Here is a 265,234-nt window from a genome sequence, read left to right on the forward strand (position 1 = left end):
AAAGCCTGAATTGTCCAAATTCAGGTTCAAATGCTAATTCAAACTCAGGTTTAAACTCAGGTCCGCAAAAAAAGCAAAGCAAAAAAAGGTCCACTTTCAGGTCTAAATTTGGATTCGAATTCAGGACTAAATTTGGATCCAAATTCGAATCCAAATGCAGATCCAAAATGAGATCAAAATTCAAGTCTAAATGCTGGTCCAAACTTAGGGTTAAATTCGAGTATAAACTCAGATCCAAGTTCTAGTCAAAATTCAGATCTATTTAGGTTAGGAATTTAGGTAAAAATTCATGTCCAAATTTAGGTCCCAATCGTCCAAATTCAAATCATAATTCGAGTCTCAACTCAGTACCAAGTTCCGGTTTACATATCAGGTTTTGAAATTGCAACAACTTGGGTTTTATTACATTCTTATGATAGCTTTTATTACCGAAATTGGCCATGAAAACCGCAATAAAGCTCACATTGTTACTCAAGCGTAATTGTCCTGTACTCTAGTAACCGGCTGCAAAGTTAGTCGATAAAGACGTCTATAACCCAAAACTTTTTTTTTTGTATGTATGGGAGTAGCCACCATCTGCTCAAGGGTTTCCCATTGTATGCAAGTAGAATTACTGCAGAATCGAATTTATCTACCCAGCAACTTTCATGTCAATGCTGTTCGTAAAGAACCAAAAGGGGTTGGGTAGATCTACAAGCGATGTCGCTTATATGATTCCACGGTAATATAAGACAGTCCTTCCAGCATAAACCTCCGGTTTCTAGGCACATAACTTCGCCGCGCAAACTTATCTTGCGTGATGATTTGTGTGCTAGAAGGGCGCATCAAAATCCTCTCCGACTTTATATGACTTGGGCTGGTTACCATATCCCTCATCCAGTCTTCGATTCATTCGATGCCTTGATGCTCCCTCCCCTTTACTTAAATGATGGTATATGGCAATGTAATAAAATATGTGTTATATGAATATGCAATATATGAAGATGTATGAGCAAAAATAGAACAACCTCACCAGCAGTCCTTCGAATGGAATAGAGTTGCATCATCTGAGTTTCCATAAGTGCTTCCATTATTAATTTAATTTTTTCTTCTAGTATCCATGAGCATTATTTAATCTTTTTTAGGTCAGAGTTTTCACTGTACATTAGGAGGTGCTTCATGAGCTAAAACGAAACAAATAATTGAAATAACTTATATTCACCTTACCTCCTAACAGGGTCGTGTGGCTTAGAACCACCCGAGCCGAGAACCACTCAGCATCGTACCTTCTAGCTTAGCTACTCAATAGAGTATTACCGGGTACGGTCGCGTGGAGGCGCTAGGGAGGAACTTGGGATGGCTGGAGCTATGTTGGATGCTACTTGCTTATTTGCCTTCCCCATTTCATACCCGTCTATAACCCAAAGCTTTTTTGGGTCGAAATTCAGGTCCAAATTTCAGGCCTGAATTCGGGTTCATATGCAGTTGCGGTTCAAACACAGATCTGAATTCTGTTTCAAATTAAGTTTTTAACTGAGGTCCAAATTCAGCACCAAATTTAGATTAGAAATCTGTTAATGATTCAGGTCTGATTGCAGATTGCAGGTTCAAATTCAGGTCCAAGTTCAAGTGCGATTCTGGCAAAAATTGAGCTCAAAATTCAGATTCAAATTTAGGCCTGCATTCGTGTTCAAATTCATGTCCAAATGCAGGTTTGAACTTAGGTAGGTCAAATTCAGGTCCAGATTCATGTTCAAATTCAAGTCTACTCCCGAATCCAAGACTGAGCTCAATTCAAATCCAAATCCAGTAGAAAATCCAAGTTCAAGTTAAAATCAAAATCTTGGCATAAATATAATTTTAAGTCAAAGTCGAAACTCAAGTGTAAACCAACGACCAAATCAAGTCCGGTGCCTAAGTTCAAACCAAGTAGCAAGTCAAGGTCCAAGTTCAAGTTTAAATCTATGTATCAGCCCAAATGTACATTCAAGTGCAAACCTTAAAACAAATCCACATTAGGTGCAAATTCGAGTCCAAGTGCAAGTCCAATTTCTCTAATCTGACTCCAGGTTCAAGTTCACATCCAAGTCCAAGTTTCTGCTCAAATAAAAGTTGCTAGAAAACCTATTACAGGTTCAAATTTAAGCTCAAGCTCGGGTCAAAATTTTGCTCCAAACTTATGCCCCAATTTGAGTTTAATTTCAGATCCAAATTCAAGTTCAAATTGAAGGTAAAATGCAGGTGTTAGTTTGCGTCCTAATTCAAGTTAAAATGCCAGTTCAAATTCAGGTCTAAGCTCAGCTCCAAATTGAGGCATAAATTCAGGTCCAAAATGTGGTAAAATTGTAGTCCACATTTATGCACTGATTCGGATCCAAATTCAAGTTTAAGACTAGGTGCTACATTCAGTTTTTGAAACCTCACCTTCTGTTATCATTCGATAGACTTCACAACCAGCTCTTATGAGTACAGGACAATTGCGGTGCTAATGCTACGATCCTATTAACTCTAACAGCCATTTCCAGCAGAGATTCGAACATTTGAGATTCGACTGGCTTGTTAGGTCAGCATCGTATCTCGAGGTCAACTAGGAGGTGTCCAAATGCGGGCTCAAATCCAAATTTTAATTGAAATCAAATTCTGTTTCAAATTCAGTTTCGGGTGAATCGAACAGATTCAGGTCCTAGTGGAAATTCAAATTATTAATTCTGAGCCAAATTCAGGTCCGAGTGCTGACACAAATGCGGATACAAATGTAAGCCTGAATTGTCCAAATTTAGGTTCAAATACTAATTCAAATTCAGGTTCAAACTCAGGGTCGACTTCAGGTCCACATTCAGGCACAAATTTAGGTCTAAATTTAGATTCTAATTCAGGACCAAATTCAAATCCCAATGCAATGCATCCCATCAAAATTTAAGTCTAAATGTCAATTTCAGGTTAAAATTCAGGCTCAAATTCAGGTCCAATTTATGGTCGGAATCCAGGTCCAAATTTATGCCCGAATGCGGGTGCAATTTGTGGTCCAAATGAAGGCTCAAATTCAAATCTAAATCTAGTCCGCATTGTCCAAATTCTGGCCCAAACGTAGGTCAAGTTTTTGTTTCAAATTCAGATCCAAATTCAGGCTAAAATTCGGGACCAAATTCAAGCCAAATTGGGGTAAAATTACAAATCAAAACTCAAGTCTAAGTCCAGGTGCGGGTCCAAATTGAGGTAAAAATTCAGGTTCAAATGCTGGCCAGAATTCTAGTCCACACTCATGTCCAAATGTAGGTTTTAATTCAGGTTTAAACTCAGATCCGAATTCTGTTTAAAATGCAGATCTAAATTTAGGCTAAAATTCAGGTCCAATTTAGGACCAAAATTCAAGTCCAAATTTAGGCTCCAATTGTCCAAATTCAAATTCAAATTCTGGTCCTAACTCAGTACAAAATTCAGGTCCAAATCCTAAAAGTCAAGCCCAATTTGTCTTGAAAATGCAAGTTCAAGTCAGGTCCGAATTTAGGTCCAAATTCAGGCTAAAATTCACACCCCCTTATAATCTAAACTGAGGCAGTGCAGCTAGAATTAGTAGATTGTTGCACTAGCTCTCCCCCCAGTAACATTTTATAAATCTGTTCAAAATTCAGGTTCAAGCTCAAGTACGAATTCTGGTCCAGGTTGAGGTCACATTATACCAGAATTCGGACCCAAATCAAGTCCAAATAAAGGTTGGTAGGTTTAAATTCTAGCCCAAACTTAGGTCCAAATTCAGGTCGAGATTTAAGCTAAAGTTCTGGCTCAATTTGTGGTCAAAATTCAGGTTCTAATTTAGACCCGAATTCGGATACAAATTCAAGGCCAAACATAGGATTAAATTCAGATTCAAAAGCAGATTCGAATTCAGATCCCAATTCAGTCTAAAATTCAGGTTCAAACTTAGGCCCGATTTGTCTAAAATCGGATCCTAATTAAAATGTATGTTCAGATCCAATCTAGGCCCGAATTGCCCAAATTCAGATACAAATTCAGGTACAAATACAAATTCAGATCAAATTGAGCTCAAAATTCAAGACCAAATATGGTTTTAAATTCCGGTTCAAAATCACGTATAAATTCAGATCCAAAACTCAGGCTAAAATTCAGGTCCATTTACAGAATCAGAGAGAATATCAGATTGAGGTCAACATTCAGGTACAAATTTAGGCCAGAATTCTGATCCAAACTCCGGTTTAAAATCGGGTATACACTCAGATTCGAATCATGATCCAATTGAGGGTTATAATGCAAGTCCAAATTTAGGCCAGAATTAGGGTTCAATTTCCCGTTCAAGCTAAGATCCGATTTCTGTTTCAAATTGAGTTCCAAATTTAGACCAGAAATCAATTCCAAATTTGGGTCCAAGCTCAGTGTTGAATTCTGGACAAAATTTAGGTCCGAGTTCTGGTTCAAATTCAGGTACAATTTAAGATTTTTTTTGCTGTATGGACTCATCACTGCGACCAGTATCGTTGATCTATTGCGATATCGCCCGGGTGTCTGCTGTATAACATGCACTGCATTTTTCTGCTATAATCGCTATTGAATGAGCGATATGCTTACTAAATTTTATGCGTGCTTGCGTGTAGTGGGGTTTACCCTTCCTTCAATGCTTCAATGCTATAGATCTACTTTACCCACCTTGCTCCTCAATGTCAGTACAGTCTCCAATTACAGCAATCCCTGGCGAGGCTTGTCCAGTACAGAGTGACTTGTTGCACTGTCAAGAGTGCTTTTATGGGGGTCATATAGAAATCAGCATGAAGGAAGGGTAATAAGGGGCCTGAGAATAAACCTATGCTAAAGTCAGTTGACATCGAATAGCCTGATCCTACTAAGATTCGAACCCATGACTACTCGCTTGTCAAAGCAGACTCGGTAACCTTGCGGCTACGGAGCCCTCTCCAATTTAAGGTTAAAATTCAAGTTAAAATTTAGGCCCTCTTGAACGTCTTTTGGAAAGACTACTGTTATACAAAAAATCAGAGGGGTTGTGCACAAGACACGACCGCATAGGTGACGTAGGACCACGTAAGCCTCTTTGTAGCGACAATAGGATGTATCCATGTATATAATACGATTCTTCATGTATACAAGCTACATCCGTAACGGTCATCAAAGTAGAAACATTGTGTACATTCAATCCTCAACCGATTTTGGAGTTATATCCATGAACTGATTGAATCTATTTTATTAAAACGAAACCAAGTTAGTAACTAAACCAAACAGTAAATAAATTTGTATGATATGTTTCTACGTTGAATAGTGCTTTTCCTCTGGTAATCGGTAGACGGTATGCGCGAGTTTTCAAAAAGTTGAAAATTTTGCGCAACTTTTCTGCGGCTTACAAAAGGACACGGATAAAGCATTTACAACCTGCAGACGTATTGGAAGTCGCAGAAAATGACGCCTGTGACCAGCAAACTTATTAACGTCATTGGTTGGTCGTCCGTAATGGCGAAAAATTCAACTTTTCCCTCGTTGACTGTGTTAATTATGGTATTAACTGGGCAAGAAAATATAATAAACTCGTTGTGTGGCCCTTAAAAGAACCGATTGTTTGATTATCATAATTCCTGCTTGCAATAAACTTGCACTAACGCATTTAACGTAATTCTCTGTTCGGTAAATTGGAGTACCGATAACCGCTAACCAGGCACGGCTTGTTGCAACGGACCAACCGGAAAGCCTCAGCAGCTATGCGATCAACGAAACCGTTCGTGTGGTCCTGAATCACGATGAAATACCAATCCAAGTGGCCAGCTGCAAGTGACGTGGGATGCTTCATGCTTCTGGTCGTTTTGTTGTCGCGAGCAGCATATGTCCTCCCAATTCCAGAACTCCTGTCGCCAGATATTCCATCACGGCAGCGAAATAAGTGCTTCAGCTCCAACACACGGTCACACGGTCAGCCGCCGATGAACACGTGCACGAGTCGAACGTGACTCCCGTTTGTTCTGGCAAACGATGTTGGCACTAGCTCAGCTAGCGTTTGAATAATGCTGTTCACCGGCTTACCACGTGTTATGTACCAGAGCAAGCGACAAGAAACGACCACACCCATTTTTCATGGTCCTTCATTCTATCATCTACGTGAAATCAAAAATTGAGTATTTCAATTTCAGTCTGAACAAAAGAGCAAAGTTGCCAAAGAAAAATTACGCTACGTATATTACTGTAGCATTAGTGATGGATAAATTTGTGCTGCTAAGATGCAAAAGATGTTACTAAAACTCTTTCATTTGATTAAATCCAATTTCATTTATTTTGACGCTTGGCCGAACACATTTACTTGGAGCTAGTATATTTGTTGGCTGCAACCAGCGTCCAGCAGCAACAAGCGAACAGAAGCGCGAGAGGTGATCGGTTAAAATTATTTGATAAGAAGCAAACAATCAGATCAATCTAAGTTAAATAGAATTAAAACCAGTGAGTGAAAATTCCTCAAATCTTCATGAACATATGTTACGTTCTTAAAAGAACGGTTTTTCGACGTGATATGCTGGAAATTTAAGCCTTCTTTTCCGTCTTCTTGGGCAGCAACAAAACAGTTTGGATGTTCGGAAAGACACTTCTCATAGCAGAGGTGACACGGGACAGCAATTTGTTCAACTCTTCGTCGTTGCGGATGGCCAGCTGCAAGTGACGATAATTCTGATCGTTTCGTTGTCGCGAGCAGCATATGTCCTCCCAATTCCAGAACTTCAGCAGCCAGATATTCCTTCACGGTAGCGAAAAGAGTGCTCCAGCTCCAACACCTCGCTTGGTGAATTTGCATGTCTTCGTTGCCTTATCCGTGGGAAGCAGCAACAGCTGAAGCTCAACAATTTTCGATCGGATTCTATAGGGCGTAAATTAAATACAATCATAAGGAAGCTTAACCCATAGCTTATATCGTATATATTTCTGTCATCCGTGCTAGGGAAGCACTGACGAGGAGTGACGAGAGGAGTCAAAAATATAAAAATAATTCAAATTTTTAAAATCAATTCTAAAACAAAAATTTTTCAAATTCAATTTCAAAAACAAAATCAATAGTTTTCTATATTTTCAGTCGATTTCCCGATCAATTGGTGTAAATATCTTGGAAATCTATTGAAAATTGACTGAATTATAAGCCGAAGCGTGGAAACGCGTTTCTACTTTGATGACGTCATTTCCAACAACAATCACGAAGCAAGAATTCTGGTAAAACATAGGTTCATTATTTTCAATTTTTCAATAGTTCAACATCAAGATTCCACACTTTTCTTTATTTGGTTCAATTCTTAGAAGATTTTCCAATCGATTGGTGTAAGAATATTGAAAATCGATCGGAAAACCGCTGAGCTATTAGCTCTCAAAACCTTTCATTTTTCGTGACGCTCGCCTTTTTCGATTTTTTGGAATGACACCCTATCTCAAAACTTACCGTAAGACGTAGTCCTACGTCAAAAAGCATTTGTTGTCAGGAAAAGTTCATTTGTTTACATTATGATGTCGCCGGAAAAATCGCAATCGTCAATCGTTACTGCATATTAGCGAATGAAAATCTTGGTTCAGTCGCTCATGAACGTCTTCCGTGGTTGTCGTTGAAAGTCGTGGTTGAACTGTTGAAATATCTTCCATTCCAGGGTGTGTGATGTTACCTGACACGATTAAGCGATCGTCAGGAAACCTGGAGGTGGTAGAGAACTAGTACGATAACTGTGATTAAAACTGGTGACTGCGGCTGTTGCTTCATAAAATACGTCTTTTGTAAAAAAATTTACCATACAAATTGTATCTTGAATGTATTGCTCTAAATTCTAAATATTGCCATGTTTATCTTTCTTTTTTTAGAGTGGTTTTAACCCAAATGGTCATTCACCACGTATGTTTATCTTTTATTTATTCTTTACAAAGAGAATTTTTGCACAACGTTCACAGTCTAGCTGGCCAATCGAATTAGATTCAACTTCGAAGAAGAAACATTTTGCAACCGACCTGTGTCAATGGTATTAAGAACTAGTTTAAGTGATTATTTAGAATGCCACCTGTGCCGATTGCATTCATCAGTTACCACAGGCTGCTAGTGACTGCTCATCGGTTGGTGATCTTTCCATTCAGTAACAGCAGCACTGAAACCAATGTACCGATGCGATGCGATGTACCAACACCAGTACCATCATCCGTACACAGTGACCCGGTCTCGATCGAGGCGATCGTGACTCACAGAGATGAATCAATTCCTCTGCTGCTGGCTGGCTGTACCGGTTAATAATCGGGCGCACACGAGGGGTGGCATTAACTAACCTTCGTCTGTACCGTTTTGTTGGTTTAGCGCTTAATGCATATTTCAACAGACTGAATTACCGCAAGCTTGATGGGTTCGGCCAGGTGTAGTAATAGAGAAGAAGCTCGTGGAAGGTTCAACTACGACGACGACGACGACGACGACTGTTATAAAGGTATATGAATAAATAAGAATGAAACAAAAAACGAGCAGTAGAGTAAGAAAACAGAAAAACAGCTCGCAACAAGTGTCTATACGGTTGGGTGACTTGCCTCGGCTTCATGTGTGCCTGGTAGTTTTAAGCTTCTATTAATGCTTTCGAGGTGTCGATGAGGACGCGATCGGTCGTGTGGTGCTCTGGCACATGGTCAGCAATGTGATCGAAGAAACAGGCTGAGATGAAACAATTTGAAAGGGAAAGTAGCGATCGTAGTCGTCTCACACCACCGCACAGGGTTCGTCACTTCTGTCGCTGGCGCTGCATTCTCCGAACGTAGAGAGGAATTTATAGGTTGTAAAGCATAATGCTGAAGGTTAAAACACTGCCAAAGGTAGTCTGTTTTGGTAGCAAAGCAGAAACTTTCTGCTGTTTTGAATGAATCACTTCGATCGGTTAGTAGCAATTGAAGGCATCATCACAAACATCAGAAATACTTTCCTTTATATAACATCAAACGATCAAACGGAGTCGAAATACCAGCAGCTTGATTAGCTCAATCGCAGCAAATTGATAATTATGATTACAATAATTGGATTACACGCCTTCATTTCGATTTCGTTTGGAACTCGGCTTTGTTGATCCGTAGATTGGCGAAACCGATCGGCGAACGGGGCAAAACAATTTCGAAATTGAGGGAGCAGCAGCCAGCCGGTGAGCGGCGCCGTGAAAATGCTTTTTGTACCACATTATCGATCGCTGGTTGGAATTGGAGCATATCTTAAGCGGTCATTACGTAATAATTTGTTTGCTGTTCAACAAAGGGATCTATCTATACACATTAAAAATAATCTGTGCTAACCGACGAAACCGTGCTCCGAGTTAGGGGCAATTTTAAGAACTCTGTTATTGTAAGGGACCTTCGCGGGAAAATACAGCTCAATTTGAACGACGCAAAGCGCGATTCATTCGGCAACGCCCATTAGCAAACTTACTGAAAGCATTAGGTGTTGCAATCTAGGGTTTGATGTACCGCAAAAACGGTAGGACTTGTGCGAAACCACTTGCTCGCTGCTGGGTGTAACAATGGCTCTTAAAGCTGAACAAGAAGAGCACTCTTTGTGCGTCTTCAAACAAACCACCGATCTTGATTTGCCTCGAGAAGTACTACAAAGATCTTGGAAACGGATTCGCCGTTTTGTGTGCTATTCATTATTGGACGAGAGTGCATGAATACTGTAGAGTAGAATGATATTTATTTTATGTTTTGCTTTAAACGAGATGACGCAGCCGCGCTTGACTGTATAATAGAGGCTTAGATGCTCGCAATTATCGCATATCGTGTTGTTTTCCGCGCTCTACAGCAGCAGATTCACCGATAGGAAAAACAGTGCCAATGCTGGTGTGGTGTGGGCTTGGGAAATAATTAAACCAAATAGGTAACTGCACCGTTCGTTGTTGTTGTTGTTGTTGTTGAAGAAAAACTGAAAAACGATCCGAAGAAAAACCGAAAACAACAAAACAAGGAGTACAGACAGACAGACAGTGTGTGTGTGTTGTGGGAATTCGTGTGGCATTGGGTGGCAGTGTGCAGTGTATTTATTACAAAATCAGTGCCTTTGGAAAATAGGCCCTCGCCATGGGAACGAAGATAGAGTACGTCGACTCGAGCCACATGTACGCGACCAACTACATCAGGAACTCGAAGGCGATCGCGGTGCTCTGGGCGATCTTCAGCATTTGCTATGCGATCATCAGTGTTGTCGCCTTCGTCACGCCAGGTGAGTAGATGTTGTTCTAAAAATGTTTTATGTATTTGTTTACCTGCCAAGCCGTGCCGAGTTTGAATGGTTTGGGGAGCGTTTTTGCAGCTTGTTGCTCAATTTAGTGAGGCAAATGTTGCCTGTTTTGCGCAACATTTTTGCGGACAGCTCGTTCTGATTGCTAGCTGTGATGGCACGTTTCTGTGAGAACATGAGCTTTGGTGATCCATCATTTCATCACAATTAAACTAAAAAAGTATTCGTTTGTTAAATCATCACACAGGATAGCTTATCACGTATTGTATACGAAAGTGTTTATACATTGCTGAGTGAGTGTTGATCAGGATGTTTTATGATTCAACGTTTACACGTTCGATGGGCACGTAAAGCTGCTATAACATTCAGTATAGTCGAAATAATTATTTAGAAAGTTTTGAATTCTTTTTAACAACTAACCCATATGACGTAATCTTTATATTTGTCTTGATACTGTAACTTAAGAGGGTTTCAAGTAAATTCACCGTTCGATACAAATCGAGTTTGTATAAATCGGCTATAAATTATAGATATCTATAGGGATAAAATCAGTCTTTTTCCACCATAAGAAGATATTTTCATATGGATGCCAGGAATCTACGACAGCATGGTGTTTGATTGTGGCAATAGTGGGATTTTTTCCCTCATTTTCATGCGCAGACATAAACAGAAAATGGGACACCGATTCTTCGAAAGCATGTTTCGGCCTTCAAGTAGTCGCTAGATCAAGGGCGCTGTATCTACTTTTACGAAATTAACTCCGGACTACGCCATTGAACATAAAATTGAACTTATATGCAGGGCCCGGCATCGTCGAAACAAATAAATGAAGCTGACTTTCTCTTGCCTTCGCTTCATCATGAAGCGACTTGCTACATTTGTTGAACAGAACGTTTCAAGCAAGCTTCAATTGAAGTTGGTGACTGTTTCAATGGACGATGACTGAAAGTCAGGCACGATTTGTCGATATTGAACGGGTTAATTATAATATGCGTTGCGTTATAAGAAATGTTACTCAAATTCAATTCATTTGCATTCAAAATTGTTGGCCTGCTTCTGAATATTTGATAGAAAAGTACAAATGAAAAGTTAAAACCGATAGTGATGATGAAGTGAAACCCGTTTCACTGGCTTCACTGCTTCATTGTTGTGTGAAGCTATGCAATTGAAGGTGACGTTGTCGGGCCCTGCTTATATGTAAATAAATTTAGACTGGATAAAGCTTTACATAAATTTAAACTAGAAATATGTCTTAAAACTGAACATGATAACAAACAAAAAAGAAATTGGGCTAGAATTTTGATAATTTGGAGTTGAAATTTTATTTCGAATTGGACTTGAAATTGGATTTCAATTTGTACTTAAATTTATAATTAAATAATTGAGTGACGGATCGGCTATATCCGGCGGAGACGAAGTGCTTCACGATGTCCAACTTCTTCATTCCGGGGTGGAGCTGGCTGGCAGTACGAACAAAGCATCAAGCCCGTTGGCTGCGATCTTATCTGGTCGGTAAAACACGTTGTGTACGATTGGATTCATACACACATTGGAACAATTCGTTAATGCATCCGGTGTATCCCAGGGTAGTAACATGGGCCCGTTACTATTTATTCTCTATGTCAACGACATTATGTTTGACTCAGATCACAAGTTACCATATGCGGATGATTTGAACATGTTTTATAAAGTTCGTTCACCTGATAGATAATTTCGTTTACTGGTGCAGACGAAATCGACTTACGATTAGCATTTCAAAATGTGTCATGATGACGTGCAACCGCAATCCCGCAATCATTTCCCTAATATATTCTACTATAAAATCGATGGTGTTGTACTACAAAGGGTAGATTAAATGAGCGATCTCGGCGTGGTTTAGGATCAATAATTGTCATTCGATCTGCATTGATCTGCAATTTTTTTTCCATGTGTGGACTCATCACTGCGGCCAGTATAGTTGATCTATTGTGATATCGTCTGGGTGTTTGCTGTATGACCTGCACTGCATTACTTTTTGCTTTCGCTGTTGAATGAGCGATATGCTTATTAAATTTTACGCGTGCTTGTGTGTATTGGGGTTTACCCTTCCTTCAAAGCTTGATCTAACTTTACCCACTTATTCCTCGCTGCCAGCACTATGCCATATTATAGCCGTCCCTGGCGAGGGCTCATTCGTACCTCTGACCAGTACACTTAACTATAAGAGGGACATATGCACTGTCAAGAGGCTTCAGGGGGTAAATATAGAATTCAGCATGAAGGAAGGGTACATGAGGGGCCGGAGAATGTACCTATGCTAAAGTCACTTGACAAGGAATGACTTGATTCTACTACGATTCGAACCCACGACCACTCGCTTGTCAATGCAGAATCGATTTATCTGCAGTAGTTGCGAGAGCTAATCGGCAACTATGATTTATTTCTAAGCTCTCTACAGACTTTACTAAAATGCGTCATTGGTGTGGTATCCTTATCATCTATCCAGAACTCTTCGCCTAGAACGTGTTTGCCGAAACTAGAATTTACTCGGGCATCGTTTGATTGGACATGAAAGTTTACAGTTTGCTTGTGATTCTTTCCCAACAACCTCCATGATGGGGAGAATCTGGTGTATTGAAGTATAATTTAATCCCTTCAGATTTAGGCCAAATGACCGTTAAGTGGTCTCTTTAGATAAAAATCTCTTTAGATAAAGTTTTATCAGCTCATTATATGTTTCGCCAAGGCTTTCCAGCTGGTTAAGAAGTATGACACTGGTCTTGTCTAATAAGCCAATCGTCGTGTGTTCGAATTTCAAAAAGACTGTTCGGAATAGACTGTTAAAGTGAATAAGATCGTAGTACGTGCCCTGCAATTGTTCTGTACACTAACATTTGAATGCGAAGTTGGTCGAACAAAAAAACAGAAGGACGAATTCCATCGAACTGTGGTTCCGGTACTTTGCTTGATGTGCTCCCACAAAATAGTTCCATAATCGCACAAAGGTACTTAGTTTTAGTTCTACATAGCTTGAGCGGTTCTAAGTCATACGCTAATTTTGAGTCAACAGCTTCAGTTGTCGTTTCTCTAGGAGGACTGATGGTAAAATGTCCAGTCGGGACCAAACGCGCCACCATCATATTTCAGGAAAGACTCATTTTCAAGCCTAATGTATAGGTCATAGAAACTTTCTATATTACACGAATCCTACGAAAAATGAAATTGATACGGTCAGGTTATTTATTACAATTACCCAGAAAAACCTTTTCGCGATATCTTAGAATCAATTGGTCTGGATCAAATCGCAAAATTAAAAAAAAAGTTAATGACAGCAACCGCTCAAGGATTTCTTAAGCTGCATTTTACTCTAATCAGATTTTTTAGATGTTGCAAACAGCCAGATTGATTTTGAACAATTGATAGTTGAGTAATTCTCGTTGAAACGGGGCCACTACTGACACGAGGTCTTCAAATATTGGAACTTTTACATTTAATTGGTTGGTTGAATGGTTAAAAACTAAGAATTACACTTTTAATACCTCGAAATAGTGGACCCCTCGTTCGCCAAGGGGCCTTACAGTTTCATAAAAAGTTGAATTTTGAGCAAACCTTCATATCTATATTATGTGATATTTCACAAATTTGCCATGAAACAACTAACAAACGACCCAGTTCCGTAAAGAAGATTAAAAGTGTAATTCTTATTTTTAACCATTTTCAACCAATTAAATGCAAAAGTTCCAATATTTGAAGACCTCGTGTCAGTAGTGGCCCCGTTTCAGCGAGAATTACTCAGTTACAAACATCACAGAGCACCAAATTTTGATTTCGTTTTTCTCGAAATCAAAATTTTGTCACTTTACGGGGTCTGACTTAACACCGACTAATTGCTCCAGCGAAAATGGACCTGCCGATCATCGGGACGGGACCGGGATCTGGAATAATCGATTTAAGGCGTAGGTAGACACAGGAGTAGAAGCAGGCACAACGCTCCTTAATAATGAGGAGTACGAGCTGTTCAAACCACAAGTAGGGTGATTTATGTATTTTGGACAGGCGTTCGCGTTTTCTATTTTGGACTTTTCCATTTGAGTTTGTCATAAATGTCCAAAATAGAATATGCGTTACGCCCGTCCAAAATAGATAAATCACTTCTTCTACTTCTAAAAGGATAATTAGATGCCTATACTGTTCTAAGGGGCCATCCAGATACAACGTGGACAGAAAAATACCAATTTTTAACCTCCCTGTCCCCCACCGTGGACAAGCGTGGACATTGACACAACCCCTACGCCTACGCCCCTGTTTGTCCGCGTGGACATTTTTTTCTTATGTGTAATTTAACAAAACAGAAATGCATGGTGCTAAATTTTGTTTTCAACTTGATTTATGCAGTATTTATAAAAAAAACATACACTCCAGTCTAAAGGCGGACACAATGTCTACGGATTTTGAGTCGCTGCGGAAATTTGGGTTTTTCCGTGCATTTTCTGTCAAATTCCCGCAGCGTTAAAATCCGTGTGCAAGGTGTTAGGACCTGAATTCTTCTGTTCATAGTAATCTTGTCTACAGCGAACTATTATCGACTGTAAGAAAGTCAGTTTCAGTTTGACTTTTGCTTTTGATTCTTCTCCGTCAATATCCCTGTCTAACTAGAGCACCTCAGCTTTTCCGTCTACTTCAACACAACACAGGACCTTTTCGATGCGACGCGGTTCATAAAATCCTCTGAAGACGAATCCTTCGGTAATGCTCGGTTCATGTGTTTACGTCAACATATGCCTCATCAGAAGATAAAACTTTATATGAGTCTAAAAACAATCACTGATTAATGGTTATGTATAATTAATTCAATATTTCTGTTTCTAATTTCTGTTTTTGGTATGAAAAAAAAAAAAACTTGTCCACGTGGACATTTATGATACCCTCTCCCCCCCTTCCGTGGACAAGCGTGGACATTTCCATACCCCCCACCCCCCCTCTAAACTGTCCACGTGATATATGTATGGCCTCTAAGTCGTGCCGATTTTGCATTGAAATCAAACAGTCAGCGCGGCGTCTTTACTTAGTAAAGTTTATCAGGTACAATGCGCTAATAAGACCAGGACTACTGGTCTTATTAGCTACAGGAATGAGATGCGGACAATGCTTTGCGGGGATTTTCAAGCACTGGTCGTGTGCTCAGTATCCACAAAGTCGCTAATGCTTGTAAGGATACAAAGTGCGGTATATTCTGTGAGAACTCCTCGTAATAACTCCGCAAAAAGCTGAAATCACATTGACCGTCAGCATACATCAACGGCAACGTAACGGAACGGAGCGTCAGTGACGGTCGCATGCGTTTTCAATGTGCACATTCACATGCGTCCGGAACATCATATCACGGAACGCCAAGGTACGCTTTCGACGGTAGGTTGCCAACGGCACTCGCGGCCTGCGGTCTGAATCATGTATCAAGTGTCAAACAATGATTTTGTAAGGAATTCTGCCAAATGATCATTTATAATTTTGTTATTTTATGCCAAGCCGCGTTATGCCAAACAACATTATGCCAAATGAGGTAAAGCTTAGGATTGGGCCAAATTCCCGAAAGTATCGATAATTGAATATCAATATCAAATCCCCTGCTTTATCGATAATGTCGATATATCGTTCGTGAAGCATCTATATTAGATTTATCGACACTATTTAAGGCGGCATTCCCCAATCCCAGGAAATGCTACGCACAAAAAGGGATTCATAATAATTAATCAATAAAAACATGTTGAGCAAAGAGAGTGCCTCCAGAACACGCACGCAACACGTCACTCGCTCCAGGGCAGCTCTATTTCGGACACGTCGCTTTGTACAGAAAACCGCACTCGTGCACCACCTGCCAAAGCTGTTCGCGCCCAACTAAATCGTATGTTGCCCAGGAATCCACAAAAATCCCGATACATCTGGATGACCTGCCGAAGAGTAAAAAATTGATCCCCAGTAGCACGGGCCTCCATAAAGCCCACCTGGTACTACCCTACGAACTCTTTTGCCACCGGAGCACTATGGGCCAGAAATCCGAATTTCGGGACAAAAATACTTACGGTTTAACGGCATGTCTCAGCTCAATGTGGTCTTCGGCAACTTTTTGAATGAAAATGTGATGCATCTTTTGAAGGAGTCGGCCAATATTAACAACAATTTAAGTAATAACTTTTTGAGTAATTTTTTTCTTCTTTTTGGTTTCAAAATATTAAAGATAAACCAATTTCAAGTATTTTTTCTGATTTTATCAAACTTCTACCTTTTACCCATTTTCAGCAATAGACCTTTGTCAATAAACGACCCCTCAAATCACATTTCTAATTTTAACATGTTTATTTCAGAGTGTTGAAAAATTCATTGCAGTAAACAACTCAATGAGATTTCAAGCACCATGAAATTTCAACCTTGATCAGAAGCGCCGAACTCACATATGAATTTCTCTCGCTATTATATGCGATGTCTCTGTTGCTATGCGATGTGAACCAAATTCAGATGTCAGCATTTTGCTTACTTCTTCCATAGCTGACATTTCATACAACGAACCAGAGAGCGAAAGAGAATTAACCGCCGGGGGTACCCCCCCCCCTTCCTTTTCCGCTCTTCCCCCTCCTTCACCAAAAAATTTTCATTTCTTTCCCCTACCGTCCCTTCATCAATTGTAGAACCATCGTTTCAAAAAAAAAAAAAAAAAAAAAAAATATTAAAAAATATATGTATGACCTCATTCCAAGGTCAAGACTAAAATCTTGAGATTAGTCTATCTGCAATTAGTTTGTATATCAATTTGTAGGGCATTGTTGAAGCTATCTGCCCAAATGTTCATTTAGAGAATACCTGGAAAATATCCTGGAAAACGATTACTTCAATCAATCATTTTTCTTGTCAACGGCCAAGGCCAACTGCGCAGCATGTACCGCAGAGAGAATTCCAAGGAATCAAGTGGAACCATAAATAATACCTAATTCCATTAAAATCCTTGAAATCAAGGGGAAGGAAGAAAGCGTGAACCTCCGTACCAAACGCTTCCCTTATAGACACAGACGTTGGGAGTATCTTTGCCAATAAAGGATACGTGATACTCCGAACCCTCGAGGATGAACTAATGGAATTTAGACCAGAAGCCAGGCTGCAATTGGCTTGGCCAAGGATATAGCGCCTTATTTTAGTCTACCAAAAATATTAGTTTAAATGATATAACGCTTGAAAATAAAGTCATGTGGTTTATTGGTTGTCTAAAACTACAGTTGTAAGGTTAGGAACTAAAAACCACACAACACAAATACAAATTGAAGTATTTTCAGGTATGGCCACGCGGAGGTACTAGGTAGGGGATAGATGGCTAAAGCTATGTTGGGCGCTTTTTCCTAGTTACCATTTCCATTTCATAACCGGAGTGGATCCTCTCTCATGAACAAAAAAAAAAATAGATTGATACATTTCAAGACTTACTGATTAAATTTGTTACTTACTGATCCACTGATTCCAGTTCGTTTGGTTCAAAAGAGGAAAAATGCAACTAATGTACGCGTCTTCTTGGATCTGAATTTCCATTACTGACCGCTAGGCTAGATACTAGACTGCTAATGTTGTGATGCGTGAGAAAAAATTCAATGGAAATACCTAGTTTTGATTTTGTCATCGCTCCATGCGCTGCTGTCAGTTGTAAGGGAACTGACGTTGAGTGATTTGCTTGTGCACCTTTTGAGACGTGAAGCCATTATTGTTCCGACCGACTTTTCTACGATATTTTATTGCATATGTCAAAGAGATTGTAGAAAAGTGCAGATCGTTGCGCATGTAGGGTACGGGTGGGTATTTTCAGCATGTTTCTAAATTCAACCTATTTGCCTTTTCTTTCGCCAATAAAAATACTTTGTCGACATACAATTTTAATATGTTTTAACTGTTTTCTCAAGCCTCTAAGTAATCTAATATATTATTTATTCAAAGAACGTCAAAGCCACCTGTTTTTCCACTAGAGCTAGGCCATGGGCTGAAAAAATAGATGCTATCGCTTAATGGGCCTAAATACCCTCCCGTGCCCTATTTTTTGTGGCTAAGATGAACTGGAAACTAAAATAAACAATTAACGGAATGATCTTTTGTATCAATTGTTGCGGATTGCTATAAAAGCCAGATGCCTTTTTTTTATTTTATTTTTTTTATTAGGAATCCGGACATATGGGTCTTGCGCTTTATACACATGATATTAAAAAAATCACAAACATGAAAAACGTAGGTAACATAAGTTATATAAAAAACTTATTTTTAATTGATTCGATAAATCGATATTACGTTCTGTACGTCGTTTGCCATGGACATCATGGCCTTTCATTTCTATTATTTACGACAACCAATTTTATTTTATTTTTGTGTAAGTATATATATGATTTGCTAAACTTGCTTTAAGTTTCGAATTCGTATTACTAAATTAAAAGATTATAATAGTTATTTATTTGATTCGCATTGCAAAAAAAACACTTTTGAATGTCAAGCAATTTCCCAAGCTGTTTGATTGGATTGGCTTGACTGGTTGGAGTTGTGTGAGAGACTGAGTTGACTAAATTTCGCGAAAAATCTGTCCAATTTTAATTGACGTATAATTATACGATTAATTCAATTTGTGGACGGGAATGGCTCTGTCAACGTCGAGTGATATAATGTGCGAATAAATGACCGCAGCTCAGCAATTCGATGGATGTCATCTCAGCGATTATTTTTGTTATGTTAGAGTTTCACAACCACTTTGGGTCATAATCGCCGGAACGAAGCTACTGGTTGTTCTTCATTTCTATCGTGTAACCGCGTCTGAAAGCAAAATGCTATCCTACTCGGGTTTTATTTACAAAAAATGAGTGAAACAATCTTTATTGAATCGCCAGTTACATCCTTTGTCTTCTCAAAGTAAGTAGTATTGGCTTTTTATGAGCTTTGAAAGTAAACACTATTTGTGGTCTAATTTGCAACTGTTGTTTTGAGGCTCGACGTAAGGATTTGTTTTCATTTCCTTGCAATCATAACCGCAGACGTCGGTAGCCGGCTTTTTATTGAACGGAAAACATGTTATATGTATGGAATGCCAATCATTTGCGGATCGTTTTGCCGCATGACTGCTCGAATGCATCAGTGGGAGGAAACATGAGCTATTTGAGGGTGTTAACATCGCCACCGCCGCCACTTTGGAGTCAATGTATCGGCTGAACTTGAGCTCGGTGAACCGAGAAATCTGCTTAAATCGGCTATGTTTTAGGAAAAAACTGCATTAGCTAATATCTTTGATTTACTGTTACTTTCGTTTTCCGTAAACATATTTTTAATATTCATTCATTAATTTATTAGGCACATAAACGACGAATTAATTGCAAACATTATCAATTTATTACTATTAAACAACGGATCAAATCAATTATATCTTCCCCCACGATTATGACGCGAAATTATGATCAATTTTTCCTGTTCTTCTTTCTTTCTGCACGCTACTCTTCAGAATGGGTCGGCGATTCGGACTCGGATGCCGGCGGACGGCTTGGCCTGTGGCAAATCTGCCAGAAAGATGACCTGAAAGACAGCTGCAGCGGTAAACTGGAGAACTTGCTCGCGATGCAGTCAATCGCCTTCCAGGTTAGTTCGTTGGTTAAGTTAGTTAGTTAGTGCTTGTTGAGGAGAAGATTGGAATCGCGTGTCGGTCGAAAGATTTGGCTTTCCTGCTTCCCATTATTTGCTTTCGCCCGTGCGATTTCGAAAATGGGTTAAACCTCCGTATGCCAGCATAGTTTTCCCTGCCGCGATGCTGGTTGGATAACCCGGGGCGCACCGTTAGTATGTTAGTTAGTAAAGTGGCTTGGTTTGATACATAAGTACCACCAACTAGGTGTGAATTTTCCTTCCCTCCTACTCAATTATACTTATTACCATTATTAATACCAGCGGAGGCAAAACTATGCCGCCGCCGCCCCGTGGCCGAATTACACACTTACAGATCGTTCGGCTTGTTTCTATTTGGTTTTCTTCCCTTTCCAGGTGGCTACGGTGTTCTGCGGTTTGGCTGTTGCCACATCGGTGCTGGCAATCTGCTGTCTTCTGCTGATGGTGTTTATGAAATCAACCACCGTCTTCCACATCTGCGGTTGGATGCAAATGCTTTCCGGTAAGTTTTTCTATCCACCTATCCACCAGTTCGCCAGTTTCTGCCGAATGCAAGTACCGTACAAGGTAGCGATCGTTATGAAATGAAAAGAAAAGAAAGTTTCTTTTTCGCTTGACATTTGTTTTGATTTAACATCAGTTGAATGTGAGGTGAGGCAACATCGTTCGATTCGTACATTGTTGATTGGTTCGCTATTGTTCCTATTGATGGTAATTGAGAGTGGCGGTCGATTCAATTGAATCGATCGAAGTAGCAACCGGCACCGGTACCGGTACAATGCACAACTGCACAATGCGCAACGTCAATTTGCTGCAGTTTTACTGCGCTTGTGCGCACGAGTTACGAGTTACGACAATCCGACGCCGACGCCGCTGCCACCGCGGCGGAGTCGAAAAGTTTGCGGTTTTCCATTTCCTTGGCACTCACTGCACTGTGGTGTGGTATAATGCTTAGAGTAGTAGGCGGCTTTTGATTTTTTTTCCGCATTCAAAGGACCATTTGCCGGGGAATGTAACAATAGGCGGAGAAATGTCGGAGTCGGCGAATTCTTGACCGGCGATTATATGAAAGGTTTTGCAATTATTTTTACATTCCTGCGGTATAAAGTTAGACGGTCTGTTGGTCGAATTTTATGGGCGGTTGCTTCACGGACAAAAATTAATCTAATAGATTTGCATCTAATGACAACCGTATTGCTTAGGTATCTTGCTTTCAGTATTTCATTGTGACACGGCCATGGTTTTCTGCTAAAATGAACTTTAGAATTAATGGAATACATTTCTGTTATAAATAACAACAGTAGGGGAAGGGCGGTAAAGACGGACACCTTAAGGTAAAGACTCAATATCTACTCAAATATAACTGTATTGATCCCAATTTTCGTATAAACTGAACCTTTAAGTCTCTGTCTAATAAAGTTACAACGTGTGCTGGAAAATTTCTTCCAAAATTTATGCATTTTTTAATATTATAAACATCATGTATAAATCAGAGTTTCTGCGCATGGGCGGGAAAGACGGACACTTGATATGGGAAAGACGGACACTCGCAAAAAGGTGTCACGCGTCGTTGAATTATCAGTATTAAGAAAAATTAACATATTTCATAATGTATTTAGGAAAGAATTGGTTTGGGAAAACCCCCTTCCCGATCCCCCCTTTGAGCGAGAAAATAAAATGGTTCCCTTCAATATTTTAATTGGTGACGAATTAATCGTTTCTAAAAGTTGACTCATTGCAACTGCTATATGACTTCTGGTTACTTTTACATATATAATATGTAAGTATTTGCAATGTTAAATCGTTGTTGGGCAAAATGGGTTCAAAATCTGTGTGTCCGTCTTACCCTACCGTTGGGTGTCCGTGTTTCCCGACTTGGATACCATTTTTTCAAACTTCAATAACTTTTTACTGAATATTCAAAAATTCACTAGGTTTCCAATGGATATTCAGTGAAAGATCAAACTAACGCAATGTCGTCGGTTTAGCATGAATATGTTGTTTTTTAACGATTTACCAGCTATTTTCTTCACGCACAAAATTACATCGGTTAACGTATATACGCATTTTTTCTTTGTTTTGCTTATAAATTTGTCAACTACGCTGCTAAAAATCGGCAGTTTATTTCAAAAGTGTTAATTCAATCTATAGAAACATTTCCCATCATTGATTTGCTTCAAAAAATTATTGTTTATGAAATATGACAAGTGTCCGTCTTTCCCGCAGTGTCCGTCTTTACCGACCTTCCCCTATTAATTACTATTGTGTAAGTATATCCAAATCTTTAACGGCAGCCCTTAAAATAATCTTTGGGGTGTTCGACGAAAAAAATCTCTAATGCACTTCAATGGAGTAGGGGAACTGGAGGTACGATACTCACGTTAAGAAGAATCTGGAATGCATATCAAGAAACTAGACAATGGGTCCACAATTTTACAAAACGAATCACAATAAAGAGTCAAAATGCGCCGCAAGAAACGGGCGCCAACTATTTTATTTCAATGCAAAAGCGGACCGATTCAGAACAGCGTGCGTACATACCTACTCCTTAAACCTGTTACTCCGGATTCGGGTCCCGTCGATCGCTGGAGCGGTCGATGCTAAGGAAATGTTATTCTTGGTATCTCGTAAGTACGTGCAGCTTACCTATTCGATATTCACATCCGGGTCACTTTTACTGCTGTCACGAGTCCAGTATCTGTCCAGGACCGACGGTCGATCAGTGATGCCAGGCTTTGCCGAAGAAAAGTCCGTAGTTTTACCATTTGTGTTTTAATCACAGAAGAAAGGGTTATAAATTATAAAACTAAATCAAATTTTAAATCAAACTTTTAATTTAAATGGAAGTTTGACCGACATTTGTTCTTCATATAAAGTGTTTCTCAGTTTTTTTAAAAAGATACATTTGACAAGTGACAACAAATTAATACTTTTTTGATTCGAATCATTTTATGATACATTTTAAATTTCCTCTATATTATTCAAGAACGCATAATCTTGACTTTCGTCATTCGCCTTTAGCCTTTATTTTTCCGAATTCTTTTATTTTTCGTCGTTTGGTTATTTTGTAGGGTAAAGAACCGGTTTTGAGCAGCCTTAGCGGGTCACTGATTGTTTTACCTTATTACAAGCGATGGGTTGACTAAGTGGGGGATATCAGCATACCAATCTTCTTGCTATCTTTAGTTCTTCAAGCTGTTACCATTGGAAGACACTATTGTTGTGCTAAACTTTTGATTTTCCGCTTTAAAAGTTGGAGCGGTGGAACTAATTTTGATCAGACCGAACATATTTTCACCCTCAAGGTGCTTTTTTAAGCAATCCTGAAATCTGATTTTTTTTACGTCCCCGTAAAAAGTCCCTCGAACTTTTCCCCCTATTCAGTAAGTTCGCGTTCCTATCCGCGACCTACTAATCGGCATCTGATGCGTAATCGGCATAGATGCGTGAAATGCCATCTGTCTAAATTGTTTATCGGGGCATACACTCACCGCACCGTTCGGCAAGCGGTATTCGTCGTCTCTTGTATTCTCTGATGTTCTTATGGGAAACTGTGAGTTTGACGTCTCACTCGCTGTTCATAAGGATGGTGTGAGAACAAAAGAGGTAAACAGCAGTACGCACGATTCGACTCAGAACAGTGTTGTCAAAGCAAATAACATTGAAACACATCGTTGCTTCATTAAATCACTGAGAAAATCTTCGAAAATTATTGAAAAAGCTGTCTTTTCTGTGTTTTTAATAAAGAAAAATTAATTATGAACATACATTTCTCTTGAAAGTATTGAACCACGTTTTCACCATTAGAGGTTTCAGTTAATTTCAAACCTATAATTCTTATTTCCAGAACCGAAACAGTGTCTTGGCAACACGATAGTTTATCAGTTTTGCTGCAGCTGCTGCTACTGGTAAACAGGTTCCGTCAATTCAGAATTTGTTTTCAGTTTTGTTATAAAATGATAAAACTTTCGGCTAGTGACAAAGCCTTGGATAATAGAAAAAAAGATAGTGAATAATATGGTATGTGACAATCGAGTGCTTGACTTTTAGAGTGGTTGTAATCAGTGCTGAAAAATGTGATGGATTGGTTAGTAACGAGGTGGTGATTGCCTTCAGCAGCTGAAAAATGTACGTTTTTGGACAACAATTTTTAATTCATCATATTTCTTGTCGGAAACCCAGTAAATTGTGTTTGTGCGAATTAAATGTATGGTTAAGTGATTTGTGAAGATGATCCTATCAAAAGATTTTGAAAATATGAATAAAAAAGTGCATTTTCGGCTCATTTATTTTCAACTGATTAAAATAGGTGACACTGCTTAACTCGTTCCTTACCCTATTTTGTCTTTGATTTTTCGTTTTTCTGTTTTGCTAAGTGTACTCCGTCAACTTTTCCGACGTTATTGACATCTTCTTGTAATTTTTTGTTTATTTTAATGTAATTATAGTCACTTTAACAGCTTAACAGGTTATTCGTGGTTTCTGTGGGACTATAATTTGAACCCGAATCTTCGACGTGAGAGATGTGAATGCTAACTACTACACCGTGTTGACCTCTCGTTTTTTGTTGTCTTTTAACGTTTATTGGTCGTTTTTCGTTATTTTTAACATCTGGTATTCTATCATCGTCTTTTTGTCTCTTTTCAGTGATTTGTCAGTGATTTGTCATTTTTTATTGCTTTTTGTGGCGTTTTTGGTTTGATGGCATCATCATTAGTGACTTTTTGGCATAGCCTGCCACTGTTTTGCTGACCTTTAATTGTTTCTCTAATACCTTCAACCAAAGGCTACATCTATTTACAATCTTTTCGTCGTTTTGTATGGTTTTTTTTCTTTTCGCTATCTTGCATTGTCTGTTCGTCATATTATCGTTGTTTATTCGGAATCATTTATCCGTCTTTTTGTAATCTCCTTATTGCCTTTTCTCCATTTTCGTCATCTCATTGTCATTTCTCTGTTATATTTTTATCGTCTTTCCATGGTTTTTTTTGCCATCGTATTTTCGTTTAATGACCTTTTGCCGCCTTTTCTTCGTTTTCATTGTCATCTTTTTATCATATCTCGTCCTCTTTGTTGCCAAGATAACAAAATTGTTGTATTTTTCTTGTCTTTCCGTTGTTCTTTCGGCGCCTTTTTGATGACGTATATTCGCTATCTTTTTGTAGTCTTTTTAGTAGGTTTTATTTATTTATTTATTTATTTATTGACGTTCGTTTATCGACTGTTGAATGTCTCTTTCCCATTTTTTGTCGTGTTTTTTGTTGCAGTTTTTTATCGTCTTTTTATCGCATTTTTGCCATCTTTTCATCACAGTTCCATTGACTTCTATTCACATTTTCGTCAACATCCGCTGTCTGTTGTCGGCTCTTCGTTATCTTTTCTATTTATTTTAATCATCTTTTCAGCGCTTTCTGAAGGCCCAAGAGTTTTTATTTGTTAAAAAGAGCATATTGAACATTAATGCACAGACTAACAGACGTAACACTTCGAACAAATTTTCTAACAAAACATCGTTTCAAAGACATCCCCAAAACTTTGGTAAAAACACCAGCGTCACCTGCTGTAGTGTTCGCGCTACGCAGAGCAGCTCGCTATAAATTTAGCAATGCTATAAATTTACTTGTATATTCTCTGGCAACAGCGCCAGTGAAAACGAGCGGCGTTCTCGCGTAGCGACGTGTTTGAGTCTTGGCTTAAGTGAACATTTGAAATGATCGTTTTTATTGGCGATTAAATGAGGCTTCATTGTTACGTCTGTTAGTCTGTGCTTAATGCATATTGAACAAGGATTCCATCTACTTGATTAAAAAGAACAACCTTATTCGCTTGATTTTGAAGTTCCATCGCACTACAGAAATCAAATTACGGTGCTGCCAAATTGTGGGAAAAAATAAAAATAAAAATATTTAGCCATTTTGCCGCACTTCAACCAGGAAAATATCAGTATTAATATAAATATCTATAAATATAACTATAAATTCGCTGTCAAAGCGAAAAATGTTAATTTTTATTAACAGCAATAAAGCTTTTTTCTCTCAAAAAGAATAAAGTTATGCTTTTTGGGATAATATTCATTGCATGTAGCATTCACGTACTTTTTGTCACTAAATGAAACTTTCAATCTTCTCCGCAAAGTTTATGAAAATCCGTAGATTTGAGCACTTGATTCGTAGGTCCGTAGAAAATTCCAAAATCCGTAGAACTACGGATAAATCCGTACATCTGGCATCACTGCGGTCGATACGTAGTTGCATGGCATTTTGACCGGTTCTTTCGGAACGTATCAGAATTAAAACAACACTGTGTTCTTTTACCAAAGTTTTGACGTTTGTCTGCACGTACATGGACTACTAGATAGAAAAAAGTTCGAAAAAAAAAGAAAAGAGAAAAAAGGTTAGAGTAAGGAGGGGTAAAAGTGCGATGCGGGTAAAAGTGCGATTCAATGATTTATCGGTGCAGATTCCGATTAAATTTTCTACATTGGCATGGATGGGTGACTACTTTGACAGCTTGAATCTAACGTAAACGTTGGTTGCTTACGAAGCATAGTTGCTGAGTTATGTGCAAATGTTATTTTAGGGCGGTTTTGATGTAATTTTTCGTTATACGGCAAATACGATATCAACAGGAGGATATTACTTGTTGAAAATTTCTAGCAGCGTTTTACATCACTCACATATCTGTTTTGAAAATACGGGGAAAATAATTTACAAAATATATTTCGCTTTTCCGTAATTTAATCTAAGCCCGTCAAGCGCCAAGTGGGGTAAAAGTTCGATTCACGGACGGGGCAAAAGTGCGATTCATGAACGAGGCAAAAATGTATAGCTAATTATATACAGCTTTAGGCACTATATTACAGATAGTAGAAATGAAAGATCTGCAGAAAACTGTGTGCTCTACAAATGTTGGCCGAAGAAAAACAATGTGTTTCCGCTGATGAAACAAAAAACAAACGTTTGGAAAAGTTTCGATCTAACGGAGGCTGCAATACACCAGCGCATAATAGAAAATAATAGAACATAACGCAGATTGAAGATAATATGGTTTTGTTGTTGTACCAGTTTATAGGTACGTTATTGTCTATTGGTAATTGACGTAATGTCGTGCGAAAAGAGTTGCGCAAATTGAAAGAAATAGGTCTGAAACTATCATGTACAAAACGCAAATCATACCGGTAGTTCTCTACAGACTTGAGACAGTAATTTTGCTTAGGGAAGACCAACCCCCGGGCATCTACCATGTTCCCTGAAACCGCTACATTTTGAGGTGGCGCTACATACGTTTTGCTTTTAATAAGCAGCATTCACACAACAGTGGAAGTGACGCAACTGAAGTGACCAAGCCATCAAAACTTAACCACGTATATACCGATTATGTGATATGGAATTGAGGATTTTTGTAAGAGACTAAATAACAGTTCATTGATAATTATAATTTACATTCTACTAAGAGAAAATGTCACTGATTCAGATGATAACCTTGCGAAGATTAGTGCTGGTGCTGCAGAAATACCGTGTGATTCGTTGTTTTGCATTCATACTTGTATACAAGTGGTTGGTTTCACTTATTTTGCTCGCAAACGTCATAGTTGCCACCGGGGTGGGGAAGACATACATACACTAGCCGTATTTGAACGAAAGGAGTTGCAGACTATTTTTGGCGGAGTACAAACGGAAAGCGGAGAGTAGCGTAGGTGTATGAATCACGAGCTACAGGCATTACTTGGAGAGATTCCCATCGTATACCTGGCGAAAGTTGGGAGATTACGGTGGGTCAGCCACGTCGCAAGGATTCCGAACGACTGTGCAGTGAAATCCGTTCTTTTCAAGAACCCCAACGGCACCAAGAATAGATGGAGGAAGGAAGGAAGAGAGGAATTCTTCATACGGCAAGAGCCACCTCGGCTCTCGGCTGCCAAAGTAAGTAAGGTCTGAAACTATATTTTACATTTTCCGTAGGACTCTGCCATATTGTTCTACCTTCACTGTATCAGCATATTTGTATACTTGGTCCAGCTCGTGATTCATGCATCTGCGCCGCACTTCCTTTATCATTTGGTCACCATTTAGATAGATCGTAGAATTTTGCGCTCAAAAACCCTAAGCACTAGTTTGTAGTAACTAGTTTCGTCGTATTTTCATTAGCGTCGTCTAGCATTAGCTGTCACAGCTCATTTCGTTTGACTCAATTATACGCTGCCTCAAAGTCTACAAACATATGATGAGTCTATAAGTTGTACTCCCGGATATTGTCTAGTAACTGACGAAGGGATCCGCTGACGGTCTCAGTCTACGGCACTTAAGACTTAACAGTCTTTAGTGTTGGCACCAGGGATGAGAAATCAGTGATTTTGTATTGTATTGTATATTGGTCGATTCATCTGACAATTGACATTATCTACATGAACATTAAACCTAAAATCAAGTCTATTGCAGCATCCTGGACCTTGTTACTCTTCTACTGAAAGCGCGTAAAGTAACATTTCCGAAGTCAAATAAGTCTTCGATCAGCGTGAAGGAGCGAGTGAGCATGACGGCAGTGCTACATAAAATCTGTACATGGTCCGATGGAATCTAGTTGTCAGATAGACTCGATGAACGAAGCTGTCTACGTGAAGCTCGAAAATCAATTCGAAACAGTAAAACCGGGGCATCAAGTTCATCATTGAGAAGCTTGGTTACAAAAGTCGCTTGTTGATTCTTTCGACGACACTCTAGTGTTTCCAAATCTAAAAGGTGGCATCGGTCTTCGCACAAGTATGGGGATTCCAGATGATATAGGCGTTTTCAAGTATTGGTCGTACTAATGCGCAGCACAATGCTTTCAAGCAATACGGATCTTTAAAGTCACGAGCGATTTTTGTGATGAATCCCAATTGCTGCGAAGCTCTTGAAATGACACCAGTAGACTGTTGGTTTTCTTCCCGTGTTGGGGACTTACCACCGCGACCATTATTTTGTTCTATTGTGGTGTGTCCTCTTTTAATTTATGCCATGTTGTATCAGTGAGCTACCAAAGTTTGATGAGCCACCTCAACTACTGTCGGCATTTATCTCAATCAGGTAATGCATTTCGTATGAACTTTATCACCTGATTAGGAGCAGCATTCCAAATATCGCCGGGCTGAGTCAGCCCCTTATCAGATATCTACGTCGTTTATGATATAGTGCAACATAGTCGCACAACAAATGGTCGGAACTTTCAATCTCATGATTACAAAGGCGACAGTTAGCTTCATTATGTTTACTGATGAGTTTCAGGTGGTACTTACAAGGACAATGTCTTGTTATCAAACCAGTGTATGTGCTCAAGTCGGATTTTGAAAGGTTTAACAGTTTTTGTGATTGAAGAGCATTTGGCTCTATAAAACGTTTTGATTGCCGGGCATTCGAGGTAATATTCCAGTTGACTGTACCTTTAGATTTTCCCAATTCCGAAGTTCCATTTTAAGGGCACATGAAGATAGTCCAAAAAAGGGTTCGGGTCATATGAACTGCATGGATGATCCCTTCTTTGCTGATCAGCAGTTTCGTTCCCTTTGATTCCGCAGTGACCAGGAACCCAATAAAGGTTGACCATATCGCGGCAGGAAAGTTTTTCCAAGACTGTTGGTTGAACGTGAGCTTTTTATCTGACAGAACTCCAAGATTATTAATATGATTGACGTGTTCGAGAACAGCTCCGTTTATTTAGCGATGCTTTTAGCTTGTTTCTGTTACAATAATCAGCGTCCAGCTGTATTTACAATCGGCGGCTTAGATTTTACAACTAGATAGATCTTTAAATCTTCGGCATATACCAGTACGCAACCGGAACCCAGCAGAATAGCAATATCGTTAAAGTACAAGGCGAAAAGCAAAGGCCCCAAGTTACTAGCTTGTGGGACACCAAAAGTATTACTAAATGCACGTGAAACTCTGGAATCCAGCTTGACACGTAAAGTACGGTCTGTGTGATATGAGCTCAACCATGAGTTCATGAAGTCAGTCCATCAGATACACCCAGTTTAGAGAGTTTGTGCAAGAGTAATTGATGATCTACTGTATAGAACGCGGCCTTAATATCAGTGTAAACAGCATCGATTTGCGTTCCGGCTTTCAGTTGTGAGATGCAGGTACTGGTGAATTCGATCAAGTAAGTCTCTGTGTCGACTAAATCAGCATAAATCCATGCTGGTCTGCTGAAATATAGTTTTTGTTGCTGTTTAGGATTACACTACTGACGATGATTTGATCCAGCAGAAAGAATTGTAATGCCTCTGTAGTTCTTTATGTCTCGCTTTCTTCCCTTCTTAGATACGGGAAACATATAGGACTATATCCACAGCATGGGATACTTCCGCTGCTCAACGGATTTGTTTAACATCCGACTGACGGACAGGGCAAGAGCAGTAGCGCAGCAACAGAAAATAATAGCTGGAATACCATCGGGATCAGATGAATAGGAGCTCTTCAATTTCTTGGCACCAGCAATAACCATATCTGGAGTGATACCAAAAACATCCAGATCAACAGCACCATCCGGAACATCCGACGCAGCTATTTCAGCATCAGATTGTGTATTACAGCCACTCGTGAACACAATTCACGCAAGATTCGGTAATTGTCGAGGATTCCGTTCCGCCCCAGGATCACAATTAGAAGCAATGGAAGAGCTTTTCCTCTTGGAGTTTACAAATGTCCAAAAAGTTTTAGGATCATTTCGCAAACCAAACTGCACCCGCAGTACATAGGATTTGTAGAGAGAACTATTTAGCCTAAGGTAAGCGTCGCTGGCATCTTTGAAAGCGCGTTTATTTAGCGGTGTCCGTTGCCTACGAACTAGTCTCTGTTTTGCGTTCCGATGTCGTTTCAATCTGCGCAGCTAACTGTTATTCAGGCAGGGCTTAAAGGAGGTTTAACTCTAGGTAGACTTCCGTTCAGCCAAGTGGTGCAGACTGCATCGCAAAAATGCAATGAAATATTATCCACGTCCATTTCGTTCAACAATGCAGCCCAGTCCTGGGAAGATGATATTTATCAAGCGCCTCATAGTTTATAAGACAATAATTTAGAGGTGCCATTCCGACATTGCTAGCAGAAGCATCAACGGGATGCACCACTATAGGCAAAAATTAATCCAGTGGAGATTGGTGAGGATCGACGGGAAGCAGTGGAGATATTGCGCAAACCACAGAGATCTCTTGATCAGGAAGGCAGTAAACGAGGTCGAGTGTTCGTCCAAGGTAATCACTCAGTGGATTTACTTGTTTTAAGTTTAGGAATTCGAATCCATCAACTACAACAGCACTAGGAGCAGGAAGCAGGAAGCAGGAGGAAATTTTCGTATTGTATTGCATCCTTACCATTAAATCAGGAAATTTGCGGTTGGTTGTAATTACCGCAAATCAGAATTCTGTGGTAAGAAGCCTCTTTCTCACGTAAAGTAACTCATAGAGATCGAGAGGATATGGTCGTCTATTAACCTGACTACCTTGCTTCTATCGGGAGGGATGTAAGCTGCTAAAGGCAAAAACTTCTCTGATAACAGCAGAAACGCAAACTTGTTCGAGACAACTTCCATGGTTTAGATCGATCAACTAGGAAACTGTTGCCAATGCCAATCAATACGCCATCAAAAGAGCTTTTCTAACTCTTCTTCAAGCTACGATCGCATCGATAAACGTTGAAGGCGGTCTAATCCGGTTTCAGTTAACATGATTAGATCATAGCTGCAGTCGTTAGATGCAGGAACAGGTAGTCCTTAGACCTCGCACGTTCTGGTAGTACGCTCTTATGCCATCCGTGTCATTGCTGTGTGTTGAAAGTTCTAAAATAGTATTCCTTTCACGTGGAGATCCCAAGCTGCAAGCAGGAAAAACAACACGACTACTAGACGTGGGCCGGAATTCGAGGGCTTCTATAATGTTAGCTTCAATGTGCCCCGTATGACCTTGCCCGCCCAGTTAGCTTCAGGGTTGTCCTTACAAGCCAGTCGTCGTATGTTCGAATCTCTACTGAGCGGTGCCGCTACGGAGTTAATAGGATCTTTGCACTAGCCCCGTAATTTTCATGTACTTTAATAATCGGCTGCGAACAGACCGATAAAGAAGGGTCAAGTTCTGAAGGACATTTGTACCCATGGCTTTGCTTTGCTTCATGACCTTCAGGGCGATCCTCCAGGAGATAGTTGAGACGAGCTGGAAGCATTCGAAAGATCAGGAGGAGTCACGTATTTTGATCAAATCTGTGAGTTATCGGCACACGCATAGATCATGATCTGTACAGTTCATAACAAACAGTGAATCCTTTGCCTTAATTACAAAATTTTGTTTTCATTCTCGTTCTCCAGTCTGGAACTGGGACTGGGCCTGGGAATGGAACTTAAATTTGAATTTAAAGCATTAAGTTTTGAGTGAAGCTAGTCATTCCCATCCTACAAAAATGTGTGAAAATGACAAATCCGAATGCATCTATTCGCAACTTTTTCGTACGTGCGAAGTATTCGTTAAGCCGAACAATTTCTTTCCATGCAATGTAAGTCTGTGCAAAATGTTCCTTTGAGACAAAGAATAAATAGACTATTTTCAAAAGGTAAGTAGCTCTACTTTGATTACCTTTACCAATCGTGTGAAAGTACTACCGAATGTAATCAGTTCCAACGATTGTAATTAATTTATTCAACAATTTGCAAAAGCTGCAATCAATATCAGTAGGTTTGCGACACACTGGATCTATCTATTCAGCCGTGGACGTACCTTCAACATATCTGACAACACATCTATAGACATGGTACAGAAAGATAGTAAAAGTAAGCTGAACATACTCGATCATGCGCGGAAGCATCACCGCCACCGGCGCCATTCCCCGAACCGTCACGGAGTCGACCCATCAGAACCGGTTTTTTCCCGTGAAACCCATGAGAAACATATGTTGACAGACACCGACCGACCGACCGAATCGGTTGGCCACTGCACTGATGGAGAAAATGAAAGAAAGTTACTCGGCAGCTCGGGATCACACGTCCAACGGTGACCAGCTGTTTTGCTTGTTTTCTGAGCCAAGATATGCTAACCAAAAAAAAAAAAAAAGAAAAGAAAATCATAACAGAAACGTAAAACATTCGAATCGAAGCGAATAAGCACACACCGGATACTTAACTATCAGGTTTAACTTTTATAGAAAAAAACAACCGAATAACTTTTAGGAATACACTACCGGATGAAGTGGGTCAGTGTCACCTTAACGATATAAAGGTTGTTCATCGTTTGCCAATAATGATGAGAGGTTTGAGTGTTTCACTAGCATTTATTACTCACCTACGATCAAATGTTCAATAAAAACATCACATTTTTCACAACGAATTATCCCGCTGCAGCATCGTACCTTTCCATTTAGATCCCTATCGTAGAATGAGTTATGGATTGTTACTTGCGGCTTCAAACCTTCACCTATTGGACTGATTGCAGCAATATTTTACCGATCGAGTCCATGCAGTACCTCGGCAGTAACGTACCTCGACTCGACTGTGAAAGGAAATCTCAACATTTCATGATACAGAGATTAGTGTTTAACTGAAAGTAAATCTAATAGCAGCATGTAGCTTGAAATGCGAACATTGTAGGGCCTCCATCTACGGCGGCTGTGAGTCATACACTACCGGCGCAAGTGACAATCCATGTGCATAACTGTGGTCAGCACAGCATGGATTCGATTTTTTTTCAGTATTTGATCCATTTATTCAGCTTTCCTGCTGATTGCTAGGTACTCAGGCGAATGACCTTTAATCCGCTTGTGCGAGCTCAAAACCAGTTTTCCCATTAGCCGTTCGGGGGTTGTTCGGGAAAAAGGAGTTTTCACCTAGATTCGATGCACGACGAGGCACCAGAGATACAGATCACGATCTTGTACTGCTGCAACCAAACTGGTTGAAAATGTAGGGAATAGATCTACTGCTAGTGAAGTGAGTGAAAGTGAGCGGCATCTGGTTATGGAAAGTGAAAACACACATTTTTCACCGTACGGTTTTGTACTAACGATTATTGCGATTAAGCTTTTTTATTGCGGGTACATTACCCGCAGATATTTACTTTGCTTTACTGGTTGATGTCTTCCTTCATCAGATTTATGGTGATCGTGCAATTATACTATGTCGGTGACTACACAAGCGAGACAGTTTTGCGCCTCTCTAATGACTGTGGAGGTTTTTCGAAATTATCGTACAGATTTGGGTCGAATGAATGGTCTCAGAATTTCATGAAATTTCGTACGCGGCAACAAAATAATAGTCAAAAAAAAAATGCCAATTTCCCAGAAAATTTCAATGGATGCTTCCCGACTTTCTCGGACATTGCTCATTTAAAAAAAGTCATAACTCTTGAATCAAGCATCGGAGAACAAATCTTTTTGTATCAAAATGAAAGCAAAATTTATCAACAATTGAGGAAAAATATCTTTAAACAAATTTCCAAAGTAAAATCGGAAAAACTACTTTATATGCACTTCATAATGATATTTTAAAATTTTTCTAGTGGCACAAATTTCACGATTGTATTTTTTTTCGTTCCTGAGTTACAGCGAAAAATGTATTTGAAAGGTGTTAAGCTAAGTTTAGATCCACTATTACTGGTACCGTTGTCACATGTCACTAACGTACAAGGTAAACAAATTTGTCGACCACTTCAAAAGTATCTCCATCTATCCACGGCACCACGGCATTTCCAACACCTGAAGGGCTACCACGTTCTCTACCAGCCACCATATACTTTGTTTTAGTAGAATTTATGATAAGCCCTATCCTCGCAGCTTCCTCCTAAAGATACGTGTACGCTTCCTCCACAGCTCTACGGTTAACAGCGATAATATCGATGTCGTCCGCGAACCCTAGGAGCATCTGAGATTTCGTGATGACGGTACCGCTTCTCTGCACGTCTGCCCTTCGAATAGCACCTTCCAATGCAATGTTGAACAGCAAATTCGATAGTCCGTCATCTTGATTCAAACCATCAAACGTCACAAACGAGTCCGATGTGTCATCCGCTATCCTGACGCTTGATTTTGAACCATCAAGGGTACCATGTATCAGCCTAATCAGTTTTGTTGGAAAACCATGTTCAAGCATAATCTGCCACAGCTCGTTTCGTTTAACTGAATCGTACGCCGTCTTTAAGTCTATAAACAAAGTCTATAATCCTGTTATGTATAGACAAAAATTTTACAGCGTAGCCAGTTGATTTTCAGCAGCCATAGTGAAAACTGTCAAGCAACTGCGCTCGATGCTGCATTAATTCGGCTTCTGCAAAGTCGAGAGCGTCGAACGGAAGTCAGGTTTACCCGATCAGGAGCGTAAGTGAACCAAGTTCAAACCGATTCCCATCGCTTACGTTCGTCTTGCTATTGTGTCGGATCTGATCCAATCAAAATTTTTTCATACGCCTTTTGAATCATTTCTCTTTCGAGACTGGTTCGTGCACATCTAACAGCGAAAGCGAATCAGTATAGTTCTGGATCACTGCTGAGCGTTAGCGATAGTAATCTCTTTACCTTCGACAACTTATGATCGTAAATCAGCGATGCTCACTTGAGTGAATGACTTTTTCATCCTTGTCTGCCATAGCTGTTTGCACTCGACTGAGTCGTATGCTGCACTGGAATCCACAAAAGTGTATCTGATGGGTGGCATGTTGTACTGCCGAGATTTCTAGAGGATTTGTTAGAGAGTGAAAATTTGAGAATTTGAGTAGCACGGGCCTCCCTAAAGCCCACTTGGTACTACCCTACAAATTCTCTTGCTATGCTATGCTTGCTTGCTAACAAAATCTGTGAGAGCACCTTGTTGGTGGCTTTGACCAACATGATGCCGCGGTAATTACAACAATCTAGCCGGTTACCCTTTTTGTAGATGGGACAGACTACACCTTCCATGCACTCCTCCGGTAGTTTCTCCTTCTCCCAAATCATCAAAATTATCCAATGAAGTGTCGTTGTTAGCAGTTCTTGGCCATTTTTCTAGAGTTCTCTTCATGATATTTGTACTCCTTCTGCCACTTTTTCCTCTTCAGGGTCGTGGTCAACTCATTCCACGCTCGTCGAAACATGACCAAATTCTTCTTCGTGGCAATAGATTGACGTAAACAGAGATGTCAAAATAATGTTCAAGTTTTATAAGCAGATATTATGTCGCGAGAAGATATCCCTAAAAATTGCTTTCTTGAACATTTCTTGGCCTATTCTCAAACCCATGTTCTTTCAGCTGCATATCCCGCTTTATCAAAACAGTATCGGGATGAATGTATCGATTTAGCATAATATCGGCGTCGTAAGTATCAATGAAATATGTCGAAATATCGGCCCTTGAGTATCGATATCGCGGATATCGATACGGTATCGCCCAATCCTAGTTCGCGTGGGTTGCCCGTTAATCCACATTCGTTGCAGTTACACCATGATATGTGCTAAAACACTGCTGATGGCATTTAAGGTAAAGGTCGTCAGAGTCCAGTTACTTTTTTACTGGTTTCAGTACTTGTTATCACTATCTTTTTGTTGGGAATAGAGTTGCCAGTCGTGGGTAATAATCTACTATGAACAATTATGAAACGTAGAAACGCGTATCTGTTTTTTGCTGTTGAACCAGATCCGACAGTAATGCTATCACATAAAATGTTGTTTACGGTGAATTTTATTTTCAGTGAATTTATTACACGGAGCGAAAAAGCTCCAGTTTGTTTCAAACAAAATGATTGTTGCTTTAAGCCTCAATAAAATATTTTTATAACAACCTGAAAATATTGTTGTTTCAAAACGAGAAAATTCAAATTCAAGAAAATAACAGTTTTGAATTAAAAGTAAAGTATTTTCAAATTTGAAGTTAAGATTGATTTAACAATAAATATTTTCATTTCAATCATATATTTCAGTTTGAAACAAAACGAAATTTTTGTTTGTGCGTAAAACAACCATAAATATAGTTGAAACTATATTTTTATTCTCCGTGTAAGTATATTATCGACACTCTACGACCTTTAATTTAATAGCGAAAATAATTGGTCAATTTCATGCTCAAATGTTTACGTTGGCATCACTACATATAAATGTCCGTTCCCTTGGTAACGTATAACAACGACGGACGCGGATTCGGAATTGCAATTGAAACGAAGTGAAGTTTTTCCTATCAATTCAAGTGAACAATTTGAGCAAAATGATTATAATATCTCTCTAAGTAACTGTTCGGGTGGTAAATTAAAGTTTGTTGTGCCTCAAGTTAAGTTTCACGAGCGATTTGACGACTGAAACGGCTGAAAAAAATTAATGAAAAACCGACGGCGAAAAAGTGAAAATATAGTGATAAATATTAATTGGTCACTAATCTCTGTAAATTAGTGTAATTAATGACCGAAAAAGTAATAGAACTTATGGAATGCAATGTTTATTGCTGCGAGATGCAAGATCTTATTACGGGTAGCAGGTTAGTTGAACTAATTTTATATTTTTGTGATGGTTTCCCGGGTCTACGAGAGCATGTTGGTACACTGAAGAAGGGAAGGGATGGGTGATATCCGGTGCCATGCTGACTGCCATAAATGGACTCTGACGACCTTGTCGTTAAAATGCTCTCCTATCAACACATTTCGCCTACTGTGTTCCACAGTTACGGCTGGCATCTTGCTTCGCACCGCGGCAAATCTTGGAATCTTCCGCCGTGATCTCCATCGATCTGTGCACTCTGACAGCCTCGTAGACCTAGACCTCTTTTCTGGAAGAAACTCTTCAGGATCCTGCACAGGTAGTCAGGGACCTTTAGTCTGTGCAGTGATGCTGAGATGGCCTTCCAGCTGGTGCTATTGAAGCCATTTTTGACGTCTATCGTTATCACGGCGCAGTAGCGATTACCCCTTCGCTTCTGCTTGGCAAACTTTTCAGTCTTCTCGATTACCGTTCGGGTTGCATCAACCCTACACTCACTTTTCCGGAGTTCATATTGCATTGCAATTGATCCGTGGATTTCTTCAGTCTTTTGAGGATAATTCTTTCCAGCAGTTGCCTGAATGTATTCAGCATATAAATTGGTCTGTATGATGCTGAGTCCTCGGGTGGTTTTCCTGGATTCACTAGTAATACTAGCCTCTGCATCTTCCACATGTCCGGAGAGAGGCGTTCTTCCAGACAGATCTATTGTACCGTCCCAAATATGTCCGAAAATTCTTGGATTGCCGCTTATGGGGCTACATTAGGAATCCTATCGGGGCCGGGCATCTTCCTTAGGTTTAGATTTTTGGCCATCGCTGCAAGCATCTCGTTGGAGACCTGTACATTCTCAGCGTCTTCGTCTGTGACGGTTTAGGTCGTACCTCGGGAAAAGGCTCTCTACGATGGCTTTCATCTCTTTTGGGTATATGTCAATTGCTATAGCTGATCCTTTCACCTTCGCCATTACGATATGGCACGCTCTGCCCCATGGGGCTGTCGGCAGAGTCTCGGCACATTTGGCATCTTTGTAGTACCTCGTTTTGCTCACTTTCATCGCCCTTTTTGAGTGCGGTTCTTGCTGTATGGAACACCACCCTACACTCTTCTCGTATTGCCGTAGTTCTCGCTCTCTGAACTCGTCTTCTGGCTCTGAGACAACTACTGCGGAAAAGTTAAATACTGAAAGTCAGAGTCAAATTGAAATTCTAAAATTAAAAATGGAAAACAAAGAGTCAATAGCGAAGGCAAAATTTTAATCAAAAGTCAAAAATCCACAGGCGAAAGTTCAAAGATTAAAAATCAAAGGACAATTTCAAAAATCGTAAGTCAAAAGTCTATAGTTAAAAGGCAAACATCAATATTTGAGTCGAAATTTAAAACTGAAATTAAAAATTCCGAACGCAAAGGTTAACAGCCGCATCTGAAAAGTTAAAGGTATGAAATCAAAAGTCAAAAAAGTATAATGGTCTGTGTTTAAGGGCACGAACGCTGGGTTTACGCGTAGAACTACACTGAGAAAACTTTTCGTATAGTTTCTATGTGTCCCACACATAGATTTTTGCAATGTGCCCAGTCAATGAACTTTATATGCCAAACAGTTATAATTTATGGGTACGCGAAACTTTTGCACATACTATTCATATACGTATATTTTTTATGTGTATAATTGCACATACTTTTTATATCCGTATAATTCTTATGTGTATTTCTAGGCGAATTGTGCTTATATGCGGCACATGATAATCATCTGGGATTTCATATGGAAATTTACCATTAGTTATGTGCAGAATATTTTGAGTGTAGTAATGTAGGTACAATGCGATGCAATGCTGGACATTTTTAAATTTTCAAAAGTTTGTTACGCAAATTTATAATGTTTGTCAGATAAGGTGAAACTTTGCTTCTACCGCTAAATCTGCCGCTTTATCGATACCCTCGATTATCGCGCGTGAAGTATCGATAATAGCTTTATCGATGCTATTCTGGCGGTATTCTGAGAATTGAAAATGCCAACAAATACCGAAGCTGAATTAAAATGCTACTAATTTGGTTACAGCTGATTTAACTCTGAATACAGGTGGTAGACGCTGAATAAATTTAAGCAAAGGCCTCTGCATTCGATAAGTGTGCGAGCAGCCAACGAATGCGCTGTAAATCAGCTGCTTCACATAATAGTGTCACAAGCAGATTAGGCGCATCTTCAACTTCTCCACAACCCGTTAATATTCTCAATAATTGTACTATACTAGCTGTATAAACGATTGGTCATCCTAATAAACAACCCTTGGCGGTAGTGGCGGTTCAATTCCCGAAAGATGACGACATGCATTTTTAATTAGCTTGCATATAAGCATGCATATTCAAATTATTCGAAATTAAAAATATATCTTATGACGCAAAAGCGAAATAAATATGACACGTTACATTTTTTTAAATTTAGAAATAGATTATTTTTTGGTTGCATAAAGATTAATGAGACGTTGGTTAAGCGACTGAAAAAGCATTGCAAAACTATTTCTCGTTCTAAAAATAGAATTGACAGCATTGCGCAAATTGGTTATTTAAAACACGCAAAAGCCTCTATTAAGCTCCTTTGCAACATTGAAAGCAGCTACCCAAGTGACAATTTCATGCTGATCAAACGTTTTTTAGCTGAATTTATTCAACCTGTGGCTGAACTATGGTTGAGTTTTAGAAATAAAAACCTTTTTTCAGCTCTTAAACATCTAAGTTAAGCTTTGGGCTTGATAATAGCTGCTTTGAAGCTGTAATGTAGCTTAATAGAAACAACTGAAAACTGAAAACAAGGCGCACAAAGGTTATATAATGGGCGATATCAAGTGTTTTTTCTGCCTCAAATGAAATAGGTTGCATAAGTTCTCCAATTTCGGCTGAATAAGTATAGTAGAATTATTTACATATATTTTATTCGATGCATATTCAGCAATGGCTGAATAATAATGGCTGCTAAAATGTTTAATCATCGCATAAATGTTTCTTGGGAAGGGATTTATAAAAATTAATCAATAAAAAACACGTTGAGGCTCACTAAAACAAAGCAAGAAGTGAAATGCAAAGAAAGAAAGAAATCTGAAAGAAGGTCGAAACAAGCACACAGTTTGTCAAATGTCATAAAAAGCTATCTATATATATAAAAGTGAGCGTGAGTATGTTTGTATGTATGTTCCACCAACTCCAGAACGCCTTAATCGATCTCTACCAAACATGGCACACATATTCCTTGATATAAGGGAATCAGCACTGAGGTGTTGACAAGAGGGGGGAAGCCATAACTCCGAAATGCCTGGATGGTTCCTCACCAAACTTGGCATACATGTTCCTTGACGTAAGGGAATCAGTATTGAAGGGTTGACAAGAAGGAGGGGGTTTCATAACATTAGGGAATCAGCAATGGGAAGTTGACAAAGGGGGGCGGGGGATCCCTAATAAGGGGGGAAGAGATCTAAATAAGTAAAAGGGGTTGCGTTTTTCTTGCATTTGAACCGATTGCAGTTGTGCAACTGACTTTGAGAAAAGCGGGGGGTTCCACCGAGGAGTAATGTATGGTAAATAAACCTTCGTTTCGTTTCCATTGTAGTGATTTTCAGCGAGCAAACCGATGCATAATTAGCTACATGACAGAAGGGGAAACTGTTTCGCCATAGCTCCGGAACTTCTGGACTGTTCTTCACCAAACGTCGTTTGTCAAAGACATGTTTTTTGGCATAAAACAATCAGCACCGGGGGGTTGACAAAAGAGGAAGACGGTCTCTTACAATGGGAAAGAAAAGTTCAAATGTATAAAGGGGGAATAGGGTGGCCATTAAAAAGGGGGAGGCTCAAAAACGTAAAAAAGGCTTTGTGTCAATTTATAGGGATTATCGAGAAGAAGACAGATTTACAAGTGGTTGGGGGACAACGTGAAAGTAACTGACAAAAAGAGTAGACATATCCAAATGAAAAAAAAGGGTTTTGTTTCTTGCATTATGAGAGTTTTCGTTACAAAAACAGATGTACAAGTGACGGAGTGACAAAGGGGCCGCGAGTGAGATCGGGCTAGTTTCAGCTAGTTTAATATGTTTGTGAAGGTAAATGCGATAGTTTTTCTCATGCAACGTGAGTAATAGTAACGTGCGAAGTTGTGTTATCTTTGTTTACGAGAAATGCAATTTTAAATAGTTTGTTGCATGATTTCGTAAAACTATGAACTGTACTCGGTCCTGGGGGTACTCGTCGCCAATTCGTTGAGCGTATCGACACACTCAGGTTGGCTTCAACCTGGTCGAGCCATCTACCACGTTCAGCTCCTCTATTCCTGGTGCCGGTGGAGTTCTTGAAGAGAACGCATTTCACTCACAGTCGTCCGGCATCCTAGCGACGTGGCTGGCCCACTGCACTGCTGCGGGTGTTTGTTCCTTTCTTCAGCATTTCTCGGCCTATTTTTAACCCATATCTTTTTAGTTGCGTTTCCCGCTTTATCAAAACAATATCGGGATGCAAGTATCTATTTAGAGTAATATCAGCGTCATTACTATCGATAAAATATATCGAAATATCGCAGGTATAAAAACGGTATCGCCAAATACTAGACTCCAATGTACAGGAATCCCCCGAATAAGGCGATGGGTGGTGCTGTACGTCCACCGCGATATCCCAGCTATTCATTAACCAATAAAGTTGATTATTGGTAGTTGACTAGGTTATACAAGGTACTATCACTGTACCAAAAGTCAACCGTATTGATTATGGCACAACAAAGCGATTGCCGTGGGCGTCCAGCACCACTCACCGCCTTATTCGGGGGACTGCTGTAACGATCTTATACATGATAATGCCACCAATCGGTGACAGCGTATTAAATCTCATACGAAACATTTGTCTTTATTTAATAAAATCAATTCTTTTGAATATTATTTTCTTTATAGAAATTAAAATTCCAAAGTTGCGATGACTTTCCAGATAATTTTTCTCACCTATAAAATTCTTCGGTCACGTTTATGTACGTCTGCAGCTCATCACCAACTTACACAATAATAACAATAATTTCGTTCATTTCCGTTGTTGATTACGTACCTAATCACAATTTATCGCATCTCACTGACATTTTAATCTTGACAAAACGCAATGGAATAGGATACTAAACATCCATTATAGCTTTAGAAGTCCGCGATTAATCGCGTAATGAGACGACCACTTCAATCTCGGGAGTCGCACGATTACGGAGCTACTGCGGGGCCACGATTACGACGATTGCCGCAGCTGTGCTGGCTTGGTTAGCAATAAAACAAAAACCCGAACGGCATTCCAACGATGATTCCATTTTCTGCGCACAATTAAACGCTAATCAAGCCGGCTAGCTGGCTAATTGAATCGGATAGCTTAGGCAAAGCAGACCAACTGCACCAACCCGCGCAAACCCAATATGTTTATCTAACATTTCCTCGGGTTGGGTGTGATGAAATTTCAAATTAGATTGGATTGAAGTCATTTCGTTTTCTCAGCATTCGCTCAGCACTTGGATGCAATGACTGAAGGTGACATTAAATGGAGGTCGTAATTTGAAGTGCCGTGGCTAACGTTCAACGCTAGCATGCATTGGCCAATGTTAAAGCTCGCTCTCACTACCGGTGCGATGCAGTGCCACCGGTGATGACCAACGGCTCATTTCCTTTTCACCGCGCACCGCACCGTGATATTTGAAAATTGACATTCATGCAAAGCACATCTCGTTTCGCGCTTGGATTAGCGCCTTTTGAAGCGCCGGATCTAGACAAAAAAATGCAAACAAAAGCTGCAAGCAGGTCGAGCATTTCCCACCACTTCCATGTTGGACGGATTTATGCTGGCCGCGACAGGTAGGCAGTGTTTATGCTAATCCGCTTGTGCTACTGGATCGTTTATTATGTTAATTTGGTTGAAAATGCACGTGGTCGTTGTGCCGTGAGGCCATTCACTTGAATCGAGTGCGACGGTAATATATACCTACTCTAGTCCGCGGAGTTACATTCTTGAATCGACACATAGAAGGTGTCTCCGATTAAGATCTATACCAGACGGACACTCTTTCGAAGCTATTGTTCGACCGTTTCTCAGCCTTGCAGAGCAGTGCTCATTATATTTATCTCCGGTTGCAAAAATTTCTTAATAAATGAAAATTATTTGCATGTACTGTGTTCTAATTAATGTTTCTACTTCTTTCAACAGCTCTCTGCATGGTGATCGCCTGCGTGTCGTTTCCCTTCGGGTGGAACTCGGATGAGTTCAGGAAGATCTGCGGTCCGGAATCGAACCGCTTCGAAGCCGGTCTGTGTGGCCTGAGATGGGCCTATCCGCTGGCAATTATCGGTAATGCAAAATCCAGTAAACTTTCCTTCACTTGTAGCTAACTAATGCAATGTTATATTGCACTTTCCCATAATTTCTCTTCCAACGCACTATGCGTGTGTGCAGCTTGCATCGATGGATTTATCTTAGCAACGTTGTCGTTTATCCTAGCCACACGCCACGTTCGGTTACAACCGGAGCCGCAGTATCAGAGCAGCATGTACAAGGGTAAGCGGTTCAACTGTGCCATTCTGATAGAAATCCCATTGCGCTATACAATGCAATCTCGTTTCGTTTCAGGTGAAATTAACAACGCCTACGTCACGGATGCCGTCAGCATCGCCGGTTCGCGCAAGTCGTTGAACCTGCAGCCGGTTCTGCTGGTAGCGCCACCCCATCACCACATGATGACCGGCAACGACACCCTGTCCAGCCGGGCAGCCAGCCGATACGGAGCTCCACGGCCGGACTACCACAGCTCGCTGCATCAGTTCCAGCTGTAAAGGCCAACGGACGATGGACTTTTATTCCTGAATTGAACTAAAGCCGGATTGCAGTTGTTGAAGCCCGGCGAACGCGCTGTATAGAAGATAGACTGTTTGTGTGGAAAGTATGTCTTATCTTAGCCCAGATAATTCTTGGAGTGCAATAAGATAAAACGTTATTTTCCTAACATAATAGAACGAAGCAATGAACAAAGATATTGTAATTAGCAACGCTACTGGTTGGTTTAGATTTAGATTGCCGTATTTAAAGCAGCATTTTAATCGTCCCCTGATTCCTGCGTGATCAGAATGAGCTTCAGTGCGTTCAATCCGGATGCGAAAAGTGCACGTTTTCGCATCTAAAAGTTCGAACGATTCCTACATCAAAGACGTGAACCAAGTTGTTTGCAAGTGACGGTTCGCCTTGCTTGCAAGCAGTGTTGGATATTATTAGCAACAAATTATTGCATTTTAATTTATTTTCTTCGCCTTGAAAATAAAATTTTACATTTTATTGTAAGTAGGTTAGATTAACAGCCGGCACGAATATCTGTTTGCACGGTGCTATTGCAGATCGAATAGGGCTGCAAAGTACTAGTACCCTTCTATTGCGTAACTTGTTATTTACAGTTTTACAGTACCTTAGGCGTTATAGTGAAAAATATACGAAATTTTAGCTTAGGCCATGTAGAAACTATGATGATGTGATGACCACCACCGTTTGATTGCGGGTAGTTGTATTTTTAACCGTTATGTGTGCAACAGGGTACCCGGGTACCTTTTCAGTTTTAAAATTGTTATAACTCATTCAATTTAAAACATACGTAATTGAAATTTTGCGACATCGTAGAACTCGTTGATCTTAAGTAATTGAAGTTTTTTTGGTGCATATCCATGCATTGGGATTACCAATGAGAGGCACTTGAATTTTTTTATTACGTAGGAGGGCGACAAGGGTACCCGGGTACCCATGATTTGCTATGTTCATAACTTTGGCTAATTTGAACCGATTTGGATGAAACCAGTGGCATTTGATTCGTACATTTATCTTGTTTTGATTAGATAAAGCATTTGGCCATAAAATGACATGTAGGTCCCGGGAATCGGTAATTCCGGAGCAATGTCCGGTACAACGTGGGAAGCCACTTGTTTTGAAAGAATATCAGCTTTCAGCAAAGCTATTAGCTTTGAACTTGACATTGTGAACCCTGTTTTCATCTTATTATATAAATTGGTGGCTTTAAATCGCATTGGCCATTCCAGAATTGGGTTCCTGTAGGGTTACAGATGGCCAGTTGGGTGCCTAATCCGATATTAGGATTGGTTTAGCGGATCTCTTAGATGTTTTGAACTGATATGGCCAGTTTAGTACTGATTAATAATTTTAGAACTGGTTCCAAATGTATAACGGATGGTTCTACGTTTTGAACTGTTCTGAAAATGCTAAGCATTATCTTGAATCCTGCGGTATCATCTGGGATCCCGTAGAAACCATTTTCGAAATAACCAATCAAAATAAATCGAAATGTAAAAAATATCACCTACCGAACTAATTCCAAGAACTTTGATACCCATATTGCTAGGTTTTACCTCCAATCCTAAACTGGCCACCCATGACCCCACAGGAACCTACTCCGGAATGGCCAACCTGATTCATCTCGTTAAATGAAATAATTCATTGTATGAATTTTTAGAATTTTTATATCCGCATGACTGATTTTCCTGCAATACAATCAATTCTCTACCTCACAGCGGACACTCTGTCGGAATTCCGGAATTTTGAGCCCCGTATGTCTTTTAATGGCCAAATGGCCAAATAATTCAAAACTAGATAAATTAACGAATCAAATGACACTTATTTCATCAAATTCGGTTTAAAATTGTTGATGTTATAACAATATCAATTTTGGGTACCCGGGTACCCTTGTCGCCCTCCTAAAGGTGTTTTTTTGTCGCACACATAACGGTTAACGGATAAAGTCAATAAGTTAGTTGAGCTCTACATATTTAGCTATTACCGAATGCGGAATTTCGTGATCAGAAAATGGTATTAAGATAGTTTTGAAGAAAATAAACTTGAAGTTGCTGGGAGGACCTTTCATCAAACATGAAATAACGTCGACGAAGTCGCCAGCGGGACACTCCAGCTGGTAGCCATATTTAAAAGCCCGTATAGCACGTTTGTGGTATGCCAGGCCATTCGAGAACGACACCGACAAGCTGGATTACCCTAAGAAGGTGTAACTTGGTAGGTGGTTGTAGACATGCCAAAAATCATTCGACCGTTTTCGGGAACTTCTTCAGTTTTGGCTGACGCACCACAATCCAGGTATGGACATCGTAACATAAACGGTCGAGGTGGAAGCCCACATCGCCCCCAAAGTCCTCGATGGGACCGTCAAGGTCATCTACCACGTATTCCATAACCTGACTCCAGCCAAAAGCAACTACGGTCATGTCAAAAAGGAGTGGGCAGGCTTGTGGCGTTCGGAGTGACGCGGTTTCGCAGAATGCTATTTGGTTGACGACTTGGTCGACGACGAACTCTGGTTCCGCCAATGTTTTCCGCTCTCGTTCAAAACCATCCAGAGCAATACCAAGGACGACACATATCTGAAGCATTCGCTTCGTCAACAAAAGCTAGCCATCGAAGAAGCCAGCGTCGTAGCTGGATGCCATTTGGAGGCAACTCAGAGTTGAGAAAAGCGTTCCATTCCAAACATGGATGGGTGTGTTAAGACAGACCGGAAAATCACTATGGAAGCCTGGGCCACACCGGAGAAACCATGGCAGCGCCTACATCTGGTCTATCTCATACCGTTGTACTACTTCCTCATCATGGTGCATTGAGACATAAAATGTTCTGAAGTAGATCAGTGCCGCGGAACCTAACTACCGCACGTTTTTTGGCCACTAGATCTTATTACGGTGTGCTGTTTGGTTGTTTACTAGCTTGTAAACATTCAAATTCTTCTCGCAGACGAATTCTTTTGATGGTGGAAGATAAAAGTAGGGTGATATCTGATAAGAGGGGAGGTCTAAATCTTCTAAATATATAAAAGTAAATGTGTGTTTGTATGTACTGCCATAACTTCGATTTGTTATATATTACACAATCAATCAATTCACACCGCTTGAATTAGTATTTTCTATCAAAACACCAGAGGTCTTCGCACTAGAATCGATGACCTTTATGTTTCGGTTTGTGACACTGAATTTGACATTATTATCCTTACCGAAACTTGGTTGAACGACCAGATTTGCTCATCGCAGCTGTTTGGAACCAACTACAACGTCTATCGCAACGATCGTGATCCGGAAAGCACTGGAAAAAAGAGAGGTGGTGGTGTACTGATTGCCGTCTCTAACCGTCTAAGCTCTTCAAGAACATCTGTCGAAGTGGAGTGTGAGGTAGAACGATTGTGCGTTAATATTGATGGAGGCTGTCGAACCATTTGCCTTGGCGCTGTATATCTTCCTCCTGATGTGTCAAGCTCCATTAGTGCGATCGAAAAGCATATCGATTGGGCATTAGCTGTGTCTAAAAACGTACAACCTCCCGATTTTCACCTCATTGTTGGCGACTTCAATCAACCGGGCCTTTCGTGGAAATGTTCTCCCAGTGGAAAATTGTATGTCGATTCTGTATACTCAACGCACACTACAGCCGGTTCAGCACTGGTGGATGGAATGACGGTCTTGAATATCGAACAAATAAACCCCGTCTACAAAGTCTACGGTCGAACACTGGATCTCGTTCTTGCTAACGGCAACGCAATCGGGTACTGCGCTATAACTGAAGCAGCTGAACCGCTAACAAATGCCGACGAACATCATCTTCCGTTAATTGCTAATTTGCGGTGTCCTTCGCTTGTCAAATTCAACGATCTGGCAGATGGAAGAGACTTCGATTTTTATCGTGCTGATTTTCCTGGGCTGAATCTGGCTCTGCAAAGAATTGATTGGTCAATCCTGGATGTGGATGACGTAGATGAAGCAGAGCTTTTGTTCAATCAAACTTTTACCTCGCTGTTTTGTACATATGTTTCCAAACCTAAAGTGAAACATAAACCACCGTGGTCTGCGTGCACCTCAAGCGCAAAAGAGATGGTGCATTAAAAAGGTACTCTCGGTCTCGCAATGTAAGCACTAAACTAGATTTTACTAGTGCAAGTTCGCGGGACAGAAACTATAACCGCCAATTGTATTCAATTTACGTTAATCGGAAGCAACACGACTTGAGACGAAACCCCAAAAAGGTCTGGTCATTTGTAAACGAAAAACGCAAGGAGAGCGGTCTTCTTGCTAAAATGTTTCTTGGTGAGCAATCATCTACTAGGCTCGAAGACCTGCTTCCGGGTTATTTTCTCCACAAGTTTCGAGTGTTTTCGGCGATTGTTATGTAGGGTCTTTTTCTAATTCCCGTCGTAATAAGTAAAGCCATTCTAATTTCCATCATTTGCTGGATGGATTTAGTGAATACTCCAAAAGTTCTTGTGCTGATTTGACTAAAACACACTTACCTTCCGGTCCGTAAACTTTGAAATCACTGAAAAGCGACTATTAAAGCATATTATTGAAATTACGCGACTGACTTTATTTCTAAAATTCGTCGTACCGTTTTAAAATCCGTCCATCAAAATTTTTCATCGTCCGAACTAAAAATCACAACAATATTTACGAAGCTAACGCGCATTTATTTGTGTAGGACGGCATGACAAATGTTCATCTGCAAAATTTCTGTAGGTCAGGCAAGTTTTTCTGGCTGTAGAATAACGACAATGGTTTGCGTGAGTTATTTTCATTTATGAATGACGGAAATTAAAACGATTAGTCGACATTCACCCTTATTCTGCGAGGCGAGTGACGTGACTATTGTCTATTGTGACAATTGTCACCTAGATGACTCGCTTTGTCACTTAGGTGACAGGGGTTTGTTACCTAGGTGACTCGGTTGTCACCTAGGTGACTCGACTCCCCGTGGCGAGTCACGGCGAGTGACAATTGTCGTATAGAGTCACGTGACTCGCAGAATAAGAGTGATTGTCTACTTCGTCGCACGAAAAGACGTAGGAAATTTGGCTGGTAGGACTTCTTTAATGATAAAAAGCATTTAAATATATCTCAGCTCACTTTGATTGATCGCGTATGATAGACAACTAACTAAAATATTCGGGAATAACTAGTTTTGCATTGTGTGTCATAAAAATGCTGATATTTTTTAATAATTTGTGTTGGATAGGACGGAAATAGGCAATTACGACGATGTAGCAACATACCCTATCTACTGAAGAGATCGAGAATGTTATTAAGCTCGTTCCAGTGAACCTCTGCCATATCAGGATTGTTAGTTTCTCCGAGAATGAAGTTATGAATGCTTTTAATAAGTTGAAATCGTCTGCCAATCCTGGGCCGGATGGTAGGGTAATTTATCCTATAGTGGATCCTTTACCTATAATAGACCTCGGGTACAGTTTCGGCGTTTATTAGCTTGTGCTTCTACCACACATTCCAGTTTATAAAGATTTAGCTACATTCAATTATTAATGCCTTAAAAACGACATTTTCAACAAGTTAGGGTCCATTATAGGTTAACAACGCAAAAGATTTCGCCATTAGTGGATCCTCTCCATGCAAAATATACTAGAATTCCTATAATGGACCCGGTCGCTATCCTATTGTAAACCACAAGGTCCATTAAAGGAAAACGGACATTCCAGTCTGTTTTAAAAAATGCGCAAAATATAGAGATTTTCAACATAAATTGATATTTTTTAGGCTTAATCGAAAGCTACTCGTATTGTAAGTGTCGTAGGTTGCGCGTTTAGCGTTACCAGTTTAAAATAATTCGTGGAAGAAAACTACTCAAGTACTAACTGGTCTACTAATGGTTAATTTACCCTATTCCTGCTCTCATACTGAAAAAATGCGCATTCCCACTCGTACATCCATTGTGCAAGATAATCAACCGATCTCTTCGCGAGGAAAAGTTTCCATCAATTTGGAAGACGTCCTTTGTTTTCCCCGTATTTAAAAAAGGAAATAAAAGCGATGTTTCAAACTACCGAGGTATCACTTCACTTTGTGCGGGATCTAAAGTATTTGAAATACTCATAAGCGATGCAGTACAGCGCAATGTCACTTGTTACAGCTCAGCTGATCAGCACGGGTTCCACCCTGGTCGTTCAATTAACACAAACCTGGTTGAATTTATTTCATTTTGTATCCAGCAAATCGAGAATGGAGCCCAGGTGGACACAGTGTACACCGATATTAAAGCTGCGTTCGATCGTGTCAACCATCGTCTGCTTTTAGCGAAATTGTAGCGCCTAGGAGCTTCTGATTCATTCGTGCGTTGGCTAACATCATTTCTATCCAACCGCTTCCTATTAGTAAAACTAGTAGACTACAAGTCTCAAGAGTTCCGGATTAAGTCAGGCGTGCCACAGGGCAGTAATTTGGGACCGCTGTTATTTTCGCTTTCCTTCAATGACGTATGCTTAGCACTGCCACCTGGTTGTCGGATAATGTATGCTGACGAAATAAAAATCTTTCGCGTCGTACGGTCGAAGGAGGACTGCTGGCGGCTTCAACAGTTAGCAGATTTGTTTTTTAAATGGTGCTCGTGTAACCGACTTACTATCAGTATAGCAAAGTGCTTGGTAATTTCGTTTAGCAGAAAAAAATCGCCTCTAGACTACTGCTACACCATTAATTGCCAGCCTATTCAACGTGAAACAGTAGTGAAGGATCTCGGAGCTCTGTTGGACACCGAATTGACCTTCCAATGCTACTATGTAGCAATCAGGTTGATTATATTGGCCCTTTGCTGTATCTTCGTTAAGTTAGCAAATAAAGCATGGTATACTAGAAATTATGGTTAGTTGGTTATGCGTATGTATTGGTTCCTTGTATACAAGTTAGCCGAGTTTCCAATTTTACTCTTTCTTAGAGCCTCTCATTCGCGATTCGCTAGATGGAATCTCTAAGCACGAAGCTTGCCGGTAGATTCTTCTTATAGAAGAGTTCAATAAACTCTAGGGATGAAATGATTAGATGCATGCAACTAAAGATAAAAAGAGATGTTTGATCGGATTTGTATGATCGCAGAAATTCGCTATAGAATATTCGTTTTCCAACCAAATCTCGTTTGTTCTGAGGAATTTCCCCCAATTTCGCTTCGATCATTTTAAACTGATCAGTTAACGAAATCGGGAAACTCCTCAAAAGGGAGTAACAGGGAGTGGACCCTAACTTACTTACTTACTTACTTAATTGGCCTAACGTCTTACGACAAGGCGTGCGCAGTATAATTTCTACATCTGTTTCGGTCCATGGCAACTGATCTCCAGTTCCGCGGGCATCCAGTGCTCGCCAGATCTCACTCCACCTGGTCTTGCCACATCGCTCGCTGTGCCCCTCTTCGTGTTGTTCCTACCGGATTCGATGCGAAAACCATTTTTGCAGGATAGTTGTCCGGCATTCTAGTAGCATGTCCTACCCAACGTATCCGTTCAGCTTTAACCACTTTCTGAATACTTGGTGCGCCGTAGAGACGCGCGAGCTCGTGGTTCATTCTTCGCCTCCATACACCGTTCTCTTGCACTCCGCCAAAGGTGGTTCTTAGCACCCGCCGTTCAAAAACTCCGAGTGCGCGTAGGTCCTCTTCTAGCAGTGTCCACGTTTCATGCCCGTAGAGGACAACCGGTCTAATTAGCGTTTTGTACAGTGTGCACTTTGTACGGGGGCTCAGATTGTTCGACCGCAAGTGTTTGTGGAGTCCGTAGTAGGCCCGACTTCCGCTGATAATACGCCTTTTAATCTCACGACTAGTATTGTTGTCCTCTGTTGCCAGCGAGCCAAGGTATACGAACTCGTCGACTACCTCGAACTCATCCCCGTCGATTACCACGGTGCTGCCCAAGCGGGCCCTGTCGCGCTCGGTCCCGCCCGCCGGCATATACTTCGTCTTAGACGTAAGTACTTATCTTCAATCCAATCTTCTCTGCTTCGCGTTGTAGTCTGGTGTACTGAACTTCCACCGCCTCAAATGTTCTGCCGACAGCATCCACGTCGTCAGCAAAGCAGATAAATTGAAAATGGTGCCCCGCATTTCGATCGCCGCTCGTCTTATAACACCTTCAAGCGCAATGTTAAATAGCAGGCAGGAAAGACCATCTCCTTGTCGAAGTCCCATGCGAGATTCGAATGGGTCCGACAATCCACCCGAGATTCTCACACAGCACTGGATAAGTGCTCAGCCATGATAAGTCCAGTAAGCTTACTCGAAAGGCCGTTTTCGTCCAAAATTTTCCATAGCTCTTGTCGGTTTACGCTATCATATGCGGCTTTGAAATCGATGAACAAGTGGGGACGTGGGGACTCGGAATTCACGACACTTCTGGAGGATCTGCCGCAGGGTGAAGATTTGGTCCGTTGTAGACCGACCCTCCATGAAGCCGGCCTGGTAACTTCCCACAAATCTATTGGCTATTGACGATAGTCGATGAAAGATGACTTGGGACAGCACTTTATAGGCGGCAGTGATAGTGATTGCTCGGTAGTTCTCACAATCCAGTTTATCACCTCTTTTGTATATAGGGTAGATAACCCCGTCTTTCCACTCCTCCGGTAGTAGTTCCGTATCCCAAATCTTGACAATCAGTCGATGCAGACAGCCGGTTAACTTGTCCAGGCCCATTTTAATAAGTTCCGCTCCAATGCCATCCTTTCCCGCTGCTTTGTTTTCTTCAGCCGCTGGATGGCTTCTTTAACTTCCCTTATCGATGGGGGTGGCACATCTTCGTCGCTTGCTGCACCAACGTGGTCACTTCCTCCGCTATCATGGTCTTCCGCCTGCACGCCATTCAGGTGTTCATCGTAGTGCTGCTTCCACCTTTCGATCACCGCACGGTCGTCAGTTAAGATACCTCCATCTTTATCTCTGCACTTTTCGGCCCGCGGCACGAAGCCTTTGCGAGATCCATTGAGTCTCTTATAGAACTTCCGTGTGTCGTGAAGCGGTACAGCTGTTCGAGTTCTTCGCACTCCTGCTCCTCTTGGTGGCGCAACGCAGCATTTGTACCCGCACTGCGTTCTTCTCAGCCAATATCTGCTGGCATTTCTCGTCAAACCGTTTGTTACGTCAATTCGGTGGCACACGGCCTAGGACGTTGTCCGCTACGCTGTTAATGGCTGTTTTCACGGCATTCCAACAGTCTTCAAGAGGTCACCCAGCTTCATCCAGCTCACCCTCTTCCGGCAGCACGGTTTCGGCGGGCGCCGGTATCGTTTGTTGTTTACAACAGATAGTTTTTGACGTATCCTTACCATCACTAGGTAGTGATCCGAATCAATGGTCCCTAACATGAGTCCCTAACATGTCCCTAGCATGTCCCTAACATGAGGGCGGAATATCAAAATGAAAAAGAGCCCAAACTTCTCAAAAAGATTCCCTATTTGGAAAGCAATTCGCAAGCTACACATCGCTTTCGTAATAGCTGGAACTCACTGCTTCTAAAGAGATTTTCTGAAGCACAGTAAGGTTGACTGCCTCTTCTGGCGCGACCTGTCATGCTGGTAAGTTAGTGGAGTCTGAATGTGAATTGATAAAGTGGTTAGTTGTGAAGGGAAAACTGAAGTAGAGCGTGTTGCTGTTTCTGACGAAGAAAACTTTATTCGGAAATGGAATTTGTGAAATTTTCAACTTGCGAAACAGTTGGTACAAAAGATCATGGGTCGTGGGAAAAGTTCACGCAATGGCTTATGGTTAAAAATCAGGTTGAAACCATAGTTTCAATAAAAAAATATTTCGCAAATTTTTCAGCTTATCAGCTTGTCAAGTTTTCGAAAAGTAGATAAGCAGAAACATATCTGTTAAGTCTTATTCCTTGTTGCTCTCAGCCATTTTTTTTGCTAAATAACGCACCCACCCTTAATTGTGTTCATGATATATGAACAGCCTATAGCCAGAGTTTAAGTGGAAACAATGTAGTACGAGAAAGAGCACTGCTTTATTTTAATTCACCTGATATACGGACATATTCGTAAGTGGTGGTCCCACAGCGCCTATTTATCACTTGCGTGAAAGTTCATTCCACATAAGTTACAAGCATGCAATGGTGAACAAGTGGATTCACCATCGATCGCATACAAGTTTGACAAGCAATGTATTGCAAGTAACTTGTTACAGTACAAGCGCGATTTTGTTATAAAACAAAATCGAACACGTAGTGTAAAGCAATTTGTTTTCGTAACAGCATTAGATTTGGCCTAATTTATTAGGATCTAACTATTTTAGGATATTTACGTTTATGCTTGGATTGGAAAGTGGAAAGGAACTTGAGTCGGGGAAATAATTTTAATACCCTACCTACTGGTATCAAAAGGCCGTACTGCAATTTGTTTGTTGTTATATTCTTAACTTAGTATTATGAAAATGCGGTTCTATCATCTTTTCTACAATCGTTCTTGAGGCAATCAACTAAGACTGGAAAAGTTCCAGGAAATCACAAACTAATTAATGTTCAAACTCTGGTGTGTCACGATTAATACAATCCCGTTTGATTTGAGAGTTTGTTCAACTTATCTTTGAGAAGTTGTGTCTGTATAGTAAAGCTAGCAAAGCTTACTATTGGCTTTGAAGTTAGCAAAAAACTCAATTTCCTGAACATCAGCTTTCTTCAGCTGGTGTGTCTATGTACGAGCTTACCTATAATTACAATTTGAAAGGTGTTTCATTAATTAAACTTAACTTCTCGACACTGTTCTACCCCTGTGTGTGTGCAAACACAATTAACTAATTATAATTCTCACCGGAGGGCAACTTTTCGAAACACAAAGACTTTGTTGCATAAATTTCACCGCTCGTCGTTACTGCTGATGGCAAAGTTTTCCCCCCGGCGACTGTTTGCAAGAAAATTTGCTTAAAGCTTTTCACCTTATTCCTTCCAGTCTGCGCCATCATGATGCGGAGGAAACATCAAAAGATCGCACGCTTTGAACAGTCCCGTTCTGCTATTTATTCCTTTAGCCGAAAGGAACGTACGCCTGTTAGGTAGCTGTGAATGTCTTTTCGCGCAAACCCAAACGGCCCGACAGCCAGCGCAGCGCCACGATGTCTAACGGCGAAATTGGTGGGCGGCAATTACGACGGAGAGCCTTTTCCTGCCTAGCAGTCACCCACCAACCCACTCAGCGGCGGGCAGGGAGGCACGTTGGATGGCACGCGTGCTCTTTAAATAACTTATCGTGAACTGAATACACATTCAATCGTTTATTCAGCGTGTATTTCCGCTCGGATTCTACGCAAAGGTGTCTAGTTAAGCCGTTGTTCGTCGGACTGAATGACTCGACAGGATCGACGTTACGTGTGACACGGTAGACAACAGTTGTTTTTTGCTCCGTGCTTGGAATTGTTTATTATGTAAATCAGTTGATTACCGCTTGTAAAATGCCTAGACGACTTGGCTATTATTAGACGAATAAAGCTGTCGTCCAGTCATCAATTGAGTAAGTATATTGCGAACTGATCTCATTAGAATCGGTTTACATAATTCCGAAGTAAATCAAGGTTGTTCAGGGAAAATGATTGGATTAGTATGACCGTGAGGTCAATTAGCTGTTTTGTAATATCCTCCTTTGGAACAAAAACTAGCTCAATTTGGTGAACAATATTTACAATCTTTATTTATGTACAGGTAAAACCGACAAATATATATATATTTTTTAAAAAATCTTTACATTCTACATTAACCTACGGTTGAAGACCAAATTCGGACATATGTACAGTTGATTTGCAAGTGTGGTTGACTTTCGGCTTAAACTTGTTACTTGACTAAATTAGAACCTATCAGTTATTATCGATAACTTGAGCAATCATCATTTGGATTGAGCATCTGGGACGGAATGGAGGTTAACTATACTAGCTCGCGCTTGGTGGAATATCAATGCAATATGAACTAATTCTTACACGTGTACAGAAACTGAGAATTGAAACAGACAAAACTTCTATAAAGGATTGTAACTTTTTTTTTTTGTTCAAACAGGCACACTAGAAAAACACAGTTTCTATCACCGCATTAAATGTCTAACTGGGCGAAAAAAATTCGCTGAATATGAATAGCCCCTAATGCTAGAGAATAAAAGTCCATGTTCACCGCGTGCGTGGTGACGGCACGATCTAGGCAGGCGATGGGTTTTCCTCGTTCAGCAGACGTGTTTGGTCCTTCTGATGATGGCCGTGAAGTAGATTGTTGTTGTGGTGACTATTGACGTTGTTGTTGTTGTTATGACTACTACTGGTGCTGTTGCTGTTGGTGTGATGGTACAGGTTCGGGTCGGCACTGGCCGTCAGCAGGATGTAGCTATCCCGCTGCATCAGTATCCGGTGCTGGCCGTTGATGATCATGTTGCTGCCGCGACGCAGCGATCGGCGTCCCATTTCCAGAAATTCCGTCGTCGGATCCGAGGTGAACACAAAGTTTTTGTACGCCCGAACGAACACGTAGATCAGCGCGAACGTACCGGTGAGGATCATGCCGTAGGTTAGGATTGGCAGGGCAGTCGGGGCGAATACCGTTGCCAGGTAGATCCACCGCCGGATCGGTGGCGTGAGGTCACTGACGCCCTGCGGAAAATAAGCACTGTTAGAACACTTCTCGAAAAGTGAAGGATTGACGATTGATGGACTTACCTCTTCGAGCCACATGATCGGGAAAACGAAGTCTCTGAAGTTTTTGGTCGCCATCACATTTGGTGCTTCTTCGACTAGTAGGTTAAGCTGGACTCTTACTTGCCCTTCCAACGGTACTCCTAGTTTCTGTAAAATTAAATAGTTTTTATTAATTCTTGCGCCTCAATGCTAAGAAAATAAAAATAAAAGAAGGTTCTAATTGCTTTCGACGTAACGATGTGCTACTTAGTGATCAAAACTGGATCTGGAAATTCTGGTTAATACGGAATTAATAAATAGTTTGATTCTAACAGACGACCAGCGATCAGTTTCGCATAGCTTTCAAGAAATCGGTGATGATGATGCTAGACGTAAAGGTACGATCTGCAGAATAGATTAGTATGATCGGAAATGTGACGAAGCGGTGGAATTAAACGTATGTACCTGATCGTTAGGAGACTAAGAAAAAATTGTACGCGGATCACAGAGAGGCAAACAAAATAAGCATCATACTGACACGTTAGATATGCCAGGAAGAGGGTCATGATCATAAGGAGCTTGAGCTGAAAATAGAACTGACCTTAGTTAGGCAGTAGCAGATCATCGGGTTCATACCAATTTTAGTCTCCCGGGATTGGTGGATTGAATAACTATGTCGGCGATAAGGACGGATAACCGAGTTCTAACAAGGATGTGAGAGAAACAGCTGTCGGGTTATTTCCAAAATTTATGGAAAGGTACGATGGATGATGCATACTGAACGGCATCAACTATTGTGCCAGGCATTACATTAATCTACGCCATCTATAAAATACTTTCCAAGTCTTATTCCAAGGTCTATTACAGTTAAGTGGATGGTTCATACTAAAACCTCCGTTAGCCAGGTGTACCGGGTGTATTCCGCAAAAATGTCGTGAGTATAATAATTCGACACATCACATTTTCTTCAATTTCAAAGCAGCGTGTCCTATAGTCCGTCGAGAACGAGGATATCCACGAGGAGGATAACTAGATCTGAGACTAATTAATACATGGGTGTGGTATAGTTTAAATGCGTAAAGCACTCGAGTACTAATCGAGAAATTGTGGGTTGGAGTCCCACTGCCACAAACTAACCCAATATTTTTAGCCGCAGGTCGAAACTTTCCTAATATTCAGTCTAACATTTTTCGCACCAAACGCTCCTCTGCTTTAACCAAAATATTGAAAGGTGACCAACGAAAGGATATGTCAATGGAGGATTTAGGGCGTTTCTTCAATCACAGCATTATCAACGCATCCTGCTCGCACAATACTCGATGATGAGAAGATTTCTACGCGTAGCTGGAGACAACGTATGACCACTGTTCGCCTGACCAACGTACAATGAACCAGATTGACCTTGTTCTTATAGATAGCCGGTGCTTCTTTAACACCTCCAACATACATTCCCTATGGAGTTCGGACATTGACGCTGACCATCACCTAGTAGTAGTATATGTGCACTCAAAACTGTCAACCGTAAACCAGACAAAGCCGTCCTCCTTGGCTGAACATGAGGTAGCTAGGTAACTGGCAATCCGTCACGAACTACGCGCGTATATTGGATGAGGCGCTGCCTTCTTCCGAGAAGTTAGATGCTTCAAATCTCGAAGATGCTTGGGGCAGCATAAACTCTGCCATCAGAGAGGTCAGAGTCAGAGAGAGTCGATCGAGACCAGCTATGGCAGATAATACACGAACACGGTATCCCGGATAAACTGACGCGACTTGAGGGTGTGATCCGACAAGCGGGCATCGAAACGAGACACTCGATTTTCAGCAGGGGTAGCCAACTCCTAAGCTTTGCAGGTGGCTTGTATATCATAGCCAGGAACTTTGTCGAAGACCAAATACATAAAAGGAAGAGGTACAAAGGAAACAAAGACGCGCCTCCCACAGACGGTAACCGTTGATGGCGATGAACTAAAAATGATAGATAAATTCGTATACTAGGGATCGCTTGTGCTCGCGGACAATAACACTAGTAGGGAGATCCAGTGGGGCATTCAAGCAGGAAATCGGGCCTACTTTGCCCCTCGCAAAACGCTACGATTAAGAAGTTAAGAAGAAGAAGAAGAAGAAGAAGAAGAAGAAGAAGTCAGACCAGTTGCCGTGTTCGAGTGGAAGGTGCTGCGGACGATATTTGGCGGAGTATAAAGTCAGACGTATGAATCACGAACTACAGGTCCATCGTGAATTTGGCAAAAGTCTGGAGGCTATCGGAATGGGCCCAATGGTACTTGCTTGAGGCGCCAATGGAGCCTCTTGTCAAAGGACAAATTATAACTAGCTTCCGCACTTCCTGGCTCTGGAGAGCGAGATTAGTTGAAAAGTAGTAAAAAACATAGAAGAAAAAAGGGTGAAAACATTGACATTCAGGCATGGATAATAAACAGCAGTTCGCTGACTCTGTAGTGTTACTGCAAAATATACTGGTCACAGTGGTAATGTCCATACATAAAAAGTATTAGAAACAGATGCATGCGAAATCCTCATAAAAATATCTTTCTTTTTACAGGAGAAGTTTAACTGTTGCCCAGCGATATTTGGAGGTATTGAGACAAATAGTCTTATTAAGAAATAGAAAACCTTATTGTGCTCTAGTTGGGTGTGGCGACCACTATTGGGAATTTAAACCAAATTAAACCAGTATTGGGAATTGAAATTCCTTTGCAATTCGTGGCCCTGGGACATAATGAAAATGCGCTAGGCAGACGATGAAAATAGCAACGATCCAAAATTACAGCCTTGCGGTACATCCGACTTATGCTGGCACTGCACTGCTGAGACTTGAGGTTTCCTAGTTCTGCTGACAGAAAGCGGAGTTTCTTGTGTAGACTCATCGCTACGACTAGTACAGTTGATTATTGTGTAATCGCCAGGGTTTTTGCTATAACCTGGCTATAATCGCTATTGAGCTTGTGGCCAGGTTACAGTAAACACCCTGGCGATTACATATTAGTATATTGAGCGATATGCTTATTATTAATTTTTTACGTGGGATTTGCCCCTTTTTTCAAGGCTTACTCTACTTTTACCCACTTGGTTTTTTTGTACGCTTATACGTTGGTGGTTCATCGGGATAATATAGAATTCAACACGAAACAAGGGCCTGAGAGTAAATCCATGCAGCTAAAAGTCATCTTACAGGCATCAAATGACTTGATTTTACTGAAATTCGATCACAACGGGCACTCGCTTGAAGCAAACTCGGTAACCATAACACGGTCTACCCAAGTAACAATTCCAAATTTTATAACGTTCGTATAGTGGTTTTCATGACCAATTTCATAAAACCGCTAATAAAACTATGAGCTCCAACCGGAACTTTCTGATGAACGCTATAAAACTGCTTTCTGACCAAGTGACCCACTCCTCAGAATGTTTTCATAACTAAGAATCAGGTTATAAGCTCAAGTAGTTGTATTATGCTCTGCTGACAGCAGCAATAAAACCGGCTAAGCTTTCGCTGCTTGACAGCCATCGCCATATTTTAAAAAAGCTTTTCACTTTTCTGGCAAAAGCTAAATAAGTTCGCTAGGTTTGTCAACTTGAAAATATATCCGTGAGCAGAAAAGTTTAAATTTTACTGACAGATCGTTATGAACGATTTAGTTTATAGTATTAAATTTTAAGCAATTTCGTTGGGGTATGAAATGGGGAAGGCAAACGAGGAGCGTCCAATGTAGCTCTAGCCATCCCAAGCCCCTACCTAGCGCCTCCACGTGGCCATACCTGGTAATGCTCTATTGAGTAACCAAGCTAGGAGGTGCGATGCTGGGTGCTTCCCGGCTGCCTGGTCTCAAAACCGCGGTTTTGGGCAGACGATGGAGCCACACGGCCTAGCTAATAGGTAAGCCTAATAAGTTATTTTAATTATTTTTTTCGTTTTAGCTTATGAAGCATCTCCTGCTATATAGTAAAAACTTTGGCCAAAACGGTCTTAATACTGCACACGGATACCAGAATGAAAAAACTAAATTAACTATTAGAAGCACTTATGGAACCTTAAAGGACGCTACTCTATTCCATACGAAGGACTGCTGGTGAGATTGTTCTATTTTTACCATATATACCACATTTATCTTAATATCATATTATTAACAGTATTATTATTTATATCATAAATGTGGAAGGCTGGATGATGGAGTGGATTGCCAACCTGAATCCTTAAGGTCTGAAGCAAATATGGCACTTCTCAATTCAAAACAAACAAATCATCACGTGGGTTAAAGTTGGTACAGCAAAATTGATTATTACATGGAAGGATCCTGATGCTGGAAGTCGACTCTTATAACCCCGGAATGCGCACAAGTGCTTCTGCTTGTGGGTCCGCCCAATCCCTTTTGGCCCTTCTGTAACAGCATTAGTGTGAAATTCATTTGATAATCAAATTTGGATCTACTGTAATTCTACCCACATACATTGGCAAGTCCTTGAACTGATGGTGGCTTTCCCCTACTACTACTACTACTACTACTACTACTACTACTACTACTACTACTACTACTACTACTACTACTACTACTACTACTACTACTACTACTACTACTACTACTACTACTACTACTACTACTACTACTACTACTACTACTACTACTACTACTACTACTACTACTACTACTACTACTACTACTACTACTACTACTACTACTACTACTACTACTACTACTACTACTACTACTACTACTACTACTACTACTACTACTACTACTACTACTACTACTACTACTACTACTACTACTACTACTACTACTACTACTACTACTACTACTACTACTACTACTACTACTACTACTACTACTACTACTACTACTACTACTACTACTACTACTACTACTACTACTACTACTACTACTACTACTACTACTACTACTACTACTACTACTACTACTACTACTACTACTACTACTACTACTACTACTACTACTACTACTACTACTACTACTACTACTACTACTACTACTACTACTACTACTACTACTACTACTACTACTACTACTACTACTACTACTACTACTACTACTACTACTACTACTACTACTACTACTACCAAGGTTGGTTCGAATCGTATCAAAACTCACTCACTCCCCATTCATTTGCCGATTCAATACATGCAGATCACGACATGCTTGTATCTTCTTGCGAAAAGAGAACCAAAGACGCAAAAGTATAAGGCGAAAGAACAACACGTGAACCTCTATCGCCGATAAACCTTTGTGTGTGTATCGCTGCTTGCGTGTGTCATATTTGATTCTCTCCGAGTGAACGGATCGGCGATAATTATCGTTTCCCGATACGAGTGAGTGATGAGTCTTGAACTTCCGATCGAATCACTTGGCGATAATGCAGTACAGCGATCGGAAGAAAATTTTATCGCAGGCAGCAAACACAGGAATCCACGAGCGGCGGGTACCTACGCATAATTTTGAATTGATATTGGCAAATAGAAGCCGTATACCACTAGCACAGCTGTGTAAACACTAAGATGGCCGTTATTACATAAAAATGAGCTTGATAATTTTGACGTAGGACTACGTCTTTTAACATAATAGACTTCATTTTAAAATATTTTACTAGGTTTGAAATTGCTATCTTAACGTGTGATTTGACTTTGCAGGTGGATTTGTATCGTACCGCGTTGGCGGATGCAAAAGAGGAAGAGATAACAATTGTAAAATTTTGAATATTTCTAGTGTGATTTGAGATCACGGATGATGTGATTCGGTTTAGGTCGTAAAGTAGTCATTCCCTCGACGGCAACTTAATCCGGCTCGAAACTTCTCATATTTCGCAAAACAATTACAATACAGGCTGCGATTTATGTTCATTGCGGAAGTGTAATTGATGATTTTTATTTACTTTATATGAGCAATCTACCCTTTAAAACTTTAAAAGGACGTAACTAAATACAACTTACCTGTACATACTCAGCAATTTATTGTAAAAAGGATCTATCAAAACTCAGAAGTGCTTTAATCATGTTCAAATTTAGTAAACCTTTTTGGTTTTTAAAACAATTTTAGATTTGTATTTTTTTCGTTTGGCGTTTAGGTTGGCTTTTTCTGAGGCCCTCTCCTAAAAATCAATTTTCAAATAACTTTGGGACAACCAAATCGATTTTAATGATTTTACTACCAAATAAATGGTTTTGTCATTCTTTATATTTAAATGTCAGTCCAAGTTATATGGAATAAATTGTAAAGCGTCAACTAACAGTTGAATTATGTTGGATGATTGTGTATTTTTTATCCCTCGCTTTCACGCTTGGTCAACCGTCCATAAAAATTCTACAAAATTTACACCCGTATTTTTTCAATTGGCACTTAGGGAGCCCCGTTTTGAGAAAGAGTGGTCCCAAATCCCAACTTTTGCCAAGCTTTCCTTCTTTAATAATTTATCACTTTTGAACCACTGAATTGATTTTTATTATTTTGGTACCAAATATGGAGTTAAAGCTCAAGGTTTTCATTGACTGCTCAAACATTTAAAATATTTTGACGTAGGACTACGTCTTTGTTTACTATACTGGAACTGGGTACCACTTTGTGAAAACGAAAATAGAAGTGTAACGTTTGAATGAAAGATTTCAAATGCGAATAACTACTAAACTACTGAACGAAACTGAACAATTTATATGTCGTTGGATAGATGAAATGACCAGCAATTTTAAGGGTGGATGAAAGAGCAATTTTAAGAAGGGCGTAAGAGGGGGAGCTCCTATACAAATGCAACACAAATTTCCTCAAAACTCAAGAACTAATCAAGCAAATGGAACCAAATTTGGCATATAAAGGTTTCAGAAGCCAAGAATTTTTTCTATTATAAATTGAGACCCCTTCCCTCTCTTGGAGAGGGGGCTCCCATACAAATGAAATTCAAATTTACTCATAACTCTAGAACTAATCAAGCAAAAGGAACCAAATTTGGCATGTAAGGGGTTTTGGAGGCAAGATTTTTTTCTATAGTGAATTTAGGCCTTTGCCTTCTTTAAGAAGGGGGATCCCATACAAATGAAATATAAGTATCCTCATAACTCGAGAACTTATCAAGCAAATGGAACCAAATTTGGCTTGTGGGTGTTTTTGGAGACATGAATTTATTTTACGATGCTTTGAGACCCCTTACCCCTGTGGTACGAGGATAAGGACTCTCATACAAATAAAGCAGAAATTTTTCCGAAACTTCCTGAAGACCGTAACTTTCTAGATAGCCAGCAGAGCAAGGCATAGCTTGTATAAGAATGCTACATATACGCTAGCTCTACGTAGTAAGTCAATTCTGCGCTATTTTCCATACCATATTGAAGGCGGCAGTCATTTGAGAAACCTTCCCGAAGACCGTAACTTTCTAAATAGTCAGCAACGCCAGATAGAGCTTGTATAAGAATGCTACATATACGCTAGCGCTACGTAGTAAGTCAATTCTGCGCTATTTTCCATACCATATTGAAGGCGGCAGTCATTTGAGAAACCTTCCCGAAGACCGTAACTTTCTAAATAGTCAGCAACGCCAGATAGAGCTTGTATAAGAATGCTACATATACGCTAGCGCTACGTAGTAAGTCAATTCTGCGCTATTTTCCATACCATCTTGAAGGCGGCAGTCATTTGAGTAACCTTCCCGAAGACCGTAATTTTCTAAATAGTCAGCAACGCCAGATAGAGCTTGTATAAGAATGCTACATATACGCTAGCGCTACGTAGTAAGTCAATTCTGCGCTATTTTCCATACCACATTGAAGGCGGCAGTCATTTGAGAAACCTTCCCGAAGACCGTAACTTTCTAAATAGTCAGCAACGCCAGATAGAGCTTATATAAAAATGCTACATATACGCTAGCGCCACGTAGTGAGTCAATTCTGCGCTATTTTCCATACTATCTTGAAGGTGGCAGTCATTTGAGTAACCTTCCCGAAGACCGCAACTTTCTAAACAGTCAGCAGCGCAAGATACAGCTTGTATAAGAATGCCACATATACGCTAGCGCCACGTAATGAGCGAATTCTGCATTATTTTCCATACCATCTTGAAGGTGTCAGTCATTTGAGTAAACTTCCCGAAGACCGCAACATTCTAGATAGTCAGCAGCGCAAGATATGGCCTGCATAAGAGTACTACATATACACTAGCGCCACGTAGTGAGACAATTCTATAATCCATACAATCCGACGAAAAGCCCTTGATCTGCTAAACAACTTTGTCGAAGACACCAACGTGCTATACGGTCAGGATCACGAGTTATTCCATGTTGGAACCAATTATGTCAATTCGTCCACTTTTTTTACGCCCAAAACTTGAATTAACGTCCTCTCGTTTTACGTCCAAAATTTGAATTAACGTCCTCTCGTTTTACGTCCGAAATTTGAATTAACGTCCACTTTTTTACGACCGATTTGATTTACGTCCCCCCAATAGTGGACGTAAAACGAGATTTGAGTATACTAAAATCGAGGCACGCCAAAATTGAACTATGCCAAATGTGAAATGTGAAACAGTGTATCAACGCAACTGAGTACGCAAAGCGGTTTTATAAACGTGCAGGGCCATTCAAATCTTTGCTTTCCACGCGCTACCTCGTTCTTAAATTTCAAACCTTGCTGAACATCTGTTTAATTCAGCCATAATATTTTTTGCAAACATTTTAATGAACAGCAAATTGCTGCCTTGTATTTATATTAAAACAATATCAGACATCACTATATCCTCCATTCGCCAACACAATTGCAACAAAAATATCCATAACCGAAAAATCTTACATTTTTTTCCAAGCGAAAAAAGAACGATAATCATCCAATGATCGCAATCCTTTCTCATCTGCGAAAATTATCGCCTGGCGATCATTTTCCGTGATATTTACACACAGAGCGAATCACGAGAGAGTGAATCGTATTCCCCATGGCGCGTATACGTTTAGGATACAATACAGAGAGAATTAACTCACAGGATTGCCGATTGTGCTCACACACGGAGCAGCATCGTACGATGAATATAGCAATACATTGATAGACGATGTCGTTTCATATACCGAGAAAAAGTTGAATGCCACTCACAGTTTTCTCGCGGATCACCAACCCTGACTACTACTACTACTACTACTACTACTACTACTACTACTACTACTACTGCTACTACTACTACTACTACTACTACTACTACTACTACTACTACTACTACTACTACTACTACTACTACTACTACTACTACTACTACTACTACTACTACTACTACTACTACTACTACTACTACTACTACTACTACTACTACTACTACTACTACTACTACTACTACTACTACTACTACTACTACTACTACTACTACTACTACTACTACTACTACTACTACTACTACTACTACTACTACTACTACTACTACTACTACTACTACTACTACTACTACTACTACTACTACTACTACTACTACTACTACTACTACTACTACTACTACTACTACTACTACTACTACTACTACTACTACTACTACTACTACTACTACTACTACTACTACTACTACTACTACTACTACTACTACTACTACTACTACTACTACTACTACTACTACTACTACTACTACTACTACTACTACTACTACTACTACTACTACTACTACTACTACTACTACTACTACTACTACTACTACTACTACTACTACTACTACTACTACTACTACTACTACTACTACTACTACTACTACTACTACTACTACTACTACTACTACTACTACTACTACTACTACTACTACTACTACTACTACTACTACTACTACTACTACTACTACTACTACTACTACTACTACTACTACTACTACTACTACTACTACTACTACTACTACTACTACTACTACTACTACTACTACTACTACTACTACTACTACTACTACTACTACTACTACTACTACTACTACTACTACTACTACTACTACTACTACTACTACTACTACTACTACTACTACTACTACTACTACTACTACTACTACTACTACTACTACTACTACTACTACTACTACTACTACTACTACTACTACTACTACTACTACTACTACTACTACTACTACTACTACTACTACTACTACTACTACTACTACTACTACTACTACTACTACTACTACTACTACTACTACTACTACTACTACTACTACTTAAATTTTAAGCAATTTCGTTGGTTTGCAGCATGTGCGCATTTAATTTCATCGTGCATACTGATATGATAGGTCGATAAAATCAGCGCACCACTGAAATTTTGCAATATTCGAAAACTGGTTGTTTTAACAAATTGAAAATATTCAGTTAGTCAATTTCAATTTCTAGCAAAATCATTTTAGTTGCTTCCTCTGACAGGAAACCCGATTGATAATAACTTTTTTTCTGCAAAACGCTTTGCTTTGACGAATTTTTGTTTGCGAGCTAAACAAAATACTAGAATATGGCAAAATGGCTTCGCACAAAAAAATGATTTTGGTTTTGAACTTTGGTATTTTTCATAACCGTTACCGTTTTAATCGGTCTATAAAACTAACAGATTTATTGCGGTTTGACAAGTAGCCGCGATAAGACCAATTTTGATTGGTGCGCAATTTTGTATTGCTACGCCACACTTATGGTAAGTTTATAAGAGACGTGGTGCAGCAAACAAGTTTGCTAGCTAGCTATAAGTGTGTTTGGACTCGTATCCTCTTGGTATTGCGCAATACCAGAATAAAGCCAGAGGTAATGATTAATACCGCAATAAAACCTTTATAAAATTCAAGTAAAACCAAGTGGCTTTAAAATTGTTACCTGGGTATATACGAAAAGCGGTTGGAGAGGAACGATGTTAGTCAACGCAGGAATGAATCAGATGCTTCTAGGCGTCGTAACTTTGCTCAAAGCAGAAGATGGTTGACACATTCAAACACAGCTTTATTGTCGATTCAAACAGTATCTACATGCGCTCCGTTGTTGATATGCTGGATATAAAGTTAAGTGAATTCGACTAATGCTGAACAGTTCACATGTCAGGGTCGGACGGTGTTGTACACTACTGCTAGGCAATGTTGCAAATCGAGCGAGAAGCTAACGATGCCTACTCTCACGCGGGCGGCGAGTATGAGAAGCATAGCATTTAATGCTTACGCCATTCACGTAAGTGCAAGAAAAACAGTCGCCGTTGCTGTGTGCAGACATTCTGCTACCTACACACCCTCGAACGCACAGCCTCATATGGTCTTTCTGCATAGCCCACTCGCGAGTCAAATAACTCGTGAGCAACCAGCTACATTACTTTTTCTTTTCTTCTTCATCTTTGCTCTCGCAAGTGATCGGTATTAACCGCTCGGGTTGCAATAACGAGTGAGAGCGACGACCGTTGCTGTTAGCTAAATACACGCTGGAATTGGAAGACTTCCGGTTGATACCCTAGGGAAAGAAGCTTCTATTTTTAGATTACCCCACCCTCAATTGACACTATGACGAGCTAGAGATAGTAGTTTATTGCGGATAGGTATTGAATATTTGCAGTGCCGCTTAATTGTTTAGCAGCTACGGGCTCACTGGTGTGACAAAATCTTGAAAACCCTGTTTTGGAACCTGGAAAAATCAAGTCAAAGCAAGATGGGGCATCTACTTTAACATTCTACATTAATTTACATATCGCATAAATACCAGCTAATGAAGTTTAAAACTTTGGGTTACACCATTATGAGTTGAAATTGGAGTCGAAACTGGACCTAAAATATTACAGGTAATTAAATTGAATTTGAAATTTCACCAAAATTTGGGTTGAAGCTTTGAGTCTGGAATAATAGGCTTAACATTGGACTTGAGAGTGGATCTATTTTAGGCAATTAATTTATTTATTATAAAATACCGGAATATTTAAATAAAGATTCCGGACTTCCGCGTTACACGTTGAGGAATTCTTTTGTTGTGCATTAAGTTTCATAAAGAAGGTGGGGCACGAGCTTCAGTATGGCACAGTCTGGGCACGCCAGTGATTGTAGCTTGCACAAGAGGTGCATACATAAAAAATTCGAAATAAATTCCGAAACTATACCTACTGAAGTGGTTCCGCTTCACAAAATCTTATCACAAATTTTTAAGAAAGAAAGAAACAAAAATATTGCATAATATAGTGCTTATGATAGTTAACGCACACTGTAGTTACGTTGATTATATCGATTCAATCATGTTTTTAATTGTTTTAGTAAGTGAAAGGTTACGTGATTGACTGTTTATATTTATAACTTCTACACGAATATGATTCGTTTGGTTATATCCATATATCTATTAAATAATCGTACTGTAGTAGCCAACATGTTACACCAGTCACACGAAGCAAAACGGTAGCAGCGAGAGAAGCACGAGATACTTTCTTTTGCACGAACCAAGGTGAACATTTTTAACTTAAATCGTTCTATTAAAGCCTCGGCAGTACTTACTGGTTGAATTTTGAAGAACGTTTGATGAATATCCTGTTTAGGTGTCAGACCCTCGACAGCGTCCAGCAGCTGTGGATCCGACTGGTAAAAGTGTGGGTTTGAAATATACACGGGAGCCCCTGTAGAAAGAAACAAAATTCGTTAAAACTTCGAGCAAATTCAAACTTTTCGATAAAAAGAATTCTCACCGTACTGGCATGGACTAATGTTCTGCAAACCCTGGTAACGTTTGTAATCCGGATGATCGAAACAGGTGTTGTTCTTGTTCTTCGGCCCGTACGCGTCATCCGCTAGTGTGTACATATCCGCTGAGATACCTGAAAGAACCTAAACTGTTAGCGAGTTTCGAAAATTTGAACAATCCACTTTGCCAGTAAGGACCAATTACGTTCGAATTAAGTCAAAATTTTGACCAATCTTTTGTCATTTAGATTTACGCAGTCCATCAATCATCTTACCATCCTTCTCGACCGGATACCGATAGACCAACGGCAGCGACCGGCACAGGTCCCGATCGTAGATGTACACCACGTCGTCGTTGGTTACCTCGCGCGGCGGGAAGAACGATCCCTCGGAGGCCTCTATACTGCTGCACGGTGGCTTTTCCCAGTTCGGCAAATGATCGAGCCCGTTCAGTTTGTCGAAGTAGCCAAACTTCTCCATCCCCGTGTGGCCGGTGTGCATCGTGGCGTACTCGGGAAGGGTTCCGTTGCGCTACATGTCGAACAGCGGTTAACGGTTTCAGTTGGTTTTAGTTGTTGTCAAAGGACGAAAACAAAAGCAAAAGAGGCGGGATTGTTGTTGTTTTCATTTGGCGTTTCACGATGCGATTTAATGAAAAGTAATGGAAGATTTGTGGTGGGGGGAAATGGTGACGGTTGTTAATGAAAAATAAAAAGAAATATATTTGCTGAAATGAAATGCAAGTGAATTGAAACCAACAGTTGAAATGGTTAAGAAAACGTGGTTATTTGTACTGATAGAGTAAGAAGTTAATGATTTGACAAGTTTTGTAGAATTTTCAAAACTAGAAAAATTTTATCGGAATATTTGTCACACTCAGTACAGGATAAAGTGGCGTCAAGTAATATGTATCAATACTTACCGTGCATGAATGTTTGTGTGGTTGTCATTCAGTCAGTTTCAATTCAGTTTTTGGAAGATTATATTAAAACAAGAGAACTGGAATCGTTCCATTCGAAAGGTGTGGGAAGAAATAATCGAAATCAAAGAAAATAACCGTTAAAGTAATTTCAATGGTAATTTCAGGTGACGAAGTTCTCAGTATAGAAATATTCTTTATAATAATAATTATTGACCTTCTAGGTAAAATTGGCAGTGTCCAGTATCAGAACTGGTCGGCAGCGTAAGTATGGAATTAATTTTCTTGATAGACCTAAACGTCTTAATCACTCATGGATCGGTTTTATACTTCAGTTCTCGTCAGCCATCGATGCATGTTGAGGTGCAAAAATAAGAGGAGACGGGGGCAACCTATTTGGTCTTACTTTGTGATGACGGTGGCTTTCAGCGCCAGTTAACCGCCTGGCGTGGTTTATAAAAAGCCAATCGATTACCGCATGCTGTTATTATTAGCAGCCTATTATCGTTACGCTCACATTAAGGAGTTCGGCGGTTTCATATCTCCGTGTAGCTGATCAGAATAATGGTGTAATTTAACCGTGACAGTGTTTGCAAACTTGACGATATTCGGACCGACCCCGGCGGGGTCGTATATTGTGGTCCATTATAAGTTTTACTGCTAATTAATATGCGGGTCGCTTTCGCATGGCGCTCGAACATCGATTACCATCCTATTTAGTACACAAGATCATATCAGCCAGATGCTGATAAGAGCTGGCGGTGCACCACAAACCTATTTTCACTTATCTGATTATCGCGCTTTGGATCACGATCAAGCCTTGAACTTCTACATTGCAACGACGTTTTGATGATCAAGTGAACTAATTGCCAAGGGCAATAGTAACTCGCCGACGACTGTCGGCGAGCAGTGCGACTTGCCCTATCTATCAAGGAAATCAACTTGGGTGGTGGGAGTCCACCTGAGCACGATTCAGTCAGTGATGATGGCTATCGCTGCCGTCAAAGCAGGGTATATTTGTTTACTTTCCCGCTGCAGCAGCAGCAGCACGCATATTTGCACAGGGCAAATGATAATTGAAATCGGTGAATACGTCGGCGGCACCCGTATGCTAATGTGGTGTGGTTTGATTTCGGAGGCGATAAACTGGTTCTAATTGATTGCATAATTGTTAGCTCATCCGAGAATGTTTCACAGTATGACGGCGACGCCGCCGCCGCCGTCGCCGACCGGTGACGCGATGGGAACTAACGGTCGTTCCCAGCTGATTCGCCAAGCCCGGAGCCCCGGCAAGGGTATGTGAGAATTAACTTTGACAGCCTACAAGCGACCGATAGGTAATGCTTGTTGAAAGCAATGTTCGATTAGTTATTGTTCCTGTTAGATATGATCTGTATCGTACGAATTTTGCGAGTCAAAGCTTCTAGAATAATTTTTCACTGGGAAGTGAGCTTTTGCGTCATTTAAAGATATATTTAATTCATTCAAATTGGAAAAGTACCGAGTGGCTCGAAACGGAGGCGAAGTAAAAGCTTGTGATTTCTCACGATCGATTGATGTTTTACATCAATGAGCGTCATTTATGTCAAGTAAATGAGTGGAATATTTCCAGTGGAATTTTTGCGGAGAAATGTGTTGTGGCTACTAATTATTATAATGAACTATTCGCATTAAGAACTGAAACAACGTTAAAAGTTGAACAAGTCTGCATCAAAAAAACTGCATAGGATTTTTAAACTGATTCAAATAGATTTTTATGCATTGATTTTTTTTTATTACGGATCTGTGTATTGGTTTTTCCATCGAATTTTCGACTTTTCCATATAAAGCATACTGCTGACCGACTGACTACTGAATGACTGACTGACAGTGTTTGTCTTTCTCAGTTTTCTACCCTTCATGAACGGCAGTGCTGAATGATTGCAGGGCTAACCTGTCAGTCAATTTCCTAACTCTTGTCTGATATTTCAGATCTCAAAGTTTAGCTTTTCAAATTGCTTGCTTTTTAAAATCGACCAAAACCTGGCTGAAACAAATTAAAAAGCTTCGGAGCAATGTTTACGTTTATTGTAATTTGGTTTGCCGTTGTTGGCAGTTCAAAATGAATTAATGATTCACGTATCACGTTTGATTTTATTCACTATTGTCGATAATGAATGAATGTAGAGAACAACCCGATCATGAACGCAGTGATTCGCTCGAATCGTTGGCTTTTAAGTTAGCAATGCTGAATTCATTTCACCTGTACTAGAAACAGCAAAGATTGAAGAGCATATGGCATAAATTCAGGTGTATTGAATAAATTGAATATGAGATTTCAAAGCACTGGTATCTGTACGTAGGAGAGAAGAAGAAGAAGAAGAAGAAGAGGAGGAAGAAGAAGAAGAAGGCCTAAGTCCGTGTAGATGAGAGATTTGACGTAAACCCGTCAAACTCGTTTGGAAGTATCAAAATTTTACGTTCTAGGCGGCCAATTTGTGGTTCCAAAAAGAGGGATCAATTGATCATTAATCTCGCCTGTAAATAGGGCCATTGTTTCACGTGCATGTAGTGCCGTCTTGCTGAAACAATGTAAACAGAAAAAAGCAAAGTAAGGCATCGGTGCTACATTTCGTTTTCGAAACTTGACCTTCAGATCTTTATTCAACAGACTTTACAGTCTGCAGTTAGAACCTTAGCCACAATTGCTGGGCTGGTGCTACGATCCTACACTGAGAAAACTTTTCGTATAGTTTCTATGTGTCCCGCACATAGATTTTTGCAATGTGCCTAGTCAATGAACTTTATATGCCACACAGTTATAATTTATGGGTACGCGTAACTTTTGCACATACTATTCATATGCGTATATTTTTTATGTGTATAATTGCACATACTATTCATATCCGTATAATTTCTATGTGTATTTCTTGGCGGATTGTGTTTATATACGGCACATGATAATCATCTAGAATTTCATATGGAAATTTACCATTAGTTATGTGCAGAATATTTTGAGTGTATTGACTCTAACAGCCTCCCCTAGCCGCAATTCGAGCGTATGACGTATGGTTTGTTAGACCAGCGTCGTTCCATTGACGCCAACGGGGAGATTTCCTGTCCCATTTTTTACTTCTTTTCCGTCAGCAACTAATCAAGCGATTATTCCACTGTTATCAGCCGTATAGCGTAGGAATAAGTCCCTTTAAATAACAATTCCAAGTTTTATTACGTTCGTATAGTGGTTTTCATGACCAATTTCAAGAAACCGCTAATAAAACTATGAGCTCCACCAGAGCATTCTGAGGACCGCTACAAATCTGCTTTCTGACCAAGTGACCCACTCTTCAGAATGTTTTCATAACCTCTAGAAGAATTAGGTTATAAGTTCAAGCAGTCGTATCATGCTCTGCTGAAAGCAGCAATAAAACCGGTTAAGCTTTTGCTGCTTGACAGCCATCGCCATAATTTAATAAAGCTTTTCGCTTTTCGCTCTGGATAAAAGCTAAATAAGTTCACCAGCTTTTTCAACTTGGTTATAATCTCAGATTCCCGCTTAGACGCGTCCGGCAGAAATCGAACAAAAATCTGGCAGCGAAAAACTTTTTCTGCCAGATATTCTGCCGGATTTCTGGCCGCCGTCACCCGTGAAAACTAGCAGAAATGACACATCCGATTCGGGCAAAAATTTCGCCTTACGGTTTTTCTGCCGGATTTCTACTTGATTTCTGCCAGAGGTTTTGAATAAAAACCGGCTTTGTACCGATTCAGCTTTCCCTCCTTTTTTGGAGGGTAGCAGCAGCGGATTGTAGCAGCAAGAAGCGTGCAATAAACAGGTTAACAATTAAATTATACCTGCTTTGTCATGTTCCATATTATTCTCTTACCTTTTCACATAAGAAGGGCTCCATATAAAGTAGCGGCCAAAATTGCCGAGTGTAAAATTTCTCATTTTAGCACATGCTTAAACGCGGTTTTGTAGTAAATTTTTATCTATAAAGTCTATATTTTTATGATTCGCGAATAAAATTTTGATAGAAAAGAAATATCATGTAGAAATAAGTCGTCAAAGTTGCCCATTTCAAAAGTTTGAAAAATAAGTCATTTTAAAAAAATCAAAAAATTAAATAGTTATCGCGGATGTAAATATTATTGTTATATATCATTTTGAAACTGATATCTTAGCCTATTAAAAAATGAAATGAAAACAAATTTAAATTCAATGAGGTGCACTATAGGCTACTTATAATAAAAATGAAATTCTCATAAACATTAACCAAAAAAACAACTCTTGTCGCCTCTTATCGCCGCAGTTTCTTACAGTGCGTCTGAAAGCTCGAAGTATGTTGTATCAAAACATGAATTAAAAGTTTGCTATAATTTGACGTTTTCCGAAAAAAATTTATTTTAAAATTGTCATATTTTTAGGAAGTCTTTAAAATTTTAAGTATTCTTTCACCAAATTTGATTATCTTTGTTACTAAATTTATTTAGTACCTGAAGAGAGTTTCAATGAGAAAATGGGAGAATCCCCGCGAGAAAGAAATTTTCTTTTGTCAAGCAAATATTTATATCGGAAACATTTAATCATTTTTCCCCAAATCACCCTAAATATGAGTTCTTATAAGTTTAAATCATTTCTTTTATAACAAATATAATCTAGAATCAATTTGAAACTAAAAAATAATTTTGGCCAAAAATCGCAATTTTCCGACTATTATGCTTTTGCCCGAAACTGCAAAGCTGCTGAACCACTTTTCTCCTGCCTCAAAATGTCACATTTGACATAAAGAGAATCGTGCGAAAAATGAAGACTAGTTCTGTTCGATTCTGCCAGGCATCCGACTTTTTCGTAAGCGGGTTATAGCTTGGTTCGACCCATGCACCTTCCAGCATTGGACAAAAGGTAGGAGTCACAACGACAACTTGTTAAGCGTAGCTACCTATTACCCCCTCCCTTCCTTTTCACTCTTTCCCCTCCATTCCCAAAAAAAACCTTCTTCATTACTTTCCATTACCGTTACCCTTTCCCTTCATTAATTGTAGAACCATCATTTCAAAAAAGTGGTAATATAAGCAACCACAAAAAATTTACTTTATTAACAATTTTATTATGGTTATGGTAGCTTTAGGTGTGTTTGGACTCGTATCCTCTTGGTATTGCGCAATACCACAATAAAATCAGAGGTAATGATTAATACCGCAATAAAACCTTTATAAAATTCAAGTAAAACCAAGTGGCTTTAGAATTGTTACTTGGGTTCTGTTCTCGTTTTCCTATTGTCATTTCCAATTTTTGTCTTTTTCTCGCTCTTTTTATCTCCTTTGCTATCCATAGTTGGTTTTGAGGTACGATGCTGGTCTAACGAACCAGTCGTCGCATGTTCGAATCTCGGCTAGGCGCTGTTGCTGGATAGAGTCAGTAGGATTGTTGCACTAGCGTCCTGTACTCTAACGGCCAGCTGTAAAGTCTGTCGATAAAGAAGGGTCAAGTCTTAGAAAAACGTTTAAGCCCAAGGCTTTGCTTTTTTGCTACTCATTGTTCATCTTCGTCTTTTACGATCTTCTTCTTACAAAATCCTTCTTTCATTCATTTCTGTCACGTTCTGTTTTTATTTTGCATTTTGACCCGTTTGTCTCTCTTTTTCCCGTATTCGTTTTCACTTTCTTTTCTTACCAATTTTCTCATTTTCTGTTTTCGTATCTCAAGAGATACGAGAGAGAGAGAGAGAGAGAGACTGATGGTTCAAAGCTCAAAAAAAAAGAGAGAGAAATTATTTGAAAGAATTCAATTTTACATTCTAGGTGGCCAATATTCTGGTCCAAAAATTACCAAGCTCCCTGCTGTTTTACGTGCTGTGCGGCATGTAGTGCCGTCTTTGTTGAAACTATATATCAAACATACCTAATGCAAGCATCCTTAATTATCAACTGAAAGCGGGCTGACAAAAATTGACAAAAACGAAACGAAAATAAAAACGAAAATAAAAGAAAAACATTTGATCCAATTATACCTCCGGCTCACATACCGCACAAAACAGTGCTTTTTACGGCTGCAAGCATTGACAGTTCTTGTATTGTCTGCAGCTGCTCGTTACACTATCCCAAGCTACACACTTTTGGCAATTTTGGTTGAAGAAGCTTATTTACGACTTAAATTGGTTCTAAATAAGTTGCCACAACTGCTTCATAACAACTGTGCTAGTAGGGTAGATGCGACAATTTTGCTTGTTGATGTATCAACTCACCTCGAAAAAAGCACAGTTTTTCGATGATAAGAAAACTTTTCTTTAATCTGATCTTAGTCCAACTCACCCAAAATTTGAGCCTGAGATAGCGCATACGGCTTCAGTTATTGATCGAGCATTATTTTATATGGTTTGTACCAAGACTAGCTTTTTGCTTAAAATCTTTCGAGTAACACAGTCCCAATTGTCGGGAATGCCATTGGATCGACAATTTGCAGTTCACACACTAGGTCCAGCATGGCCGCCATTAAGCGGTTTGAGCTTGCGAATTACATTTTTCACAGAGCACGAATTATAAATTTACAATGAAATAAACGGGGCTCGGGTGTCTTTCTACGGCTACGTTCCGGCTGTAATCCGAGTCAATTAAAACCGAATTCGAACCAACGTATTGCAAATGTAAAGTGTAAGCACCTTGGTATTTTTTAACGCGTTAAGTACTTTTTAAATTGCTGCAATAAAACCGTACACATATTATATTGCAGTTGTTTGTGTCTTTACAATAGAACTTGACTATAAAGTATCACTCATAACATACAACAATACAACACCAACAAAACAGCAAGTATACAATACAAAATTAGTGATAGTGATACGTGAATACTCTGATCGTAAACATTTATTGCCTCTATTCTTCTTCTTATTTCATTTTAAAGCGCTATTTTAAACACCTAAACTGATGTTCACGCAGTGAAAATCAATATGTATAAAACAACTTTTATTGTATAAAATGTGATCATAAGCAAGTTGTGATTGTATCTGCGTAAATCCCTCTGAAACCCTCATTTGAGCAGTAAGAGGCTTATAAATGTAGTACGGAAAAAATCAGAGGGGTTGTGTACCAGACACAACCGTCTAGGTAACGTAGGACTACGTAAATCTCTTTGTAGTGATAGTAGCATGTATCCATGCATGTAATACGATTTTTCATGGATACTATACATACAGCATATATACATACAGCAATCGTTGTATGTAACATGTAACAAAGTACACTAAAAAAATCGACACGTCGCATCCACGTAAAAAATCATGTAAATTTCTGTACAGCAACTTACGTGAATTTCATGTACCAATTAATGGGAAAATTGATGAAATTTACGGGGATCGCACGTAAACTGGTTAGTATGAGTGCAAGTTACCAACAATTCACGTGAATGTTACATGAAAAGTGTGATGAATGAGAATTACCTATGTTTTCACGTAAACTTAACGTGCTGATTTTTTTGAGTGTACTAACATTGTATACGTTCAATCCTCAAAAGATCTCAGAGTTATTTCTATGTGCATTTGAAAATAATTTAACAAAATCAAGAACAGAAACTATTGCTTTCCTGTTATCTTACAAGAATTAATGATTGTTTTTATTACCAATCGTTCCCCCACGTTGACCGTCACGTAACCGCCCAGTTAGCTTCGAGGTACAATACCGGTCTAACAAGCTAGTCGTCGTATGTTCGAATCTCTGCTAGGCGGTGTTTGCTAGATAGAGTCAGTAGGATCATTACACTGGCCCCGTAATCTTCCTCTACTCTAACAGCCGGCTGCGAAGTCTGTCGATAAAGAAGGGTAATGTCTAATGACGGTTTAAGCCCACGGCTTTGCTTTCGGCTTTTCCCCCACATTGAAGGGATTTTATTAATTTGATTCCATTTTGCCAACAGCAAAATGAAACGGAAAACATTCGCATCCATACAGAAGTATACTATAACCGAACACAGATATCAAGTTCGCATAGGTTTAATCGTCTCGCCGTAAATAATCTGTTCTGCGATCGTCATTTTTTTGGCTTACTTCCCTAACACAGACATCGAATTGGAGTAGGTTTAATCGCGTTCGTGAAAAATTTGGTTTGAACGAGGGGGCCTTATCACTCTTCCTGGAGTTCTTCCTAAGCAAAGACTTCAAAATGGTCTAATTTCAATCGTCTTCGATCTATTGGGACGGGGAAGGGACAAAATTTATTTCAAAAATCGCGTTGAAACTATGATGGTGTCTTTTCCAACCAATCACGAAGCGAGGATTTCCAGGTTGACAATACTTCATTGTTTTCAATTTATCAATAGTGCACAGTTAAAAATCAATAGTTTTTTTTATTGATGTGAATGCGTAGAAGATTTTACGATCGATTGACGCTAAAATTTTGAAAATCGATCGGAAAATCGCTAGCTCTTAGCGGCAAAAAATTTTTCTCCGTATTGCTAACTTTTTTTAATTTTTTGGAATGACATCCTATCTCAAACGTTAAAAACACATACACATCCTCACTTTGTGCTGCTTTACCGACCTTGAAGCCTCTAGCCGGGGCTAAGGCTTGTTCGCGAGCAAGTATGGACACCTCAATTTTGCAATAAAACAAATTTGCTAGAAGTTTATTCCTTGAAACAATTTTATATCATTTATGTGTGTATCGTAAATAATTATCAAACAAATTAACATTAATATTTTTTGAAACGATGGTTCTACAATTGATGAAGGGACGGTAGGGGAAAGAAATGGAATTTTTTTTTTTGATGAAGGAGGGGAAGAGCGGAAAGGAAGGGGGGGGGTATTGGCAGCTATGCTTGACAAGTAGTCATTTTGACTCCTACCTTTTGTCCAATACTGGAAGGTGCATGAGTTGAACCAAGCTGTAATCTGAGATTATAACCGGATTCGAACCCACAACACCCGCCAGGGCATGTGGTTCGCTGGTACTTGTACCTTTGAACCATAGAGGCGCTGGAGTACTGGTCGTAGTTATATCGTCTATACCCAAAAAACATTTTCAACAAAGCTAGTACAAAAATTTCAATATGTAAAGATCTCGAGTTAGTAGTTGGGCCCGTTTCAACGAGACTGCTTATTGTAGTACTTATCCGCTGTAGTGGTAGCTTACCAAATCAGGCCAAAACTGCTCTCAATGGACCTGGTGAGTAACAGTGGAATCAATAGTCTTATTTATCACGAAAACTAGGGGTTTTTGTTTGCAGCAGCAAATACTTTGCCAGATAATAAATTTTTTTGCGAATTGATCGGAATGAATTGCTACGAACATCACTTGGACCAGTGACTCTGTAGAACTTTTGTTCGGGAAGCTGCCCATAATCCCTATTCACAAATGTTTCGTCGTTCATGAGACTGTATCTTCTGTATACTTCTTAAGAACCTAATTGTACAGCTTCCGGGCACATCTTTTGGCCACTAGATTTTGCTTCAGTGTCCTGTTTGATTGCTTGCTGGCTTGAAAAGATCGAAATCCTTCTCGTAGACGAATCCTTTTGAAGCTGCTTTGGCTGGAATTGATTTCCCACAGACAATTGATTTTATAAAAAGAAATTTGACTCATATCCTACAAATTATTTTTTTGCCCCCCGATGTTTCAAGCCAATTTCCCAGGGGGGGGGGGGGGGCGGTGACAAAAACTTTTGAAATTATTTGCAATGGCCTTATTTCTTAAATTCGTCGTAGCGTTTTAAAATCCGTCCATCGAAATTTTTCATCGTCCGAACTAAAAATAATAATAATGTTTACGAAGCTAGCGCGCATGTATTTGTGTGGGACGGCATGACAAATGTTGTTCTGCAAAATTTCTGCTGGTCATGCAAGTTTTCCCGGCTGCAGAATAACCACAATGCGTTGCGTGAGTTATTTCCATTTTATGAATGACGGTAATTGAGACGATTAGTCGAAAATGTCGACAAAAAAAACGTAGGAAATTTGGCTGCTAGGAATTCTTTGATGAAAAAAAGCATTAAAATAGATCTCAGCTCACTTTGATTGATCGCGTATGATAGTCAACAAATTAGAATATTAGGGAATAACTAATTTTGCATTGTGTGTCATAAAAATCGCTGATATTTTTAATAATTTGAGTTGGATAGGACGGGAATAGGCAATTACGACGAAGCAGCAACATACCCTACTAAAACGTAAGGTTGTTTTCGAGTTAGGTTACAGTATCTTATTCCAGTCCGTGGCCCCGTGGAAGGCACGAAGTAAGTATTTTGATGCGATGAGTTTTTACCCACTAATTTAAAATTAAAATAAAATAAATTAGTTTAAGTAATAAATCTTTGGTTTGCTGTGTTAACAATTATGGTGTTAATTGTATAGAGTTGAAATTTGTGTTAGACTTTTATGGGTAGTTTGTTAAACAAAATAAAAATTAAAATTACATTTCCAATCGCACATGTTAATGTGACAATTATGTACAAACACTACCCGATTACTGTGTAATTGCAGCTTCAGCAAGTGGGAGTAGAAATCAATTACGCTTGACTGCTGTTTAGCAGTACCCACGTTGGTACAGCAGGTACATTCTACCTTTGATTCGCGTTGGATAGACTAACCTGCTGTAGAGTGTCTGTAGAGTGTAGAGTGTAGAGCAGCAGCACCGTGCATAATCAATGAACGAAGCTTGGTGCTACACATTGTTTACAAGCTTGATTAAGGTGATCTTAATAGGTTGGTCGGTAGGTGGTTGATCATATAAGCGATGATAATAACATAAATTTGCCACGCTCATTCTTTCGATCGCGACCGATCGCGAGTGATCTCGTCTGTGTGTGAAGTGCAAAGATACAAAGATCGCTTCTTCGGTATGCAGCAGCCGGCGCTCTGCTGCACTACTGGCACAGAGATGGGAAAAGCTACTGACATGGTAAAATGGCTTGTTAGCAGCTTTTGATGTGAATAAAAAATTTAGATGTGAGCTTGAATGCGGAACTATTTCACCGCGTTGGTTTATGTTCGATTGTATTGTTTATCAGTTGTCTGGACTGGAGGGTTTTGAAGCTGCTACAGCGTACTACTTGGTTAGGCTGGCAAGCTCGAGTTAAACTAAGTATAGGAGAATGGTTTAAATGATACTACACTGACTGATACGATCAAAAACAAAAGTGGATGATGATGCTTCTACTGAGCCATTTCTGACCACAGAGAGTGATGATCCTGAAGGTACATGATTTAGCGCCCGGCTTTTTTTTGGTGAAGCGTGTTTGTGTGACCCTGGAAGTAGTAGAAAAGGAAAACAATGGCACGAGCGGAGAGCGAGACGAAGCGATGATGCATTGCTGCATTTGGTCGGTGGATGGAGTCCGGCCCGGATGTCAGCTGATGGTCACTTACCCCATTGAGCAGACCCATCTGGGACATGGGTCGCCGGTTCCGGGGATAGAAGCGATGCGCGAGACTTACGAGTGTGTCGTCATAGCCGAACACGAGCTCGTCCGCGGTCAGCGAAATGAACGGTTTGTATTTGGTGGCCGTCAGCACCAGCGAAATCGTTTTCGCCAGGAAGTAGCCCAGATGTTTGCTCTGGGTTGAGATGGTCTGAATGGGGGAAAAAAGGTTCGGATTAAAACTAAAAGGTTTTGTAATTTACTGATTAGCAGACTTACCAGCAGAGGGATATTTGGTGTCGTTATTCGTTGATTCTTATCTACGCTTAGTTCAGGAACAAATTGTAAGATTTTCTTGTGCTGATATGTTACAGTGTGATTGTCATGGAACTTGATATTCACCTTTTCCATATCTTCTCTGAAACAACATACAGGAAAAGTTAGCATGTTAGATAATCAAATTGAAAGCAATTATTGTTATGACTTGACTGATGAATGAAAGATTATTATTATGCAGATTAATCATTATTCACCCCGTGAGCAACTAATATCCACGACTGATCCGGCTGATTCTGTGATTATTTGTGAGGATGACTCACGTAATTAATTCGATCCTGATGCCTTGCACAGCCGCGGGTGGCTTCAAGGTACGTAGAATAAAAGGTTTTACATATAAATTTTTCTAACGATCGTCGTCGCCTTCATGAGCTCCGCTTAACTCAGACTTAACTGGTTGCACTTGAGGGTGGATTTTGATAGCATCCAGTCGTGTGCAAACGTAAAGGCGCCGGCCGACAGCAATGCAAGGGCTAACAGATGCATTGACCGCGCATACAGTCTTTTTTTTGCATCCTTCTAACGGAACGTGTGCATGCTGTGCGATGATTTTAATTCGTCTGAATACGAAATGAGCCATGTTCACACAAGCTGATTAAATTACACGCCGGATTAGCATCTAATAACTGCCGGACGCACAACTCCCCTGTGATTAGAAGGAAATTTCCTTTCGTTCTAGCAATCAGCGCTGATCGATTGCGTCTATTAATAGCTCCCACACATATGACGTTTAATTGCGGTTTTGTTGTGGGCTGGGAAAACGGGAATCCCAGCCCAGCGCGCTGCGCTGCCACTGGCTGTGCTGGCATCCTGGGGCTGTCCGATGTATTATTATCTCGTATCGTGACTACGCATGCTCTAATTAAGCGAAATATCAATTCGAGTTGCAACTGACAACGTTGGCCACTGGCGTTCCCAGGGTAGGGAGCACTGGAACATGTGTGGCCCACTTTCCATTTAAAGTTGAATAATCAACTTCGATGTCAAATCAGCAGAGTATTACCAATTAAGTACAAAAATAAAATGCAACTAAAGAGGAAATACCTAGACTTTTAAAGAAACATTGAAACAGAAAATGATAATAAATTTGTCAAGAAGCTCATCAATAGTACAATAGAAAAATCGCAATACAATTTTCAAAGTGTCAAACTGAAACAATTTGGGTTTTATTGCACTCTTATGATGACTTTTATGTCCAAAATTGGTCATAAAACCACAGTAAGAGTGCATTAAAACTCACAATGTTACTTGCATACAAGTTTGCCAATATTTTTAGTATCAACTGATCGTCTTAGGTAAAATATTGGTTTACAGCTCGTTATTTTATTATTACTAAAACAATAAAAATGCAATAAGGTCGCTTTTTATGCGATTTCGTCGCAATTTTATTTTTCAATTACTTCAAAGCGACTCGATTCACTCCATTCACATTTCCCGTTCTAGTAGTGTTGCTGTATTTTCTGAAAAGCTGAAATTTTATTCTTAAAACATCAAAAATTCCAAGGGGGAAACGTTTATTTTTGGGATACGATTTTTTCAAGTTTTGTTATTGCAATGGAGACGCATGGTGTTTTTTAAATTATAAGAAAACGAATATAGGTATCTGGCAAAGCAACATTTGAAATGTTCCAACCATGGTCTTAGCTAACCAAATCGCAAATAAGCTTGAACTGACAACGAGAAGTGAGTAATGGGAAGTGGGTGTTGGGAAGTGAGTATTGGGAAATGAGTAATTTCTAACTAATGAGTAATAGACTGTGAGAAGTGAGTTATAGGAAATGAGAAGTGAGTAACGGGAGGTAAAAGTGCGTAATGGGATATAAGAAGTGGTGAGTAATGAGAGGTCGAGAATGTGTTTAGGGTTGATTAAGTTAAAACTACTTTGATTATTATTTAAGTGTACAAACTCAAATTCTGAGTAAACTACCAAAGAATTTATTATTTGCCATATAAAAAGTCAATAATTCAATAATTATCAAAGAATTTGGCTGCAAGCTCGAGCAGTTGAGCAAGTTCTGCTATCAACCAATCAAATTTACTACTCAAAAATTTACAGATAAACACATTTAAGAGGGTAATTGATGGATTTTTAATGGAAACAATATTAAAAAAAATCGTGTTTAAAATGGGTAAAACGCCCAACATAGTTCTTGCCGTCCCAAGCCGCTACCTAGTGCTTCCACGTGGCCATACCTGGAAGTACTCCAACTGGTAATTGAGTAGCAAAACCAGCAGGTACGGGGTCGTGTGGATTTCAGTCTCTGATCTTACAACTGCAATTTTATGCAAACCATTGAGCCACATCATTTTTAAGTGTTATCCACAGCATTATTCAGACAGTTTGCCCAAGGGTTAACTGATAAATTAACGCTGACGGATGCGTTGACGCAGCATTCTGTTTGTTTATGGCCTATTGCAGCCTGGCTTTTAGTCTAAACGCCATTAATTCACCCCTGAGGGTCCAGAAAATCACCTAACTTTTAATAGCGATTGTAAATATTTTATTATTGGAAGCGTTTGGGACGGGACGTCCACGCAATCTTCCTTTTCCTTGGTTTCAAGGAGTTGAATAGAATTAGGTATCATTTCTGGTTCCAATTGATTCCTTGGAATTCGAATTCGTCGACAAGAAAAATGATAGATTAATGTAATCGTTATTTTCTGGGATACTTTCATAAATTGGCTGCGTGAAATTGGGTTAGAATCGTGTTCTTCTGGATTTTTGTTGTTGCCAAAGACTACGATTTAGCCAATGTTGCAAATCGAGCGAGAAGCCAACGATGCTTACTCTTACACGAGCGAGTATGATAAGCATAGCATTTAATACATACCCCACTCAAGCAAGCGTAAGACAAACAGCCACCGTTGCTGCGTGCAAACATTCTGCTACCTACACACTCGCGAACCTACACATCCTCATATCGTCTTTCTGCATAGCCCACTCGCGAGTCAAACAACTCGTGAATGATCAGCTGCACCTGAGGGCTAGTGGCGCACTGGGATACAGATTTTGCATTACTTTTACCGTTCTTCTTCATCTTCGCCCTCGGTTCTACTGACGGGCTGGAGTGCGAGCCCGCACGAATGATCGGTATCAGCAGTTCGGACTGCAATGACGAACGAGAAAAACTCGTCGCAGTGCATGAATAAATAAGAGCGGGAGGGATGACGGGAATGCTTATGCCGGTGTGTTCGTTAGAAAGAATACGCGTGTGTGAGAAAATTGAACCACATGAGTGTGAGCTTTGCAACACTGAAATTAGCGAACTCGAAAAAAAAATGTTTAGAAAATGTGAATTAGAACATAGCTTTTCCAATTTTTCTGTGGAGCTTCCGCCATCGTGGAAAATTTTCCAAAAAACTTTTTCTTGATTGCTGAGAAAATTTATTTACATTTCTTACTCGCTTTTTTCAACTTTTGTTTAGAGTTTTACACCAGCACTGTCGAAAATTTTGCACTGAACTGTTAGTAACTGCTTTTTTGTGGTAGTTCTGAGAACATTTTCTCACGTTTTCATTAAATGTTCAAGAGTTACGAACGAAAGCGATACATACATGAGGAAATAAAAAAATGTACTCTAAAATTTTTAAAACTATTTTCGTTCGTAAGTCAGATGATATTCGTAAAAATCGAAATTTGTGGAATTCTGAGTACCTTCGACTCATTTTGTACGATATTTTTGAACAATGCCCTAATGGGAGGTGAGAAGTGTGTAATGAAAGATGAGAAATGCAAAATGGTGGGTGAGAAGCGAGTAATAGGAAGAGCGAACTGAGTAACATTAGGTGTGAAGTGAGTAATAGGAGATGAGAAATGAGTAATGAGAGGTGAGAAGTGAGTAATTAAAGGCGAGAAGTGAGTAGGTAATGAGTAATGAGAGATAAGCAATCAGTAATAGTAAGTGAGAAATGAGTATTGTGAGGGGAGAAGTGAGTAATAAGAGCTGAGGAATGAGCGATGGGAGATTAAAAATGAGTAATTAGCTATAAGAAATGAGTATTGGGAGATTATAAATGATTAGTGTGAGGTGAGAAGTGATAGGTGAGTAATGGGAGATGATAAATGAGTGATGGGTGGTGAGAAGTGAGTAATGGAGGGTAATAAGAGGCGAGAACTGAGTAATGAGACATGAAAAGTGAGTAATTAAAAATGAGAAGAGATAAGTGAGTAATGGGAGATGAGAAATGAATAATGATGGGTGAGAATTGAGTAATGAGAGTTGCAAAATGAGTAATTACAGGTGTGAAGTGAGTAATTGGAAATGAGAAATGATTAATGAATGGTGAGAAGTGAGTGATTGACGGTAAAAAGTGAGTAACGAGTAATGAAAGAGGAGCAATGAGTAATGATGGATGAGAAGTGTGTGATGGGAGGTGAGAAATGAGTAATAAGAGATGAGAAGTGAGTAATTGACGGTGTAAAGTGAGTAATGAGTAATTGACGGTGTAAAGTGAGTAAAGAGAAGTGAGAAGGTTTTTTTGTTTGATTACAGTTACTTTGACAGCTTGGGAGAGGCGTGAATGCTAACCACTACACAGGGATCCCCTCAGGGAGTAATGGGTAAAAGAGGAAAGGGTAATGGGAGTAAGAAGAGAGTAATAAGGGGTGAGAAATTAGTAATAGGGATAAAAAGAGAGTAGCATGAACGCAGGTAATTGCGATTAGTACCTAATTCAGCCACTCAGCCAAAGCAACCGATTTCTAAATTTTTGAATTGTAATTTATAGTTCAAGGGCAAACTGTAATCATGAGGATTCTCATTAAATATGGTTTTTGATTTAAGCTTCTAGAAATCTACTACCTTTAGTTGAGTGATCGGAATTATTAGCTGATCGGAATTACCTGCGTTCACGGTGATGCGAGTTGAGAAGTGAGTAATGAAAGGTGAGAAGTGAGTAATAGGAAGTGAGAACTAAGCAATGGAATGTGAGAAGGGAGTAAAGTGAGCAGTGGGATGTGAGAAGAGAGAGGTATCCAGGGAGCTGTACATAGTGAGTAGTAAGTATCAAGTACCGAGTAGCAAGTAGGGTCCGACAACGTCACCGTTAATTGCAAATTGTTATTCAATAATGCAATGTAGTAACTAAGCTTCAGTTTCAACTAAAGCAGCACCACTTCGCTTCAAAACTGACTTCAATCAGAGTCAGTGAAACGGGTTTCACGTCATTATAACGGTCGGTTTTAAAGTTTCACTTGTATTTTTCTATCAAATACTCAGTAGAAGGGCAGCAACTTTGAATGCAACTGAATTGAATTTGAGTAACTTTTCCGTAACGCATATTATGTCTGACTTTCAAATCGTCGTCACTTGAATCAGTCACCAGCTACACCTAATGCTTGGTTGAAATGTTCTATTCAACAAATGAAACAAGTCAGTATGAATATGAAGCGAAGGTAAGACAAAGTCAGATTCATTAATTGGTTTCGACGATGCCGAACCTTGGTAGTAAATAGTGAGTAGTGAGTAGTAAGTACTGAGTAGTGAGCAGTGAGTAGTGAATAGGGAGTTGTGATCAGGCTTCATTTTCGGTTTTTTGCTCAGTAGATGCTCATTTGACTACAACGCCTCAATGAAACAGAATTCGAAAAAGTAGTGTAAGGGGCAGTTGTAGAGTTAATTATTATCTACAATATTGTTGAAAAAAGTTCAATTTTATCTTTTGTATTTAAGGCGCTATGGAGCTGCTGACCCTGTTGGTAGTAAAAAGAGCGCTCATTTGGCTACCAACGGGGTAGCAGCCCCATAGTGCCCTAAATATAAAAGATAAAACTATACTTTCTTCAACAATGTTTTATATAGTAAGGCTATTGCAAATTATTTTTAATGTTTTTGTTACCCCCCCCCCCCCCCCCCCCTTGGAAATTGTCTTTAAAAATTGGGGGGCAAAAAAATAATAGAAAATCCATCTTTTTGTTGCTCGACTAAAAAATTCTCTTTGTTTTTCTTTCGTTTGACGCCATTTTGAAAATCAAGAGGGCGACTGATGGTTTACAATTTTGCACAAAAAAGTCTGCTATGACTTCTGTGACTAATTTTGGTCACTAAAACCGTCATAAAATTCTAATAAAACTCGACTTGTTGCTTGGGATAACCTCCGCCTTTCCAAAAAAATCCAATTGTGTATTTTTGCAAAATGTTCAGCATTCAACCGCGCCATATTGGATTTAAACATGATACCAAATGACCCCGTTTTATCAGCTCAACATCAAATTTAAGATGGAAACATTGCAACTTTACAAATTGAAAGTTTGGATTTTCACTACCCACCCCCTTTGTGATAAAGTTGATACTGTACGGTTTTCAATGCAAAATATTGAGCATTCATTTGCCATTTTGGATTTCCGAAAAAATACGTATTGCAGCGGTTTTCTTGCAATATTTCAAATTATTTTCCAGCAAACATCCAACATTTTAAACAAATTAATTGCAGGATTTTAAATGTCAAATATTTGACGACCATCTTGTACGTGGAAATGGCTTCAAAAATCGATATTCAACATTCGAAGTCTCTTCCTCACCAAAAAAGTCAACGTTGTAGGGGTTTTAAATGCAAAATGTGGCATTTTGCATTGACTTTTGACTTCCAGCAGTTGGTCGCTTACCAAAAAATCCATATTACGTACTAGCTGAGAGCCCGATTTTACGCGGGACACCTTTGTCGCTCAGCCACTTGTAAATCTGTTATTGTAATCTTGTTATTGTAATTGTTGCTCAGTTCAGCTCAGCTCTGAGAAGTGGAAAGTCGACCAGTCGTACAATTAGGTGACTGGGAATAGAATCCACGAGCAATTTTATACAAAGCGTGTAGGGAGCGAGCCGCGATTCTTACCACGCATTTTTCTTTTGACTCGAATTTTTCTGAATTTTTTAAAAGCCTGGTGACCCATCTTATCCTAAAGCCTGGACACGCCCATGAGTCACCGTCCGTATCTGGGCGATTGTAGAACAAACTGGTGACATAACTATGTATTAGAATTTATTTTCTATTTGAATAATTGATTCTACGAAATGTGCTGCTATGACTGATCTGGGGCGTGGATATAATTGCTGTCACGGGTCGGATCGGCCATCGAACACGGAACATAGCACCTTAACTTACCTATAAACGAATGGTCCTACTTCAACTAGTTTTGGCTTTTCACCGGCGAGAAACCCCTCCGGATTGGTTACGTTAAATATGTACACCTTAGTTAACCTAGTGACGCCCGGCCGCTGCCAGTAGTGGAAGCTTATCGTGCCGTTCCAGAGTCTTAAATTCTGTGAATGGAAAATGAGAAAGTTTTTATCAAATTCTTCGTTGAAGGACAACCCAAGCAAGATTCGAATAGAACGACAGTGTACCTAATTCAATTGCGTCAGCATATCAGCTGCTACGGATTCTTGCCAAAAAAAAAAACAAAAACAAAACTATCGACTCACCTTCATAATAAAAAAGTTCAGCCAAGGAACCGAAGATAATATCACACCAGCAATGAGAGTAGCTATTCCGAAAATAATTACTGCTACGCGATCTGCAAGAAAACAATAGGAAAAAACAAATAAGTTAGAAAAAGTGCGAATATGATTATACATAAAAAAGTAAGTTTTTTGATGCAATACTGGTTAATCGAATCAAGTCAATTAAGAATCCAGTAAAAACAAGTCTGTTCGCCGGTTTTTAATTTATTGGAATTTCCAGTTTTCAGTTTTTTTGTTTTCCATGATTAGATGAAGTTGGAAAAATTAAAAGATTGAGCGAGAGGTGAACTGAAAGTAGGTGTCAAATATTTTGGAACAAAATATTACGTTTTGATTGAGGATCACATATTTTCGTTATGATTTTCTGGTAATTTAATGGTGACCTAAAGAATGATCTTCGGTGTGATTGAGGTCAATCCAACCGATGGTTGGTTAAATCGTAGGAATGAACAACGATGAGTTCTGCCTGCCTCTGAGTTCCCATTCTGGCAAGTCATTTTGTTCGGTCCAAGCGCGTATGACTTTGCTTTTTCAGAACGAGTAACTCCCCATTCAGGATCAGATGGCGCACACCTTTTGTGTGTTCTTTTTTTGCGATTCATTAATTCTAAGGCGTAGACTGGCGTAGGTAAAGTCACGAAAAAAAAAACGCAACCAGACACAAAGTAGATTGTTGTTCATCACATCACAGCAGAATGATTGGAAAATTGCTGTTATCTAATTTCAATCGGTCGGCGGCCGGCTCTCGGCTCGGTACGTCTTATTGATTTAATTAAAATTCACGATATCATGCCGGTTGCAATTATCATTATCGGCGGCAGTGATCCAAACAACAATTACTGAAAAAGATCCTTCCCCTGGCTGCTACTCTGCACACAGACCAGGCCGGAAACCGGAGTGCAATTCTATGGCTGCGTCAACGGCGGCGCAGCCGCGTTGAGAACGGGTGCATGCTAGAACTAGGGTTCATTCCCACATGAAGTTTACTTCGGACGGGCGCGGTCGATTGATTTAATAGTTGTTTCGCTAGATCCGACAGGGGTGATTGCTGCTGTGTGTTTGCAGGTGAATATTCTGGGGTGTCAATTCATTGGTAGGTACTAGCAAACATCGAAATGGTAGGTACACGTGACGATGTTTCTTTCTGTTTTTGCTGCCTCCGTTTGTCGGAGGCTGTCATTCGCATGATTAGTAGCTAGTTGCGCGTAATCGCTTGATCTTCTGAGCGCAGTAAAAGAAACGCTCATTCCTAATGAACTCATTGACTCAAACGATCACGCTACTGCTGATGCTGCGGTGGCTGGCTTTGTATGGTAATCCGGTTGGATGTTATTAGTGACAGTTTATAGTTGGCTAACGGATTAGTGCAGCTTAGAAACGAGCAGCTGCTGGTTTTCATTAGCTTCGACGAGCTCCTATTAAATGAATTCTAATTTTTTTCCGTTAGAAAATTTGATAGCCTAATGAATCATGCGCAATATAACGGATAATACTGTTTAAATATAATTAACGTGTGAAATTTATTGTTGAAATTTTGCTAAGCTGCCAACGTTAAGGTTTTATAGAATCACCGTAGCTTTATTGGCGGTTTCTAACAAACGTGCTAACAAAACTGCTTAGAAACAGTGTTTACTCCAATAAAAAATCGAAAAAAGAAAAGGTTTAAAATGAAAATCTTGTAGGACAACCTCGTTGATAGAAATTGGATTTAAGTTTTTTTTTTCAATAGATTTGATCATTTGCTGGCAGGCTATGTAAGAGGTTTAATTTCATTCAAAATTGATATGTCAATCCATTCGAATGGTTATTTTAAATAGAAGGCTTCTATGTGGCTTCTATCATGTTTATGTTTATGTTAGAATGGAGCTGACCTGCGGGCCCAATCACATATCCGATGTAAAATATACGACCTAAACTATCATATCTTAGTAGCGCTCAGTTCAGCATTTAATGGAAAGCATTCAGCTTCATAACATGCTCGAGGTATCACAGTTATACTAGAAGGCTCCTCAGTCATTAAAAATCTCAACCTATAATGCCCCTTCACCTTCCCTCAAATCGGTCTGCGGACCTCACAGAACACTTCGCATGATCACAGTTTTGACATCACTGATTTAAGTCATTTTGGTTGGTTCAATTGGTTGGTGAACGACTGGATAATGCGTAATATCAGTATCTCGCCTACCTGCAAGTATACAATAGATCCCATAGTGGTCTTTAACTCCTAATTCCAGTAACTCCTATCCTTACCTCCTCGTGGTATCAGCCGGAATACGAGCAACCATAGCGAAAATCGAGTAACCTACTCCGGTGGAAACTTAGATCGATCGACTGGGAAGGAGACACTCGTGCGAATGTTGAGTGTTGCTGCGAGGAATAGACTTGTCAATCTTGAGTATCTGTTCCCATGCCAGGGTTGGCTCTTGATGGTTTGACGATTCCTAAATCAAGTGCGCAGGTGTACTCCTCATAAGGAGTGGCTCACGACAGCGTTCGATTACATGGAATGGAAGCTTGGTACCAGGAACTGCTGATCACTGAATTTCGTAGGTGGTGACAGGGGCTGTAGGAACAGCTAGAACCCCGAAAGTTCTACATCGTGGCACTTCAGGAGCTCTGTTGCAAAGGCTAGAAGGTATGAAGGATTTTTCACCGCATTGTGCAATTTTACCACAGCTGCGTAGCGATCAGCTAGCTTTCTAGTGCTGGGAAGAACGCAGAATCGCGTGATAAACTGAAAAGCGATCTAAGAGATGATGAGTATGTTGAGGATAAAAGTTCATTTCTTCAACTATCCCATCATAAACGTGGACTGTCCACATAAAGGTAGACCCGACGACGAGAAGGAAGCGTTCTATGCATTCTATGATCGGGCCCAAAGCCTGCAGCAGCAGAAACACTTTCTTTCCCAGCAAAGATATCCACAAATGGGCCTCCTAGAAATTACCTGACCAACGAACACTGAACTCAATCGAACATATTCTCATCGACGGCCGGTTTTTCTCGAACTGTATTAGCATACGTTCCCTACGGGATGGGGACATCTACTCGGTTCATTACCTGGTATCAGTACATGTGCGCTCAAAACTATCGACGGTTTATACCTCGCGACTAAACCGCTCTTCTTGGTTAAGCAGTCGGCAATTAGAAAACCCGCAAATTACCGAGAACTACGCGTGTCTACTGAATGAAGCTTTACCTTCTTCTGTGAAGCTAGGTGCTTCTACTGTGAAGACAGATGAAGCAGGATACGCTCGGCCGTCAATGAGGCCGCAACTGCGGTGCTAGGTGAAGAAGCCTCGAGGGCACAAAAGGACTGATTTGACGGGGAACACGAACAAACGATGGAGAAGAAAAAAAGAGCTTGGAAAAACTAGCAAAGCATTGCCATGAGGAAGAATTTGGCCTAGTATCAACGGGACGAGTTGACCACAATCCTGAGAAGGAAAAAGTGTCAGGCGGAGGACAACTAGAACAATTATTGCGGGCTAACGTGCAAGTTCTACCAGAAAGTGTACCAATCTCATAACGGATACACACAGAAGCCTGATATGTGAAAGATGCGAAAATGAACCTGGAAGGTTGAACAAAGCGGTTGTTCAAAGTGACTCTGGAGCAGTTGATGTGCAACGTGAGTGTTTCGAGAGTACTCTCGAGTCCTTTCGAATCGCGCGGAGGGTTCTGACAATAGACTGTCCTGTATGTCATTCAACATCGCTATTGTTAGTGTGATCCGGCGAGCGGGCATCGAAACGAGAGGAACGATCTTCAACAAGAGCAGCCAACTCCTAGGCTTCGCAGATGACCTCAAAATCATTACTAGAAACCTTGGGATGGCGCAACCAATCTTCGCCGGACTAAAAACGGAGGCTAGGAGGAATGGGTTACAAATCAATGCGATGAACATCAAATGTATGGTAGGAAGAGACTCCAGAGTAAACAACATGTGCCTCCCATGGACAGTAAGTATTGACGGCGATGAACTGGAACTGGTTGATGAGTTCGTATATTTCGGATCTCTGGTCACCTTCGACAATGATACGAATAAGGAGATTCTACGACGCATTCATGCTGGAAACCAAGTCTACTTTTTCCTCCGCAAGACGCTTCGACCAAGGAGCATACGCCGCCGTGCAAAGCTGACGATGTACAAAACGCTAATCAGACCGGTAGACTTTATGGACTTGAACGAAAGATGTTGCAGACGTATAGCGGAGAGTGGCTGAGGCGTATGAACCTCGAGAAATAGAGGGGCCCAACATGCGACTTGCGTGCATCGAGGTCCCTCAATGAACTGGCGATGAGTAACCCAGGACCGAGTGGAATGGAGAGGAATTCTTTATATGACAAGAGCCACCCCGTCTCTTTTTTGGTAGAGGTAAAATATAAGCATCGTTAAGTTTTATACAAAGTATCATTAGAATGAAAGTTATGCTTAAAAATGTGTTTTAACTAGGTCTCAATTGGCCGAACGTTTCTCAGAGAAGGTCAAACCGATTTATGCGCTATTAGACCTGTTTAAAAGGTAACGGTTATAGATCACTATTGAGTTGTTTTTGAACAATTAATTTGCAACAACACATTAAAATTTACATTAATTTATAACGTTTTTAACCAATATAATAGGGGTATTCACGTAGCGCTTGATTTGTTGTGTAAACGGTGTATTCTGTGTATATACTGCCACTATTTGCATAACAGTCTCTGTTTCTATGGAGATGGAACTGATATGCGAATAGTGGCAGTATAAATGCGCAATACGTCGTATACGCAACATTGCAAGCGCTACGTGAATACCCCTAATGTATCTGGTTCTAATTATTTTAGTATCGAACAGTATTTTAGTATGTTCCGAAGACGTCTCGATTTCTATCTAAAATAGCAAGTAGGATCGTAAAATAAAGGTTCTTCTCACCACTGGGTGGATTAAATCGGGGTGTTTTCTTTGACATTTATATTTTTAAGATTAATTTCAGTACCCAATATTTCTCAATTTCGGTCCCCTTTCTTATCTTTGAAGTTTTAGCTCAATATTCATAATTTTGCTTAACCGGGACTTTGGTTTTCTAACCCTCAAACGGGCAACATCGTAAATGATGCGATCAAGATGATACCTTTTTTATAAGATTACACTTAAAATAAGTTTAAATTTGGATGTTCATGCAAAAATGATATCTGGAGGAACCAGGTAAGAAATAGTCCACTTCTGAAAATTTTCGAGTAATCGTAGAAATGGGACATTACATTGGGTTCAAATTAAACTTAAATTGAATTTGAGATCGGAGGTGAAATTGGAAGTAAACTGGACTCGGAATTGGACTGGATTTACATTTGGATCGAAAATTGACCTCAATGGGACTTGAATTTGGAATTTAATTGGACGAATAATTGGCCTTAAAATCGGACATTAAAATGAACTCGGATGAGAAATCTCAATTTGTGAAGTAGATTCGGAATTGGACTGAAAATGGGCTATCGATTTGTACATGAAATCGAACTTAAATTGGACTTTCAAATTGATCTTTAGATTTGATTTGAAATTAGACTTGGAATTGAACATGAAATAGAACTTTCAATTAAACCTTAATGAAACTTAAACTTGGAACTAAAATCTGTGGCGAAATTGAAATTTAATTAGACTAGAAATTGGCTTTCAAATGATACATTGGATTGGCCCTCAATTGTACTTCAAATCGCACTTGAAACTAGACTTGAATTTGGACTTAAAAGTGGTCATTAAATTGCTCATGAAATCGTATCTAAAATCGAAGAAATTATATAAAAAATCGAACTTGAAGTGTAAGTGTTAAATTGAATTAGAGATCGGAGGCGAAATTGTAATTACATTAAACTTGAAATTGATTTTAAAACGAGACATTGAAATTAGATCTCAATTGAACTTCAAGTTGCACTTAAAATTACATTTCAAATTGGCATTGGTGAACATTGAATTGCAAATGAAATAGAGTCTGAAATTAAAATTTGAAGTTGGACTTAAAATGGGACATTAAATTTAACTTGAAATTGAACTTGTTATGGGACATGAAAATGGATTTATATTTAAACTTCAAATCATACTTGAAAATTGACTTAAATTGGACTCGAAATTAAAGTTAAAATAACTTGAAATTGTATATATTTTTGTGCAATTTATTTAGGCCATTGCAAATCATATTTAAAGTTTTTGTCGGGCAAAAAAAGTAATTTGTAGGATATGAGTCAAATTTCTTTTTATAAAATCAATTGTCTGTGGGCTCTACAGTCTGAAAAACTCGAAAAATGAGTCTCCGAGTTGAATTAACGCTTCTAGCACGAAACAGAAATGGAAATTCGAACAATGGAATTTCCGAAAATCGTCCAGAAAAATTTTCCTTCGTTTTTGTCTTTTTTCGTATATTTTTGCATAGAAAATAATAACGTATATATTATAAGCAAGAATAGATTCGGTTTTCATGTTTAAACCCTAAACAAAAATTCCTAAAATCCATGTTTTTTTCTCGATTATTCACTTTCACATTCTCGATTATTCGAAAATTCACTTTGTTTTTTTTTTCGCCCCCCCCCCCCCCTTCAGTGGCCGAACACCGGAAGGACAAAAACTTTATAAAATATTTGTAATGGCCTTATCTATTGCTTATTGCTCAATGCAATGGAATGCAATGCCAATGAAATGGCGGCTCCGGACTTTGCGGGTGCACCATGAGAAATTATTTTGTTGTGCATTAAATTTGTTACAGAAGGTGGGGCACGTGTCCCAGTGTGTTCCAGCCTGGGCACGCCAGTGGTTATGATACTTATATCAAAATGTCAAGATATCTGTTTTGTACACATTTTTCATCTGAAATTAAATAAAAAAGAAAACTTTCAATTAAATTCTACTATGTATATTTCTTTGCGACAGATACGTATTCTGCCTACGACTTGCAGGCTTCATCAGTGTCTGTTTTCGAACATTTTTCATACTGTCAATTCAAAGCAAATTTCGTATGTGGCTCTGGAGCCCTTACCCGTTAAAGGGTTAAATTAATTAAATTATAAACACCGCAGAGGAAAAATTAGAATAGAAGTGAAAGAATAGATCAAGTTTAATATATAAATTGAGGTGAAATATAACCAGTAGCCTATCAAATAATTACTAATTATTACGATGGAAGGGACGTAACCAAACTGACAAATTTTAAACGAGGTTAAGCTTGGCATAGCATAGCATAGCATAGCAAAGCAAGAAAAACTATTTGATGAAGTAGTCGCAAAGTGGTGAAATTAAAGAATCGTGGAGAAATTAGAACGAATGTAAAACTAGATTAAACTGAACATTTTTATTCAGTAAACTGCAGTAAAATTATCAATTGTTCCTCACAGAACGAAAAAATGAAACTCTCATTTGACTCAAATTGAAATATATAGCATAGAGCATGTAATAAAAATCACTAACATTTTTACATCAAATAAAAAGTACATGGTCTAATTTTTTTTTAAAGATACATTTTTACATCAAGCCAAATGTAATTAATAAGGCTACTTGTATGCAACTCACACAGCGGTATTTTATAGTGTGAAATAACACGTAACATTTCATCATTTACGATGTTCCATTTATGTGCATGTCAAAAGACGTAAATTTATAGTATTTTTTCGAAGTGCGCGACTCTCGGATCATCTAAAGCTCTGCGGAATAAGGTTTGCCATGAAATCATGTGTTAATTTTTAAAACGGTAGTAATTCCAATAGACGGACGAGTGAAACCAAAAAAAAGTTTGCCAGTTTCAATAACTGAGTAATAATTTCCGTATGCACGGAAAGAAATCTGATTCCGATACCATGAATAAAGTCATGAAATCATGAAACTTGAATTGCTGTCAAATCATGACTGAACTGCCATATCAGGCAGCACAAAATCATGAATAATAGTTCATGATTTCACGTTGTGTTGTACTGTAAGAAGTTCATGATATCATGATTATTATTCATGGTGTATTTTCATAAAACATAAGCTAGAAACCTAAAATCATGAGTCATTTTTCTCATATTGGAGAATAAATTTCTATCCGTGTGACGACCGTCTTACGATTTCGCAGTTTTCATATAAACCAGACATAGTTCTAGTTAAAGATATTTTGCATTACTATTTTGCAATTGGCTGTCTGTGTCTGATCGTGTTGGTTTCAGCACTCGCAGTTAGTCGGGAGTTGCCTAAGACTTCCACATCGGAGCTCACGAGAACTAGCAGCGTCTGTTTTTGCGCACCGCGCGGAGGGATATGTTTCCATGGAATTATTTCTGTACGTTTTAGTTTAAGGCAGCAACAGCTCAAGTAGCGTTTAGAAGAAATGCACTACAGTACGTAGGGATCTCCTCCCGTACTAGAACAAATTTATAATTTATATAAAAAATTGTAGGTTCAAAATGGAAAATTGAACATTGAGGGAAATTGCCTTTATAGGGAGAACGCATATTTTAAAATCAATTATTTCAAAAGAAACATAATTTGAATTCTCGGATTTGAGTATAGTTTTAATAAATATTGATGAAACGGCCAAGCAAGCAACCGGTAACGAGCAGCGGCCACAACAAAAAAAGCACAAAATAAAACAGGACATTTCGACGTAATTGAAATTCTTCGCCATTCTATTTTTTTTTTGTTCGACTGCGACCATCGTCTCCCGTCATGTCAGATTGACCGATGACAACCGTGTCGTGAGACTGCGGCGCGGCGACTCGAGAAATGACAAAGTACCAGCCACAACAAAAGGGACAACCGTTCCGAGCGTTTCTTAATTTGTCACGCATGCGTGCAGCCCGGCGCGAACGAACGGGACGAACAACTCAACAACAGTTCTCCAATGGAGACACGGAGGTTGAGTTGTCACAACATCAACACCGACTCGAGCGACACTCGTTGCCCTTATTCTTTTCTCTGTGCCAGCAAGAAATCTCGATGGTCCTCGCACGATGGTGATGGTCGCGCGGTTGACAACCGCAAACCTGCAATGTTCGCATGTGTTAATTGCCTATTGTCAAAAAGCAGCCATATGCCAGAGAATTAAACTTTGTCTGCACATGATGGCTCGTTTTAATTACTGGGCTAGGTTTTTTTTCTAGGCTACTTTTTATGAGATATTCCATGTGGACAAAAACTTGAATCGCTCAAGGGAAGTGCCATCAACAAGGATGCTCAAGTTCATCTTCTCCTATTTGCAGCAGGTCGACCTGTAGTAACTGGTCGGTACACAAAATATTTGCATTCAATAATGGCATAGCCTTCGCTTAATGCCAAGAAGAGGCTAATGAAATTGAACCGGTATTTCAGTTTCCGAGAAGTTTACTTTCGATCCTGGTAAGTACAAAGTTTCTCTACCCCGCCGAACCACCGACCATGGATTGTAACAAGCAAGCGAAAAATTGCAACAGCGCCAGCGCTCCGAGCGAGTCAGTGGCATCCCACCATGAATCATTACGATTCTTTCTGAAGTTTATGCGCACTGATTATATAATGGCCATCATCTTGTGTCCAGAATGCCACGGCAATACGATATCGTTCGTTAGCTTCTTGATGCAAACCGACGAGCGCACTTAAAAAGGAACGATCAAACCGTACCGGATCATTCATACTCTGCTATAAACATCACATTTGGCTGTAAACAGGGGAGCAGCTGTCATGTGGAAATACAAGCCTTCCACCATATGAAAAATCGATCATTGTCTTTCCACTTTTTTCTTGCCCCCATCGTTGCCCCACAGCAAGCAATGCAGTTGAGAAAGAGTAAGTGAAAAAATGTCCATTTGCATAAATTGTCTGTGCGGTAAATGGAAAAGTTATTGCTAATAAAACCTGTCGTTGGTGGGAGTGTGTCACGATCAGCTGATCGGCAACAGCGCTGAAAAACGATAAGAAATCGCTACCAGCAACCAAACGCTTGCTCACGGTTCTGAAGATGAGCAGTAGTTGACGATGATATTACCAATACCATATTAATATCTAATTGACTTAATCTGTTCGACGCTAAAAGGCAGCCAAACAAAGCCGAGTAATCGTCAATCCGCTCGCTATTTGCTGCTTGCATTTGTCGATATTACTGTACACACGGCCCGGCGGCATGCAATCCTCGCCGGCGGTGGTGCCGGTGCCGTTGCCGCTGCCGCTGCCGCTTTCCAACATACCACGGGTAATTAGGTTCCCTCCTTGTAATGCAAGTTGGTTGTGTGAAGCGAAAAAAAAGTTGAAATCTCCACCGTTTACACCTTCGCCATTTATTACATTTCGTTTGGATGGAAGCAAAACTAGGTTAGATACTTCTAGCAAGAAGTGACGAAAGATCTTGGTGAAACCAGATTTCACCGCTTTGCCACCGCCGCGTCGCGCCGGTTGAAACGGCATGCCGCATGTGTGCAGAAAGTAGACTAGAAAATCTTTCACTGCCACATGTGGCCGGGCGGCATTCTGGCGACTTCACTCTAAGCCGAAAACTTGCTCAACAACTTGCAGCTTGTGGTAGGTCAGTTGGCGACCAATTAGAGCCTTCAGTTTCAAGCTAAGCGATTGGCAACGTGCTCCATTATGTAATCCCTGCCCTGCTGTGCTGCGTAAACGTGCCTGGTTCGGTTCGACTACGAGGGAGATCAGAAGAAGTTGCAATACTACACCGTCACGTCTCCCAAACGGCCAAAGGTGGACAGCCAGGTCCCAGAGATTAATTCAAATCAATTACTCCGATGCAATGTAATGTGATAGACTTTTTCTTGTCCTTTACTCATTCGACCGTCGCTCGTTCACTCGGTCGGTCGTGGTCGTTGGTTAGTGGCTGTGGCAATAGCCGTAAGCTCACATATCCAGTTGACAGAAAACATGCTGGGATGCATCTCCTACGACGCCGTGTATGCAGCCGGGTTGGTTTCAATGTGAAGAAATAGCTAGATCCATTACCGCAATGGAGCAGAGCACGGTGGCACCCACGGCCCTCGGCACAAAACAACACAGTCGTCTGGTGTCACCGGAGAACCAGGCGGCAAAAAAATCGAAACGAACGATACTTTTACTCTCTAGATGTTTTATGAGTCCCGCGCCAAACTAAGAAGCTCCCGTGTTCCATACTAGGGTGGTCTGTTTATTGGTAATGCTTAATTGTATTTGTTTAAAAATTGTGTCGAAATTCGTAAGTCGATCTGAACTTTATGGTTGCACATTCTCTGAAAGCCCGGTTAATCATTACTGTGAAAGGCGGCGGAAATTTTTCTGATGATTGTAACCTCCCTTCGAAGTGTATTCAACCCGATGTCACCACTCTAGAACTGCACTTACTAATAAAGGTGTATGCCCGTACTTCGAGCTTTTTGTTGTGATTTATGTGAGCATACAATTTCAACTATTAAATTTAGTTGGAATCGGCCTTGTGGTAAAGGTTTAGGCTGTGGTTGAAATGGCATTCAATGTGATTTTTTTTGGCCTGACATTTGTATCATTCAGTCAAGTTTTACAATAAACTGGCCAGGACGAAAGCATAAAAATTCCTTCGTATGGCGAAAGCGGCCTCTTCCATGCATTTTTGCAGATGCATTTTTAAGGCGCAAACACGCCAGAGCAAAGAGACATATTTTATTTATTTATTTATTATCACGTTCTTGTGGAGGCGGAAAATTGCTTCGAGAGGCACGATATGGGAAGTTTCTTTAAAGCGATCAACGGAATCAGGAGTCGGACCGTGCCAACTCCTGTTATGGGCAACGACAAGAAGGGGGAACTCGATTATCAAAATATTAGTGGTGGCCAGCAGTTAGAAACAACATTTCGATGTACTGTTGAATGGTGAGAAAGATGGAGTTGTCAACAGAAACAGGATAACGATTGAGGATGATGCAAAAACTGAGGAGTTTCATAGACTGAGGCCGTTGCAGACAGATCCTCAATAAATTCTGGGAAATCACCTTGCAGACTCTCCATATATTTATATACTTGAAGGCGGCGTACGATTCAGTTAAACGAAATGAGCTGCGGCGGATTATGCTTGAACATGGTTCTCCAACCGAACTGATTACGCTGATAGTGCTATCCTTGTTGGTGCAAAATCAAGTGTCAGAATAGCGGGTGAGACTTCGGGCACGTTTGTGACGTTAGATGGTTTGGTACAAGATTCGTGGAATTTGTTTACCTTGGTACGTTAGTGACATATGTCTATGATGTGAAATGTAAAGTGAAAAGGCGGATCACGGCGACCAACAAACCTTCTACGGATTACTTAGTCAGCTGAGGTCCTCTAGTTTGCAATTTTGTATGAAACTCGCGCTCCATAAGATGCTAATTCTTCCGATTCTCTACGGTCATGAAGCGGCGTGGACGTTGAAAGAAAACGACCGACGAGCTTTAGGTATTTTTGAGCCCACGATCCTGCGATCAATTCTTGGCGGCCAGTTAGAAGAGTATGTGGCGCATGATTCACGAAATAGGCGGCCTCGAGGTACGATACTAGTCTAACAAGTCAGTAGTCGCATGTTTGAGTCTCGAATGGGTGAGGCTGTAAGTGTCAATAGGATCATAGCACTAGCCCCGTAATAGTCCTGTACTCTAACAGATGGCTGCGAAGTCTGTCGTATACAAACAGAAGGTCAAGTTCAGAAACGGATTGTAGCACCCAGGCTTTGCTTTGCTTTGCGTTTACTAAGCTGCGGTTATTGTGAACCGACTAAAACATGAAAGCTACTGTGCGCTTGCCACGTAGCAAGGATGCGGGTAAGAGACCAGCAAAAATAAAATTGAATTGTTTAATGCATTAAGGTAATGTTTCTCTTTTATAATAAACATTCTGATGATGGCTGAATAGGAAATCAGTAAGCCGAAACGTAAAGAATAATAAAAGCTTTTTTTTATCATATTCACCGAAAAATATCAATTTTCGACTTGGAGAATGGAGACGTCTACTAAATTCGGCACTGCTTCGATAAGCGGATTGTTGCCGAAAAAGTTAAGTAAGTAAGTTTATCAAAGTAATGCATGGCTTTAAGGTAAAAAAGGAAAGAAAAAAAGAAAACACAATGAAACTAAAATAATGGTGAATAATATAGAAACTAAAATATGCAGCATTTAGTAAAGACCGAGACATAACTGCAGCAAAAATGAAAAAAAAAAACCCTAGAAAATTTGAACACAAAGAAAATAAGCCCCAGTTGAGAAAAATTAGGCTAACATTGGATAAATTGAATCAAAGCAAACTAAACTTTCAACGAAATTAGAACAAATTTCATGTCGTGTCCTTCTCAACTCAACTTTCTGTTAATTTTTGCTTTTGCTTTCTTTATTGTTGTAGCCGATTATTTTACATATCGCAAATGTTAATCTATACCTATAAAGAAGGATTTCTGTCTGTCTGTCTGTCTGTCTGTCTGTCTGTCTGTCCGTATGTTCCTTATAGAATCGAAAACTACTGAACCAATCGGCATAAAAATATGCATGTAGAGGTTTTTTGGGGCCAGGGAAGGTTTTAGTGATGGTTAGAAACCCCTTCCCCCACTAAGAGGGGGGGCTCCCATACAAATGAAACACAAATTTCTGCATAACTCGACAACTAATCAAGCAAATAGAACAAAATTTGGCATGTGGGTGTTTTCGGGGATAAGAATTTATTCTATGGTAAATTGAGACCCCTCCCCTCTATATAAGGGGAATTATAACTTCTCTCCTCTTTAAAAGGGGGGGCTTCCATACAAATTTCCTCATAACTCGAGAACTAATCAAGCAAATGGAACCAAATTTGGCACGTGGGTGTTTTTGGAGACAAAATTTTTTTCTATGATGAATTGGGACCCCTACCCACTTTAGGAGGGGGGGCTCCTATACAAATGAAATTCAAAGTTCCTCATAACTCGAGAACTAATCAATCAAATAGAACCAAATTTGGCATGTGGAGGTTTATGGAGGCAAAAATATTTTCTATGGTGAATTAGGACCCCTCCCAACTTTAAGAGGGGGTGCTTCTACACAAATGAAATACAAATTTCCTCATAATTCGAGAACTAATCAAGCAAATGGAACCATATTTGGCATGTGGGTGTTTTTGAAGGCAACCATTTTTTCTATGATGAATTAGGACCCCTTACTGTTTTAAGAGGGGGGGCTCTCATACAAACGAAATACAAATTTCCTCATAACTCTAGAACTAATCAAGCAAATGGAACCAAATTTATCATGTGGGTGTTTTTGTAGGCAAGAATATTTTCTATGGATTTCCCCACTTTAAGAGGGGGGGGGGGGGGCGCTTATACAAATGAAATACAAATTTCCTCTTATCTCGAGAACTAATCAATCAAATGGAACCAAATTTGGCATGTGAGAGATTTTGGAGTCTTGAATTTATTTTACGATAGTTAGAGACCCTGTGGTAGGGGAATATGGACTCTCATACAAATAAAACAGAAATTTTTGCGAAACTCAAAAACTAATCGAACTCGAGAAATTCGAGACTCTTCCATAAAACATTAGTCAATACAAGACCACAAAAACTATCTATAGTAACACTAGATCATTCAGGACGAGACGGTCGCGAGTGTTGCCGGTGACCCGCCGTCGGAAGCGCCGCCCACTGGGGGGCTTGCAAAACTCGAGATTGTGACAAAGATCATCCGAGATTCATGATTTATGTACAACACAGGTTAATTTGTGGCGATACGAAGTTTGTCGGGTCAGCTAGTCAGTTATATATGAATATATTTGAATTAGTAGCGTCTGAATATTGTCATATCTTTGTTATAGAGTATGGGTAAATGATTGAGTAAGTAGAGGTGAGTGAGTGAGTGAGTGAGTGAGTGAGTGAGTGAGTGAGTGAGTGAGTGAGTGAGTGAGTGAGTGAGTGAGTGAGTGAGTGAGTGAGTGAGTGAGTGAGTGAGTGAGTGAGTGAGTGAGTGAGTGAGTGAGTGAGTGAGTGAGTGAGTGAGTGAGTGAGTGAGTGAGTGAGTGAGTGAGTGAGTGAGTGAGTGAGTGAGTGAGTGAGTGAGTGAGTGAGTGAGTGAGTGAGTGAGTGAGTGAGTGAGTGAGTGAGTGAGTGAGTGAGTGAGTGAGTGAGTAAGTAAGTAAGTAAGTAAGGTCATTGCAAATAATTTTTTAAGTTTTTGTCACCCCCCCCATTTGAAATTGGCTTGAAAAATCGGGGGACAAAAAAATAATTTGTGGAATATAAGTCAATTTTTTTATAAAAAATTGTCCCTGGGCTCTTCGGATTAAAGAACTCGAAAATCGAGTGTATGAGCGGATTTAACAGAAATGGAAATTCAAACAATAGAATTCCCGAAAATCGGCAAAAAATTCATTCGTTTCGTAGGTTTTTGCATGGAAAATAATAACGTGTATATGGAAAGCACGAATAAATTTGGTTTTCACGTTTAAACTTTAAGTATAAATGCTTAAAACGCATTTTTTTTTGTTTAATTAAAAAAATTCTTTGTTTTTACTCGCCCCTTCCCTTCAAGTACCCAACACCGGAAGGACAAAAACTTTATAAAATATTTGTAATGGCCTAAGTAAGTAAGTAAAGCCATAAGCAAGTAACGTCCTAGTCTGAACAGCATTATGCTATAGACAGTATGCAAATAAATTAAAAAGTTACAAATATTTTATAAAGTTTTTGTCCTTCCGATGTTGGGCAACTGAAGGGGTAGCGAAAAAATTGTTTTAACCGAGCGAAAAAATATGCGTTTGAGGCATTTAATGTTCCTTTGAACTATAGAGTCGCTGGACAAAAGGAGACTGCACAACTCTCTTATTATCTATTCCTTCTAGGAACTAAAGATACCACTTTCTATTTTAAAGAAATTTAATACTTTTTAAGTGTTTGACTCTCATGTGAGATCAGATCAGAGAGTGCGTTATTAATTTCAACTAGTTATTATTATACAGTGGTAACCCGATTTTGTCACTCCCCGATTTTGTCACTCCCCGATTTTGTCACCCCCGATTTTGTCACGTTTTTGACCCGATTTTGTCACCCCCGATTTTGTCACGTTTTTGACCCGATTTTGTCACGCTTTTGATTTATCAAAAGCTTAGTTTGAAAATCATTTTCAAACATGTCAAATGTGTTAAAACACTGTAAAAAGAACTGTGTTGATTTTCGTGGAGTTTCCACAAAAGTTGTTTCTTATCTCCACAACTATAATAGCTAGAAGGTCACTTTCTTTGGCAAAGTTCTTTATAATAATCTTCTCAAAAATTTTGTAGAACATTGTTTTGCTCTATCTCTTACTGCTTGAAAAATAAATTTTCTATCTTACTTTTAGGGGGGTTAATCAAAGAATCGTTCATACCATAAGAAAGAGCTTTTTACGCTGTGACATTTCTCTGAACATAGTCAACCAGTATAATCAACCATTTCGGCGCAATTAATAAACGCGTGTTTTCATACCTGTGGGACCTCACAGTACAGGTGACAAATGTCCACAGAGAGGTAGAAGGAAGTGCGAAAGGTCCTAAAAGTGATCAGAATGAAATATATGTAGTTCGTTGTAAGTTATCTGCAAAAAAATATAAAATTGAAAAAATACCCGATTTTGTCACTGTCCCGTTTTTGTCACCCCTAAATTCATCATGGGGGTGACAAAATCGGGTCATTACTGTAGTTATTTGAAGTAAGAATTTTCTGTGAAACGAATTTAGCTTCAATAAATGGACCACAAGTGGACGCAGCACGCATCACACAGCTCTGTATAAATCTAAGGGCATGTAACAGTGAACAACAATTGATAGATAAATTCACAGTCATGCTTCTTTTCTAATAAGTGGAAAATTTAGTACAGTAGCAAGAGCTCAGTACACTAGAATAGGTTGCGGTTAGCCACAAAATGATAGCTTCCCCATGATGAGTAAAATTTCTACTCTACTGGAGACGCTCCGTTCCTTGACGTTTATTTCATTTCAAAGAAACCAACCAGGTGTTGGATTGTTAATCTAGCAGGTAGGTACAAGCAAGGGACACCTGCTGTCATAAATCCTAGGACGATTTACGTCCGCAGCTCAGTTGTGTTGTGGTTACTTTGTACTCACAATGTGATGAGAAATGCTCTCCCATACGATGAATAATGGAGTGTGACATTCATTTACAGTGCAGAGTTACGACATCGAATCTTCCATGAATTCAAAGATTCAAACGAAAAGATAAAATATAGTTTTGTGCAGCTTCTGTACCAGAAGCTAAACGATTGAAAGGGTTCTAGAAGGAATCAAGGGAATAGGTACTTACTGCTGTTGAATTTCGCTCCCTGCGATATAAGCATCGATAACGGCGTAGCGCCATTGGGGCCACGTGGCGACAGTCCGAACAGCTGATTACTAGCATTTTGTCCCACTTTGAAATAGTTTTTGTGCAATCCCATCACGTGGTTGCTCGATCGCAGGCGAGAAGCTCCGGGGTCGTCCTGGGAAGGGCAGCAATGTTGTTCAGTTTGTGTTTCCGACGGTTTGTTTCAAATACCGTTTATCAGCTGGAAGAGGAACAATTCCGAAGCCGGTAAGCCGTGTGGCAGCTGATAATCGGACGAAATAAGCTGAAAACGGAAAAAAGATAATGCAAACAATTAGTACTTCGGTGTTTGGTTTTCTGCCGCGTAAAAAAACTATGGTCCATGAATTTTTCGAACAACATCGTTGTCAACCATTCGTTGGTTGGTCGTGACATTGGTAGGATACCGGCGACATCGATACCACAAAGGTGGCCCATCCCCCGATTCACGGTCAACTGGCTTGTTTGGGCGGCTTTCGAGTCATCGACTTGAAGCGCGAAAGCCTTCAGTGCGAAAACAAACGTGTGTTTTGACGTCGACCCTGACAACGTGCACGAATTCGGTAAGTTGTATAATAATCACCGCGCAGCATCTTTCGCTGCCTCTTTCACTGCCATCTTCGTCGGTCGTCAGTGAGTGAGTGGTAATGGGTGGGTGTCTGTTTTTTCCCACGTTTTCTATTTAGCCGAATTGATTTTATATTTGATAACGAAATTCTTTGAATCATTCTATTAAACTACAGTTTTTATCACTTCGAACATAATTTTAAAAAAAGAATAAAAAATAAAGGATAAATATGCACCTATTTATAGACATATCCATCCGGCTTGTAGACACATTTTCAGCAGATAAAATCAATGAGTATGTCACCGGTTCCAATGTCAATATTGGAAAAATTGGCTAATTGTATGCTGCTTTGCGACTGAGCTGTTCGAACTCCGGCCCGGTCACTCTACTCAGGAGGTTGACATTGAATCAGACAGTGAACAAAAAAAAACAGACATGTTCCTTGGTACGAACCCAGTGCAGTGTCTGTCTTGTCCTGAGGTAAAGACATGCTTCCCTGTAGGTAGGCATATCGCTATCATGTCATGATACGGACGCTTGAAGCATGAAGATGTAAGGTGTGTGCGCGTCGATGACGCGGTCTTGGGCACGCTATGGATCCATCCATCCAACCAACCGTCGACGCTGCTGACACGCTGAACTGACTAAACGGTGCTTACGAGAGTGTTTACAATGGACGGCCACGGCGCAACCGATTAAATCATTTTCTTCGGCGGTGTCGACCGGCCGTCAATCCAGTCGGGTTAGAAGAATGGCTAGGGCGGCACGAGAGTTAAACTTGTTTATGAAGAACTGCGTTCTACGGGAGGTGTGTCGAATGGTGGCCGTTCGGCTGTAAGTGGCAGTGTCATTTTGCAGGGTTTGTTTACTTAACGAAAGTAATTTGAAACGTCCAGTTGAAACAATTGCTAATCATGTCTGTTTATTTTACGGTTGAACGGTATGTTTTACATAATTAACTTTTAAATTCTGTTCTTGAATTATGGAGGTTTTATGAAATATTTTGTACAATCTTTTATTATCTATATTCTAATTGACTTTTTCATCAACTTCGAGAAACCTTAACAAATTGTATCGCAACGGTTGCGGAGCAGCAGCAACGTTTACCTACTTCAGAATTATTTTTGAAAATTATAAATTGCCTAAATTAATACGGCGCAACCCGTGCGACCCGCGGACTAATTGGAGGGATTGTGAAGGGGAATTATAGGTTAAGTTTCCTAATGACTGAGGGGGCACCCAGTTTAGTCGTGATGCCTTGCCTCGTGCATGCTGTGAAGCTAAATGCTTTCCGATATAAATGCTGTGGTGAGTTATGGAAAATGATTAGGAGTCATTGCGGCCCGGCGCATACTGTTACGGGCATATCTGACTGTCTCGGTACAACTTGCCTAAGTCATTAAATCCAACATTGGCTGTATTCGGATTTATCGCTGGCAGATTCAATTTCAGCTCTAGGCGTATTTATGACATTACTAAATTGCAGTACATTTTTATTGATTTTATATCAGTTTTAGCATCATTCGATGTTCAGTGACTTCCGCATGGGTTTATTCTCAGTTCTTTCCACATACTTCCTACATAATAAATTCTGCATTTACCAACAATGAAATCTTTTCTCTAGGGGTAAATTATGACTAATCTTACTGGCATTTACTGCTTCTAGACACTGTCGATTGATTGAAAAGCAGTAAAAAGCATTTAAAGGAAAAAAGAGTGAGAAACATCGACATTTAAGCGTGGCTAATAAGCAAGACACCTGGATAATATGACAATAACTCAAAATACTGGTCGCAGTGATAATGTCTATAAAGTAAAAAAAACATATGTGAATAATGTTTGTAATCCTTTTATATCCGTTTGGCCTCCAAGTTGCTTTTCGTTATTTCTGTTTCGTTATTATATTATTTTCTCATAATTTAGTGTCATTTTTATATTAGTTTCGTGTCATTTTAATGCCATTTATTTTATTATTTACAAAATGTTTTTTAATATGTTTAAATTTTGTGAAATTTTTAGTGCATTTTTAATAATTTTTTAGGATTTTTATATTCCTTTCGCGTTTTTAATCTTTTTGTTAGGGGGTCTTTTTTATTAGTTTAATCATGATAGGGGTCAACTCCCCCTTTATCAACCATCCTATTCTGATTCCCTTATGTTGAGGAACATACATGCCAAGTTTTATGAAGAATCGTCCAAGCGCTCCGCATTCAAACATGCATTTACTTTAATATATTTAACGTATTTAGATTAGATATCCCCAGCCCTTGTTCATATTCCATCCCCTTGAGGATGTTTTTTCGTTTCGGATATTCTTATAATACAACAACCCTTCCTACCAACAGATCGAAGATTCTTTACAACGTTTAAATCTATGCCAATTTGACATCTGTGCTTGGGAAGTACGCCAGAGCGCAAAACCACCACATTTAACCTAGTCCAATTTGATGTCTTGAAAGTGAAGCGTTATAGAAAAATGAGCAGTCATCCTTTCCTTTTGCCAGATACACCCTTATGCTGCAAGAATTTGTTCGGAACTGTTGTCTTGCACGAAAATAGGGCTAAAGGGTTATTCGGTATGTGACGTGACGCAGCAATTCTCAAAGTGAGAACAATCAGCGACTGTCTTATTCGAGAGTAGCTTTTGAGCGTTTCGTTTGCTGCTTTGCGTCAGTTATTTGTTCCTAATTCTTTACATAGTTTCAATTGTATTTCTGTCAAGTATGCAAATAGCTGCAAAGTAGAGTGTTGAAAGGACTAGTAAGATGCAAAGGACATTAGCTAATTAATATTTCCACTGGCTGTCCACATGGTAGTTGTAAAACAATTTTACTTCTAATCAACCGAATTTACCTACGCAATTGATCTGGATCTGGAAACCACTCCAACCACCAAGCGGAACATTCTGCGATGTGTAATGCGCTTTTTCGATGCGCTGGGTCTTATATCGCACGTTCTTATCCACGGCAAGCTGATAATTCAAGAAGCGAACAACTGCAATGGGATGATAAAGTTTCCGGCAAAATTCAAGAAAGCTGGCTGAAGTGGATTGCTCTGCTGAAAGGACTTGATCAGATCCGCATAGACAGACCGTACTTTCCTGAACTGACATCGAACGAAATGGGACCACTCGAACTCCATATCTTCACGGATGCGAGTGAGAATGCATACGCCTGCGTAGTGTATCATAGAGCAGTGGTTCGTGGACAGATTCGTTGTTCTTTGGTCATGGCCAAAGCAAAAGTCGCTTCGTTGAAAGCCTTGTCAGTTCCACGACTGGAGCTGCAAGGTGCGCTGCTGGGAGCGAGGCCGATCTCCGATCACTGGAGATATCGGCAGTTCGTTGCCTTTAGGGTGGGTGAAATACTTTCGAAAACTGAGATTGCCGAGTGGAACTACGTACCGTCGAAGATGAACGCTGCGATGAAAGCTCGTGGTTTCGGGCTCAGGATTTCCTCCATCTTCCCGAAGAACAGTGGCCGAAAGTATCGCCGGAGGAGACAGAAGCAAATGCCTAAGGACTACGACCCAGTATGGTGCATCGAGAGATCGGCAGAGAGCAATTGATAGACTTCAGCAGGTTTTCGAAGTGGGACGGTTGTTAAGATGTGTGGGCTATGTTAAACGCTTTCTCTCCAACACAAGGCATCGGCACCGGAACCAGCAACGGAATTCAGAGAGACATCTGACCCAGGAAGAGCTTGAATGGGCTGAGAACTATTTGTGGTCCTCGGTGCAGGCAGAATCGTACCCAGACGAAGTAGCAGCGCTGATTCACTCGCTGAAAGCTGGTGGTTTAAAAAAGGCGATAGAGAAAACCAGCAAAACCTACAGACTTTCTCTGTTTCTGGACGACCGAGGAGTTCTACGCGTGAACAACCGCTTGTGCATAACACCATATGCAACCTACGATTTTGAATACCCGATAGTCCTGCCGCGACGGATTTGGTCATAGATGCGTACCATCGCAAGTTCTTACACGGAAACCGCGAAACTGTTGTAAACGAGCTCCACGCAGCAGTTCCACGTGTCGAGGTTGCATACAGTCATCGAACGGACTGCTAAGAACTGCCAATACTATACATTGTCATCGGAGTCCTGCAAGCTGGCGATCTGTCGGTTCATCGCAAGACGAGGGGCACCGTGTGAAATCTACACCGACAGTGGCACAAATTTCCAGGGTGCTAGTCGTGAGTTGCGAGCAGAAATCGAAGACATGCATCAAAAATTGGCCGAAACGTTCACCAATGTGAACCGCTCAGCTCCACACTTCGGAGGGATTTGGGAGCGATTAGTGCGGAGTGTCAAAACTGCGCTCAACAGCCTGTCCAGTTCACGGAATCCAGTCGACGAGACGCTTCGAGACGGTACGAGGAGGCAGAGCGACTGAAAATAGGAGACCTGGTAGTTATTGTGGACGAGGGAGCTCGCAACGGTTGGATCTGAGGTCGGATTGCGTCCGTTATTCCAGGACGCGACGGAACGATATGTCAAGCTTGGGTACAAACATCAACTGGGTTGCTACGTCGGCCAGTTTCGAAGCTGGCACCGTCAGCACCTGTGGGAACAACTGGTAAAGCGGAACCGGAACCGCAATATATGGCATTATAGCACACGTTTTTCACACTTATGGTTGCAGAAACTTATTTATGACTAAAAGTAGTCGTAAATCGGTTGCCACAACTGAATTGTATCAACTGTGCGTCAAGCACTGCCGAATCGTACCCGCATTCATTCCCCTAGGCACAAACCTCCTTTCCTTTCGTTCCTTTCAACATCTTGCTTTTTGGCATCATTTAGCATCGTCTTTTTGCCCCTTTTCAACGAGTTTTTATCGTTATTTTATCGTCTTTTGTGGCATTTTTGTTGCTCTTGTTGACGACTTTTTATCGTCATTTATAGTATTTGTTTGGATTTCTTGTCGTAGTTTTGTCATCCTTTTTAACGTCTCTTCCTCGCATTTTATCTTTTTATTGTTCTTTCGTGGTTATTCATTGATTTTTTCTAACGTTATTTGTCGCTTCTTTGGAATTTTTTCGGCGTCATTTAATCATATTTTTGTCGTCTTTTGTATGGCCTACTTGTCATCATTTTTTCATCATCTTGCGTTTTTGTAGTATATTTGATGTCTTTTCGTTGATCATGATGTCGTCTTTTCTTTGTCTTATTGTTGTTTAATCGATGCAATTTCATCTGTCTATCGTATTTTTGTCAGCTTTTCAACGTATTTTCGTTATTTTTTACCTGTAATTTTGGCAGTTTTATTGCATTTTTCGGCGGTTTTTTTTTGTTTTTGCTTTATTTTGTCTTAATGATCGTCTTCTGGCATTTTTATTGCAGTTTTCTTTCGTCGTCAGTTTATCGTCGCTGCACAATTTTCTTTGTTGTCTTTCGGTAACCTCGTTGGTGTTTTATCACTGTCCTGTTTGTTTTCAAGACGGCGCACCGTGGGATGAAACCCAAATCTAGGTGGACAAAAGTAATTACGCTAAAACCGTTAGTATACCTAGGACTAACGGTTTTAGCGTAATTACTTTAGTATGTTCGAAGTAAATTTGTTATTTAAATTCTGCATTTTTTGATGTATATGACATTAGGGTGGCCATCATAGAGAGCGAGTGTAAAATATAAACTTTTTTATGGCTTAAGTTAACTGAATGTTATGTTCAGCATAGTTAAAGAACATTAAATTTTAAGTAACTTTGCTAAAGAAATAAAAGTTCTATCTCTTATGGTTGATGGGCTATTTAAAGTTTTTTGGTCGGGGTAGACCTAAAAAATTAGTTTTTTCTTTATATCTTCTTTCGTGTTTATTTCACACGAATCATGTCTTCTGAGCACTTTCACACGAATGAAAAACGCACATTTTGTTTGAAGGAATCAAGTCGCTATCTGCTTCGGTTCTCAAGCTACAGGCATTTTTTCTTAAAAAATATGCTTTTTGCAAATGTCAATAACGTAAAAACTGCTCAAAAGCAGCAAATCAAATTTTGTATAAATGTTTAGCAATATATTGGCCTTTGAAATTCCGAGATCATATCGGTCCAGGTCAACCATTTTTTGCTAGACCGTATTGAATAATGTAGTAAAAATTACCGATTTTTTAGGTCCACCCCGACCAAAAAACTTTAAATAGCTCCTGCCCAGCAGCTATGAGAGATAGAACTTTCATTTTTTTAGCAAAGTTACTTAGAATTTAATGTTCTTTAACTTTGCTGAACATTTGTGAAATGTGAAAGTTAAAATAATAAATTTACTCCGAACGTACCATATACCTAGGACTAACGGTTTTAGTGTAATTACTTTCGTCCACCTAGATTTGGGCTTGATCCCACAGTGCGGCGCTTTTTAAATGTCTTTTTGTCGGCTTTTGTTCTATTGCTTGTTTATTTTTGATGCTGTTTTGGCGTCTTTTAGTCGTCTTTTCATCGTATTCTCATGGTGCTTCTATCGTATTTTTGTTGTCTTTCGTTCCTTTTTCAGTCACCTTTTCAACGATGAAACAAAGACAAGAAAAAGATGACGTAAACCGACGAAAACGCAAAGGAAGGCAGACAAAAAGCGATAAAAATAAGGCGAAATTACGACCTATATTACTCTTTTTTGTTTTTTAAACGCATATTCATCGTTTTAACGCCATCTCTTCATTGTCTTTTACCATGTCTTGGTTGTTTCTCTACATATTTTAGACATAATTCTTATCGTCTTTTGCAACCTTTCAACTGTTTTCAACTATCGCCGAGAAAGAGTAAAGCTTTGCAAATAGGACAAGGATTCCAGCTACTTGGTTATGAAGAACAACCTTATTCACTTGACAGTAGTAAAGGATTTTGAAGCTACCATCAGCGAGCGAAAGTCTGACAGTGAAGCATATCATGCTATGGAGAAGAGTGCCGTCAAAGTGGAAAATGAAAGTTCGTATTAACAGAATGGCAGTATTGACGTAATTCTTCCCTTTTTAAATCACTACTCATTAGAGAATGAAAATCCTCTTCACCAGTCTGTTCCCTTTTTTCCTAAGACGAACCCTACCACACACTTTCATAACGGCTCCTGAAGAACAAATTTTTACTTTTCGAAATGTTATTCACTGCATGCGTTGAAACTGAAAGAAATTTTCATTCTTTTCCGTTGATTTTCCGTATATACGAGCACCTGATCCGTAGGGCTGTAGAATCTACATCCGTCCGTCCTAAATCTGTAGAACTACGCATAAATTCGTAGATATAGCATCAACTAATCTTTATTATTTTATGGATATGTTATCAAAACACACATTCAACATATCAGGTTTACATAGGCAAAATTTGCAGAAGAAAAAGCAAAGTTGTTTGGCAAATTAGATTTTTTTTTCATCGAATACCTTGACCCATTTCCGAAACTTAGATTAGTATCGCAGTACAGTTACCCCAGTATTATGGGCCAGTCTATACTTTACGTTAGTTTTATACGCAACAAATTAATATTTAACCATCGAGAATGAGTTCAAAAGATAGCAGCAACATTCTGCTGCATGGCTGACAGCAATACACTCAGTTCCAATGCGTTAATTTTCTTAATTTTCCGATAGTTGTCAGTTGGCTCCAATCGACCTTCGATTTGTTGTTATTTTTGCGGTTGTTATAAAAAGTCGGTTGTGAATTATAAGCTGAATAACGGCGTAAATTTGTGTGTCTGAGCGTAAAATGGATGGAAATCGAGAGAATAGGTATGTATTCAAAGAATTACGGTGAAACCACCTAGAAAAATGCATTTTCCGCTTCAATATACGAAATTAAACAATGGCCCATAATACCGGGAGCAAAATTGACTTTTCCCAGTATTATGGGTCAAGCATATAGATCAACAGTATTCGCTGTTTTTGACTATAATTGTAATTTTTTTTCTCAGTAAAACGAAAAAGCGTGCAAGGAAAATCAAGATACAGAAATCGAAGTTCCATGATCCTGATATACTGCATTACGCTCTTGATCTAGCAAGACAAACCGAAAAAATTCGGAAAGTTGCAAAGGATCACAATCTACCGTACAGTACAGCTTCGCGTTATTTTTGGAAACCACCCAAAACTAATAAGCCGGGACCAAATACTTTTCTTCTTCTTGAACTTACTTACTTTACTTAGTTGGCTTGCCGTTCTAAGACAAAGCCTGATGAACAAAGTTTCTCCAATGCACTCGGTTGTAGGCTAACGCTCTCCAATTTCTCAGACTCGCTCCACCTAGTCAAACCATCTTGCTCGCTGCACCCCTAGTCGTCTTATTCCTACCGAATGTGAGGCAAATACTTTGCAGGGTAGTCATTCGGCATTCTTGCAAGTTGTCCTGCCTATCGTATCCGGATAGCATTTTGTACTCTTGGTTTGTCATGTGCTATCCTGGAGACCATCACTTTGATGAAGCGCTCTGCGTGATTCGAATGAACTTGACAATCTACTCGAAATCCGAACACAGTACACCCAAGTAACATTTTTGTTGTACAATAGCTTATCAAGCACTTGTTCCACGTGAATCAGCTGTACAACAGTTTAATAAGCTATTATACAACAAAAATGTTACTTGGGCTATCCTTCAATTTATATCAGTTTAATGAGCTTCCTGAAGAAGAAGCTAAAATTGATTCTAATCTCAACTCACTCAGACAGTTGCTGAGTACAGTACAAGATTCAACGCACACACACACACACACACACACACACACACACACACACACACACACAAACACGCGCGCTCGATTTTCTCTAAATAAAACCGATTTTGTTTTACTGACCCATAATACTGGGAGCATTGACCCATAATTGCCATAAAAAGCCATAAAAAGTGGCCCATAATACTGGGAATGGAACATGCTTACATTTTGTTATTTTGCAGAAAAGTGTGTGATTTTGGAATAAGTTTGCCTACAGAACATTAAAATTTAATGTTGGTTAATAATGATATATTTACAACCAATTAAGCTATAAATAAACTGTAAATTATTTAAATCTGTGTTTCTACCAATAATTTTGTAGTATCATCATGCTTAACTGGCCCATAATACTGGGATGACTGTATTATCGAAGTTTGTTTCTCATTAACAAGTCACCTAAATTGCTATGAGAGTGGTAATCCGTGAGGGCCGGTTCTGTTGAGTATGAATTATGATGAAGTATATTCAAGCCTAAGTTCTGCGCGTGCTTGCCAAAATAATTTGCTATTTCTTTTTGAGTTTTTGAAACATCCATTTATACTAATTACGACAAATAAGACTCTACAACTAGGTTTATTTTACTAAAAAATGTAAACAACACAATGTAGATTAAACAATAACAAATTTTAATTTTTCGTTTCATAGACATGTTTGTGTTGCAGATATATACGGTCAATAATAGAGATCCTAGCATGCTACCCTGTGGTACCTCCGGATCTCTTTGTTTAAATGTCGGGAATGGTATTCAAACTTCAATTGCTTACTTTCTATGGGTTAAACAAGCCAGAAGCCACTACCAAATGATCAGATTAAGTTCAATCATAAGCATTCAGTCCACCAGTTGCTTCAAAAACATCACTGGGATACTTTCGAAATGAGCCATCCATCTTTCACTCTTCTTATGCTTTCACAATTCGAGCTTGATCATCTCTCATTAATTAAATGTGAATCCAATAAGTGAAACAATTACGGTCTCAGTCAACTTCCCAGCCTATCTATTTAGTTTAACAAAGGCTCCCAAGGTTGAGTTTGGCCTGTCCCGTTTGCTGGGTTGTTATCAATAACAACAACAATAAAATATATCAATATATTAATAAATGTTTACAAAATAAATAATTATGCTGCCGCTTTATCTTTATTACACATTTGCATTGCCATTATTTAAATTCAACAACACGCAGTTCGGGTTTTCATCGACAAAATTAAAAACCAACCACTTCAGACAGTCAGACCACCACTTGGTGGTAGCGGCAGCGATCGCGGCTCTACACCGAGCTAACTGTCCATCCAGCTACCAGGGTAAGCACACTTCCATTTCTTTTATTTTCTTCCCTCATTATACATACCGGTTCGCGACGTCGTAAACTTACGAATCCATACCATTCCGCCCTTTTGCTTGCCCAAGCGAAGATAAATTGGCAAAGGTCAGCGCAGGATCCGATCGATGCGAACGGGACGATCAGTAAAATCTGTGTGAAAGAGAAGGAAGAAACCGGTGAACCGGTTTCGGACTCTGCCTTGCCGCCGGCCGCGGCCGCTGCTTGCTGCGCTCGCTGGCAGGCAGCGACAGCGTGGTGTGAAGTTCAGCTCATTCCCTCGGCAGGGAATCCGCTAATAACTGTCGGCGAAAATATTTTATTGAAACTTTATCTCCGCTTGATTTAGTTCGCATGAACCGTGTCCTGCCAGTCTGTGGTGGTACTGTACTGAGGTGGAGGAGAGCTTCCAAATTGAACTTGACTCTGGCTGACGGTTGTGACTGTGACGCGCGTGTGCTGCAGTCCAAGCCAATTTTGGGTTATCTGGGTTAAGGTGAAAGTTTTCCTTGGTTTTGTTTGACACCTAATTGGCACGCGTGTCATCTGAGGTCGTACCACACCGGATTAATGGGCAGTGAATTCCTGTTCTTGATCTTTCGTCGGTGAAGGGGCGTTTTTGCTCTGCGGCTGGTGACTGCGCAATTTAAAAGTAGTAATTGGAGACCAAGTGCTATATTTGAGGCTAACGGCGAAGGTAATTGCTTTTGACTAACTCATGATGATACGTTAAAAGGCTCGGTTTGTCCATGCTCTACAAACCAGTCTTAGATCTTTACAACTCTAATTAACTTTGCATGTCTCACCGAAAAATAGTCACATTACCTGAAAGTGACTGAACGAATAATGGTTTATTTAATAACAACGCAACATACTTCTTAGCTGGACGGACGGACGGCCGCCGGTCAACTCGGTAACTCCGCCGTTCGGTTGGTTTGCAAAATCCATCACACTCAGTGCCGTGTCGTTTCAAGTATCAAGTTTATACTAATTACACTCGCAGAAACTCATTCGCAGGCATGACGATACACACATGCCCGCGTACTCGATCGTAGGTCATGCAATGAAAATAGTTCGTGTATTATCCAACCGCCCTGCCACGATGCACCGGTCGTTGCTGGTGTTTGCCTATGTTTTGATGCACCCGGTGTTTAGGTTGAAAATTAACAGCTCATTCATCATCATCCGTTTTGCGGGCAGCAATCGATACGTTCAAGGGAAACGCCAACCGCGAAGCCACTGCCAGCAACGTGCGATCAGTGCAATGCCTACATACCAACCTACGGTTTGCATTGGCACTCAACTTTTCCGCCAGTAAACGGCTTTTCACCAGCACTGAAGGCTTTTGTCGGCTCTAGGTCATACATGGCAAACCGTAAATACCTACCAATACCAATTAACCGATCAAAACTGGTGACGACGGTCAGTAGCCAAGCCAGAACGGAAGGCAGAACCTCAATCCATCATCCATCAAGTTTGCAATTAAATTTCTTCTGGCACAAAAATGCCGTCGAACTAGTCCCCCACGGGGGACCGGCAGCAGTTTCGAAAATTGCTGCAATTTTCTTCAATGCTGTTGACACAAGCTGCCGATTCTGGGCACATAAACCAGCAATTTTATCACCGTGTTTGCTACCGCGTTCGAAGTTTGTTGCAACATCATTCTGGCGGCAAATATTGTGTACCGAAGCCGTGCAAATCCTGCAGCACCGACGGATTGGACGGTATTTAGGAATGGCACGATCAGCTGTCCAAATATGTACAGCCGATCAGTCGATTCAGTCGATCGAGCCTAAGCATCATTGCAAGGTAGATGGCCTCGAAGACGGAAAAAAAACTGTGAAAGTGAGCTCCTCTGGAAAAGTAATGCAAATAATGCACAGAGAATTTTGCACTTAAAAATGTTTCAACTACAGGTAAAACATGAACATGTGAGAATGTAAAGATGATAAAGAATATAAAAAATTGGAAAACTAACAACCGAACACAATCACAGTTGAGGAGAAAAAGTTGAGAGGTGCTGCATTTGTTTATGCTTATGGTTTAGAAAACAGGAAACAAAGTCAAGCAAAAATTACTACAAAGCATCCATCCCTTCGCTACACTTTTGGCTAGTTCTTTACTGAAGTCCTCTCGCTAGTTCTTTACTCCAGGTCCTTTCGGCGTCCCCACGTGCTAGCTTCCTTGGCGACGGCATGGGTGCAAATTGTAACCAAATGTGAACTGTTCTTTAAGACATAATTGGTAGATATTGGTGAGCCTTTGAACCACAACCGACTGGGTCGCCAAGTCAGTCATTTTTGCCAACAGTTATTTGGTGCAGAACCTCCTGGTTTGGTTCAATTAAACAGTTCTGCTTTCCATCACCTGCGTGCGTGATCGCGTGAGTGCATGGCACTGACGTTTGGCCGGTGGTTATTGGGTTAACAATTAAATTCGTTTGGCTTTCATTACGCGTGCAGGTAAATTTCGATTTTCTCTTTTTTAACCACCACATTGTTAAAATGAAATAAAATTTAATATATAAACAATAAACATTCTCAGCTGAATTGGTAAATTTACCGGCTACATATTATTTGTGCAGAGCCTACAGTTCTAGTTAGACGAGAAACTTGCTTTTTCCAACTTGTTCGGGAACGGAATAAAAATAGCGGCGACTCTTGTTAGCGTAGTGCTTCAAGAAATTCAGTGCTTCTTAGTTTCGTTGTTCCACGAACAAATTCAATTTAAGGTTAGGTAGAATATTTTAATATAAGATTGTACATAGGCACTAGAATGTAATACAATTTTAGCACATAAGTAGGTTTTAAGAACAAATTTAGTTATAAGTTACAAATCTATGATAAGAAAATCTATTAACTGCTCACCTCAATGCAAAATATAGTGAAAAAATATCGAAAACTGTATAAATCAATCGGCGCAATCTATACACCACGTTTTTACTAGCTTAGCGAACAATGTATCAGTCTTTTTTCTAGTTGGTGTTGGTACTGCTGCTCACTTGACGGTTCATCAAGCTTGTCACGCTGACGGATGCTTATCACTGTCGCTCGTATCAGTTCGGAGTTACTGACTCATTGGGTCACAGAAGCGTTGCCAGTAGTAACATCCCCCGCCTCGTAAAGATGGGTATCAGCCTCAGCTTTACCTTGCTGGTCTACCTCCAATACTGACAACCTAGATACGGGCCGCCGGAATACTCCACCAGACGTCTGAACTACTGCGTGTCTTACTCTGCCGTCTTTTCCTGGAACCACCATCAAAACTTTTCCCCTAAGCCATCCATTTCGCCTAGACTCGTCGATGATCAGAACCAAATCTCCGGGCTGCACCACTTTCGTCTCTCCGAACCACTTGGTTCGTTTTGTCAGAGTAGGCAGATACTCTCTGATCCAGCGTTTCCAGAAAAGATCCAAAGTATGCTGGATCATATGCCACGAGCCACTAATGGCTTTAACTGAATCGATCATTTTTACTGCTGGTTGCTTTACGCCACTAGAAGAACCGAGTAAGAAATGATTTGGCGTAAGCGCTTCCTTCTCGGCCGCATCCAGAGGTAGATAAGTTAACGGTCGTGTGTTTACAATAGCTTCGGCATCTACGGCTACGGTGTACAAGGCTTCATCGTCGAACCTGCGCTCTTGCGGGAGACTGTTCATTGCTATTTTGATGGACCGCACCAAGCGCTCCCAAGAACCGCCCATGTGGGGAGTGAGCGGCGGAATGAAAAACCACTTCGTGTTAGCGTTTGTAAAAATGCCTGCTGTGTCTTCGTGAATACGCTTAACTTGCTCCTTCAAGATGTGCTCCGCTCCCGTGAAGTTTCTCCCATTATCGGAGTAAATTTCGATCGGTGCACCTCGCCTACCAATGAAACGTCGAATACAACATATACAGCTCCTTGTAGATAAGTCGAAGGCCACCTCCACGTGTACAGCACGTACTGTAAGGCACGTGAAAAGTGCAATCCACCTTTTGGCGTTGGCGCGGCCCACTTTTACGATTATCGGACCAAAGTAGTCCAAGCCAACATAGCTAAATGGGCGAATGAACGGGGACAGTCGCGCTACAGGTAACGGTGCCATTCGAGGAACGGAGGGTCGAGCTTTCTTTATTTTACACCACTGACATCGGTTCGCCACGCTTTTTACCAATACTCGGAGCCGTGGTACGTAGAAGCGTTGCCGAACTTCGTTGACTATCGTTTCAGAGTTGGCATGTAAATACTTCCGGTGATAGCTGTCTATTAACAAGAATGTCATGTAATGCTGCCTTGGTAGTATGATGGGACACTTTTGATCCACCGAGGCTACCTGAAGGGCCCCTATGCGACCATCGACTCGCAGTACTCCTTGATCATCCAATATCGGTGTTAGTTTATACAGTACACTTGATTTGTCGACTGGCTGATGTTTGTCAATGGGCAAACTCTTGTTGTCTTGGATAATGTTGATTTCGTCCGCGTATGCTTGCAACTGAATCATTCTCCATAATAAATTTTCAGCATCCTTCATTTCATGCTGAGTCAACATTTTCTTCGTGAAAGATTCTCCTATTCTTCTTCTGCAGGCGTTGACGAATCGTCTTACATAAACCACGGACCGCAGCAAGCGATACCAGTTCGAAAAACGCTCAAATTGAATAAGTGGTACGAGTTCCATTTGATGAACGTTGCATGGACGTAGCTCCTCGTCGGTAGAAAAAATCTCTGGTACGGTTTGCGGCCAACACAGCTCGTCCGAGTATAAGAATAGTGGACCTTGAAACCAGCGACTGGAAGTGTCAAAGCAGGGGCCTATCCCCCACTTAGTGGCTTCGTCCGCCACGTTGAGCTTACTTGGCACCCATCTCCAATCGTTCGCGTTTCTTGATGACAAAATTTCACCGACTCGACAGGCAACAAATTGACGAAAACGACGGTGCTCGGACCCAATCCAAGCTAATACGGTCCTCGAATCGGACCAGAAGATTCGTCGTCGAAAAGATACGGTATGACCTTCGGCCACGAAGTTTGCGAGTCGAACTCCCAGTAGTGCAGCCATCAGCTCAAGCCAAGGAACTGTAGCGTGTTGTATAGGTGCGACTTTCGTTTTTGCTGCAACTAAAGTGCATTGAACGGTATCATCTGTAGCCCTAACTCGAAAATAGACCACGGCGGAGTACGCATCTTCGCTGGCATCCACGAACACATGGACCTCGAGAGATTCATACAAATCAGAATTTGCATTCACAAAATAGCAGCGGGGAATTCGTATCTCCCCAACTTTGCTGAACAATGCGATCCATTTCTTCCAACGGTTGTAGATACGGTCGTCGACTTCCTTCGACACACACTTCCTGCATCAACATCTTGCCGTGGACCAGGAATGACGCCAGAAGTCCGAGCGGATCAAATAGGCTCATGACGCATTTGAGGATTTGTCGTTTAGTTGGTCTCGTTTCAGAATCGATGAGTGCTGCAATCTCTTTCCGAAAAATCGTCGAAAATCTTAGCTCGTCCTCAATAGACCGCCAGAGCATTCCCAACACCCGCTCAGTGCTATCGCTTCCCGTCAAATTCAGTTCTTTTGTAGTTTCTGCTGACCTACCGCCCAAATGATCCAAAACTGCAGGACTATTTGATGCCCAGTTGCGAATTTCAAATCCGCCTTTGGAGTGTACCATCTTTACGTCCGCGGCGACTGCTTTTGCTTCCTCAACCGTCTCAAAACTGCTAAGGTAGTCATCCACATAGTGGGATTTCAGGATTTCGTTGGTCGCTCTAGGAAAATGCTCCGAAAACTCTTCCGCATTCGTATTTTTAACGAATTGTGCGGATGATGGCGAACAGGTTGCTCCGAAAATTGCAACGTTCATTATATAAACATTTGGAGGACGGTCGGGACTATCACGCCACAGAAACCGCAGATATTGACGGTCAGCTTCAACGATGCGGATCTGATGAAACATCTCTTTGATGTCAGCGGAGATGGCGACCGGAAATTGACGGAAGTGGAACAAGACGTGCGGGAGCGGAACCAAAAGATCAGGACCCGACAGAAGGAGTGTATTCAGTGAGATGCCATCAACTTTCGCTGCGGCATCCCAAACTAAACGGACTTTCCCTGGCTTGTTAGGGTTGGTTACAGCGCTGATGGGAAGATACCACACCTGCTTTGGATTAGCCGACTGCATTTCTTCTTCCGTTGCTCGATGGGCGTACCCTTTTTCCTGGTACTCCCGGATCTGACGATGAAGATTCTCTTTTAGTGTTTCATCTCGTTGCATACGCCGTTCCAGGCATTTCAAACGCTGCAGAGCCATGGGAAAACTGTCTGGCAGATCGACCTCATCGAATCGCCAGATTAGGCCGGTTTCAAACCGATCGCCAATTCTAGATGTTGTCTCATCCAAAATCCGACGTGCCCTTTTGTTTTCTTCGGAATCGATGCTCGTAGGTGGTTGCGTTCCAACGAAATCTGCGTTGAAATACTCTCGCATCAGGGTATCGAATTTCCCATTGATGTCACAATCACAGATGTGATAATTGACATGTTCTGGTATTGGCTGGTGATCGAGACTCCCATAAACACACCAACCTAAACGCGTTTTGGTAGCTACCGGTCCACGATCTCCTTCTCTCGTCTCCTGCGGAACAGCGAGGCCAAGGTCGCGAAGTCCTAGCAACAGACGTGGTGTAGCGTTCTCGTAACTTTGGACGGAAAGACCTGCCAAATGGTGAAATTTACGTTGCAGTTCCCCAAAGCGCAGAGTCTGAGAGGGTAAATTGAGGTTTTCAACGGTCCTAACGTTTGCCACGTGATAACGTTTCTGCTGTTCTATTCCCGATACATCTAGAGAAATTAACTGTGACTCTGACTCTAATCGTGACATATTTGCTGTCCACTTTAAGCATAACGGAGAATTCGGTCCCTCAATTCCCAACTGTTCTGCAAGGCTGTGTTCAAGCAATGTTGCCGAAGAACCTTCGTCGAGAAAAGCGAATACTTTGACGGACTTTGAGGGCCCGTGAATGATGACGGGAATAATACGAAACAATACCGACTGTCCGCAATGGTGGTAAGCGTGGTTTTGGGAAGGCTGATAGGCACCCAGGCTTCCCGATGTGGTGGGTGAGATGGGAGTAGAGTGGAGTAGCGCGTGGTGGCGGAATTCACAACCGTTGACACCACAACGACGAGTGCTCCTACAAGTTCGACGACCATGGAAATTCAAGCAGGTACGGCACAATTTAAAAGTAGTAACTATCTTCCATCGATTCTCAGTACTACCTTTTTTGAAAACAGCACAATCAGCTACACGATGACCATCTCTGCAACAAACTGGACAGCGTTTTGATGCTGCTTGCATTCCGCCCTGTCCGCTTATCTCGGCGTGCGTATGGACAAATCCCTTTTCACGACCTCTTGGAGTTTCGTTTTTCTGTGTCGGTCCCGCATATACAACAACTTTACTGACAGAATCCACTACTGTCGTCATGAACTCACTGAAAATTTGCAACGATGCTACAGGATGATTTTGCAAATATTGAGCCCACTGTAACTTTACACCAGCAGGAAGTTTTTCAACAAACTCCTGCAATAGAATCGGGTTGGAAAGGTGGGCTTGTTGACCGGCAACGATGAGATGTTGGGTTAGGTTCCGTATTGCCATTCCAAACTCGATCAGTGACTCCAGTTTTTCTGGTTTTGGATCTCTGGACGACCGTATAGAGTTTGTAGGGTCCGCATAACATCCGGGACCGATTCTGGTGACATGAGGTAGTACCTGACCGACTTGAGTGCCGCACCTTTCAAACACCGCTGAAGCCGAGAGAGATTTTTGGCATTGTTGTAGCCACAAGCAGATGTGGTGTTGTTGTAGCTACTTACAAACATCGGACACTCTTCAGGGTCGCCGGCAAATTCCGGCAAATCCCGGGGCATCACCTGTCTGGCTGCAAGTTGCACTGGGGATGGACCTGGTGTCCTGTTGGCATTAGAATTAAGTATCGAAACAGGATCTCTCACTTCTGAATGAAGCGGATTGATCGGCGGTGAGAGCGCGAGTTGATTTAGCTGCTGCATAGCATTTCGCTGCTTCTCCGTGGCTAAAGGTTCGCTTACAATGTCAATGACGTTAATTTGCTGCTGGACTTGTCCGGACTGTTTAGACTGCTGCATCGAATCAGCGGAGGTCTTACAGCTTTGCTGTTTGGGATGATCGATCGCAGATGCTTTCGGTACGGCTCCTTTCGAGGTGTCTGCAGGTCGAGAAGAAACAGGCGTGGACTGATGTTGCAATTGCAGCATGCACAGTTGCAGCTGCTCCTGCAGTTCTTGTATCTGCTCTAAATTTGGTTGTTGGAACTCCTGGCAGATTTTCAGCTTTCGTTGTAAATTACGAAAGGCGTCATTTTTCGGAATGACTGGTGGAATTCTATTCTCACCGTGAATCACTTCTTCTTCTTTCTCTTCGATAATAGCGATGGATATATTTTTATCCTTGGGAACCGACGGATTTTTCGGCATTGCCTTTGCTGGTACCACTAAGGGAGCGCACTGCGCATCCAATTTTACTCGCTCTGCCGTTTGGTCCTTCACCCAGTCAGTGACTTGCTTATTTCGAGACTCAATCTCGTCGATTCGACTTCGAACACTGCGGGTTTCACCCTCTTCGAGCAGCGAATCCTCCATCAATTGGTATTTCTCCTTAACGTACTTCTTCTCCAATTGCAGCTCTAACAACTTCTTATCGAGATCTCGTTGTTCCTCCAACTGCTTCATATTTAACTCCAGTCGAACTTTTCGAGAAGCCGACGACGAGGCATTGGAACATGATTTTGCTGTTTGTGGAAAGCATTTAGTGCAATACCACTGGCGATCTTTAACGGAATCGGTTACACCGGCGCACGAATAGTGCCACCAGCTTTCACACTTGTCGCAGCCGACAAGATCATCGGCGGAGTCGGGCCTCTGACAGGCGGGGCAGCTGAAGATGTTGCTATTATCCGGAACTGTTTCCGTGGTGGTCTCATCATGCTCGTTCATCTTAGATGAATTTCTTAAAGTTTTGTTCGGGAACGGAATAAAAATAGCGGCGACTCTTGTTAGCGTAGTGCTTCAAGAAATTCAGTGCTTCTTAGTTTCGTTGTTCCACGAACAAATTCAATTTAAGGTTAGGTAGAATATTTTAATATAAGATTGTACATAGGCACTCAATGCAAAATATAGTGAAAAAATATCGAAAACTGAATAAATCAATCGGCGCAATCTATACACCACGTTTTCACTAGCTTAGCGAACAATGACTCGTTCTTTTATATAGTCTATATTGGTACTCCTGCTCACTTGACGGTTCATCAGAATTGTCACGCTGACGGATGCTTATCACTGTGTCTCGTATCAGTTCAGAGTTGCTCACTCATTGGGTCACAGAAGCGTTGCCAGTAGTAACACAACTGATTGTAGCCACGTTAAAATTGCAACACACAAAATTAATTTGCATTAATTCGCATTAATTAATTTGAGTTTTTATCTGATTGCCATCTAACTTTCAGAAATCGGGCTGCTGAAGACCAATAAAGCCGTTGGGATGGATCGCCTACCAACAGAGCATGGCGAAGAAATGCTAGCAAAGGTTCTACAGTGGGTTATTTCGAGGATTTGGGAGGAGGAAAAGCTACCGGAGGAATGGATGGAAAGAGTGGTTTGTCCCATTTATAACAAGGGTGATCGGCTAGACTGCTGCAACTATCGCGGTATTACGCTGGTAAACGCCGCCTTCAAGGTACCCAGATCCTGTTACGCCGGTTGTCACCGATAGCACAAGGTTTCGCAGGGAATTATCAGGCGGGTTTCATGGGAGCTTGCGCAACTACGGACCAAATTTTTACTATCCGACAGATCTGGCAGAAATGTCGGGAGTACAACGTGCCTACGCATCATATCTTTATTGATTACAAAGCAGCAGACGATACAGTCGATCGAGACCAGCTATGGCAGATAATGCACAACCACGGTTTTCCGGGCAAACTGACGCAACTGACGCATCTGTACGCATCTCAGGAACACTCTCGAGTCCCTTCGAGATGCGGCGAGGGTTGAGACAAGGTGACAAGGTTTATCCTGCATGCCGTTCAACATCGCTCTTGAGGGGGTGATCCGACGAGCGGGCATCGAAACGAGAGGCACGATTTTTACCAAGAGTAGCCAACTTCTAGGCTTTGCAGGTGACTTCGATATCATTGCCAGGAACTTTGCGACGGCGGAGGCAATCTACGCCGGACTGAAAGCGGAGTCTAGGAGAATTGGGCTTAAAATAAATGCGTCAAAGACCAAATACATGAAAGGAAGAGGCTCAAAGGAAACAAACGCGCGTCTCCCATGGACGGTAACCGTTGACAGCGACGAACTAGAAGTGGTAGAAAAAATCGTGTATATGGGATCTCCGGTGACCGATGACAACAACACTAGTAAGGAGATCCAGCAGCGCATCCAGGCAGGAAATCGGGTCTACTTTGTCCTTCGTAAAATGCTACGATCAGGAAGCATACTCTGCCGTACGAAGCTAACAATGTACAAAACCCTTAATAGACCGGTAGTTCTTTATGGACTTGAAGCCGTGACGCTGCTCACGGAGGACGTACGCGCCCTTGCCGTGTTCGAGCGGAAAGTGCTGCGGACGATATTTGGCAGAGTACAACTTGAAAGCGGAGAGTGGCGGAGGCGTAAGAATCACGAGCTACAGGCACTGCTTGAAGAGACTCCCATCGTACATCGACAGTGCGACGAAAATAGTCCTCTTCAACAACCCCACCGACACCAGGAACAGGGGGGTTCACCGTGCACGATGGCTCGACTAGGTCGAAAGCGATTTGCGACTTTTGAGACGATTAGGAAATTCGTGAAAAGTGGCCCAAGACCGAGCTGAATGCAGACGAGTGCTTGAAACAGTACGAGCCACTCCGGCTCTATACTGAAGAATAATAAGAAGAGAAGAAGATTAAACTTTCAGAGCATCAAATGAAATAATCAAACTTAGTTTTAGCGTTTTTATTTTATTAAATTTCGCCTCCGAATCCGAATGCCAGTACTTCGGCCTTAATCTCACCCATGACATTTTGCAAAACCTCAAAATCGACATATTTTGCAAATTTAGCCATGCTTTCTTCATTTCATAAACTGTTTTGGCTATTTTGGGATGTTTCAAAAGATGTTAGGATGTTTTTGCTTCAAAATAGCCCAGTATTTCTCGATTGGCTGCAGCACCGGTGTATGTGGGAAGTTATGATCTTTTGACATGAAATCGACTTGCCTAATGTCATTCCAGCACAACCTTTGCGTAATGGCAAGAAGCCAAATTCTACCAGGAGCTCGTAGGACAGTTGTGAGACTTTGGAAGACGAAGAAGTCGCTTTTGGCGTCACTTTTACAAATATACGGGTCCATTCATGGTATCTGTGGTCACAAAAGGTGTACTTCGTTGTCCACATAAAGAAATTGCAAGCCAAATCAAGAATTTCTTGGCAGAGTTCGACATTTTCCATTTTTGGAGGTTCTCTGGAACATCAAACTCATGCTTTTCCGAACGTATGTAATTCTGCTTGAGTTTTGGCCTTCTACACGAAACTTTTGCTCGGCTTTAATTGTTTTTGCTACCTCTAGAACGGAAGAGCTTGGTTTCCCGCCGAAGGCCCCAACTACGTGGGTCTGGTAACAGTATACGGACGGCTTTTTTCTCTACATCTTGACTCACGATCGACAGTCAAATGTTCTACGCACCGTTGTCATGCACGAGAAACCGTAAAATACGGGATTACCAACTTTTTACCGATAACACGATGTGATAGTTTATTGTTTTCGATGTACTTGTGCAGATTTTTTTCGTGAACAAGCTGTTCTTTCGATTCTATTTTTCATATCTTCAATTAATTTTACCCAACGGTTCAAAAGTTTGAGCAATTTGAGTGTGTTGCAATTTTATCGTGGACACCCTTTAGGCGCTTTCAATTTAAAATTAAGGGTTCTAGGTTGTGAGAGAAACTGTTTAAAACTTCAGACTGCCGGATTTTGCCACGACGATTTTCTTTACATTGAACTTCAAAGAGAAGACGTGACACGGGCCCTAGCCTGGGCATCCCAGAAGAATAGAAACTAGATTTTGAATTGGAAATAAAATTGGAATTCACATTAGATTAGAATTAGTATTTAAATTTGGCCTTGGATCCGGACATAGAATGGCCCGATTCTACCAAGATTCGAACCCACAGTCACTCGATTTTCAATGAAGTCTCAGTAATATAGCAGCTGCAGAATCCATCACAGTGACGCCATTGTTATTGTACCACAGCACAATGAGCAAAAACGAGCTCGTAATCAATTGAAGTCACTTGTTTGGATTCTTACAAGATACCTATTTCTATGTAAAAAATGCAAGCAATCGATTGGTGATAGTCCGATCTTGTGTAGATCTTTGGAAGATGTCCATTTTGCCCTATTATCCTCAAAAATCACGGTTAAAGCTAATTATCTATACCTATAAAAATGGATGTCTGTCTGTCTGTCCGTATGTTCCTTTTAGAATCGAAAACTACTGAACCGGTCGGCGTAAAAATTTGCATATAGAGGTTTTTGGGGCCAAGGAAGGTTCTTATGATGATTAGAGACCTCTCTCTCCACTAAGAGGGAGGGCTCCCATACAAATGAAATACAAATTTCCTCATAACTCGAGAACTTATCAAGCAAATGGAACCAAATTCGGCATGCAGGTATTTTTGAAGATAAAAATTTTGTTTATGATCCCTCCCCCCTATAAGAGGGGGGCTCCCATACAAATGAAATACAAACTTCCTCATAACTAGAGAACTAATCAAGCAAATGGAACCAAATTTGGCATGTGGGGGATTTTGTAAGCAGGATTTTTTTATGATGGTTTGAGATCCCTCACCCCTGTGGTAGGGGAATAAGGATTCTCATACAAACAAAACAGACATTTTTGCGTAACTCAAAAACTCATCGAATTCGAGAAATTTTAGACTCTTCCATAAAACATAACAGACAATAACAATGTTTTTTAAATGAATTGGTGTTATTCAAGTTTATTCCCCGGTCTTTGGGTTAGTTTTAATCGCTTTAATTAGGTTTTACCATGTATTTAGGGATGAATTGGGCATCTTGCATTTCGCACAGTATGGAATAGATAAGATTTAATTCTTTTGATATTTTGGCAACATTTGGAAGCTGTTTGATTCATTTCACGAGCGACAAATAAGTTTTTATGTTGTTTAATTAGCTTTTACCATGATTTTTGAGGATAAAATGGCTGCTGTAGAATCCCTCACAGTGACGCCATTGTCATTGTACCACTGTTTGGTTGAATTTTAATAACTTTCAGCTTTCCACGTCGGGCAAGAAAAGGCAGCTGTAGACTGTTTGACAAACCAGGAGCTTTTTCGGGAGCTTCAATTTCTAGTTTATTTTGCGGTCTTCAAAGGTCTAACGAGATATAAAATTCTTATCCAGATATTTATCCAAAATGGGCTTTACAGTATGTTTCATTATTTATAACAACGGTACGATAAAACAATACGGGCCTTGGAACTTCTCAAATTAGCTCACATTTTTTCTGTTTGTACATAGGATTGCGATGCTCGGGGCATTTTAGCCGCATCTGTTAACTTTTACTAGCAAAATAATTTACACGTCGAGGTTAAGGGTAAAGTTAGGTGAATATTTCTCATGCTGCGTTTGGTATTCCGATCATTTTCGAGCCATAAATAGTTAAAATCTTCATAACTTTTAGCGGAATCTCACAATCATAGTCCCACGCAAGGGATTGGAATGACTTCCTGTCGGAGAATACAACTTGCAAATGATGCAGATGATGCACCTAGGTTTATTCATTAATTTGTATTCAATGCATTCAAAAGATTTTCAGTAAAAATCTACTTATCATCCTGAGTAGTGATGATATGCAAAATAAACAGTCTTTTGTTTCGTGCGAGCAAAACTTTGCAGGCGTTTTTGTACCTCTCAATCTGGAAATCTTTGGTGAAATTTTAAAAATCATGTGGACATTTCTTCTACTCTCTGTTTGACATGCTGAACTTTGCTATGTTTGCTATGTTACTATCCAACGTGCTCAGACCAAAATTACACAAATCTATAAGAAATTATGAGAAATTTAACTCAAATATTCAATTACTGTTAGATATTGGTTTTCGAAATCACAAATTCTCCCCTAAATTCCGAAATTTGCAATCATACAAGTTATTATCCTAATTAGCATCCGCGTTAATTAGTCGAATCAGCCAGCTCATTCAATTCCCAATCAGATTGTGAACAGGTTTGACACGCAAGTTAATTTTATTTTGTTCTTTTGATTGTACCGACTAAGCCAAGCATGTTTTCAAAAAGTTATGTATGGGCGAGCCATAGTGTTAGTTATAATCTACAATATTGCTCAAGTGAGTATTGCTCTATCTTCGTTAATTACGGTTTTATTAGCCTTACAGAATAATAATTTCAAGAGATAAAGCCATGCTTCGCCGAACAGCGATTCAGCAATATTGTAGATTATAGCTAACTCTACAATGGGCTTATGCAGGGTGTTAGATAGCTCGGTGCAAATATTTCACGGGGTGATAGAGGACCACATTTGACGAAAAAAATCTTGTACATACTGAAAACTGCCCTTAAACCTTCGGCTTCATTAAGTTTAGTAACTTTTCAGATGCAAAAAGCTTTGATTCGAATGTTTCTCAAGGCGTATACTCCTAAAACAGTGTGATCAAATTGATTGTTTTTAGCTACCATTTTGAAGCTCTGGTACTGTTCTACAATACGTTCAGTGGCGTGAAAGGGTTATCTCTTTTAGTTGCGTTGCAAATTAATTTAAACCTATTGTTTTGTGTATTTAATCAGTATCTGAAAAGTGCACGAATTCATACATCACGCATAGCACAATAGATCACCGCATGCGACAGACACGGTTTTTGCTTCTAAAAAGGTATTAAACTTCATAAAGCCAAAGGTTTAAGACCAATTTTCAGTACAAAATTTTTTCAGCTTTCGAATGAAAGCAACCCAATTGAGCTAGCATACTTTTTGTACTATAGCTAATTTAAGGCAAATAGAATGAAAATTAAAAATCTTTAATAACTCTATCATTATTGAGATTTACCATATGCGTAGAAGTATTTTTTTCATCAAATGTCTGTACCGAGTTACCTAACATCCTGTGTATAGCTTTCTGCTGAAATTCTACTTGACTGGGGAGATACAGTCAAGAGAGCAAACTTTTAAGTTACAAGTTATTCGATCACCATATGTATATATGAGCTGTATTCGTATGCTCAACTTTAAATTTGCTAAATGGGCCCGACATCTATATTTCAACTGTAGTAATTAATTATCGCAAAACATTTTGAGTGTAAAGTTCAGGGAAGTGTACTAAATATTCTGACAGATTAAAACTAATGATGTCGTTTATTGATTTCTAGGAAACAATCTCATAACATCTAATTTATGATGTGTTGGCTACTGACTTGTTCTTCAATTCAACGTGTTCAACATCGATCCGAACATATTTGGAATGCAAATTTACCGAAGCGCCTACATTCCCACTTGATTCCGGATAGAACTTATGTCGCATTGAATTTATGTTATTTTTGACCGATTGGGTCTGCCAAAACAGGTTTCCTACGGCTGCGACTCAGTCAAATGGCTTTGAAAAGTATTTTAACAACCTTGTTTGTTTGCTGTGAACAATATTCCTCCTCAGTAAGAGATAAAGTTTTGTCAATGCTCAACGACACGATCGACGATGATGTTGTTTTCTCAATGTCTCTCGTAATAACATGTCTTGGACACTCGACGAACGGTGTACTTACGATTTTGATTTATCACCACTTAGAGTTAGCATTGAGTTTGAGCTCACAAAATCAATTTAGAAAACGGAAATCTGACGGTGCCATCGGGGCTATCGAACATTCACAACCTAGAGAAGATCGCTTTATTTGACCCTTTGTCAAGTCAAGTTCAACCGTCAACCGGCGTGACGCGGCAGTGATGATGACTTTGCGCTACCATCAATCTAATGCATACCGGTTGTACTGAGACCCAGTCACTAAGTAGTACTAAGTGAACAGTGTAAGCGCAAGGAAATTTATTTCTGAGGTTGATTGGTGCTTTTAATTATACCGATAGCGGCTCGGCCACTGGGCTGGCATCGTTGAATCTACTATTGTTAGAAACATAAACAGCCATAGATCACAGTTTGACACAACACTGATTGAAGTCGCATTTGGCACCGAATCGCCGTCGAAGACAGATAATGCGGAGAAAATCTGTACTCTTTCATCAGTCGCAGTCGAAGCAACCTTGATGGTCAACCGACTACAGCCAACTACAGCGCAAGTGCATCGGATGGCACTTGCTCTCGGTGATTTATGATCGATTCCGCGCAAGAACATTCGCGACGGCCACGCACATCCATACACCCTTTTCCGAAAGCGTACAATTAAAAGCAAATAACGATTTATTTATTAACATTACCTTGTGTTAATTGAGCACAGCGTGTTAGATTAGCACCGAAGAGGAGGCTCGCTGCAAATCCGCAGCTCTAACAACCATAGCAGCATTGTTCTCTGCCCAGCAGCAGAGGCAGCAGCAACAGCAGCGGTGACTGACGAGTCACCTTCCTAGCGGTCCTGAGCACTGAACACGGGGTGGTGGATAGTTCTTAGTAGCTTCATGTTAGGCAACCAGCAGCGCGGCCATATCGCTTTGATCAATTCGTTTTGATTATTATCCAGCACCTTCGATTACTTTGCACATTTTTGTAGTTGGTTAAGTACATTTACACATAAAGAACCGGTAATTATCACAGCAACACTTGTAGCCTGCCGAACACAATCGGTGTGGCTAAAAAGTCGCGGGTAACCTCTGAACCAGCCAAATTTACGTTTGTTTAATACCGTTTTGCACTAATACCATACCGGCGTGGCGTCTCGATTCCGCGACGAAACGAGCGAGGATTCACACCGCGAGGTATCAATTGACGGGAATTGGATTCGCTTGACTTTCGATCCGCCGGCGAGCGACGGTTTGTGCGCGCACATTGAGCCGTATGCCACACTGCTTTGTCCGTCCGTTAGAAGTCCGATCCGAACAATCACTTCATGTGGCATTTGATCGGGCTGCTGATGCTGGTGTGAAGCATAAGTTATTCCAACCAGCGCCAGCGCGGCGGGGAAAAGAAGACCAATATGCACTCTGGCTGGTATATTGCCGATTGAATATTTTAGTTTTGATTTTAAGAATTGTTCAATCAATTATACAGCATAAAAAAGTTTACAAAATAGATAAACCAACAACAACAACAACAACAACAACAACAACAACAACAACAACAACAACAACAACAACAACAACAACAACAACAACAACAACAACAACAACAACAACAACAACAACAACAACAACAACAACAACAACAACAACAACAACAACAACAACAACAACAACAACAACAACAACAACAACAACAACAACAACAACAACAACAACAACAACAACAACAACAACAACAACAACAACAACAACAACAACAACAACAACAACAACAACAACAACAACAACAACAACAACAACAACAACAACAACAACAACAACAACAACAACAACAACAACAACAACAACAACAACAACAACAACCTATACTTTATAAACTCTTTATATGTACCGCAAGGGTGTAATCTGGAACCATTGCTATTCAGCGTATTGCAAGTACAGAAGCGGATTAAACAATGGCAGTTGAAGGAGTAGGAGAAATTTGACAAAATCACCAAAATTGGAGAAACAAATGGAGGATCATGGGATATTTTGTTTTTTTTCTAACCTTCTAAGAAGTACATCTGGTGAATAAAACAAATTGGCAGAGTCGAAAGTTACGTTGTAGAAGCAAACATAGTAGGGGTGGTCTACTGAAGAAGTCGAACAATTTGGTGAGCCCTATCGAAAACATCTCTTCGAATTTGGGCCATTTTTAGATCCTTACTTTAGCAAATACGAGGAAGTATTGACCAAGCAAACTGAGATTCTTTCACAGCAATCGTGGGTCACCTTTCTACTGGCAGATAAGTTCGAACGGTGTTTCCGTCACGCAAACAGACAAACAACAATAATGCTTCCTCCTGAGGCTCCCCACATGCGCGGTGTATGGGAGCGGTTGGTGGGACAACCGACAAGTGATGCATTTTTTTCGTTATTTTTGTGTTGTTTTTGTATTGTTTCTGCATTATTTTTGTGATGTTTTTATTGATTTTGTATAACTTTTGAGTCTTTTGGAATTCTTTTGGTACTTTTTTTCTATCCTTTATCATTTATGAGTTTTGTGTATTATTTTATAATACTCTTGTGTCATTTTATCGTCACTTTTGCGCAGTTTTCATTTGTGCTATTTTAATAATGGTGAATGAATTGCGTCTGTAACTTATTCGTGAAATTGTTGTGTGTCATTTGTATTATGTACCATAAGCGCGCAAATTATGCGCACTCCACCATTCAATCAAAACGTCCAAATTCTTACAAATTGTTACCTCAATTGACGCATCTAGCATAATATGCGTAAATACAGATCTTAATTTCAGAATATTTCAATTTGCATTTAAAGTATACGTTGCGCGGAATTAGGAATCATGAACCATGACTTATTGTCAAGGTTAAAATTAATTAGTTTTATACATATAATTAATCTAAAGCTACATAGTTTGTCGTTTCAACATTATTAGTAACGTAACATGGAATGGACGTCTTTCTATGCACTGCTGTGCCACATGCGCGTTCTCGTTCTAACAAACAGACTGACATAAAAATCTCTTTCGGACTCCCTTTCTTGTTTTTTTATGCACTGTGAAGGGTTTTTGCGAGTCTGAATTTGGTTATCAGCCAAGGTCGTCGCTCTCGCTCGTCAATGCTACCCAAGTAGTTGTTATCGATCGCTCACGAAATCCGCGCTCTAACCCGCGTGTGTGCGCCCACTTACAGATGAAGAGGAAAGAAGAAGGAAGCAAAATCAGTAGCGCTCGCGGGCAGTTGGAAGCTCACGAGCTATTGGCTTCGTGACCGTGCTGTGCAGAAAAATACTGCAAGGCTGTGCGCTCGCGAAAATTTATGCACCCAGCACCAGCGGTTGTTTGTCGTACGCTTGCGTCAGTGCTATGCTTCTCCTACTCGCTCGTTTGTTTGCTTCTCGCACAATTTGCAACATTGCAAAAACAGACAGCATTCGTTCCCTGAAGATGACTAAAATTACACAGTCGAAACGTTGGAAAGATTTTAAAATCTCTTGTAATTTTTAGACTGGCAGTCAGTAAAAACAAAAGTATCAAATTTTACAGTCGACAAAGCTGATTCATATAAACGATGGCGAATTTTCTATTTTTTTGTGGGTGAATTAAAATTTTCGCTCGCATCTTCTATTTATATGAGAGGCTTATGTCTGTACTAAAAACCAGGTCTCTGACAGGACGTCTTAAGAGGCTTATCGGTAACTAAAAACAGGTCCCTGACAGGACGTCATGCTTTCGTAGCAATAGGTTGTATTCTCAGTCACCTCACTAGTCGACTGCTGGACTGCTCGATTGCTCAACTTGTTGACTAGACTGGTCGATTAGACTGCTCGATTTGATTGCTCGACTGGACTGCTTAACTGAACTGCTCGATTGAACTGTTCGATTCGACTGCTCGACTGAACTGCTTGATTGGACAGATCGACTTGACTGCATGACTGAACAGCGCGATTTAACTGCTCGAGTGGACTACTCGACTTAACTACTCGATTCGACTGCTTGACACATTTGCTTGACTTACTACTCGACCCGACTACTCGACTTAACTGCACGATTGAACTGCTCGCCTGGACTGTTCGATTGGACTGCTGAATTGGACTGCTTGACAGGACAGTATGATTTATCTGCTCGAGTCAACTGTTTGATTCGACGCTCGGCTCAATTGTTCGATTCAACTGCTTGATTCCACTGCTCGAATAAACCGTTCGACTCAACTGCTCGGCGCGACTGCTCGAATGAACTGATTGGACTATTCGAATCGACTGCTCGACTCAACTGCTCAACCCGATTGCTCGATTCCACAGCTCGACTAGACTACTCGATTTAATTGCTCGACTCAACTGACAGCTTGATTCAACAGCTCGACCAGATTGCTCGACTTAGCTGCTCGACTTAGCCACTCAACCGGACTTCTCGACTCAACTGCTTGACTTAACTTTTTTATTTGACAGCTCGACTTAACTGCTCGATTCAACTGTTCGACTGGACTACTCGACTCAACTGCTCGACTGGACTGCTCGAATCGACTGCGCGACTCGACTGTTCGACTCAGCTGCTCAACTGGACTATTCGACTCAAACTGCTGCTCGGCTCTGCTGCTGCTGAACTGCTCGAGTCAACTGTTTGACTTAACCGCTTGACTCGACTGCTTGACTAAACTATTCGATTCGACTGCTCGACTAGACTACTCGACTTAACTGCTCGATTAAACTGCTCGACTGGACTGCTCGATTTAACTGCTCGACTCGATCACTCGATTCAACTGTTCGACCGGACCGCTTGACTGAACAGCTTGATTTTACTGCTCGACTAGATTGCTCGATTTGACTGCTCGACTTGACTGTTCGACTCGACCGGTCAACTTAACTGCTTGACTCGATTGCTTGATTCGACTGCTCGACTTGCCTGCTCAACTCAATTGCTTGTCGCGATATCATATAGTCGGTGTTAAATCAGATCGGACAAAGCCGCAAAATTTTTAAAAAATGAATTAGGCCATTACAAATATTTTTTGAAGCTTTTGTCCTTCTGATACTAGAACCTGAGGGGGGGCGAGAAAAAAAACAAAGAGATTTTTTTAATCACGCAAAAAAATTAAGATTTTTAAGAATTTTTGCTTGAAGTTTAATCGTGAAACCTGAATTTATTCCTGCTTTTGATATATACGTTGTTATTTTCTATGCAAAAATCTTCCAAAATAAAGTCAAAATCGAAAAAAAATTTTTTTGCCGGTTTTCGGAAGTTTCATTATTTGTACTTCCATTTTTGTTTCGTGCTAGAAGCGTTACCACTTCGTACACTCTTTTTTCGAGTTCTTTAAGCTGTAAAACCCACAGATAATTGATTTTATACAAGAAAAATTTACTCAAGTTTAACAAATTTTTTTTGCTCCCCGATTTTTAGAGCCAATCTTGAAGGGCGGGGGGAAAAATCTTTGAAAATAATTTGCAATGGCCTTAATGATAGCAAACGATCAAGAATTTTCTAAGCAACATTTTACTGTAATCAGACTACATTGTTGCAAACAGCCAGAAGTTTTTATTCAGTTAAATAAAATCCAATACGACCATATAATACTATTTGTTTCAGTTTCCGGATATGACTCTTTTATGTACAACATCTTAGAGGTATATTATGCAATATAACAACTCAAAGAACTAATACAAAGATTAAATATCTTCGGAAACACTGGAATTAGGGCTGTCGGTATTGGGCGCTTTTGGTGAAAACCGGTATTTCGGTATTGGTGTAGAAAATACCGGTAATACCGGTATTGGCAGATTATTCGAAATCAAAAGAAATTTCGATGTTTTTCAGTAAATCTTTTTATTTTGAAACTTTAGTTTCAGTATTGTTGCTTAGCAAAGTAGAATTTAAGCAGATATTATACTCTTAGCGATTTAATTCCCTTACTAAAACGAATTTTATTGCCAACACTTCCAACAATTGAAAAAACTTCCGGTTTCATCGATGTCTGGCGAATGGTTCTAAGCGCATCAGGAATTTTCCTTTCATTTCTTGAAATTTGTAGTAGGGAAACCCGCCTTTAATTATTTACAAAATATCTTGTATTGTAGCTTCCCGCATAATTAATGCCCCGGTCTCGTACAGCCTCTCAACAATTTTTTCTCCATCCCCAAACCTAAACTCCTGCATAACGTCATCCTCTTCATCATCGTTCACAAATATATTCTCTTCTCTGTTATCAATCCCACTATTCGAAGATAGTGGGATGCAGATTTCATCTCCTTTTTTAACCCTTTATAAGGCAGTGCCAACTATATTGCCACCAACAAAAATTTTTTATTTTGCTTCTATAATTATATTGATGTCATTATAGACGCAAAACAAATATTTTTCGTTGGTGGCAATATAATTCTCACGGCCTTATAAAGGGTTAATCAATGTATCACTCGAAAGACTTGAAAAATATTCCAAATTCTTTCCGGGCAGATCCTTTGATGGCAAGAATGCTCAGAGCTCAAAGATTCCCGTATTCTGATCAGAGCCCGGCATCGTCGAAACAAATAAATGAAGCTAACTTTCCCTTACCTTCACTTCATACATGAAGCGACTTGTATCATTTATTGAGCACAACGTTTCAAGCAAGCTTCAGCTAAAGCTACTAACTGTGTTAAATGACGGCGATTGACAGTCAGGCACGATTTGTCGATGTTGAGTAGATTAATCATAATATGCGTTAAATTGTAGGAAATGTTACTCAAAATCAATTCAATTGCATTCAAAGTCTAGACTGACCTTTTTTTGAATATGTGATAGAGAAATACAAATGAAACTTTAAAACCGGTCGTCATGATGAAGTGACAATCGTTTCAATGACGCTGATTGAAGCCAGTTTTGAAACGAAGCGGCGCTGCTTCTATTGAAACTGAAGCTTCATTACTTCATTGTTGAATACCAATTTACTATTGTAAGTGACGTTTCTGGGCCCTGATCTTGTTTCCTAAATTCGTCATCAGAGAGCGTTGAATAATTTGGTGGCTTTTGAATATCAAGTTGTTCAAAAATAAATTGAAACACGACGTCTGGCTCATGCAATGAAAAATTTTTACAGCAAAGTTACTCTACTGTGCCTTAAACGGGTTCAAGAGCTATTTGAATTATTTGACCCACAATTTCACTCTCTTCATTGTTAGTAGTCGAAGAATCTCGTTGGCATTAACAAGTTGTTTTTCTAAGAGTTTTATAATCTTTTATCAAATTTAGCTCTTATTCGAATAAGAAGTTGTAAAAAACAAGCAGATTAGAAAATACCGGAAATACCGGTTTTTTGCCATTCCAAAACCGGTATTTCGGTATCCAAAAATTGGCCGGTATTACCGGTTTCGGTACTACCGGTACTACCGGTTAGACAGCCCTAACTGGAATGTATAAATTGTATCAAACCAATGGAATGTATCCGCAGTTTTCGGAATTATGAACATACATTTATATTTTCCGGATCGTATAATTCCTATTATTCTCATATGGCAACTAGATTCTATACTTGGCTGTCTGCATGAAATGGAGTAAAAACATTTTTCTTCTAAAGAAAGAGAGTTGATAATATCTAATTTTATTTTTCGCTTAAAACATTTGTCACTCTCTCACTGAAGCGTGATAAATATAAAACACAGGTAGAATTGGCGCGAAATTCTAATGCAATAATAGGTTTGTGTTGAAACAGTGGTAGCCCAAATACTTAAACTCGGTTGTTTTATTTCTCTTTCCTTTGTTGGCCGGTTGCTTGGTAGATTCAATAGTAACCTGTGTATTTTCGTCTCTGAAAGACAACTGATACAGCTTTACCCTCTCACGCAAAGAGAGAATAAATTCGTGAAAATTAAATAAATGAAATGACCGGATTACCACAATAGATCAAAATAATGGTCGCAGACTGGTCAAACCTTCCGACAAAAAAAAACCGGATTCGTACCCATAACACCCGCCAGGGCATGTGGCTCGCTGCGTTGGTACAGATGTACCTTTGAACCATAGAGGCGCTGGACAAAAGGAGACTGCACAACCCCCTTATTAAGTGATGGACGCATCTTCATACTCCACCATCTGGTGGGTTGAGTTATCGAGGAAGAGGCACAGTTTGTGTCTATAAATAACGCAACCCACCAGATGGAACAGTATATTGCATTGTATATTTATTCGACTGATATATGAGTATCGAATGATTGGGATTTTGACCGTTCAGTAATTAAATTATGGTAGACGCTAGATGTTCCTTTTTACGCCAACGTTTCGATCCGGATTTGGATCTTTATAAGGGCTTCTATAACGTGTGCTTTTATTAGCTGTTGTTGTCTGAGGTATAATTTGTTACTTACAAAATGTTGAGCGTCTTTGTCTAAATTCTTTTAGCCTACAGTATTGTCTGGTTTTAGTTTTTGTACAATTCTATTTACTACATAATGTTTAAGTTGATAAGAAATTAGATTTCTACTCAATTTGATCATATTGTGCATACCTCCCTTAGAGTTATTTAGCATTTGATCGTCCAGAGAAGATAATTGAATCAAATCGATTTTGCAGGCCTGATTCAGGCGGACCGGAGGAGGAAAGGTATCGGCAAGATGCATAGCAAATCATATTAAGCTTGGCACTTTGCACTGATTGTTCGCAGCCGTTTGTTGATCGATCCAAAGCCACGGCGATACGATATGGATTGCTTTAATGGCGTCTGAATGGGTCTAACATAGAAAATACCCTTGCTTTAATAGAACAGAGATTTGCTATTATAAAGTTATAGTTCAAGATTAGAAGGAACAGTTTCTCCGATAAACAAATAACGTTATGTTTTTCTGAATGCCCATCCAAAGTGCAGTTAAGTAAATATTTAATCCGAGAAGCGAAAAATTCTAATTGATGGAACCAAAAAAATAATAAATTCGTTTGGCAGTAACCGACAAGCAGCAAGAATATTTGTCGAGAGTATTATGTCACTACAATTTGCGTCTGAACCGGGCGGCCGGCGGCGGCGAGCAAGGGTCAATTGCATCGAGACAAGAATTGGCCGTACGAGTAGGTCTATGACGGTGGTTTTATTTTTTGCGAGCCCAATTAAGTGGCGACGCCAAGCGAGAAGTTTGGATACTCATCTTTTAATTTCGCATTTAGCCATGTTTTAATTTTAAATTGCCACTCAAACTCGTTTCCGAATGCTTAGAGCCAGCTAGAATTTTTTTATGAGACTCCTTGAATATAAGGCATAACCGGAAGTATTAAATTTTCATAACAGACTCCTATCGGGCAAACATAAATCTTGTACCCATAGCCACATGTGACAGAGTCTGGTTTTCGGATAATAAAATGTCAGACGCTTCTAACTATGTACGTCTTTTTGCTCATAGTTTAAGAGCGGCGGAATTTACTTTGTGCACCGTCGTCGAATATATATACTCGAATGACTGAGCACATCGAAAAAAAAGAACTTGAATAATTACCATCTGTTCGTTGCGACGGTATAAAATTTGAATGTTCAATCAATAAAGAATTGCAAATATGCTTCCTGCTGGACACGAGCGATGCGATGGCGTGATTAGGCTAGAGCACGCGTGACGGGTTTTGAAAGTTTGATCAGCGAAGATATTTTTTTTGTCAATAATCACAATTATCTGATGCATTTTTTTGGCAACTTTCTTAGTTTCTACCTAAGATTTAAAAAGTACCTCCTCCTTGCTGAAAATCTGAGACCATGATTCGCCACTCCTAACCGGTGTGACCGATTGGGATAACCTTGGACCCCAACGCAACCGTGTAGTTTCTCGATTTGCATACATATATTTTGTCAAATATTGGCTCCGGCAACAATATGCCAACAATTTATTGTTTATCTTGTCTATAGTTTGTTCGAGTTGACTCCCGGGTAGCGGGGTAAGACTCGCCGGAGGATATATTCGAGGTAAAAATTTATGTGCGGTCACTCGTTTTTTGACATTCTGCCAAGTTTACGCACCTCGATGTCGGTGAGACAATGTTAATTCCCGTAGCGTTAGATTCCACCAACAAAGGCAAGTTTACTTCGTTCGACCTGTTTGTATGTAATTAGATTTACAGCAGGTGTTTTACACCGGGCAAACTCAGCTGAAGATGAGAGGATTGAAAAAATGAAGGTTGTCCGGGTTCTTGCGAGTTGTCTTTCACTTCTTCGTATTGAATGCGACTCAACGGATTGAACGCTCAATCGTCTAGAGCGTCCGTCTGTTCCGATGTACGTGCATATTTGGCTCGGTAATGTACGCACGAACGGCTAGTATCTAATGTCTAATTGCTGCCAATGAATGCTTACTGCAGAAGACATTGGATGCGGTCGCAGTGGGAACTTGAAGAGTGGTCTACCTTGGCCATCGTCGATGCTGCCGACAGTAAAAAAAAATAAAAAAAAAACATAACAACCAGCTCGATCGATCGGTACTTCTCCGGTTCCGCTGCCGCGATGGCTTTCGCTGGCCGTGAATTTGGCCATAAGTGGCCCGGTGGCGGCGGCGGCGGTTCGCGCTTTTGGGACGGCTTCGTGGTTGGTTGGCATTGCCCGGAGTGACTCGTTTCTATTTTGACGCCGGGTCTAAGGTTTACCTTTTTTACGGTTTACGGCTTCACGCGACTGCGTTTGGTTTTGGCTGGGTGGTAGGTGGTACTTGGAAAACACACACACTTCAGGTTCAGACCATCCGATCCATCGGACGTTGAATATGCATGAGTCGATCGACCACCAATCCGTGGGCTTTGCGTAGGTACCTGCCGCCGCGTGTGTGAAAATTTTATCGTGTATTTACATGTGTGAGCTTTACACAGTTACATGCTCCGAAAGCTACCCCGCTAGGCACGCAAGTATAACTCTGATTGTGGTTAAATTTATCCTTGTACGTACATACCTACTTGTTTCCAGTGTTGGCGATGACTGAAAATCTGCTCCACTTTGTGGAGCTATCCGCTTCCACTTTCAATCATTTGCTCGTAGCAAAGAGAGATCTAAATTCTGTTTAGATTTAATAAAGAGAAATACGATTGTAATTAAAGGAAGTCTACCGGAAGTCCAGGTGAGGTCATTTATTACCTTCCAGAGACAAAAGTGTGCCTCAAGGATCCAACAAGAATTGGACGAAAATCCCGAATTATTTCAGAAAGTATGAACTATATTGCAGAAAGTATGGAACATAAATACATCTATTCATCTACATTACATTTAACTCACTTGAAGATCTTCTGAAATCACAAAAATAAGTGCTAACAAAATAATGACAATTTACTGTGAGCTGAAGCTTGTTAGTTGAAGTTATTTGCTTTTCATAAACAGTTGCAGTACACAATTACCACAGAGAAAAAACTGTCTGGTCTGGTTACGATTCATTTCGGTTTATGGTAGCGCAAACTTTAAAGTCGTAAAGTTTGCGCGGTACAAATGCTCTCTCTCTCATATATGATCTCCATTGCGTTTTCGTTATGATATGACCATTTCAAAAACCTACAATTTGTAACTAATTTGATGCTCACTTATTTATGTTGACATTACTTTAAATCAGTGACAGTGGAGCGTACACTGTTATTAGTTTTACTGGGTCAGTTGAATAATTTCCCGCTGCTGGTCCTAATTGGTCTTAAAGTTTGCTAATTTTGTGTGTTTGTTTGCCAATTTGCATTTCATCAGCCTCGGTTTATGTTTATTATGAAGCTGGCTGGTATTAAATTGAATACGAATAGCACTTTTGGTTGTAAAGTCTACTTGCATCATATTGATGACACTAAAATTGTGAGTCACTGTTTGGATGTCCTAATGATTGGATTGTAAGGTGGTTCGCCTTTTCGTAGAGCATCTCAAGGAGTGTCAAACGAACGGAAAAAATCTATGCGTCTGTACCGTAAATTAGGGGCACCGTTTGAGCTGCCCCTAACTTACGGTACGGTAACGTCTGTCGACGTTACTAATGTCAAACAGCAAATCTACTATAATGGCAGCAATGCAGCAAAACGTAGGTTCGATTTCGTAGTGCTGCAAAAATCAAAAGAAAAGATCTATTTGAAGAAGACTCGTAGATTTTTTTTTATGTCACTGACTATGTACTTAAAAACTAGCTAATGTCCTGAATTGTCTGGGATTTAAGCACGTTGTAGCAGACGTCAATGTCGAAGCAGGTTACAAAACGGTTTAAATTACGTTGAGGGCCAGTTATATTTAGTGCTAAAGGTACTGTTGGTAGTGCTGCAGTCGATTTGTGGGGACACCTGCATAATCCGGTTCAGGTATTGTCAGAAGAGAGGCACCCGTGAGAAAATGCCCGGGAGTGAGCACGTCCAGCTCGTCTGGATCCTCTGACAATGGAGTAAGTGGGCGCGAGTTCATAACCGCTTCGACCTGGGTGAGAATTGTTGTCATGTCCTCGAATGAAAGTTGTCGTTGACCAATAACGCGAATGAGTGACATCTTTGCAGAGTTCACAGCAGCCTCCCAGAGGCCACCGAAGTTAGGCGCACGCGGCGGGATGAACTTCCACACGATGCCACGCTGGAAAATTTCATTGGCGATCTCAGCCGTCGTAGATGGATCATTCAGCAAATCGTAGAGCTCTCGAAGATGGTTGCTAGCACCTTGGAAGTTGAGGCCGTTATCCGAATGTCGGCAGGTAGACCGGACCACAATAGTCGACTCCGGTGACAGCGAATACACGAGTGGGAGTTGTACGAGGCTTTGGGAGCTGACCAGGGGGTTGTGAAATTGAGACAGGGTTGCTTCGAAAGCAGCGAATACAATTGCGAAAAGTATGAGTTGCCAGTCCTCTGCCCTTTAAAGGCCGGAACTCTTGCCGGATTTGAGCGAGTGTCATACGGGGGCCCGAATGAAGTGCAATTTCGTGGTATGCGACTGCCACTTTCCGTGAGAAAGAATGGTTGCCTGGAACAATCATGGGGTGCCGAACGGCGTACGATTCTGTAGCAAGTCTTAGCCGGCCACCAACTCGGAGTATGCCCAATTGTTCCAGGAACGGGTTGAGCAGTTTCAGTGACGAATGAGCAGGAATGGTACGATGATTAACGAGCGCCTTGATCTCTACGGCGAATGACTCTCGTTGAACGCATCGCACCAAAACATATTTGGCTTCTTGCAGATCCTTAACGCTGTGTGATGGGGTAATGGGGGGCGGCTTACGGCGTTGACACCTTCGGATGAATCTTATACAGTACGCGGTAATTCGCAAAAGCTTCCAGTAAGACGAATAGCGATCTAAAAGTGGCCCATCCACTAGTGTGTGGTCCGTTAGCACAAGAACATTTTTTCTCTTTTGCAGCAATTAATCCGATGGTTTCTCGTACTCCAACTGCTCTTTAGTGTTCCAATGATGATCGGGTAGTGACAGCCAATGTGGACCATGAAACCATTGCGGTAAATCAGGAAGATCTCTTGGCATGACGCCTCGGGATACAAGATCAGTTGGATTTTCTGTACCCTTGACATGGTTCCACCGATGTCCCTTAGTGAGCTCCTGAATGTGAGAGACTCGGTTTGCGACAAATATTGGCCAAACGTATGATGGCAGCTTCAGTCATGACAGTACAACAGTCGAATCTGACCAGAACCAAGCCTCAATATCTTCCATCTTAAGTGCATGAACGGTAGCTCGGTAAAGTTTTGCAGCAACGAAAGCTCCACACAGTTCCAACCTTGCAAGCGTAGCCTTCTTCAGACTTGCGGGACGAGATTTTGCTGCTACCAACTCGACCTTGATCTGCCCAAACTGACTAATTGAGCGAGCATAAATAAATGCACCATAAGCGGCTTCGGATGCATCCGAAAATGTATGGAACTGTATCAGCATTGGATTCTCGGTAAACGCGTATCGATCCACCTTGATGTTGGAAAGTAGTGGCAGCTGCTGACAGAAATCTGCCCACTGTTTCTCCAAGTCCGCCGATAACGGATCATCCCAACCTTGAGTAGCCACCCACAGTAGCTGCATACGAATCTTGGCCCATGCAATAACAGGTGCTGTAATGCCGGTAGGATCGAATAATTGCGCGATAACGGAATATACCTTACGCCTAGTCCACTGTCCGTTTACTGTGAGACCCGACGCGTCGATGCTTAACAAATCTGGCCCTGGTTGCCAGTTGACTCCCAACGTTTTAACAAGCTCTTGATCGAAGCTAAGTGTAGATGACGTTCCCAATTCATCAGCAGCCAATCCTGCTAACAAGTTCTTCGAGCTTGATACCCATTTTCGCAGTCTGAAACCACCCTTTGATAACAGTTGTTTCAATTCTTGCCGCAGCAAAATAGCCTCTTCTTCAGAGTCTGCTCCTCCGATGTAGTCATCGATATAAAAGTCACGAACAAGCGCCACCTTCGCCCGTGGGTAGTGATCACCTTCGTCATATGCCAGCTGCTGCAAATATCGCGTAGCAAGGAACGATGATGGGGCTAACCCAAAGGTAACCCTAGTCATCTCGTAGGTTGAAATTGGTTCCGAAGGCGAGAATCTCCATAGAATCCAGAGTAAGGGAGTATCGTCTGGGTGTACCATCACCTGTAGGAACATCTTCTCAATATCAGCAACGAGAGCAACCAAATGCTTGCGAAATCGTAGAAGCAGATCAAATAGAGGGTCCTGGATTACCGGACTTATCAAGAGCGCATCGTTCAGAGAGTAATTGGATGACGACTTAGTTGAACCGTCAAAAACTGGCCGAATCTTAGTAGTCGCGCTTGCCTCTTTAAAGACGGGGTGGTGAGGTAAGTAGAAAGCGATCCGTTTATCGCGCTTCAGCTCCTCTGCCGGCACGATGCCCATGTGATTTTGATCCAAATAAGCTTGCATTGCTTCATTGTATCGCCTGCGTAGTTCCGGATCCTTGCTTAACCGCCGTTCTAGTTGAACAAGTCTTCGTACCGCCATATCCTTCGTTTCACCGATCATCTGCTCAAAACCCATTCGCTTCGGCAGATGCACCACATAACGCCCCGTTGGGTCACGAAAATGTGTGGTTTGAAATTGCTCTTCACAATCCTTTTCTTCCTCAGTCAGCTTTGATGCCTCTTGCAGTTCCTCAAGCGTCCAGAAACGCTCAATTTTTTCCTCTAAAGTAGTATTAACCGTAGCGTGGCAGCACGGAACAAGGTTCATATTTCCTAAATCTGCTTTGCCAGTCGCAATCCACCCGAAGACGGTGCTGACGAAAAGTGGAAGCCCTTCTCCTACACGCTGTATTTGAACTCAACCGTTATTAAGCAACAAGAACTCGTAGAAGTATTCCAAACCCAGAAGAATGTCAATCGGAGCTCGCTTATGAAAACCTGGATCCGCCAAGGTCATGTCGGATGGAAGATTCCAGCTGCCGATCGGAATCGTCGTTGAAGGTTGGTCCTCCGTCACCTTTTTATAATTTGTTCTCCGGTGTGGTATACCGGAGGTGGTAGATGATCGGATTCAACTTTGTCGAGAACGTAATCACTTTGTATTTATTTGGGTTTAGCATTGTGATTGTTCATGCACCATTCGCGAATATCGACAGCTACTCCTGGAGTGCGAGAGTATTACATGAATCTTTGACTTTTGCGAACAGTTTTAAGTCGTCGGCGAACGCAAACCGAGGACCTTTGAGCGCTATATTTACGTCGTTAAAATATATAAGAAAAACCAACGGTCCGAGATGGCTACCTTGCGGAATTCTAGAAAATGCGGTGAAAGCTGGACAAAAAGAACTCGTCGATGGATATATTAGCAAGACGATTCGCCAAATATGATTTAAACCATTGGAGCAGCAACCTTCCAAAGCCATTTTTGTCTAGTTTAGCGAGGTGGATTTGATGATTTAGATTGTCAAAAGCAACAGAGAGGTCCATGTAGATGGAGTCTATCTGTAAACGCTCGTCTAAGCAATCTATTAGATATAAGCAGATTGCCAAACAGAAAGAAATACACCTGAGCTAATCATTGAGCTAAATAAACGGCAGATTGGACCTGGCAAGGCGTCAATACTGTTCTTTAAAAAGATTGAATGGAATCCAACGCTTGATTATAGCTAGGGTTTGATTATAGGCTTAGGGCTAGGGCTAGGGCTAGGGCTAGGGCTAGGGCTAGGGCTAGGGCTAGGGCTAGGGCTAGGGCTAGGGCTAGGGCTAGGGCTAGGGCTAGGGCTAGGGCTAGGGCTAGGGCTAGGGCTAGGGCTAGGGCTAGGGCTAGGGTTAGGGCTAGGGCTAGGGCTAGGGCTAGGGCTAGGGCTAGGGCTAGGGCTAGGGCTAGGGCTAGGGCTAGGGCTAGGGCTAGGGCTAGGGCTAGGGCTAGGGCTAGGGCTAGGGCTAGGGCTAGGGCTAGGGCTAGGGCTAGGGCTAGGGCTAGGGCTAGGGCTAGGGCTAGGGCTAGGGCTAGGGCTAGGGCTAGGGCTAGGGCTAGGGCTAGGGCTAGGGCTAGGGCTGGTGTTGAGACTAGGGCCCTAAAGATACATTCGTGGCTCTCCAGTTATTTTTGTACACCGAGGAGCTTAAAAGCCCGAAGAAATCTTCGATTGAGCGCAAGACAGATTTGCGATGATGCTCTATCCGGCTAAAACGCGTATTGTTTTTGTAGAAACGGGATTAAAATTTTCTTCAAACATTCGTCTGGTGAACATCTTAATTGATTGAACATCTTAAATCAGAGGACTTGTTGTTGAAGGCACGAGACAGAGAACGCTGTCCTTCTGCTTCCATAATTTTGGCAGGTCGTCCACTACCTTGCTTGCGAATAGTTGTTGGGCATCTTAAGGTATGGTAAACAGTCCAAGCCGCAACATATTCGTTTTTTAAATGTACTTTTAATATAGTTTTTGCCGAGATTTCTGTGGCAGTTCGTAGAAGTGTACAACGCACTCCCGAAATGTTTTTTGTTTCAACGCCATTTTAAGCAAAACTGGATAAGCATAAACAAAACAAAAAATATTGAGAACAAGTATTGGAGAGAGAGAGAAAGAGAGAGAGAGAGAAAGAAAGAGAGAGAGAGAGAGAGAGAGAGAGAGAGAGAGAGAGAGAGAGAGAGAGAGAGAGAGAGAGAGAGAGAGAGAGAGAGAGAGCTAACACATACATACTCTCATTTCTCTCTGGGCTCGCTTGTTGTTGAGTGTAGCCCGCGAAAAACTTCCAAAATTTTAGTTGCCACCCGTTAATTTGTTATAGCAAAAATCAAAGGTCCAACGATAACTAAAACCGATTACTCGTGGGGGTTTGCACTCCCGTCCGTGAGTGAAATCATGGGTGAGAATGAAGAAGAAAAGAAAAAGTAATATAAAACCTGTATCCTAGTGCGCCGTTATTTGACTCGCGAATAAGTTATTCAGGAACACGATGTGAGGATGTGCGTGCGCGAGTGTGTAGGTAGCAGAATGTCTGCACAGAGCAACGGTGACTGTTTATTTTACGCTTGCGTGTGCGCCGTAAGCGTTGGATGCTATGCTTCTCATACTCACTCGCGTGAGAGTTAATAACTTTGGCTTCTCGTTCGATTTGCAATATTGGGTTAGTATTTCTGCCAAAACCGTTAAAGCACCGGAAAATTCTGCATCGTATAGACCAATCTGTCTGCTGGATACACTCGAGGAACTGATGCAAAGGATCATCCTCTTAACAAGTTGACGAAGTTTACGGCAAACGCATACGGTGTGTTGAGGATGCAATTCGCATTGTGGAAAGGAAAGTCAAAGGTTGACGCTATCCGGACAGTAGTCGAGAAAGCCGGAAAGTTGGCCAAACAAAAGCGAAGACGCGATTGATATTGTACGGTGATAATCATCGACGTCAAAATCGCCTTCAATAGCGCCAGCTGGAAGGCTATAGCCGCGTCACAGTGCCAAATGAGAGTCACAGATTACCTGTGCATGATGCTGAACAGTTAGTTCCAGCTCTGAGTGTTGGTGACGAGACGGTCATTTTTGTACTGCAAAGGAAATTCCAAGCAATCAAGTGGAATCAAAAACGATACTTAACTCCATTCAGTTCCTTAAAATTAAGACGAACGAAGAAGGGTGGACATCCCGTACCAAACACTTCCCGTATTGATGGGAAGTATCTTTGCTAATACAGGTTGAGTGATACTTTAGAACCTCGGGGATGAATTTATGACATTTATGCCGAAAACCAAGCTGCAATGGGCTCTCTTGAGAGAGATAAAACACACCAACTACCAAAGACATTTTCCAATAAAAAATAGTCAAGAAGCTTTTTTTCAGCGTTTTGAGTATGAAATACCCATAGGCAACTTTCGAAGCTGGAACTTGATTGGATATTGGGTGTAATGGTAAAAGTTTGGTATGTAAGCCAACAACAAATTTCAATTTTCATTTTTGCAAACAATGTTCAATTAACGGTTCTACTTTACCAAAATGCGAAACTAAGCAAAAGCAAATATGTACATCCACTTAAGAAGCCTAACTTAATTGATTGGTTGCCGAAACAAATCTCTAATGGTCCACTATGATAATTATAATAACAACGGAAACCAACTGTATAACGTTTGATTTTTTAAGTACAATTCAAATTAGCGTCCTAATCACTATATAATTGATGTAAACATCATTGCGGTGATTTCTAATCTCAGAATCGTAAATCGTAAAAAAATTTCTAACATCACCATAAAACTCCCCTATCGAAACAAATAGGTCCGAATCGTTTGTCGGCATAAAAAGTTCACCGCACAGTCAAATTGGGATAATAAAGTTAACAAACAATAGCGCTAAAGATCAGTCGCTACGGCGCGGTGGCGGTCGGCCCAAATGACACGGCGGTAAATTGAAGTGATTTTTTTTCCTGTTGAGGTACCGATTAGCAGACCTCCTCTTCAGCCACGCGGGTATGATCGCAAGTCACCCGACCGTGTAGCTAATCCATTCGACGGTAGCTTTATCACCAAAGTCCGTCCGCCCCGATAGGCGAAACAGCAAACAGTAGTAGTGATTGGGCGGAAAATGACAGGGAACGATGACGTTTAGTCTCGCGACACGCGAACTGTCGTACTCTCCGTCTGGCTGCTTCACTCTCGTTCATCCGAAATTTAATGACCGGAAAATTGACGATTGGAGTTTATATCACCTATGGCTGGCTGCGTTGCACCGCGCTGTGGTGTTTTAATGCCCATTGTTCCAACGTGTTGAAGACTGATTTATGGGCGCAGGTTTTCGGCTCGTGCCAATCATCTCGTGCCCAATGTGAGGCGCCACGCCACGACCACGACTTTTGCGTGCTGCTGGTTGACATCTCGTCGTTCCGTGATCAAGTTACTGTTCTCATCGGTGTGGTCTGGTACTGATTTTCACTCAAATCTTATGATGTTGAGAAAAAAAAACAAAAATCGTAAGTTCAGCTTCATGTGGTTGAGTTAGGCAAGTCGGCAAACAGCAACATATGGTTCGGAGGAAACATTTATTTTTTCTAGACGGCTATAAAATGCACATAGATCATTCGTGGTTAGTGTGTTTCATAGCTGTAGATAAGAACTATTCTATAATAATACATCATGAAATAATTTCTATTGTACAGTTTCAATTGTATCCTTGAGCCTTGCACCTGCTCTGACCGCTATCCATAGAACACAATTGCACAGCGGCATCGGCACCTACCGACCCGTAAACCTGTTTCTAAACCCGAACCAACGAGAAAAACAAACCTTCTTAGTGGCCAACCGTTGGACCAATCTAAAAAGACTTTCGCTCACGACACATGATCGCGGGTAGAAACTATACTTGGCGCGCATATTCATGTGTATTTGGTCTGAGCCGACAGCACAAAACCTGTAATAGCAATAATTGCGACTGTCTTCGGACTCCGCCGCCTGGTGGGCATTCTCAGTATTTGAACATTAGATACTACAGCCTCCCCCACCATAGGATTTGTGCAAAGTGCAACTCCGCCGGTCGCTAAACTGTCTCAGGCTGCCAACCACCGGTACGGTGGTAAGATTTTTCCATGAACACAACCTTCTGGAATTACACAATTTATGTTGTTTTGAGAGCCGTGCATCGGAATAACCAGTCTTTCGCTCCAACGTAGGATTCTAATCGATGTCGGTAGCTAGTCTAATAAATTTGAAGGTTCTTTCTGCAGCATATACAACTTTTTACCCGGAATGCCACCAAGCAGAGCCAATCCAATTAAATGTTGTGCCGCGTAAGCGCACTTACAGTTCTGTCGCAGCATTTTACGATGCACGAAGGATTGCGCAATTGTTATTTATACGTCGGGAGCTTCGTACCCATCTAGCTGTTGAATCACAAAATCATACAAATGATTCGTTATCTTGGTACGTGCGAATCAAAAAGGCGCAATATGATTATGATCTCTCTTGCTGACATCATCTTAAGTGTTTTTTTATGTTGGATTTAAAACCGCCCGAAGATCCGAACGATGGACACTTAACTGTAGAAAAAGGTTTTCTTTGAGGATCGTGATCGACCCTTACCGTCCGATCTAAGCCTTTTCGCCCGATGGGCGTTTGTTAAATGTAAACGTTTTTCGGTGTGATTGGATCCGGGGCCAAAGGTGAGATTGTTTGACCTGCCGTGCAGCTTTACACGTACTTATCCCTCGAAGGTATGATTTTATAGATTTTTGCTCAGTTTGTGATGAGTCTAAGACTGATCCCGTAGTCAGTGCGATTGCCCGTAATTGTACTCGACGATTGACCAGCGACCCCCCCCCTTTTGTCAGCCCAAAATTCAACATGGGGTTGATAAAATCGGAACATTATTGTATATTGAAAATTTTCCAGTTCATCCAATTTTATCATTCTTCGTACCAAACATAGCTAGAAAAAAGAGTTTATAACTTGACTGTATGAAACTGGATTTAAAAGTAAAATTGAAATTAGACTAGAAATTAAACTTGGACTTGGATTAAACTTGGATTAAATTGGACTTCAAATTGAAACTGACTTAGGCTTGGAATCGGACTTAAAATTGGATTTGAAATGAAAGTTGAAACTCGACATGGAGAATTATGCTCGAAACTGAACTTAAAAATGGAATTCAAAATGGACTTGAGATTAGACGTGGAAATACATGGACATGGACATGAACATGGACATGGACATGAACATGGACATGGACATGGACATGTAATTAGGATTGACATATATGGTCTTACTTCGTTACACGTTTCACCTCTCTTCTGTTCCTTTTTCTGTTTTCCAGTCAGGTTTTTCCCAGTTTTTGTTTTGTTTTTTCTTCTTCTGTGTACCGGTTTCATGGTTTTTTGCTTTTACTTTTTTTCTTTTGGCTTCTGTTTTATTTCCTCTCGTTTTTCTGTCTCTGTTTTCTGTTTCATTGTTCCATTTTTCTTCATTTCTTGCCCCATGTTTCTTATTTTCAGTTCGATTTTTTCTTTTGTTTTTTTTTGTAATTTTCTTATCCTTTTTCCGTCCATTTTCTTCCAATATTGTGTTTCCAGTTTTCATCTCCTTGTTCTCGTTTCTCGTTTCCATCTGTTTCAATTTTCCTCTTTTAGATGTCCCATTTTTCACGTTTTTATCCGGTTTTGGCTCCCTTTTTTCCCTTTACTGAAAGTCTTTCCTTTTTTAGTAATGTTCCTTTTGTTGACAGTTTTGCTTTATAATTTGGTCCGTATTTCCTGTATTTCCATTTCTTCATTTTCTGTCCCATTTTCCCATGCCATTCCCATACTATTTGGTCCCATCTCTCTCCTTTTATATCAAGTTTGACACATTTTCCTTGGTTCCTCTGTCGGTTATTTTCCTCTCGCTACGCTTCTGTACCCTTTTCGTTTCATTTGTCTGTTTTATGTTCTGTTTTGCAAAAAAGAGTGCTCTTTTCTCTTCCGTTTTTCCTTTTTCTGCTCGCTGTTTCTTCTTTCTCTTCTTTTCCTGTCCCGTTTTTCGCGCATTTCCTCTGGATATTGTCTTTTACGTTCCATTTTTCTTCCATTTTCAGGGGGTATACCCCATTAGGCATGAATACATTAGGCATAATGCCTAGCCGCCCAGTTAGCTTCGAGGTACGATGCTGGTCTAACAAGCCAGTCGTCGTATGTTCGAATCTCGGCTAGGCGGTGCTTGCTAGTTAGAGTCAGTAGGATTGTTGCACTGGCCCCGTAATTTTCCTGTATTCTAACAGCCGGCTGCGAAGTCTGTCGATAAAGAAGGGTAATGTCTAAAGACGGTATAAACCCATGGCTTTGCTTTTTTTTACATTAGGCATAATGGACGATAGGCATAATTTATGGTAAGCAATATGCCGTTAGCTTGCAAGAGGTCCAATCGATTCAGTTTAAAAAAGCATTGCATATAGGGTTAATCGCATTACCAACAAAAGGACGTAATAACAACTGGCATAGTATATGACAAACGAGCTCAGTTCGATTCCCGATAAAATCAGCTTTTTTTTGAGATAAAAGAAATTTCGCTATTTTTCGATAGGTGCCGGTAATGAATACTGACACCTATCGGAAAATAGTGTAATCTAGTACTATTTTTAACGTGAGCTTTTTCGTACATTCGTAAAATCTACGAATCATTCTGTAAAATGTACGAATATAGCTTTGTTCAGATACACGAAACATTCAGGACTTATTTTACGAATCTACTTCGTGGTAGAAAACAACGAAAGAATTCGTACAGCAAACGTTCATTTTCGTACTATTAACCAACTTTTATTATCAGAGTCGATCTAATGGCCGAAACGTGACTCAAAAATGGACGAAACACACATGGCCGTATGTTACAGAAAATATTCACGGCCTTCGACCTGTCCAAATGTTAAATATACTCACCACCGCTCATACGGACTCGGCCAAGGCATACCTCCTGCTAGTCAGTAAACTTAGAAAAATGCAAGCACCTAAATAGAGGAGATTTCCGCGGGAAGGCTTTCCTCCCCCCGGCTGTCTCACCCTATATCATTTGAAATAAAATTTTACGGAACTTTGCCAAAAGGTCGTCATGCCAAATGTTTTCTGCCAAATGGTCCCTTATGTTTATACCAATGCACAGTGGTCCAGAAGCGAAAACTAAGTGGAAATTTACTTTAGCTATTCATAATAGCTCCCTGCAATTTTCAGCAAATTTGTTCAACTCTAGAAGGTAATTAATGTGACACATAAAAACTTTTTGTAGATAAGAGATAGAAGGATAATTCCTTCGACAAAGTTGTAGCTAAAGATTATGTAAGTAACTTTGCCAAAGACACAGTAGGCGTATTTTTTATAGTTTCTATCTTACAGGGCGTTTTAAATAAAAACCTCTCGAAAATCACTTTTTCGCTAATTACTTCAAATTTAATGGTTTTATTGCATCATAATGTTCTACAAAGTTGTTTCTCTTATTAAAAGACAAATTTTTGTAGAACATTGTATGTTGAAAACTCATACGTATAACGAGTTCTAACGTTTTTCCTGTGTTTTTTAGTCTTTTTCAGAATACAGGTTAACCTCGATAGTACGTACACCCGCACATCGTTTAGCGTACGTACTATCGAATCACAATTTTTAAGGTAAAGTATTATTTTTATTATACTAAATATTGTCTAAAACTTCCAAATTAGGTAGATCAGATCAGATATTATAAAATAAATAATGATCTTAGTTAAATTATTTTGGAAAAAAAAACTACAAATGTTAAAAAAGAGTTGAAAAGTAAACTAAAAGGAATCCAAAAATACCTATTTTTTCAAAATTCTCTCTCAAATTGAAAATTTACATATTTTAATCGAATAAATCTAGGTAAAGGTTTGGTACATAGTTGTAAATATATGCTAGAATAAGGAAACATGACAAGAGGAGCTCAATAGCCGTCATTCGGGATATTTCATTCCAAATCCACTAATATCAATCGAGTGAGCTTCCAGTCTATATGCTGGACAATAAGCTGAGTGAGTGCTATGAACAGAAAATAGTTAACTACAATAATCGAAGCTTCAGCTGTAGGCTGCGTAAATTGGGGAAGTTCCTATAAGGCTGCTTATCTGCGTAGGAAAACATACCTATCCCATGTGAATATTGATCGATTTTGAGAAAAATACGGAAGTAGCTTATTTATATCCTAATTTACCTTACAAACTGTAATTTAGACGGACTTTGTTCGAAAAATTTTCCAAAAAATATCAAACACGAACAGTTCCATATGCAAAATAAAAGCATAACTGTCCCATAATAATATTGTCCATTATAAACATTTTCTTTTGCCAATTTAGGTAACAATATTCTTTTAATTTTCGCCTCTATTGAGTGTGATAATATCTTAACAAAAAGATAATATAACAGTAATATTTATTTCTAAGTTTATATCAAAGTTCTACGACGATTTTTTCTTAATCGGCAAAGATTTCACACAGGCACAATTTTCTTCGGCGATGACAGGGAGAAGAGTATTTGATAGAGCGACTTTTCTCTACGTTTCGATTGCACAATGTCCTTTATGGTGATTTTTTTTTCATTTGAGAAGTTTTCAAAAAAATAGCTCGTGTTGTTTTTTCGACAGCAGAGCATACTTGAAGTTCGAAATTCAAACTTCATCAAGTTTGTATTTAGCAGTGAAGCTGTCCTTTTTTGAATATAGTCTTTCGAATGCCTTCGAGATATTGGGACTTATAAATTGTGTATTTCGAAACCAGACCGCGACGTCTTTCTTGACTTCTTTAATCACGATATTAAAGTCCTGAAATATTATTAGAGCGTTCCGGTTGCGCATACATTAGCATAGGAACTATCTTCCACCATGTACTGTTAAAAATTTTAAAAAATACATGTGAGACAGACATGCTTTTATTTAGCAAACGCTTGTAAATAAAAGCATAATTGTCCAATCTTCGAAATTCTGAGAAAGAAATGCATTTGTGTTTAACTTTACAACCAAATTAATGTGGATAGTTTAATTACTAGTGTAACGTAATTTTTTCTCCGAAGAAAGTAAAATAATTCTTGTATAATGACGACAACATATATTCTCCCGTCGCAGTTGGGAAGAATGCGAATCGCAGAAAAGGTGAATTCTCTGAGCAAAAATCTGCAAAATCTAGTAGCGACCATGAGTCTGCCCGGAATGCTTAAATAACTGTTATTTAGAACGCATATTTGATAAATTTACTATTTAAGAACTGTTTTTAATTTTAAAATAATGGTTTTTTACATTATAGAAATAACTAATATTATTCAAAAATTTATAATTATTGAAAACGCATTTGCTTGTATTGACTCATAAATATTCATAAAAATGTTTCTGCTTTATATAGAAACTAAAAAAATCATTTTTGGAAAATGTACGTACTATCGAGGCAAAATGTACGTATTATGGAGGGTACGTATTATCGAGGGTACGTACTAACGAGGGTACGTACTATGGAGGTATACCTGTAGAATATCTCAAAAACGGGCAAACGGAAAAAATCAAACTTGGCCAGTTCTGAAAGCTTGAAATTTTATTTCAAACATATGTGAAAATAAACAACTGGTTTTTTCTCTAACTATTTCAGTTTAATTGTTTGGCCATTTTCCACTATGCAGCATTTTCTAATATCTTCTACAAGATTAGAGCCAAGTCAATAGTACAAAAGAAAATTGTCGTACAATGACATAATTTCTGTTGATTGTAACGTAAAATAGTTTTCGAATTCCGGATATAACATCAGTTTTCTATCTGCACCAGCTGTTTTGAATAAATATCAATCTTTCAATTTTCATTACTTTGCAAATGTGGTTAATCTCTACCATCAATAATGTCTTTTTGAGAAAATTTTGGACGGGAATTGAACACACAACGACTGGCTTGTTAGACCAGCATCGTACCTCAAAGCAAACCGGGCGGTTCTGTTTTCATTGTATTGCGACTGGATTATACCAAATGGCCGTTAATACAAAAGTATTCATCCTAAACGAACCCTCATGATTACGATAATGTTTTATAGCCTTATGCCAAATAACTTTATGCTAAATGGGCAATCCTGGTTCTCACTGTATTGTAACGGAGCAATGATTGGCTCAAGCGCGTATTCACAGGATAGAAAAATTATGCCTATCGTCCATTATGCCTATCGTCCATTATGCCTAAAGTTAATTATGCCTAATGTTCGTAGGCTTGAAGCCAGTATACCTAATTACCTATCGTTGCGCATCAATTTTCAGGTCCATTTATCTACTTTTTCAGTCTCGTTTGTTGGTTTTTGTCCAGTAAACTCCTTTTCAATTTTTTTGGCTTTCGTCTGTTCCGTTTTCTCTCTTATTATGTTATGCTTTTTCTCATTTTCTGTCACTTCGTTTCTTGTTTTCTGTCGTAAACAGCGTTATTTCCATGTTGTTTTAGGTCTTCTTATTTTTCTCTATATTTTCCTCTTTTTTTGTACTTGTTTCTGAATTTTCCGGCACCCGTTTGGTGTTTACTTTTCCTTTTCTGCCCCATTTTATGTTTTTTGGTTTCGTTTTTTCTCCTTTTTCCTCATTTTCAACCTCGTTTCTCTCGTTTTCTTTTTCAATTATCTATCTTTTCTCTCAATTTGCTGCTTTTTTCTTCCGTTCTCCCTTTTTTCTGTCCAGTATCCTCCTTTTTGTCTTGTTTCCCCTTTTTACTGCAGTTTTCTTCTTTTCCATTTTTTTTTCTTTTTATGTATAGTTATCCCTCCGATTAAGTCACGATTTTTCCTCCGTTTTTATTTTTTTTTGTACCGATTTTTCTCTCGCTTTTTTCTCGTTTTCTATCCCGCTTGTTCAGTTTTTATCACGTTTTCGCCCGTGTTCTTTACCGTTTTTATCATCACGAGCAGCAAGAGACGGACTACCTCTCGATCCATCGGTAATCCGTCTGTGAATATGTGCCTCACCTTCGCAGTTTTTAATATATTAAGCAGCTATTGTTGCGATAAGCAAATAAAATTGGGTAAAAATAGTTCCAGTTTGAACTTCAATTTCAGGTCCAGTTCCAATGTTAGTTCAAGTCCAGTTTCAAATTAAATTTCAAGTTTAGTTTCAAGTCTAATTTGAGCTCATTTTCCAGCCCAGCCTATGTTAAGGGGGCATAGTACTTTTTCAACTTAAAAAAATCGAATTTTTTTTTATTGATTATTTCGAAAGATTAACATTTTGACCATATGTGTTTCGAGTCATTTCAATGAATTCCAAAAATTAACAAAGTTACAGCTATTTGTACCGCGCATGTCTGGAGCGATTACACGGCGAATAAAAAGTTCAACGTTGTTTTTCTCGAAACAAGTTTTGAAAGTCGGTACCATAAATCTCTCAAGAACGGCTTAAGCAATTCTCATGATTCTTTTTTTGTTTTAAAATTATCAAAATTATCTAGTGTTTGACCCATCCTTTTTTTGATATTACTATTTTTGTATTTTTTAGAAATGTTTAAAGTCAATTTTTTCGACTAAAAACCTTACTTTTATGTTTGAATGTCCGCCATTTTGTTATGCGTTCGAACTTTAAAAAGAGGATGGGTCAAACACGAGATAATTTAATATACTTTCATGTCGTTTTGGAATTTTTCAATTCGGATAAGACCCCCAGCGCCAATCCATGGTACCGCAAATCATGTTTTTTTTCGAACGATCATGTTCAAGGAGCCGCAGGGGAGAGGGGAAAAGGTTCACATATGCAAACAAAATTATAAGTATTAGTATAAAGTGCAATGTTTGGAATGCAAAAAACCCGAATCGATTCGCTTTTCGCGTCATCGAGAATAAAATATTTGAAATTAGGCAAAAAATATGGTGTAAAAAGTATTATGCCCCCTTAAGTCCAATATGAGGCAAATTTCAAATAAAATGTTAAGTATAATTTCAAGTTTAATTTCAAATCCAATTTAAAGTCTAATTTCAAATCCAAAATGACGTAAATGATATTACCCCTTGAAAAAGACAACCAACAAAGCGTCGAAACGTCGGGAAAACATCAAACCTCAGTCTTGATAAATTTCTCAAAAGACTGCCCTGCCAAATATTATTAGGGCTTTGCTCTGAACTTGAAATTAGGGGTTCCGATCCGACTGAAACCCCTTCGATCCGACAGTGTGTCGTAATAGTTACGAAAAATTTCCCGTTTGTATAATTGCCCAGTTGGTAGGTCTTGAAAAAATATTTTCAATCATGCTCGTTAATCTAATGAGGCCATAAAGTCAGTGCAAAGAAATATACAGCAAAAGACCTAATTGTTGGTCGCAGATTTTTACAAGCAAAAAACAAATTAAAGTATTGATTTTTCTGAAGCGTCTATACAATGGACTCCTCTACTAAACATGTTGATTCTGCTAGATTCTTTTTGTAGGAAACACTGTTTAGGATCTTACTTTATAGACACCTTCAAGGTTCTAGGATATGTGGTTAAATGTGATGAACGGAGCACAATCGTCGCAACTGGCTCTATAGGCTATTAGGCCAGTAGCAAAACGGCCATAATGCACTCAACTTTCGCGTTGCCACATTTTGATTTATATGAGCTCTACTATTTTTGTCACTTCACTTGATAGTCCATTAAAAACTACACGCATTGAAAGCTTTGGAGCCTGATCAAAAAAGAACTAACTTTATTGACATTATTTTTTGTAGCTGTCCAATGAGACCGGTCAAGATAATTTATTACAAAACTTGCAATATTAACACATAGCTTGCACAAGTAATCAACGCTAAAACAGTACCCGTACGGCAAGGTTATAATACACATACCGGTACCACACTACCATCTCTCTGTGATGATCATACCGTTCAAGTATTTTTGTTTCAATTGCTCAGCCCCTTGTTCGATGTTGCTTTATGGTTGAGAAAATGGATGCGGTGTCGTGCGATAAAGACAACAAACGAACGTAGATTAAGTACATCATCGGCTTGAAGTAAATTTTCGAAATAGAATCGTAGGCAACTGCTCGCCGCTAATCAGAAATAATAATAATCAATAACGACTCGCTACTGACGGTTCTGAACAAACGCTACTTGACATTCAACCGACAATTGACTTATTTGCTGACAGTCTAAGGGTTCTTAGGCGGGGTGCTTAAGTTTAAAGTTCTCCTTCATAGCTTAGTACAACAGCATACGGTTAAGTGAGTCAAGTTATCACTCTCCATTTCTAACCCGGCGGGACCGGGCCGTCCATCTGGAACGTTACGTTATGCAACACCGTGTAAAGTACTCCGCCTGTGTGATTTATTTAAATGGTGTCTTACTGTTTTGATCGCCCCGTACAGTTGAAATTACCTTAGCGTGAAATAATCAACACCAAATCTTGCATATGATGAACTAAGCAGTGCAATAATTGTCCCGCGTCAAACCAAAAAGACTGTTGGAATGCTTGTCTGCCTATCTACCTATCTGTCTGGTAAGGTAAAGAAACACGATCATGATCTGAGGCTGGGCACGTGTCTCGTTTTATGGAGTTCCATGTGAGTACGCATCTGAAAGGCATCAGCCATTATTAGATAACATAGATGGTTTTTCTTGAATGGAGCAAGACCGACCGCCGCCCCAGCGGGGCTTGAATTAACATCTCTTTTCATTGTTGCTTACAGAGATGCACACGACTGCCGCAATTACACGTAGCTCGTGAATGAAAATAAACTTTACAGTCTGTTTTGCGATTGAACAATTCCCTCTAAAGTCTAAACAATATAGGTACGTTTCAACCCAAACAGATTGGTTAATATTACGAGCACGTTATTTGGTTATCTTCTGTGCGGCACCTAATTAAAATTCTTTAGTGGTTGGTAACAATTACCAGAAATGAAATCCTCGAATATCTTGCATGCTCGGATTAAAAAGTGAAGGCCAGAATTGCCCGCAACCGTAGATGGCGATCGACGGCAGGACGTAAATCACCGCCCGGACCGCAAAAGAAAATATCAACTTGAACTTGCCGCTCCGATTGGGTCAGCCCTCGGCGGCGACCAACAATAATTAGGACTGCACATCATTTAAGCAAGCCGCTTGTTGTTGTTGTTGTTGCGCTGGCTGCCAATTTTTGTATCGTACCACAGAAGGAGGAGGTCAAAAGAGTACTATTATCTTCCCCGCCACAGCCTCCCAGAAGCCACAAACAAGCCACCCGCTTGGAATTGTGAGAAATCGATACCCGGACGGACGAGGAAAACTTCGCGGTATTTCCTCTGCACCTCAGTCGATGTAAATTTCTTCTCAACGAGATCGCCGAAGCTGTGGGGGTAGCAAAACAGCGATGATCAGCTCAACAACGGATGGAATCTCACTCACCTAAATGGGGGAGACCGGTAGAGTTGCGAGTTGATCAGCGTGTGCCACCTCAGCAATGCAATGTTAAGCGCACGGGTTTGAGGCAGGGGCAAGAGATTTACAAGTTCACAAACTTACCGCACGGGAATGATTTCTCCGCGTGTGTCATCTTTTACTTTCTGGATTCTCGGTATGTTTGTCATGTTCTTAATTAATTTTTTGTTGGCCTTTGGTCATTCTAGTGCTATTAAGGAATAATGTTAAAATATTTAAAATTTAAAATTATTTAAAAAAGAAAACGAGTTTAGCTAGGAGGTTTTCCGTTTTATTCTACTAAAATTATACTACATAATGTTCACATTAAGGATAATTGCAAAATTTCACTACACTATAATTACACTTCTTTCACTAGTCATTTTGCTAATTTTTCTGTTGGCGGGTGGAAAACCCACGAACACTAAAAGGGTAATACCTAGCACTTCCAATTACTCTTTTCAATATAAGATGGCGTCTTTTCATCACATGTCCCATCGCGATAATTGGTATAAACATAGAGACCATTTGGCAGAAAACATTAAACATGACGACCTTTTGGCAAAGTTCCGTAAAATATATGCTACGAGTTTCATTTCAAATGATACAGGGCGAGACTGCCGGGGGGAGGAAAGCCTTCCCGCAGAAATCTCCTCTATTTAGGTGCTTGCATTTTTCTTAGTTTACTGACTAGCAGGAGTTATGCCTTGGCCGAGTCCAAATAATCGGTAGTGAGTAAGGCCAGTAATACAGTATATATTTAACCTTTGGACAGGTCGAAGGCCGCGAATATTTTCTGTGACATTCGGTCAGGTGTATTTCGTCCATTTGTGTGTCGCATTTCGGCCATTAAAACTACTATTCCAGTTGTTATTTAGTCCTTTTGTTGGTAATGCGATTCACCCTATATGCAATGCTTTTTCAAACCGAATCGATTGGACCTCTTGCAAGCTAACGGCATATTGCTTACCATAAATTATGCCTATCGTCCATTATGCCTAATGTATTCATGCCTAACGGGGTATACACCCTGAAAATGGAAGAAAATAGACGAAAAATGGAATGGAAAGGACAATATCCAGAGGAAATGGGCGAAAAACGGGACAGGAAAACAAGAGAAAGAAGAAACAGCGTGCAGAAAAACGGGAAAAACGGAAGAGAAAATAGGAGAAAAGAGACAAGAAAGCAAAACAGAAAACAGTTGAAACGAAAAGGGTACATAAGCGTAGCGAGAGAGAAAAAACCGACAGAGAAACCAAGGAAAATGGGTCACACGAGATATAGAAGGAGAAAGATGGGACCAAATGGTATGAGAATGGCATGGGAAAATGGGACTGAAAAAGAAGAAAGACAGGAAATACGGACCAAATAATAAAGCAAAACTGTCTTTCAGCTTCTCCTTTCAGTAGCCTTTCAGTAAAAGGGAGCTAAATTTGGACAAAAATGTGAAAAAATGGGACATCTAAAAGAGGAAAATTGAAACAGACGGAAACGAAAAATGAGAACAAGCAGATGAAAACTGGAAACACAACATGGGAAGAAACTGAACGGAAAAAGGATAAGAAAATTAAAAAAAAATAAGTGAAAAACAAGAGAAAATATGCAAATAAGAAACATGGGGCAAGAAATGAAGAAAAATGGAACAATGAAACAGAAAACAGAGACAGAAAAAACGAGAGGAAATAAAACGCAAGCAAAAAGAAGCAAAGTAAGAGCAAAAAACCATGAAACCGGTACAGAGAAGAAGAAAAAACAAAACAAAAAATGGAAAAACCTGACCGGAAAACAGGAAAAGGAACAGAAGAGAGGTGAAACGTGTAAGGAAGTAAGACGATATATGTCAATCCTAATTACATGTCCATGTTCATGTCCATGTATTTCCACGTCTAATCTCAAGTCCATTTTGAATTCCATTTTTTCAACTTTCGTTTCAAATCCAATTTTAAGTCCGATTCCAAGCCTAAGTCAGTTTCAATTTCAAGTCCAATTTAATCCAAGTTTAATCCAAGTCGTAAGTTTTATTTCTAGTCCAATTTCAATTTTACTTTTAAATCCAGTTTCACACAGTCAAGTTATAAACTCTATTTTTCTAGGTATGTCTGGTACGAAGAATGATAAAATTGGATGAACTGGAAAATTTTCGATGTACAGTAATGTTCCGATTTTGTCAGAACCATGTTGAATTTTGGGCTAACAAAAGGGGGAAACTGACCAAATCGGGAAATTTTTTTTCGAATTTGTTTTTTAAATTCAAGACTTAAGACCTTGCAATATCGAAGACTTCTACTAAAAATTAAATTTAAACCCTCAATTGGTCAACCGAAAGCTCAATGATCCGGGCTCCGCACATTGGTCCTGAACCTTTTTTGAAGCACATTAGCTTAGGGCAGGAAAACTTGGTTTTAGGTTTATAGAACCTTTGAAAGAGTTTCTTAGAATTAAAAGCTCTATCGTCAAGTGGAATTTAAATTTTGGTTAATCCCCCTAAAAGTGCAATAAATAATTTATTTTTCTTCAGTTTCAATATAACACAATGATGTGTTCAGCAAAGTTTTACAGCATGTTATTACAAGAAATTTTGCTGAAGACAGTAACCTTCTATCTCTTCAGTAAAGACATAAATCCTGTTTCTCATAAATGAAAAATCGTTAAAATCAGTTTTTCTATTTTAGCTATTTTTGTAGTTGTTGTATGACTTTTTCATGTTTTACAAAGTTGTACAAATAGTAAAAATACACAACATTAATGAATGAAATATGCCTCTATCTTTGCTTGTTAAGGAAATCTAAAGTTTTTTCTATAAAAATACCCTAATTTTGACCCCAAATTACACGCAAGAAGGCATCATTTTATTCAAAACTCTCCTCAGAGAATCACAATACTTTCAAGTAGGCTAATAAGTATTATAATTATGTTTAAAAGCACAAAAGTTAAACAAAATTTATAGGCTGGCAAAATCAGGAGTTGACAAAATCGGAACATTACTGTATAGACCAAAAATACATTGGGTTGTCCAATGGCAGGTGGGTCTTCAACCCACGCCATTTCAGCTGCCGGCCGAATGTTCTATTGTTCTAAACTACTGCCACAGCTTTACTAATTTTGTTCCTATCCTCATAATTCTATCATTCCACAGACGCACCAGAAACCTCGCCTCGGTGACGATATTATTTTTTGTATGATTACTCTTTGTTTCTGCCGCTGAGGAGATAGATTGTTATCTACTCGGTCAGCGCGATAGAAACAGGTAGTCTATTGCCGGATGTCGCAACGGCAAGTTTACCACTTCGCACTAGACACTTCCTCATTTTCCAAATTAACGGTATTTTTGTGATAAGTAATAATAAATTCCTTCCAGGTGGCCAGGAAGTAGGACGCTGGTCTAATAAGCCAGTCGTCATATGTTCGCATCTCAGCTGGGAGAGGCTGTTAAAGTCAATAATATCGTAGCACTATCCACGCAATTGTCCTGTACTGTAACAGCTGGCTGAGAAATCTGTCGAAAAAAAAAAACAGAAGGTCAAGATTCGAAAACGAAATGTACACTTAGGCGTCGCTAGTAATAAAATCGTCATCCTACGGATAATAGATTTTCCAGTCCAGTCTAAACCTACGAGGTTTCGAGTGTAAACAATTTGAAAATACTATATGGTGACTGCCAAAATACCACGAAAAGCAAACATTTGGAAATGCGTAGCAACAAAACGGTTTGAGCTATAATTTTAATTCTAGTATTGAATATTTACATATGTACAATTAACTTAATACAAAGAAAAGGGCAAAAAATGATACAAAGTTTTGACATATAGATGGTATAATAGGTCCATTTTCAAACAGAATTTGACAAGGCTCATTCTAAATCATTTGCCCTATTTTTTAAGACTTTCTGTCGTTCTGCTGATATATAGCACAAATTTAATGAATTATGAAATTCACAACAAAACCTAGTCATTTTAGACGGGTGTTTCGTTCATTCTGCGGCATTTATTTTCCAAACACAACTTGCTACTTCATGTGCACTTGTTACTGATTCGTGTAAATAATCAATTTTCTCGTTTGCCGGTTCTTGCTTTAACAGTTGGTTTGGTTGGCCAATTGGCTTAAAGCAGAAGAAGAAAGAAAGCAAAAACGGAATCCAAAGTAGTTTATCTACTGCACCGCTGATGCAAAAGCTTATAGTTTAGTTGCTTCCCACGTAATTATTATTCCTACTGACTTTGAAGTGCCACTTCTAAACTCAGTTTATTAAAAGTGGACTTCCTCGCTCGCTCGAGTTGATTTGGTTTGATCTCAGGTGATATGCATTATGCATCAATATCGTGTATATTTGACTTGAAAACTTGTCAAGTAACAAAACTTAATTCCATGCATTCTATTCTGAGAAATTCACCTTTTCAATAATGTAACCACTATTGTGGAAATCCCGAAAGATTGATCATCTACTTCGAAATTGTGTATAATTTACTTCATAATGTAGCTAAGGTGGAAGTGATTACATATTTTGCTTAGCATTCAAATGTTTTCCATCAAAAACATTCTAAGAGTTCGCAACGAAGCAGGAAATGTTAACATTTCCACACCAGTTAAGTCGTGGGTGCAGGGCTCGGAAGCTCGCTTTCGAGGAAAGATGATTTGCGCTAAATGATGTATCGATTACGCAGCAGATTACGCGCAAAGATAGCAACATGTGTAGCCTATGCTATTAGTAAGCTCGCCCGGAATAGACTGCCCGACGACGACGACGACGACGACGACGACGATGGAGACGCCACACGACGCCGGGCGTGTCTACTAAATAAAGCAAACAATTTGCAAATCTTTCTACCTAACTGTCGACTGTCGAGTCGCTGTTGTTGCTTCCGTTCGAGTGACACGAAAGTGTGTTTAAGTTGTCATGCTAAAAGGCTCACGGTCAGATTGCTGCGAGAGCAACGTCTCCTCCGTGTTGTGATTCGAAAACGATCGAGCAGAAGCTTTTACCCCTACTGGTATGTTCGATTCGAATGTGTTTCCGTGAGTGGAAAAGGCGTTGCTAATTCGATAATTTAATATGCATACAGTTGGCTTGTGTTGATTAGTGCCACATTTTACGATTGCCATTTTCAAATGCTTCTCTAAATGGTTTATTCATAAATTTTCATATTTTTTTTTTCGATGGATGACCTACACATTACCAAAACAGAGTTCAAAGTTGTCGGAAGTTATTTCCTGTTTTTTTGTTTGCAAAAATGACTAATCGAAGGTGAAAAACAATTCGATAAAAATTCGATAATTTATATATTAGCCAGTCAACACTTTTGCATCTTCTCGTGAACATTTATCACGTATTTATTCTACACTTAAAATTCAATTTTGTTTGCTTTGTCAGTTACTCGCTTGTGAATTGCTTCAACATAAAAACTAGAAGACAAAAACCATTCATTCAGAGCCGCTAAGCTAATACTAGTGACAAACTAAGAATATTTACCAATAAGTTTTCATTGATTTGCTCAATGGACTAGGACAATAGACTGCTGAAGTGACGAACCCCATTGAACCAACTGCGAGCCGAGTCTATTTCAAATCAGCTCTATTGATTTCCTTTTGATGGATATGGATTATGCTTTTCAAATAAAGTATTCTATGTACTTTTTTTCATGATTGCATACCGTATCATTTCAATCATCAGCATTTAAAAGCAAAGCAAGATTTTGTTCAGCAGCAAAGCGAAGCAAAAGGAGATTTATTAATCACCTGCTAGTGCAAGTAAAGTTTGTTATGATTCGATTTTATAGTCAGAAAGAAAAATTCCGAGCATTTTAGTTACGAAATGAACAAACTAGAAAACGGTCTATACAATTGTACTGCAATGAAACACGAAATGTTGGAACAGCATTCCACGAAACAGTTTTCATCACTGGAGGAACTATGGTTGGACAACTGTAGGTACGAGGAGATGTGTTTTTAGGAGATAATTTTGCCAATGAATGAAGTATCGATCTGCCAAATTGTCCAGATTTTTATCTCATCGAAAAATGTCGGGTATTTCCCGAAAAAAAATTTACATTAAATTTTGTAGTAAAAAAAATGCATCTACAACAGGTTTTAATGTGAACATTGAAACTTATGGTAATTTTATTGTAAAAGTCCCTCAAAATCAAATTTTATTAATATTTTTGTCTCTTATTTTATGCTATAGAATCGTTACTCTATTTCATAAAATAAGAAACAAAAATATGAATAAAATTTGAAATTGAAACACTTTTAGAATAAATTTACCATAAGTTTCATTGTCCACAATAAAAACTGTTCTAGGCGCATTGTTTCTACTACAAAATTTAATGTATATTTTTTACGGGAATTTTGTTTTTTGGCCTAAAAAAATTACCATAAAAGGACGATAACTTTTACTGTAAATGAAAATTTTTTTTCGCGAAAAAACTAGATTTTTTTTTGTTAAGATACTTAACAACTCGTCATTTTTATGGTACTACTTCAGAAAACCATGAAAATTATGGTAGACAACAATAAGTTTGATAGTTTGGTTGTCGTTTCAGACGATAAATTTTATTGTTTTAACAGTATTTTATATCCCACTGTTACCATATTTTTTATCTTCGTGTTATGGTTATTTTTTTCCGGGTTGTCAACCTTAAATTGAAGAAGTGTGTCAAAACAATCAAAACATCCTCTGGAGTGTAAAAATTTAGGAAAATACGGCGAAGTAGCTGGAGATGTCACTTTTATCAGAAGAGTTGAAGACCACAGAGAACAGAAGAGAGAAACAACAGGTTAAAAGTAAAGAAACGAGCTGAATAAAGAATTTGGCCTGCTCGTTAGCCGACAAAAAGCTAAACTCGATTTATTTTCTTCTGAAATCATTAGGGTAAGCGTACTCTTAGTGGAGATAGAACCAATAGTGGTGGCGCTTGAATAAAATATGCCTTTTATGAGATACTAGCTGACCCGACAAACTTCGTATTGCCACAAATTAACCTGTGTTGTACATAAATCATGAATCTCGGATGATCTTTGTCACTATCTCGAGTTTTGCAAGCCCCCCAGTGGGCGGCGCTTCCGACGGCGGGTCACCGGCAACACTCGCGACCGGCTCGTCCTGAATGATCTAGTGTTACTATAGATAGTTTTTGTGGTCTTGTTATTGATTAATGTTTTATGGAAGAGTCTCGAATTTCTCGAGTTGGATTAGTTTTTGAGTTTCGCAAAAATTTCTGTTTTATTTGTATGAGAGTCCATACCCCCCTACCACAGGGGTGAGAGGTCTCTAACTATCATAAAATAAATTCAAGACTCAAAAATCTCCTACATGCTAAATTTGGTTCCATTTGCTTGATTAGTACTCAAATTATAAGGAAATTTGTATTTCATTTGTATGGGAGCCCACCCTCTTAAAAGGGAAAGGGGTCGTAATACACCACAGAAAAAAAATTCTGCCATCTAAAACTCTCACATGCCAAATTTGGTTCCATTTGCTTGATTAGTTCTAAAGTTATGAGCAAATTTGTATTTCGTTTGAATGGGAGCCCCCCCCCCTCCTAAAAAGGTAAGAAGTCCTAATTCATAATGGGAAAAATGGTTGCCTCCAAAAACACCCACATGCCAAATATGGTTCCATTTGCTTGATTAGTTCTCGAATTATGAGGAAATTTGTATTTCATTTGTGTAGAAGCCCCCCCTCTTGAAGTGTGGAAGGATCCTAATTCACCGTAGAAAATATTTTTGCCTCCAAAAACCTCCACATGCCGAATTTGGTTCTATTTGCTTGATTAGTTCTCGAGTTATGGGGAAATTTGTATTTCATTTGTATTGGAGCCCCCCCTCCTAATGTGGGAAGAGGTCCTAATTCATCACAGAAAAAATTCTTGCCTCCAAAAACACCTACACGCCAAATTTGGTTCCATTTGCTGGATTAGTTCTCGAGTTATGAGGAAATTTGTATTTCGTTTGTATAGGACCCTCCCTCCTAAAGTGGGGAGGGGTCCCAATTCATCATTGAAAAAAAAATTGTCTCCAAAAACACACATATGCCAAATTTGGTTCAATTCGCTTGATTAGTTCTCGAGTTATGAGGAAATTTGTATTTCATTTGTACAGGAGCCCCTCCTCTTAAAGTGGGGAGGGGTCCTAATTCACCATAGAAAATTTTCTTGCTCTCGAAAACCTTCACATGCCAAATTTGGTTGCATTTGCTTGATTAGTTCTCGAGTTATGAGGAAATTTGTATGGAAGCCCCCCCTCTTAAAGGGGAGAGGAGTTATAATTCCTCTTATAAAGAGGGGAGGGGTCTCAATTCACCATAGAATAAATTCTTGTCACCAAAAAAAACACCCACATGCCAAATGTTGTTCTATTTGCTTGATTAGTTCTCGAGTTAGGAGGAAATTTGTATTTCATTTGTACAGGAGCCCCCCTCTTAGAGTGGGGAGGGGTCCTAATTCACCGTAGAAAATTTTCCTGCCCTCGAAAACCTTCACATGCCAAATTTGGTTCCATTTGCTTGATTAGTTCTCGAGTTATGAGGAAATTTGTATGGAAGCCCCCCCTCTTAAAGGGGAGAGGAGTTACAATTCCCCTTATAAAGAGGGAGGGGTCTCAATTTACCATAGAATAAATTCTTGTCACCGAAAACACCCACATGCCAAATTTGGTTCTATTTGCTTGATTAGTTCTCGAGTTATGAGGAAATTTGTATTTCATTTGTATAGGAGCCCCCCCTCCTAAAGTGGGGAGAGGTTCTTATTCATCATAGAAAAAATTCTTGCCTCCAAAAACACCTACATACCAAATTTGGTTCCATTTGCTGGATTAGCTCTCGAGTTATAAGGAAATTTGTATTTCGTTTGTATAGGACCCCCCCCCCACTTAAAGTAGGGAGGGGTCCCAATTCATCATAGAAAAAAATTTTGTCTTCAAAAACACACACATGCCAAATTTGGTTCCATTTGCTTGATTAGTTCTAGAGTTATGAGGAAATTGGTATTTCATTTGTACAGGAGCCCCCCCTCTTAAAGTGAGGAGGGGTCCTAATTCAACATAGAAAATTTTCTTGCCCTCGAAAACTTTCACATGCCAAATTTGGTTCTATTTGCTTGATTAGTTCTCGAGTTATGAGGAAATTTGTATGAAAACCCCCCCTCTTAAAGAGGAGAGGAGTTATAATTCCCCTTATAAAGAGGGGAGGGGTCTCAAATTACCCTAGAATAAATTCTTGTCACCGAAAACACCCACATTTCATTTGTATGGGAGCCCCCCCTCTTAGTGGGGGGAGGGGTCTCTAACCATCACTAAAACCTTTCCTGGCCCCAAAAACCTCTACATGCAAATTTTCACGCCGATTGGTTCAGTAGTTTTTGATTCTATAAGGAACACAGGACAGACAGACAGACAGACAGACAGACAGACAGACAGACAGACAGAAATCCTTCTTTATAGGTATAGATGTAATGTAATGTAATGTAATTATACTTCTAAATAACGTTTTTTTTTTGTTCCTGGGTTATACAGGTTCACTCGAAATAAAGTCTCTTCTCTTAGCGGTAAAATGAAATTAATAGAAATATTCCGCTGGTTTTGTTAAGATTTTCTGATTATTATTTATTTAGGAATTGAAGAAATTTAAATCCGTCGAGCATATAAAGTGACCCGAAAAAAAAATTACATTAAATTTTGTAGTAGAAACAATGCGTCTGTAACAGTTTTTATTGTGGACAATGAAACTTATAGTAAATTTATTGTAAAAGTGTCTCAAATTCTTTTTTTCTTCTTCTTATTTTATGGAATAGAATTTGCCATATTTCATCACAAATTTACTGCTTTTTTAATTATATATGGTTTTTACGCTTAAAAAAAATTACCATAAAAGGACGATAACTTTCACTGTAAATGAAAATTTATGTTCGCGAAAAAATTGATTTTTTTATTGTTAAGATACTTAACAACCCGTCATTTTTATGGTAGAATTCGTCAAAACCATGAATGTAATGGCGGACTACAATAAGTTTGATGGTTTGGTCATCTTTTCTGACGATAAGTTTTATTGTTTTTACCACATTTTGTATCCTACTGTTACTACTGTTAATTTTTATCTTCGTGCTATGGCTATTTTCTTCCGGGGAGTACATAATTTCATACAAATAGGCAAAGCCAGTTTGTAAAAATTTCAACTGCAGTAATTGAATGCTTAATGTGTTGCTTCCATAATGGGTGCACGATGCCTCCACTCTAGGGACCTTAATACGAACCATACCACCATTATAGGTAAACAAATGATGGTAGAAAAAATTTTTTTCTTCTACTAAATTAGAATTTTTAATGATTCCCACAATCATTTTTAGTAAGATTAAGAATGTTTCAAGCATATCGTATGCTTGTGCATGTATATTTATTCTGATCTCAATGTATTTTGACCAAAAAATTGAAATTTTACTACTAAATGAACCACTACTGGTACGCTTACTCTATGTTGATAGTGCAATCGAGAATGAAAGATTATTTTTTTTGTGAAAAATGCGATCTTGCTAATGTTACACTCACAAACTCACCATAAGATAAACTGGAGTAATTTAAAAAACAAGAAAAAAAGAATCTCAGAAGGAAAGGTAAAAAAGAGTAAATTAAAGGAAAATAAAATAGAGGAAAAATAACGAAGCAAAAAACAATAAAAAGACAAAGACCATGACAAAGACAAAGCCCAAAGACACATTCCAGTGTTACGGGACACTATCCCTACTATGCAGATCAGCTCCTGTTTCATCAATGTTTTAAACAACTATTTTACAAGATATTTGCCAAAACATTGAGGTGGTGAAACAGGAGGCGATTCACACGGTAACAATAGGTGCTAATTGTGTCTCGTAACGCTGGAATGTGTCCAAAGACCAAAGACCAAAGACCAAAGACCAAAGACCAAAGACCAAAGACCAAAGACCAAAGACCAAAGACCAAAGACCAAAGACCAAAGACCAAAGACCAAAGACCAAAGACCAAAGACCAAAGACCAAAGACCAAAGACCAAAGACCAAAGACCAAAGACCAAAGACCAAAGACCAAAGACCAAAGCCCAAAGACCAAAGACCAAAGACCAAAGACCAAAGACCAAAGACCAAAGACCAAAGACCAAAGAACAAAGACCAAAGACCAAAGACCAAAGACCAAAGACCAAAGACCAAAGACCAAAGACCAAAGACCAAAGACCAAAGACCAAAGACCAAAGACCAAAGAACAAAGACTAAAGACCAAAGACCAAAGACCAAAGACCAAAGACCAAAGACCAAAGACCAAAGACCAAAGACCAAAGACCAAAGACCAAAGACCAAAGACCAAAGACCAAAGACCAAAGACCAAAGACCAAAGACCAAAGACCAAAGACCAAAGACCAAAGACCAAAGACCAAAGACCAAAGACCAAAGACCAAAGACCAAAGACCAAAGACCAAAGACCAAAGACCAAAGACCAAAGACCAAAGACCAAAGACCAAAGACCAAAGTCCAAAGACCAAAGACCAAAGACCAAAGACCAAAGTCCAAAGACCATAGTCCAAAGACCAAAGACCAAAGACCAAAGACCAAAGTCCAAAGACCAAAGACCAAAGACCAAAGACCAAAGACCAAAGACCAAAGACCAAAGACCAAAGACCAAAGTCCAAAGACCAAAGACCAAAGACCAAAGACCAAAGACCAAAGACCAAAGACCAAAGACCAAAGACCAAAGACCAAAGACCAAAGACCAAAGACCAAAGACCAAAGACCAAAGACCAAAGACCAAAGACCAAAGACCAAAGACCAAAGACCAAAGACCAAAGACCAAAGACCAAAGACCAAAGACCAAAGACCAAAGACCAAAGACCAAAGACCAAAGACCAAAGACCAAAGACCAAAGACCAAAGACCAAAGACCAAAGACCAAAGACCAAAGACCAAAGACCAAAGACCAAAGACCAAAGACCAAAGACCAAAGACCAAAGACCAAAGACCAAAGACCAAAGACCAAAGACCAAAGACCAAAGACCAAAGACCAAAGACCAAAGACCAAAGACCAAAGACCAAAGACCAAAGACCAAAGACCAAAGACCAAAGACCAAAGACCAAAGACCAAAGACCAAAGACCAAAGACCAAAGACCAAAGACCAAAGACCAAAGACCAAAGACCAAAGACCAAAGACCAAAGACCAAAGGCCAAAGACCAAAGACCAAAGACCAAAGACCAAAGACCAAAGACCAAAGACCAAAGACCAAAGACCAAAGACCAAAGACCAAAGACCAAAGACCAAAGACCAAAGACCAAAGACCAAAGACCAAAGACCAAAGACCAAAGACCAAAGACCAAAGACCAAAGACCAAAGAGCAAAGAGCAAAGAGCAAAGAGCAAAGAGCAAAGAGCAAAGAGCAGAGAGCAAAGAGCAAAGATCAAAGACCAGAGACAAAAACAAGAAAAAGGAAACAGGAGGAAGGAAAAAGGTAAAAGGAAAAAGGAAAAAGGAGGAAGGAAAAAGGCAAAAGGAAAAAGAAAAAAGAAAAAGGAAAAAGGAAAAAGGAGAAAGGAAAAAGGAAAAAGGAAAAAGGAAAAAGGAGAAAGGAGAAAAGAGAAAGGAGAAAGGAAAAAGGAAAAAGGAGAAAGGAAAAAGGAAAAAGGAAAAAGGAAAAAGGAAAAAGGAAAAAGGAAAAAGGAAAAAGGAAAAAGAAAAAAAGGAAAAAGGAAAAAGGAAAAAGGAAAAAGGAAAAAGGAAAAAGGAAAAAGGAAAAAGGAAAAAGAAAAAATTAAAAAGGAAAAAGGTAAAAGGAAAAAGGAAAAAGGAAAAAGGAAAAAGGAAAAAGGAAAAAAAAGGAAAAAGGAAAAAGGAAAAAGTAAAAAGGAAAAAGGAAACAGGAAAAAGGAAAAAGGAAAAAGGAAAAAGGAAAAAGGAAAAAGGAAAAAGGAAAAAGGAAAAAGGAAAAAGGAAAAAGGAAAAAGGAAAAAGGAAAAAGGAAAAAGGAAAAAGGAAAAAGGAAAAAGGAAAAAGGAAAAAGGAAAAAGGAAAAAGGAAAAAGGAAAAAAGGAAAAAAGGAAAAAGGAAAAAAGGAAAAAAGGAAAAAAAAGGAAAAAGGAAAAAAGGAAAAAGGAAAAAGGAAAAAAGGAAAAGGAAAAAGGAAAAAAAGGAAAAAGGAAAAAGGAAAAAGGAAAAAGGAAGAAAAAGGAAAAAAGGAAAAAGGAAAAAAGGAAAAAGGAAAAAAGGAAAAAGGAAAAGGAAAAAGGAAAAGGAAAAGGAAAAGGAAAAGGAAAAGGAAAAGAAAAAGGAAAAGGAAAAGAAAGAAAAGGAAAAGGAAAAGGAAAAGGAAAAGGAAAAGGAAAAGGAAAAGGAAAAGGAAAAGGAAAAGGAAAAGGAAAGGAAAAGACAAGGAAAAGGAAAAGGAAAAGGGAAAAGGAAAAGGAAAAGGAAAAGGAAAGGAAAAGGAAAAGGAAAAGGAAAAGGAAAAGGAGAAAGGAAAAGGAAAAGGAAAAGGAAAAGGAAAAGGAAAAAGGAAAAGGAAAAGGAAAAGGAAAAGGAAAAGGAAAAGGAAAAGGAAAAGGAAAAGGAAAAGGAAAAGGAAAAGGAAAAGGAAAAGGAAAAGGAAAAGGAAAAGGAAAAGGAAAAGGAAAAGGAAAAGGAAAAGGAAAAGGAAAAGGAAAAGGAAAAGGAAAAGGAAAAGGAAAAGGAAAAGGAAAAAGGAAAAGGAAAAGGAAAAGGAAAAGGAAAAGGAAAAAGGAAAAGGAAAAGGAAAAGGAAAAGGAAAAGGAAAAGGAAAAGGAAAAGGAAAAGGAAAAAGGAAAAGAAAAAGGAAAAGGAAAAGGAAAAGGAAAAGGAAAAGGAAAAGGAAATAACAAAGACAAAGACAACTATAAATGACAATTACGTATCAAAGACAGTGAAATGACAAAACCAGAGACAAAAATGAAAAACGAAAAACGAAAAACGAAAAACGAAAAACGAAAAACAAAAAAACGAAAAACGAAAAACGAAAAAACGAAAAACGAAAAACGAAAAACGAAAAACGAAAAACGAAAAACGAAAAACGAAAAACGAAAAACAGAAACCAGACAATAGAACCTTTCTATTCTGAAGAACAACATTTGCACAAAAAGTGAAGCAATGCACGAGAAACAGTACTTGAATTGTTACCTGACAATAATACTCTTGAGAGTTGTAAATAGCAAATTGATTGCAAAGATGTAGAGAACTAAGAATCGTTTAAAATCAAGGGGAAAGGGTCTTAGTAATTTTTATCATTCTTTTTCTTTACAAAAAAGTGCGAATTTGGAATAGAATTGCAAGGTTTTTCTTCGAAATACTCGACCATAAATCTTAATTTTACCCACATATTTCTTATCATTTCCGGAAAAATATTCAGTTCAATGAAATAATTCCATGAAATTATTTTCGAGTTTCGTAGCAGAATTTATGAATAAGTGAGAAAGTATATTTCGGTTTCAATTTATCACTTTTATTAGTGTGACAAGTTGAGGACTCAGTCCAACGTCATTGTGTTCCTTAATTTTTTTTTATATAAAAAGCTTACCAACTTTTCAGTTTTCCGAGAACAACAATTTTATAAGGTACGCTTTCCAATAAAACAACGTGAATCAATCACATCGTTGCTACCCCGCTGGAGCACTCTATAAAATTATCGCTAAAACCAATTGGAAGATACATTACTAGCATCAAATTGCACCCCATAAATCGCCTCAAATAACGGTACATCTCGTACCGATGACCCCGACCCCTACCCGCGTTAGTAACTTCCGGGTTTGGCTTTGTTCTCGACACGTTAGTCGCAAAAGAACAAACACACATCTGTGAGACGACGACGGCGGCGACGCCGACGACTACGACGATGCGGAAAATCCTTCACGCACTTACACTTGGCAACCATTCCGTTGTCGATCGACACCATCATAGGAAGAGTAGAATAAGGTCGACGGCAACGTGTGTGTCTGGTCATCTTGCGACTTGATGCGACGCGAAAATCTCGATCAATGGCAAACCAATCGGCAATTAGAGCGTATTACTTAATGCACCACCAGCAACATCTCTGCCGAAAGCGAAACTGCAACCATCTTAACAACCATCTGAAATACCGAGCAATACCGCCAAACAAAGAAATCGAAACAAAAAATAAGCAGCTCGCAGGTAATGTAGAAATTAGCTACAGTGTCGGTCAGACGGTCGGAAATTAGCCGTAATTGTAATAACACAAATATGATTTAATAGCGGTGGTCGGTTTCGCATGGCAACGACGGTCCTTAGGCCCGGGGGAAGTCCTGCCTCGGTATCGGTTCTATCAGCTCTGCTTACGACATTACGCAATGTATGGCCTCGGAAATTTTGTACCGTCAGCAGTTTCGATTCCGATTGCCCTACAAGCTGCCTCGCAAATGGTGTGATGGGCAAATTGGAACAAGCCTTTGTGCAATGCCAACTTAAGAGTTTAGCTGCAGTGCAACTAGCTTCGCACTACTAATTGAAGTACCTACCTAGAGAGTGTTAAATACCAGAAGCCAGCGAAGCATGACTGCCGTTCCGAAGGCACGCAAAACAAACGTTGTGCAGCCAATCGGTGAGCATGCGCCTTGGTTCTGATTTCTGAATCGAACTTATTGCAGCTTTTGCCCAACGTTTGCCGCTACGGGAAAGATTGCTAGCAAAGGTTGATCCGGTTAGAAGAACCCATTCGAGGACTCAGCTGATGGCCGAACGGATTCCCATACTGAGCGGGTCGATCTTGAACTTGAATGGGGGTTTTACGACGACACATGAGACACATTCTACAAACGTGTAACTTTCCACAACGACGACGACGACGACGATGGGATTCCCGAGTGAGATGTTCCCACGCATATAAGTGGCAAAACATGCAATATATCGAAATTGATATACGATGAGAACTTACACGCAAGTACGTTGTAAGTAAGTTGAGTAAGTCGCTAGCACACAGCAGGGTGTTGTCGAAACTTGTTGGGAAGTGCTCGGTAGCATTTCATAAAACTTTTTCACTTACTACCTTAGCCTCTTTTTACCGTTTGAAATTTCCATCACGCCCCAGTGAGCACCGCTCTAGCTACGCTACCGATCATTACCGGCTAAATTAGCGGAAAATTTCACTTCGACTGACAAGATCGACCCAGTGTAGAACAGAGGTTGCACGCAAATTACCTGCAATCGGAAACGTCCGATACTCATACTCGCTTAGAACACTCTCTGCTTTACGACTCGAAACTAGGTAATCATCCGCTGGCAACCGACCGACCGACCGACTGACCGGACATGAGCAGCATTGCTTTCCAGCGCAGCTTCATCATCCTGAACTGTTTAGCAGCGTGTGTTTTGTTGAACCGAATAAATTAGCGCCATCACACCTTATCTCCTCAACCAGCCAGGAAACAGCGCGAACGAACCCTCAAACTTGTCACGTTGTTCGTCTTGCTTATACCGACCGCAGCGCAGACACCAACCAGCGCCACCCCCGTTCCCGTTCGCCTCCGGCGATTATCGGTAAACCGGTCCCTTCACGGGTGAACTTGACTTGCGCGCCTCCAAACGATCGACGATCGATCGAAGGGACTATCACAACATATAGTATCGGTAGGTACCGTGCTGTGCCGCGCTCAAGCGATTATGACATCGAACATGACTGGGCGGATCGATCGCGAATTAACTGGCAGTCGTTGTCGTCCATCTCGATACCGGTGTCATGGAGATAGATAAGTAGATAGATAGATGGATAGATAGGCAACGTTGTGCATCTTCAACATCTATCACTCACTCGGTTCTACTGAACCTGTTTCCATACTGCACGGCGCGACTGTGCTAAACAACTTTAGCGGCGTCTCCGATTGGAAAGAATTTTTCACCAACACGCGAACTGGCGTAGGAAAGTTATGTAATAATCTGGCTGCGCATCATGTCTGGGGAGCTTTTGAAATTTATGGTTGATTTGTTGATCGTAATTTTTAAATACTATTTTTAGTAAATTTCTAGAAGAATCTTAGAATGTTGATTTCAACTCTATCTTTCAAATCGCTGCCATTCGAAACCGGTCTCACCGATGTCAGAGAACGTAGTAGCGCTCCTAGAACTGGACCAAGCTGGTTCAGTGGTTGATTGAATAAACAACCATTACAGCTGGCCAGTATACGTAAAGGTTGTTCAACTCTCGGGCAAGGGCGTTATCTATCGGTGGACATTGATCGAAACTCAAAATTAATGCGTGAGTGCAGTGCCTTTGGCGCCGTGATATTCAATGTTCGATCGACACTAGTTTACATACTGAATGAGGCGGGTTGAAATGATTGATTCGGTATGAAATTACGTTCATTATGGGTTGGACCGTTTCTCAACCGGTAACCTTGAACACTGGTGAAACAGAATTGGATGACATTTTTAAATATGCGAATTGTATTTTTAAACACAGGATCTTAAATATATAATTTATTTCTCCAAGCAACAATAACGTACAAAAACACATATCTTAAGTTATGATTATTGCGACTTCAAAAAATTGAATTAATTTTAAATTAATAATTCCGAACAGAAGGTCTAAGTTCAACAACTGTTCGCCTAAACAAATGGAAATATGAAACATTGGTAATGGTCATTGAATATTGCCTTTAAATTTTCATAACTGACGACTTCACCTTTGCCTAAAAGTCACACTCTTATGAAGCGGAATAGAACAGTTTTAACAATACACTATAATGAAGCATATTTCAACTTATTACTGCATTTCAAAGGAGATCCGGCACAAGTTGAAAGACTGTAAAATATTAATTCTAATTTATTAACATATAAAATATATTCAGCATACTAAGTACGTGAACTTCCACTTAAATTAAAAAAAAAATGGAAAAATTAAATCCCCCGTTTTTTTAGACAGGAAAAATAGGCGAGCTCACAAGTTAACCTTGGGGGACCTCCAAAATTGTTTGAGTTAGTTACGCAAAACGCGTTTTTAAATGAAAATTGTTTCAACTGTTAGTAATTTTCTATAGCTTTGGTTGTATATTTGTTGAGTTTGGAATGTAGTGGAATCAAATCGAATTGCAGCTTTCAATCTCGTTTCACTTGTATAACACGCTAATAGTGTTGTCACCGCGTTTACGATGTTAATAGAAAGATTTTCATTTTTAACGCTGGAAATCATGCTCAGTAACACAGTTACCAAACATTTATCATACATAGTAGCTGAATTCGGATCCGTATAATCTCTACGGATTTTTTCAGTTCCCATGGACCATTGGTTAGGCGAAAATTAAGAGGGCATAGTACCTTTTACACCATTTTTTTACCTCAATTCAAATAGTTTTCTCTTGATAACGCGCAAGACGATTCGATTCGGGTTTTTTGCATTCTAAGCATTGCACTTTAGACGATTATTAACAACTAGCTGTAACCTGCGCGCGGCTCCTCGCGTCTAATTGAGAGCAAATTGGAGGTAAGTTATGTAACGCTAACGTTATGTAACTCTATGAGGTGCAACTACGTTACTATTACTCATCTTGATGGCACTCTGGTATGATTGGTTTGAATCTTTGCTTAATGTGGGCGATTATTACCACGAAAATACATATCGCGCCCCTCGTTTTGGCTACAGACAAGGCTCTTATATATAGATAGATTTTGTTTTCATATGGAAACCTCTTCCTCCCTCCCCTCCGGTTCCTCAAAGAACGTCATTCAGAAAAAACATGAATTGCGGTACCATGGATTGGCGTTCGCGGGCTTATCCGAAATGAAAAAAATCGGAAAGAGGATGGGTCAAACACTAGTAAATTTTATGAGCTTTGAAACAAAAAAAGAATCAGTTGCTTTGTTCTAGCCGTTCTTAAGATATTTATGGTACCGAATTTGAAAACCTGGTTTCGAGAAAAACGGCATTGAAGTTTTTATTCGCAGTGCAATCGTTCCAGATATGCGCCGTACAAATAGCAATAACATTGTCAATTTTCGGTCAATTTTCAATTGCGAAAAAAACAAAGAGAATTTTTTAATCGAGCAAAAAAAATATGGATTTTGGGTATTTTTATTTGCAGTTTAAACGTGAAAACCAAATCTATTCTTGATTTTAATATATACGTTGTTAATTTCCATGCAAAAATCTACGAAAAAAAAAGACAAAAACGAAAGATAATTTTTTTGGACGATTTTCGGAAATTCCGCTGTTTGAATTTCCATTTTTATTTCATGCTAGAAGCGTTAACTCAACTCGTACACTCATTTTTCAAGTTTTTCATGCTGTAGGGTCCACAGTCAATTGATTTTATAAAAAAATTCAACTCATATCCTACAAATTATTTTTTTGCCCTCCGATTTTTCAAACCAATTTCCAAGGGGGGGAGGTGACAAAAACTTTCAAATGATTTGCAATGGCCTTATTAATAAAAGAAATCGATTTTTTGGATTTGAAAAAGTACTCTGTCCCTTAAAGTAACCGGTCTCCCTAGAATGGGTCACAATGATTCACTTTTTTAAAGGCTCCTAAACTAGAAGAATCAAAATTATTGTATAGTACCTTAATATGTAATAAAATCAATCAAAAATTATGCAAAAATAGCACAAAAATTATAAAAAAATCATGAAAATATTTAAAAAAAAAGACAAAATTTTATACAAGTAGGACCAACAAATAACACTAGAACACTAGAAAACAAATAACACTAGAAACATAAAAAATCAGTGTAATAAAGAAGCAAACATGCCATGAAAACGACACAAAATACAGAAAAAATTAAATTTATGTTTTGTAAATATGACTACAAAACGGCACACCAAATTAATAAAAAATGACACAACTTTTCTTGGGTTTATTTCCTTTCTCTTTCTCGTGTTCATGTTCATGTTTCCTCTTACTTTTCTTTTTTGGTTCATTCTTCGCCTCTTTCCTTTCTTGTTTTCCTCTTTGCGTTTCTTTTTTCCTTTTTCCTTTTCGTTTTTTGTTCTTTTTTGCTTTTTCGTTCTATTCCTTTTTTCCTTCTTCTTTTTCTTTGTCTTTTTGTTTTTTTCTTTTTCCTTCTGTTTTTTTTTATTCTATATTAGAGAGGTTTTCAGCCTGCGGCTGGTTCGCCCCTGTTTTCCTTCTGTTTTTTATCAGTTTGAATTTTTAATTTTACTTCGGTTTTGCCTGTGCCACTGCACCTTTTTAATCATTTCTTTTCTTTCTTTTTTTCTTTAACATTTTCGTTTTCTTTTTTTGTTTTCGTTTCTCACTTTCTTTTGTTTTTTTTCTTTTTTTCTCTCTTTGCTTTTGTTTATTTTGCTTTTTTTTTGTTTCTCATTTTTTTTAGTCTTGTATTTTTTTCTTTATCATTGTATTTTTTTTTATTTTTATTTATTAATTTTACCTTTGCATTTGCCTTTGCCTTTATCTTTGCCTTTGCATTTACCTTTACCTTTGCTTTTACCTCTGCCATTGCTTTTACCTTGCAAAACATTTTCGTTTATATTTTTTTGCTCATTTCGATAGTTTCCAATATGATTTCTGTAGTGCGATGGAACTTCTTATACTGCTGTCAAGCGAACAAGTTTGTTCTTTGATTATAGCTGGAATCCTCGTCGTATTTGTATTATTTAGCACTACTCTTTTTTAACGCTATAATTAAAAACTGTTGAATATCTAAGTCCTTAGAAAACCTATTAAAAAGGCTATGACAATATCACTAAAATACAGAAAATACAACAAAAAGACGACGAAAAGACGACGAAAAGACTTTGACAATGCGATGAGAAGATAACGAAAGTGATGAAGAAATGGGGAAAGTGACAGTAACAAGAATAACGAAAGAAGTAACATGAGAGACACCAAAATAGCGAAGAAAAAAACATAAAATACGGTAAAAACAATGAAAAGGCGTTTAAAAAGCGTCAAGAAGGCGGAAAACATAATAAAAGGACAAAGGCGAACCAGCCACAGGCTGAAAACCTCTCAAATATAGAATTTAAAAACAAATGATAAAAAGACGGCGAAAAAATTATGGATAAACGACAGTAAAACGACGGAAGAATAATGAGCAGACAGTAAAGTACAAAAAGAAACAGCAAAAATGGCGAAACTAGGACAAACTAGGTGTAAACATGACAAAAAACGAATAAAATACAACAAACTGATAACGAAGTGAAGCCAAACCAGCAACATGGCACATGGGAAAAAAGCGACAAAAATAGCAAAAACAGACGTCAAAATTTGATGAACAAACAATAAAAACGGGAAAAATAGACTATGAAAAGACAATAAAAATATGACAGAGAAATGATGAAAACGAAGAAAAGAATGTAAAGAGGTAATAAAAAGACAGAGTAAGGGCATTGAACAGACAATAATAATACGACGAAAATAGACAGCACATAGATGACAAAAGGATGAAATGACGACGAAAAGAAAACGGAGAGGTAGTGACAAGTCGCCGAAAATACGATAAAAAGATGTCGAAAAGCGCAAAAGAAGGGACAAAACATGGCAACAAAAACACTATGAATAGGCGATTAAGAGGCGCTAAAAGAGATGGCAAAATAGCGACTATAAATTACCCCATTCTACTCTATTGGGGGCAAAAGTGCGATTCAATGATTTATCAGTGCAGATTCCGGGTAAATTGACAACATTGGCATGGATGGGTGACTACTTTGATAGCTTAAATCTATCGTAAACATTTGTTATTTACGAAGCATAGTTGTTGAATTATGGGTAAATGTTATTGATGTAATATTTTGCAAATACGAATATCAACAGGATGATATTACTTGTTGACAAATTGTAGCAGCCTTTAACATCACTCAGTAGAGATGGGAAAACTATCATTAACTACTGATAGTTATCAGTAAGAAAGAATATCACTAATTATCAGTATGGTTTCGCTGTTATTGATATTTACTGATACAGTTACGTCGTCCCGTTAGAAAAATCGGTTAGATTAAACTTATTGGTCGGTAGTTGTGCACAATAGATGAGGATGACACAATATATCGTCGTCATCGTCAGCAGCCTAGAGCCGAGACGGCTCGTACTGTTTCCAGTCGTTCCCTGTTTCTGCCGGTGGGATTGTTCAAGACAGCTGTTTTCGTCGCACTGGCGTCAGGCATCCTTACGACGTGTCTAGCCTACAGTAGCCTATTGTCTCTCGCCGGGTGTACGATGGGAATCTCTTCAAACAATGCCTGTAGCTCGTGATTCCTATGTCTGCGCCACTTTCCGCTTTCAGATTGTACTCCGCATAATATCGTCGGCAGTATTTTCCGCTCGAACACGGTACGGGCGCGTATATGCTCCGTGAGCAGCCTCACGACTTCAAGTCCATAAAGAACCAGTGGCCTAATAAGAGCTTTATACATTATCAGCTTCATAGGCGGCGTATGCTTCTTGATCGTAGCGATTTACAAAGGGTAAAGCAAGCCCGATTTCCCGCTATTCAAGCATTCAGCGCCGCTGGATCTCCTTACTAGTGTTGTTATCCGCGCTCCCAGCGGTTCCAAATACGCGAACTTATCGTAGTCAACGGTTACTATTCGTGAGAAGCACGCGTTTGTTTCCTTTCATGTATTCTTTATTTCATGTATCTGATCTTCGACGCATTTGTTTTTAACTCGATCCTCCTAGACTCCGCTATAAGAGTGGTGTCCGCCTCCGCCGTTGCAAGGTTCTCGGCTATGATATCATAGTCATTTTGTCACCTCGTTTGAATCCTTGCCGCGTCTTGAAGAGACCCGAGTGTGTCCCCGAGACGCGCACGAAACACATCACTCGATTCAATGTAGCTCTGAACAGTCGCGTCAGTTTATCAGGGAAGCCGTGTTCGTGCATTATGTGTCATAGTTGGTCTTGATCGACTGTATCGTATGCTGCTTTGAAATCAAAATGTGATGCGTGGGCACGTTGTACTCCCCTCATTTCTGCCGAGTGGCAAAAATGTGGTCTACAGTTCCGCGAGCCCCCTGAAACCGGCTTGGTAAATTTCAAAGTAAACTTGCAATGAATAACGCAGTAATAATATTACAATTGCCTTGTTTTTTGCTTTAATGCCGCGATGGGTAAAATTACTGATATTTACTGAGAGTTATCAGTAACGTACTGGAAACTACTGATAGCTATCAGTAACGATTTTTAATGATAGTTCCCATCCCTATCACTCAGATATCTCTCTTGAAATTGCGGTGAGAAGAATTTACAAAATATATTTCGCTTTTCCGTAATTTGATCAAACCCCGTGAAGCGCCTAGCGGGGCAAAAGTGCGATTCACGGACGGGGCAAAAGTGCGATTCATGGACCGAGAATCTAACTCGTTTTACTGACGGGACGACAACACTATACAGGACCTTGCGACTTACAAGGTACTGCGCGTTACGCTGTTCGTCTGTCAGCGATACTCAACGCGGATGCTCGGGCAAAGGTTCCGATCCTATGGAATAGACAAGTGATGGCTAAACTGCGGCCCGCGGACTGGTTTGATGGATGGTGGACGGGAACTATAGGTTGAATTTATCAATGTCAGAAGTCTGGACGCGGATCTATTGAGGAGATCTGATTTAGCCTGCATTATGCTTATACCGTGGCCACCACTGGAATAGACTAACCGTCGGTGGTTTGAACAGTAGACGGACAAAGAGTCACGATTTGTGTCTAAAATTAACGCAACCTGCCAAGTGTTGGTAGAGTCTGCAATACGTCGCACGTTTAATAAGCGGGTTGTGGAGTCTCTCGTTTGTCCAGCGCCTCTGTGGTTCAAAGGATCATTACCACCGGCGAGCTACATGGTGGGAGGTGTGGGTTCGAATCCGGCTCCGTAATGCTCCGATTATAGTTTGGTTCGATCCATGGAATCCCTTTTTGGTCATTTTCATCCAAACAAGTACAAAAGTTTCAATATTTGAAGATTTTGTGTCAGCAGTGGTTCCATTTTAAAAAGAATTAGGCCACTGCAAATTATTTTTTAACTTTTTGTCCCCCCGCCCTTCAAAATTTGCTCTTAAAATCGGGGGGCAATTTGTTAAAATTGAGCCTAAAGATCTCGAAAAAAGAGTGTAACGTTTGTAGCACGAAACAAAAATGGAAGTACAAATGATGTAATTTCCAAAAATCGGCATTTTTTTTCTCAGTTTTGACTCTATTTTGGAAGGCTTTTGCATGGAAAAAATAACGTATATATCAAAAGCAAGGATCCATTCGGGTTTCACGATTAAACTTCAAGTAAAAATTGCTAAAAACCTTATTTTTTGCATTATTTGTATTTTGAACGAAGCGTCGTAAAACAAACGTTGTTGTATAAAAATGCAAAAAAAATCTCATCAATTCCGAAAACAATTCAGTTGTCAGGGTTTTGATTATAAAATTTGATAGATATCCGATACTAAAAGTCTATGGATTAGCCTTGGAAAAAATGTTGAAAATTTTTCAAAGAATTTGTATATACTTTTTGAATATAACTTTTGAAAAAAGCTTCAAAATCTAGTTTTCCGGCCATCTCTGGAATAACAAAAAGCACTATCGTCACTTCGGAGCTATTTTGGAAAGGGAGGAAGTGTCTGAAGCGAATAATGATTAATTGAATGAACTGGAAAATTTCGATATAGACCAAAAATATATCGGAGCCATGGCAGACGGGGTTCGCATCCATGTGTTTTGGTGGTTGGTTTGTTGGTAGGTACCCGAATGTTTTACTAACTAAACTACTGCCACCCTTTATATTAGGTTTTATTCTCCCAATTTTATCACTCCCCCTATACACGTCACACACTGCTGTAAGCTGTTAAAGTACAAGATAGTTGCGGGCCTATAGTGCTACAGTCTCTCCCAATCGCGATGTAATATTTTAAAAACATTCTAAGAATTAGTACACAGTTTTTCACAATACACTTTTTTTTGGAGTTTTGCTCCGTCGTTGAAAATTTCTTTAAAAAAATCCTTCTGATAATTTTCCTGAATTGCTGAGAAAATTTTCTTACATTTTTATACAAAAATGTTTATTCTACAATGCTTGGTTTAAAAGTTATGAGTTTTTAAAATAAGTGATGTCTGAGAAAATCAAGTCAAACATTTTCAAAAGAAATTTTCCAGAAAAGAGCAAATGGCGGGGTTGTAACGGGCGAATATGATACTATGTGACCGCAATATGGCTTAACTCCATTTGAATACTTTCTAAGGAGCTACATTTTCCTTGAATTTTTTTGATTGAGTAGGTGCTGTCATTTTACCCGTTTGGCCTATTATGCTGTTATATCAGAATTTTTAATATTTGCCCTAGTTCTTTGCTTTAGTATCCTCAAAAGATAATCAATCTACTTTTCACATCTCCAGTAGAGGGCTCGCCTTCGAAGCATCGCGCTCGCCAGTTAGTCTACCATTTCGTTCCCGGATATATGGTGCGATGCTATAAAACCTAAATTCAAAATAATCCGGTTTGCTGATATCTTTTATGTTGCTCGTCTATGTTGCCTTAATCGACGGATGGCAAGCGATAAACAACGGCACTCAATGTGTCACCCAAAGCTGGCGATCGGTCGGCCGGAGGAAATCAAATTCCACCTGATTGTTAGAATTACGACTTCAGCATAATGATGAAATTCTTTTTCTGCCTATATTTTAATATTCTAGCTAGAGTTTTATTAGTGCGGAAAAAGCTTACGCTGGGATCCATCCAGTGATCTTCATGGTCTTGTGGATTTTTTTGAAAGGCAGACCAGTTAGCTGGCTCAAAATATTTCAAATTAAGCATAAATTAGGTGAGTTCTTTTGTTGAGCATATCAGAAGTAGTTTTTGTATTAGCACCTTGCCCATATTTTGTAACAGGTTGGGTGGATAAATAATAACTAGAAATTACCACTTCAGATTTCCGGAGGAGAAGTTTTATGCAATCAAAACTTCACGAAGACTTTGGCACTTGTGTTACTAACAAGTGTAACTGAACATCCGCTAGTAGAGGGCCGGTCCGTTATTATTTTTCACAACAAAACTTTCAATTTGTACCAGCTGCTGCTCCGATTTCGAACAGGTTTTTCTTTCTTTGCACCAACACCTTGAATTCGATGCATCAATAATTTATTTATGCACTTACCGCCACAGACCGAGTCACCCACTACGCAACCGATAATAACATATGCTGTGTTCTTACACAGTAAAACACTGAATATTTACATAGACGCGACTTGTGCACTGTGTGCCCGACTGCCAACCGACCGGGCAGCAATTTCTATAATTCACCCTAATTTAGCATCACCCACCCCACCGGGCGGCGAGACAGTCACGGCGCGGCGCGCCGAGGAGATCAGCCGACAAGGTCAGACCGGGCCTGCTGGCTGCAACGATTCGCAAATCTCATAAGTCCATTATTATCATTTCACTCTCGTCATCTTCGGTTTTTCTTTTCAGCTATCTTTTCACACTCACTTGATGCTGCGCCGCTCGCTCGATTGATTCTTCATCGATCACGGCTTATGTGCGTAACGTAGCGATCGACGATCAGCTGCAAAGCATTAGAGCTGGCGGACAGTACAAGCACACCGCATGTTTTGGGGTCTACACCGTTCCAAAGCTTGCAAGTATTGCTAAGTATTGCTTATCTTCAATTGTTATGTACAAATAGTTAAATGGCATTGGGTCAGGTTCGTCACTTATTGACTCACTCAGATTGTTCGTGTGCGCAAGTGGCAAGTGCTAGAAAAAAAATTTTTTGACTTACCTATGAGAAGTCTGACTTAGGCAGGTCCACAGAAATCCAGTCGACAGGCAAGGACGAAAAGGAACAGAAATGTTTCAGCTGGAGAACTAATAGTAGCGAGTAGTAGCAGCAGCAGCTTGTTAGCTTTCAAATAATTTTTGCAAACTGGAAATTCGTCCCCGATCGTAAAAGGCACACTCGGTTCACTTCTGTTTCTGTAAAGGATTCTTCCGTCGAATACGTTTTAACTGACATTATCAGTTTGCATCCAATGGTTCGATCATTGATTGTAACACGCAGAAAAAATTCTTCGAAAGTTTTCCTCTGGGTGATGATTTTTCACTTTAGAACTTTTCACTTTGCACCAAAATTTTTCACAAACAATCGTAAAATGCTCAATTCACTGAAATTATCCGAAAACAATTTGCATTATTCCCGTTGCATAGACACAGAACTTTTTTTTTTTTCAAATAAGAAAAAACGCTTTCACCGTACGGATCCTTTCACTGTCACTATTAGAATGACCGCCTTCACGGGTGGAAACGGTTGTTTTTATATCCCCACTCTCCGTACCCACCAGCAGAACTGCACAACTGCCTGTCGCTGTCGTGCCTCCGGGAAGGCAAACAAATTCGTCTTCCAGAAATTCAGCCAGCTAGAACCGATGACCGACGACGATGCGATTCGAAACGCGGAAAAATCAGAAGCGAAAACACCGGACACGTCCGCGACTCGCGAAAATCAACCAACAAATGACACTGCTGACCGCTGGCTGGTTGCGCACGAAGCCAAGAACTGCGAGTCCTGCCTGAGTGGTTCTAGTACTACTGTTGCTCCTATTACTACTACTACTATTATTACTACCACCGACACAGTCGGAGAATATTACCGCTACTAGAGCCGTTGCGCCGAGAGCTGCAAGTTGAACGATCCGATCGTGCTAAGATTCAACGATTTACTACTACCCATCGCTGCTGCTTGGTGCTGAGCCTTTGGCCGGCGATGTTTAAGCCGATCGCAGGCGGCACCGCGAGCAAGCACTGACAATGCAGTGCAGGCAGGCAGGTACACTAAGGCTAAAGCGCGCGCACCGCGTAAGTGAACTCTCGGTGAACAACAACAACGACAAGTGAGTGACGGGGATCTGTGCGATGTAAGTACCTAGGTAGGTACCTAGAGACACCTTCTTCCATTTACGCTTGTGATTCGATGCACTGAGAATGGCGTCAACACGGTGGCGTGAGTTCCCTCCGCTTGCCGGTGTGTCGGTACCGGTGAATAAACAATCTTACATTGTATTCTATTTCCTGTTGAGAAAGTTTGCTTAGTTTTCTTGGGGTTGGAATGGAAAACATGTTGTTTACTAAATGATGTGTAAATTAGTAACCACTGCGTATGATTAACCACTTTCTGGGATTTTTATGAGTAATAATAAGATGATCAAGCCGGATTATAATATTTGTGATGCATTCTTGAGAGGAAAATTTTAAAAACAAACAATAAACCTTTGTAACCTATAATAATTATATCTTATGTAACATGCTAGTGCGGCCTGTTAACTGGAGCTAATTTTAATCGAAGCAAAGTGCAAACAAGCAACAAAACAAATTAGCGTACAATCGCACAGAATAATGGTAAACGGAAGAACAATATCCCATTAACCCTTGGAACCCCCTGGTAAATAACAATACGTAACAGATACAACTTTGTATGCCCTTTCTGAATTCACGTGTATGGGCACGACGACGCATCGTCCCTTCTGCCATCCGAAACGGAAAGTGCACGCAAAGTATGCCACCGCAAAGTATATGCACATAAAAATTACATTTGATGTAATTCCTGAACAGTAACAGAATAAACATTTCCATTTTCTTCACGAATCACACACAGTTCGGTGGACATCATCAGTTTGGGACTGGCAAACCGGTCCCATTTCGCGAATTGCACATACCTGATGCATTCATCATGTTGCCGGTGCAAACACTGAAAGGTCAGGTTTGTAACTCAGAGCGTGATGCAAATACCTACGGCATGTACGTCAAACAACACGACATTTCCGTGAACTTGATTCGGCGGTGTGAAGCTCCCGTCTCGGGCTGGGAAGCTAACATTTCTATGAAATTATTCCGCACGGTTCTGCTGTCGTTGCTGCTGCTGAACAAGCTATGTAGCGCCTCCACGAGTGCCAGCCATGCTTTGCCTTGGTTCACCAACATCGACCAGCAGCGGGGTGGGTTGTTGTCATGCTCTGCCTACCTCATGCCGGTTAGTGAATTGCCAGTTGTTCTTGTTCTTATTCACCACCGAGCTGCGAAGCATGTAGCTTAAGACGGGGGTTAGCAAATTCACCACTGACAATTTGTTGCTATGCTACCGCGAAAAACGCCTATACTACGCATGATTTTCGGATTGTTTTTTAAGATAATTGTTTGTGATCAGGGATGGGAAAAATCGCTTCTAGCAAAGAAGAACAGTGATCGAACCTTATATCAAATCATGTTCATTGCTTGATTGCGTTAAGAAATATAACCGATACAGACGATCAGTTGTGTGCAGTGCGTGAATCTCAATACAAAAAAAATAAGTAACCTTTTTTCTCGCAACTGGGTAAAATGTAACACTATGATCGACTGCTGAGAATTAATGAGAGGTTAAAATTTAGTGATTAAAGCTAAAGATTCACTGTTTTTCATCATCTGTACAGATCATGATCTGTGCGTGTGGAGATTTGGTGATGTGGTGATGGAAAAATACAAAGGAACAGAATGGAATTGATGTGATATCGAGACAAATTTATTTCAAAATAAAAATAAGGTAGACGTTTCAGTAGTTGTAGTATTACCAGTACGGCTAGTACGGCTAGATAATGCGCAATATAGACCATTTAGTGGTTTTCAACCTCTTATCCAGCAACTCTCATATTTCCTCATGATATCAGCCAGAATACGAGCAACCTTAGCGGAGATCGGGTAAGCAATCCCGGTGTAAACTAAGGTCGTACACTGTGTTGTCTTGACACTATAAGATGGTAACCCCATCACGAGATTCGGTAGCAAGGCTCTAGAAGGACAACCTAAAGTCAAAGACTAGGAAAATTTGTCATGGACAAGGTCTACGAAATAAGGACACGGAATGGAAACTTGGTACCTGGCAACTGCAGATCGCTAAATTTCGTGGGTGGCGACCGGGTGCTGCTCGATCAGTTGGAATCCCGAAAGTTCGGCATTGTGGCACTGCAAGAGATTTGTCGCAATGGCGAGAAGATGTGGAGGGTCCGTGAGGGCAGGGCCTAGAGCGGTGGAGCAACCAAACAAGCTGCTGACAATGATGGGCAGATTGCAGGATCGCGTAATGGACTGGAAGGCGATCAACAATAGGATGTGTGTGTTGGGGATAGAAGGCAGTTTCTTCAACTACATCATCGTAAAGGTGCACTGTCGACAGGAAGGAAGACCGGACGACGTGAAGGAACGGGATATCAAGTTCGCCATTGGGGATATGAATGCCCGGATCGGCAGGGAAGAAATTTATAGCACTTTCTTTTCGCGAATAGCTCACAAGAGTTGAAGATTGAACTTCATTCCAGAGCCGGCGTTACAGCACACGAGGCCCTGTGCAGATTAAAAGTGTGGCCTTATTTGTGTGTCAAAAGGGCATTGGGTTAAAGGCCACTGTGTACTCTGGCCTCTCTTCAATTGTCGAGTAAATCATTCGCGTTTTACTAAAAGGCCACTGTGATAGTCTTAATGATCGTCTTTTGGAGCAGACTTCGATTTCTGTACTGAGTTTACGAACTGTTTATACCCTATGATGAAATTGAGCTAGATAGTTAGAGTAGGGCGGGTCATAAGTGCGATGTTTGAAGTTGTCATCAATTTTCGTGAGATATAAAGAAGGACAACAACATAATATATTTTATAGTGATGCAGTAACTCAATGTCTTCACATTCAACTATAAATCATCTGCGTTAATAGTGTTTTGCAAAATAAATTCTTCTTTCTTCCGATCAAGTGCAGATTCGCACTTTTACCCCACTAGCGGGGCAAAAGTGCGAATACTGCGGGGCAAAAGTTCGAAGCTCGAATCCATGAAATTGGCCCAGCAGTAGCTAACAAAACCATATTATCTTCAATCTGCGTTATGTTTCGGTAAGGAATATTCTCAATTTGCACCTTTTCTATTTTGCACTGGTGTATTGCAGCCTCCGCTAGATCGAAACTTTTCCAACCGTTTGTTTTTTGTTTCAACAGCGGGAACACATTGTTTTTCTTCGGCCAACATCTGGCACACAGTTTTCTGCAGATCTTTCATTTCTAGTATCTGTAATATAGTGCCTAAAGCTGTATATAATTAGCTATACATTGTTGCCTTGTCCATGAATCGCACTTTTGCCCCGTCCGTGAATCGAACTTTTACCCCGCTAGGCGCTTGTCGGGGTTAGATTAAATTACGTAAAAGCGAAATATATTTTGTAAATTATTTTCGCCGTATTTTCAAAACAGATATGTGAATTGATGTAAAACACTGCTACAAATTTTCAAGAAGTAATATCCTCCTGTTGATATCGTATTTGTCGTGTAACGAAAAATTACATCAAAACCGCCCTAAAATAACATTTGCGCGTAGCTCAGCAACAATGCTTCGTAAGCAACCAAAGTTTACGTTAGATTCAAGCTGTCAAAGTAGTCACCCATCCATGCCAATGTAGTTAATTCACTCGGAATCTGCACCGATAAATCATCGAATCGCACTTTTACCCCTCCTTACTCTATAATCCTGTGCCTCAATTCTACATGGATAATAAAATCAATGTCCTTTTAGGATTTGGGTTCTATACCTGATATGCAGTAAGTACGAAACTTCCGAAGAAGTTATGCCTAGATATAGCGAGAGCCCTGCAATTACAGAGCAGAAGCGCTGAACTTTCAAGTTCAGAATTTCAAAAACGACAAGTGTCTGTATCACCCATTGTTCTTTGAATGATGAAGAGTGTTGTCCTTAGCAGTCCTCTTATTATGGGCAGCCCACTGTTCAACTGTTTACTCTACAACCCTGTATTTTTGATGAGATGCTTTCTTAAATAGCATAAACTAGGTGAGTAGCTAAGTTCAGATTTTTTTGCAGAATTATTTTTTCAAATAGTTTTATTTCATTACTGATGCTCAGTCTGACTCCAATCAGTATAAAGGAAGTAACAGTAGGTGTTACTCGCCTAGTAAATGGTCGAATGATTTGTGGGATTTATAATAAGCCCCTCTAGTAAACATCACAACGTGTTACTTAAATTCTCTCAATTTTTTTTAAAATAGTCTCGTAACAAGCTGCGATAGCTTGTGAAAGAATGCGTCGCCCACCAGTAGTAGGAAGGGGGGGGAGGGGGGTGAATTCCTTGTGGACGTGCTTTCATCATCGAAATCGTATCTCCCAACCTGTGATTTTTCTCCTTGTAAGAATGGCTTGTTTTGAAAGAGAGCCGCAAAAATTGAAGCAAAGGACGCGTTATTGAAAGCGCCTTCAATATCAAGGAAAACACAAAGTGCCATCTTTTAATATTTGAACGATTTCTTAATTAACGTCACGACCCAGTGCAGTGCAGTTTCCGTAGATTTGCCATGTTGATATCCCAAGTAACCAAGAGTTCGAATAATGGTGTCTAACGAGGGTTAAACAGCTTTATGTATATTAATCTATAGCTTGCTAAGCAGCGTCACCTTTAAGTAATTAACCAAACTTTCAAGCTGTCTTGGGTTCGCTGCATAGAACGCTAAGCAGCTTCGAAATAAACTGTCAAAAACTAAGAAAAAAACTAAAATTTACCAGCACTTCTATGTTGTATTTTTATACTTCTACCTAACTTTTATATTCGTTGCATTTGCCTGCTGTTGGGATTGAACCCGATACACTGCGTCAACTTTGTCGTATACAAGCGATGTGAATTTTTCCAATGAGTTGTTCTTAAGTAAAAGCTCGTTTTAGAACTTGCAACTGCTTTATGCAGCGCGAGTTAATTATATATAGGACATAAAGTTTCGAGCCAGATAATTAACTAATAGTGAGATACCGAGAGCAAATGCTACACAACACAACAGAATAATGAAGAGCATATTGCATTCTACTTTATATATGTAATTAGAAATGTGCGAGGATTAAATTTATTCGAGTGAAATAAAAATAATTAATCTCAAATAGTTTTAGGTTCTGCTGGTTTGTTCACTAGTAATGTAAACAAAAAGCAGCACGCAGAACTTGTTAGCAACTAAAGTTACTTCAGAACTTCATGTAGCATCCTAATAGCTTTGAATTATCTATGAAGTACTCTCAACACTTCTTAAAGCATTTAGTTCCACGTATACTTGATATACACTACTAATCAGCAAGAAAGTCCCACGGAACTGAATTTGAACTAATTGTGAACTTTCGAGTTCGCGTGTCAAGTAATATTCGAACTTCTGGTTGCTTGGGATGCACGTTGATTTCCATGCGACGGAGCGTTCTTTAAAACTCAACTTGAGACACGTTGATGCCAGACTTATTGGTCTGAAAACCTTGCATTGTTTTCTCTTTTTTATCACCCTTAGGTATGCCTTTAGGTGTCTGCATACTTTTCGCCAATTCTCCGGAATATATCTCAAAGTGAAACTGGCTCGAAAAATGTTGATAAGCTCGCACATTATAACGCTATCCATTTTCTATAAGAAAACGGGTAGAATACCATCCGGATTTTGGTTCAAAAGATCCAAATGCCCATTTGATTGAAGCCTCCGTAAACAAGGCTTAATTTCATTGATGTTTTCTTAACACTTTACACTCTTCATTTAAATAAAAGAGGAAAGGAACCAATGGAAATCATGCCAATATTTCTGAACAGCCAATTGTGTTGTGTCGCCAGGGATTGTCGACTAAGATTTTTAACATTTTTCTCTAGTCATCACCAAGCGCGAGGCCCTCTTGAAGCGGGAGGCTCTGTTCTACCGCACGGGTTTGCCGGCCTAAACGCCGGCTCTGCTTCATTCATTATCATCGAAGTATACGTTGGACGAACCAGAAGAGCATTTCTTTTTGGAGTTGATGAAGGTCCAAAATTTTTTCGGTTGTCGGTGAATTTCAAACAATTGGGAGCAAGAGAAACTACCGGAGGAATGGCTGGAAGGTGTGGTCCCATCTATAAAAAGGGCGATCGGCTATATGACTATAATTACCATGGCATTACGCTAATCCTGGAATCTACACGCCTACAAGGTGCTCTCCCATTTGTTTGTCGTCTATCCTCAATAGCAAGAGTATTCGTCGGGCAGTATCAGCCGGGCTTTATGGGGTGCTACTACATGCTATTACGGATCAAATTTCCACTCACCAAACAATTCTGCAGAAATATCGGGAGTACATCATGCCGGCGCATCCTATTTTCGTGGATTTCAGGGCAGCATACGATATAGTCCAGCGCGAACAGCTACGGCAGATAATGCACGAGAACGGTTTTCTGGATAAACTGACGCGGTTGGTCAAAGCTACTCTGGAGCGAAAGATGTACCGTTCTGATTCAAACTTAAAACAAATTCGTCTCAAATTTCGAACACTTACAAAAAAATGCTCATTTTGTACCAGCGGATAGAGGACATCCCTAGGGGAGAAGATTGAATAAACTAACTTTGCATAAACAAAGCTAATATGTGTTTATTTTATCCCTTGAGAGTTTCAAAAATATCTATCCTAAAATGAATTTTTGATGATCATTTTTATCTGTTGCATTTTTTTCGAGTAGTCTTTCCCAAGTAATACACAAAACAAGTTAGAAAATAATATTCACGGAAAGTAGTCGTTTAAGAGTACTATAAACGTACTTTGAAAACATATATTGTTTTTATTAAGGTTTTGAGATGTTTTGTTATAACATGAATTTATTTGACAGCTCGTATCAAATGAATATTGTTTGTTTTTGTCAACATGTCAATACGAAGTTTTTATTATGTATACATTACTAAATATAAACTACTGGAAGAACAAGTTGTAGCTCATGCTTTAATAACGTTTGAAATTGGTATGAAATAACCTGATACATACTTCTTTCAATTGTTGTTTCATTAGACTTCAATTTTTTGCGCTTTTTTGGTAATAGAGAAGTTCTAATATATTTGATGTTATACTTAGATTTCAATCCTTAGATTTCAATTATTTTAGTATTAATATTTTTTTGAAACGATGGTTCTACAATTGTTGGAGGGACGATAGAGGAAAGTAATGAATGGAAATGGAGGGGAAAGAGTGGTACGGAAGGAGGAAGGTTGGGGGGGGGGTGGTCGTTAATTGGTAGCTACGCTTAACAAGTTGTCGCTGTGACTCCTACCTTTTATCCAATGCTGGAAGGTGCATGGGTCGAACCAAGCTATAATCAGAGATTATAACCGGATTTGAACCCACAACACCCGCTAGGGCCACAGCTCGCTGGTACCCGTGTACCTTTGAACTATAGAGGTGCTGGACAAAAGTAGACTGGTTTGGGTTATTTTTAGACACACAAATTGTGCCTCTTCCTCCTTCTACTGTAGAAACCACCGCCACGGACCGAGAAGTTTTAGTCTACCTTGTTTTTACTATCAGGACGACGACACTATGCAGGTCCTTATGACTTGCAAGGTACTGCACGTGGCGCTGTTCGTCTGTCAGCGTGTTCGCCGCGATTCTCAGCGCGGGGTTTCGGAGAAAGGCTCCGTTCCTATGAAATTGACCATACTCGTGTTTTTAGTCTTTGACTTTGAAATGCCAAGGTCCCAATTGTTGAACCATCGTTTTCAAAAATATATTAATTTTAATACCTGACCGCAATTCAAGATCAAAGACTAAAAATCCCAACCCCGCAGAAGTCACGAATGACCCAAAACTGGTTAAAGTGACTATAATCTAAAAAAAATATTTTAGTATCAAACGAGAAGCTTCAATGCTCTGAACTTATCTACTGAATTTGATAAGATAATTAGCCTCCTGGAAATTAAAAAAATGCTTTTTTCTACTTCAAAAGGCAGAGTCACCCCTTAGTATCAATTCTGCTTAATAACTGTGCACACGATTTATATAGTTGTTTTCAAACATTCTACAAATTTATTCAGTATATTAAATACTAATGCATATTGATGAAAACTTACTCTTTCAAACAGGTAAATTATGTCCGAAAACATGTTGAATTCTATCTCAAATTACAAATAAAATGGTATAACAAAGGTTCCTTTTACTAATAGATGAATTAAATCGGTTTTTTTCTAGGCAGCTGCGGTTTTTTCACATAACATAGTGTACGGGAGGGTATATTCTAAATTCGGCCTATTTTCCTTTTCTTTCACTTTGCCGATATACAACATTAATATGTTACAACTATTTTCTCAAGAATGCAAGTAATCTACTGCTTTTTAGCCCTAGTCCGAAAAAAAAACAATCGCATACTGGGCCGAAAATACTATCATGTGCCCTATTAAAACTATGTAAAATGATGTAAAATATCTCAGCTTTCTGGAAATAATATAAAAAATTTATATCACTGTGGTCTTGAAATCCAAAAATCTGAAAAACCCAATATTTTTTATATAGAATCATGAAGTTTGTAAGTCGAAGCAAAATATGTATTTGTCTGAATAATTAGTAAATAGTAAAACTAAAAGGAACAGTTTAATCTTTTTCAATATACAAATTCTATTATTATACCCCAAAAATAAAATATTGTAATCTAATTCTGCTGAGATTAAAATGTTGACCTTTCATTTGTAAAATGAACTGGTATTTCCAACAATTGCTCTCTTTCGGTTGTAAAACTTCATTCTAGTTTATCTTCCTTATGTCGGCCTATCCTTAGAAGGCAACACTCAATTATTATTTCAATCAAAATGATTTGAATATCCCCATTGAGCAAACCGCCTGCAAATTAGACAGACATATGTAGACTTCTTCGGAAACTTCCCACTACCTGTGATCTGCCTGCATTGCCTGGTACCAGCTGCCGATGCTAGATTTCGGCAAATGCAAATCTCGAAGGTGTCAAAAACTAAGCCAAGCAAATCCGTTACCGGCAGCAGCAGCGGCGCAGTGGGAAGCGCTCAGCTCATCGTCGTCGCAGTTGTCCGGAATGAAATGTTGACATTTTTGTTCTGCGCTCAAGGTCCAAGTTATTATTACTGTGCAAATATAATAAATCTGGTAGGTAATCTGTCCAATCTGGCATTGTTAGGTTAATATTGGCCCGCTGCTGTCTGGCCAATGAGGTGGGGCTCGTTTATTCTTCGCAGGTTTAGATTCGTGATTTTAATTGAATTAAATAATAGGATTTAATATTTGTTTTTTTTTTGGGGAATTGTTACTTCTTACGGCGAAGCAGAATATTACAGTTTAGTTTTATGTCAATTACACTGCTGGTCTGTAGGTCAATGGTCATTGAACACTGGTAGAACATAACCAGAATTAACCAGCTTTTTATGCTTGCTAACGATTCGCTCTAGTTCATTCACAAGTCGTTACAAAATCATCATCTTTCGCTGCTGACAAACGGTTTCGTTGCAACGCGTTGGTTTGATGAATGACGCACAAATATTCCGTCGCTTCATTCATAAAGTCAACCAACCAGTAGTCATCGTGCGAGAGAAAAAACGATGACATAGACTCACTCCATAAATCCCTTAGAAGCTGCCACAACGTACAACCTGTCTTTCGTCGAATTTCACACCTTCTTGACGTTAGTTAGTTTCCGCTTCGCAGAACTGCTTGGCTGCTATTCAAATAAGCCTGTACCTACCGACTTGTTGACTATGAATGTTCTGGGAAACAGTTTGCAACGCCCATTTGTGGACGCTCGAGGGACCCAAAAGCGAAACTGTTGTCCAGACCGTAATCAAACAAACGTGACCAGGATACTGCCTATCAGCGAGCGTCGCCAAGTTGAATACTTACCTTGAAAGATTAGCTCAATTGAAGGTTCTTCCCATCCATTATCGGGTGTGATTTTATATCTCAAATTACCAAGTCGAACGCAAAAGGGATATTTATTCTAACACACCATCAACCTATTCAACAATTATTACTGGTTATTCAGTTTGTTTTATTATGCAAAAATTAATGACTTTCGCAGCAAACTTCGAAGAAACCTTTTTCCGTTTTCGAATCAACTTGTAAATATTTAGAAAATTTATTGAGACGCCGCCCGCCGCCTGTATCACGGTTATTTCCTGAACTCCGTAGGCGGCACGAACCTCCTTCACTCTGGAAATTTCAACTTTCGAACCATCTGTCACTGGCACTGGAACTGGTTTTCTAACATTCATCTAATAACTGGGGGGACGACCATGATAAAGGTCGTTAATTCAGTCGGCATTTTGATTTCGGGGTACCCTAAATCATTGTTGGGACCAGCTGGGCCAGTTTCGCAAATTTCGGCTTCAAGCAGCAGGTTCTGGTTCCGAGCGAACAGTTAGAGCCGGCTTTCCGGTGAATGTCAATCATATCAGCTCACCACACAAGGAAGTGAGGGTGATACGATAAGACGCATATCGATCGGTAGCGGTTAGTTGGACGTTTTTCGATAAAAAAATAGAACGTTTAGAGTGGGTAGAGGAAGCAGTGAACTTTTATTTGACCGTGATTTTGTCTAGAACATTTGCTTCTATGGAACAGAATTTATATTAATCAATCAATAAAATTCTCCAACAATAAAAAAAAAACGAGTTGATTTTCTAGTTTCTGGTTCTTGAGGCTAATCAGGTGTCCTTTAGTGCCATGCTGCTATTCATTTGCTATTTGCAATTTATCTTTCAATTGAATTGAAACAAAGAAATTGGCAGGTGCACTTGCGATTAAACGTACAACTTTTAACAATAATTCAGTTCAATGTCAACTAACGACAATCCGCTCAACCTAGCCTAGCGGCCAGCCCATTCCGAGCCAATGCGGATTTAGCTGAATGACGAATGTAAGCAAACAGATCGTTGGTCGTTGTTGAATTGGAAGTAAAGACGACCGCGTCGACACACCGGGGGGTTTACGAGTTAGCGGATCTTCGAAAAACTAGTTTTTTTTATTTTTAATTTTAATGTTAACGCGTTTACAGTTGGGAACATAGAAAACGGACCGGGCCGGGTCGGTCCCCGTTGTTGGCGAGGGGGTACAGAGACTTTCAATAGAAGGTCATGCAATACACCTTTACTTTGAATCCGCGCGTGCAAACACGAGCCAAAAACTGACGTGCCACCAACAGAAATTTTTTTTAACAGCCGTGGGTTGTTGGTTCATGGTTTTCAAGGATCGGTCCAGCACGCGTTTTTGTCTTCAATTGTGATAAATGGTATATTTCAGATTAGAAGCGTTTGAAGCATGTTGATGCAAAGAGGTGAAAAGCGAAAATAAAACATGAAACGAAATAAAATTGCAAGCAATTGCCGAGCAGTGTTTTGGGCAAGCATTTAATGCGCCGCGAAAGATGAAGACGGCCAGATGTGGCACGACGACGGCGACGGTGCCGATGGTAGGGTTGTGTAATGTAAATGTTGCTAAGTGTGCACAATTCGAATTTCATCGTGTTGTTCTACTGCTGCGCACGCGGTTCGAAGCTGAGGTTAATTTTTCAAATGCACACGCCCTTGGCTTTTGCTCTGGCGATGCAACAAAATGAAGAAAAAAACGACTATTTATTTAGCAGTAAAGCTGCCTGGGCATGAGCTGTTGAAATGTAATTGAACCATCAGCGGGGACTTAGGTTTTTGTGAGTAAAATTAAGTACATCTAATAGCGTTAATGTTAAAGATCGGTAAGGTTGCCTTGATCTGCTTTCGGTATGAAATTAAAGAAATCTGTTAGGTCAACTTTTATAAAAAATGATAAAACTTGATGAAAGATTATAACCAAGGATGCAAGCGAAAGCTTTGAAATAATTCAATTGTCTTTCGATGATGACCCCGTTTGAAGTTTGACTGGCCGGTACAGCTAAAAAATGGGGCAACAATTTAGGTAGGAGTCAAAATGACTACTTGTCAAGCGAAGCTACCAATAACCCCCCCCCCTCCCTTTCTTTCCGCTGTTCCCCTCCTTCGCCAAAAAAATTTTCATTTCTTTCCCCTACCGTCACTTCATCAATTGTAGAACCATCGTTTAAAAAAATATTAATATATATGTATGACCGCATTTCAAGGTCAAAACTAAAAACTTGAGATTAGTCTACCATTCTTTGATTGTTCTATGTGTTTATAATTAAAATGGTAATTGCAATAAAACATATATATATATATATATATACATATTTATAACAAGAACAAGAACAAGAACAAGAACAAGAACAAGAACAAGAACAAGAACAAGAACAAGAACAAGAACAAGAACAAGAACAAGAACAAGAACAAGAACAAGAACAAGAACAAGAACAAGAACAAGAACAAGAACAAGAACAAGAACAAGAACAAGAACAAGAACAAGAACAAGAACAAGAACAAGAACAAGAACAAGAACAAGAACAAGAACAAGAACAAGAACAAGAACAAGAACAAGAACAAGAACAAGAACAAGAACAAGAACAAGAACAAGAACAAGAACAAGAACAAGAACAAGAACAAGAACAAGAACAAGAACAAGAACAAGAACAAGAACAAGAACAAGAACAAGAACAAGAACAAGAACAAGAACAAGAACAAGAACAAGAACAAGAACAAGAACAAGAACAAGAACAAGAACAAGAACAAGAACAAGAACAAGAACAAGAACAAGAACAAGAACAAGAACAAGAACAAGAACAAGAACAAGAACAAGAACAAGAACAAGAACAAGAACAAGAACAAGAACAAGAACAAGAACAAGAACAAGAACAAGAACAAGAACAAGAACAAGAACAAGAACAAGAACAAGAACAAGAACAAGAACAAGAACAAGAACAAGAACAAGAACAAGAACAAGAACAAGAACAAGAACAAGAACAAGAACAAGAACAAGAACAAGAACAAGAACAAGAACAAGAACAAGAACAAGAACAAGAACAAGAACAAGAACAAGAACAAGAACAAGAACAAGAACAAGAACAAGAACAAGAACAAGAACAAGAACAAGAACAAGAACAAGAACAAGAACAAGAACAAGAACAAGAACAAGAACAAGAACAAGAACAAGAACAAGAACAAGAACAAGAACAAGAACAAGAACAAGAACAAGAACAAGAACAAGAACAAGAACAAGAACAAGAACAAGAACAAGAACAAGAACAAGAACAAGAACAAGAACAAGAACAAGAACAAGAACAAGAACAAGAACAAGAACAAGAACAAGAACAAGAACAAGAACAAGAACAAGAACAAGAACAAGAACAAGAACAAGAACAAGAACAAGAACAAGAACAAGAACAAGAACAAGAACAAGAACAAGAACAAGAACAAGAACAAGAACAAGAACAAGAACAAGAACAAGAACAAGAACAAGAACAAGAACAAGAACAAGAACAAGAACAAGCGCAGGGACTACTACTATTACTCCTACTACTATGATCGACAGTCCGACGATCTTCAGTCCGACGATCGACAGCCCGACGATCGACAGACCGACGATCGACAATCCGGTGATCCACAGTTCGACGATCCACATTCTGACGACCGAAAGCCTGATGACTAACAGTCCGAAGATCTATAGTCTGACCATTCACAGTCCGACGATCGACAGCCTGACGATGGACTTGGACAGTCCGGCGGTCGACAGCCCGACGATCGTTAGACCGACGATCGACAGTCCTTCGATCCACATTCTGACGATCCACAGTTCGACGATCTACAGTCCAACGATCCAAAGCCTGATCATCCACAGTCTGATCATCCACAGTCCGACGATCTACAGTTTGACCAACCACGGTCTGTAGATCCGCAGTCCAACGAACAAAAGTCTGACGATTCTCAGTCCGATAAATCACAATATTCCGACAATCCACAGTCCGTCAATCCACAGTCAGACGGTCCACTATCCGACGACCCGCTTTCCGCGATCAGCACAATGCGACATCAGTATGGTCCGACATAGGCACTGTCTGATGATCGACATTTTACAATAGGTACAATTTGCTTTACATACTGTAATGTTTAGATTAATTATTATGTCAATGTGTGTATTTTTAACGTTGTAATCATAAGATTTTTTAAGAATAAAACGAAAGTAACACTATATTTTACGACAAAAACTAATTTTATCTTATGTTAGGTTTTGAACTTTTTCAAATATCGTTTTTTGTTATGCGCACTAGTTGCCCGGTCTATTGTTAAGAGTTTGTTAATATCCTGTTTAGGGTTTATTTCTAATTCCCGTCGTAGTAAGACATGCCACTCTAATTTTCATCATTTCTAAGGTAGATTTAATAAATACTCCAAAAGTTCTTGTGTAGATTTGACTCAGACACACTTAGCTTCCGACCCGTGCACTTTGAATTCACTAAAAAGCGATTATTAAAGCATTTTATTGAAATTACGCAACTGACTTCATTACTTAAATTCGTCGTACCGTTTTAAAATCCATCCATCAAAATTTTTCATCGTCCGAACTAAAAATCACAATAATGTTTACACAGCTAACGCGCATGTATTTGTATAGGACGGCATGACAAATGTTATTCTGCAAGATTTCTGCTGGTCATGCAAGGTTTCCCGGCTGGAGAATAACGACAATGCGTTACGTAAGTTGTTTTCATTTTATGAATGACGGAAATAGAAACGATTAGTATTCGACGCACGAAAAAATGTACGAAATTTGGCTGCTAGGAATTCTTTAATGAAAAAAAGCATTTAAATAGACCTCAGCTCACTTTGATTGATCGCATGTGATAGTCAATAAACTAAAATCGTTTGGAAAAACTAATGTTGCATTGTGTGTTATAAAAATCGCTGATAGGGTATGTTGCTGCTTCGTCGTAATTGCCTATTCCCATCCTATTCAACACAAATTATTAAAAATATCAACATTTTTATGACACACAATGCAAAACTAGTTATTCCCAAATATTTTAGTTTGTTGTCTATCATACGCGATCAATCAAAGTGAGCTGAGATGTACTTAAATGCTTTTTATCATTAAAGAAGTCCTACCAGCCGAATTTCCTACGTTTTTTCGTGCGACGAAGTAGAGAGTGTCGATTAATCGTTTTAATTTCCGTCATTCATAAATGAAAATAACTCACGCAAGGCATTGTTGTTATTCTACAGCCAGGAAAACTTGCCTGACCTGCAGAAATTTTGCAGAATAACATTTGTCATGCCGTCCTACACAAATAGATGCACGTTAACTTCATAAACATTGTTGTGATTTTTAGTTCGGACGATGTAAAATTTTGATGGACGGATTTTAAAACGGTACGACGAATTTTAGAAATAAAGTCTGTTGAGTAATTTCAATAATATGCTTTAATAATCGCTTTTCAGTGAATTCAAAGTTCACGGATCGGAAGGTAAATGTGTCTGAGTCAAATCAGCACAAGAACTTTTGAAATATTCATTAAATCCATCCAACAAATGATGAAAATTAGAATGGCTTTACTTAGTACGACGGGAATTAGAAAAAACCCTCAGTCAGTCCTCAGTCACGATTTTTGGTCAGACGGCTCCATCTACTCTTCATCTGGTTAGTATCGCTGAATGCTGCTCCTTTCATCTTCAGCGTCCACTTCATTATTGCTTAATACTTGTACGCAACCAGGTACAATTTGGTTAGATCTGGTCAAAACGTATACTTCCTAAACCCCTTGGCAATTGACTTTTTTGTGATCTAATCTACGAAACAGACTTGTTGTATCAGATAGGAACCTTGACATCCAGGATTTAGTTGAAATCAACTTACGCAAGTATAATGCATGTCATAGTTATTTTGCCCCCTCACTGCGTTGGTGCTCTTTGTTCGAAAACTCGCCAACTACCTAAGTAAATATAGTATGACTCTCGTTGTGAAATTTAAGCGCTCCGATTCCATGGTAAATTTTTAAGTCTGTTTAAAACATTCCTTTTGTAGCCAAAGTTAAAATATGAATTAGCTAACGTCCTCTGCATCTTACTAATTCCTTTCGATACTCTACAGTTGTTTGCGTACTTGACAGAAATATAATTGGAACTATGTAGAGAATTGCAAGTAACTAACTGACGCAAAGCAGCAAATGAAACGCTCGAAAACTATTCGCAGATTAGACAGTCCCTGACTTTCCTCGCTTTGAGTATTGCTGCGTGACGTCACGGGCACAATTATTCTTTCGGCCTTGTTTCCGTGCAAGACAACAATTCCGAACAAATTCTTGCAGCATATGGATGCAATCTGGCAAAAGGAAAGGACGACGGCTTACTTTTCTTTGGCATTTCACTTTCAGGACATCAAATTTATTGATTTATTGTTTAAACGATAAAATCGGCTGAAGAAAAGGGGTGGTTTTGCACTTTGGCGTAAATCCCACGATCCCAAAGATATCAAATTAGTATAGGTTTAAACGTCCGTCGTAAATAATCTTCGAGCTGCTGAGGCGGGGGGCTTGTTACTTTTTTTTGTAAAAGGTAACCACACTAAACAGATAGTGTGTTTAACTTTCGTTCCTGCCTGTGAAGCAAGGTAGTCAGTCACGAAGAAAATGTATGGGAAAATTTAACCATAAAACTTTTGACGTAGGCTACGTCTTACGGCAAGTTTTGAGATAGGGTGTCATTCCAAAAAATCGAAAAATGCGAGCGTCACGAAAAATGAAAGGTTTTGAGAGCTAATAGCTTAGCGGTTTTCCGATCGGTTTTTAATATTCTTACACCAATCGATCGGAAAATCTTCTAAGAATTGACCCAAATGAAGAAAGTATGGATTCTTGATGTTAAACTATTAAAAAATTGAAAATAATGAACCTATGTTTAACCAGAATTCTCGCTTCGTGATTGGTTGGAAGATTCTTTACGATGATCTAAACCTATACCAATTTGATATCTGTGCTTGGGAAGTAAGCCAAAACAAGTGACAAAGCCCCCTCGTTTCAACAAGATTTCTTAACACCGCGGTTAAACCTAGACCATTTTGATGTCCTTGCTTGGGAAGTACGCCAGAGAGAGTGACAAAGCCCCCTCGTACCAACAGATTTCTTACGAACGCGATTAAACCTAGTCCAATCTGATGTCTGTGTTAGGGAAGTGTGCCAGAAAAAATGACACAAGTTCGTTGTCCCAACAGATCGCAAATTCTTTACTGCGAGACGATTAAACCTAGGCGAATTTGATATCTGTGTTGGAAAAATGTGCTATAGCTGTAGTGTTCGGTTATAATACGACTCTGTATGAATACGCATGCTTGCCGTTTCATTAGAAGTGTAGTGGAAAGATGTGCTGTTGATAAAATAGGATTGAATTGGTAAAATCCCTTCAACGTGGGAAACCATGGATAATAAAAACAATCTTTAGTTCAGTAAGGTAGCAGGAAAGCAATAGTTTGTGTTCTTGATTTTGTTGAATTGTTTTCAAATGCACAATCTTTTAAAATTGGACGTATGCAATGCTACTACTTTGATAAATGTTACATACAACGCATGTAGCATGTATATATGTTGCATATAGCATGTATACAAGAAGAATCGAATGATTACAAGCACACAGCATGAATACATACTACTATCACTACAAAGAGACTTAAGTAGTCCTGCGTCACCTATATATGCGGTCGTGTCTTGTACACAACCCCTCTGATTTTTAATTTTATTTTTTTTGTGACGGTCGCATTTTTTGATTTTTTGGAATGGCACCCTACGCCATTATCATTATTAGTTCGAACAATATCAAAAATGGTAACAGAGTCTGTTTCGATTTTGTCTTTCTTTTGGAAGGTTTTCACAAAGAAAGGTGTAACAGCAATATAAGCAGAACGCTCACTGTCTACAACCGCTGTATGCTTTCATATGTTTTCGAGTGTATTCATTCGTGTGTATTCATTCGTGTGTTTTCGTAGAAAAAAAATCGTTACCGCCAGCATCGCAAGTATTAGCCAGACTGCTGTCGGTAAGATTAGGAGGATTTTCTATTCTATTAATTCTATTAATCTACTTCGATTTGAAAGTTAAACTGATTTTAATTAGTCTCTAATTTCTGGATGTTCAGTTTGACATGTATATACTCGAACAAAAACATAAGTCATATACAGTCAGTCCACAATCATGCGTCATACACAATTATGTGTTATTTTAGCTTTATCTGCTGATTAATGTGGGAAAATTATACTAATTTGTTGAAACCGGTACCGCCGAGATGGTCACCCTAGATCAACCGATTCAACCGCTTGACTGATAAGCGCAGCCAACATCGAAGAAAACGGTCTGCATTGTGATAAAGCCATAACGAGCGAACACATACGGAAAACCAATTATCAATAGCACGAGTGCATTAAAATTATTTATTAAAGTAATTAAAATTATCGATTGTTATACTACAAACAGGTAAAGATAAAATAATTAGATAAAATTTATTAGAAGTCGAGATTAGAATTTGTACCTACAACTAAAGCTATTCTACTATTATACGAACTACTTAGGGACTAACGCTAACCTAAAAGTTGGACAGTAGAACGGAAAACTTATTGCTAAAAAGGATCACTGAAATGTGAGTGTTTAATCCTAAACTAAATGCTAATATTAACGCTAAACTAAAACTAAAATGTTGCTTACAGTTTGAAGCAGTCGAATAAATATCTTGCTATCAAAAACAGTGCATCTATTTCGTTTGCTGTCGCAACATAATTAGTTAATGAAATTGTTCCTCATAAGTAGCACTAAAAGCTTGATCAACCATTAAGTGTTATTTAAACGAAAATTAGCAGCTAAAGCTAAAATGACCCAAAATTGTGTATGACCCATGATTGTGGACTGACTGTATTTCTGTAAATAAAGGCTTTATTTTGAATTTTAGTTTTAGAAGTTGTTGACCCATAGATACAGAACGCAACAAACAATCATTGCTCTATTGAATCGCCTTTTGCCTGGATAACACGCTTCAAATGCTTTTTGAAGTCGTTACATGCGGCACGCACTAATTCCATCGGAACGTCATCCTATATCTTGCTGATAACTAGTCTAAATTCATCCAAATTGTGATATTTATAATCCTTGAGTTTCTGCTGCATGTATCCTCATATAAAAAAATCCAGCGGTTCAAATCAGGGGAACTTGGAGGTCATTCCTTTTTCGATATGAAATCCGTCAGATTGGCTCTCCACCACGTCTTCACAAGACGAGTGCAGGACGGGAATGAAGCTACTTCCTGTTGAAAGTAGTAATATTCTTCACCATACATTCCCTGAACGAAAGACATCAAATTTTGTTCTAAAACCATTTCTAGATAGTATTTTGCATTAACTTTCACACCCTTTTCAATAAATACAAGAGGAAGTTTCCCTTTCTTTGAAATACCTCCCCATACCATGACCGCTGATGAATCTTGGTATCGTGGTACATTCCGTTTGTACTTTGGAACGTCGATAATCGAAACCGACCACAACCGATCATTTTGAGCATGATGCGTGCGGGGTTTGAAGAATAAAGAATTTCTCATCAGAAAAGATCACTTCGGGATCGCACTTCGTGCCGACGGAGCAGCAGTTTGCATCTTTCCTGCCCTTTTTATTTTGAAGCTTCAGATAATCCATGGATTTTACGTTTTTTGAATGCTTTCACATCCAGATCCATTTTCAAAATTCGACGAAGAGATTCCCTCTTGATATTCAGCTCACCTATCATTTTCCGTGTGGACTTTTTGACCTCTGCAGTTCTAACACTTCGTTTTCTTCCGGGTCTTTTACGGTTTCAACAGATCCTATCTCAACAAATATTTTTACTGTATAGCATGCAACTCCTCTTTTTATGCCGAGATGTTTGAGGTCACGAAAAATAGTGCTGCATGCAGCACCGTTTCAGGATTTATTTATTATCAACGACCGTAACTCGAACATTGATACGTGTACACTAAACGAGACACAATACGAAGATGAAACTGCGTCAAGTAAAGACTTAAGTCATGATGATACACATATGGTACTAGTTTGATTGCATTAATTATATATGCCGTCACAAGCATAAAATGATTTTTGCTCGAATATATGTGTGTCACACTGTAGACATTGGCTAATATCGGTCAATTGATTGAAGCTTCGGGAAATTTTTACTGATTGATGTCATAGCAGCAAAACAATATGTTATGACCTTTATGATAGTAGCTAGTAAGTAGCGATAACTCGTCAAATCAGACCAAAATTATGTTTCAAAGCAATATATATCTAGTTTCAGTAGGGGTAACAACTAATGTTTGATACTGATGTGATATATGATTGACTGGATTTCTGGCGTATAGAGAAGGAAGACTAGGCAAAATGCTTTTGCATTTCGCATTTATCTGTTTATTTCATATGTTTCATGTTTATGGACATTGAATTTCTTTACATATTATGTTTTAGAATAGCTGTGATATTATGTTATCATAAATCAAATATCTCAAAGTTGTAGGCTGGAGATAGCAACATAATAAATCTCTTTCTACTAAATAAATCTTTAGCCTCAATCAAATATTTTTCATCTGGATTGCATGTTTTCTATCAGATAGCAGAAATAAATCCGATCGAGTTCATTAGAGGATACCCTCAACTTCAACTTGACTCGTTCTCCTGCCGCCGCCGCTGCTGCCACCACCACCAGCACCATCGTTAGTTAATCAAATCAACCGTTTTGCACGTATTCACAGTGCAATCTGTAACCGTTTTTCGGGGCGGGTGTAGTCGTCTGGATGCCATTAATGCGCTCAACCAACTGCTACCGCAGCAGACACGACCTGTGCCCGAAAGTCCGACCGAAAATGCCAATGACTGTAATGGATGAAGCTAATCTAGTGGAACGGCGAAATAAAAATGTTCCTCTCGTGAATCAAACAAACGTACTGGGGTAGGTGGGCTTACATCGGGAATTAAGCGCGCTGGTTTGAAAATATACAGTTAGTTCGCCAATGTCGTGTTAAATTATCAAACTAAGGCGAGAACATAATTAAATCAAAAACTTGGTGTTTCAACTTTTCCAATGAGAGTCCTTAGGCAAAAAAACTTTTGCATTGTTAACTGAGTCAAAATCATTTAAATGTCTAAAATAATGTTCTGGTAAACTTAACTGAACTGAATCAATCACAGTTTATTAAATGTAATAACTCGCTGAGCCTTTATTTGGACTCAATCACCCTACACCGGGCGCCTATCGTGGCAAACAGCAAGATTCAACAACGGCCGCAGCAGCAACAGCAGCGGAATCACGACCCTTTGCCGGCGGAAGAGGAGGAAAAAAAATCTACACACGCGTCACAGCCTCCAGTCAGTGATGTCGGTGTGGTCGGAGTCGGAGGCATCGGTATATATCGTCGAGTTTGTAAAGAAAGGAAATTTCACAGAAGGCACAGGCAACACAGGCATGGGCAAAAAATCACATACAAGTGCTACTGACAGTTTCATCGTCTGAATAATTGTATGCTTTTTATTGCTCCCGGTTTTTTTTCGGCTCCTTGATAGACGCGGGAGATTTCCCTTTTTTCCGCACCGTTGGCGTTGCCGCGCAGAAGTTGGCGATGAAGTTATTGATTAAAAAAATTTAACTTTTAAATTGCTTTCGGAAAAGTGAATGGGTCATTTGACGAAGCCAAACTGAATTTTGTATTGTCTGTCTAAAAAAGAAAAATTTTACTTTTGATATGGGTACTGGAATTAGAACCCTGGCAAAGTGAGACCTCTTCACATCAGCCTGAAAATGGTCTCTACCCCTTCTATTAGCTTACCTTTGTCGACGACCGACAAAAACAAGCCCAGCTACAACACGTCCGTTAACAATGTTTTGACAAATTAAACTTCGATTTCATTCATCTCAAAGTGTCATAAAATTTTAAATTTATGACTTTACTTTAAAACGGTCTATTCAACTGGATACAACGGCGATAAAAAAGGGCAAGTCAACACAGTCCCGACCAGGTACTCGCGCAGCGTAGATTGATTTCTCGGGACCGATGTTACAGTAGTGTGTCCTTTTCAAGTGAACAAATTGCTTTACCGAAAGTCAAGCCTTCACCGCTTCCCCCTGTGATGCCTATAACATAGTTCGGGTTCAATCCGGTGGTAGTCGATTATGGTCGTAATTGTTGTCGTTTTGCTGTGCTACAATGTGTTTCTGGCGATGCCGGTTTGGCGCTAGGAAAAGGGTTACTTTTAATAAGTTGCAACCCCGTTGGAAGGTTGGTTGGAGGAAAGGACGGAGGAGGTGGGTAAATTAATAAATGAATTTAGTTTTTGGCATTTAGAGCATAATGGGAAGTAGTTTCTGTTGCACATTTTCATCCACATGAAGAGGGTATCCGGGGATTTTGTGAAATAAAGCCACCTAAAAGTTGTAAACGGTTGAATTGATAAGTGGAGATTGTTAAACACACAAAGTTATTATAGGATAGAAGAAAGATTTACTTATATCTCGATTATTTGGTGTAATTTATTGCCACTTAAAATTCAATTCTCATTTTATTTGAAATTATGATCATAAAAAATGCATTCAGAGTCTCGAGTGCCATTAAATTTTATTGAGTTTCATAATGTTAATGTTTTTTCAAGGCACCAGTGCGCGCTGCAAGACCATTTAGAATATCAATAAATTTTCTTGGTGTTGAACTTAACCCCAAAAAAATCGAAACCGTAGAAAAATACCCACATCCGTCTAGTTTTAAGGAACTACGTGGTTTTCTTGGATTATTCATTAATCCAAAAATTTTCAAGATCATCGAAGCCTTGTAAATTTTTTTTTCGGAAAACCACCGAATCCTTGACAAAACTTGTAAAAGCGGACGAAAAAGTCCAATTCAAGAAAACAGTAGCTACTAAATGGCAGTGAGACAGAATGTTTTGAACAGATGAAGTGGGTTTTAGATAGCAAAAAAAACAAAGTCTTGGGTTATAAACGTCTTTGAGACTGGACCCTTCTTAATCGACAGACTTAGCAGCCGGTTGATTAGAGTATAGGACAATTATGGGGCTACAGCAACGATCCCACTAACTCTAGCAACATCGCTCAGCCGAGATTCGAACATACGACTGGCTTGTTAGATCAGAGTACTACCTCCTGTTATATTTGGTCCCTAATAACCCCTTTTAATTACAAAAGGTGTATCCAACAACGCTATCGGAGCCATTCTTAGCGTAATTCAAATAGCAAAAGCCACTTTGCGTCTTGGGTAGAGATGGTCGGGTAGCGGAAAATTTACCCGAAACCCGCACCCGTACCCGTACCCGCCGGGTTCGGGTCGGGTTCGGGTATTGAAAAAAAATAATTTGCGGGTTCGGGTCGGGTAAGGGTACTTAATTCTTGTTTTTGAAACCGGGTACGGGTCGGGTCGGGTATCTCTATTGACCACATTTAACACTAAAGATGGTCGGGTACCCGGGCCCGTCCCGTACCCGTCGGGTTGCGGTCGGGTTCGGGTTTCAAAAATAGCAAACTTGCGGGCTCGGGTCGGGTACGGGTCTTTAATTTTTTTCTTAATCGGGTACGGGTCGGGTTCGGGTATTCAAATTTTCATACCCGACCATCTCTAGTCTTGGGCTTAAAATAAATCTGAAAAAAAAACTCTGCTGCGAAAAAAAGCTTGCAATTTACTGAGCATTAAAAGTATTTAGGACGGATTTACGGTCACTCACAACACACCACCAACTTCTTCACCGCATCATATAAAGCCAAATTAAAAAGATGGGAATTAGTTTGTGGAGGGCAGATTATCAAATAACATACAAACCTATATAGCTATTTTTGGGGTTCGTCACCATGAAATTCCGTATGCTATTCTATTCGTATGGCACTCTATTCGTGATTACATCTGTATCTACACACTTAAAAAACTCAGCAAAATTTGCCGTGATTTGGACAGCCGAGCGTTCGGTGAAAATTTTATGTTTTGCAAATCGACGTTTACGGATCTTCACTAACGTTTGGCATCATAAAAAATTTTACCGAACGCTCGGCTGTCCAAATCTCGGCAAAATTTTGCTGACTTCGGCACTTTTTTTAAGTGTGTACACAGCGCTGCACTACATTACACTGAATCTCACTGTTTAAAAAACACGCGATTTAATTTAGAGTATTCGCGACTGCAACCGCACTCTCTGAAATCTCTCACTCCTGTGCAAGAATAAAGTGGACTGATTTCAGCGTTTTCACATGCGATTACCCTGTAATCTGGTTATAAAACCACCAGTTGCGAAGCCCACACTCGTGTGGTCTAATTTTTTCACACACGCGTACTCATTCTAACGAGTAGAATCGGTGGCGAAGATGAAGAAGAAAGAAAAAGTAATGCAAAATCTGTATCCCAGTGCGCCACTAGCTCTCACGGACAACTGATTTCTTACGAGTTGTCTGACTCGCAAGTAAATATAGAAAAACGATATGAGGCTGTGCTTTCGCGAGTGTGGAGGTAGCAGAATGTCTGCACACAGCTGTGGCGGCTGTTTGTTTTACGCTTGCGTGAGCGGCCTAAGCGTTGAACGCTATGCTTCTCGTACTCACTCACTTGAGAGTAGGCATCGTTGACTTCTTGCTCGATTCGCAACATTGGAAACCACCTATATATCGCCAATTGTACCGAAAAAAAATTGCATCAGCCATGGCGGAAACGGATAAGCAACTGTACGCTCGATGCTTTGTTCGTACTACCAGCTTCACCCCGGAGCAAAGAAGTAGGACATCCTGAGGCACTTCGTGTCCGCTGAATATAGCAGATTCGGCATTTACAACATCTCCTCCTCTCTGAAGAAGACGAGTAGCGCAAGTGTCGGAGCAGGCAACCACCCAGAACGAGTGGCTGAAGGTCCGGAGAAGTACAACGTCACGGTCATAATGGATGACGTGACCCCTGCCGGTGTCTACCGGAAGTTGCCGTCTTTATCCAGAAGTACCACGTGAAGGGGGATCTTGTCTTTTGGCCGGACATGGTCTCAGTCCATTATGGCTAGACATCTCTGGAGGTGATAGACTGCCCAGCTAGCACCAACTCGTATATCAATGTACGAAAGCTATCGTAAATATCTCCTAACAAACTCGAAATCGTAACTAAAGCTGGATAAAGTGGGATCAAGTTGATTTACTGTCGTATATAATGATAATGACTGACATACATACGATTTTCAGTACAAAATCGTAGAGTAGTACGGAACGACTCGCGCTTAATCGGATATTATCGTATATAAATACTTATATAGTCGTAACGCTCAAAATTATTCGTAATCACGTATATCGCCTCCAAAATAGTACGGATATGCCAATTTTGCACATGAAATACGATTTATTTGGCATGTATATCTGTACGTAATGCTGATTTTTACCTTTTTTATACATATGAAAATGCTAACTGGGTGGCTGCTGATAAACGTTGTACCGTATATCGCCAGCGTTCTAAACTTCCTCCAGTTGCGACCAATAGAATTATTTTCAGCGAACCTCAAACGAAGGATCTACTCCAATAATTTCGCGACCAAAACGGAGAAGCAACTAATTGTCAAGGTCACGAAAAGGCTGAAGAATAGGCCGAATAGCTGAAGAATTCTATCGTGTCATCGGCCATGGTTAAGGTTCCGGTCAATTGCCGTAAGGGCAAAATTGAGGGTAGTTAGGTGGATTGATGTCTTTTTCGAACATATCCGTTGTCTCAATACCACTGTAGTATTTCTCCGTTGTAGTCGCAGTTTACCAAATCAAGTTAAAACTTTACAGGTGCATTATGAGCTTTAATGTATGGAAAGATACCTTTTTCAGGCACTCCTGCTCGTACATTTTAAAATCCACAGTCTTATGTGTTACGAAAACCTGCGAAAAGATCCTTCTTTTCGAAATCCTTCTTGCAGATGAATCTTTCTGACGGTGCTTTGATTGCCATTGAATTTCGTGGCGATATTATAATCCGTCAGCCCTAGGATTGCGGTCATTTTCAGAAAAGCGGAAGTAGCCATCTTTGATTCCAAAATGGCGTCAGAAAACGATATTCCATGGCATTTCGTCACTCTTTCTTTCACTACTCTTTTACTAATACCTATTTTATACGAGACTAGCTGCCCCGACAAACTTCGTTTGCTTTAAGCTGTTGTATAAGCTTATATATTATAAATTAAGCTGTGTTGTACATAAATCATGAATCTCGGATGATCTTTGTCACAATCTCGAGTTTTGCAAGCCCCCCAGTGGGCGGCGCTTCCGACGGCTGGTCACCGGCAACACTCGCGACTGTCTCGTCCTGAATGATCTAGTGTTACTATAGATAGTTTTTGTGGTCTTGTTATTGACTAATGTTTTATGGAAGAGTCTCGAATTTCTCGAGTTCGATTAGTTGTTGAGTTTCGCAAAAATTTCTGTTTTATTTGTATGAGAGTCCATATCCCTCTACTACAGGGGTGAGAGGTCTCTAACTATCATAAAATAAATTCAAGACTCCAATTCTCCCACATGCCAAATTTGGTTCCATTTGCTTGATTAGTTCTCGAGTTATGAGGAAATTTGTATATCATTTGTATGGAAGCCCCCCGTCTTAAAGGGAAGAGTAGTCATAATTCCTTTTCTAAAGAGCCTCTACATGCAAATTTTCACGCCGATTGGTTCAGTAGTTTTCGATTCTATAAGGAACATCCCGACAGACAGAAATCCATTTTTATATATAAGACTAGCTGACCCGACAAACTTCGTATTGCCACAAATTAAACTGTGTTGTACATAAATCGTGAATCTCGGATGATCTTTCTCACAATCTTGAGTTTCGCAAGTTTCTGGGGGGTTCATGGGTGTTTTAATATTCCTCACAGTAAAGTAGAAAACAACTCCCCCCCCCATTGCTTAGCCTGATAAAATAAAGCGGATAGCATTTAAATATTCGCCATCATTACGAACCATTTCGCCGAATACCATTTTGCGGAACACCAATTCTCGGTTGACCATAACGCGGAATATAAAGTTTCGCAGAATACCATTTCGCGAAAAACCTTACGCGGGATGTATCATTTCAAGGAAAATGTTTTCGTAGAAAGTACCATTTCGCAGGGGTGACCCAACTGAAGGAAAGTAATAGAGGTCAGTAGATCTAGGAAAATAAATAAACCTAGATAGAGGTGATCTCTACGGGGGGCTGTCTCCCCGCAGTGGCTGGCGAATCCGACGGCACATCGCCGGCAACACCCGCGGCCTGTGGCCGTCTCGCGCTGAATTATCTAATGTTACTATTGATAGTTTTAGGTGGTCTTGTTATTGATTAATGTTTTATGAAAAAGTCTAAAATTTCTCGAGTTCGATTAGTTTTTTGAGTTACGCAAAAATTTCTGTTTTATTTGTATGATAGTCTGATAGTCCTTATCCCCCTACTACAGGGGTAAGGGGTCTCAAACCATCATTAAAAAAATTTCTGCCTCCAAAACCCCCCACATGCCAAATTTGGTTCCATTTGCTTGATTACTTTTCGAGTTACGAGGAAATTTGTATTTCCTTTGTATGGGAGCCCCCCCCTCCTAAAAAGGGAGAGGGGTCCTAATTTGTCATAGAAAAAATTCATGCCTCCAAAAACACTCACATGCAAAATATGGTTCCATTTGATTAATTAATTCTCGAGTTATGAGGAAATTTGTATTTCATTTGTATGGAAGCCCCCCCTCCTAAAGTGGGGAGGGGTTTCAATTCACCATAGAAAAAATTCTTGTCTCTAAAAACACCCACATGTAAAATTTTGTTCCATTTGCTTGATTATTTCTCGAGTTATGCAGAAATTTGTGTTTCATTTGTATGGGAGCCCCCCTCTTAGGGGGGAACCTTCCCTGGCCCCAAAAACCCCTATATGCAAATTTTCACGCCGATCGGTTCAGTAGTTTTCGATTGCATAAGGAACATTCGGGCAGACAGACAGACAGAAATCCTTTTTTGACGTAGGACTACGTCTTTGTTTACTATACTGGGACTGGGTAGCACTTTGTGAAAATGAAAATAGAAGTGTAACATTTGAATGAAAGATTTCAAATGCTAATAACTACTAAACTATTGAACGGAGCTGTACAATTTATATGTCGTTGGATAGATAAAATGATTAGCAATTTTATGGAGAGGGTAAGGGAACAATTTTATGAAGGGCGTAAGAGGGGGAGGGGCTCCTATACAAATAAAACACAAATTTCCTCAAAACTCGAAAACTAATCAAGCGAATGGAACCAAATTTCGCATTAGGGGTTTTCTGAAGGTAGTATTTTTTTCTATGGTGTACTGAGACCCCTTCCACTTCTAAGAGGGGGGGGGGGGGCTCCCATACAAATGAAATACAAATTTCCTCATAAATCTCGAACTAATCAAGCAAATGGAACCAAATTTGGCATATCCCCTATGAAACCCCCTTTCAGAAGGCAAACATTTATTCTATGGTGAATTGAGACCACTCTCCTCTTTAGGAAGGGCGGTTCTCATACAAATTATAAACAAATTTCCACAAAACTCGAAAACTAATCAAGCAAAAAGAACCAAATTTGGCATGTGAGGGTTTTCGGAGGTAAGAATTTTTTCTATGGTGTACTAAGACTCCTTTCCCTTTTAGGAGGGGAGGGGGGTTCCATACTAATGAAACAAATTTTCTCAAAACTCGTGAACTAATTAAACAAATGGAATCAAATTTGGCATGTGGGGGTTTTAGAGGCAAGAATTTCTATAATGAATTAGGACCTTCGTCTTTTTATGAAGGGGGATGCCATACAAATGAAGTACAAATTTCCTCATAACTCGAGATCTAATCAAGCAAATGAAACGAAATTTGGCATGTGAGGGTTTTTGGAGGTATGAATTTATTTTATGATGGATTGAGATTCTTTACCCCTGTGATAAGAAGACAAGGACTTTCGTACAAATAAAACAGAAATTTTTGCGTATGTGTCATATTTTCTGCTAGTGTAACAAGACAGTGAAACGACGCTGCTAACTTACTTGCCTGTTGCCATTCATGTCAAAAAAGAAGCACATTCGGATGGCACGTCGTATTTGCGATGAACGTGCTTTGACTTTAATGTTATTTGTAACCAATAGCCCTTTTAAAGGCCACAAACGAGTTAAAGTAAGATTATTGAAACATGTAATGCTACGCATAATCATATTTAATACAATAATCTGTGGGCTGGTCATTCTTTACTATTTCAACCTTTATGATCCACACAAGTGATTTTTAAAAGAAATCTCTATGTCTCAATGGTTGCGGACGTTGTACTTATGAACCCGTTCACGTATTTTCAAAGCCACCATTGCTTTCAATGAAGAATTGCATCTGATTATTTCGCTCTTCTCTTTTAAACATTCACTTGAAGAATGGTACTCACAGATTCTTATAAAAATACATATGCCAGAAATGCAGTTGACATTAGTCTTTGATCTAATGATCTGATACAGTCCTACGTCACCCTTTCGTACAACCCTTAGGGCTGTATATCTTGTAGTTTTATAGGTATAGATTTAGTATCATTTATTGACGTTTATAAATCCCATGGACCACTCTGTTTCGGAGCATTTTGGAAATTGGTCTATGTACCTTGGTATGAACAAAAAAACTGAACTACAAGGTATACAGCCCTAAGGGCTGTACGAAAGGGTGACGTAGGACTATACCAGATCATTAGATCATAGAATAAACTAAACTGCATTTCTAGCATATGTATGTTTATAAGAATCTGTGAGTGCCATTGTTTAAGTGAATGTTTAAAAGAGAAGAGCGAAACATTCAGATTCAATTCTTCATTGTATGCAATAGTGGCTTTGAAAATACATGAACGGAGGTTCATAAGTACAACGCCTGCAACCATTGAGACATAGAGATTTCTTTTAAAAATCGCTTGTGTGCATCATTAATGTTGAAATAGTAATGAATGAGAATGACCAGCCCACAGATTATTGTATTAAATATGATTATGCGTAGCTTGACATGTTTCGATAATCTTAACTCGCTTGTGGCATTTAAAAGGGCCATTCGTTACAAATAACATTGAAGCCAAACTCAAGTTTTGACGTAAGACTACGTCTTTCAGGAAGGTAGCTGGTATAGGGGGTAATTCCAAAAAATCGTTCTCGAAAAGTGGTCAGGTTTCGAACACTAATAGCTTAGTGGTTTCTCGATCGATTTTCAATATTCTTATACCAATCGATTGGAAAATCTTCTAAGAATTGGTCCAAATTAAGAAAAGTATGGATTCTTGATGTTGAACTATTGAAAATAATGAATCTATGTTTAACCAGAATTCTCGTTTCGTGATTGGTTGTTGGAAATGACGTCATCAAAGTGGAAATGCGTTTTCACGCTTCGGCTTATAAGTCAGTCAATTTTGAATATATTTCCATGATATTTACACCAATTGATCGGAAAATCGATTTGGAACATATTGATAATATAGAAAACTGTTGATTTTCAATGCGCGTCATTGGAAAATTGAATTATTTTCATATTTTTGCCTTCCCTTGTCAGTGCTTCCCTAGCACGGATGACAGAAATACATACGACATGAGCTATGGGTTCAGCTTCCTTGTGATAGTATTTAATTTACGCTCTATAGACTCCGATCGAAAATTGTTGAGCTTCAGCTGTTGCTGCTTCCCCGGATAAGGCAACGAAGATATCCAAATTCACCAAGCGAGACGCCAACAAACCGGAGAATCCATCGACTCATCCGCCAGTGAACGATATGGTTTTGGCTGCTATGCCTCTTACTGCGCATCGTTATTCGGTCAGCGGCTTTCGTTGGCGACACATCGGCAAGCAGCTAGCTTACGATACATCGGACAGGCAGCTTTCGAGTCACATCCGTGGCATAATTTTAAAGGTTGTATTTGAAACATTGTTTGCCTTACGGTGCACATCGTCGTCAGTTCGTTGTGTTCATCGGCTGTTGAGGAAAGGAAAGTGTGCTGAGCGTGTTGAAGCTGGATCACTCGTCTCGCTGCCGTGATGGAATATCTGGCTGCTGAAGTTCTGGAATTGGCAGGAAATATGTTGCTCGCGACAACAAAACAACCAGAATTATGCCTTGACACTTGCAGTTGGCCACCTGGCCTGGACTGGTATTTCATCGTGACTCATAACCATACATGAACGGCTTCGTCGATCGCATTGCTGCTGAGGCTTTCTAGCTGGTCCGTTGCAACAAGCCGTGCCTGGTTAGCGGTTATCGATGGTACTTCAATTTACCGAAAAGAGAATTACATTAGGTGCGTTAGTGCAAGTTTATTGCAAGCTAGAGTTATGATAATCAATCAATCGGCCCTTTAAGTGATCACACAACGATTGAAGAGTTTATTATATTTTCTTGCCCAGTTAATACCATAATAACACAGGCAACGAGGGAAAAGTTGAGCTTTTCGCCGTTGCGGACGACCAACAAATGGCGGGAAGAAGTTTACTGGTCACGGGCGACATTCTCTGCCACTTCCAAAACGTCTGCAACTTGTAAATGCTTTATTATCAGTGTTCTTCTTTTGTAAACTGCAGAAAAGTTTTGCGCAAATTTTTCAGCTTATTGAAAACTCTGATTTATTTACTATTTGGTTTAATGTGACTTCGATTCGATATAATAAAATAGATACAATCAATTCATGGATATATGTAACTCCAAAACCGGTTGAGGATTGAACGTATACAATGTTACTACTTTGAAAACTGTGCGTATGTAGGTTGTATACATGAAGAATAGTATTATTACATACATGGATACATCCTGCTATCGCTATAAACAGACTTACGTAGTCCTACGTCACCACGTGACGTACGTGGTCGTGTCTTGTGCACAACCCCTCAAATTTCTTTGAAGCATCTTAGTAGAATACGAAACCTGAAATTAAATTAAAAAGAAAACTTGCCAATAAAATTCTAGTGCATCTTTGCATCTTTCATTCAAACGTTACACTTCTATTTTCGTTTTCATAAAGCGCTACCCAGTTCCAGTAAACAAAGACGTAGTCTTACGTCAAAAAGCAAAGCCTTGGGCTTGAACGTCTTTTTAAGACTGGACCATTTTTTATCGACAGGCTTCGCAGCCGGCTGTTAAACTACAAGATAATTACTGGGATAGTACAACTGCTAGTAGCCGAGATTCGAACATACGATGACTGGCTTTTTAGACCATCACCATCTTATCTCGAGGACCAGTATCGAACATGAACATGAAGATGAACAAGAAGTTTTTAAATTCTAGTGTAATTTGAGGTACCACATGATAAGTTATTGTTCATGTTTGATACTGGCCATTTCCCACAGCGGTAATTTAATCCGGAACATTTCGGTTTAATCCCAATAGAGAGGAAAATGCCTAAAATGGTCGCCAATGGGTATATGTTGCATAAAAAATCTATACCGGCTGTGATTTACGTTCATTGTGGAAGTGTCACTGAAGATTTTTATCTGTTTTATATGCGCAATTTGCCCTTTAAAACTTCAAAAAAGGGTAGCTCAAAAATTCGTCGAACGATTTGTTTTTAAAATTGGCTTAGACGTGGAGGATAGCAATACAAACCAACTGGCATTTGCCGTTTTAATTGGTTATTTTATTTTTTAATAACGGTCCTTTGAGCACCGTGACTATGGAATGAAACAAATGTCCTTTGCATATCTCTGACTCCATTCTTTTATTCCGAAACTGCAAACTAGAATTATTAAATAAGATTTACAGTTTATTGCATCGTTTTTGTTTTCTCATTTAGAAGAGCTGAATTTTGCTCAGGATTGTTTTAGTGCTTGAAAAAAGTCTTTAAATGTTATAGTTATAATTTCAAACTAATTAAAAATATTATAACAAAAATCTCCATTATAATACGTTTGTAAAATAAAAGCAATGCTTACGAAAAGTTGTGGTACTTTTCATAAATAGTTCACCATAAGATAAACGAAGGTGCATCAATTATGGGTGTGACACTACTCTACATTTCGCGACTTTATTAATTAATCACCATTCAGTGGCAGACAACATTTCACAAGAATCTCAATTTGTCATCAATCATAGAAAACTATTCATTCTCGCCGATTTCGAACATCATACGAACTTCACCGTCCGAATAAGCACGGACATTGCACAAGATTCTCCGCATCGTGGCGCAAACCTATCGAGCTTTGCGATTGACCACTTCAATTATCCTCTCTAATAGCGCAGCCCGTCTGGCAGAAATCGGCCCGAGGGGAAAAGTGTTTACCAAGCAGCCACCATGCCACCAGGGCGAGCGCGCGCGACGGTAGCGGTGATCATCATCAGGTGATTCTGCTGGTTTGTTGCTGGTAATTGCAGAAAACGGCCTGAATGTGCGTAAATTTCAGTACAGACTCTGAACGATTGGTCGTCGCTTTAGTGAAAACATCAACCCCCAAGATGCCACCTGGCGCATGGTATGGCAGTTGGCAGCATACAACTAGCATCAAATTGCAACACGCACGCCGAGTCCAAATCTGACAGAAACATTGCCCACCAAACCACACCATCGCATCGTCGGCCGCTCCTAATTACAATTAGATGCATCTATGTATGTGCGGATTTATGTATGTAATTCGAAATATAGGTACGCGATGTGTGCGGCTTTTCTGCTCGTTCGGGTTCACAGCCGCAGCGTAAATGTTTAGTGCATGCGCGACCCTGTATGACCAATTTATTAGTTGAAGAAATGAGTAAAAGCTCTCGATCTAACCTAAATTTGCGACGTTAAATTGCGAAATTTTGCTCTTATCTAACACTGCAAAATAACTTCTTTTTCGAACTCGCTTCGTCCACACGGTGGCACCTACCGGCGCACGAGGCACGGTGCAATTGCCTACCGAGGAGAGTGAGAAACTGCAATAAAATGCAGTTAGATTGCTTTGCAGTTGGTCTTTGGCATGGTTGCGGTCAGCTGATCTGTGACCGGTTGCCGTCGTTGCCGGCTGAACCAACAACCATGCGGTTAGGCATAGACATGCACATACACATTCAGAACGAACGACGACGAACCGGTTAGGGTTAGGAGATGGGCTTAAGGACTGGGGGATTTGAACCAAAACATATGCTCGTGAAATGCTGCGAAATGCAAATTATCTCTGTTGCTCTATTCGATGATTGGAAATTGAGCATTTGCGTTGAGCAACGGCCATTTGAATCTTGATGACCAATTGTAATAATAGCCACGCCAGTCAGGCGCCAAGGTCGTCCGTAATAGTTTCATGAGACGGCTTGTAAAAGCATTGTGTGCGCTGCTTTCTTTGGGCCATCGGTTTGAAAGTCATTTTCGGTAAACTGCTGAAATGGCGCTATTAGACTACTGAACAGGTGCTTATTACAAGTTGTGGCTTTACATTAATGCAGTTTCATAATTAATTTTTGGTGAATTGCTTCAAGGTACGATGCAAATCTAACAAACCATTCAGGTTTATCTTTTTTGTGGAATAGCTGTTTTCCATGTCGTTGAAACTCAAATCTAAAATATTTTTTACATCAAAATAAAGTACTGAATACACATGAAAGCTGAAACCCGTTTATTCCAAGCTGATCAACCTCGTTTCATAGCGCGACGACGTTATTGGTCGCACATGTCGCTTCTAAAGCACAAAACAGCTGCCAGCCATTCCTGGAATCGCACAAGCCCCAATTACTACACGCCGGAACGACTATTATTTTACTGTGCAGATGACTGAATTGATTTGTCGACTTATCCGGAATGATTTTTTTCTCCCTCAGCTTCGCCCGCTCTAACAATCCGTTCGAACCGCGCCGAGATTGCCGTTGCCGTGCACTTTTGGTTTGGCGCCGTCGTCGGTCGGTTTAGGTCAAAATGGAAAAACGTCCAACGGCGTCAGCGGACATCACACGCGAGTGAGTTGGCAATCAAAAGGGGCGGCGGCGTACGTAATATTTTACGACACTTTTCCTCCTTCCTGTCCAGAAGGACGGGGGGAGGCAAGCGCCGATCAAAAGCAAAAGGTTCCCCGGTTCAGTTCAGTTCGGTTCGGACTGACATGAAAAAATATTTTTTACAAAACATTCACGCGGCCGTTGCCCATTGGCTCCTCGGGCTAGATTTCACACTGCTGGACGGTGCGTCCAGTGGAAAAGTGACCGAAAAAGTGCCATACCGTTTTCACGCTCCACATCAAGAACACATATTCGGGAAGTTCAAACGTGACGACAGTCCGCTAGAGGTGTTAAAATTGTTGAATGTGATTCTGAACCGTACTCTATTGTATCGAACGTTGTGGACACCCCAATTAAATAGCAGTTGGTGTTTGTCCCCACGTTTCACCGAAATCAAAACTCATGTGGCTCCGCTTCGCTACGGAGGCAGTAAATTATACGGAGGGAGTGAACCAAACTAGCACCTTTCGAGGAAAACCTAACGATGGCGTCATTGGACTTTGTTCAAAGCCATTTGCGGAGATGGATTTGGCATACTTCAGGCTACCTTACCCTTAACGCTTACATATGTATGCTATAAGCCAGGATGCCAGGATGTGCCGGATTTTCTCCTCGCATGCGTGAAAATTTTTGCTCACTGACGGAAAAATTGCCGTTGGGTGATTTCTGACAAAGGGGTGGCAGCTAGCCTAGTGTGGACCACCAAAACGAAATTAATTCTCACTTGACAAATTTTCACTCCATTCGTGTCCATGTGTGGTTGGGTGCGTTTTGGTAAGACACCAACAAGCCAAATGGGGAGAACGATAAATGCGGATGTGATTTCAGTGTTTTGAGTCGGAATGGTTGTTATTTGTACATCCGTTAGTATTCATTGTATTTAGATAATATTGATTTAACTGTTTATTTGCTTTATGTTACTTAAATTTAACGCGAACTCTTAATTGGACTTTTAAAACAGAAATATAACACGATTGAGGGTATAAGTCTGTGCAACTTTTTAACATAACTACCATCGGAAGACTAAAATATTCATCTTGCAAGTTGAAAAAGCCTTCTACAGTTCTTACTGGACCTCTTTCACCATTTTTGGAAAGGAAGGAAGTGTTTGATGTGAAGAATGATGACACATTTCGATATTCACTATTATTCGATGCCAGTTGTGTAAAATTTAGTTATATTCCATGTAAACAAGAAAGGTAATAAGCGCAACGTTTAAAACTGTCGTGAGATTACATCTTTCCGCTCCAGCTCTAAAGTGCTCGAGAAGAAGGCTTTGCTCGCTAGCTGCTAACACTATATTTCTTCAGACCTGCAGGGAGTTTTCCCAAAACTTCCACTTTCTACGAATCTGGGTGATTTTGTCTCACTCTGTCTGCGTAGCATCTCAATCTTCATTAAATGTGCAAATTGATGCAGCGTACATGGATCTGAAAGCAGCATTTGGTACGGTAACGGTAACCTCCTTACAAGGCTTGAGAAACGCCATTCTGCATATGCTTACACATCGCCGGCTGAGTGCGAAAATCGGGTCGCCACTTCTCTGGCGTACCACAGGCGAGCAACCTTGGACCACTGCTCTTTTCTCTGGTTGTAAATAAGCTCTCAGTTGGCCCGCCACTTGGCTATCGGTAAAAATGGTTGAGGTAATTAAAACGTACTCTAACTGCATTGAACTGCAGAGCCTAGTAGCCAGACATAAGCAAAAGGTGGGGGCATCCGACCTTTCAAGAGTCTGGATCTTTTGGCCTAGTAAAACGAAGTAATCGTAGGATGGCCGATACTATTTTCATTTATCACAAAAATACCGGCCGATTAGGTAGAAAACTCCGGACTTTCAGGTAGGTGCAACTGGGTTTGAAATCAAAGTTGAAATAGAATTTAGACTTGGAACTGGATTAGAAATTGTAATTGAAATTGGAATTGACATAGGGCATTTAATTAGATATGGATTTGAACTAATTTGAGCTTGAAGCTTTACTTCAAATTGACTCAGAAATTGGATTTGAAATTGTATTTGAAGTTAGACTTAAATTTGGAGCAAATTGGACTGAAAGTTTTATTTGGAATCAGACATGAAATCGATCCTAAAACATTTGTAATTAGAACCTGAAATTTGATTTTTTTAAATTTAAAGCTGAAATTTAACTAAAATTAAGGTCTAAATTGCACTTGTAATTGAAATTGTATTAGAAATTGGGCATAAATTGGATATATATTAGACTTGAAATTGAACCTTAACTTGACTTGGAAATTAAACTTGACTCATTTTACTTTTTCGGCACCAATCCGTTTATCGAATCCGTGCCGACTTCAGTAGCCGTCACCACATTTCTCGGTCTTGGGCTACCGCTCTCCAATCGCTCCTAACATCCGCGGCTCTAGCATACTCGGCAACAGCGCTCGTCCAGCAGGTACGGGGTCTGCCTCGAAGTCCTCGGCCTCTGTCGGGTTCTCTGATAAAAATACGGCATCCTTGCTACGTGGTCAGCCCGTTGCAGCCTGCCGTGTTTTAGCCACCTCACATTAAACTTCACGTTGGACATTAAATCAAATTTGACTTTGGACTAATTTGAACTTGAAATTTTGCGTCAAGCTTCAATGGATACGACGTTTCACTTGAAATTAAAATTGACATTTTTGGCCTCGGTATACCTCTTTTCTGTTACGTTTTTTCACTTTTCCAGTTTCATCTTTCATTTTTCCTATTTTTGTTCTGTTTTTTTCACATTTTCTGTACCGTTTTTTCTTGTATTTTGTTCCCACTTTCCGTTTGTTTTTTCTCTTTTGCTATCGTTTACCATTTTTCTGTCCCGTGTTTCTGTTTCATTGTTCCGCTTATCTTCATTTTCTGTTCCATTTATTTTTATTATCAGTCTTGCTTTTCTTCATACTCTTCTCACGTTATTTGTAATTCTCTTCTTTCTTTTTTTTCCAATTTCCATCTTTTTAAATTTTTTATTTGTTTTATCTCTTTTCCGTCAGTTCCGTTTTCTGTCTTTTTATTCTGTTTTGGGCTTCCATCTTTCCATTTCCTCTTCGGTTTCCCGTTTTTTTACGTTTTTCTTTAGCCCGTTTTCCTGTTTTTTCTCCCATTTCCCCTTTTTGTCCCATATTTCTCCATTTATTTCCCGTTTGACCTCTTTTTTAATTTTTCTCGTTACTTCTATCGATTTTTTCCCTTTCGTTACTCTTCTTTTCCTGTGTTCTGTACATATTCTCTTTCTCGTCTCGTTTTGCTTCTTTTTCTCTCGCGTTTTTCCTTTTTTCTGCTCACTGTTTCCTCTTTCTCTGTTCCTTTTGTTTTCTCCTCCTGTCCCGTTTTTCTTCCTTTTCATGAGTTTAAAAATTTTCTCAGTACCGTTTTTTCGCCTTTCTTCTTCAGATTTTCCCCGTTTTCAGGTTCGTTTCTCCACTTTTCCTATCTAATTTTTTTCGTCATTTTCTGTAACATTCAGAATTTTTTCCTTTTTCTCTCCTGGTTTTTGTATTTTATAGCTTTTATTTTAATACCGTTCTATGTCTGTCCCCCTTGTTTTGTCCTGGTTTTCCTCTTTTCAGTCACATTCTGTTCCCTGTCTATTCTATTTTATTCCTTTTGTTATCAGTTTTCACTATTCTTCCCATTTTATTTGTGTTTATGGCTTGTTTTCTCTCTTTTTTGCTTACTTTGTTCGCTTTTCTCCATTTGCCTACTCCCGTATATTCTACTTTTCTTTTCCCCGTTTGCTATCCAAGTTTTCTTCCTTTTTCACGGTTATTCATTTTTACCTTTCAATTTTCTTATTTTCTAATTTGTTACCTTTTTTTTCTGTCCAGTCTTCGCGTTTTTTGCTTCGTTTGCTCTCTTGTTTACTTCTTTTTTACTTTTTTTTCTTTTTACATCCCGTTTTCTTTCTTATTCCGTCACGTTTCGGTTGGGTTTTGTGAATTATATGCCAGCTTTTATTCTTTTTTCTCTCTCTCGCCTTTTTCCTCTTTTTCTAACCCGTTGTCCAGTTTTTGTCAGCTTTTGCCTCGCACTCTTTTCCGTTTTATCTCCTTCTGTTTTATTTTTCCTTTCTTGCTTCTTTTCCTGGAGAGTAGCAGGGCATGGACCGCCTTAACATTCATCGGTAATCCATCTGTGAAAATGCTACACTCGAGTCTTTTTTTACACGGTTTGTTTTTTAGCGATTACTCAAGAACGGTGCAATTTAGGGACCATTTACAAAATACGTGACGAATGTCGAGCCTCTCCCAAACGTATTGAGAAATAAATGAATGGTTCCTAAATAGCCCCGTTCTCAATATTCGAAAATCAGAGGGGTTGTGTATAAGACACGACTTATGAGAAAATTGATTGCTAATGGAAATCATAATACTTTTCATTGACAGTTATGATGGTTCTGAAAAGAACCATTTTGAAAGTTTAAAATTGGCTGAAACGATTGGATTGGCTACTTTGTGCTGTAGAGAAAAAGCATGGTGTTAGCATTACAAAAGCATTATATTACATTACATATTGCAGAACTTCGCATCGTGTTAATTATAAGCAATCTGGCACATGCTAAACCATTATTTAGAGCAGCGTGGGGTCGAAGTCAGACATCATGATAATGCTGATAATTTAAGTTTTCTGTTTGACACTGTGAATTAAAGTAATGTATGGTATAATCATAAATGACATTCTTTTTTCTTACATCTGATTTCCAGTGGCAACATTATCGAGTTGATATCGCTTGTCCGAATATTTCAACTGGATTGTTTAAAGGGTTCAAGGGAAGAAATCAAATTGTCTCTGGTTAAGATAGTGGTGAATTAACACTACAGAGTAACAATTATTAAAAAAATTGATTTGGCTAATCAGAAACTTACTAGCCGTTAAAATCAGGTACATGGTGTAATTTCCTTACCGGTTGGTAAGGAAAAGCTCCTGGCACTAATGTCGATATGGAAATAACTTCATCACTGTCCATCCATGTTTCGCTGAGCGCAAGGATATCTGCCTGTCTGACAACCGCATCGGTTGATATATGTGCTGAATGTGCGTGCGTTTAGACTCTGTACATTCAGGCTCAGCAGTACAGCAAAATGGCAAAAGTTCAGTACCTAAAGTAACCAATTTGTGGTTTTCCAGGCGCCTAAGTATATCCATAAACAAGCCGAAAATGTTTGATGACTGATCCCGTATCCTACATTTTTACACCTTTTCGACTTCTATAGGACTCACCTGTTACGTTAGGTGATACGCTGGCCTCTACGTGCGCCGGAGCGGTCACCTCACGCAACACTTCAACGTTGGAGGGACCAGCTATTTCGTGCGATGCACTATCTAACGATGTATTGCCCACTTCAGAATACATTGATTCACTACGATTTCCTTTTCTTCTCAAATGGTAGAATTTACAGTGCTCTGCCACCGTCAACGCTGGCCTCTTGCTGTTCAGTCCAGTTAATAATGCCTGCTCACGGACTCGCTTGCGGTATTTACGCATATATTTTGCTTGAAGCAATTGAGACATTGTCGAATCAGATGCACAAAATGATTCACTTCTCACTTAAATTGATTGTATGTTATTAATAACAATTTCATATGGTAACTATGGCGACGATTGAACGAATACTGTAGGGAATTTGAAAAAATTGTTCAACTTTACGTGGAAATTTCAGAAGTTACATACAAAATATAATCTTCTAATAAAAACTATACAAAAGGCTGATATTTTGTGATTCGAATGGTATGCAAACCATAAAAATATATTCAGAATTGGCTGAACTATAAGCGTTCAAAACCTATCACTTTGTCGTGTCGCGGTCATTTTTGCTTCTCCAACGCGCCACCCTATTAAAGTAAGACGTAGTCCTACGTCAAAAAACAAACCGTGTAAAAAAGTACTTGAGTGTAATTAAATTTACTAACATTTTCATAAGAAACTGTTGTTAGGTTTATGAATTTTTGAATCAGGTCAATACTTAGTTAAATGTAAAATGAACAATGTAAAATGAACACTGAACATTTTATCACCTATAGATTTTAAATCGATAAACAAGAAATAAAATGTTTCAAAAACAAAATCAAATGTGCTTAGATTAAGCCTAAAAAGTGGGTCACGTCGAATTTATGGCTCTCCCGTGGTGAACTCTCTCTAGTGGTCGAATCCAACATGATAATCAGGATGTGGAGGATGAATGCCGAATGTGCCACCAACCACAAGAAACCATCGACCCCATTATAGCTGGCTGCCTAGTACTAGCAAATGCAGCCTATACAGAACGTCACAACACCGTACCAAAGATATTACACCAGAAGTTGGCGCTGTAATGTGGTTTGTTGGAGGAAGACGTGCCAAATTACCGCTACAAACCAGATCCCGTCTTAGAAAACGACCGTTTTAAGCTGTATTGGGACCGCACCGTTCTGACGGACCTTTTTATTTACCTCAACCGACCGGACATTATGGTTTACGATAAGGGTAGACGAATAGTAACCATTATTGATGTTACCATTCCACTGAGCCGTAATTTAGAGTCAACACACAACCAGAAAATGTAAAATATCGTCCGCTGGTAGTGGATGGGTATGAAATGGGGAAGGCAAATGAGGAGCGCCCAATATAGCTCTAGCCTTCCCAAGCCCCTACCTAGTGCCTCCACGTGGCCATGCCCGGTAATGCTCTATTGAGTAGCCAAGCTAGGAGGTGCGATACTGGGTGGTTCCCGGCTGCCTGATCTGAAAATCGAGGTTTTGGGCATACGGCGGAGCCACACGACCTTGTTAATAGGTAAGCATAAAATAAGTTATTTTAATTATTTTTTTCGTTTTAGCTTATGAAGCAGTTCCTGCTATATAGTGAAAACTTTGGCCAATACGAGTGTTAATACTGCACATGGATATTGGATACCAGAAGAAACAATTAAATTAATTATTAGAAGCACTTATGGAAACCAAAAGGACGCAACTCTATTCCATTGCAAAAACTGCTGGTGAGATTGTTCTATTTTTACTCATATATACCACATTTCATAAATAAACTAGAATCGGGAAGAGGGAGGGACCATCAGAGCACTTGTTTGAAGCGGTGGGCCTAGGGAAAGTGAAACAGTCAACTTTCTAGGGTTAATCTTGGCCCGATTAACGACACATCTTGGACAATGAGCGGGCTCTTCTCCCCACCTGCTGGAGTCATTCTGCATTAAGACGGTTTATTCAACGATTGACTCAGGCGACTTAGCCCTTGCAAGGAGATTCTCTAAATTCCTGGTACGTGTAAGTGATGTTGCTTATCGACCAATTCCCTTTTGACCCTTCATACAAGTTGGGAAACATGACCAATCGTTGAATATTTTTAACTCTTTTTGACATGATAGGCTCATTGCTATGAACGGATGTTCTGCTAATGCAGGTGGTAGTACCATATATTCATTCATATATTCAATATCGTCCGCTGGGTGGAGTTGAAAGAGTTGTGGAAATTAGAAGAGGCCCCAAGAAGAGTTCCGATAGTGCTTTCCGGAACCGGGGTGGTTCCGAAAGTATTGCTGGAACACTTAAAGGAAAGGTGCTGAGGTTAGATCGTAAGCTAGCTGCGTTGCAGAAATCAGCGATACTTAGCACCTGCAATTGTCCATCAGTTCCTGGATCAAGACGACAGATATACTCCAGATGATCACAAGTAACAATTTTAAAGCCACTTGGTTTTACTTGAGTTTTATATGGGTATTATTGCGGTATTATCGTCTGATTTTATTGTGGTATTACGCAATACCAAGAGGATACGAGTCAAAATACACATGTAGCTAGCTATAAAACCATAATAAAACTGTTTATAAAGCAAATTTCTTGTGGTTGCTTATATTGCCACAATAAAACTAATAGGCTGTACCACGTCTCTTATAAACTTACCATAAGTGGGGCGTAGCATTATAACATGGCGCACCAATCGAAATTGAACCTATTGCGGTTGCTTGTCAAACCTCAATAAATCTGTTAGTTATATAGAGCTATTAAAACGGTAACACCATGACCAATCAGATTTATTGCTGCTATTATGAAGAATATTGCAGGTCAACATCGAAATAATTTTTTTAGCGACGCTATATTGCCATATTCTAATATTCTGTTTTACCTCACAAAGAAATATTTATCAAAACAAAGTGTTTTGCACAAAAGAAAGATATTATCACTCGGTTTTCCTGTCACAGGAAGCAACTAAAATGATTTTGCTAGAAATTGAGATTGACTAACTGAATATATTTATTTTGTTAAAACGACCAGTTTTCGAAAATTGCTTAATTTCGATGGCGCGTTGATTTTATCCACGTATCATATCAATATGCACGATAAAATTTAATGCGCATGTGCTGCAAGCCAATGTAAACTGCTAAAGTTTATTAATTATTCTATGGGATATTTTATCATGGTCGCTGCAAACCAAATCGTTCAGGATGATCTGACAGTTAAACTTTAACTTTTCTGCTCACGGATATATAAGGTTCGGACTAACATTCTTTTCGCTTCCTAATTGATCTGCATTGGACGTGGTCAGCTTTGCTATTGATCGCCAGAAAATGAATATTGAGGATAATCTGCTACTTGCAAGCATTATTCTGATGGTTCTTTGTGCAATTTTTTCTGATCTAGATCAATCGCGGGCAACTCACCGGCGGCCAAATTATGCTATGCTATGCTATGCATATCTCAGGAACAAAATGTTATCATGAAAATTTTATCTTCAAAAGATTTGAAATTGGCAAACAAGAAAAAAGTATTTAAAAAAATCCAAGTGGGTACAAAATTATAATTGAATTTGAACTTAAGTTTAGATTAGGCTTGGAACGAAACTTGAAATTTAATTAATGACTGGAATTGAAATTGGATTTGAAACTGGAACTATTTTTCGAACAATTAATTTATTTACTTCTGGGTTACAGAAACTATTTAGTTTTACATTAAATTTTACAGAGAAGGTGTGGCACGTGCCCCAGTGCGCCTCAGCCTGGGCTCGCCAGTGCTGCTGGACTCTGGCCTTGCCGAGATTCGGACATACGATAACTGGCTTGTCAGACGAGCATCATACCTCGCAGCTAACTGGATGATTTGCTTGGGTACTTAATTGGACTGGAAACTAGATTTGAAGTTTGATATCAAATTGACTTTGCCATTAGATTAGAATTTGGATATAATTTTGAACTTGGATAGGGACTTGAAATTGTAATTGAAATCTGGATTCCACTTCAGATTGATATGAATTTGAACCAATTTAAATTTGAAGGTTAATTAAAGTGGATAATGGGATTTCAATTGAACTCAAAATTCCAATTGAAATCAGGCAGGAAACAGGACTTGAAAACGGACATGAAATTGGATGAGAAGGCGTAGCAATACAAATGGAATCTTACTGTGGTTGCTTATCAAATCGCAATAAATTTGTTAGTTAGTTTGTGCTATTAAAATGGTAGTACTCTGACCAAGTAAATTTTTGCTGCTATTAAAAAGCAAAGCCATGGGTATAAATGTCCTTAACAACTTGACTTTTATTTATGGACAGGCTTCGCAGCCGGTTATTAGAGTACAGGATAATCACGGAGCTGGTGCAACGATTCTACTCACTCTATAGCAGGCACCACCCAGACGAGACTCGAACATACGACGATTGGATTGTCAGGCCAGGATCGACCCCGATCCTGCTATTATGAAGTGTAAATAACGTTTATCACAAAATTCTTTCGAAATGTTCTATACCAGGAGTTGGCTGGGAAAACAAGGGATCGGAAAATCTTTGAATATTACAATTTTCATTTATAAGTCCATAAATTATTGCCATCTACAAAATTTCATAAAATTTTGAGACGGTCGAAGGCCAAATCTGTACGACTATTTTGAAAAATGCCTATATCTCTAAAGAGATGCATCATATCCAGAACAATTCAAACCGTCTGCTTTACTTTTTGACAAAAGCGCATAATTTTTCAACTTGTTGTTCAATATTTTACCTAGGCTTAACCGGGTACCCCATTAGTTGCAACGAAAACAATAAGAACAAAACTTGCGGAAAGACTTTCATCACTTTTATGTTCATACCGGAGCGAAAACCGTACCCGCAGCTGCTATTTTCCGAGTCGATTACGAGCACCACAAAATCTGCAATTTGGTGCACCACAATGGAAACCGCACACCCGCACCCGCGCACGATTGCATCGATTGTTTTTGCATTGGTTTCGGTCAGCAAAAAATCGCAAAGCATCGCGGCAAAAAAGTCCGAATAACTGAGAATTCATTTCCCATCCGAACAACGCCCAAAAACGTCCATCTACTACACCGCTTTGCAGTGCCCGAAAAAAACGGCAACCCACCCGCCAAACCGGAAGCGCATTCCAATTTCAAGCCAACAACGGTAGTGGCTGCCATTATGAAGACTCGTTCTTTATCAGTTTGCGGAAAGAATCGGCCGAAAAACAGATTGCACTTCCACCAGGTCGAATCGAAATGCCGGTGCACACTCACATACCTACCTGCCAACATCCACCTCGTCCGGACCGGTAAAATATGAAGAAATGAACAGCACCCACCAGGAGATGCAACAAGGATCCACCGAAAGCCAACGTGCCTGGCCTGGTCTCCTGGCCTGGCCCGGCCGGTTCTAGAGGGGAAAATATGCTGGTTAAATAGAGCCATAAAACAACAAACATTGCACAAAAGAATGATTCCCAGTTTTTTTTTGTTTCTGTTCTACCACAATCAGAATTTTGTTTTCACATCTACGCTACGGTCGGGCGGTGGTGCCTCTGCTGTCCGGAGCTTTTTTTGTTCTACCTTTCGCGCATCCTCCCGGTTGGCTGCCAACCAAAGCAATACCTACGTAGAATCGACTGTCGAATTTTTATTTCGCGAATCCGTCCAGGTGCATTGCGCGAGAGATTCTGCTTGCCGTACCGTACGGTGACTTTGGGCGGACACTTAATCCAGAGTCACGTTCGCCTTAAAATATTCATTTTGAGAGTTTCAACCTACTCAGAAAATTAGTGTATTATAAAACCCAAAATTGACGGAATGAAGAGCGCTGAAAAAAGCTTCATTTTACGGTGATTTTTTCGACTAATTTTACCATGCGGGTGAATACAGGAATATGCCATTGCCGACGCTTTATTTTCCAATTTAACAGTCGAAAAAATCACTTCCAATGTATTTTTTGGCAGTAAACTGGCTTTATTTTTGGATGTAGATTTTTTGGCTGGTTTGGGTTTGTTGTCTGAACATGTCGGGACTTTTATGTGCCCGGGATGGATTTTGTTTAGAAATATAAATCGACCTTATTCGCAATCGATTGATTGCGAAATAAACTGCCCATAAATGGAAGACAGTCACATCTGCAAAAACGTGCAACTGCGAAAAACGCTGTTGAAGCCACGACAATTTTTGTTTAATATTGAATCGATTTTGGAAACAAATCGTCCAAATCGTCATAAAATCACTTGAATGTACATAACAGAATACTTTTACAAGCAATTTGTTCACAAGTGACCTAAAATTTGTTCCAAAACTTAGAAAAACTGCCGAAGTTACTGATATGCGTTTATTTGTGCTTGAATAAGCAAGAATAAACGCATAACAGTCACAGGCACAGTAAGCCCTGATCCTTGCGTTGTCGGTGACTCGGCAGTATTTTCAAGACCACGTGTGGTTGTTGTTTTATTGTATTGTAATTTGTTATCTTGAGATCTCAGAAGCTGGTCGCTTTCCTGTGTGTCCGGAACACTCCCAGAACGTGTCCGAGTATGAGCAATATGATCCTGGACACTATATGTGACAACAAATGAACTATTTCAAACTAGTTTTGCAATTTCGAGTACCGACTTAGAGATGTTACATGTTGTATTTTAGTTAAATTCAGAAACTGATCCCCGTAGAGGTATCTGGAACATTCACGGATATGTTTAGATGTGGCCAATGATGTCTTGAACACTTTATACGACTACCAATAGTCTAGATTTGCATATGCGTGTATTTATATGTGTCACATGATGGGTTTGTTCATGGTTCATGGGTTCATGGTGCTTCTATGTTCAAGTCCCATATATTCCGGAACTTGTTCCTACTGTAACTTCGGAATCGTACATCCGATCCAAATTCTCCTCAATAGTGTTCTTCTAGGCCATAAAATCTTCCGTTTGGTTGCTGCAGGCGAATCGGTCCAGGCATTTCCCAAAAACAGATGCTTATTGATATGTTTTTACTACTGTGACTGTTATGCGTTTATTTGTAATATGGGACTGACATAGTTTGATATTTTTTTCAACATCTTGGGAACAAACATAACTTTTTTGTTTGAAATATTGAAAGAACAGTTAATTTAAAGATGATTCCCAGGTTTATCTCAAAAGTGGTGAAAAGTCAGATGGGACTGTTATGCATTTATGGGCAGTAAAGTCCATGAAAGTGAAAACGATCGTTTTAGTGGTCATTTTAAGGATAGATAAACTGAATAAAAAAACGACCAAAATCGAATGCAGGAATAAACCAATAATCATACATCAATCATCGCGTTATTAAAGTACTCCTCCGACAGGCAATATCTTTTCTCGAATTTTTTCCGCCACATCGTATGTTCGTTCATATCGTGCAATTAGGGTCACAGGTTAGTGCTTATTGATTTATTGACCCCACGACTAACAGCAGACGGTGGCAACAATGGCTAGAACAAAACACAAAAAAAAAGGTTCAGCCTCACCCTAGCAACGCCGGATCGCTGCGAAGATAACCGTTTTGCATTTACCCCAGGCACGGTCGGTCGTAGAGCAAACAGCACTCGCCCGTTCGGCGGTTTTGTTTGCAGTCGTAAACAGAGTCATTAGCAGCATCAGTCGTCATCTATCGGGCGGCTGAGATCACGACATCCTGGAACAATACTCTCGGAGGAACGAATTTCTTATTGAAACTGTGCGCTCGAACAACAACGGTGGGAGAGCGGGAAAATCCAGAACCCGGCGTTCAGCTATCATTATAAAAATCGTCTGCTCGAGCAAAATAATAAAATCACCCGATTCCGGATGGTGTAAGTACGTGTGTCTGGAAGTGCCGCTACCGGGCAATTATACGCGAGCAGCTCGTTATCAGTTCTACCCGATTTCAATGGAAAGTCTTTGATAATCTTTCCTGAGAAATTCTAGATCAATTATGGGCCACAAAAGCAATTTCCATCTATTTTATTATAGATTTATTTTAATTTCGTTGCAGCATTTCGAACGTCATAGCATCAGAGGCATCCATAAAACTCTATTTCAATCTGAACTGAACTGAATACTTTGTGATTTTTACATTCCTGTACTGTATTTCGAACGTAGCGGATGGTATTCTTCATTCCGCCAGCAAAATCAAGTAGGTAAGAGAATTCGTTCAAAACAACTCAAACGAAATAAAAGTCCGTTCGAAATAAAGAATTGGGGTTGTTAAGTAGGTATGTACTTATTTAATCGAGTATGCTTCATGTTTTGACACTGTTTCGTGGCTTGTGCAAATGATACACCACTAATTCCGAGTTTCCACGCATAACCTGTTCATTGGTTTTAAAGCCGCATATGATACTGTAAACCGACAAGAGCTATGGAAAATTCTAGACGAAAACGGTTTTCTGGGTAAGCTTGCCAGATTTATCATGACTACAATGCACAGTGGTCAAATTTTGAAAAAAAAAAACCCGAATTAATCCACCTAGCAGCGTGACCTGGCCTTTGTACTAGATCATTTGTTAATTGAATTTGAATTGAATATGTGTCTATACTTCAGTTAGCCATATTTTTAAACTTCAATTTACTGCGAGCAACTATTGTATTTTCATTACTAGACTCCAGAATGAATATATGTAGTAAATCAATAATTTAAAAACCGAGCTGGAATGCAAAAAATACTGCAAACGCAGCGTCACAAACATTTCCTATTACGATCGAAATGTTTCAGAGCACTTCTTGCTTAACCCTTTATAAGGCAGTGGCAACTATATTGCCACCAACAAAAATTTGTTATTTTGCTTCTATAATTATACTGATGTCATTATAGACGCAAAACAAATATTTTTCGTTGGTGGCAAAATAATTGCCACGGCCTTTTAAAGGGTTAAAACGCTGGAAAAAGAGCTAGTTTTGTTTTGACTATTTTCAATTGAAATGAAATTTTGCTGATGTGTTGGATACCACGTAAGGATTCATTTTCCATGAAAGTTAATTTTTTTCGTCAAGCATAACTGTTCAAAAGGGCGTATTTAGAAATGAAGTCAATATTTGAAAACAAACCAGATCTCAAAAACTACTTATTTGTTCAAAATGACGTCAAAGAAAAAGTTGCCGGAAATTAACTGCATGTTCAATAAAAAATTACACTGACAGAAAAACCTTCAAGATTTCATGAAAAATCACGATAAAGATCATAAAATGTGAATTATCTCAAAGCATGTCCCCTCAGATTTTTTTAAGACAGCCTAAATTATGCTCTAAAATCTGGTGAAGTGTTATCGATGGACATTCCTTCAAATTTAAAAAAAAAATCTTTAAAATTTGACAAATTTTTCAAAAATACCTAAATTATACTTTCTTTCAATAAAACTCAAACAAAATTATACGAACGAAATATGTCATATAAACTTTTTTCTTAGGTCTAGCCGTTCTCTAGTTATTGTTAATCCAAGTTAATGTTAAAATAACATACTTAAAAAAGTACCGAATTCGGCAACATTTTACCGAATTTTCAACAGCCAAGCGTTCGACAAAAAAGTCGATGGTGCAAATCGACGTTTACGGATCTTTAGTAACGTTTGATAACATAAAAAAATTTGCCGAACGGTCAGCTGTTGAGATTTCGGCAAAATTTTGCCGAACTCAGTACTTTTTTTAAGTGTGTATGTCCTAGTAGGGTAATTATACGCGAGGTATCCGAGAACCATGTAATCGAACTTTACGGATTTAAAGCAAATTTTGTCAGACTATTCGTTTTAAGTCAAAAAGTAAAAACCCAAAATTGGCACCTGTTGGTCCTCCCCACGATTAATGGGAGCACCTCTTTTTTACAGAAAAGAGGTTTTTGTTAAACACTCTTATTTTCTTTTGCTTATATCTCCGGAAATATTTGGTTTAAGAAAAAATCACCTTCACATTTCCAAAGAAAATTGACCAAGAAATCCTAAAAAAATATTATTTTATTTAACCGTTATGTGTGCGACAAAAAAAACTCGTATTAATTTTGCCTTAAATCATCACATTTTACGTGACTGACATTCTCTAGCGATTATTGCGCTTTAAATTATGGTGGCCCAACCATGACTACTCAAGTGGCCCGACCTTTACAATTCGCGCTTTTCTAGTATTTCACCTTAGCCTTCCCAAACTCCGTACTGGAGAAGATTTTTCTATAATCTTCGTGTGCAGCACAACACACTTCATACATTTTCAAAGTTTATCTCGATAATTGCATTTCATGAATCATTTCTTGAAGAAAAGTTTATTGCGCCTGGAAAACTTTTTTTGTAAGATTTAGTCACTGAATTCAGTACGGGTGTTTTGAATACACGATTGAAACTCACAATATTGTGAGAAGTTAGCTATCAGTAAGAAGTTTTACAATGGTTGTATCATAGATATCAAGAGTTACTAAAACTGTAAAATCGTGATGGCCCGACCATAACAATGGCCTGACGATAACGACAATACCGTAGTAGAAAGGCAAAACGCGGACATGGGTAAAAATGCGTAATTTTTCAAGGGTGGTGTCTTCGGAGAAGTTTAATAATAAAATATATCGCATCTTTCTGCACTATTAGGGTGACCGTGATTTGACCTATTAGGGTGACACGACCTTTTGTTTTTTTTAATAACTCCAAAAATTTTTTTTTCTTCAAAAAGTTACAGAATATACTAAAATAAGCAATTTTGCTGAATGCATTAACTATCCACCTCTAACCGGTTGTGTAATATGTGTTAAAAAGGAGCGCTTAAAAATAAATTATGCTCAACAACTTTGCACACGATTATTTTACTGCTTTCGAGTGTTCTACAAAGTTATTTAGTATGCTAAAATACACATTTTCACTGAAGACTGTTTGTCGCTAAGACGCATATTTGCGCATATAATATTTTATAAAGTTTTTGTCCTTCCGGTGTTGGGCCACTGAAGGGGGGGAGGGGAAATCAGGGATTTTCTCAATCGACCAAAAAAAATATAGATTTGAGGTATTTTTACTTAAAGTTTAAACATGAAAACCAAATCTATTCTTGCTTTTAATATATACGTTATTATTTTCCATGCGAAAATCTACGAAAAAAGACAAAAACGAAAGAAAAATTTTTCGGCCGATTTTCGGAAATTCCGTTGTTTGAATTTTCATTTCTGTTTCGTGCTAGAGGCATTAACTCAACTCGTACACTCATTTTCCGAGTTTTTCAGGTTGTAGAACCTACAGACAATTGATTTTATGAAAAAAAATTAACTCATATCCTACAAATTATTTTTTTGCCCCTCGATTTTTAAGCCAATTTCCAAGGGGGGGGGGGTTGACAAAAACTTTTGAAATTATTTGCAATGGCCTAAATGAAAAAAACTTGCAATATTCAAATTTTTTTTGATAATTTCGGGCAACTTCGCACAAAACAGACATCCGTTAGGTGAAAGTGCTATATATTTATCTATAAAAAAATATTTCCATTAGACGCACTCTGAAGAAATCTATACCTATAAAAATGGATTTCTGTCTGTCTGTGTGTCAGTATGTTCCCTATAGAACCGAAAACTACTGAACCGATCGGCGTGAAAATTTGCATATAGGGGTTTTTTGGGGCCAGGGAAGGTTCATATGATTGTTAGAGACCCCTCCCAACACTAAGAGGGGGGGGGGGGGCTTCCATACAACTGAAATACAAATTTCCTCATAACTCGAGAACGAATCAAGCAACTGGAACCAAATTTGACATGTGGGTGTTATTGGAGACAAGAATTTTTTCTATGGCGAAATGAGACCCCTCCTCACTTTAGGAGGAGGGGCTCCTATACAAATGAAATACAAATTTTCTCATAACTCCAGAACTAATCAAGCAAATGGAACCAAATTTAGCATGTGGGTGTTTTTATAGGTAATTTTTTCTATGGTGAATTGAGACTCCTCCCCTCTTTAGGGGGGGAACTATGACCTCTCCCCCTTCAATAGTGGGGCAGCTCCTATACAAATGAAATACAAATATCCTCATAATTCGAGAACTACCCGTAAAAAATTTACATTAAATTTTGTAGTAGAAACAATGCGTCTACAACGCTTTTTATTGCGGACATTGAAACTTATGGTAAATTTATTGTAAAAGTGTCTCAAATTCATATTTTATCAAGAATTTTATTCATATCTTTGTTTCTTAATGTTTTATGCAATAGGATTGGCCATATTTCGTCTCAAATTTACTGTCTCCTTTAATTATATTTTATTTTGTCGTTTAAAGAAAAAGGATACTTAAAAACCCGTCATTTTACGGTAGAATCTTTCAAAACCATGAAAGTTATGGTAGACTACAATAATTTTTTTTTATGATGGTTTGAGACCCCTTACCCCTGTCAGTGCGAGACGGCCACAGGCCGCGAGTGATGCCGACGACCTTGCGTCGGAAGCGCCGGCCACTGCAGGGAGGCAGCCCCCCATAGAGATCACCTCTATCTAGGTTTATTGATTTTCCTAGATCTACTGACCTCTGTCACTTTCCTTCATTTGGGTCACCCCTGCGAAATGGTACTTTCTACATTTTCCGTGAAATGGTACATCCGCGAAATGGTATTCTGCGAAACTCTATATTCCGCGTTATGGTCAACCGAGAATTGGTGTTCCGCAAAATGACGAATATTTAAATGCTATCCGCTTTATTTTATCAGGCTACGCAATGGGGGGAGTTGTTTTCTGTTTTACTCTGAGGAAAATTTGTATTTTAAAACACCCACGAACTGCTCAGAAACTTGTAAAATCTACCAGGTTATTCAAAGCTACGATGATTGCTTCCGACTCCAAGCGTTAATTGTTTTGTTCGCTGAATGGTGCCACCGCAACCTTTTGACATTAAGCATCACCAAATGCACTGCCATGAGCTTTCACCGCAAAAACAGCCTATGTTGTTTGATTATCACGTTGATAGAATATCCCTATTACGCAAGGAAGTTGTTACGAATCTAGGTGTTATTCTGGATGCTCAATTGACATTCAGACAACATTACTTCATGATCATTAACAAGGCGAATCGGCAACATGGCTTAATTTTGAGAAGTGGAAAAGAATTTGAGGATCATGGAACCTTGCTGACCCTCTATTACTCGCTGGTACGCTCAATTCTGGAGTCTGCCTGCGTTATTTGGGGCCCGTATTACGACATCTGGGTGAAACGTATTGAACGTATTCAAAAATGTTTTATTCGTCGTTTTTGCCGCACCCTGCCATGGAGAAATCCCGAGAGCTTACCACCGTATAATGACCTCTGCATTCTTTTTGGAATAAAACCCCTCGAACAGCAACGCAAGAATATAATATCTCGAATGACCAACAAAATCCTGACCGGTAGCTACGATTGTCTCAGCATCCTCGCTATGCTACAGATATATTGTCCTCTGCTCCCGCAACGTCATTTACGTCTTCTACGGGTAAATGTTCATCGCACGAATTATGGTCAACACGAACCCATCTGTCGACTTGCTTTGGCATATAACGAAAATGACAGTAATTTTAATTTTTAGTGTTAGTGCCTCCTACTGTTTTCTGTTCATTCAAATCATTGTAAAGTGTGTTTAGTTGGTAAGCGTTATATCAATGTGACTATGAGCATAAAAGTTACTGGGTTTTTGCGCCGCTTTGAAAACTGCATTTTCAAGGTGGCTTTTCCCAGCCATATTCTTTATTCATTAAGACTATGATAAGTCGGATGAAATTATCAATAAATAACAAATAACAAAAACTCAAGATTGTGACAAAAGTCATCCGAGATTCACGATTAATGTACAACACAGTTTAATTTGTGGCAATACGAAGTTTCTCGAGTCAGCTAATATATTTAAATAGTAGAAAGGCAAAACGGAACAGATGAAAATTAAAACTCAGGAAGGAGACGAAAATCGGGACAGTAAAGAGAAAAAAAAGAAAAGTGAAAAAGGAAACAGCAAGAGAGAAAAAAGAAAAGAAAACAGGGAATATGGAACAGAAAACAAGCGAAATAAAAAAATAGAGGATAGAGGAAACGAGAAAAACGGCAAAAAGGGAGCAAGTGGGATATAAAAGGAGAATGTTGAGACATAAAATGAGAAGAAAAAGAAGTAAAAACAGACTGAAGGAAAGTTGAAGAAAACTAAAGAAAAAAACGGCAAACGGTAGATAAAAGGAATAAATAAATAACTAAACTAAACTAAAAAACCCGATTTAATCCACCTAGTGGTGAAAGGAACCTTTGTTATACGGTCTTACTTGCTCTTTGAGATAGAAATCGACACGTCTTCGGAGCATAATTCATCTTTTGGTTAACGTTGCGTAGTACGTTGGTTTTCATAAACATTTTGGAAATTGAATAAGTTTACAAAATTTGAACAAAATAGCAGCACCTATAAATTTTGATAGATCTTTTTTTTCATGAAATTACTGAGTAAGGGTAAGTTGGTTGTTACTAATTTGAGTAAGTGCCAGTAAAAGCAAATTGTAAGAGGAAATATTATTCTTTAACATATACATTGCGTAGTAAAAGTCTAGTTTATAGGTTTTTGAACTACGCATAAATTTCTATAAAGCCATTCTTTTTGATTGACATCAATAAAGTTTTCTTGAATAAATTTCATCAATTTTTATTAACCTTCGGTTACTCACGCTGTTGCATTTTGTACAACACGTGTAGGTTTTTGAATGCCATATTGTTATAAAGTTACAAATCGCTGTTTAACTAACGTATATTCTGCAATTAACTTGTTATGGGCAAAACGTCATAATCATTCAATGCATTAATACTTTAAATTGTTGGGAAAATGGATTAGCATAAACTGACATCACAGAAACGAAGCAATCAGCATGTGAGGTGTACCGCGATTGGCCCTGGAATTTTCTCTCGTTTCTTCACGAAAAAATGGTGTCTGTATGCAGCAAAACTATCAGCAAATATAAAATGTTCAAAATGTATCTGTTGGTGGTCGAGTCATTCGGGGTCAAAATTAAGGCACTTTTTTAATCAAAGTTCTACAGTACCTAAACAAACAAACATAGAGGTATACTGTATTAATCAAAGTTGTGTATTTTTACTATTTATATAATTTTGTAATACATGAAAAAGTCATACAACAATTACAAAAAGAGCTAAATAGAAAAAACTGATTTTACAAATTCATATACAATGAATAAGATTTTTATATCTTTGCTGAATAGATAGAAGGTTACTGTATTCAACAAAATTTCTTGTAATAATATGTTCTAAAACTTTGCAGAACACATCAATGTGTTATATTGAAACTGAAGAAAAATAATTTTTTTATTTCACTTTTAGGGGGATTAATCAAAATTTAAATTGCACCAGACGATAGAACTTTCAATTTCAAGAAATTCTTCCAAAGGTTCCATAAACCTAAAACCAAGTTTTCCCAGTCAAAATTCTAGTGCGCACGTCTTTTTGATTTTGGGCCATTGTGCGCGCGACTAATCGTATTACAAAAGTTGGCGCGAGTGTTCGAGGGTTAATATCTTTTGATCGGCAAAATCGATTCTTCTGAAATTTTGCAAACATATTTACAGCATTAAAATCTCTAATTTGATACCAAAATAATTCAAACTAGATAAATTATCTTAGATGATCTCGTTATATATTATTGTAAATTTTAATGTGTTGTATTCAATTGCTCATAACTTTCAAATTAAACGTCCAATCAAAAAACAAATCAATAGTGATCTATTAGGTTATGTTACCTTTCAAATGAGACTAATAGCACCTAAATCGGTTTAGTCATCTCTAAGAAACAGGCGATAATTATTACCTTGTCAAAACAGGTTTTTTAAGCATAACTTTTAAACTACTTGTTTGTTTTCAATAAAATTTACCCGAAAAATTTGGCGTTAACAAGAGCTTTCATTTGGTACTAAGATCGTTGAAATCGGTCATGTAGTTCTGGAGAAAATCGTGTCACGTAATTTTTACATTTTTACTTATAACTTTCAAACGAAATGTCGGACCGCGAAACAATTCAATAGTGATATACTAGGCAATAATACCTTTCAAACAAAAGTAATAGCGAACAAATCGGTTTAGCCATCTCCGAGAAGCAGGCGATAGAAAAGTTGCGTCGCGCACATACACACACACACACATACACACATACACACACACACACAGACATTGCTCAGTTCGTCGAACCCTGTCGACTGGTATATGTGGCTCGGCCCTCCGGGCCTCGGATCGATTTCGTGTTTTTCGACCAATTTTTAAACCTTTGTTATAGTATAACAAAGGTAAAACCTGATTTAATCCACCTAGTGGTGAAAGGAACCTTTGTTATACGGTATTACTTGCTATTTGAGATAGAAATCGACACGTTTGGTTTACATGAAATTTTTGGAAATTGAATAAGTTTACAAAATTTGAACCAAATAGAAGCACTTATAAATTTTGATAGTTCCTTTTCTCATGAAATTGCTGTGTAAGTTGTTACTAATGAGGGTAAGTTCAAGTAAAAGTAAGTTGTAAGATGAAATATTATTCTTTAACATATACATTGCGTAATAAAGGACTAGTTTATAGGTTTTTGAACTATGCATAATTTCCTGTATTGCCATTCTATTTGATTCACAACAATAAAGTTTTCTCGAATAAATTTCATCAATTTTTATTAACCTGCGGTTGCTCACGTTGTTGTATTTTGTACACCATGTGTAAGTTTTTGAATGCCATAATGTTATATAGTTACAAATCGTATATTACGTATATACTAACGTATATTCTTCAATAAACTTGTTATGAGCAAAATGTGAGAATTATTCAATGCATTATTACTTTAAATTGTTAGGAAAATAGATTAGCATAAACCGACATCACAGAAACGAAGCAAGTAGCATGTGAGGTGTACCGCAATTGGCCCCAACTGGAATTTTCTTTCGTTTCTTCATATGGAAAAATGGTGTCTGTGTGCAGCCAAACTACCAGCAAATGTAAAATGTTTAAAATGTATCCGTCTGTTGGTAGTCGAGTAATTTGGGGTCAAAATCAGGGTATTTTTTATAATCAAAGTTCTACAGTTCGTAAACAAGGAAACATAGAGGTATACTATGTTCAGCAAAGTTGTGTATTTTTATTATTTATACAACTTTGTAATACATGAAAAAGTCATACAACAATTACAAAAAGAGCTAAAATAGAAAAACTGATTTTTCAAATTCATATACAATAAATAAGATCTCTTCGTTGAAGAGATAGAAGGTTACTGTCTTCAGCAAAATTTCTTGTAATAATATGCTCTAAAACTTTGCAGAACACATCAATGTGTTATATTGAAACTGAAGGTAAATAATTTTTTTATTTCACTTTTAGGGGGATTAATCAAAATTCAAATTCTAACAGACGATAGAGCTTTCAATTTCAAGAAACTCTTCCAAAGGTTCGATAAACTTAAAACCAAGTTTTCCTAGTCAAAACTCTAGTGCGCACGTTTTCTTTGGTTTTGGGCTATTGTGCGCGCGAGTAACTGTGTTATAAAAGTTGGCGCGAGTGTTCGAAGGTTAATATCTTTTGACCGGTAAAACCAATTCTTATGAAATTTTGCATATATATTCGTAGTGTGAAAACCTCTCGTTTGATATTAAAACAATTGAAATTAGGTTATTTTTCTTGGTTAAAATCATTATAAATTATTGTTAATTTTGGTGTGGTGTATTGAATTACTCATAACTTTCAAATTAAACATCCAATCAAAAAACCATTCAATAGTGATCTATCCGGCTATATTACCTGCCAAATGAAACTAATAGCACGTAAATCGGTTTGGCCATCTCTGAGAAACAGGCGATCATTTGAACCTTGTCAAAACTGGTTTTTTAAGCATAACTTTTAAACCACTTGTTTGTTTTCAATAAAAATTGGTGTGAAGTTTAGCAATAGTAAGAGCTTTTATTTGGTGCTAAGTTCGATGAAATCGGTTATGTGGTTCCGGAGAAAATTGTGTCACGTAATTTTCACATTTTTGCTTATAACTTTCAAACTAAAAGTCAGACCACGAAACCATTTAATAGTGATATACTAGGTAAAAATACCTTTCAAATAAAAGTTATAGCAGACGAATCGGTTCGGTCATCTCCGAGAAATAGGCGATTGAAAATTGAAGCGCACACACATACACACATACACACACACACACACACAGACATTGCTCATTCGTCGAACCTGATCGATTGGTATATGTGACACGGCCCTCCGGGCCTCAGATCGACTTCGTGTTTTTCGACCAATTCCTAAACCTTTGTTATATTCTATAACAAAGGTAAAAAGGGAAACCGGAGACGACAAAGAATCCAATTCCAAACCTAAAACAATGTCATGTTTTTATTTATTTATTTACTAGTCCTCGATGGTATCGCACAGACAGTTCCTAATTCTAATACATACCTATTCTAAATTTAAAAGTCATTCTACTAACATTAAAATCATAAGAGTCAGACACTACATTGAATTCACGACAACATACGTCAATAGGATTGTTCTGGCCAAATAGAGTCCAGTTCAAGTCCAATTTCAAAGTTATTAAACTTCAATTTCTTTTTTAAGTCCTATTTTATTTATAACATAGTCATAGTCAATTATTGGTAGCAAGTGGCCAAAATCTGTTAAATTTTTTATTCAAAACTGAAGCTTGTACACTTTCGGCATTTTTAAAAGTTTTAAACCAGTTTTAGCTAAATCCAACTTATTTACTGGTAAATTCATTCAATTTAATTCAACAGTGTCGAATTAAAATATATTTATCGTCATGTACCAGTACTCGATAATAATACAATACAGTACCTCTGCAGAAGACCTATTATTATTTGCTGATATTTGTTCTGTTAAAACCTAGAATAAACGTCAAACGCAGTCCTCTGATTTGCCGGCTGACACGTGACTCTCTTTCTCCGTCCCGAGTGTGTCCACCTCCTCCGTAGTCAGTCCGTTTATTATTGTCATCAAATGCGGAAGTTTGTCCTAAAAAGTGTGACGCTTGCATGTGACATCTGATCGCCGCGCCGGTACTGGGGTGACACACACACGTGGTGGCGGTGGTGGTGATCTGGTTCGAGGAGCACCCAGAGCACTCTAATCACATTACATATTTTTAATTCTCATTTCACGCGCGCATGAAATTGGATCGAATAAAAAGAGTTCCTCTGCATTTTATTGCCATTTTTCCGGTTCGCCAGACTCGCTAACTGGCAGCAGCGTTGCGGTCGACGAAAAGGGATAACCGTAAACGAAGTTTCTCTGACTTTCAGGCCAATAAAACACATTTTGGATTTTTTTTCGCTCTCTCTCTCTTTTTGTCGAGTAACCCGAGTTAATTTCGATTGCAATCCATTCAACAATAATAACCGACTCTAATGCCATTCGGTTTGGAACGGTCGCCTAAGACCGTGGACCTGGAATTTTATCGCAATATCTGGCGCTGATTGTTCCTAGAAAGTTTATTAGCTACTGGAAAACTTGTCCTCACCGTCCAATAAAAATTTCATTGAGGGTAATTTAATCGGCGTGCATCATAAATTTTCCTCTCTAATAGGTGGAAAATCGTAGCCGGAGTTTCCCCTTTTGCCGAAAGCCACGCCGGCCGTGATCGAGGCTGCGGCGGAAGGGGGTTTCCCTAAAACAGTTCCAATATAAACAAATCAGTTATGGTCACGTGTCAACTGCAAGCGAAGCTCGCATGAAAATTTCGGTTATTCATGCTAATGTGGTCCACCGGCCGGCCAGGGGGTTCGGCCGTGATCTTTACGGCGCAGTGAACCGAGAGGACCGAGTGATAAAATGTGTTTATCCTGTTTTATCATTTTTCATTAATTTATGTTTCTCCGTTTTTCTCCGGATCGGCTCGGTTCGAGTCTGCGGGCATCTCTCGACTCGACTCGACTCGGCAGGCTGTCTTCACTTCCACCGAGGCAATTGGTCCGCATGCAAATAATTAATTAATTTTTGTTTTGACTTTTCCGACACGATGCCCGGATATTTTCGGCAGGAAATTTTAATAATTTTTCGTGTGTTGCTGCTGCTGCTGCTTCTGGTTTTACCCTCCGCGCCATGCCGAGCCAGGGAGCGTGAAGTTGTTGGTGATGTGGTTGCAAAGCAAGGATTGGATCGGACAAGGGACAACAACCAGAAAAAAATGTGAAAAGGGTGACTGCTGTATAAATTATGCACAAGGTGGTGTAATAATCGGTTGTATTGGAAAGTTTCAGTTCAATGTAAAGTTAGATGAACAATTACAATCTTTAATTGCATCGGAGAACTTTAAATGTTTTTCTAATGGCTGAATTTGAACGGTAATTAACACTTGATCGTTGCTCCTCTCGCGGTCGTTAGTTTGACCCCAGCCAGCATTCCACGGATGGAGTCAACGCGCCATTGTTTCCGAGCTGTTTGTAAATATAGCCTGCGCGTTGCTTGGGGGGTTTTCAGCTAGAAAATTAATGTAAGTGCTCGTTGTCGTGCAAAAAGTGCTGACGCATTGCCTGTGGCCGGTCGACGGACGGGTTAATTCCATGCAGCAATAATTGTAGATCTCTTTCTCTTGTGACGCAAACTGCCGGTGGCCGAGCGATCAGTATCGGTAGATTGATTTCTTACCTACTTTAGCGATCAAATATAATAATATTTTTTTTTAGAAAAATTCTTTCACAACCGAAACGACCTCAACCACTGTCACCCGTAGCAAGTATGATATAATCGAAAACATGTTGCAAATACCGGTAAAACGACTTGATTATTTAGAGCGTTTAATCCAGCTTTTGCACTTCTATTTCTGTGTGCCCACCACGAACTGCCACGAAGTGGAGGGAAGCGATTACCATTATTGTTATTGCACACATTTGCTCATTACCATTACTAAGTGTTTGCTGCGTTGCAAGCCTAGGAAAGTCGGTGCTTTTTTGGTTGGTTGGAAACCACCACACACATTCACAAATCGGATTTTTATTGCAATTCTACATTCTCCGCTGGTGGACGACCTAATAGAAAACTGATCAGTTTATGATCAAGCAATATTGACTGCCTCACTTCGTCTTTCTATCTTTCACCCATCGATAGACATTGCGCTAAGCTAAACTCTGTGTACTTAGAAATCCTACGATTCGCAAGCTCGGCTCGTGGTCGGCGCTTTGCTCAAGCGGACAGCTTTGACAGTCGTGGGTAATAAACCAGCACATTATTGCAGCACTGGTCCTGCTCAGCCGAGATAAATGAGGCCATCATGCGCTCGGCATGCTGGACATTGAGCAATGAACTTCATTTACTAAGAGAGTAAGTATGGTGTGAAGATTGTTTTGAGACCACTTATGTACTAACCGCAAATTGGTCCCTGCATGAGATGGAGTGCATAAAAACGTAACGGCTGATTGTCCAAATTTCAAGGCTACACACTAGCTGGCAACCATTATGCATTATCTTTAGTTTCGAATACCGTTACTGTCGATGCTTGTGAATGACTTGTTGAAGGTATAGTAATAGAAGGCAGACCAGTCACGATTTCCTGCCATTTATTGCATTGAGAGAAGCAGTTTTAGTTTATAAATGCAAAGACAAAGCTAAGTATGGTTAACAGAAAAATAATAATTTTTCATCTTTGGTATTGAGACAGTATTTCGACGATACTTGTTTGAAATATGGATGCACATAAAAAAGAAAATGTGCTGGGTCAAGTTAAAAGAGAGGAAAATTTATTAATTTTCAGATACAGTTTATATTCAATACAACATTGTCAGGTGCACTGGTCTGCCCAACCACAAACAGGAAGTGGGGAACATATCTGTTAGTAGCTTGTTTTGCTTTTTATGGATCTGTTTTTGCGCGATTAATTAATTTGTTGCAAAAATATTGGCCGATCAGAATAAATCTGCGGATCTCTGGGTTATACCAAGATCATTTTATTTATATTAAACTTCGTAGAGAAGACGGGACTGCTGCTTAGGTACCATAATGGACTTGAAACTAGATTTGGAATTAGACATCAAATTGCACTTGAATTCGAACTTGAACTTGGACTTGAAATTGGCATTGAATTTGAACGTCAAAATTATACAAAATTACACTTAAATTTGAATCCTGAAGGCCAACCTCAAATTAAACTGTAAATTGTAATTTTAAATTAAAAATTGGTCCGAAATTTGGATTTCGAATTCGAATTAAAATCAAACACGATTTGAAATAGGACTTTAATTGGACTTAAAATTGGACTTGACAAATCGCATTTGAAGTGATCTTGTAATCGGAGCTGAAGTTGGGCTTGCAATCATATACGAAATTTCATATAAAATTGAACTAAAAATTGAAATTATAGGGTATGTTGCTACATCATCATAATTGCCTATTCCCGTCCTATCCAACACAAATTATTAAAAATATCAGCATTTTTATGGCACAGAATGTAAAATTAGTTATTCCCTAATATTTTAGTTTGTTGTCTATCATACTCAATCAATCAAAGTGAGCTGAGATTTATTTAAATGCTTTTTATCATTAAAGAAGTCCTACCAGCAAATTTCCTACGTTTTTTCGTGCGACGAAGAAGACAATGTCGACTAATCGTTTTAATTTCCGTCATTCATAAATGAAAATAACTCACGCAAGGCATTGTCGTTATTATTCAGCCAGGAAAACTTGCCTGACCTGCAGAAATTTTGCAGAATAACATTTGGCATGCCGTTCTACACAAATACATGCGCGTTAGCTTCGTAAACATTGTTGTGATTTTTAGTTCGGACGATGAAAAATTTTGATGGATGGATTTTAAAACGGTACGACGAATTTTAGCAATGAAGTCAGTCGCGTAATTTGAATAATATGCTTTAATAGTCCCTTTTCAGTGATTTCAAAGTTCCCGGATCGGAAGGTAAGTGTGTTTTAGTCAACTCAGCACAAGAACTTTTGGAGTATTCATCAAATCCATCCAACAAATGATGAAAATTAGAATGGCTTTACTTATTACGACGGGAATTAGAAAAAAACCCTACTACAAAACGGTATGAAGAGATGCTTCCTGTACAGCTTCCCTGTGAGAGTTTTGGTCCCCGTGTTTTTTTTTGTTTTTATTCTTTATCTATTAAAAGAGGATAGAGTAAGTGATGGGAATAAAAGGTAAAGATGGACGAGACAGGAATGAGAGAGAGAGAAAGAGATAGCAAAAGATAGAAAGAAATAATGAGAGAGAATAAGATATAACGAGAAAGTAGAAGATACCGAGAGAGAGAAAGAGAGAGAGAGAGAGAGAGAGAGAGAGAGAGGGAGAGAGAGGGAGAGAGAGAGGGAGAGAGAGAGAGTGAATGGATGAGAGGTATAATGGTGTCCACAGTAAAAGGAAGCACAATTCCTAGCGGTTTATTTGATATGTGGCACAGAAAAACCCTTGTTCAAGAACTTTTAATAAACGGCTTACATACATTCATAATAAATTAATATCTACTGAAAGTCCAGTTGATCAGACAGACTCTGCCTGCTCGGTTTCTGAAGTTATTCCATTCACTTTTAAAATAATAAAACCTTACAGAATTTTATTATCAACACATCCTTGATGTCTTTAAAAATATTACAAATTCATTTGATGTTAAATCACGAATAGTGCGGTTAATTTTTGCAATTTTTTCGGTACAGTAATTCAACAGCAGCCAAGACTGGCACTGCGACGATTTCTTCGTTCTTCATGAAGTCCTCATCGCTTAAATAGAGCTTGTGCTTGCTTCTTAGATTGGACAGATACGTTCGAAGTGATGATTGGAGCTCGTAGAATTGGTTCAGCCCTGTCAACAGGCTATTCTAACCAATCAAAAAGTTATTCCTATACCAGTTTGTACTAGCAATCGAACCAATTCCTCTTCCGTGGTGTGTTCTGACATTTCTCTACCCCGTTAATTTTCACTGAAGTTTTCTGAACATTTCTTTTGTTGCGCAATATTCTTAATTAATTGGCGCATTCAAGCGGTAAATCGGACCTACTTTGCCCTTGGCAAAATGCTATGATAAAGAATCTTACGCCACCGTACGAGGCTGACAATGTATAATACCCTTATTCAACCGGTAGTTCTTTACGGACCTGAAGCTATGACGTCGCTCACGGTGAAATTACACACCCTTGTCGTGTTTGACTGGAAGATGCTTCGGATGATATTTGGCGGAGTACAAACTAAAAGCGGAGAATGGCAGGGACGTTTTATGAATCACGAGTTACATACACTTTTTGGAGCAGGGATGGAAGATCAGTGATTTTGATAAAATCTGTGAGTTATCGCCACACGCACAGATCACGATCCGTACAGATCATCACAAACAGTGAATCTTTAGCGTTGATCACAAGATTTTCTTCCCTAAACAGTCTCAGCAGTCGATCTCATTCCGTAAGGATGCCGAATGACAGTGCGACAAAAGCAGTTCTCTTCAACAGCCTCATCGGCACCCGTTGGAATCGACATGCGCGTTGGCTCGATCAGATCAAAAGCGACTTTTGGCTTCTGAGACGCCTAGAAAAGTTATCGCTATTGGCTCGTGAAGTTAACGTAAAATAAAATTAAATAAGCGATAACTTCGTAAGAAAAGGTCCTAAAGATTTGCAACCTTCCACAAAAGCGTGTGTTTTAGGTTCTTCAATAATCGCCTAAAACCATATATTCTTGAAAAATGCAACCAACATACGCTAATTATGAAAAACTTATTTTTACAAAATTTCCAAAGAAAATGCTCATTAGCTCTGCACTCGATAGAGATAGAAATGTCATTTCTTTAGCAAAGTTGTCTGTTTTTATATTCTCTACAACTCTGCCGAAGAAACCATGTGTCCATCTACTAACACAAAAAAGTGGACGAGTATCGAACCTATAGCAAACGCGAAACACATAAAGCGTATGCTTGCCGTACTCTCATTAGGGTGGATGGGGACAAGCGGCACCTATACAAGTTTCTAGTATTAGACCTAAGCTTTAAGGTGAAATACTGATTTCTTAAATTCGCTTGCCCCATTTTACCCCACAGGCTCGTGAAGCTATGGAAATTCAAATCTTGAATATGCGATAACTTAGAAAGTAAAGGTCCAACAGATTTGCGGTCTTCTGCAAAAATGTGTGTTTTAAGTGCTTCGATCCATCCACAACGGATATTTAATTATTTACACTACGGTAAATCCTCCAAAAGGGCCGTGAATACAGAGTTAACACACATTATTTGTTCGTTGACTTCAAAGCCGCATGTGATACCATCGACCGGAAAGAGCTAAGAAAAATCATGGACGAGAACAGCTTCCCCAGGAAGCTCATCAAACTGATTGAATCTACGATCGATGGTACACAGTTCGGATTTGGGGTGGAGTGTCAAGTTCATTCGAATCACACAGAGGGCTTCGTCAAGGTTATGGTCTTTCATGCCTGCTGTTTAACATAGCGCGTTATGAACCGAGCGGATATCAACACGTGGGGCACGATATTCAACAAATCTAGTCAATTTGTCTGCTTTGCCGATGACATAGATATTATCGGCAGAACATCTGTGTCGGTGACTGAACAGTACACCAGACTATAGCGCGAAGCAGAAAAGATTAGGTTAAAGGTAAATACGTTTAAAACAAAGTACATGCTGGCCAGCGGAACCGAGGCTGAACGACATCGCATGGGCAGTAGTATATTGTGAGTTTGAGGTAGTTGACGAATTTGTCTACCTTGGCTTACTGGTAGCGGCGGTCAGTGATACCAGTCGTGAAATTCGGAGACGTATTATCAGCGGAAGTCGTGCTTACTATGGACTTCACAAGTAATTGCGGTCGAGCAGACTAAGTCCCCGTACAAAGTGCACCCTGTACAATACGCTTATTAGACCGGTTGTTCTCTATGGGCATGAAACATGGACAATGCTCGAGGAGGACCTGCGAGTGCTCGGAGTTTTCGAACGACGAGTACTAAAAATGATCTTCGGCGGCCTAGAGGAGAATGGAGTCTGGAGGCGGAGGATGAACCATGAACTCGCACAGCGCTATGCCGAATCCAGTATCCAGAAGGTGGCTATAGCTGGACGGATACGATGGGCAGGGAATGTTGCGAGAATGCCGGGCAACTACCCTGTAAAGATAGTGTTCGCCTCAAATCCGGTAGGAACAAGACGATCAGGAGCGCAGCGAGCAAGATGGTTCGATCAGGTGAAGCGAGATCTGGCAGAGAGTACTCGGTGTCTCTCAACCGAGTTTCATGGAGAAACTTTGTTCAACAGGCTTTGTCTTAGGACGGCAAGCCACCTAAGTAGTAAGTGCTTCGATAATTGCTAAGAACAATGTATTCTTGTAAAATGCAACTAACAAAAGCTAAGTACGAAAAACTAACTTTTAAAGAAGTTTCAATGAATATGTTCTATAGTTCAGCACTCGATAAAGATAGAAATTTTATTTCTTCAGCAAAGTTGCTTGTTTTTACATTATTTACAACTTTTCCGAACTATATTCCTTAATACAAAAAAAGTTATTTTTATGTTTTCATGATAGTAAGCGATGATTAACTTTCGACACTTTTAAATTAAGAGGAATATTCATACGAACAAAAGTGTTGAAGACGAAAAATAAAAAAATGAAAGCAAAAGAAACTAGGAAAGAAGTTCCACTTTTCGACCTTTTGGACTACTGTGCGCCGCACAATGGTGACGTTGTACAAAACGTTAATCAGACCGGTAGTCCTCTACGGACTTGAGACAGTAACTTTACTTACGGAAAATACACGTGGTTTTGCCATATTGGAACGAAGGGTATTGTGTACTATTTGTAGTGGTGTACAAACGGAAAGCGAGGAGTTGCGCAGGCGTACGAACCATCAGCTGCGGGCATTACATGGAGAGACTCTCTTCGTATACCGGGCGAAAATCGGGAAACTGGCCACATCGCAAAAATGCCGGACAACTGTGCAATGAAATCTGTTCTCTTCAAGAACCTCACCAGGCACCACGAATAGAGGGGCTTAACGCGGTAGATGGTTCAACCAGGTTGAAACCAATATGGGTGTGTCGATTGCGTGTGTCGCTCAACGTCGCACAGTGGGACGGCTTCAAAAATAGGCGGACATCAGCTTTTGCGGCGAAACTATTAAGTTTTCCGCATTAGTGTCTTCGCAAAAGTTTCTTGGTTTTTAATGTATTTTTTTTGTTAGATAAAAAAAATTACATTAAGGGGGTGGGTCAATATATAGAGAAATTAACTTTTTTATTTTTGGACCAAAATAAACAGTCTCTAAAGAAAAGTGGTAGAGGACGTTATTTAAAGAATATTTGGTGAAGGAAGAACGTTTCTATCTCTTAAGGGAAAAAAGATATTGAGCTGCACAATAACAAACCCCCTTAATACCAGTTTTCCTAATTTTACTTGCTTATTTCCATTTTAACATAATTTTGATGTTCAGTAAAGTTTAAGATATAGTAAAAATACATCTTTTTGCTGAATAGAGCGAAGCTCTAACCTTATGGGATTTTGAGCTGTTACAGTTTTCATATAATTTTATAGTCAATTTTAAACTGATTTATTTCAAAAAGGCGCAAGTATGCGCAGCCAACCTCAACGACTTTAAGTGTTGTGATGTAGTGCCTTTCATTTCATGTATATGTCACGGTGGAACACGGTGGAACATTTGAGCAAACTGCGACTAAAATATCACGTTTTACGCCTGAAAAATTACATAAAATAGCATAACAGACCAATACAAATGGTATAAACCCGTTTAAAATAAAAATAAATTTATTAATATATGATTTAAAAGTTCAATGATGCTATATTTCTAAATAACTGTTCATTTCTTCATCGTTAGCTTCGGAAGAGTACGCAATAACTTCAGTGCTGCTTCACTAAATGGCATTTTCTTCCGTTTTGTGTTATTACCCACTGTTGAAATTATCGGATCAAATGACAGCATTGAGCGGTTAAATATATCTTGATTTGTAGATACTCTGTGAACATAAGCTAATGCAATTAGGAACAAAATACAACATATATGATGACTAATATGCACCTTGAACATTTTGAAACAACAAACGGGAAGCGGTTTTGTATCTTTTTTCCCTTAAGAGATAGAAACGTTCTTCCTTCACCAAATACTCTTTAAATAACGTCCTCTACCACTTTTCTTTAGAGACTGTTTATTTTGGTCCTAAAATAAAGAAGTTAATTTCTCTATATATTGACCCACCCCCTTAAAGTAATTTTTTTTATCTAACAAAAAAAATATATTAAAAACCAAGAAACTTTTGCGAAGACACTAATGCGGAAAACTTAATAGTTTCACCGCAAAAGCTGATGTCCGCCTATTTTTAAAGCCGTCCCACTGTGCGTTGCCGAGCTGGCGTCGAGTTGCTTGGGACCGAATGTAGTGGAGAGGCCATCATGATGCCGAAAACGCTGAGAGATGCTATCAGATGGATGCCTCGGACACTGCGGGGGAACAACCTTCTGGTAATCTGCCTAGGATTATTAACTGTCCGTCTGTTCGACGTCGTGCGACAAATTCTTATTGGGTATCCATTCCTGCATCATAGCATATTTGGGACTGTCTTTCTCCTTAGTGTTGGTTTAGGGCTGTCTCCCCGGTAGTACTGAAACGGGTAATACCGACCAATTTTTAGAAATCGAAAAGAGGAAAGGCAAAAACTGGTATACTCTAATATCCTAGTTTTTTAAACTACTTTAAAATTTTGCTATAATATGTCTGCTCCGCTATCGAACTAAATTTGATAGAAGATTGTAAAACTCATAGAAAAACAACTTAGTGTTAATGCTGAATAGATTTTTCGTCTACTAGCAAAGAAGAGGGTGAAACTATGGGTCGAATAATCAAAGCTTTCGAACTCGTTTGAGACACAGTAGAGCATTTTTGCATCATTGTAACGGGTGGCAACTAAAATTTTGGAATTTTTTTTCAAGCTGTCAAAAAAAGACAAAGATACATGAAGAAGATCTGATTTACCGAAATTAAATGCATCTCTTGATTCTACCAATCAACTGTTTGCAATTCGTGGCTCTCCAGTTATTGTTGTACACCAAGGAACTCAAAATCCCGAAGAAATCTTCGACTAGGCGCATTGAGACAGCTTTTCTCGGGTCGTGGTTTTTGGGTAAAAATGGGATCGAATGGGTATTCAGGAACGATTGTGTTTTTTGGCGTAATGCGATGATGCTCTATCCGGCCAAACACGTATTGTCCATCTGCATGATGTTTTTGAAGAAACGGGATCAAAATTTTCTTCAAACATTCGTCTGGTGCATCTTAATTGATAGCCAAACCAGAGGGCTTGTTGTTGAAGAAACGAGAAAGAGAACGATGTCCTTCTGCGTCCATAATTTTGGCTGGTCTTCCACTACCTTGCTTGTGAATAGTTGTTGGGAATTTGAGGATATGGTAAATAGTCGAAGCCGAAACATATTTGCTTTTTAAATGTTGTACCATATACTTTTTGCCGAGATTTCTGTTGCAGTTCGTAGAAATGTTTAACGCGCTCCCGAACTGCTTCTAGGTTCGACGCCATTTTTAACAAAACTGGGCAAGCATAAACAAAACAAAATATATTAATAAAAAGAGGAGAGAGAGAGAGAGCTATCACATACATACTCTTATTTCTCTCTGAGCTCCTTTGTTGTTGAACATAAGGGCTGCGGAAAAAATTCCAAAATTTTAGTTGCCACCCGTTATGAGCGAGATGTCGTGTTTTAATTTATTTTTGAACAACTTGATATTCAAAGAAACCAAATTATTCGAAGCTCTCAAATAACAAATTTAGGAAATAAGATCAGAATACGTGATACATTGATTAAACAAGTAGATGAAATCTCCAAACCACTATCGGCGAATACTGGGATTAATAACAGAGAAGAGAAGGTGAACGGTGATGATGAGGATGATGCTATGCAGAGGTATTCCGGTTCGGGGATGGAGATTCTGGAAGCTACCATGACGGGATTTTTGAAAATAGCTTAAAATGAGTTTCCCTACTACCAATTTGAAGAATTGAAAGGAAAATTCATTATGCAGGTTCGTCAGATTTCGATGGAAGTGGAAATTTTTTGAAAGCGTTGGTAACAAAATCTGTTCTAGCAAGGGAGAGTAATTGCTAAGTATTTTATTATCCGGTTAAATTCTGCTGTGCTAAGCAACAATACTGAAGCTAAAGTTTGAAAAATAAACACATTTACTGCAAAATGTCAACGTCATCCAACATCAAAGTGGCGTAGGATGTGAAAACGGTGTCTGGAGGAGAAGGATGAACCACGAGCTGACGCTGCTCTTCGGCGAACCCAGTTTCCATAAAGTTACGAAAGCTGAAAGGGTACACTGGGCGGGACATGTTGTGAGAATGTCGAACAACTACCCCGCAAAGATGGTGTTTGTCTCGAATCCGGTTGGCAGCAGAAGCCGAAGTTGATCTGAAGTCCGAAAGGCCGAGTCATACACACCAATCGATAAGGTTCGAAGAACTGAGCAATGTTTGTGTAAGTGTGTATGTATGTGTGTGTATGAGTGTGTGTCGTTACACTTTAGTGGTCTGTTTCTCGGAGATGAGCGAACCGATTTGTTCGCTAATACTTTCATTACATTTCAAGGTGTAATTATCTTAATTATAGATCACGATTGAATTGTTTTGTGATCCGAATTTACGTTTAACAATTATAAGCTAAATATGAAAATACGTGACACGATTTTCTCCGGAACCATTCAACCGATTTCAATCATTTTAGTATCAAATGACAGGTCTTGCAGCCTCAAAAATTATTGGAGAGTTTTTTTTGTAAGCAAGCAAGTAGTTTAAAGATTATGCTTAAATATGTCAATTAGATTAGTCGAACGTTTCTCAGAGATGGCCAAACCAATTTTTATGCGGCATTAGTCTTGTTTGAAGATACACTTGTGTGCAAAATAATTAGGCTTCATTTTGGGTTTTTTGCTCAATAGATATTCATTTGTGTTGTGCTAAAATAATAGCAGTACTCACAATACCATTAGAATTGCCGTACCATCAATTGCCGAGAGATACCAAGGCGGGTCAACAATTATCTTCGAAGCAAGATTGAATAAATTCATGATAATCAGCAACATTCAGCGAATTTTTGCTTTCCAGCAGATGAAACATTCCTCACTAGGGAGAGAATTGCTTAAGACTGCTCATTGTGGAACAGTACATATCGGCACCAACAGATCACTATGGTTACGTTTTCTTGTCTAATCGTTGATTGCCAACGGAAGTTAAAGTTATATCCTGTTATTAAAATAAATACACTATTGCAGTTACCTTTGGAAAAGGCCAAAACCAAAAGCCGAAACGTCGGGCAGTATAAAGAAGCCGTTTTTAATATGCAACTGACTGCAAAGCCAAAAATCCGCAATACAATATATGTACCTCAGTCGATCTTAACAGCATAGTTAATAAAATTATCTTGACAGTATGAAAAAAATAATAATTATTGGATTTGCTAAGAACTAAAGTAAAAAAAATCTAGCAGATTTTAACAGACCGTACAAAAAAGCCTGTTGCGTCCCACAATACATTAATATGCATTACACATCGCAGTCAGTATGTTAATGGCGCGAAACATATTGTTCGACAAACGATAAACTGATATGTACTCCCATTTAAATATCCGCGCCAATCCGGAGTGGGTGGCCGCAAGCGCAACCAACAGCACAGCCAGCAGCAGCGCCACGGCACGGCGACCGGAAGCTCATTATAATTGTTGCCTGTAAAATCGGTTGTCGAACGTGTGTGAAAGTGTGTGCATGTGTAACACATTACACCCGGCCCGGCCTCCGCCGCCGGCTGCCCGGCATAATTTCACAAAGCGAACCGATCCGACGGCGGCGGCGGCATGTGGCATGAGAACCATTTAATTTACATCGACCGACGCTGACAGTCCGGGTAGAGCGGAGAAAAAAGAAAAACATCACCCCGACTCCCAACCGAAACGGTAATATTATAATTATTTTTAATGAATGAAATTATGTTTAAATCTGATTTTATTAAAATATGGTTGTTGGAACCGGGGTGGCAGGGAATATTTACATTGACGTTCGATGTCCGGGTTGATTGGCTGGGCCGGGCGGTGCGCGCTTGCAGCCAGCTGCGCGCTGCTCGGGTATCGCTTTCGCCGGCGAGAACATTTGAGACCCGCACGGCATTGTGCGCGGTGTGATTGAAATGTTTACGGAATGTCTTTTTATTTACTTTTGCGATGACATGGAATATTCATATTTGGCGGTTGATTGCAATCTGGAAGGGTTTTCCCGTGTGCCCTTCCTGAGCTGGATGGCTCGTTCCGGCGGAGCCGGTATTGAATGCGGAAGAAGTCAAAACATGTCTCTTTCAATTGAAGCGCACGCTAATTGAATTCAGACATTTGAATATCAAATGAAGGTTTTTAATTTTAACCCTTTATTTTGAGCAGTCGATTTACGTCGTTTTTGTCGGTACGTCGTTTTTGTAGGAAATTTAAGTTTGTGCTTTATGACAATTTCAATCACAGAACTGTAAATAATTACAATTATTGATTTGTCAAATAACTGTTATTTTGCCTCAAACGTGCCATAAGAGGGTACCATTCTCACGACCAACAAATGTGCAAATTGACTTCCAAGCGGCGACACTATCGTTTCCGGAAAACTGAATAAGATAAAACGATTAGCCAATCTGATTCTCGTCTCCCCTGTTTGAGTCCTGTTCGAACAGATGCTGGCCGCCGAGAAATGCGTGCAATTTTTCCTTTTTCACGTGGAACCACATTGAACCGTACCGATAGCGAGCAGGACGCTGTTTTTCCCCTTCGCGTTTGCGGAGCTGCGAAGACAAAGATACCGACGACGCCATGCCAGGTTCGACGATTAGCTACGGTTTTATTGCGATTGGATAGCTCTTCATTTTTCATCATATTGCAATTATGAGTCTGGCATAAGTGTGGTGAAAAAAAAACGCGATTTTCATCACACTTGGTCTGTACGACTACGATGATGGCGCAATATCCGAGTACTCCGACTGAGAGATGATACCTTTTTCTTCATCAGTCATGGCTCGGATGATGGTGAAAGTGTGAAATGCAACAATGAATGACGACATGCTAGCGCAGTGGGACGTATTAGTTGCAATACTAAATTTTGATAAATTGTACTTTTTTTTCCTAGCAGACTTGAAGTTTTGTGGAAGACAATTATACACAACTAAGTTCAGATAATCATTTTTTTAATAAGTGATGTCAGGCTCTTCTGTAACTAAATTATGTCGATTTAGTGCATCCTGCAAGTCAGACCGTAGGAAGCTTACTTGGTTCCGGATCGGTTTCGAACAATAAAAATTTCATTTCATATTTCACGCAATCGTCACAACTGTTGGGAAGCCAGCCCGAAACGAATCAACCGTTTCCATAAGGGCGTAATAATGCTAAAAAGGGGCAAAGTGACAGCTTGGAAGATCCCAAAATTGAAAAGCTCCTGAAGCTGAAGAGACAATCCATGGCATGGCGGCAGTAAGAGTGAGACGAGCACGAAAATATGCTGGCACAATTCTATAATTCAATTATCGTACAAGCGCAAAACTTTTGCGGCGATGCTTGATTCATAAACTCGCTCGACTCGATTCGACTCAACTCCGGAGTCGGGACCGGGGAAATGCAGATGATGTATGATGAATAATTAGATTGATGATGTTACGGTCGTCAAATTAGTGTTCTGTTCGGTTGGTTGGTTGCGAAGAGAGCGCACTGAATTCTGGAGTTAATTTCCAGTTTTGCACTGACAACTGTCGTCGCTACTTCGCCGGGCAGCAGAGGGCTCATACGGGTGCAAATTGCGACAGCTTCGAGCTGAATGCGGCGACCAAGTAAGTTGTTCATAATGAGGCGTAAAATTGCAAAAGATTGATTGTTTTGCATTGTTTCGGCTCGATGGCTGGCTCGATTGCAGGTTTAGATACGAAGAGGTGCTAATGGATCGTAGCGTCGTTATTAGCAATCATTTTATAACGTGCAGTATATGTGACAGTGAATTAACTTTTTAATTTTTTAACGGTTGGTTGATTATAGGTGTTTAATCTGAACTTAATTGAACAAACTCATTTTTGGGGCAAAACAATACCCTTTCCTCCGAAAAGCAATCAAAACTGACTTGTAATAATATGTCACCAGCATATGACACCGCCGAAATACTCAACTAATAACCGAAGCGAAC

General features: G+C 39.5%; 4 protein-coding genes across 4 annotated transcripts; 1 reads left to right on the top strand and 3 right to left on the bottom strand.

Annotated features, from left to right (window-relative positions):
* Window positions 1-9,886: 9,886 nt before the first annotated feature.
* Window positions 9,887-44,231, top strand: LOC128737589 (LHFPL tetraspan subfamily member 3 protein). The gene is made up of 6 exons (XM_053832260.1): window positions 9,887-10,192; window positions 19,698-19,831; window positions 20,231-20,357; window positions 43,510-43,650; window positions 43,756-43,857; window positions 43,930-44,231. The coding sequence occupies exons 1-6, from the start codon at window positions 10,051-10,053 to the stop codon at window positions 44,130-44,132; spliced, it is 849 nt and encodes a 282-aa protein (XP_053688235.1). The 5' UTR covers window positions 9,887-10,050; the 3' UTR covers window positions 44,133-44,231.
* Window positions 44,232-56,295: 12,064 nt separating this feature from the next.
* LOC128736779 (lysosome membrane protein 2) lies at window positions 56,296-190,076 on the bottom strand. Its single transcript, XM_053831267.1, has 11 exons — window positions 189,965-190,076; window positions 106,668-106,971; window positions 89,410-89,501; window positions 89,090-89,247; window positions 81,932-82,070; window positions 81,660-81,863; window positions 69,680-69,935; window positions 69,410-69,538; window positions 69,222-69,340; window positions 56,809-56,934; window positions 56,296-56,742 (listed from the first exon to the last, which is right to left on the bottom strand). The coding sequence occupies exons 2-11, from the start codon at window positions 106,798-106,800 to the stop codon at window positions 56,296-56,298; spliced, it is 1,803 nt and encodes a 600-aa protein (XP_053687242.1). The 5' UTR covers window positions 106,801-106,971; window positions 189,965-190,076.
* Window positions 120,350-121,759, bottom strand: LOC128736780 (uncharacterized). The gene has a single exon (XM_053831268.1). It carries the CDS (start codon window positions 121,757-121,759, stop codon window positions 120,350-120,352), a length of 1,410 nt encoding a protein of 469 aa, XP_053687243.1.
* Window positions 145,298-148,235, bottom strand: LOC128736781 (uncharacterized). Its single transcript, XM_053831269.1, has 2 exons — window positions 146,776-148,235; window positions 145,298-145,811 (listed from the first exon to the last, which is right to left on the bottom strand). The coding sequence occupies exons 1-2, from the start codon at window positions 148,233-148,235 to the stop codon at window positions 145,298-145,300; spliced, it is 1,974 nt and encodes a 657-aa protein (XP_053687244.1).
* Window positions 190,077-265,234: the final 75,158 nt, after the last annotated feature.

Source organism: Sabethes cyaneus, chromosome 2 (assembly GCF_943734655.1).
Source record: "Sabethes cyaneus chromosome 2, idSabCyanKW18_F2, whole genome shotgun sequence".
NCBI classification, from domain to species: Eukaryota; Metazoa; Arthropoda; class Insecta; order Diptera; family Culicidae; genus Sabethes; species Sabethes cyaneus.

Coding starts and splice junctions, on each gene's coding strand:
- LOC128736780 (XM_053831268.1), bottom strand. CDS start 121,759: ATGATTCAGTTGCAAGCATACGCGGACGAAATCAACATTATCCAAGAC.
- LOC128736781 (XM_053831269.1), bottom strand. CDS start 148,235: ATGAACCTTGTTCCGTGCTGCCACGCTACGGTTAATACTACTTTAGAG. Junction 145,812..146,775: donor AAGAAGGCTACGCTTGCAAG/GTTGGAACTGTG, acceptor CCCCCTGGTCAG/CTCCCAAAGCCTCGTACAAC.
- LOC128737589 (XM_053832260.1), top strand. CDS start 10,051: ATGGGAACGAAGATAGAGTACGTCGACTCGAGCCACATGTACGCGACC. Junction 19,832..20,230: donor TGCAGTCAATCGCCTTCCAG/GTTAGTTCGTTG, acceptor TTCCCTTTCCAG/GTGGCTACGGTGTTCTGCGG. Junction 20,358..43,509: donor TTGGATGCAAATGCTTTCCG/GTAAGTTTTTCT, acceptor TTCTTTCAACAG/CTCTCTGCATGGTGATCGCC.
- LOC128736779 (XM_053831267.1), bottom strand. CDS start 106,800: ATGGGATTGCACAAAAACTATTTCAAAGTGGGACAAAATGCTAGTAAT. Junction 89,248..89,409: donor TGAACTTTTTTATTATGAAG/GTGAGTCGATAG, acceptor TTCCATTCACAG/AATTTAAGACTCTGGAACGG. Junction 69,539..69,679: donor GTATCCGGTCGAGAAGGATG/GTAAGATGATTG, acceptor AGGTTCTTTCAG/GTATCTCAGCGGATATGTAC.